The 288,358-nt window shown below is 39.2% G+C and overlaps 1 protein-coding gene, 1 long non-coding RNA gene and 1 pseudogene across 12 annotated transcripts; 2 read left to right on the top strand and 1 right to left on the bottom strand.

Annotated features, from left to right (window-relative positions):
* LOC106505968 lies at nucleotides 78,657–147,836 on the top strand. Its single transcript, XR_001300917.2, has 2 exons — nucleotides 78,657–79,373; nucleotides 147,646–147,836. It is a non-coding gene; the product is annotated as an uncharacterized LOC106505968 (long non-coding RNA).
* On the bottom strand, nucleotides 128,715–276,319 carry MTMR3 (myotubularin related protein 3). Of its 11 annotated transcripts, none has more exons than XM_013983033.2 (22): nucleotides 275,711–276,011; nucleotides 193,252–193,302; nucleotides 185,950–186,035; nucleotides 177,904–177,993; nucleotides 177,386–177,502; nucleotides 173,264–173,296; nucleotides 168,343–168,425; nucleotides 165,987–166,153; nucleotides 158,045–158,141; nucleotides 155,194–155,307; nucleotides 149,412–149,617; nucleotides 148,771–148,902; nucleotides 147,680–147,791; nucleotides 144,250–144,445; nucleotides 143,262–143,447; nucleotides 139,253–139,423; nucleotides 137,898–138,043; nucleotides 135,329–136,724; nucleotides 134,093–134,203; nucleotides 133,537–133,625; nucleotides 132,772–132,798; nucleotides 128,715–130,864 (listed from the first exon to the last, which is right to left on the bottom strand). In XM_013983033.2, exons 3-22 carry the CDS (start codon nucleotides 185,950–185,952, stop codon nucleotides 130,693–130,695), a joined length of 3,648 nt encoding a protein of 1,215 aa, XP_013838487.2. In that variant the 5' UTR covers nucleotides 185,953–186,035; nucleotides 193,252–193,302; nucleotides 275,711–276,011; the 3' UTR covers nucleotides 128,715–130,692. The 11 variants fall into 11 exon arrangements, with proteins under 11 accessions (XP_013838487.2, XP_013838488.2, XP_005670856.2 ...); XM_013983034.2 differs by lacking the exon at nucleotides 275,711–276,011 and adding an exon at nucleotides 204,900–205,720; XM_013983032.2 differs by lacking the exon at nucleotides 275,711–276,011 and adding an exon at nucleotides 276,059–276,247 and having other exon boundaries at nucleotides 128,718–130,864.
* LOC110256676 lies at nucleotides 158,617–161,040 on the top strand (annotated as a pseudogene).

Raw genomic sequence — 288,358 nt, 5'->3', positions numbered from 1 at the left:
TCTACAGTAATCAAAACATGTTATTGTAGAAAGGCAGGCATATATACAAAGCAATAGAATAGAGAGCCCAGAAATAAACCTTCACTTACATGGTCATATGATTTTCAACAAGGATGTCAACAGTATTTAATGGTGAAAGGGAAATCTTTACAACAAATGGTATTGGGAAACTTAGATATCTACATGCAAAAGAATGAATTTGGACACTCATACCACATACAAAAATCAACTCAAAATGTATCAAAGAAGCTAAACATTAAGAGCGAAAAACTTGAAGAAAAAGTCTGGGGGAGCCTCTTGACATTGGATTGGGCAAAAATTTTTTGGACATCAAAAACACAAGCAACAGGGAGTTCCCGTCATGGTGCAGTGGAAACGAATCCAACTAAGAACTATGAGGTTGCAGGTTTGATCCCTGGCCTCGTTCAGTGGGTTAAGGATCCGGTGTTGCCGTGAACTGCGGTGTAGGTTGCAGAGGTGGCTTGGATCCCCCATTGCTGCAGCTGTGGTGTAGGCTGGTGGCTACAGCTCCGATTTGACCCCTAGCCTGGGAACCTCCATATGCCATGGGCGCAGCCCTAAAAAGAAAAAAGAAAAACCAAAAAAACAAACACAAGCAACAAAAGAAAAAGTAGATCAACTGGACCGTATCAAAATTAAAAACTTTGTGCATCAAAGGACACTATCAAGGGATTGAATAGACAATCTATGGAATAAGTGGAAATATTTACAAATCATATTATAAGAGATTAATATTCAGGATATATAAAGAACTACAATTCAACAGCAACAGAGCAACCTGTTTAAAAACTTGGCAAGACTTGAATAGACATTTTTCCAAAGACGATGTACAAGTGGCTAATAAGCAAATGAAAAGATTCTCAATATCACTAATCATTAGGGAAATGCAAATCAAAACCACAGTAAAATATATCACTTCACACCCATTAGAATGGCTATTAGTAAACAAATAAGTATTAGGGATGATACAGAGAAATTGGAACCCTTGTGCATTGCTGGTAGGAATGTGAAATGGTGGAGCTGCTGTGGAAAACAGGATGGCAGTTCCTCATAACATTTAAAATAGAATTATCATATGATCCAACAATTTCACTTCTAGATATATACCCAAAAGAACTGAAAGCATGAACTTCAACAGATGTTTATATACTCATATTAATAGTAGCATAATTTGCAATAGCCAAAAAGTGGAAGTAACCTAAATGTCCACAGATGGATGAATGGGTAAACAAAATATGGTATATACATACAAGGGAATATTATTTTGTCTTAAAAAGGAGGGAAATTCTGACACATACTACAACATGGGTGAACCCTGAAGACATTATGCTAAGTTAAGCCAGACACAAAAGGAAAACTAGCATATGATTCACTTACATGAAGTAGCCAGAGTAGTCAAATTCATAGAGACACAAAGTAGAATGGTGATTGCCAGGGGCTAGGGAGAGAGATGGGGAGTTACTGTTCAAAGAGTATGAAGTTTCGGTTTGGGAAGATGAAAAAAGTTCTGCAGATGACTACACGATAATGTGAATGTGCTTAACACCACCAAACTATACACTTAAAAATAGTTAAAATGATGAATTTTATGTTACATATATTTTACCATGATAAAAAATTTAAAATGGGACATGGAGTTCCCGCTATGGTGCAGTGGATTAAGAATCCAAATGCAGTGGCTTGGGTCACAAGAGAGGCATCGGTTCAATCTCTCGCCTGGCACAGTGGGTTAAGGATCTGGTGTTGCTGCAGCTACAGCTCAGATTTGATCCATGGCCCAGGAACTTCCATATGCCTCAGTGAAGCCATTAAAAAAAAGAAAAAGTGGCACATGATTTAAAAAAAAGATGAAACTGTAAGGAAATCATATTTCCTGTGGTAGTACAGTCTTTGAACAAACAATCTGGAGGATTTATAGAAATTTTAAATGCACATATCCTTTGACCCTTTCTAGAAGAAACAAGTTCCCAGATGCACACAAAGAGTCACGTTCAGTGACATTCCCAGAAACAATGTTCCTAAGGAAAAGTGAAAACAACTTAAATGTGCCAGTAATAGTAGAAAATTGAAACAAACTAGAGCACTTTACTAACAAGGAATACTATGCAGTATTTGAAAAGAATGGTGTTAACCTAAATATACTGACAAGGAAAAACCTCTAAAACATATGTTGAATGAAAAATGTGAGTTTCAGGAAAAGACATTATTACTCTGTTTACACTTTTTAAAAAGTTCACAAATATTTGCCTGTGTGTATATATATGTATGTGTATAGTGTTGTCTAATAGAAATAGAATACAAGACATAATTATAAGCCACATATAAAATTTTAAATTTCCTAGTAGGTAAAATTTTAAAAGTAACAGAAACAAATGAATTAAATTTTAATAATTATGTAATCCAGTAATGAAAAATATTATTTCAATATGTAATCAATATAAAAATTAAGATACTTTGCTTTTTCATACAATGTCTTTACAACCCAGTATATATTTTACACTTATAGCACATCTAAACTCAAATTAGCTACATTTCAAGTGGCTAATAGCCAAATGAGGCTAGTGGCTACCATACTGGACGGCACATTGTGTGTGTGTGTATGTTTGTGTGTGCGTTTTAAATACAAAGTCAAAGGTATGGAATATCCTTATTGGTAGTTTTTGAATTATCTTTGAGAATGTATTCATGTGTAACTTGTATAATTAAAATTATGCTTAAAATATGAAATCCCATATTAATTTGATTATTCTGTTAAAATTATCCTCTATTAATTGATATAATTAACATGCTTTATTCATCTTTTGTTTTCCCTTTATTTCAATGTGATGAAAAGCTTTATTATGAAACTTTTAATTTGTAAACTGGAAAGGTAATAAGAGAGCATTAAAAGCCTTAAAGTTTATTTGACTTACCTTTTACAATTATAAAATATTCTAAACTATTACTAGATATTTTTCAATGGAAAAATGTCAGCTACTTTCCTACCTTCAGATACCCGAGTAAGTAACTATTAATTCTGTGGTAGCTAAAGGTAGACATATAAAACACATATAAATATATTCAAACACATACTTGAAGTAATTATAAAAATGAAAAAGTTGTTTTTGGTTTGTGGCATGTAGGAGGAAACCTACAGGCAATGACATGATGATGTTATTAGATGTACTGAACTTGACATAAGTTTGCTGATTCTTCAAAACAGAGATGAACAGATAATAGATACAGAATTGGAAATGTGATACCCAGCTTCTCATAGACTTGCTATGTAGGTCATTTGCTTGATTCAGAGTCTCTAAAAGTGTTCCAGCAGGTGTTGAAAGGAACATAGTGCAACTGTAAGTACAGAAATGACTATAGAGATAGGTTCCATAAACTATACAGAAAAGGACCACTCTGGTGATGGCAGATGAGACCATCTGAGATGGCAGATCTCTTAGCTGTGTGACACCCAAACCTCAGGTCCTGAGTGCCTGCTCTTGTTGGCAGGAAGGAGAAGGCAAAGTAGGCAGCACTTGGGAACTATGGCATCCCCTGAACAGATTTCCCATACAAGGGGGAGGTGGAGCAACAGATGCATTCACTAAGTCAGAGTTTCACTTTAAACTGGCCCCAAGTTCATCTGAAGAGAAAAGAAAACTAAAAAGAAGTAGTTGAGTGGTTTTTTTCCCTTTTTTTTTTTTTTCCAGTTGTGTGTTTAGAGTGAGGATTAGTTTTACATGAGGGACAGACACCTAAACTGAATTTTTATTTTAACTTTTTCAGCAAACAGTAAAACATTTTTAAAGTTTCTAACACAAAATGAAAAATAATCATACCTCTCTTTCTGATCTACTTTTTAAATATATTTGAACCCTTTTGTATAACAGAACTTTGAATGGAATCAATTCATTTCATACCTAGTTATTCAATTGCCTGCTTCCTTTTTTTTTTATTTTATGTATCTATTTCAATACCTAATATGGTCACATGGTATGAAATTCAAAATGTAAAATAAAGATGTACAATGAGATTCTCCCTCCATCCCAGAGCCACTCAATTCCCTGCTTAGAAGGAACCATGGTTACCAGTTTCTTGTACATCATTCCAGAAACTCTTCTATTTTCATTGTAAAATCAGCTGTGCCACTAAAAAAACTTAAACTGTCATAAAATTCACAACATCCTCCTCCTCATGTTGTTTTACTAAAGTTGGATCAGACCTGGCCTGGTGAGGAAGTGCATGGTTATGACCAAATAACACACGGGTCTAATATCATAGGGGGGGTAGGCTTTCTTCTCATTGCCTCCAGTTATCTTCCCCATCTAGACACCTCATGTTTTCCTCCTGACTAAAGGAAATGAAAAAGAACCAAACTGTAAAAGATTAAAAAGAAGGGTCAGGAAAGCAGAGATTCAAGGTACCATGCTAACTGCTGTGGTGGTGATGGGAGAATGACAAGGCAGGGATGGGCAGCAGAATGTTTCAGGGTGGTGAGGAACACAGATGTGGAAACAATGAACCCTAACCAACCTCTAACACAGGTAAGATGAAGTAAGGGCTAGATAAAGATACAAGTAGGATGCTGGCAGGAACTGAGAGGGAGAAGGAGAATGGGGGGAGGGACTTCATAAATTAGCCCAGGGCTGCTTGAGCACGCCTGATGAACTGCTCCTCAAAACAGCACACGTTTTCCCTGATTCATGAAAACCTAAAGCTGGAAGAATGCCCAACTAGTGTGCTGAAGTTCAGCCAGTAGGGAAGTCTTAAAACCAGTATGGAGAGAAAAAACTAAGAACTTGCATACACACAAACACATAAGGATTAATAATAAATGTCCCACTGCATCTTACAACTGGTCTTCAGTGTAAATCTGAGAAAAAACATGAACGTTTTCGAAAGCTTTACTAATTGTTAAAATCTGGGCTGCCAGGTGTTGCTCACCTCCAGGGGGCGCCATTCACACTGTTGTCTATCTTTTAGGTAGCCCCTGGAATTGTGCACAATTGACACAAACATGCACGGCAACCCCGCTAGGGCAATCATCAGCTTTTTAACTACCACTTTCTAAGTTTCCCCATCACTAAAATTTTTCTTGGGATACAGGATATTCCTTTTGGCTAATATTTCCTATGACAAGGAAAAACAAATATTTAGGATATGAATATATTTTCTTAAAAACCCAGGGTTGTTCAGTATAAACTGCAGTGTAGCTATGTTACAGAATATGGCTAGATTATATACCTAAAGTATGACATACTGAACATATTTTCCAACCTATAAAGATTTTCCATGATAGGGTAGGGCTGCTCAGTCTCAAATTAAACACTATTTATTTAGAAATGTAAGGCTATTTCACATCAAGCTGGGCCAGAGAGCATGGTGGAATAGTATTATTATTGCAGGACATCTGGCATATTTTTACTCTGAGGATTTCTGATTTAATGATTAAAAGAAGAAAGTTTCTTCTTGTTTTAGAAGAGTTCCCCCCACCCCTGACCCCACCCAGTATCTGTCTTTTCACTGCCATTATCTTGTTCAGCAGAGTAAAGACATCAATAATTTCGGAAAACAAAATGATGGCGGGTCTAAAAAAGAAGAAAAAAAACAGGAGTTCCCATCATGGCGCAGTGAAGACGAATCCAACTAGGAACCATGAGGTTGCGGGTTCGATCCCTGGGCTCGCTTGGTGGGTTAAGGATCTGGGTGTTGCTGTGAGCTGTGGTGTAGGTCGAAGACATGGCTTGGATCCTGTGTTGCTGTGGTATAGGACAACAGCTGTAGCTCCAATTTAACCCCAAGCCTGGGAACTTGCATATGCCACAGGTGTGGCCCTAAAAAGAAAAGAGGAGAAAAAAAAAAAAAAAAGAAGAAGAAAACAAGATGTGAAACTGATTTTTGTGTTTAAAGTTATACCACCAGAGTTTGTAATTCCTGGTTCTAATATTCCTGATTAGGAAGTGTCTAACTGGGAGTTCCCATTGTCGTGCAGCAGAAACAAATCCAACTAGGAACCATGAGGTTGCGGGTTTGATCCCTGGCCTTGCTCAGCGGGTTAAGGATCTGGCGTTGCTGTTGCTGTGGTGTAGGCTGGTAGCTGTAGCTGCGATTCGACCCCTAGCCTGGGAATCTCTATATGCCGAAAGTGTGGCCCTAAAAAGCAAAATAAACAAACAAACAAACAAATAGGAAGTGTCTAACTTAAGGGAAATCAAGAAAACTTGTTACCATTGGATACAGCTGTGTTTTGTTCTTTTCTCTTTGTGTTTTGTATTAATTGTTGAAAATGCAGGAGCCAATCTTTTAAGTTGTTGGGTTTTAGGGTTGGGTTGGTTTTTTGTGGGTATTGAGCTAATTCCTAGTGGTTTTTAGAATTTACCCATATTTTCCCTTTTTGTGGAAATATTTACACTGGGGATTTCCACTAAGGGAATTAGAGTTAATTGAGCCCTTTCAGGGGTGGGGAGGGGGAAGAGTTGGGGGTAAATATGAAAGCTGAGCCCATATTTCTATTAGTGCTTTTTTTTTTTCATGCCCCACTCTGAGAGTTTTCCATACATGTAAGACTTAGTCCAATGTGGCATAGCAGGTTAAGGATCATTGCCACAGCTGTGGTGCAGATTGCAGCTGCAGCATGGGTTCGATCTTTGGCCCAGAAACTTCCATATGCCACTGGTGCAGCCGAAAAGAAAAGAAAAAGACTTAATCTAATGAGTTATTGTGGAATATTATATATGTAAAATAAGATCATATATTTGAGAATATGATCATATATTTGAGAGTGTTATTTGGCACAATATCTGGTACATGCTAATTGTGCAATACAAATTGGTTTTATCTAGTTGAACATTGCCTGATTTTGGTGAATATGTGGATGCTATAAATGAAATGTACCCTAAGATGGCATAGGGATTAAAAAAAAAAGACTTACTTATCTTGAGATATGAAAAGTATAAGGGATCTCTCAGTGATAAGTGAAAGTACATATTCAATAACAGTCTTCCACTTAAAATTTCAGCTACAAACTTCTAGTGTTCCTGTAAATGCAACAGTGGCACTGAAAACTGAAATGCATTCAAACTGAGACATCCTCCCAAATCCCACCCAAGAAGCAATGAATAAGCTTGAAAATTATTCATCTGGTTACTTTCACGGTATAGTGCAAAGACTGAGAGCTAAGGGGCTGGGTTCCATCACTAACTTGCAAGTTTCCATCACAGTTTAAAAAAAAAAAAGGAGGGGGATAATATTTGCCATGTACCAAACAGCAATGCTTTGAGGATTAATGACATAATGTCTGTAAAGAGGTTGGAGCTCCTTGGAAAAAAGACACTACATAAATATAAAGTAGTATTAATATTTAGGCTTAGTCCACAATGTGAGACCTGCTTTCTTTGGCTCATGAGGTCATCAGCAGTTTTGCAAAGTGTGCTTCAAACACCCACAGAGGAGCCTTGTTAGCTTCCTCATAAGTGGGCTGTAAAGCTAATCTGGACCTACCTGGTGGGAGCAGTCACAGAGGCCAAGTTCCCTTTACATGGTCTCTGAGGGGGTATAGAGGGAGAGTGCTTGACTCCCTGAAGGAATGAGACATGGCTGAGAGAGCGTTTCGGCAGCATTTAGGGCTTCCCAGGAATGCAGTGGGAGTTTGGGAATGTTTTGGGTTAGAATTAAACAAAAGTCCAGTCCTATCATATCTTGATTTAGAAGAAATGCTAAATTTGCCTTTCTCAAATAAAGAAATTACTCTGGAGTAAGAGTAGGAATGAGAAAGCTACTTCTTGGAATAGTTAGTTTATATCTTTAAAGGGTTTGGAGGCAAACTTGGGTATTTTTGTCCTGGGAAAGTTGTAGCCTCCAGGGGCCATAATCTCTTTGATGGTGGCATTCTGACTCCTCATCAGTGCTTCATCTCTCTGAAATGGTTATCAAAGGCAATATCGCAGAGGTCTAACCGAATGACAGTAAGATTATTGTCACAAAATATTTGCATTTCTCAGTTTTAAAAGATAAGATGAATTTTGAGCCTCAGGCATCAGAAGCCACCATCTTCAAAAATGTAAGGCTCAAGAATTTACCATCATCATTAGCACTTGATAGTGATTCTGAGGCTGTGTCCATAATACCAAAATATTTGAACAGAAGAGAAAGAATGTGAAGAAATGTTTCCTTTTTTATCTGGGTGTTTTGTTTTTAACATGGATCTAGGCTGGCTATTCTTTCAGAAACTATTTGGTTTCTTGTCCATTGATTCCTATGGTATTTCAGAGTGATTGATATTGATAATACATTCTTTTCTGGAGAAAGGAAACAGAAATGGTATAGTCTTCTCAATGTGTAGTCAAATCTACACTAACTAGAAAGCTTTTTCTAAATAAAATATTGACCTTAATCTTCTTCTTCCTGTCCCTTGGTGAACAGTTCAATCCTAATGCCAGTGTTAGGTGTGGTGGGGCCAGATGGGTATGTGCATGGAGGGGTGTGAGAGCCTGAGCAGGGTGAGGCAGATGTCTAGGTGGAGGACAGGCCTGGAGTGAAGAGCCAGGGAGCAAATGGAGTGAGGAGGCCTCACAAGTATGGGTAACTCAGCCCGAGCAGAGTGAGATAGGTGTCTATGTGTGTGTGTTGGGGGTGGGGGGTGGCAAGAATGGAAGCTTGGCTACATTTGAGGGGACTGATCACACAAATAAACATTTAAGTATAATGGGAGCCAGGTTTCTCACTCATGGAGAAAACAATTACAAATACAGAAAGTGAGGAGTTCCCGTTGTGGCTCAGCAGTTAACAAACCTGTCTAGTATCCATGAGGACGTGGGTTTGAGCCCTGGCCTCGCTCAGTGGGTTAAGGATCTGGCATTGCCATGAGCTGTGGGGTAGGTCGCAGATGCAGCTGGGATCCAGTGCTGCTGTGGCTGTGGTGTAGACCCGCAGCTACAGCTCCAGTTCAACCCCTAGCCTGGGAACTTTGATATGCTATGGTTGCAGCCCTAAAAAGACAAAAGACAAAAAAAAAAAAAAAAAAAAAAAAAAAAAGAAAAGAAAAGAAAGTGAGAAAACTAGAATGGTTTCTATAGTATTAGATTGGAATCAGCAGTATAGGTGTGAATTCATGGATTTCCACATTAAAACATAAATATATATATATATAGTTGTCCCTCAGTATCCGTGGGGGATTAGTTCCAAGACCCTCATGGATCCCAAAATCTTTAGACATCAATTTCTTCAGAGGCTCGAGTTCCTTATATAAAATGGTAAGAGTATTTGCATATAACTCACACACATCCTCCCATATACTTTAAGTCATCTCTAATTACAATATAAATGCCATATAAATAGTTGCTAGTGTGTGGCCAATTCAAGTTTTGCTTTTGGAACTTTCTGGGTTTTTAAAAAATTTTTTTATCTGCAGTTTGTCGAATCCACAGAATGGAAACTGCAGATACAGAGAGGTAACTGTATGTGTGTATGTATTCATACATGTATTTTCCATATGTATATTCTCTAGCTGTCTACTGAGAGAGCCCACATCTTGGCTACCAAAGGGAACCCCTAAAAACCCAGTGATTCTTGGAGAAATGGCAGATTCCAGGACTAAGACAGAGAAAGGCAAGATGAGCCTGGAACAGCTCATGGTGCCAGAATGTAAGGAAGTGGGACATGTCAAAGAACATGACATGAACCTTGAGAGGCTCCACTGGCAAAATCTGAGACAATGAGAACATTGAAATGAATAATGATGGTAATGGATAAAATAGGCACCCATGAGTCTATACTGATATAAATAATTACTGAATAAATGGGAAGTTTGATGAGGAACAGGATAAATTACATAGTTTCAAAGACTTCCCTTCAAATGACTTATTCATTACAAAGGGGAAGAGAGCAACTATACAGTAGAGAAGCCTGGCAGAAACCACCTCAATCATTGTGACCAACATCTGCAGTAATGGACAGATCAAAATCATGTGCCACTTGAGAGATAGCAAAGAATACTCCGTGCCACTTCTGTGGTATTCGTGAAAAAGATGCGTACCCTGAATCTAATCATGAGGAAAGATCAGACAAACCCAAGTTGAAGGACATTCTATGAAAGAATTGGCCCATTCTATAGAGAGAGGTCAAGGTCATGAAAGTCAAGGAGAGACTGAAGAGCTATTCCAAGGTAAAGAAGGCTAAAGAGATTTAACAACTAAATGCAACATGTGATCTACCTGGATTCTTTTGCTATAAGGGACATTATTGGGCCAATTGGAAAAATTTGAATGGAGTCTGAGGGTGAGGTGATAGTAAGGTATCAAAGTTAATTTCCTGATTTTCATGATTATATAGTGATTATGTAGGAGAATGTCCCTGCTCCTAGGAACTGTATACTACAGCATTCAGAATGATGAAACAACTGACTTGGGAAAAACATCGTTTGTATTATACTTGCTAGCTTTTCCATAAGTTTGAGACTGTTTCAAAATAGAAATAAATTTAAATAAAATATTAATTTTAGAAAAAAGACTATATTTTCTTGGTTTTCCTGTTGATATAATACATATTTTACTGACAAATAGAAACTAAAGACATTTATTTTTTTCAAACCTATCTAATGATTATTTTTGAAATGTGTCCATGTATAAGTGAGCTGTCTTGGCTTGTTCTATAAACAGAAAGAAGACCAGAGAAGCTGGAGATGAAGGAGTGAGGGGAAACTGGCAGGAGTTAAGATAGGGGCCTTGGGCTAGAGCAGATCAGGAATAATCTTGAAGGCCATGGAAAGTGAAGTTGACGTTAGCAGATTCACCTTTATTTATTTATTTATTTATTTATTTATTTATTTATTTTGCCATTTCTTGGGCCGCTCCCGTGGCATATGGAGGTTCCCAGGCTAGGGGTCCAATCGGAGCTGTAGCTGCCGGCCTAGGCCAGAGCCACAGCAACGCAGGATCCGAGCCACGTCTGCGACCTACACCACAGATCATGGCAATGCCGGATCCTTAACCCACTGAGCAAGGCCAGGGATCGAACCCGCAACCTCATGGTTCCTAGTCGGATTCGTTAACCACTGCGCCACGATGGGAACTCCCGCAGATTCACCTTTAAAGATGACCCTGGATGCTTTACTGTCAAATAAACTATGTGAGGGCAAAAATGAAATCAGGGAGATCTCTGCAGGGGTACTGTTTAATTAGGCCAGAGTAGAAGCAAGGAATTGGTGATAAGTGGTCAGATTTGAAATCTGTTTTTGAAAGGAGAGCTCACTGGACTTGCTGGTGGACTGGACATGGGTTATGAGGGAGAAGAACTAAGGATGGCTTTTCAAGTTTGAGTTAGAACAGCTGGGTCAAAGAAGGAGTCATTTACTGAGAGAGAAAAAACTGAAGAAGTGACTACTGATAGGAAAATAATCAGAATTGTGTACTGGACAGTGGAGTAGTGGAGACAAGCATCTGATTAAAGTGGGTTAAAGAGAATAGAAAGCAGGGAAGTAGACACAGCACGTGTGGGCAGTTCTCTAACAAGATGGATAAGATTTGGGTAAATAGAAAGAAGAAAGTCATTCCAGACAAGAGAAAGTATATTTGTCAAGATATGGAGGCAGAAATTAACTTGGCTTGTTCTGTGACAGTGAGAAAACTGACCTACTCAAGGAAGGGGGAAGAGATTGAGTAACAGTGGGAAATAAGACAGGTAACATGGAGCCAGATCACGAGCAGCCAGAGAGAGGTGTTTAGACTTGATGTAGTAAGGAATGGGAATCATGAAATATTTTGATTAAGGAAGTGATATGATGAAATTTGTGTTTAAAGAAGATTAGACTGGCAGTGGTATGCGGGAAAGAGCAGGAGGCTGTGGGAGAGCCTGAAGGCTGTGGCAGTAATTCAAATGCAAGAAAATGGAGGCCTGGACTTGAGTTTTGGCAGTAAGAACAGTCTGGAAAAGGAGGGTTTGGGGTAATTGGATACCTGACTAAATTAGAATGATTTCAAGATTCTGAACTTAAAATTGACACAACATTGTAAATCAACTACACTTTAATTTAAAAAAAGAAAAAAAAATACACTAAAAACAATTCTGAAATTAAGATATTGAACTTAGGATAAAGGTCATGCTGAGAGGCAGGGAAACTGGATAAGGGAATTTCTTTTGGGTGCAGAAAGAGGAGAGGAACAGTGAATAAAAAGATGAGTGTATTGGATTTGATGTGATAGAGGGACACCAAAGTGGAAATGCTCAACAGAAGATTAAAGATGTAGAATTAAAGCTCTGGGGCATAGTCAGGCACAAATAAGACAACAGCATACATGTGATGATCAAAGCCCTGAAAACAGATGAATCCTCCAAAATATATAGACATTGAAGATCATGTCATCAGGACCTTGGAGAGATTTCGGTTTGCCCACAGTTAGAGGTGGGAGAAGGAACAAAGGTAACAGAGAGAAATGGATGATAGGTCAGACAGATGAAAAGAGAATGAGAACAGCATAATGTCATAGAAATAAGAAGGAACAGAAATTCCCATTGTGGCTCAGTAGGTGAAGAACCTGACTAATGTCCATGAAGATGCAGATTTGATCTTTGGCCTTGCCCAGTGGGTTAAGGATCCAGCGTTGCCTCAAGCTGCAGTGTAGGTTGCAGTGTTGCTGTGGCTGTGGCATAAGCAGTCAGCTACAGCTCTGATTTAACCCCAACCTAGGAACTTCCATATGCCACAAGTGCAGCCTTAAAAAGAAGAAAAGGAAAAAAAAAGAAGAAATAAGAAGGAACATTTAAAAGAGAGTACACAGTCAACATCATAAAATAGGCCAAGAAAAATGGAAAAAAGAATAAAGACTGTGAGATCTCTTACTTAAAAAGTCATTGTTATGAAAAGGAAAGGAAAGGAAAGGAAAGATGCGTGAACAAGCCAGCTTTCTGATTCAGAGAGCAGGTGAAAATGGATGCAGTTAATGGAAAGCATCTTGTGAAAAATCTGGTAAAGAAAGAAAGAAAACTCCACAGTGACTAGAGGATAATAAGGATCATGTGAAGTCTTTTTCTATCTAATGTTTAGAATAACTTCATTCAAAATTTCCTCACCTTCTACTCTGTGAATTTCAGTCTTGCTTTCAAATAAGTCAAAATTATGACACAAAGCATCCAAAACTAAGTAGAAGAATTTGATCTCTGTGTGTTCTCCTAAGTTAATAGGAAAGTATCTTTGTGGGCTTTTAAACTATTTTTTACAATATTTTTTTCCTAGTTTGAGATTATAGATGTTCTGGCAAGTTCTGAAAAGATAGAGTATGCACGAAAAATTTAAAACATATAAATATTTTTAGATAATATCATTATTATATCCAGTGGTCTTCTATCCATTTGAGGCATTTATTTCCAAGTGGAAGACTATGAGCTAATATTCTCTTCTTGACACCATTTAGACTTAAATTCTTTTTTTTTTTTTTTTTTTTTGTCTTTTGTCTTTTTGTCGTTGTTGTTGTTGTTGTTGCTATTTCTTGGGCTGCTCCCGCGGCATATGGAGGTTCCCAGGCTAGGGGTCCAATCGGAGCTGTAGCCACCGGCCTACGCCAGAGCCACAGCAACGTGGGATCCGAGCCGCGTCTGCAACCTACACCACAGCTCACGGCAACGCCGGACCGTTAACCCACTGAGCAAGGGCAGGGACCGAACCCGCAACCTCATGGTTCCTAGTCGGATTTGTTAACCACTACGCCACGACGGGAACTCCCTAGACTTAAATTCTTTAAGTATGATTTTGTAGTATCTTTATAGTATTATGAAGTGTTTTTCATGTTAAAATTGTTAAGCAGTACTTTACCAATTCTCAGAAATCCTGACCAAAACAAGTAATATTATCTTTATTCTTTAGACAAAATACTTAAAGAAAAATGCATATAAACTAATTCTTGATATATTAACTAGTTCTTGATATATTAACTTTTTTAAAGATTATATTTACTGACTTCTGGATAAAGATGGTAGATTGACATGCCATTAACATTTAGTTTCCTCCCCAAACCTCACGAAAATGACAGTAAAGAGATTTATTTAGAGTAGAAACCCTAAAGGACAAAAATAAATAAATAAATAAATAAGAGAGAAAACAGCAGCAATGAAAATTAAGAAGTTGGAAGTAGATGGATGAGAGATAACGAATGTAGTGTTAACTTAAACCAGCAGTGGGGCAAACCAAGAAACTTGCAAATGTACATCAGTCTTAAGGATTTCTAGCATCAGGTACTTTTGGAATTAGGGATAAAGAAGGTAGGCAGAAGAGCTAAAATAAGTCCAACTAAAAGACATTTATGAAGCAGTTAGAATTCTCAGACTCTGTCCTCAACTTTGCAGTACCAAACAGTTACCCCTTGTGTACCAGGGCATAAAATCAGAAGTTTCTTCTCTGAAGGTGATAAGGTATGTGGATAGTGGGATCCAAAGCAGAGTTGGGGCAGGGTTCTGGTATTGGAAATGGAGAATTAAGTGAAAGTATGCATAGCAAATGTGGAGACTCTCAGCCCTCTAACTCTGTTTGGCTCCCCAAATACCGGTGGCCAACATAGATGCTGAGGAAACTGAGCAAGAGGAATGATTTAAAAATACAAATATTGAGTATTCTTCCAAAGGCCTGACCATATAATTCTACAAGGAAGTCCATAATCACATTCATCCACAATCTCAGAGTTTTCTAGTCCCTCCACTTTTAAATATGAGCAGACAATCAAGGACCACCAGCCATTGTTTGCCTTCTAAGGAGAGAGAGGTGAGGTAGATGGACAGGGGTAGAAAAGGAAACAGCAAACAAATAGAAGAAACACATAAACAAAAAAAGACATACAGAGAAGAAATGTGTCTAGAGATGTCATAATCCTCCGAGACAGACAATTCTGTAAGCATGAATAAGAGCAGGATGCCATAAAATGCAACACTCAGAGAACAACAGCAAAAGGCTCTTGGAAACAAAAATACAATAGCACAAATAACTCAGAAGAGTGGGACTGTATTGAAGAGTTATCCATAAGAGCAAAGCAAAAGCACAAGGATATGGAAAACTATAGAGAAAAGATTTTTAAAAAGCGATTAACAGTATGCAGGAGGTCTACTATCTAAATATTAAGAGATCCAGAAAGAAAGCATAGAGTTTTGAGGGGACATAATTTTCATCAAGGAAGTAATTCAATACCTACATGTAAAAGAATGAAATTAGAACATTCTTTAATACCATATACAAAAATAAACTCAAAATAGATTAAAGATGTAAACATAAGGCCAAATACTATAAAACTTCTAGTGGAAAACAGGCAGAATGCTCTTTGGCATAAATCATAGCAATAGCTTGTTTGATCCACTTCCTAGAATAATGACAATAAAAACAAAAATAAACCTAGGGACCTAAATAAACTTAAAAGTTTTAGGAGTTCCTATTGTGGCTCAGCAGAAACAAACCCAACTCATATCCATGAGGATGTGGGTTAGATCCCTGGCCCTGTTCAGTGGGTTAAAGATCTGGTGTTGCCGTGAGCTGTGGTATAGGGTGCATACATGGCTTGCATCTGGCATTGGTATGGCTGTGGCCGTGGCTGGCAGCTGCAGCTCTGATTCGACCCCTAGCCTAGGAAATTCCATGTGCCATAGGTGTGACCCTAAAAAGCAAAAGCAAAAAGAAAAAAAGAAAAAAAAAGCTTTTGCATGGCAAAGGAAACCATTAAAAAAAAAAAAAAAAAAGACAACCCACAGAATAGAAAGAAATCTTTGTACATGTGCAACTGACAGGGCCTAATCTCCAAAGTATACAAATAACTCCTACAACTCAACAACAAAAAAACAATTCAATAGAAAAATGGGCAGAAGACCTAAATAGACATTTCTCCAAAGAAAACATACATATGGGCAGTACACATATGAAAAAAATACTCAACATCACTAAGTATTAGAGAAATACAAATCAAAACTCAATGAGGTACCACCTCACATTAGTCAGAATGGCCATCATTGGAATTCCCGTTGTGGCACAGTTAACAAATCCGACTAGGAACCATGAGGTTGCGGGTTCGATCCCTGGCCTTGCTCAGTGGGTTAAGGATCCGGCATTGCCATGAGCTGTGGTGTAGGTTGCAGACACGGCTTGGATCCCGTGTTGCTGTGGCTCTGGCGTAGACCTGCAACTACAGCTCTGTTAGACCCCTAGCCTGGGAACCTCCATATGCAGCGGGAGCAGCCCTAGAAAAGGCATAAAGACAAGAAGAAAAAAAAAAAAAAATGGCCATCATTAACAAGTCTACAATAACAAATGCTAGAGAGGGTGTGGAAAAAAGGAACTCTCCTTCACAGGGTTGATGGGAATGTAAATTGGTACAACCACTATGGAAAGCAGTATGGAGGATCCTCAGAAAACTAAATATAGAACTACCAAATGATCCATCAATCCCATTCCTGGACATATATCTGTAAAAAAACTTTCATTCAAAAAGATATATGCACCCCTATGTTCATTGCAGCACTGTTCACAATAGCCAAGACATGGAAACAACCTAAATGTCCACTGACAGATGAATGGACATATATACAATGTGGTACATGTGTCCAGTGGAATACTACTCAGCCATAAAAAACACAATAAAGCCATTGCAGCAATATGGATGCAAGTACAGATTCTCATACTAAGTGAAGTTAAGTTAGAAATAGAAAGAAAAATACCATATGATATTACTTATATGTGGAATCTAAAATATGGTACAAATGAACTTATCTACAAAACAGAAACAGACTTGTGGACATAGAGAACAGACTTGTGGTTGCCAAGGGGGTGGGGGGAAGAAGCGAGATGGGTAGGGAGTTTGGGGTTAGTAGATGCAGCTATTGCATTTAGAGTGGATGAGCAGTGAGGTCCTACTGTACAGCACAGGGAAGTGTATCCAATCTCTTGGGATAGAACATGAGGAAAGATAGTATGAAAAAAAGAATGTATATATATGTATGTATATATGTATGTTACTATGCTGTACAGCAGAATTTTACACAACACTGTAAATCAACTGTACTCTAATAAAAATAAAATAAAAAGAAATAATTCAAGAAAATTTCCCAGAACTGAAAGAGCATCCAAGTTACCAGATTCAAATTGGCCACTGAGTGACAAGCATAAATAATTAATGAAAATTGACCTACATCAAGATACAATATTATGAAATTTCAGAAACCTGAGGAAAAACTTCCAGACAGGAAAAAATAGATAACATACAAAAATTTGGAATCAGAATGGCTTGGAAATTCTTAACAGAAACACCAGAAGCTATAACACAAGGAACAATGCCTCAAAATTTTCATGAAAAATAACTGTCCTCCTAGATTTTTGTTTCCAGTCAAATTCTCAATCAAATATAAGGGTAAAATTATATATATATTATTATAATTATATGTATCATATATATTTGTCTCTACATATTTGTGTGTGTGTGTGTATGTGTGTGTGTATATATATATATATATATGTATATTTGTCTTTTTAGGGCCACATCCGCAGCATATGGAGGTTCCCAGGGTAGGGGTTGAATTGGAGCTACAGCTGCAGCCTACACCACAGCCACAGCAGCGTAGGATCTGAGCCGTGTCTGTGACTTACACCACAGCTCACAGCAATGCTGGATCCTTAACCCACTAAGCAAGGCCAGGGATCAAACCCGCATCCTCAAGGTTTGTTAACCACTGAGCTACGACAGAAACTACTGAAATAGTAATATTTTTAGGGCTTATAAGATCTCAAAAACTTACCTCCCATCTCCCCTCTCTAAGGAAGTTATCGGAGGGTATGCTCCATGGAAATGAGGAAGAAAACCAAGAAGAAGAAGCAGGAGGTCTAACACAGGAGAGGCAAAGGAGTCCCTGGAAATTGTTGAAGGGAGATTCCAGGATGAGAGCCAGGTACCAGGCAGAGAGCAATCATGCAGATTTGGTCAAAGGTGAAAAGCTCCAGGAGAAATTTCTCAGTGGGGATGAAATTATTGCTTCTCAGTATCTGAGAAGGGACTTAGATCACCCCTGTCATTAGATCTTCCTGTGATGATGAAAATGTTCTGTATCTGCACTGTTCAATACAGTAGTCACTAGCCAGAGCACTTGAAACTGAGGAACTAAATTTATTATTCCATTTAATTAAAATTAATTTAAATTTTAATAGCCAGATATGGTTAGGGGCTACCATTTTGGACAGTGCAGGTTTAGATAATCAGGAACTTGGGAATTGAGTTAGGAATAAGCAGAGAGAAAACTAAGTAAATGAAGAACAATTATTAACTGCAGGGAAAGCAACAAATTATGCAAGGAAGGAAAAGCAATCATGACTTACCACATAATTCAGCTCACATAATTATATAGTTATAAGAATATAACACAAGTTATTGACATAACCAAATTATATTATATATTGGGAGACTATTAGGTAGCTTATTTTATCTTCATTTACCAAAATACCAATATTTTCTCCAGATCAATAATTTATCTACTGATACGTTCTTTTTTTTCTTTTTCTTTCTTTTTTTTTTAGGGCTGCACCCACGGCATATGGAAGTTCCCAGGCTAGGTGTCTAATCAGAGCTACAGCTGTCTGCCTATGCCACAGACACAGCAACACCAGATCCGAGCCACATCTATGACTTACACCACAGCTCATGGCAACACCAAATCCTTAACCCACTGAGAAAGGCCAGGGATCAAACCTGCAACCTCATGGTTCCTAGTCAGATTCATTTCCACTGCACCCCAACAGGAACTCCGGATATGTTCTTAATGACTCCATAGTGTCTACCAAAACTTATTGAACCAATCCTTCTCTAAAGGACATTTAAATTGTTTCCAATTTGGAACAATTATCAATAGGGCTTTAATGATTAATACCATGGATCACTGCTTTTTAAAATTCAACTATAATGAGGCAAAGTTTATACACTATTGTATGTATTATTGTATTTTAAGTGTACATTTCTGTGAGCTCTGATAAGTGTATAAATTCTTGTCACCACCCCCACCACAATCAAGATAGAGAACATTTCATAGCCTTAAAGTTTCCTTACGCTTTTTTGCACTAAATCCCCAACCAAGCCCCACTCCTAGGCAAACACCAATTTTGTTTCTTATCATTTTAGATTAGCTTTGTTTTTAGAATTTTATTTAAATTAAATCACCACAGGAGTTCCCTTCATGGCTCAGTGGTTAACGAACCTGACTAGGATCCATGAGGATGTGGGTTTGATCCCTGGCCTCACTCAATGGGCTATGGATCCAGCGTTGCACTGAGCTGTGGTGCAGCTCACAGATATGGCTTGGATTCTGCATTACTGTGGCTGTGATGTAGGCCAGCAGCTGTATCTCCAATTTGACCCCTAGCCTGGGAACTTCCTTATGCCATGGCTATCTATGGTCCTAAAAAGCAAAAGATAAAAAATAAATTAAACCATACAGTATGTACTCTTATTTGACTTTTTCTGACTTTTAAAAATTAATTCACAGTTTCTTATTATTGGTTGTTTATTCTTTTTATTGTACAAAGATACCATAATTTGCTGATCCCTTGACCTGTTGATGGGCATTTGGGTTGTTTCCAGTTTGGAACTATTATGAATAAAGTTGCTATTAACATTTTTGTGATTATATGTTTTCATTTCTCTTGGATAAAGAACTAGGAGTGAAATTGCTACACCATATAGTAACCATATGTTTAACTTGATAGGAAATTGACAAAAATTTTCTCCAAAGTGGTTGTATCATTTAACGTACTCACAGTGATGTGTGAAAATTCTAAAGCTTGACATCCTGACAATACTTGGTATTGTCAATTTTAATTTTAGTCATTCTAGTGAATGTATCTCATTTTGGTTTTAATTTGCATATCCCTTATGATTACTGACATGAAGCATCTTTTCATGTGCTTATTTGGCCATTGGTTCATATTTCTTGCGACGAAAATCTCTTCAAATTCTTAGATATTTTTAAAAATGGGATTGTCTTCTTGAGTTGAAAATAATCTGTATATATTAAAATTATATATTCTGAATACAAGCTCTTTGTCAGATATATATTTTAAGAATATTTTCTGGCAAGAGATGGGATTAAGATGGTGGAATAGAAGGATTGGACCTCAACTTCTCTCTTAAAAACAAAAAAATTTACAACCATATGCTGAGCAAGCTTCAACCAAATGGAAAGGAAACTTTCAAAAAGATATTCTACTCCAGAAGACAAAGAGGAGGCCACATCAAGAGGTAAGAGGGGCGATTATGCTATATAGGCAACCCCATACTTCCCGGGTAGGAAGACCCACAGACTGGAAAGTAACTGGTTCCCAGAGACTCACAGGAGTTAGAGTTCTGAGCTCCAAGTCATGTCCCACGTCTGGGATTTGGAATTGGGAGAAAGAGCCCCCAGAACATCTGGCATTGAAGGCCAGTGGGGCTTGTGTGCAGGAGCTCCACAGGACTGAGGGAAACAGAGACCCCATTCTCTAAAGGCGCACATGGACTTTCACATGTAATGGGTCCCAGGGCAAAGCAAAGTCTCCATAGGAATCTGGGTCAAACCTGACTGAAGTTCTGGGAGGACCTCCTGGGAAAACAGGGGGTGAATGTGGCTTGTTGTGGGGGAAGGACATTGGAAGGAAAGCTCTTGGGAATATTCATCAGCATGCCTTTCTCTGGAGGTGGTCATTTTGTGAAAATCTGGCCCCACCCATCAGTGTTGAGAAGCCCCTAGCCAAACAAAAATCCAGGTGGGATCACAGCCTTGCCCCTCCTCAGTAAACAGGCTGCCTAAAGACCCCTTAGGCACACAGCCACCTCTAATCTCACCCAGAGACAAAGCCCCACCCACCAGAGGGATAGGAATCAGCTCCACCTACCAGTGGGCAGGTGTCAGTCCCTCCCATCAGGAAGCCTACAGCAAGCCCCCATACCAACTTCAGCCACAAGGGGGACAGACAGCAGAAGTGAGAGAGGCTACAACTCTACCATCTGTAAGAAGGTCACCACACCAAAAACCTATAAAAATGAAAAGACAGAGAACTATAACTCAGATGAGGGAGAAAGAAAAAACCCAGAAAAACAGCTAAGTGATCAGGAGATTCTCAGCATCCAGGAAAAAGACTTTAGATTGTTGATGCTGAAGAGGATGCAAGACATTGGAAATAAACTGGAGGCAAAGATAGATAATTTACAGGAAATACTGAGCAGAGAAATACAAGATATAAAACTTAAACAAGAAGAGATGCAAAATACAATAACTGAAATAAAAAACTCACTAGAAGCAGCTAACAGCAGAATACGGAAGCAGAAGAATGAATAAGCGAGGTGGAGGACAGATTAGTGGAAGTCACTGATGTGGAACAGAAAAGAGAAAAAAAGATTGAAAACAAATGAAGAGAGTCTCAGAGAACTCTGGGACGTTAAATGCACCAACATCCGTATTATAGGGGTACAAAAGGGAAAGAGAGAAGGGGACAGAAAAAATATTCCAAGAGATAATAGCCAAAAACTTCCCTAACATGGGAAAGGAACCACTCACTCGAATCCAGCAAGCACAACGAGTACCATATAAAATAAACCCAAGGAGGAACACCCCAAGACACCTATTAATCAAACTGACCAAAATTAAAGACAAAGAGAAAATATTGAAAGCAGCTAGGGAAAAGAAACAAATGACATACAAGGGAACCCCAATAAGGTTATGGGCAGATTTTTCAGCAGAAACTCTGCAGGCCAGAAGGGAGTGGCATAATATACTTAATGTGATGAAAAGAAAAAACCTCCAACAAAGATTACTTTACCCAGCAAGGCTCTCATTCAGATTTGAAGGAGTAATCAAAACCTTCACAGATAAGCAAAAGCTAAGAGAATTTAGCAACATGAAACCAGTTTTACAACAAGTACTAAAGGAACTTCTCTAGGCAGAAATGGCTGCAACCAGAAACAAAAATACCACAAATGACAAGGCTCACCAGTAAAGGTATATATACAGTAAAGACAGGAAATCATCCATGCACAATTATGCCACCAAAATCAGAAATTGTGAGAAGAGGAGGGTACAGATTCAGGACACTAGAGATGCACTTGCAATTAAGAGACCAACAACTTAATCTCATATATCAAAACTTCAGAATAACTGCAAACCAAAAATCTACAATTAATACACAAACAAATAAGAAAAATCAACTCAAATACAGCACTAAAGATAGTCATCAAACCACAAGAGGAGAGAACAAGAGAAGAAGGGAAGAAAAAAGAGCAGCACAAACAAATCCAAAGCAATTAATAACATGGCAATAAAAACATACATATCAATAATTACCTTAAATGTTGGAGGAGTTCCCATCGTGGCACAGTGGTTAACGAATCCGACTAGGAACCATGAGGTTGCGGGTTCAATCCCTGGCCTCGCTCAGTGGGTTAAGGATCCAGCATTGCTGTGAGCTGTGGTGTAGGTTGTAGACACAGCTTGGATCCTGCGTTGCTGTGGCTCTGGCGTAGGCCAGTGGCTACAGCTCCGATTAGACCCTTAGCCTGGGAACCTCCATATGCCATGGGTATGGCCCAAGAAAAGACAAAAAGACCAAAAAAAATTACCTTAAATGTTAATGGCCTAAATGCCCCAACCAAAAGACATAGACTGGCTGAATGGATACAAAAACAAGATCCATATATATGCTGTCTTCAAGAAACCCACTTCACTTCTAGGGACATACAAATTGAAAGTGAGAGGATGGAAAAAAATATTCCATGCAAAAGGGAATCAAAAGAAAGCTGGAGTAGCAATACTCATATCAGACAAAATAGACCTTAAAATAAATAATATTATAGGAGACAAAGAAGGACAATATATAATGATCAAAGGATAAATCCAAGAAGAATATATAACAATTGTAAATATATATGCACCCAATAGGATCACCTCAATATATAAAGCAACTGCTAATAACCTTAAAAGGAGAAACCGACAATAACACAATAATAGCAGGGGACTTTAAACCCCACTTACAGTAATGGACAGATCATCCAGACAGAAGATGAACAAGGAAACACCCTAAATGAAGCATTAAACCAGATGTTTTTAACAGATATTTATAGGACATTCTATCCAAAGATAGCAAAATACACATTCTTCTCAAGTGCACATGGAACATTCTCTAGGATTGATCACATTCTGGGCCACAAATCAAGCCTCAGTAACTGTAACAAAATTGAAATCATATCAAGCATCTTTTCTGACCACAATGCTACATGACTAGAAATCAACAAACATAAAAAAATGCAAAAAAACACAAACACGTCAAGACTAAACAACATGCTACTAAACAACCAATGGGTCACTGAAGAAATCAAAGAGGAAATTAAAAAATACCTGGCAGCAAAATGACAACGAAGATACGACACTCCAAAACCTATGGGATGCAGCAAAAGATGTTCTAAGAGGAAAGTTTATAGCAATACAAGCCTGCCTTAGGAAACAAGAAAAAGCTCAAATAAACAACCTAACTTTACATCTAAAGCAGCTAGAGAGAAGAACAGACAAGACCTAAAGTTATCAGAAGAAAGACATCATAAAGATCAGAGCAGAAATCAATGAAGTAGAAACAAAGAAAACCATAGAAAAGATCAATGAAATTAAAAGCTGGTTCTTTTGAAAAGATCAACAAAATTGATAAACCCTTAGCCAGACTTACCAAGAAAAAAAGAGAGAGGACTCAATAAAATTAGAAATGAAAAAGGAGAAGTAACAACAGATATCACAGAAATACAAATGATCATAAGAGACTATTACATGCAACTACATGCCTAAAAAATGGACCACCAAGAAGAAATGGACAAATTCTTAGAAAAGTACAATCTTCAAAGACTAAACCAAGATGAAATAGAAAAGATGAACAGACCAATTACAAGTACTGAAATTGAAACTGTGATTGAAAAAGTTCCAACAAACCAAAGTCCAGGAACAGATGGCTTCACAGGCAAATTCTATCAAACATTTAGAGAAGAGCTAACTCCTATCCTTCTGAAACCATTCCAAAAAATTGCAGAGGAAGGAACACTCAGACTCATTCTATGAGGCCACCATCACCCTGATACCAAAACCAGACAAAGACACCACAAAAAAAGAAAACTACAGGCCAATTTCACTGATGAACATAGATGCAAAAATTCTCAACAAAATACTAGCAGACTGAATCCAGAATACATTAAAAGGATTGTACAGCATGATCAAGAAGGATTTATCCCAGGGATGCAAGTATTCCTCAATATCCACAAATCAGTCAGTTGTGATACACCACATCAACAAATTGAAGAATAAAAACCATACGATCCTCTCAATAGATGCAGAAAAAGCCTTTGACAAAATCCAACACCCATTTCTTATTAAAAAAAAAAACCCTCCAGAAAGTGGGTATAGAGGGAACCTACCTTAACATAATAAAGGTCATATATGACAAACCCACAACTAACATCATTCTCAATGGTGAAAAGCTGAAATAATTCCCGCTAAGGTCAGGAACAAGACAAGGATGTCTGCTCTCACCACCACTATTCAACATAGTTTGGGAAGTCCTAGCCACAGCAATCAGAGAAGTAAAAGAGAAAAAAGGAATCCAAATGGAAAGGAAGAAGTAAAACTATCACTATTTGCAGATGACATGATACTATACCTAGAAAATCCTAAAGACTACCAGAAAACTGTTAGAGCTCATCCATGAATTTGGCAAAGTCACAGGATACAAAATTAATACACAGAAATCAATGCCATTTCTATATACTAACAATGAAAGATAAGAATGAGAAACAGGGGAGTTCCCGTCGTGGCACAGTGGTTAACGAATCCGACTAGGAACCATGAGGTTGCGGGTTCGGTCCCTGCCCTTGCTCAGTGGGTTAACGATCCGGCGTTGCCGTGAGCTGTGGTGTAGGTTGCAGACGCAGCTTGGACCCCACGTTGCTGTGGCTCTGGTGTAGGCCAGTGGCTACAGCTCCGATTCGACCACTAGCCTGGGAACCTCCATATGCCGCGGGAGTGGCCCAAAGAAACATCAAAAAAAGACCAAAAAAAAAAAAAAAGAAAGAAATTAGAACACTCCCTAACACCATACACAAAAATAAACTCAAAATGGATTAAAGACCTAGATATGAGACCAGATACTATAAAACTCTTAGAGGAAAACATAGGCCGAACACTCTCTGACGTAAACAACAGGAACATCTTCTCAGATCCACCTCTTTAATGACAGTAAAAACAAAAATAAACAAATGGGACTTAATCAAACTTAAAAGTTTCTTCACAGCAAAGGAAACCCTAAACAAAACAAAAAGACAGCCCACAGAATGGGAGAAAATATTCTCAAATGAATTGACTGACAAGGGACTAATCTCCAAAATTTATAAACACCTCCTACTGCTCAATGCCAAAAAAGCAAACAACCCCATCAAGAAATGGGCAGAATATCTAAACAGACAATTCTCCAAAGAAGACATACGGATGGCCAAAAAACACATGAAAAGAAGTTCAACATCACTCATTATTAGAGAAATGCAAATCAAAACCACTATGAGGTACCACCTTATACCAGCCAAAATGCCAATCATCAAAAAGTCTATAAACAATAAGTGCTGGAGAGGGTGTGGAGAAAAAGGAACCCTGTTACCCTGTTGGTGGGATTGTAAATTGGTGCAACCACTGTGCAAAACAGTATGGAGATTCCTCAGAAAACTAAAAGTAGAATTACCATTCGATCCAGCAATCCCACTCCTGGGCATCTATCCAGAAGAAACCATGGCTCAAAAAGACACATGTACTCCAGTGTTCATTGCAGCACTATGTACAACAGCCAAGACACGGAAACAACCTAAATGCCCACTGACAGAGGAGTGGATCAAGAAGATGTGGTACATATACACAATGGAATATTACTCAGCAATTAAAAGGAATGAAATACCAGCATTTTTAGCAACATGGAAGAACCTAGAAATTACCATGCTGAGTGAAGTCAGTCAGACAATGAGACACCAACATCAAATGCTTTCACTGACATGTGGAATCTGAAAAAAAGGATAGAATGAACCTCTTTGCAGAACAGATACTGACTCACAGACTTTGAAAAACTTTTGGTTTCCAAAAGAGACAGTTCAGGGGGTGGGGGATGCGCTGGGGTTGTGGGATGGAAATCCTATAAAATTGGATTGTGATGATCATTGTGCAACTATAAATGTAATAAATTCATTGAGTAATTAAAAAAAAACCAATATTTTCTCCCAGCCTTAAACTTCCCTTTTAATTTTAATATTGCCTTTTTGGAGAAGTTTTAAATTTTGGTAAAGCCCAATTTATCAATATTTTTTCTTTTATGGTTAGCGTTTTTTGGGGAACTTTCTAAAAACTTTTTGCTGAAAATGTTTCCTTTTGGAAGTTTTATGTTTCTAGCTCATACGTTTAGGTCCTTAATCTAGTTTGAGCTAATCTTATGCGTAGTATGAGGTAAGGATTACAGTTCACTTTTCCTACCATTTGTCAAAAAGACTGTCTCTTACCTTGGTAACTTTGTAAGACATCAACTGATTACAGATGTTTGAGTATACTTCTGAACTCTGTACCAGTGTCAAAAAGACTATCTCTTACCTTGGTAACTTTGTAAAAAATCAACTGATTATAGATGTGTGAGTATACTTCTGAACTCTGTATGCTGTTCCATTGACTTACATGTCTATCTTTACTGCAGGGTCAACCTATCTGTTCCTTTAGTACTTTTACAGTCTTAATATCTGATATAGTAAGTTCTACAATTTTGTTCTTTTTCAAAATTTTATGGCTTTTCTAGGTTCTTTTCATTTCCATTTAAAATTTAGAATCAGCTTATCAATTTCTACAAAAGAGAGGTTTATAGAGTTTTGACTAGAACTGCATTGAATGTATAGATCAGTTTGGAGAGAACTGATATCTTAATGAACATGAATATGGTAGATCTCTGCATTTATTTAGGCCTTCTTTAATTCAGCAATGTTTTATAGTTTTCATTGTTTAGGTTTTGGCATATGTCTTATTAATTTAGCTTTAAGTGTATCATGAATTTTTATGCTACTGTAAATAGTATTTAAATTTTTCTTTCCAATTGTTCATTGATAGTATAGAGAAATATAATAGATTTTTTTTTTTTTTTGGTTTTTTTTTCTTTTCTAGGGCCACACCTGCGGCACATGGAGTTTCCCAGGCTAGGGGTCTGATCAGAGTTGTAGCCGCCGGCCTACACCACAGCCACAGCAACGTGGGATCTGAGCAGAGTCTGCGATCTACACCACAGCTCATGGCAACACCAGATCCTTAACCCACTGAGCAAGGCCAGGTATCGAACCTGCAACCTCATGGTTCCTAGTCGGATTTGTTAACCACTGAGCCATGATGGGAGCTCCACAATAGATTTTTTTATGCATTGACCCTGAATCCTGTGACCTTGCTAAATTCATGTATTAATCCTGGTAGTGTCTCATAGATTTCCTAGGATTTTCTGTGTATACAATCATGTCATTTTCAACGAAATTTAGTTTTTTACTCCTTCCTTTCTAATCTGTATCCTTTTTATTTTTTATTCTTACTTTAATTCACTGACTAGGACCTCCAATATAATGTTAAATAGAAGTAATAAGATTTGATATCCTGTTTTACTCTCCATTTTAGGTGTAAAGCATTTAATATTTTGCCATTATGTATGATGCTACTTTTAGGATTTTTGTAAATATCTTTTTTAATTGAAGTATAGTTGACTTAAATATTATATTACTTTCAGGTGTATGACATAGCGATTCAGTATTTTTCAGATTATACTCCATTAAGAGTTATTATAAGATAGTGGTGTACTACCTCACACCAGTCAGAATGGGCATCATTAACAAATCAACAAAAACAAATGCTGGAGAGGGTGTGGAGAAAAAGGTTAACTTCTTCCACTACTGGTGGGAAAGTAAACTGATACAACCACCATATAAAACAGTGTGGAGGTACCTCAGGAAACTAAATATAGAGCTACCATATGATCTAGCAATTCCACTGCTGGGCATATATCCAGACAAAACTTTCATTCAAAAAGATACATGCACCCCTATGTTCATAGCAGCACTACTCACAATAGCCAAGACATAGAAACAACCTAAAGGTCCAATGACAGATAAATGGATTAAGAAGATGTGGGGAGTTCCCGTCGTGGCGCAGTGGTTAACAAATCCGACTAGGAACTATGAGGTTGCGGGTTCGGTCCCTGCCCTTGCTCAGTGGGTTAACGGTCCGGCGTTGCCGTGAGCTGTGGTGTAGGTTGCAGACGCGGCTCGGATCCCACGTTGCTGTGGCTCTGGCGTAGGCCGGTGGCTACAGCTCCGATTGGACCCCTAGCCTGGGAACCTCCATATGCCGTGGGAGTGGCCCAAGAAATAGCAACAATAACAACAACAACAAAAAGACAAAAGACAAAAAAAAAAAAAAAAAAAAAAAAAAAAAAAGGAGATGTGGTACATATATACAATAGGATACTCAGCCATTAAAGACAAACTAATGTCATTTGCAGCAACATGGGTGGATCTAGAGACTCTCATACTAAGTGAAGTAAACCAGAAAGAAAAAGCAAATACCATTTGATATCACTTATTTGTGGAATCTAAAATGTGGAACAGATGATCCTACCTAAAAATAACAAACAAAAAACAAACAGATCATGGCCAAGAAGAACAGACTTGGGGTTCCTAGCGGGGGAAAGGGGAGGGAGTGGGATGGATGGGCACTTTGAAGATTTGGGGGATGCAGACTGATATATTTGGAATGGATGGGGAATGGGATCCTACTGTATAGCACAGGGAAATGTGTGTGATTGGGTCACTTTGTTGTACAACAGAACTTGAAACATTGTAAATCAACTATATTTTAATAATAATAATATATGGCTATAATTCCCTGTGCTATACAAGGTATCCCCGATGCTTATCTATTTTATACATAGCACTTGGTATCTCTTAATCCCCAGTTTGCCCTTTTCTCTTCTTTCTCCCCTTTGGCAACCACTAGTTTGTTTCCTATATCTGTGAGTCTGTTTCTGTTTTACCTATATATTCATTTGCATTATTTTTTTAGATTACACACATAAGTGATATACAGTATTTGTCTCTCTCTAAGCATAATATTCTATAGGTCCATCCATGTTGCTGCAAATGGTAGAATTTCATTTTTTTCTATCGCTGAGTAATAGTTCATTATATATATGTATGTATCTCACATCTTCTTTATCCATTCATCTGTTGATGGGTATTTAGATTGCTTCTATATCTTGGCAATTATAAATAGTGCTCTTATGAACACTGAGGTGCATGTATCTTTTTGAATTAGTGTTTTTATCTTTTCCAGATATATATACCCAGGACAGGAATTCCTGGATCATATGATGGTTCTGTTTTTAATTTTTCAAGAAACTTCCATAGTTTTCCATATTGGCTGCACCAATTTACATTCCCACCGATAGTGTACAAATGTTCTATTTTCTCCACATCCTCTCCAACATTTGCTCTTTGTAGAGTTTTTAATGACAGCCATTCTGACTGGTGTGAGGTGCTATCTTGTTGCTTTGATTTGCATTTCTCTAATAATTAGCAATGTTGAATATCTTTTCATGTATTTGTTCACATATGTATGCCATCTTTGGAAAAATATCAAGGTCTCATATTTTGACTGGATTGTTTAGGTTTTCTGACACTGAGTAGTCTGTACCATTTACCTATTTTGGATAGTAACCCCTTGTCAGTCATATCATTTGCAAATATTTTCTCCCATTTTGTAGGCTGACTTTTCATTTTATCAAATGGCTTCCTTTGCTGTGCAAAAGCTTTTAAGTTTAATTAGGTCCCATTTGTTTTCTGTTTGTTTTGCTTTAGGAGACACATCCATAAAAATATTGCTATGATTTATGTCAAAGAGTGTTCTTCCTATGTTCTCCTCTAAGGGTTTTATGATTTCAGGTCTTAAATTTAGGTCTTTAATCCACTTTTTTTTTTTTTTTTTTTTTTGTCTTTTTGCTATTTCTTGGGCCGATCCCGCGGCATATGGAGGTTCCCAGGCTAGGGGTCCAATCGGAGCTGTAGCCACTGGCCTACGCCAGAGCCACAGCAACGTGGGATCCGAGCCGCGTCTGCAACCTACACCACAGCTCACGGCAACGCCGGATCATTAACCCACTGAGCAAGGGCAGGGACCGAACCCACAACCTCATGGTTCCTAGTTGGATTTGTTAACCACTGCGCCTGTTTAATCCACTTTGAGTTGATCTTTGTATATGGTGTGAGGTAATGTTTTAATCTCATTGTTTTACATGTAGCTGCCAGTTTTCCTACCACAACTTATTGAAGAAGCTATCTTTTCTGCCCTGTATATTCTTGCCTCCTTTGTTGATTAATTGACCATAGGTGTAATTATCTTTGATAAGGCTGAGGAAGTTCTTTTCCATTCATCGTCTTCTAGAAGTTAATTTTTTAAATTACAAATGGATGTTGATTTCATCAATTTTTTTACATCTATAGAGATGATCATGTGATTTTTCTCCTTTATTCTGTTAGTATGTGAGTTATATTGATTTTTTTTTTTTTTTTTTTTTTTTTTTTTTTTTTTTTTGTCTTTTTGCTATTTCTTGGGCCGCTCCTGCGGCATATGGAGGTTCCCAGGCTAGGGGTTGAATCGGAGCTGTAGCCACCGGCCTACGCCAGAGCCACAGCAACGCAGGATCCGAGCCATGTCTGCAACCTACACTACAGCTCACGGCAACGCCGGATCGTTAACCCACTGAGCAAGCGCAGGGACCGAACCCGCAACCTCATGGTTCCTAGTCGGATTCGTTAACCACTGCGCCACGACGGGAACTCCTGATTGATTTTTAAATCTTAAACTAACCTTACATTTGTAGGATAAACCTCATACAGTCATGACTCATTATTCTTTCTATATATTGCTAATTTTAATTTGCTAATATTTTGTTAAGAATAATCGCATTGGAGTTTCTGTTGTGGCGCGGCAGAAACGAATCCAACTAGGAACCATGAGGTTGCAGGTTTGATCTCTGGCCTCGCTCAGTGGGTATTTCCATGAGCTGTGGTATAGGTCGCAGACTTGGCTCAGATCCTGTGTTGCTATGGCTGCGGTGTAGGCTGGTAGCCACAGCTCTGATTCAACCCCTAGCCTGGGAAACTCTATATGCTACAAGTGTGGCCCTAAAAAGGAAAAAAAAAAAAAAAAACACACATGAAAACTTGCATCTATAGTCATGAGGGATATTGGTTGGTTCACAGTTTTCTTTTCTTGTAATGTATTTGTCTGGCGTTAGTATCAGATAATGCTGGCCTCATAAAATGAGTTGTGAAGTCTTCAATATTTTCTTACAAGAGTTTAAGATCAGCATTATTTCTTCCTTAATTGTTTGAGAGAATTCACCAGGGAAACCATCTAGCCCAGAGTTTCCTTAATGTTAAGGGTTTTGATTACAAATTCAACTCCTTTTAAACAATATATTATTAAGTTTATCTATTTCTATATGTGTCAGTTTGGTTATTTGTGACTTTCAAAGAGTTTGTCTATTTTATCTAAGATGTCCAGTTTATCAGAATACAGTTCTTACAATTTTTTGTTGCTGTTGTTGTCTTTTTACGGCCACACCTACGGGCATATGGAGGTTCCCAGGCTAGGGGTTGAATCAGAGCTACAGCTGCTGGCCTACACCACAGCCACAGCACTGTGGGATCTGAGCCACTTCTGTGACTTACACCAGAGCTCACGGCAACACCAGATCCTTAACCCACTGAGCAAGGCCAAGGATCAAACCCTTATCCTCATGCATAATAGTCAGGCTCATTACTGCTGAGCCATGATGGGAACTCCCAAGTTTCTTTATTTTGCTTTTAATATCTGTGAGATTTGTAGCAATAGCCTACCTCTCATACCTTATATTAGAAATTTGAGTCTTCTCTCTTTAGTGCTTAAACAGTCTAGCTAGAGTTTTATTTATACTATTAATATTTTCAACATTTTCCAAATTTTTGTATATTTTCCAGATATATTGTTATTTATTCCTGATATAGGCATACCTCATTTTACTAAGCTTTGCAGATACTGTGTTTTTTACAAATTGAAGGCTTGTGGCATTCCCATGTAGAGCAAGTATGTCAGGGTCATTTTTCCAATAGCATTTGTTCACTTCGTGCTTTCATATCACACTTTGGCAATTCTCGCAATATTTCAAATTTATTATTATTTTTGTTATGGTGATCAGTGATCTTTCAATTGTTACCATTGTAACTATTTTGGGGGCATCATGAACCACACCCATATAAGACAGTGAACTTAATAAATGTTTTGTGAGTTCTGACTGCACCATCCACTGGCTGTTCCCCAGCTCTCTCTCTCCTCAGGCCTCTATTCCCTGAATGTATTGAAATTAAGCCAATTAATAACCCTAAAATGGCCTCTAAGTGTTCAAGTGAAAGGAAGAGCTACACATCTTTCACTTTAAATTGAAAAAGCTTTGTTTTTTTGAATTTAGCTTATAAGGAAGGTGTGTCAAAAGCGATTAATATGCCAAAAACCAGGCCTCTTGTGCCAAACAGTTAGCCAAGCTGTGAGTGAAAAGGAAAATTTTTTGAAGGAAATTAAAAATGCTGCTCCAACGAACACATGAATGGTAAGAAAGCAAAGTCTTATTGCTAGATAGAGAAAGTTTTAGTGGTCTGGATAGATCAAATCAGCCACAGCATTCTTTTAAACCAAAGCCTTATCCAGAGAAAGGCCCTAACTCTCTTCAATTCTAATGAAGGCTGAAGGAAATGAAGAAGCTGCAAAAGAAAAGTTTAAAGCTAGCAGAGACTGGTTCATGAGGTTTAAGGAAAGAAGCTATCTCTATAACATAAAGGTGCAAGATAAAGCAGCAAATTTTAATGCAGAAGCTGCAGCAAGTTATCTAGGAGATCTAGCTAAGATAATGAAAGTAGCTACACTAAATAACAGATTTTCAGTGTAGATTAAATAGCTTTATATTGGAAGAAGATGCCATCTAGGACTTTCATAGCTGCAGAGGAGACACCAGGGCAGTCAAAGCTTCAAAGAACAGGCTAATTCTTGTGTTAGGGGCTAATGCTACTGGTGACTTAAAGTTGAAACCAATGTTTACTTACCATTCTGAAAATCCTGGGGCCCTTAAGAATTATGCTAAATCTACTCTGCCTGTGCTCTATAAATAGAATAACAAAACCTTAATAGCAGCATGTCTATTGGTAACACAGTTTACTGAATCTTTTAAGTCCACTGTTGAGACCTGCTGCTCAGAATAAAAGATTATTTCCAAAATATTATTGTTTGCTGACACTGTACCTGGTCACTTAAAAGCTCTGATGGAGATGTACAAGAACATTAATGTTGTTTTCATGACTGCTAACACAACATCCATTCTGCAGACCATGGATTAAGGACTAATATTGACTTTCAAGTATTATTTAAGAAATACATTTCACTACAACAAAAAAAAGCAAGGAGAAAAAACAGTCTCTTCAATAATGGTACTGGGAAAACTGGACAGCTACACGTAAGAAATGAAATTAGAACATTCTCTAACTACATATACAAAAATATACTCAAAATGGGAGTTCCCGTCGTGGCGCAGTGGTTAACGAATCCAACTAGGAACCATAAGGTTGCGGGTTTGGTCCCTGCCCTTGCTCAGTGGGTTAACGATCCGGCGTTGCCGTGAGCTGTGGTGTAGGTTGCAGACGCGGCTCGGATCCCGCGTTGCTGTGGCTCTGGCGTAGGCCGGTGGCTACAGCTCCGATTGGACCCCTAGCCTGGGAACCTCCATATGCCGTGGAAGCGGCCCAAGAAATAGCAACAAAAAGACAAAAAAAAAAAAACTCAAAATGGATTAAAGACCTAAATGTAAGACTGGATACTATAGCACTCCTAGAGGGAAACAAAGACAGAACACTCTTTGACATAAATTGCAACAATATTTTTGGGGCTCTGTCTCCTGAAGTAAAAGAAATAAAAGCAAAAATAAACAAATGGAACCTAATTAAACTTAAAAGCTTTTGTACAGCAAAGGAAACTATCCACAAAACAAAAACACAACGTACAGAATGGGAGAACATATTTGCAAATGATACGACCAATAAGGGATTAATATCCAACATACATAAACAGCTTAAACAACTCAACATTGAAAAAAACAACCCGATTTTAAAATGGGCAGGATGGAGTTCATGTTTGGCGCAGTGGAAATGAATCTGACTAGGAACCATGAGGTTGCCAGTTGGATCCCTGGCCTCACATAGTGGGTTAAGGATCTGGCATTGCTGTGAGCTGTAGTGTATGTTGCAGATGCAGCTCAGATCTCGTGTTGCTGTGGCTATGGTGTAGGCCAGCAGGTGTAGCTCTGTTTCAGCCCCTAGTCTAGGAACTTCCATGTGCCACAGGTGTGGCCCTAAAAAGACAAAAAATAAAATTTTAAAAATGGGTGGGAGAACTGAACAGACATTTTTTCAAAGAGGAAATGCAGGTAGTCAACATGCACATGAAAAGATGCTCAATATGGCTAATCATCAGGGGAATACAAATCAAAACTACAATGAGATATCAACTCAGACCTGCTAGAATTGAATCCTGAAGAAACTCAATAATATGTATGTAATATATTGTTCAACCTGTAACATAAGGAAATATAATTGCCAACATCAGCACAAAAGAAGTGAGTGGGAACAAAGCTATACTGGGCTAAGAAAATGACTACAGATGGTAAAGTAATCTTCATGATAATGTATTGCTGGTTGTGAAACATTAATAGATATAACAATAATACCACAGAAAGGGGAAAGGGAATAGAGCTATGGAGGAGTAACACAGCTAAATCTCCCTGGAATTAAACTAGCATAAACCTGAAGCTAATTCTGATGAATTAAGATGTATATGATAGCCCTAGGGTAAACAATAAAAAAACCCAAAAATATAGTGAAAAAATCTTTAAAGACTTTAAAATGCTTTCTTAAAAATATTCAGTGCCACCAGTGTGGCCCTAAAAAGACAAAAGATAAAAAAAATATATTCACTCAATACAAACGAAAGCAGTAAAGGAGACTAAAGGAACAAAAAAAGACATGAAGCACATAGAAAATAAAAAGTAAAATGGCAGTCATAAATCCTACTTTATCAATAATAACATTAGAGTGGGTGGATTAAACAATCCTATCAAAAGGCAGAGATTATTACTGAAGAAAATAAAGGACATTTTCTGATGATAAAAGGGTCAATCCATCAGGAAGATAAAATAATTATAAACCTATAATTATAGAAGGTAATAATTATAGAATTCTATAATTATATATATAATATATTATAATAATATATAATATATGATATATATTACTGGAAATAAAAGCAAAAATAAACAAATGGAACCTAATTAAACTTAAAAGCTTATATTCTATATTATAGAATTCTATAGTTATAGAACTATATTGTCCTAACAATAGAAGACAAAATCACATGAAGCAAAAACTAACAGAAGTGAAGGGAAAAACAGGCAATTCAGTGACAGTTGGAAATTTCAATACCCCAGTTTTAGTAATGAGTAGGACAACTAAACAGAAGATTAACAAGGAAATAAAAGACCCAAAAACGGTATAAACCAACTAGACCTAACAGACATTTGTAGAACACTATAACCAATAACAGCAGGTTATAAGTGCAAGTAAACCATTTTCCAGCAATGACCATATGTTAAAACATAACACAAATCTCAATTAAATTTAAAAGGATGTGGAGTTCCCGTCGTGGCTCAGTGGTTAACGAATCCGACTAGGAACCATGAGGTTGCGGGTTCGATCCCTGACCTTGCTCAGTGGGTTAAGGATCCGGCGTTGCCGTGAGCTGTGTTGTAGGTCGCAGACGCAGCTCAGATCCCGCGTTGCTATGGCTCTGGTGTAGGCTGGCAGCTACAGCTCCAATTAGACCCCAGCCTGAAAACCTCCATATGCCGCAGGAGCAGCCCCAGGAAAAAAAAAAAAAAAAAAAAATCTTAAATTTAAAAGGATATGGAGTTCCCGCTGTGGTTCAGTGTTTACTGAATCCGACTAGTATCCATGAGGACGCGGGTTTGATCCCTGGCCTTACTCAGTGGGTTAGAGATCTGGCATTGCCGTGAGCTGTAGTGTAGGTTACAGACACAGCTTGGATCTGGCATTGCTGTGGCTGTGGCTTAGGCCAGTAGCTACAGCTCCAATTCAGCCCCTAGCCTGGGAACGTCCACATGCTGTGGATGCAGCCCTACAGAGACAAAAAGACCAAAAAAAATTTTTTTAAGGATAAAAATATTTAAAAGTATGTTCTCTGAACACAATGGAATGAAATTAGAAATCAAGAAGAATAAAATTGAGGAAACTCACAAATATGTGACAATTAAACAACATACTCCTAAAATAACAAATAGATCAAAGAAGAAACCAAAAGAGAAATCAGAAAATAATTTGAGATGAACAAAAATGAGGACAAACATAACAAAACAATTGCTAAAGCAGTGCTTAGAGGGAAATTTATAGGTATAAATACCTATATTAATCCTCCCCTACATAAATGAATGTAAGGTTTAATAAGTTTTGGAATCAGAGAGACCTAGGTTAAAATATAGACTCTGATGCTTTCTAGCTGGGGAACCTTGGATATGCTAATTAATGTCTATGAACTTCTTTTTATTCAGCTATAAAATGTTACGCAGGAGTGTCTGTCACAGCTCAGTGGAAACAAATATGACTAGCATCCATGAGGACACAGATTTGATCCCTGGCCTCACTCAGTGGGTTAAGTTATCTGGTGTTTCATGAACTGTAGTGTAGGTCGCAGACGCATGGCTCAGATCTGGCGTTGCTGTGGCTGTGGTATAGGCCAGTGGCTACTTCTCTGATTTGACCCCTAGCCTGGGAACCTCCATATGCCACGAATGCAGCCCTGAAAAATAAATAAAAATAAAATAAAATAAAATAAAATGTTATGCAAAGTAGCTGCTGGGATTAATTGAAGCCATGTGTATATAAAGCCCTCTGTAGGCACTTACTAAGCTGATTATTATTTACATAACAGCTATTTGTTTCATTTCTCCTGAGCAATTTTTTAAAATTTATTTTATTGAAGTACAGTTGATTTATATTAATTTCTGCTGTACATCAAAGTGGTATACATATATGTGTGTGTATATATGTACATACTGAGCAATTTTGAATCAGGGATTTGGCCTACTTATCTTTGTGTCTACTACCTTTGCACAGTGATGCAAGCATGACAGGCTCCAATATAAATATGTTGACTGAATTGATATTGATAACTTATGGTTGGTTAGAATATTTTAAAATATTATTTTAAACTTTCCTTACACTGAGCTAAGTGTAGACTTGTTTAAATGTCAATATAGTACCATTAGCTATAATGTTTCTATTTGTTCTATTCTATTGCTTTATATATATTATACATAATATTTATAAAGTATATTTATATATACTTCTGTTTCTAGCTTTTTTTTTTTTTCTTACCACTGTCTGAAGGACTGGTTTTCTTAAGTCTTAAATCTAAATTTTGAGATCCTAATATTAATGCTAAAAGAACTACTCTCCCTACAATGCCTGGATTTGTTACAAACCATAATCTCATCTTCCATTTGAAGCTACAGGCAGGTAGAATGGAAAATTTGGAGTACATATAACAAGAATTAGAAAACTTTGTTTTATATAATTAACATTACCATTATTTTTTCCAATATGCAATTGAGTAAATCTCAATAAAGTCTTCATTTTGAAAAAAAGAAAATCCTAATTTAAATAGAATCTAACACTGCACACTGGTTTTAGTATAATGTTAACATGGTATTATTTCCGACTATTACAGGCATTTTTTAAAACCACACAGAACATTCTCAATCTTCCCTCTTAATATTTTAGTAAAACAAAACTTAGTTCTTTTAATGCTAAGATTTGGTAATAGTAACATTCAAAGTACTACTACCTAAGATTACTCAGTATGCTTTCCTTCTGCTATAGCATATATCAAAATATACTCCTTTTTTTCTTATGTAAGTGAAACATACACAGATCTTCATTGTGGCTCTTCCCACTCACAACAGGAAGGAAATTATTCTCTGATATGTTATAGAGTGATTCATATAAAAAAAAGAAATGACTTATATGACTGATGGGAAAGTCAACCAACTTTCATTCCTATTTTCATGGTTAACAGAGGATAACAATTCCATTCTGTAACGCAAAACAGAAAAATTAATTGAAAAAAATTCCTATTTGACAAAAAAGAAGCTTTGTGAAAAGGACTATAGCCCCATGATAAAGAGAGAATGATGTGTGGTTTTTAAGTCTGAATATTTTCTGTAGATAGTGTGCCTCCTCCAACGTTTTCAATAATCAAAGCTATTTCCAAGAATCTAAGATATTCTTGCCAACACTACATTGTATCAAACAAAGCATATATGCTTCATGAGATGTGATGCTAGGAAAATCATTAGACTGTACCTCAAAAATGCAAAACCAGTTCAGAGTTTAGTGCTAGAAAATAGGTTCTGAATGAAAAGGCTCTTGTTTTAATCCACTGCCTAGATTACAAAGCAATTCTAAATAATTCCAAAAAATATCTTTCTAGTCTATACTAAAATCATACCATTTACTTTGGCACCAATGTATTTTACATTCTAATTTCTCAAAAACAAATCATTTCACTTTAATCAAATGTGTTAGCACAAAAGGGAGAGAAATGGCTTTCACACAGAAAAACACATTCAGGTAAGCCATATATTTTATATGTATTATTTTGTGGAATTCATCAAAAAGAAAAAAAATCCTAACATGGAAGTACAATGATTCATAAAGATCTCAGATAATTAGAATATTTCAGCATATGCACTCCTATTTAAAAACTGATAAATATACAAATTCCCAACAAGCTGTAATGGCTTAATAAGCTAGGACTATCAGTCTCTAAAATAGACTTCTGCAATATTAGCACCATCTTTTTATAGCTGTCTCTAGGTGTCATTAATTACTAGAGTCCTTTTAGGAGCCTGAGTTAACTACCTCTGTTAGAAAGAACTCTTCCATCAGCATTTAAACAGCATAAAATTTAAATAAGAGTCTACATCCAATTCCAGAATATGTGGTGATTGTCACCACTTAGGTGAGTTCTTTAAAGAAGGCTGTCCAAGAGTCTCTCTCTAGTATGTATGTCTATTGCTATCTGCCTAGTTCACTACAACAGAGGAAACAGATCCGGCTCCCCAGAGGTGCCACTGTGTGTGTCTCCTCCATGCCTGTACCTTAAAACCAAACCACCCCGATAAGGAATGAAGACTTGTGCTAAAGATGCTGCAGAGGTAGATAAAATGATAAGAACACATTTGGGACAGGGTTTTTCAGACAGTTCTATGTAGCCCTATTTTGTCCTAGGATTCCTTGGTCTCTTGGGTTCTTTGTCCTATTTTCCAAGTGGAGTTAGATTTTAAGAGTCCTTTTTCTTTTTTCTTTTTCTTTTTTTTTTTTTGAGTTTTTTTTTTTTTTTTTTAATGGCCATGACTATGGCCAGAGTTCTTTTAATTTAGGAATTTTTAAGTTTCAAGTTCAACTGCTTTGATCATTTCTGAATCCATTGCAAAATTATGATCTTGCTTTTACATTGTTCTTTAGGTATTAAGGATCACACCAGAAAATGAATAGTACAAATATTGAATAATTTTAACTACTGGTAGAAATCTTTTTATATTTGTCTTTATGTGACCAAGAGAAACAATCTGAAAAAGAAAATTGTATTAAAATCTTTTTTTCAATCTTACAACAGTCTCACAAGGTGATTATGTTAAATTACTTCCTTACTATGGATTACTGGTGAAAAAGCAGTATAAGCTGTTTGATCAAGATTTTGTAAACTTTCTATTTTATTAGAAAAAATCTTATAATTTAAAGTTTTTTAAAAAATCTTTGAATTAGAGGTTACCAAAAGTAGAGATTTCAACAAAGTCATGTAGGATATAGGGGAAGATGTGGAAAGTACAGTATTAGAATTCCAAATGACAGTTCTGATGCTACCATATTGTACTTTCCAACTTACCTGGAATGTCACACCTTAATCTCTGCCAATCAAAATGATATCCATAAAATCACAAGTCAGTGAAACTTTCCTACACAGTGCCAATTTATCCTTATTTCTGTATCCTAAGAGCACAGGCTTTGAAGTCCAACTGCCTTTATTTGAGTACTGGCTCTGCTGCTTATTCACTGTGTACGTAGCCTTGAGCTAATATCTCTAAGCCTCAGTTTCCTCATTTATCAAATCAGGATAATAATAGAATCTACTTCATAAAATAGCTGGGAAGATTTAAAATGATAATGCACATAAAGCCCTGAGAACAATGCTCAATACTGTTAATTAACATTTCTATCATTCACTCTCCAGCATTGTTTCTCATTATATCATGTAGGTATTGTCTCTTCGGCTAGAGTTCTCAAAAGTAGAAACTATATTTTATTGGTCTTAATTTTTCCTCACAGTGCTTAGCAGGGAATTCTGCTCTTATTAGGAATTTAAAATATATCCCAGACAATCTTAGCATGGAAGGGACTTCAGAGGTCAATCTAGTTCAACCTTCCCCCAAATCATGATTTTCTCTTGCCACACTTTAGAAACAATCATTTATACTCTATAGTGAACACAGTATAGATCTATACTTGAACATAGCTGGTGACAAAGAGTTCACCCTTCTCAAGACAGACAGATTTATCAAGTAGTCATCATTGTTAGAAAATCCATTCTGAGGAGGTAGAGAAGGTGGAAGCTTCTGGAAAATGGTAATACTCATTGAAAGATATGCAAATTTTCAGGCTCTAAATTTCACTCCTGACACCCTATCCTTAGAAAATAAGGGAAAATTCCACTCTACATACAAAAGTGTTTATTATAACACCATTCATAATAGCAAAATCTGGAATTAACTGAAATGTTTAAGAGTAGCAAAATGGTATAAGTACCTAAATGAGAAAAAGTTCATTAAAATTAAAAACATGAAGATCAAGGTGTGGCATATTTATAAAATCAACATTAAGTATAAAAGTAAAAGTATAAAATGTAAAACAGTTTATATTTACACCATAATTAAAACCATATACAAATATGTACCTCTGTGGAAAATGACTAGAGGGGATGGAACATATGAAAATGAAAACAGTATTGATGGGATGGTAGGACAGTTGGAAGATTTGCATTGTTTTTTAAATTACTTTAATGTCATTATGATACTACTTTAAACAGTTTTTAAGAGAAAATTCTTCCTTCTACTGAGCCAAATCAACCTCTTCACACCTCCCCATTCCAATGTACTTTTCATTTTCTGGCTCTCATTCTGCCCTTTGAAATTATACAAATTAAATCAACTTGAAATATTTGAAAATAATCATCATAGTTTTAATACTTCAGGTTCTGGCACTCCAGAAGACAAATTAGAGAGACAATGCTGACCTCAGGGAGACTCAGCTGTCATTCATCAAGAAAGCAGTGATGACAGCCAGAATCAGCACAGTTGCAATAAAAGCAGACTGGAGAAGTATTTCAGATACAAAACAGACAGAAATGGTAACCAAATGGATGTCAGAAGTGAGAAGAAAATAGGAGCTGAACACATTCCTGGTCAGGCTATTTGGTAAAGTTTTTTTTAAGATTTTCATTTTTTTCTATTATAGTATATATATATTCTATATATGTGTGTAGTCTTTTTTTTTTTTTTTCTTTTTTTTGTCTTTTGTTGTTGTTGTTGTTGTTGTTGCTATTTCTTGGGCCGCTCCCGCGGCATATGGAGGTTCCCAGGCTAGGGGTCCAATCGGAGCTGTAGCCACCGGCCTATGCCAGAGCCACAGCAACGCAGGATCCGAGCCGCGTCTGCAACCTACACCACAGCTCACGGCAACGCCGGATCGTTAACCCACTGAGCAAGGGCAGGGACCGAACCCGCAACCTCATGGTTCCTAGTCGGATTCGTTAACCACTGCGCCACGACGGGAACTCCTGTGTGTATTCTTTCATTGGTAAAGTTTTAATGCAATACAAAGATAAAGAGCCTGGGAGGAAGAAGAGCATATTTAGTCAGAAGTTGAAATTCCATTTGGAGATGTTGAATTTGAGGTAGTTGTCGAATACATATGTCTATATATTGATGGAAAGATCAGGTTGGAATAAGGGAAACAAAACCAAACCAAAGAAATAGAAGAGGGCAAAGATAAAAGCAAAACATGAACAAAATAGAGAACAAACAAAGCAATAGCAATGATCAGCACAACCAAAAGATGACTTTGAAAAGATTAACAAAAAATACTGATTATTATTCTGCTGTACACCTGAAACTAACACAGTATTGTAAATCAACTAGTTTAATATTTTTAAAAAGTCATCATACGGAAGGTAAAAAAAATTACTGGTTTTAGGGCAAATATAGCCAAGAAAAACAAATGGGGCACAAATAAATATCAGATATAAAAACAGGGAAATAACTACAGAAACAAAAGTGATTTTTAGAATTATAAAAGACTCCCATGAATAACTTCATAGCAAAAATATAAATAACTGATCTCTCCCCTACCTTCAAGTATTTATATATTTTGATATAAAGTTATTCATGGAGGTCTCATAATTTTATTTTATTTTTTTGTCTTTTTGCCTATTCTAGGGCCGCTTCTGCAGCACATGGAGGTTCCCAGGCTAGAGGTCTAATTGGAGCTGTAGCCACCGGCCTACGCCATAGCCACAGCAACTCGGGATCCGAGCAGCGTCTGCAACCCACACCACAGCTCACAGCAATGCTGGATCCTTAACCCACTGAGCAAGGCCAGGGATCGAACCACAACCTCACGGTTCCTAGTTGGATTTGTTAACCACTGCGCCACAAAGGGAACTCTGGAGGTCTCAATTTTAAATATGGCTCCTGTTTCTGTAGTTATTTCTTCTTTTCAGAGAAAAATATAGAGTATATTACTGTAAGCTTTAGAGTAGACAAAATTTTTAAAATAAAAACTTCCAAAGATAGCTGAAAAGATTGATAAATTGAACTATATTAAAATTAATATTCTGTTCATCACAACACACCACTGAGTAAAAAGACAACTTAAAGTTGAAGAGATATTCACAATACATGTATCTGACAAATGATTTATATGTAGACTATATATTCAGAACTCCTACAAATCCACAAGAATGAATGACAACCCCAACAGAACCCAACTGAAAAAATGACAAATGACTTGAAAAGACACTTCACAAAAGACGATATCCAACATGCCAATAAACATATGAAAACAGGTGTTCATCATCATTAGTCATCAGGAAACTACAAATTAAAACCACAGTGATATACCACTGCACACCCACCAGAATGGCTAAAATTAAAAAGATGGAAAATGCCAACTGTTGTTGTGGATGTGGAGCAACCAAAACTTGCTGATGGAAGTGTAAAGTGGCACAACCACTCTGGAAATTGTTTTGTAGTCTCTGTTAAAGCTAAATGTACACACATCCTGTGACCCAGCAATTCTACTCCTAGCAATTATATTTCCACCAGAAATGTGTATATATTTCACTAAAAACCATGTTCAGAATGTTCAGAGTAGTGAAAAGATATTTCATATTCTATGGGTCCACAACTATGAAATAAAAAACTAGAGAATTAAATCAATGCTAATAGAATTCAGGACAGAGATTAGCTTGTTGGGATTAGCATTAATTAGAAATTAATCAATGCTAATAGAAGTCAGGATAGAGATTAGTCACTGAGAATAGCGATGGCAAAGTAAGACCCAGGTTTTCTCGGGATGCTGGTAGTATTTTGTTTCTTGATCTGGGTGCTGATTTCATATGTGCATTCAGTAGGGCTAGGATGGGGTAAGCCAAACAAGATACCTGGGGAGCAGAATTTCAGGAGGTACTCACTCTTAGATTGTTTGCCTCACCCTTGTCCCAGCCCTGTTGTTCAGTTTGTGACTATTTATTGAGCTGTGTCATTATGATGTGTGTATTTTTCTGTATGTATGTTAAACTTGTATTAAAAATGTAAAAGGAGCCTGGTCTACCTCATACTACAAATAAAAATAAACTCCAAGTGGAATACAAATTTAAATGAAAAATATAAACCTTGAATCTTTTGTAACAAAATAGAGGAGAATATTATAAATGACCTCAGATAAGGAAGGATTTCTTAATACCCAAAAGCACAGGTTTGAGGAAAAGATTTGACTACATTAAAATTAAGAACTCTTTAGCAAAAAAAATAATCTTAAAGAAAGTGAAGAATGTGTGTACTTGCTATATGGAATGACTAGTCAACAGGGACATGCTGTATTGCACAGGGAACTCTATCTAATATTCCGTGATGGTCTACATGGGAAAAGACTATGAAAAAGAATGCATGTGTGTACATATATAACTCAATCACTTTGTTGTAGAGAAAAAGTTATCACAACATTGTAAATCAACTATACTTAAATAAAACTTTAAAAATAAAAAAAAGAAAGTGACAAGACAGGCAACAAACCTGAAACAATACTGAACATATTTTTAAATCAGTGAAGAAAAGATAATCCAATAGAAAAATCCACGAAAGAAATGAACATTACTTTATATATAAGAAAACCAGAAGGACCATTACACATGAAAGGATGTTTAAACTCACTAATAATCTGGAAAAAGCAAATGAGGCATCCACCATTTCACATCCAGTGGAAAATATAAACTTGGGTAATATTAAGTGTTGACAAGAATGTAGGGTAGTCTAGCCACTGTTGGTAGAGCATAAATTGGTACAACCATTTTAGAAAACAGGGTTTTGATTTTGGTTTTGTCTTTTGTCTTTTTTTTTTTTTTTTTTAAGGGCCACACCCGCAGCATATAGAAGTTCCCAGGCTAGGGTTGAATCAGAGCTGTAACTGCTGGCCTACACCACAGCCACAGCAACACAGGATCCTTAACCCACTGAGCGAGGCCAGGTATCAAACCTGCATCCTCACAGATGCTAGTCCTCACAGATACTTCGTTACCACTGAGCCAAGATGGGAACTCCTGGAAAACAGTTTTGCAATTCCTAATAAAGTTGAAAATGTGTAAGCCCTAGGACTCTTTGGTATATTCCCTAAAGACACTCTTGCGTATGTGTAAAAGGAGGTATATACATGAATGTTTATAATAATTAAAAAGAAAGAACATCTTTCAAGAGTAGAATATTCCACAGCAGTGAAAATGAATGCATAACCACATACAATAGGATAAATCTCATTTTTGAAGGTAAGCAAAAGAAGCAAATCAAAGAATACCTGAAGTATGAAAAATACATTTATATAAAACTTTTAAATAAGTGATATATTGCTAGATAATAAAACTATAAAGAAAAGTAAGGGACAGCACACCATCAAAACAAACAAACCTGATTAAAAAATAGGCAGAGGACCTGAATAGACATTTTTCCAAAGAAGATATACAGACGGCAGATACATGAAAAGATGTTCAATATCACTAATTATCAGGGAAATGCAAACCAAAACCACAATGAGATATTACCTCACACTTCTCAGAATGGCTAAACAACAAATAACAAGTGTTAGCAAAGACGTGGAGAAAAGTGAACCCTTATGTGCTGTTGGTGGAATGTAAATTGGTACAGCCACTATGAAAAACAGTATGGAGGTTCCCCAACAATTTAAAAATAGAACTGTAATGTAATCTAGCAATTCGATTTCTGGGTATTTTTCCAAAGAAAACAAAAACCCTAATTTGAAAAGACATGCATCCATATGTTCATTGTGGCATTATTTACAACAGCCAGGATATGGAAGCAACCTAAGTGTCCACTGACACCAAATAGAAAAAAGAAGATGTGGTGTATCCATACAATGGAAAACTACTCAGCCATAAAAAAGAATGAAATTTTACTACCTGTGACAACATGGATGTACCTAGAGGGTATTATGCTAACTGAAATAAGTCAGAGAAAGACAAATACTGTATGACTTCATTTATATGTGGAACCTAAAAAGCAAAACAAATGAATAAACATAATAAAACAGAAATAGACTCCTAGGTATAGAGAACAAACTGGTAGGTGCCAAAGGGGAGGGAGGTGGGGGAATGAATGAAGTAGATGAGGGAGGTTAAGACATACAAACTTCCAGTTACACAATAAGTCACAGGGATGTAATGTGCAGTATAGAGAATATAGTCAATAATATTGTAATAACTTTGTACTGTGATAGATGGTAACTAGACACGTAATGGTGATCATTACGTGTATAAAAATATTGAATTATTATATTGTACACCTGAAACTAATACAATATTGTAAGTCAATTATACTCCAACAAAAAAAGAAGAGTAGGGAATGGTTATCATAGAAGTTAGGAGAGTGGTAACCTTTGGAGAAAGGGGGGGGTGCAATGAGGAAGGGTCACATGGTGGCTTCTAAGGTAGTGACAGCGTTCTACTTCTTAGCCTGAATGGAGGGATGTCTTCATTATTCTTTAAACTGTACATACTGTTTTTATATATTCTGCTGTATGTATGATATATTTCAAAATAAAATACTTTATAAAACAATAAGAGGTTCTGTATGTGCATACACATGTAAGAATGTATGTGCATGTGTGTATTCCATGAAGGAAAACAACAGAATTCTTAATGGAAAAATGTCAGTAAGCGCTTCACTAGGCTTCTCTCATATGACTGGCTTCCTGAGAGAGGGACTTAAATCCACTGAGCTTACCACAAAGTCTTGAACTTTGTAGATACAATTCCTACTGAATGCATGCTTGGGAAGTGTTCCCACAGGTCTTATTTAATCTATCAATTGAATTACTCATTTTCAAGTTGTCCTGCTTTTCATCTCCGTTAGTAGAAGAGAAATTCTTAATTAAAAAAAATAAAAATCTGGGAGTTCCTGTCGTGGCTCAGTGGTTAATGAACCCGACTAGTACCCATGAGGATGTGGGCTTGATCCCTGGCCTTGCTCAGTGGGTTAAGGATCCGATGTTGCCGTGAGCTATGGTGTAGTTCGCAGACACAGTTTGGTTCTGCCATTGCTGTGGCTATGGCATATGGCCAGCAGTTACAGCTCCGATTTGACCCGTAGCTTGGGAACCTTCATATGCCACAGGTGCGGCCCTAAAGAGACAAAAAGACAAAAAAAAAAAAAAAAAAAAAAAAAAAAATCCAGTGGAAACATGCTCATATTTTCTTAACCCTTATATTTTTAAACCAATTTATGTTAGCTCTAACTTTCTTGAGTGGAATTAGAAGAAAGCTTCATCAAAATCTTATGCAATTATTGAGGGGATTAAGATGGCAGAATAGAAGGACTGGAGCTCAACTTCTCTCTTAAAAACAACAAAATTACAACCAAATCCTGAGCAAGCTTCAACCAAATGTACTGAAAACTTTCAAAAAGATATCCTACTTCAGAAGACAAAGAGGAGGCCACATCAAGAGGTAAGAGGGGCGATTGTGCTGTACTAAAAAAAAAAAAAAAAAAAAAAAGACTTTTCAAGATATTAAACATGATACAAATAAATAAATTAGCATCCTAATCTGAAAATATCTTCTGGAAAGATTTTTTTTCTTTTTCTCTCTCTTTTTTTTTTTTTGTCTTTTTCCAGGGCTGCACCTGGGACATATGGAGGTTCCCAGGCTAGGGGTCTAATCGGAGCTGTAGCTGCCAGCCTATGCCAGAGCCACAGCAACACAGGATCCAAGCTGTGTCTGTGACCTACACCACAGCTCACAGCAATGCCAGATCCTTGACCCACTGAGCGAGGCTAGGGATCAAACCTGCAAGCTCATCGTTCCTAGTCGGATTCGTTAACCACTGAGCCATGATGGGAACTCCTCTTCTGGAAAGATTTTATAGCATCTCTTCCCACTAAGCAGTCTGAAAATTCCTTATGTCTAACTCAGAACCCCTTCATGACAATGCTGATATACAGTGAACTTTATTATGCAGACAACAGGGTATGGATTTACCTAGGGCACAGAAGGGCCCTAGTAAATACTCAACATCAAGTCTCCATTGAAGGAAGCAGGAAAATTAAAGGGCTTAGAGCTCTGCCTGTTTGGCTCCTGTGGCTCCAAACCACCAGCTCCCTGGCTTTCCCCAGGGACCTAGCCCTAAAGCTGGTATCTCTTCACATAACTAAGAATGGACCATTATTTTGTTTTTACTCAGACTTAGGTTTATCCATAACACTTTTCTACCCCATAATGAAGAACTTATACTTCCAGTATGAATAAATACCTAGAATATTTTAAAATATGTTTAATGTGCTCTTTTAAATTAAAGAAAGAAATCCAGATTTCCTAAATTCATGGGTGCTTTTATAAAGGAAGTATATTAGAAAGTCTTTTTTTCTCCTAGCCATGGACAATTTCATCTAAGAAAGCATATTTCCTTCTTGAAGACAGTACTTTTCTAGAATAAAGACTCCTTGGGGTCTGCGGCTAATTTTGTTTCAGTTCTTATACCCAGCACACTCCACTGGACTCCCTTACTGTGATATGAGCTGTGTGGGAATTGAAAAATTTTAACTGGGTTTAACTGAAGCAATGGAGGGTCGCAACAGCTTTGCCTTACGTGATTATCGCATTCCTCTTCCTCCTCATCACAGTCTAGACCCTGATGGGCAATCTCAGTAGCGCTGCTCTCCTGAAAATTATTCTCCAAATCAGACACTCTGGTGGCCTCGGTTGTGACTTTTACTTTCATGCTATGAAAGCCAGTGGAGACCAATCCCACTTGCAGGTTTACGGGCTCTCCCTCGAACAGCAGGACGTGTGAGTTTACCCCTTCTTTAAAACCAGGGGGTTGGTAATCATGTGGGGTCACTGCAAAATGAAAAGAGCAGAAAACCAAGAAAACTGAGTCTGAGGGCACAAAGATTAATCTTTCTTTCTGTAACAACAGGCATCTCTTTCAAATGCTTGCCAAAATCTTACTTAAGCACTTAAGAAGGAATTTGACTAGAGGCTTCCACCTACCTGCATTATAGTAGTGGAGTTTCATGGTAAGTATAACATCATTAGGAAGGGGTCCAAGGTTCTGCATCAGTATATACAGTTTACGGATCAGTAGAACACTGGCTTTCTTAATATCTTCACTGTTTGTTCCACTTTCAAAGCTTGTACTACTGCTATAACCACATAGAAAAACAGCATACTTTTCAATCACATATAATATTGAAAATATATTTCAAAAAGAACAAAATGTTTTACTGTATGACCAAATAAATATAAACTCAGGACACTCGAGACTATTTTAGAATGTAAATTACAAGTTATTGTACTTTTTGCAATGTATATACAAAGGATTTCTTAAGTAGCAAGTTTCCTTAAGGCATTTTAAATGCAACCTGATTTTTTTTTAAATTTGATTTACAAATAACTGCATACTATAATGGTGAGAACAATGGACTTGACATTTAATATTGGCTATGCTGCTAACTAGCTGAATGACCCCAGTTAAGTCACTTAGACACACTAGGTCAGTTAGCTCCTTTGTGAGGTACACATTTCTGTACCTCTCCAAGTATAAATTAGTCCTCAACTCTGGGTGTTTGTACCATCCGGTTATCTCTCAGAGGCATCCCCTCCTCACTCTTATGTGGATTATGATGATGACTGACTATTCTTCCTGCTTTTCTTCTTGTCCACACTGCAAAACATTCTCTACATCATTGTCAAAATAATATTCCTAATAGGAAAATCTACTCATGCCACTCTCTTGCCTAAGTTTCTCCTATTATATCTTCCACCTTTCAGTCTTCCACCTTTCAATTTGAGAATGGTGTGAGTACAATGACACACCCTCACCTCTACCTTCATCCAGAACGACTACCCAGCTGTTTCTTACTTGCGTGCATTTGTATGTACTGTTTACTTAGCTTATATTGTGCTTTTCCCATTTCTCTTCCTGAACTTATTCTTTAATACCTAACTCACATGTCATTTCTTCAAGGACATCCTCCCTGATAATCCCTATGGCTCGCCCTGTTTATAACTTTGTATATTCCCTTTTAGACTATGAGTGGCTGTATTTTTCATCTCCACAGTACAAAATTTAGTGCCCAACTACAGTAAATATTCAATAAACATTTGTTGAATTAATCAATTAATGAACAAGTTGAACAAAATTATCTTCCAACGCTAGACATTTTTTATTTCTCTCCAAAAAAATTCCCCAGTTAGTCTCACATCTGGGTACTTTCCAAGACTGACTATCACTGCAATATATTTGTATAATGCCATTCACATAGTAAGCACTTAATACTGAAAAATAATCCTTAGTAACTGAGGTAGTGTGAAGTCATAAACAAACGTTATTAAATAAATACATTTGCTCTTTTTTCAGTTTGAATAATTTGAAGTTTTATTTACCATGATTTAACCAATTTGAAACAGGTAACCAAAGAGAAGGGCTAGAACCATGTAGCTCATGGGATCCTTCAGCATACATCATATTTATAAAATCAGGTAAAATCATTATCAAGACCCCTTTGCACTCTTTTAAAAGGAAAATTATCTTTTCTATGGAAGAAGTGATAAGGTAATTTTGTATGAATAATCTTTTGAACAAATTCCCACCTTTGGTTTCTAGGAAATTAGTCATATGCATTACCTTCTCTTCCCCTTAGTAACAGAAAGATTTGGCCATTTCTGTTTTACTATTCACCTCTAGACATACGTGCCTTTGTAAGAAAAGAGATTAATCTGGTTGTCGGTAGTACTTATATTTGAATTTTAGAGAGTAAAATGCAGCTGTTTTATGTGAGAGAATATGTATGAAAAGTGCTGAACAATCTGTAAAGTGTTATACAGATGGTTAGCTAATGATCGTTAGTATTTTAATTCTTATTCCTAGAACTTACTTCCTCTTCACATCCTAGAGTTGTCTGTAAATTTTACAAATGAGAGGATAATTAAGGGTGTGAATCTTGGAGAGAAATCATCAGACTTGTAGTAAATGATGACACTGAGCTAATGCCATGGAAGATTGCGAATTAAACCACATTTCTCTTCAGAGTTGTTCTTTTCAGAGAAACTCTTCCCCCTGATATGGAGCTCTCTACCACCCAGGGCTTTTCACCAGCACACACCCTCTCCATTTCTATTCCATCTCATCAGCATACTTAGCTCTATCTGAATCCAAAAGCTACTGGGAGAGGAATAAATGTTGCTCCTCAATAAAACATTTCTATCTGCACTAAGGACTTCTGAAGCAAATGAATTGTCTTTGCCATTTAACCCATTAGTATATCTAAAATTTGGAATTTAAGACTTGATAGGAAATGCAGTACTTTCCAGTACTTTCCTAATGCATGTAGGGATGCATAGGTAATTATATTTGGATGACATACTGGAGTGAGCAGATGAGAATATTCATGCCTATAGGTAAATAACTCAGGGGTTTCATCTACCCCAGTCCTGATCTGGCTATATTGAGAGTAGAAAGGATTGATATCTTGGCATAGCAATTGAGAAACTTTGGCCTCCTGGAGCTCTTCAATCAACACCAGGTAGACAGTCTCATTATTTAATATCTACTGTGATGCCACCCACCAACCACCATTGCCTCCAAGCCACCACCATAACAACCACCACTACACTAGGTACCATTTATTGTGTGTTTATTATGTGCCAGGCATAGGCAAATCTTTATATATGTACTATAATTTAATAATCACAGCAACCATATGAAGTAGATATTAATTCCACTGTGCAGATGAGAATACTAGTATTTAGAGAGCTTGACTATTCTGCCTAAAATTGTATGACCAGTAATAGAGCTAGGGTTCCAAGCTAGATCTTTCCGCCTTAGGAATTAGAACCCTTAGCCAATAAACTTTGCCTTTAGACCCTATTAACATCACCTACAAGAAGAGGGGAAGAAGCAAAGGAAGCCTCTTCTCCTACCAGCTTCATCCATGGATTTCAAAAATTTGAACAATTACTGCAGTCCCTTTTTATAATAGTAGTATTTTGTAGGATTGTTGGAGAAATTACAAAGGAAGTATAATGCCTATCTCTGGCCTCGAAGGGCTTATGTTTACCCAATCCCATGTATTTCTCATGTTCATTAAACAGATTCTACCTGTCAAAATCCATAGTGGCTCCTTCTTTTGTGTATTTGAATTTGAACTGGTATATCTCAGTCACTTTCTAAAAATATCAAAGAAAATAGAGAAGGAAATTACTTTTAAAAATCCAGAATCTTATCTGATAATAGGTAAGAGATACTTTCATTATCTGATAATAGGTAACACTTTCATTGTAAGCCTCTTTACTTCCTATACCTGTTTCTTTTAGAGCATTACATTATTCAGGAGTAATACTTCCAGATACAAAAACAATTATTCGCCTCCATTCTAAAAATGAGTTAGATGGCATATTCTATTGTTACCATTTTAAAGCTGGAGAACTAAAGCACAGAGTCAAGTATTTGACCCAGCTTAGGTACATAACAGTGGAACTAATTAAGAAACCATTCATTGATGAAACAGGTATTTATTGGCTGTCTACTTTGTGTCAGGTGCTGGAGTCACAGTGACTAACATAACAGAAAAGGTCCCTGGACTTTTCACTGGACAGGAAAGTTCTTCTGGACTACAGAGACTGGTGGAAGAAATGGTCAATAAATAAGTAAACAAAATAATTTCAGGTAGTAATAAGTGTTGTGAACAATATGAAGCAGATACTGTGAGAAAGGAGAGGTGCTGATTTAATTTGGAAGGGTCAAGGAAGGCCTTGCTAAAGAGGTGATGTTTGAGCTGAGCCTCAGTGACGAGAGGAGTCAGTATGTGCAGACCTTGGGAAAGGCAGGGCACACCAGGAAGAAGGAATAGCAATGCAAAGGCTCTGGAATAGGAAAGGAGGCCTATTCCAGGATCATAGAGGAGACCAAGTGGCTGACAATGAATGAGCACAGGGAGAGGGTAGGGGATGAGTGAGGTTGTAGAGGAAGTTGTGGGGCCTTGTTAACCATGGTAAGGAGTTTGGATTATATTCTAAGGAAATCAGAAGTCCACTGAAGGATTTTAAGCATGAGAGTGATTTGCATTTTTAAAGATCACCTTGGCTATTTTAAGACTACAGAGAAGTGGAAACCAAGAGAGCCTTTAAGAGACTCCACAGTAATTCAGGGAAGACTAGAATGGCAACAGGAAAATGAGAAAAAATTAAAAAGGAACCAGGATCTCTCTGGTATGGGTTTTTTGTGTTTTTTGTTTGTTTGTTTGTTTGTTTTATCCTGCACTAAAATGTAGATACCACTGCTATCTGCTAGCTATAAATAGGGACAAATATAAATAAATATAAATAAGCTAGATATAAAGGGACAAATTTCCTCAAGAGAAATATAGTCCATTTAAAATACTGCATGCCTGGTAGTTGAAGCTAACATTTGACCCAGATACATGTACAGTTGACCCTTGAACAACACAGGTTTGAACTATGCGGGCCCACTTACACATAGATTTTTTTCAACAGTAAATAACATAGTTGTACATGATTTGCAGCTGTTGAACCAAGGGTGCTGACACAGAGACACAGAGGAACTGTGTATATGGAGGATCCACTATAAATTATATACAGGTTTTCTGCTGCATGGGGGTCACCACCCTAACCCTTGTGTTTTTCAAGGATCAACAATGGTCTGTTCATAAGAGCTGGAAAAGTTACTAAAGACTGGCAAAGTTTAAGTCAAAAAATAAAAAATACCCTTCATTTATCTGTCAGCATTTGCTTCTTGACAATGTGGGCATGAGAATGTTAGATTGGTTAGAAAGAATCAAAATGTTCTTGTTACTTTTGTTTATTCTAAGATTTGGGATCCCATTAATCACAGATGAGCAGGTACTGAGGAAACTGGCTCATGCTGCTTAAACTCGGAGAAGACTGACTGGTGTTAATTTTAAGAGAAGAATATTTTTTTCTAGCAAGAGAGTCTATTTGAGAAACCAAACCAAGTTCAGAAGTCTGCTTTGTGAGTTCAGTAGGAGAGGTATGTGAAACTAGAGGTACCTACAGGAACAGGTTCACTCCAGACAGGCTATATATACAACATCCTCTCTTCATTGATGCCAAGTGTAGTTGCCCCGTCAAGTAAACAATGCCTGTTCTTCCTGCCTGCCCATGTTTCTCGACTGACTCTAGCTTTTGATGCTCTGAGCTGTCTTTTATTTTTTTAATTGTATTATTAATGATTATAATTTTATTAACCCATTATTATTTGCTCCTTGACGCAGCTAATAAGTTATGTTTGTAATTGTTTTACAGAAGATGCTAATCCTTAATAACTGACTCTGATTGATCCAGGAAGGTATATTTATAGCAGGCACTTGTCCCTTCTTAACGCTTCATAAAACATTCTCCTGCTTTTCAGATTAATGTGTTGCCTAATAAAGATGAGCCTTTAACTTGCTCACCAATGGTTTCTATTATCCACATTGACCAAAGTGACAGCAACAGCTTTTCCTTCTCTCTCCACATTCCAATACACTGGCAAGGCTTTTCAGGTCTACCTCCAACACATATCCCAAGTCCATCTGATTCTTTTCACCTTCATTCTCTTTACCCTATCCAAGCCAACGCCATCTCTTTCCTTCTGATCTGCTTTCTTCCAAACTATTCCTCCTATAATTTGTTTCCTGTTCTATGGCCAAAAAAAGTTTTGAAAATGCAAATCAGACCATATCATTCCTTTGCTAATGGTTTCTCACTGCCTTAGAATAAAATCCAAAATTTACCTTGGTCCACAGGCCTTACCAATCTGCGTGCTGCCTACCTCTCTGACCTTATCTCCTGCCTCTTTCCCTCCCACTCACTAAGCTCCAGGCTCAGGGAACCCTTTCTGTCCATGAACACACAAGATGCCTTCCTGCCTCAGGGACTTTACAGAACTGTACTCTGGAATATGTTGTCTCTCATGGATGATAATGATGATGATATTCTGGCCCTTCCCTAAGTGTTCTACATCTATTCACTCTGACAGAGCTACACCCTGAGTAGGTATTACATTATTATAGATGAAGCTAGTAAGCAGTAGAGCTGGGATTTGACTCTAGCACCTGCAATGTTAAATACTGTGTTGTTCTGCCAGTCACATGCTATTGCCTCTCACAGACCTGCATAGGGCGACTAGCCATTGGATCTCAGCTCAAACAGTGGCCCCTCAGGGGAACCTTCCAGGGACTGCCCTCCAATCTTTCTTCCTCCATTTCCCCTCAGCATTCTCCAGCATACCACCTTTTATTTTCTTCATAGATTTATGATCTATCTGAAACTTTTTCACTAATTTTTGTTTACTTGTTTATCCTCTCTCATAAGAATATAAGCCTCCAGACAGCAGGGACTTCATCTCTCCCATTACCTCCCGTATTTCAGGCACATAAAGGGAGCCCAGTTAACATTTGCCAAATGAATAAATACTAAGCCAGGACAGAGTTCACATTCAATTAGGATTTCATCCTACAGGATTTTTTTTAAAGTCTCTAAAAGTGTACTGTGGCTAGAGGCAGGGATCATCTATAGTTCAGTTTCTGAAGCAGTCTATTACAAGGAAAAAAAGAGTGAAACAGTAAGATCTGTGTCCTCAAAATATTTAAATATAGTAATACTTTATGGGTCTATCATGTTTTAAGCTATGTAAACACTTCCTTAATGTATTTACATTTTGGCTTACACATCTTATTAATACCCTCTACGCATTCTGTAGTGTGTGTCTGTAGAAAAGCCACACTATCCTTCACTACCTTAGTTACTTTTGAGGGAGAAGCCAGAACAAAACTTCATATGCCGAAGCACTGCAACTTTGTGCAATGCCCAAAACTCCGTTGGCCTCTGGATTGGGTAAGCACACTTTAAGACAGAGGTTATCAACTGGTGTACCATGACAGACTCTTCACAAGATTGCTGCAGAAGTTCCCGTCATGGCACAGCAGAAACGAATACGACTAGGAACCATGAGGTTGCGGGTTCAATCCCTGGCCTTGCTCATTGGGTTAAAGATCCAGCATTGTCACGAGCTGTGGTGTAGGTTGCAGACATGGCTCAGATCCTGAGTTGCTATGGCTGTGGTGTAGGTCGGCAGCAATTTGACTCCTCACCTGGGAACCTCCACATGCTGTTAGTGCAGCACTAAAAAGCAAAAAAAAAAAAAAAAAAAAAAAAAAGAGTGCTGCAAATTTTAATCCATGGATAAAATGTATTTTTGCTTTGGGTATATATTACTATTGCCATTGTTTGTGCAGTTTTGCTTAGGGGAGGGTATACTTCTACCAATATGAGTCAAGAAATGTGACACCATATCAGATAAATGCCAAAGAAAGACTGTTTATGTGAGCATGTTGTTTTGTGAGTATATAAAATAGTGAGATCAAAGAGAAGAATGAGATCAAAGAGGTAAATAGTTCTATCAGTGACTTAATGCTAAAGAGCCAAGTAGAGGAGTTCCCATTGTGACTCAGTGGTTAATGAATACAATTAGTATCCATGAGGACCCAGGTTCAATCCCTGGCCTCGCTTAGGAGGTTAAGGATCTGACATTGCCATGAGCTGTAGTGTAGGTCTCAGATGCAGCTCAGATCCCGCATTCTTGTGGCTGTGGTGTAGGTTGGCAGTTCTGATTCCACCCTAGGCTGGGAACCTCTATGAGCCATGGGCGCAGCCCTAAAAAAGGAAGAAGAAAAAAAAAAGCCACATAGAACTGTGTAACCCCGTGGATACTTTGAGGTTCTATGAACACTGCTATGCCATAGTTATTCTATAATTATTGCTGACATGTTTAGTGTCCTTCTGAGTCTTTTAATATCATCAAACATGCCCCCAAATTTTCTAGTAATCAAAAGTGTGCCATGAACACAGAGGTTAGAGATTACTGCTATAGGAAACAATCTGTAAAAGTTGAAAATATTTTTTTCTGGATCATAAATGATAGCTCAGAACTTATGTAATAAACTTTTGTTTTCTAACTTTATTATTATATACATTGCCTGTATCAAAGCTCATTTAACAGTTTTCTTCCCACTCTGTAGTATTTTTCTGTAGATAAACCCAATTTCCTCAGCATTTCACTACCTCAAAGCTGCTAGTTTAGGAGTTTTGCATGCCTTAAAAAACAATAATTTATTGCACTAAGGAAATGACCAATTTATTAAGTTATCAGAAGTCCTTATGTTGGGAAATTTCCCCTCAAACCTATCAGAGAAAATTGAAACTAAACTAGAGACAAAGTTAAAAAGAAATAGCTTGGGCACTGAGGAATTGTTACCCACCTTCATGCACCAGTTTTCTGCCTTGCTCAAATAGCTGTTTATAATCTTGCCAAGAAGGGATATTGAGGGCTGAAAAATGCTCAACTTAGTTTTGAAGGTCACCAGTTAGGCTAAACCCATAGGCTTATGGAAGGAAAACTGAAAGCAAGGAAAAAGGAAAGAGAAGAGGAAAGGGAAGAAGAAAGAAAGCTGGGAAGAAAATAGAGGACAGAAAGAGAAGAAAGAACAAAGGGCCTCTCCCTCCATTTCTGTGCCACTACCACAGAGTAGCACAAGTAACTATTACATGCCCAGGACTATGACTTTCACTCTGGGAGACAGAAAAGAAGACTCCTGTCCTTAAGAATCTGATCAGGGTGATAAAGTAATCTCTATGAATCAATTGAGAGTGTCAAATTTTGAGGTCCTGCTGGAAAAGGAATTTAGAGAAGGAAGAAATTAGTGTGAACAAAACAGCCAAAGAGGCTTTCATGAAAGTTTTGGACATATGTTGACCTTGAAGATGAGTAAGATTCAATAAACAGAGGGAAGAAATTTAGAGAGAGAAGAGGTAAACCTTGAAAATCTATGAAAATGTGCTAAGGGGAAGAATTTAGCCATTTAAAAAAATGTTTAGCATTATGCCAAAAAGGCCACAAACAGAAAGGATTCAGCATCAGTATTAAAAACAAAATGTGGTTTTCATACAAGCAAGATTCTTCTTAACAAGTTAGGGAGTAGGCTTGGATGTACTCATTGCTTTTTTCCTAAAACCCATAGGTATTTTTAAAAAATCACAATAAAGAATTGGTGACATTTATAACAAAACTCACTGAAAGAGCTCACTATGAGTTACTTTGTTCGTACGATAGTCTAATGACATAATCTATAGCCTCAATTTAGGTAAACATATTTAAACAAATACTGTCCATATATATACGTGCTCTTACCTCAGGTTCCTTGGGATTTGTGTAAAGCTATTTAAGGAAAAATAAACAGCATTTAATTTCTGAAACTTGATTAGTCCTCACAGAATACATTTTCTATGTAAAGAGTTAAATTTGTGCTGTACTACTTGAGTAATGAGATATATCTCTTGAGATATATATTTTGAGCTAGTGATAGAATAAGCTCTTATTTTTTGAACAGAGAGTCTTTAGAGTATTCAGTGAACACTCACTATAAGGAAATTGATAACCTGTTATTTGTGATCACTGTGATTGAGCTAAAATAAATTCTAATTAATTTATGACAGTTTTAAATTTTTTAAATGTCACATATCTAAGACTCTCAGTGGTATCTTCTCATTTTCTTTCTATTCTGAACTACATATACCATGTTATACCCAGAAGTATACAGAGCTTAGAAAGAAGCCTGCAAAACCTCCAAAACAAATAACTTTGAGCGTATAAAGTAACTCAGAAAATGAAATCCTGATAGCCAATAGATGAAACAGGTAGTATGTCCTATATATTTCCTCATGTATTGTAATATGTTGAAGAAATATATAGATTGTGATCTTTTATTAAAACTTCTGATAGATTCTATTTTTTTAAATTCCAAGATGTCAAAGGACAGAAAATGAAATTCAGGGAGGATGGGAGAGAGTACTGTTTTAATATTTCACTTGCCAAAAAATGAAGCAGAGACAGAGGCTTGGTCTTTAAATGTGTACTTACTGTAAGTACTGCCATGTGTAGCTTCAAAAGAAAAGAAAACTATTGTTATTATATACTTGTACCTATATTATTGTTTTCAATAAAATCTAATTAAAATAGAACTTCAGAGAGGGTCCAAGGACTTGGGTAGAAAAATAATATTCAGAAGACTAGAGGAATGGATACTAATTATTCATTCATTCAAGCAAGTGACTATTACATACCCAGGGTTCCGTTGGGAAGAAGGATGCAAAAAAAAAAAAAAAAAAAAAAGATAATTACCCTTACTCTCTATAAGTTACATTCTGGTTTGGGAGGCAAACGATATACCAAATAATTCATTATTACTAAAAATTAAATATGCCATAAGCATCTTTAGGACATTTTGCCTTTTGAAAGTAATCTACTATAGTCAAAAGTTTGGCGTCTGATGTAAGTCTACAAACCCCTTGCCCACCCTTCATATACATTATTATAAACAGATCCTGTTTGAAAGAATAGACTATATAGATACAGATTCAAAGATATAATCAAGCCTATCACAAATTTTTTAAAACTAGGATACAAATTAGAAAATTTCAGGACCATAATTTCCTATCAAATTATTCACCTATTTCACCCAACAGACTAAAACTTTAGTGACACTGTGTGGCCATTTTGGTCACTGCATCCAACTGATTTTAAGACTGCACAGTGAGGAGTTCCCATTGTGGCGCAGTGGTTAAGGAATCTGACTAGGAACCATGAGGTTGCGGGTTCGGTCCCTGCCCTTGCTCAGTGGGTTAACGATCCGGCGTTGCCGTGAGCTGTGGTGTAGGTTGCAGACGCGGCTCGGATCCCGCGTTGCTGTGGCTCTGGCGTAGGCCAGAGACTACAGCTCAGATTAGACCCCTAGCCTGGGAACCTCCATATGCCGCCAGAGTGGCCCAAAGAAATAGCAAAAAAAAAAAAAAAAGAAAAAAGAAATGGCCCCTGTTCTCAGGGAACATGCAGGCCAGCAGGCGAAAACAAAAAAAGCACACATTTAGGTACATCATTACAATTCTGTTAATTGCTACAAAGCAGCAGTACCTGATGCTTGAGAACATTAAACAAGGACAGTCTAGGCTGGGAGAGGGGTGGGAGGGAGCGAAGGAAGGCCTCCCCGAGGAAGTAAATATTTCGGCTGGGACCTGATGGATAAATTGGAATTAGCCAGATAAAGGCTGTGGTGTAGGGAAGGAAATTTTGCAGGCAAGAGGAACAATATGTACAAAGGTAAAATGCACTTGGCATGTTCTAGAATCTTATGTAGCTTGAGGGATGGTGAGAGGAATCCAGTCTCAGCATCACTTGGAATTTGTCTGAAATGTAAATTCTCACACTAGAAATTTTGGGGTGGAGCCTGTAAAGGTGTGTTTTAACAAGTCCTCCATGTGATTCTGATGTAAGCTAATGTTTGAAAACTGCTTTAGATTACTAACTCGTTTAATTCTCAAACAATCCTAAGAGGTGGGTTCTATTATTATCCTCAATTTATTGCAAAGAAACTAAGTTATCCAGAGGTAGGTTACATGCCCAAGTTCGCAGAGGTATTTAGTGGCAGAGATAGGACTCACTTCAGACTGACTTTTTCAAAACCTGAGCTCTTACCTGTGCTGTACTGCCCCTTGATGATAGATATTCAAGAAATGTTGTTAAATGAATGGACAAAAGAGAATGAATGAGTGCCGTTCACTGTACTGGTGATGACCTTCTCCCACTCTCAACCTGTCTAATAAGGACCTTCCAAGCTCAGAAGTCATTTTCTCCCAAAGATTTCCCTATGCCCCTCACTGGTTAAACCTCTCTTTTTCCATACTTTCACTGCACATGATCAGTATCTTGCTTTTGGCATGTATCACTTTCTAATGAATATTATGGTTATTTACACTTGTGACAAAGGTGATCTTTTTATACGAAAATATCAAATTGATATAAAAAATCAAAATTTAACAATCCAACATGGTACAGATACTGACTGTGCAAAGACGCCAACTTAGCCCTGGAGCTGGGTTCCTGGAGATCCCCCCCTGGGTCAGATGTCAACCCTTTTGTTGATATATTGTGGAACAGTCTGGGGATATCCCAGAGAAGACACTGGTGGGGTGAAGGCAAGGAATGGTGGAAGTCATCTGAGGTCTCAAAGAAGCAACTATTTACCAGCCAGTACAGAATACTTCAACATTTTAAGAGCAGGTATAGCTATGCCAGTATGCAATAGTTGATCATCAGCCATGCATATGAATGCCATTTATCTTCTGCCATGGTCTATAAGCTATTTGTGCGCACAATTCCATGTCTGTTTTCTTTTTGTACCCCTCAGTCCTCCAGGTCAGTGTTGAATAAATCATAACTGTTCAGTGAAAAAGGAAATGTATCAGTGCAACTAAATAATCCAATGTAAGGCTACTCACCTTAAGATTTCTTAAAACAATAGGAACTGAGAAGGAGTAAAAAGAAGACAGATGGGGAAAGGGGGAGGAAGCACTGGTGGAAAGTTCATTTATATGTTGTCTCTTCAACTAGGACTAATTTTTATACCTTTTCGTAGCTGTCTTGGGCAGCGAGAAGAATCTAATGCACTTAAAATTCAAGCTGAATTTTTTAAAAAATCAAGCTACAACACTAGCTAGTTTGAGGGAAACAGTTATGTATACATGTGCCAAACACAGCTAACAAAATAACTAACAGAATAAAAATCGATTATTCAAGTCCATTTTTTCCTTTTATATCTGCAAATTGAATCGCCACTATTTTGAACATCTTCAATGTGCTAAATGCCAGATTCTTGTCTCCCCTGTCCCACATCCTGTGGATCTCTTCCAGTGACTTCAGAGGAAATTTTGTGGTCAAAAAGATATGAGTATGTAGAAGAGAAAAAATGAGGGTTTCATTCTAATTGATGTAAACGAGACATCGACAGGACAACAAAGACATAAAATAAGAAAATGGTTCACGAGTGCAAATATAGGCAACTGCACACTGTTAAAAAACACAACAACAAAATAAAGGCTAAACTTTTAAAGGGACAAAGGATGAGTCTTTGATTCTAGCGTAAATTTTAAAACATTCTTACGTATCTCTTTTCCAAAGCATCAAAGCAACCTTGAATCCTGTCAAGAAATAAATGTTTGATGTCAATTTGGACCAGATCAAAGCCAAAAGAGAATCCCAAGTACAGAATTGATTTACATTTTTTGCTTTGAAATACATTAAATTGATAATCATTTCACCTCTCCCATTTAATCATTCTTTAGAAACTCCAAGTATCTTTTAATATGTTGATAGTACTTTATAAATAATAGGTAAGCAATTTTGAGCTAGGGAACTATATCTTATTTTTCCTTTTGCTCTCATAATATTTAGGACACTAACATGCACATAATGAGCACTCAAATTTTGATTGATATTTTTCTTTCTTATGTAAAGTCCATTTTCTTCAAAAACAAAACTAAATCAGTATCTTAAAATAATATTGAAAATTGTTACACATTTCTAGGAAATTGTTAAAAAAAAAGATGAAAAGAAAGGAAGAAGGCAATAATTTTAAGGAAATGATCTTACCAAATAAAGGCTTATGAGTAATTTCAGCCATGATAAAAATAATGTTGTTCAACTTCGGTGGAATTTCAATTACTTACCACTTGATAATATGCAGTGACCCAGGGCATTTTTTATCTTCTCGGAGGATTTTTAAACTGAGGTCTACAGAAATAGAAACAGTCTGCTGTACTAAAACTGTCCTTGCTAAATAAGAATATTTCCTTTAATGATTTTATTTACATAACTTACTTAGTTTCATAGCTTATAAAAAATTTCAAATCTCTAAATATCTAATTTAAAAACAAGTCCTATGTTGATAATTGGCTTAGTTCCCATTTTTATTATAGATTAGTAGTCTACCCTCTACAACACAGCACAACTGAGTTGGTTGCAAAATCAATTTGTCACTTCTTTGCTTCTGGTGAACTTTAAGTTATCATAAGGTAGTATTGAGACCATCTCCATTAACCAATTTAAAACATACACCTCAGGAGTTCCCGTCGTGGCTCAGTGGTTAATGAATCTGACTAGGAACCATGAGGTTGCGGGTTCGATCCCTGCCCTTACTTGGTGGGTTAATGATCTGGCATTGCTGTGAGCTGTGGTGTAAGTCGCAGATGTGGCTTGGATCCTGCGTTGCTGTGGCTCTGGCGCAGGCTGGCAGCTACAGCTCTGATTAGACCCCTAGCCCTGGGAACCTCCAAGTGCTGCAAGTGCAGCCCTAGAAAAGACTAAAAAAAATTAAAAAAATACATCTCAATCTCAAATCAGTTCTCTAGTGTTTCTTTCCCTCTCTCTCTCCCTCCCCCTCTCAATGAAAAAAAGGGATGAAAATGTTTCCATGGATTATTCTCAAACATTAATTTCCATCTGAAATTCAACTACCTTACTATAAGAATGAAGAATAGGAAAATCATATTAAAAGTTTTGGTTTAGGTCAGTCTAAAGTCAATTACTGATTCATATATGACTTTGTATAAGTTGTTTCACCTTTTCATATTGTTTTCCTATCTTAAAACTGATGTTGGAGTTCCCGTCATGGCTCAGGGGTTAATGAATCTGACTAGGAACATGAGGTTGAAGGTTCGATCCCTGGCCTCTCTCAGTGGGTTAAGGATCCGGTGCTGCCTTGAGCTGTGGTGTAGGTCGCAGACGTGGCTGGGATCTGTCATTGCTGTAGCTGTGGTGTAGGCTGGCGGCTACAGCTCTGATTAGACCCCTAGCCTGGGAACCTCCATATGCCGAGGGTGGCCCTAGAAAAGACAAAACAAACAAACAAACAAACAAACAAAAAACTGATGTTATCGCTATTGCTATTGAGGGATATGAAAATTATTCCATGTTGGTATATAACATTTAGAGATTGCCAAAAAGAGAGTGATATAGGGACGTATGCTACTTTAAGTACAAACACTGAGGAGATAGATAACTTCCATTAAAACTGTCACCAAAAAAAAAAGCTATAAAGAATATTACTCTCTATGCCTAGGTTAGTGATTGTCACACAATAAGCCCTTAATTAATTACCCTAAAAGTGTCTTTTTCCAATTCTAAATTCCAAACAAGAGGAGAAACTGCAACTATATGCTATATATAAACATTATCACTGTTACAGATTTATATCCTGTAGACTGAAGGAAGATATAATACAAATGAGGTTGTCACAGTTACAAATAATCATGCTCATGTTTATAGCACACATGCATTTCATTGATGCTCATATAGAGAATCAAATGTTGTTTAAGAAAATTAAACTGGAATGAAGCCAAAGTTTATCACTAAACACAGATGTGAGAAATTTAAAGTTAGATTTTGAAAAACTGAAGAGTCCTAGGTACATTCTTTTTTTGGGGGGAGGTGTAAATATATTTTATAAAATATACTGAATATTATATTTAAAATATAATTTTATCATAATTTATGACCTACAACAATAGAAATCTTTTCAAGTTTATTCAACTTACAGCACACTCCAGAAATATATATTTTTAAAGTTTAATTATAATTCCATATTAAATGTAATGACACATACTCTTATGAATCTATAAATAATCCCCACATGTTTTACAACAGGTTGTAGTTTGAGTTACCAAAAACACTCATCTAATAAAAAGAAAACACATAAAGCTACATGTTGGAATCAAAAGCTAAATAAGGAATCATGAAAGATATCTAAACTTCATATTTTATTTAAATAGATTTAATCTTCTAAAATAAATGATATAAACATGTCTGAATTAAGTCAATGCCTATATTAAAATATAAGATGTATGGATTAATTACTGAGGACTTTAATTAATAAAATATATCACTATCTCCCTGGAAAGATCTATTTTTTTCCTCTCAGTCCTAGTAATTTAAAAAGCCATAATTTCAGCACAGAAGTGAACTAGTTAATTTTACCATTTTTAAGCCTGATTGTCTTATCTAGGTACATTCTTTTTATTATTTTATTTTATTTTATTTTATTTTATTTTATTTTATTTTTTGTCTTTTTGCCATTTCTTGGGCCCCTCCGGCGGCATATGGAGGTTCCCAGGTTAGGGGTCCAATCGGAGCTGCGGCTGCCAGCCTACGCCAGAGCCACAGCAACGTGGGTTCCGAGTCGCGTCTGCGACCTGCACCACAACTCACAGCAATGCCAGATCCTTAACCCACTGAGCAAGGGCAGGGATGGAACCCACAACCTCATGGTTCCTAGTCGGATTTGTTAACCAGTGCGCCACGACGGGAACTCCGGTACATTCTTTTTAATGCAAGAGAAGGAATGGAGACAGAAACAGCTTGTAATATAAGGAAATGAGATCATGAGTTAAGGGACACTAGAAATAAAAGGAAGAAAAGAGAGGAAATTGAGAAAAGAACAGAGTTGACTAAAGTAATAATTGTCTAATATCCATGCTAACCAACAAATGGGTTTGGCCTGGGTATGCATTTTTTCCAGCATATTTGTATGTTAACAGAAAGAATTAAACTTCATTAAAACTCCTCAGTGCCAGAATCTGCCTCAAAGAACAAATTCAACTGAGGCACAAAACAGTACAAATGTACAGCATCCAAACAGATTTGGATCTGGCTGCTACTTTTATAGGTATAGTTTAGAATTACTGGGCTTGTCTATACCAATTTCTTTTCTCCTCAGTCTCATTTGGTATCTAGCCAGGAATAAATGGTTCCTATAAGTAAAACCACTAAACATAGTAAAATTAAAATGGAAAATGAATTAGCAAATTGATCTTCAAGAACAGGCCCATGACTTGGAATTAGCACACTCTGAGAAATTAAAGATTTATTCCTGCCAAATAGAGAAAAAGGGCTACACCAGCCAAAGTAACCATTTAGTTAAACTTTACCATCCAAATGGCGTTCTCCATAAGAGCTCTCTGGAAATAGGCCCCTTAGATATGTTATACATGAGATAGAAGTAGCAAAAAGCTTCTTCACCATTATCAGTGACTCATGCTCATTAGTGATTTGCGATGGGAAAACTGTTTCCTGGGGGGGGAAATGAAAAGAATTAATATTCTTTAATATATTCAGCTCATCATGCCATTACCACAAACAAAATGGAAAGATTTTTCAAGACTTCAGATCTGATACCTTTATAGATAATCAAAAGGAAACAGGGCTTTGGATATTACGTTAAATTAAATCTTCACTGGCAAGGCAGAGCAGAAAGGCTCAGAAACAGTTATCCAAGCAATTCAAGACTAACATAATTTATTTCACAATGATCCATGGATTTGAGGCAAAACTGGGAGTTTTACTGTGATAATGTAATCTTCCCTTTTGCATACTCCTCAGAACCCACTGCAATCTGTCTTCCACCCCCCTCTATTCGATACTATTCTCTCCAAATACATCATTATCAGTGACCTCATCTCGATGCTCATACTATGTAACACCTGCAGTTTGACATTTTTGCCTACACTCTCTTCTCTCTCAGCTGCCATAACACTATTTTTTTTCACCTATTCCCTCTGTATCTATATCAACCTATTTTGTTTTTTCTAGTTTTTCTGCCCTTTAAATACTGGTCCCACCCCAGAATTCTGTCTTCAGTCTTTTCCCTTTTCATAGCTCTCTCTTCTTTGATAATTTCATCTAGTCTCACTGCTTCAGCTACAGCCTATACAGAGAAGGCGTCAAGTTCTTACTTTTGCTCTGAGCCCTACCTCCATCTGTCCATTTTCTGAACATCTGCACCTAGACCACTTTGTAGACCCCTCAAACTCAGTTTACCTCTGTCACTCTGACTGAAACCTGACCCCAAGTTTCATTCTCAGACAAATGAAGTAGCATCCACTCCAAAAATCCAAGCTAGAAGTAGAGTCACTATGGCTTCTTTCTCTCCTTTGTATTCCATATCCAATTACTAAATCCTATTAATTCTCTCTAGATGAGTTCTCAAATCTGTTTTCTCCTTTCCTGTCTCACTGCCACTGCCTCGGCTCAGATAATGGTCACTTCTCTCCTTTTTTACTACAGTAGCCTCTTATCTCCCTGTCAACAGTTCCTTTCATTCAATCTGTCCTTCATATTGCCATTATTATTAACTTTAAAGAATACAAATATTGTCATGACACTCTCAGTGTTCATACAGGATAGTATTCAATTCAAGTGGCAGTTGAGAACTGTCAAAATCTTCTCTTTCCTGCCTCATCTCACTTCCTCCACTCTGTCCCTACTTCTTATCCTCTGCTATGCACCTCTCTAGCCAGGTGGAACTACTATTCATCTACTATACTACTACCATGTATTTCCACACCTTTGTGCTTTGCTTAAACTAGGGTTCTGTAGAATACTAAGGTTCTGTAAGATGTCAGACTTTTTTCTACAAAAAGTATCAGTGCTAACAATAGTTTCCTTCTAAACTTTTTATATGTATGTGTTAACATGTATATGACATTAAATGATTTATATAGTTGGTCTTAATTGATTGGATAATCTGCCTTAAGAGATGGTGTGCCATATTAGAAATGCCATAAAAGAGTGATAGAAGCATGGATTTTACTTCAGTACATAAGAAGTGTCTACCAATTAATAGTCATCTCACATATAGAATATTTGCTGATTATTTGGTATCTTGAGTTAGCACTTCAATGTATGTTTGTCATATCAATGTTTATTATGTATATATATTAACATAAAATTTTGATAATTTTTGTTACAAGTAGACTATGACACTGTTTTTTACTGTATTCTTTAATCCAGGCACAAAATATGTCTCATGAACTCCAGCTGATATTGTGTCAATACATTATCATATTAAAGTATTTTCTGAATATTGATGATTTGGACTATATTAAACTTAAGAACTTGTGTTTATTCATGGACAATTAAGAGCAAAGAGGCAACCCAAGAGTGGGAAAAGATATTCTCAATATTCGACAAAGGACTCATATCAAGAATGTATAAAGAACTTCTAAAATCCACTAAGGAAAAAAAAACTCAAAAGAAAATGGGCAAAAGACTTGAACAAACATTTCACAAAAAAAAGATATCTGCATGACTAATAAACAAAAAGTGCTTAAGCTTCATCAGGGAAATGCACATTAAAATCACAGTGAGAGGAGTTCCCATCGTGGCTCAGCAGAAATGAATCTGACTAGCATCCATGATGACACAGGTTCGAACCCTGGCCTTACTCAGTGGGCTAAGGATCCAGCATTGCCGTGAGCTGTAGTGTAGGTCACAGACGTGGCTCAGATCTGGCGTTGTTGTGGCCATGGCGTAGGCCAGTGGCTACAGCTCCAATTTGGCCTGAGAAACTCCATATGCCGCAGATGCGGTCCTAAAAAGACCAAAAAAAAAAAAAAAAAAATCACAATGAGAGAACATTGCATACTCACCAAAATGACTAAAATTTTTAAATATCAGAAAATACCAGATATTGACAAGGATGTAGATCATTCAAAACTTTTAAACACTGGTTAAACACTGGAGCATAAGTGGGTAAAACCTCTTTGGGAAATTGCTTAGTGGTACCTAGTAAAGCTAAGTATACATGTATCTTATGATCCATATTCCTCTTATAGGTATACACGCAAAAGTTATGCATACATATATGCTCACAAAAAGAATGCTCATAACAACATTATTCATAACAGCCCCCAAACTGGAAACTACCCAAATGTCCATTAACAAGGAAATGGACAAGCAAATTGTGGTATATTCCCATAATGGAATACTATAGAGTAATGAGAATGAATGATCTGCAAGTAAACTTAACAATATAAGTGACTTTCACACATAAAGCTGAGCACAAGAAACCTGACTTTCACACATAAAGCTAAGCACAAGAAACCTACAATGAGTACTCTTGTAGGATTTTATTTATATAAAATACAAAAGCAGGTGAAACTAATTGATGTTATTAGAAGTCAGGATAGTAAATCTCTGATTATCTTATTCAAATTCAGGAGTCTTTTTACTCTACTACACAGTTTAAACTGTTGAAGTTTTAACAGTTATGTTACTTAGAGGCAGGTCTACTCACAAATATGCCTTTAGATGAAAAAGAACTCCCCCAAAGCTTTTCTATATCTAGATATCATTCTAGAATATCTTCTGGACGTTCTAGACATGATTTTGCTGTATAAACTTGCTTGATCTTTGGTACACTAGATGTGAAAACAAATTATCAGTTTATCCTCTTGTCAAAACTTAGTGGTTTAAAAGATACATAAAATTATTATTCTTGCATGTATGATAGGAACTTGGGGGACAAATTGATATGGATCTTAAAAGCCAGACTAAAGAATTTATGCTTCATTCTACAATCAGTGGAAAATTTGATCAGGAGAATGAGTAGAATAGTTGTCTTAGGATTATCAAGCTGTAGTGGAAGTAGGAAAGATTGAAGTTGGAAAAGAATTAAATAAGTAATGTGCATGTGTGTTCATGTGTGTGAAGTTTTACAGAAAATTGCCTTTTGTTCCTAAAGATCCTGAGAAATGAAGGCTCTTCAGAATAACTGACATGCATATTCAATAACTTACTGAAAACATGCCAAAATTTAGAGGTAATTCTTGAGTAATAACTATTTGTAAAATTAAATAATCTGAAAATATAAAGACATTTACCTTAAACTTAGAATCTAAGGAGTTCCTGTTATGGCTCAGCAGTAACAAGCCCAACTAATATATATGACATATATATGGGTTCCATCCTGGCCTTACTCAGTGGGTTGAGGATCCGGCATTGCTGTGAGCTGTGGTGTAGGTCACAGACACAGTTTGGATCCCATGTTGCTGTGGCTGTGGTGTAGGCCAGCAGCTGTAACTCCTATTCGACCCCTAGCCTGGGAACTTCCATATGCCGCAGGTTTGGACGTGAAAAGCAAAAAAAAAAAAAAAGAAGAAGAAAATCAACAAACCAAAAAATCACACAAGCAAACATAGAATCTGAAAGGCCATTAGTAGTAATGAAGATCAATGGTTGGAAAAGACAGCATTCTGTTACTTCTCTATATTTCAGGGATTTTTTTCTCAGCTCAACCAATCTAATACTTTAAGTGTTTTTACCAATAACATTTTTTATAAATGTCTGATACATGAAAATATTATGGCTTGATAATAGAAAACATCATTATAAATTATTTTAATAAGATAGAGTGTTAATGACATAAGTGATGTTTGACAGCTTAGTTGTCAAGTTACGTGACCTATGGCTTCTCTGAGATTCAGTTTTACTTCTCTGAGATTCAGTTTTCTCCTTATTTCAAGGTTTAATTGAAATAATAATATAAAGCCCTTCGCACAGTGCCCAGCACATTTAAGTGCCAAATAAATGTTAACTTCTATAGTTATTATTGTTGCTGTTTTAAATATTAAACAACAAAAATCATACAATCACTTAAAATTTACTGAGACGAAGTAGCTCATGCAGATAAAGATCTGTTTATATCAAAAGGTCAATTTGATAATTTACAGTGAGAAAAATAACTGCCAAGCTGATTGCAATTCATATACCCAGCTCAGCATTTTCCCCCCAGGAAGGAAGCACACTTAAGAAATCAAATGAGATCAGAAGTCTGCTTGGTGAGTGTATTGAATTCAAGCCAGAAAGATGACTGCTTTCTCCTTCAACTTCAGTCTTTCTGCTACATCTTAATATTCCTAAAAGAATTATTTTATTCACTGTCCTGATCAAACCTATGGACTCTCCACTGACTATAGAATAAAGTATAAATTCCTTAGCTTGGCTTTTAAGATCCACTTCAATTTATGCCCAAATTTCCTACTCAATTTTATTTCCTACTTCTGTCCAACATGATGACACTCCACTCCAGTAAGGATAGGTTCTTCCTTATTCTCTGAAACATGCCATGCTCCTTTTTTATTCTGAGCCAAGGCATATGCTAGTTTTTCCTCATGGAATTCTTTTTTCTCCTCTATCCTAATCCTTTTCATTATTTAAGGTTGACCTTAAGTCCCATCTCCTTCATTAATACTATATAAACTATTTCCATCTATATAAAATCACTAAATTCCTATAATTTATATTGCTTTACTCTTTTCACATGTATTTAATGCATATACTGCTTTTGTATATTGACTTAACTCCTAAAAACTTGTTTCCCTAACTAGATTATAAACTTCTGGAAGATGAAGATTCCCCTTTTTTTGTAATCTTCTCAGAGAATAACACAGTATTCTATATTTATATTTCATAATATTGAGCACTCAGTGAATAAATGTATGATTCATTAATGAATGTCATGGAACAAGATAAACTTCCCCAGGTGAACTCAGCAAGGTTGCCTGGCCCTGGTATGCACCTCGCTGCTGGACCCCAGCATCCAAGTTTCTCTCAGTGCTCTTTCTTTAGTTTCTTATAATTACATCAGTGTGCATCAGAAGTTTCCTAATTGTAGCAGGAAGTGAATGTCTAACAAAGAACTGTTTTCTTTAAACATATTTTTGTTTCCGATTTCTTTTATTCTAGAAAGTCTAAATATATAAACATAAAACAAGGAGTTCCCATCGTGGCTCAGCAGTTAGTGAACCCGACTAGCATCCATGAGGACATAGGTTTGATCTCTGGCCTTGCTCAGTCGGTTAAGGATCCGGCATTACTGTGAGCTGTGGTGTAGGTCACAGACGCAGCTCAGATCTGGCATTGCTGTGGCTGTGGTGTAGGATCGGTTCAGCTCTGACTGGACCCCTAGCCTCAGAACCTCCATATGCCCCAAGTGTGGCCCTAAAAAACAAAACAAAACAAAACCATAAAACAAGCACCCAGTAAGTTACTTTGTAGGAATCTATTCTAATTTCCTGAACACCTTGAGTCCATTAGTCGGTTAATATGTAGACATACTCTGTCTACATTTAGAATACTAAGGGCCAATTAACTGATAAAACTGCTGTTTAAAAAAAAATACCAAAGATTAAAGTTGCGATTGTGAACTAACTCACTAAATAGTGATCAATTTTCTTTTAATTCTTAATAAATACCTTAGATGCCTTGTGAATTCTGACAGCATGAAAAAGCTGAGCAGTGGCCATCATAATAATGTATCAGGATTCTTCTAACAAGTCTAACCTATGGGAAAAAATTAATTAGAGACCTTGTCTAACATAAGCCTTATTGTGAATTGTGCAAAGAAGAACTACATAATTAGCATTTGACTGTATCTTTGGGAAATTAGTTTAATAAATATTTTAAATCTCTACTATCAATTTTCTCTAGTTTAAGATCTCTGGATTCATTTTTCTAACCACTCAATGAAAATTTAAATTGATTTGCTTGTTCACAAATACATTTGGAGGAAAAAAATAAGTTGTAAATCACCTGAAGACTCAACAATATATTTTACTCATTCTTATTATTCCCTCAGAGTGTAAGAGTGCTCTATATATCCAGCTCAGGCTCAAAATAGTCAATATTTCTTGAATAAACTTCATGTGTAATTGATTTTCAAAGTCAACTCAAAAGTTAAAGTTTATACTTCATATCCATTAGGATAGCTATTCAAAAAATGGAAAATAGCAAATGTCAGTGAAGATGTAGAAAAATCAGAATCCTTATACACTGCTGACAGGAATGTAAAATGGTGCAGCTGCTGTGGAAAACAGTATGGCAGTTCCTTAAAAATCTAAATAGATTTACCATATTATCCAGTAATTCCACCTCTGGGTATATATCCAAAAGAATTGAAAGGAGGGATTCAAACAGATACTTAACATGCAAATGTTCATAGTAGCAGTATTTACAGCAGCCCAAAGGTGGAAACAACCCAAATGTCTAATGACAGTTGAATGAAGTTTTAAAACATGGTATATACAATGGAATATCATTCAGCCTTAAAGAGGAATGAAATTCTGGTACATGTTGCAACATGGATAAACTTGAAAACATCATGCTAAGTGAAATAAACCAAGCACAAAAGGATAAATATTGCACAGTTCCACTTATATAAAGTAGAGATACCTAGAGTAGTCTAACTCACACAGAGGCAGAGAGAAGAATAGAGGTTACCAGGGGCTGGATGATGGAAGGAATGGAGAGTTCAATGGATGTATTCAGGATGATGAAAAATTTCTAGAAATGGATAGTAGTGATGGTTGCACAACACTATGAATGCACTTAGTGCCAATGAATTATACACTTATGTATGGCTGACATGGTGAATTTTATGTATATACATTATACCACAATAAAAAGTATTAACATTTAAAATGTATCTGGTTTTCACTTCTATAGCTTCACTAGCATAAAAAAGAAGCAAGTGTCCCTCTTTCTTTTCAAAGGACATAATTTATATTGGGATTTCTTTTCCAGGTTTTTATGGAGTTCTGACCAAAATACTTGTAAAATGATCCATTTAAAGAAATCCATTCACCAAGAATAGCCTGTTTTTGTATACAGATTAATACAAGATTCTGGAAGATTTTGCAAATAAAAGAAGGCAGAATTATTTGAGGACACTGCCACGAGGTGGTGATAGAGATTATAAACAGATAAAACAATTTCTCTCAGCTCTTTTTCAGAGCAGCACTAGAGGACACTCTTTTACAAGATTTTATTTGAGACTGTACACCACCTAATGGTTCTTTGGTCCTTAAATATTCCAAGATATCTTTTGTTGACTTTAGACTAAAACCTTAATTTCTGGGTACAACCTTCAAAACTGACTCAACATACTGTCTCCTTCACAACTTCAAGAAATAAAATGAGAAAAATAAGTAACTACGAGTTCTGGCCCATTAAACCATGGTAAAACTACCCCCTACTGGGGTAGTTACTAGTCTTAGAGATAATAAATAAGGGAATAATGATTTTTTAAATAGCTTACTATTTAAAAACTGTTACATTTGAAATAAATGGGCAGTGGGGGCCTACTGTACAACATAGGGAACTGTGTATAACTGGGTCACTTTGCCGAACAACAGAAATTGAAGAAATATTGTTAAATCGACTATACTTTAATTTTTAAATATCTTTTAAAAATAAATAAATAGCTTTCTCTATTGGAGGTTTTTTTTTTTTTTTTGTATTTCTCTATGATCATATTCTGATGGCATTTCTAGAAAATCAAGCCCTGAAAATAGCATCAACCAATTAGAACACAATGTATTTACTGCATCCATATTTTGGGAATGTATGGATAATCTGGCTTAAATTGATATTATCACTGAAAATTCAGACATCCAGTGTACTTGCTTTTGAGAAGGCAGTCAAAACTGGCATTACTATTAGCATTTTAATAGTAATTACATCACTATTATCATCTGGTAAATACTTGAGCAATTAACATTTGTAAACTAAGTTAAATTTTACATACACATATATATGTATACAGAGAAAAATAACCAGCAGTGTAGTCTGGAGAAAGGCTTTGGAGTTAAGGAACCTGGGTTCAAATTCTGATCAGCTACCTAGTTGCTTGTGATTTGGTCAAATTACTTCATCTCTCTGGGCCTCAGGGTTTTTTTGTAAAATGAAAACAAATTCAACTTTTCAGGGCTTTTACAGTGTTCATCATGGCATATATTTATCTGGACAGGAAACACAGCACAGTGGTTAAGCACGTGATCTCCCAAGTTGCCTAGGATCAAATCTCAGTTTGCAATTTAATCACTGTATCATCTTATGCAGGTTGTATGCCTCAGTTTCCCCATCTGTAAAATAAGGACAGTATTGGTACCTACATCACAGGGATGAGTCACTATTTGTAAGGCACTTGGAACACTGCCTGACACACGTCACTATATGTAACAAAGCGTGTTTATTTTTTTAAAATCATCTATTAATATTTGAACTCCTGGTTTTCTTCCAGCCTCTCAGTTGTTCCTTCTCATTAACATCTTCAGACTTTTTTCCCCACCCATCTCTTTGCTTTTGGTGTTCTTCAGGGTTCTATCCTAGGAGGCTTTCTTTAACTTCTGAACCTACTCCTTGGATGAACTAATACATTCCTACTGCTTCAATTACATTTTTATTCTAATGACTCTCTTATATTTATACCTCCAACCTAGGTCTCTCTGGGAGTTGAGATCTATGAGCCAGTTCCACTTTGATGTTCCCAATGTATCCAAATTCTTTTCCCCTAAAATCTATTTCTGTACCTTAGCTAACTGAACGACAACATCAAAGTCCTAGATGCTCAAGCCTAAAAATGACTCAACCCTGCTCCCTCCCTCATTCCCACATCCAGTCTCCTAAATATTTCTTAAATGTCCTCAATCGATGCACATCGTTGTCATCTCTGCTTTAGATCTGATAGGTCTTATCTTTGCCTGGACTTCAACAACCACCAGTCTGCCTATCACTGGTCTTACGCCTCTCCAGTCTATTCTTTGTATTGCAGTGAGAGTTTTCTTTTTCTTTTTAAAATATTTTAAAATTTGGCCATGCCCGAGGCATGTGGAAGTTCCTGGGCCAGGGATTGAACCCAAGCCACAGCAGTGACAATGCCACATCCTTAACCACCATGCCTTCAGGGAACTCTTTTTAATTTTCTTTTTAAATTACATACTTGATTATGTAACTTCCTGGACTGAAATACTTCAGTGGCTCCCACTGCCCAAAGGATGAAACCCAAACTCTTTACCATAGCCTCAAGATCTGGGTCATACCTTCTTAGCCACATCTCTAACCATTTTTCCTTTTATGCATCAGCTATTCTTATCTAATTACCCTATATTCTCTCTAGCTTTCAGGCGTTTGTGTTATTCCTTCTGCCTGAAACATCCTCCTCCTTTCCCAATTCCTATTCATCTCTTAGACATGGCACAGTATAAATTTCTCGAGGAATTATTCCCTGGTTCACCACCACCACCAAATCTTGATTATGTGCCCTTTGTAATATATCACTTTGCATTTATGTATCCACCCACCCTGCAGTGAGATAACATAAGTGCAAAGTTGTGTTTGCCTAGCTCATTATTTTTTAAGGTACAATTCAGTGGGTTTTAGTATATTCACAAAGTTTTGCAACCATCACTACTATCTAATTTCAGAAGATTGTCATTATCCCAAAAGAAACTCCAGTTAGAAACCACTCCCCATTTTCTCCTCCCCTGATTTCCTTGCAACCACTAATCTACTTTTCATTTCCATGGATTTGCCTATTTTAGACATTTCATATAAATGAAGTCATATATAAACTTTGTGTCTAGTTTAGCTCATTCTTGAATCCTCAGCACCATGAAAGTACTAAAACAAAGTAGGTGCTCAATATAGAGAAGTACTGTAGATACAAGAATGAATTAAGGGTCTAGAAAGGAATTATAGGATTTTAGAGGTAGGAAGAACTTCAAATGTTATTTAGTCCAAATATCTAATTTTCTAGATGAGAGGATCAAGGTTCAGAGAAGTCAATTAACTCACTCAAGGTCAATAAACTACTAGTGGCAGAACTGAAAATAAAAATCAAGGAATTCTGACTCACAATTTAGGAGTTTTTCTACAATGACTCCACACAATGAAATTCCCCCTTGCATTCATTCCATCTAAAATGATACACTACCAGCACCTTCCTAGTTGCTGGACTTGCTTATTTAACAACATGGTAGTGCCTCTTTTTAGTGTTCTAGAATGAACTGGCTTCAGGAAGGCAAAAAAGGATCTAAATAATTGTTTTAAATAGCCAGGCTCCTTTCAGCCTCTAACTATTCTGTTGCTACTGTTGTTTTCTCTTTGAGTAAGTGTTTTGTGGAAGTCTCCTATTCAAGCACAAACTGCTCAAATTTGAAAGCTCACAAGCTGACAGCCCCAGGAGGTATGACTCTACAGATCATGCACTTTCAGAAAATTGCTCTGATTTTTTTAATCACTTTGTTCCAACCCATTGTCTAAAAACCTAGAAGAGATTTCATAACTATGGGTTTTAAGAACAGAACGCTAACTTTCAAATGTCTTTCACTTATATATGTGCTTGCATATTGGATCTACAAACACCTGAAACTTGAAAGGGCATCAATACCATTCATACCATTTGTTCTTATGCTTGATGTGTCTACTCTGTGACAAAAAGTATGACCTTCTTGAGAAAGGGCAAAATTTCTGTGTTTTCTCAGATAAAGACTCACTTTGGGCTTACCACTCGACCTGCATTTCAGCTGCCCTATTTAAAATGGTGGCACAATTACTATTTTACCCTTTTATGTGTGAATCCAAGATTCAGACAAAGATTAACTAGCTGTTGTTTAATTCTGAAGGCCTAAGCCACCTTTGTGGGGGGGGGGGTGCATTCTGAGTGACACGCCAAAAAAAACAAAGTTTCATTACATTAGCCCAAAGACAATAATAGTTGATTTCCAAATGCTCTCCACCAATCTTTCCCAACCTTCCAAAACCATTTTTTAAAACAAGGAAATCCTTTTTCTATCAAATGAACAATATCCAATAGCTGGATTCTAAAATGCAGATCTATATGATATAAAGGATGGCTTTACTAAAGGAAGTACATGTCAACATAAATGGGCTTACTTCATAAAGTTGGGAGAAAAGACATCCTTTACAACTAATCCAATCCCTTCATTTTAAAGAAAAGGAAAGTCAGTTCAGTGGAGGAGGGATAGTCTTTTTAACAAATAGTGCTGGAACAACAGGACATCCATAGACCAAAAAAACCCCCAAATCATCAACCTAAATCTGATACTACTTACAAATATTAATTCAAAGGGCATCATAGATTTAAATATAAAGCTACAAAGAAGAGGAAAGTGAAGTCCAGCCAGGGGACTTGGTTTGCCAAAGATCACCTTCACAATTTGCTTCCATAAATTATTATTCGCCATTTTAACAAATCCCATTTGGTCCTGTTAATTCCCCCTACACCATGCTCACTCAGAGTAAATGGTTTCCACTATATTAACTGGGTATTTATTCATGTTCTTTTGGGTTTTTTTTAATAGTTTCTTCATGCTACTTCAATTATTTATTCTATTAATCATTTAGTGGGCAACTACAATGTGCCACTCTTCCTGTAGGCTTACAAAAGTGTAAAAAACTGTTCCCATCTCAAGAGATTTACGGCCCAGTGGGGGAGAAATTAGGTTATTGTCCTAATTAGATTAAAACTCCTCTATGGGCAAGAATCCTGCTTTTTCTTCGTTTTCACCAGCCAAGTACATGATGTACGGACATCGAGTCCAATGCTCTCTACAATTGAACACAGTTTGGTAATTGGCTAATCTTGAGTTTCAAGACACTCTCTTCCCCGCACTGTTTGGGGAACTAAAGTCCATGGAGATTAAATGGCAGATCCTGGATAAGGTGAAAGGGGAGCTGAGGTCATCCCATGGGGACGCATACCCCCCTCCTCTTACCTCTTGGTCTGCTCCAGCCATTGATTCTGGCAGAACAGCTTAATGGCTGGACAAAACCTGACCCAGAAGATAAACGCCCAAAGCTCCCCAATCAACTCGGTGTAATACACAGATGTCGGCCTGACAAACTGCTTGGCAGCCAGTTTCCACTGCTGCATCCTCACCAGGACTGATTCCTTCCTTTCCACCATTACCTCAATTGAAAAACTACCTAGGTTCTCACTACAGTTCGCTCCACCCCTCCCACCCACAACTTCTGGTAAAAGGGAAATTTTTCATTGTCAGGCGCGGTGGGGGAAATGTTACCTAGGGGCCCCCAGTTCTCCTTCCCCTCAGCCCCGGCCTTCCCGCTGCTCCTCAGAGTACTTTCGGCCTTGGCGAAATACTTTCAAATCAAACTTAAAGCCTCAAAAAGAAATAAAAAGGAAAAAAACAAAAACAAAAAACAGGAGAGCCAACAACGCTCAAGAACCCTTTTTCTCTGGATTCCTTGCGTCTGGACAGCCCTCACCTCAGCGGGTCGACGCTTTCATGTGAAGGGGGCACTCAACCGTCTTTTCCGGCCCAAACCCGCCTCCGGGCTTATGAATAATCAACGAGGCTTTTTTGGGCGGGGCGATGCGCTTCATGAATAATTCATTATTTCTCCAGCTTGCCTGGGCGGCCCGCCCCTCTCGGTCTCATGAATATGCAAAAAGAGGCGAGCTGTGGCTAACACAACCTGGGCCAGCCTGGCTCCCTCTCCGCCCCGCCTCCCTGACCCGCGGGGCGGGCGGTGGTTACCAGACCACCTGCCTTCGGGCGGCCGGCGCTGCGTCTCTGATGCCGCGTTTCCCGCCCTTCCGAGGGCTCGCCGGGCGCTTACGGGCCTGAAGGACCCGCGCCGAGCTCGAGTCACCGCACGCGGACCCTGACTGTGCTGTCGGCTCGGGACCGCCCTGCCGGGGCACCATTTACGTCGAGGACAACCTTCTGCGGGCCTTCGAAGGAGACGCCTGCCCGCTGAGGTGAGGCGACGGCGGGGAGGCCCTCGCGGGCCGGGAGGGGCCTGGGTTGCAACCTGCGGGCCGTGGGGTTAGTGCGGGGCAAGGCCCGCGGCTGAGGGTCCCAAAGAGGTCCGAGACCCGCGCCTAGCGGCGTGGGGGAGGGGAGGCTAGCGCCTGGAGGGAGCGGGTCCGCGGGGAAGGACCAGGTAGAGTCCAGAGGACACAGGTTTCACAACTAAGAACGTCTCCACTTCTTCCCTGTAGGGACCCAACTTTGCATGATTTTTAACATTCATTGGTAATTAGGCAAATGAAACACCTTACACCGCCCATAACCTAGTCCCTTTCTCAGAAGTAACTCCGGTGCGAAGTCGGGTGCGGGTCTCCTCAAGCCCTTTCCCACGGGTTCAGGGACACATTTAGTATCTTGTGGAGTTTTTCAACGGTTTGTGGAGTCCCTTGAATCTCTGCAATGGGATTTCTTGAGACAGTGGATGAAGCAGCGCACCACTTGAAGCCTGTTTTTACCTTGTTTCCATAGCAAAGGAAAAAGAGATTCTAGTTACTAAAAACTTGATTTTATAACATAATGACTAAAACGAAACCTTGGGTAGCAAATGCCTTTAGCGCAAATTTTCTCAATCTCAGCAGTAATACCTTCCCCCTTCTAGTCTTTACAATCCAAAATGTCTCCAGACGTTGTCAGATGTCCCCTGGGGAGCAAAATCGCCCTTCCTCAAGAACTGCAGTTGACCATTGAACAACTGGGGACAGGGGTCAGTGGTACTGACAGTCTGCACAGTTCAGTATCTGCATGTAAATTTGCAGTCAGGGCCCTCCTTATCTGAGGTCGTTCATCTGAGATTTAACCAGCTGTGGCTCATGTAGAATTACTGTAGTATTTATTGAAAAAAATCTGTATGTAGGTGGACCCACGAAGTTCAAATCAATGTTGTTCATGTCAGCCATACTGCCTTAATTTCATACTTTCCAAAAGTAACAGCTTTTTAAACCAGCCATGTAGATGGTCGCTCTGCTCCAGCCCTTTCCAGCCTCAGCATTTACCTGCTTTCCACTGCTGGACCACTAGGCCCTCTGTGCTGGCGGTGCTCATTCTCATCTGCTTCCAGGTCTCAGCTGGGTCAGCTAACCACCACCTCTAAAGAGCCTACTCAATCATCTCTCTCATTATCACTCTTTCCTTCCTAGAACTTTTCCCAATCTGGATTTCATTTATTTGTTAACCTATTTTTCTTTCTTCACAATTTAGAATACAAGTAAGCTTCTTTAGAGGTCTGATCTATCCAGGACCATCCCAGGATCTCCAGTGCCCAGCACAGTACCTAGTACAGATAATCACTCAATAAACTTGGTGGACTAAACCAATAAATTACCCTTTCTTTTTCCTGAGAACTTCTGTGGAGTTTCACCTTTCCTATCCACGTCCCCTTGTGGACTCCTTTGTGACCTTTGTTTAAAGCTTGAATGGATGAATGAGCACTTAAGAGCTGTGGGCGAAGCCTTCACTTTTCCCACTGACTTATTCACTCTTTGAGGACTGAAACTGTCTCTTATTATGTTCATTGAAGGCATTCAGATTGTTAAATGAACTGGTCAGTGACTTAAGGAACAAAATTAGGTAATTAAAAATTGGTCGTGCTCCAAGGGGCTTTAGAAATTATTAAAGAACTTTATAGATGAGAGTTTAGGTAATTTGCTCAAGGTCCCCAGGCTTGTTAAGAGACCAGGTCCAAGTACAACCCATGGTCTCACACCTCTTATTTCAAGGCTCTTTTCTTATCTCCAGCCAGTCTAGTTTCTGATTACTTTTCTGTGAACCTGACTTAAGGCTCAAACACAAAAATCCCAAGCCCAAATCTTGTTTCTTATCAGCCGGAAGCTTTTGAGCTTGTACTCTTCATCTTTTGATTAAATCCACCCTGGGGATAAGGGCCTAATAAATTTAAAAGTGCTACATGATATTCAAACAATTTTCCATCTTCTTTTATACCTTTCAGTGCTATGAGATTAGAAATTGTCCCTGTCAAAGCAAAGTATCTTGTTTGTTTTGGAAGGAAAAAAAATGTACCTTGCGGGAGAAAGTGATCATTGTTTAGAAATCTCCAGATAACCAATTGCTAAAGTTTTGCCAAATCCTGTATCCAGTAGTAAAATAACATGTGAAACAGATGAAAATAGTGTGTGTGGGGGGGGCTTATTTGAGACTTTCATTGCCTGAAATTGACCTTTCTCTCTTTAGACATCTATGTTTCCTTTTACTCTGTATACCTGAAACAATTATCACTCTTCAGTAGTTTAGTTAGACCCTTGCTTTTTGAGAACTAAAGATCATTCTTCCCTTCTCAGTTAAAGAAAATTCAGGGTTCTTTTTTTACTTTTCTTGACCATGTTATATAGGCAGCATCTGGTTAATAGAGTCTTGTGGAGTCATGCTCTCAGCTTTTAGAATTTTGCAGTTTTTTTCTGAGGTATCTGACAGCACTCCACATCATAGGAAATAGAAATACCTTTTGTCTGAGTTATTGAAACTTTCCCCATGGAATTCAATTTAGCCCTGGAAATCTTCTCTAAAAGACAGTTTACTTGAAGGTTATCAAAATAGATATATTGCATATAAAATTTATTCCCAAGAAGACGTCTCTAAATCTTTCTCTCCAGCACACACAGTCATGATCCTGAATACAGAGAAAAGAGATTGGGGTGGAGGGAGCAACTCCTCTTAACATCATCATAACTTCTAGTCATCAGAAAGCTGATACCACCATACTTATTCATTCATCAAACATTTATTTTGCACCTACCATTTACAAAGCACTCTGCTTGGCATTGTGGGGACAGAGAGATAATGACTAGGTGTCTGACCTGTGGAAGTTTACAGTTTAGTAAGAGAGGGAGACCTGTAAACACATTACTCACAGAAAATAGTTTGCAAATATTAATGGAGGAATAAATGATATGATAGGATATAGAGAAGGAAGCTATTCATTCCGAATGGGGAAATCAAGGCAGCTTCACAAAGGAGGTGGCATTTTAGGAGGAGAATGTGTATATGTAATTTCATTTGCTCATTTTTTGTCAGTAATTTAGGCCACTTCAAATGAATAAAAGCAGACAGTCTGTCCACCACTTTAGACCTAGGAAAGAAAAGGAAATGTAAGTCCTTTCTTTCCACTCTGCAACAGCAAACTTTTGAAAGCTAAATGTTGCCTTTGCAATCCCAGGTGCCTTACTCATGGTTAAGAGTACCAGCTGCATTATTTTAAGCTCTCTTATTTCTGTGTTAGGTTGTTATTTTATCGTTATTTCCACTGAGGCATACGGTACCACGAGATTTTTTGTTGTTGTTGTTAGCGGTGTTTATGAATGTGACTCTGAAATCCTAGAATTTTAAGTATCACTGAGGAGAAAAGAGAGGCAAATAATTGAAGTTTTGAATCAAGCCTCTGTGTGTAAGTTGGATATACTGCCCTACTTATTTAAGGTCTTTTTTGGAGAGAAAGGCAATGACAAAGAATTGCCAACTTGGCTATAGCTTCTGAACTTGCTCCATTTTTTGGCTGCCAAAGAGAAGACAGTCAATATGAAATAAGCCTCATAAGGTCAAAACATGCTCCTGCTGCTTCTGCTCACACACTATCAACCTACAAAATATAATTCCATGTGTAGGTAACAGTTTATTATGGCATTCATGCCCACTTAAGAGTTGCCTATCAATTTCTGCATCCTTTGAATTGATCTTTCTGACTGGCAGAAGAATCTCCATGTGGGTCATGTGTTTCTGAGGAAAGCCTAGGGTTTCATGAATTGGAACAGGAAATGACAGGAGCTGTGAAAGGCTGCTGCCTACTTGAGTGCCTCTACTAAGAAATGATGTCAGGGAAGATACTGAATTCTCAGACATTGTAGAAATGTACTATGTGGCTATTTGGTTCTGTTTTTTGCTGACTGCAAAGTTTTTTTGACATGTAAAATGATGTTACTCCTCTTAATGTTTATTATTTAATAGAAAACGTTTTGAATGAAATAGATTTTAAACTGACTTTCTGTGATTGCTACTTGGTACATCTGTGCAGAGATCTGAGATGAGGTGATGTTCAAAATTTACCATTCTACTGACAGCCCATATTTTGAGGCCCTTTCTACACATTTTGATGCTTAGAAAATGACAGTTACCAAAAGTGGTCTAGAGCTCCTGTAATAACAGTCCGGTCTCAGCCCCATGAGGTCATTTTTTCCTGCCTTTAGTTTATACTAACCTGATGATAAATGTGTAAGTATACTAACAATCTCTGAGATGATCTCTAATAAAAGATTCAGAATATTTATGATCTTAGCATGAACTGAGTATAATAATACAAGACATCTGAGGTAGGCTTTTCTAACATCTCTCCTATTAAACAAAGAGCAGTTCCTTCCTACCAAGAGAAAGATAAACAACTGGAAAATTAGTAAGACAATTACACAAAAATTACCTACATAGCTTCAAAAAAGAAAGGGGGACAGAATTGCAGGAAGGCATCATTTACATCATTTGCTGTAACTTACACCTGGGAAAGATATACCAGAAAGCCAGATTTCTGTGAAAGTCATATTCTCAAGTGTTCCAGGGGCTTTGTTAAGCTCAGTCACATCAGTACATAGCACAGAAAGATGTACTGTAGTTAGAGGCATTGGGAGAATTCAAAGTATGACCTATCAATAACCTGTGGATATCCCCAGCTAACTTTTATTTATTAAAGAGTGACTAGATGTAGGATTTGCTCAATAAGCACATTGACTGAATGCATGTATGTTGTTAGAAGAGTCCAAAATATCCACATGATTAACTGGGCTATGTTCAAATTATGTGTAATAGATTCATCTTTGAAAAGATGCATTGAAAACTTCCTATTTCTGATGATCATTTTTCCATTTATCTAATTTGAAACTGTTTTATATGTTAACTTTTTATTCAAGTATAGTATACATACAGAAAACCATCCTCTTTTTTTTGAAGTATAGTTGATGTACAGTATTATATTAGTTTCAGGTGTACAACATAGTGATTCAAAATTTTAGATTTCACTCCATGAAGTTATTATAAAATATTGGCTGTATTCCCTATGCCGTACAGTATATCCTTGTAGCTTATTTATTTTGTACATAGTAGTTTGGACTTCTTAATCCCTTACCCCTGTCTTGCCCCTCCCTCCTTCCCTTTCACCACTGGTAACCACTAGTTCTCCATATACGTGAGTCTTATTCTGTCTTGTTATATTCATTCACTTATTTTTTAGATTACACATATATGTAATAATATATATTTGTCTTTCTCTATCTCCCAATGCCTCTATCTGACTTACCTCACTAAGCACAATACCCTTCAAGTCCATCCATGTTGTTACAGACAGCAAAATTTTATTTTATTTTTTTTACAGCCGAGCAGTCCTAGTTTTGTGTGTATGTGTGTATATCTGTATCACATTTTTTTTGTCCATATCTCTTAAAGGACATTTAGGTTGCTTCTATGTATTGGCTATTGTAAATAAGGCTGCTGTGAACTTTGGGGTGCATGTATATTTTTGGGTTAGTGTTTTCATTTTCTTCAGATATATATCCAGGAGTAGAAATACTGGATCACCTGGTAATTCTATTTTTAGTTTTCCAAGGAACCTCTATACTGTTTTTATAGTGTGTGCACCTATCTACATTCCTGCAAAGAGTGTACAGAGTTTCCCTTTTCTGCAGTGTTTCTTTACCAACATTTGTTATTTGTGGTCTTTTTTATAATAGCCTTTCGACAGGTGTGAGGTGATACCTCATTGTGGCTTTGATTTGCTTTCCTCTGATGATTAGGGATATTGAGCGTCTTTTCATATGCCTGTTGCTCATCTGTATGTCTTCTTTAGAAAAATACCTATTCAAGTCTTCTACCCATGTTTTAATCAGATTTTTTTTTAATTGAGTTGTCCGAGCTGTTTATATATTTTGGATATTATTGATCCAAAATTGATCATGTCATTTGCAAATATTTTCTCCTATTCAGTAGGTTGTTTTTTTGTTATCTTTGGTTTTCTTTGCTGTGTGAAAATTTTTAAGTTAAATTAAGTCCATTTGTTTATTTTTGCTTTTATTTCCTTCCTTAGATCCAAAAAAATAGTGCTACAATTTATGTCAAAGAGCATTCTGCCTATGTTTGCCTCTAGGAGTTTTATGGTTTCAGGTCTTACGTTTAGGTCTTAATCCATTTTATTTTTCTGTATGGTATAAGAAAATGTTTTAATTTCATTCTTTTACATGTAATTGTCCAGTTTCCCCAGTACCATTTATTGAAGAGACTGTCTTCTCCCCAGTGTATATTCTTGGCTTTTTTTGTCATAAATTAATTGACCATAAGTGTGTGGGTTTATTTTTGAACTCTATTCTGTTCCATTGATCTATGTGTTTTTGTGTCAGTACCATATTGTTTTGATTATTGTAGCTTTGTAGTATAGTCTAAAGTCAGGAACTATGATAACTCCAGCTCCATTCTTCTTTCTCAAGATTGCTTTGGGGAGTTCCCGTCGTGGCACAGTGGTTAACGAATCCGACTATGAACCATGAGGTTGCGGGTTCGATCCCTGCCCTTGCTCAGTGGGTTAACGATCCGGCATTGCCGTGAGCTATGGTGTAGGTTGCAGACGCAGCTCGGATCCCACGTTGCTGTGGCTCTGGCGTAGGCCAGTGGCTACAGCTCCGATTCAACCCCTAGCCTGGGAACCTCCATATGCCGTGGGATCGGCCCAAGAAAGAGCAACAACAACAACAAAAAGACAAAAGACAAAAAAAAAAAAAAAAAGATTGCTTTGGCTGTTCAGGAACTTTGCATTTCCATACAAAATTTGGAATTATTTGTCCTAGTTTTATGAAAAATGCCATTGGTATTTTGATAGGGGTTGCATGAATCTATAGATTGCCTTAGGTAGTATGGTTATTTTAACAATATTAAAGTTCCCTAGAGGCCTAGCAGTTAAGGATTTGGTGTTATCACTGCTGTGGCTCGAGTTTGATCCCTAGCCAGGGAACTTCCACATGCTGTGGGTATGGCAAAAAAAAAAAAAAAAACAAAAAAAACATATATATATATTCTTCCACTCTGTGAACATGTTATCTCTTTCCATCTCTTTGCTCTATGCCATCTTCAGTTTCTTTAATCAGTGTCTTATACTTTTTCAAGTACAGGTCTTTTACCTCCTTAGTTAGACTTAATCCCTAGGTATTTTATTCTTTTTAGTGCAATGGCAAATGAGATTGTTTTCTTAATTTCTTTAGTAACTTTATTGCAATGACTAAAATATATCCAACTGTTACTACTGTTTTTTGGGTTTTTTGGTTTTTTGCTTTTTAGGGCTGCACCTGTGGCATATGGAAGTTCCTGGGCTAGAGGTCTAGTTGGAGCTACAGCTGCTGGTCTACGCCACAGCCACAGCAATGCCAGATCAGAGCTGCATCTGCAACTTACACCACAGCTCATGGCAACACCAGATCCTTAACCCACTGAGTGAGGCCAGGGATCGAACCCACAACCTCGTGGTTCCTGGTCAGATTTGTTTCCGCTGCACCACAACGGGAACTTCGCAATAGATTTCTGTATGTTAATTTTCTATTCTGCAACTTTACCAAATTCATTGATGAGCCCTAGTAGTTTTTTGCTGGTGTCTTTAGGATTTTCTATGTATAGTATCATGTCATCTGCAAACAGTGACAGTTTTCTTTCCTTTCCCATTTGGATTCATTTTATTTCTTTTTCTTGTCTAATCTTATGGCTAGGACTTCCAATACTCTGTTGAATAAGGGGGGCATGTTGAAGAGTGGGCATTCTTGTCTTGTTTCTGATCTTAGAGGAAATATTTTCAACTTTTCACCATTGAGTATGATATTAGCTGTGGCCTGTATGGTATAATATTATCATATATGGCCTCTATTATGTTGATGTATATTCCCTCTATACCCACTTTGTGGAGAGTGTTTATCATAAATGAATGTTGAATTTTTTTTGATGGCTGCACCCAGAGCATATAGAAGTTCCTGGGCTAGGATTTGAATCTGAGCCACAGCTGTGATCAACAATCCTTTAACCAACTGTGCCAGGCCAGAAAGCAAACCTGCACCTCTGCAGCAACCTGAGCTGTTGCAGTCAGATTCTTAACCCATTGGGCCACAGCCAGAATTCTTATATGGATGTTGAATTTTGTCAAAAGCTTTTTCTGTATCTATTGAGATGATCATATGATTTTTATTCTTCAACATTTTAGGGTGATATATCACATTGATTGCTTTGTGAATATTGAACCATCCTTGCATCCTGGCTAAATCTCACTTGAGCATGGTTTATGATCCTATTAATGTGTTCTTGTGTTTGGTTTGCTAATATTTTGTTGAGGATTTTTTCATCTATGTTCATCAGTGATATTATCTGTAATTTTCTTTTTGTGTGATATCTTTGTTTTTGGTATCAGAGGGATGCTGGTCTTGTAGAATGAATTTGGAAGCATTCCTTCCTCTGCAGTTTTTTTTTTAAATAGTTTGAGAAGGACAGGTCTTAACTCTTCTCTAAATGTTTGGTAGCATTCACCTGTGAAACCATCTAGTCCTGGACTTTTGTTTGTGGGATTTTTTTTTATGTATTCAGTTGCATTACTGGTAATTGGTCTGTTCATGTTTTCTATTTCTTCATGGTTCAGTCTTGGGAGATTGTACATTTCTAGGAATTTGTTCATTTCTTCTAAACTATCCATTTTATTGACATACAGTTGTTCCCAGTAATCTTACAATCCATTGTATTTCCATGGTGTTGGTTGTAACTTCCCCCTTTTCATTACTGATTTTATTGCTTTGGCTCCCTTTTCTTTTTTCTTGATGAGTCTAGCTAAAGGTTTATTAATTTTGTTTAAATTATCAATAAACCAGCTCTTAGTTCCATTGACCTTTTTTATTGTGGGTTTTTTTTTTTAGCCTCTGTTTATTTCTGCTTGATTTTTATGGTTTTTCTCTTTCTAACTTTGGGTTTTTTTGTTCTTTTTTTTTGTATCATTAAATGTAAGGTAAGGTTGTTTGAGATTTTTCTTTGTTTCCTGAGGTAGGCTTGTATAACTATAAACTTCCCTCTTAGAACTGCTTTTGCTGCATCCCATAAGTTTTGGATTATTGTGTTTTTGTTTCCATTTGTCTCCAGATATTTTTAAATTTCTTCTTTGATTTTTTTCAGTGATCTATTGGTTGTGTAGTAGCAAATTGTTTAACCTCCACATGTTTGCTTTTTACAGTTTTTTTGCTTGTAGTTTATGTCTACTCTCAGAGCATTATGGTTGGAAAAGATGCTTGATAGGATTCCAATTTTCTTAAATTTACTGAGGCTTGTAGCCTAGCATGTGATCTATCCTAGAGGATGCATTTGGAAAGAATCTGAATTCTGGAGTTCCCACTGCGGTGCAGTGGGTTAAGGATCCTACTGCAGTGGCTTGGGTCACTGTGGAGACACAGGTTTGATCTCTGGCCCGCAGGAGTTAGGGATGTGATGTTGCCACAGCTCTGCATGAGATGCAGCTGTGGCTTGGATTCAATCCCTGGCCTGGGAGCTTCCATATGCCACGGGTGTATCTTAAAAAAAAAAAAAAAAAAAGAAAGAAAGAATGTGTATTATGCTGCTTTGGAGTTGAATGTTTTATATATATACTCCATTTAGTCTAACATGTCATCTAAGGAAGTGTTTCCTTACTGATTTTCTGTCTGAATGATCTGTCCATTAATGTAAGTGGGTTGTTAATATTCCCTATTATTGTGTTACTGTTAACTTTTCCCTTTATCTCAGTTAATATTTGCTTTATGTATTTAGGTTCTCCTATGTTGGGTGCATACATATTTATAATTATTACATCTTCCCCTTGGATCTGTCACTTCTTTGTCTCTTATTACAATCTTTGTTTGAAAGTCTGTTTTGTCTGATATATATATTGCTACCTCAGCTTTCTTTTGATTTCCATTTGCATGAAGTACTCTTTTCTATCACCTCACTTTTGATCTTAGTGAGTCTTTAGATCTTAAATGAGTCTCTTGAAGGCAGCATATATATATGAGCCTTTTTTTTTTTTTGTATCTGCTCAGCTACTTTGTGTGTTTTTATTGAAGCATTTAGTCCATTTACATTTAAAGTAATTAGTGATGGGTATGTATTTATTGCCATTGTTCATTGTTTTGGGTTGTTTTTGTAGTTCTTTTTTGTTCATTTCTTCTTTTGTTATCTTGTGATTTGATGACTGTCCTTTATGATTTGATGTTTAGATTCCTTTTTCTCTTTTGTTTGTGTATCTGTTATAAACTTTTGGTTGTGGCTACCATGAGGTTCATATATAGCAACTTGTATATATATGTAACCATTTTAAGTTGCTGATCTCTTTATTTCACACACATTTTAATTACCCTGCATTTTTACTCCCTGCCCTCCACAATTACTGTTTTTGATATCCTATTTTACATCTTTTTGTGTCTGTATCTGTTAACTACTTATTGTAGATCTAGATTATTTTACTGCTTTCGTCTTTCTTTATTTTTTATTCTTTTGGCTTTTTAGGGCCATACCCACAGCATGTGGAAGTTCCCAGGCTAGGGTTCCAATCAGAGCTGCAGCCGCTGGCCACAGCCATAGCCACAGTAATGCAGGATCCAGGCCATGTCTGCAACCTACACCTCAGCTTGCCAGAACCTTTAACAACCTACTCGGCGAGGCCAGGAATCAAACCCACATCCTCATGGATACTAGTTGGATTCTTTTTTTTTTTTTTTAGGGCCGTGCCCATGGCATATGAAGATTCCCAGGCTAGGGGTCAAATAGGAGCCATATCTGTGACCTACACCACAGCTCATGGCAATGCCAGATCCTTAACCCACTAAGCGAGGCCAGGGATCAAACCTGAGTCCTCATGGATGCTAGTCAGATTCATTTCTGCTGAGCCACAATGGGAACTCCCCACTTCCTCCTTCCTAATATGGGTGTATTTTATTTCTTTATCTTCCCTAATTGTCTGGCTCGAATCTCTAGCACTATGTTGAATAGAAATGGCAAGGGTGGATATCTTTGTCTTGCTCCTGACTTTAAGGGAAAACATCCATTCTTTCACCATCGGATATGGTATTCACTGGGGTTTTTTGACAGATGCCCTTTATCAGGTTGATGGGATTTCCTTCTATTTCTAATTAGTTGAATGTTGTCATGAAAAGGCGTTGGATTTTTTTTTTTTTCTTCTGCTTTTTAGGGCTGCACTTGTGGTATATGGAGGTTCCCAGGCTAGGGGTCCAATTGGAGCTACAGCTGTCAGCCTACACCACAGCCACAGCAATGCAGGATCTGAGCCACATCTGCGACCTTTACCACAGCTCATGGCAATGCCAGATCCTTAACCCACTGAGTGAGGCCAGGGATTGAACCTGCAATCTCATGGTTCCTAGTCAGATTCTTTTCCCCTGTGTCACAATAGGAACTCCAAGGTGTTGGATTTTAAACATATATTGCATACATGTTTTTTGTACATATATTGAGAAAATCATGTGGTTTTTGTCCTTTATTCTCTTAATATGATGTATTAAATTGATTAATTTTCATATGTTGAACCAGCTGTGCAATCTCAAGATAAATTCCCTTTGATCATGGTGCATAATCCTTTTTATGTGTTGTTGGATTCAGTTTGCTAGTATGTTTTAAGGATTTTTGCATCTGAATTCATGAGGATTATTGATCTGTAGTTTTCTCATGATATTTTAAAATTTGGTTTTGGTATCAGAGTAATTAACACTAGCCTCATAGAATGAGTTGGGAAATATTCTCTCTTTCTCTCTCTTTCTCTTTTTTTGGTCTTTTTAGGGCTACACCCATGGCATATGGAAGTTCCCAGGCTAGGAGTTGAAACAGAGCTGCAGCTGCCTGCCTACACCACAGCCACAGCAATGGGAGATCCAAGCTGTGTCTGCCACCTACAACAGCTGATTTCTGTTTCAATCCTTGTGCTTGCTACAGGCTTATTCAGACTTTCTTTTTCTTCTTGAGTCCATATTAGTAGTTTGTGTCTTTATAGAAATATTTCCAATTCATCTAGGTTATCTAACTTGATGGAATATATTTATTCATAAAAGTCCCTCATAATCCTTTTTATTGCCATAACAGTGGGTATAATTTGTTTTTTTATTTTGTTTTGTTTTGTTTGCTTTTTAGGGCCTCACTCACGACATATGGAGGTTCCCAGGCTAGGGGTCTAAGTTTCAAACCCGAAACTTCGTGGTTCCTAGTCAGATTCGTTTCTGCTAAGACAGAACGGGAACTCCATACTTCTTTCATTTGTAATTTTAGTTTTTTCTTTGTCTTTCCAGCTAATGGTTTGTCAAGTTTGTGGGTCTTGTAAAAAGAACCAGCTTTTTATCTCATTGATTTTTCTGTTCTCTCATTTATTTCTGCTTAACTCTATATTGTTTCCTTCCTTCTATTTATGTTAGGTTTAGGTTGCACTTCTTTTTTGTTATTGTTGTTAGTTTCTTAAGGTTTATGGTTAGGTACTTAATTTGAGGTTTTTCATTGATTTTGGGTTTGTTTTTTTTGTTTTTTGTTTTTTGTTTTTTTTTGTTTTTTTTGGCTGCACCCATGACACTTGGAAGTTCCCAGGCCAGGGATTGAACCCGAGTCACAGTAGTGACCCAAGCCAATGCAATGACAACGCCAGATCCTTAACCTTCTGTGCCACAATAGAACAACAAGCTCTTCTATTTTTTAATATAGAATTTACAGTTATAAACTTACCTCTAAGCTTTAGCGCATCCCATAACTTTTGACACATTTTGTTCTTGTTTCTTTTCTTTTTTTTTTTTTTTTTTTGGCGTTTTTGTTTGTTTGTTTGTTTGTTTAGGGCCGCACCTGCTGGCGTATGGAGGTTCCCAGGCTAGGGGTCGAATCAGAGCTGTAGCCGCTGGCCTATGCCGCAGCCACAGCCACAGCAACGCCAGATCCGAACTGCATCTATGACCTACACCACAGCTCATGGCAATGCTGGTTTCTTAACCCACTGAACAAGGCCAGGGATTGAACCTGCATCCTCATGGATACTAGTCAGATTCATTTCTGCTGAGCCACGATGGGAACTGCATTCTTGTTTTCATTTATCTCAAAGTATTTCGTAATTTCCCTTGTGATTTCTTCTTGACTTATTGGTTATTTTGGAGTGTGATTTCTGCACAATTTGTGAATTTCTTGCATTACCTTCTGTTATTTATTTCTTTCATTCGCCCTAATCAGAGAACACACTTTGTATGATTTCAATCCTTTAAATTTGACATGACCTAACATAAGGTCTATCCTGAGAATATTCCATATGCACTTGAGAAAAGTGTATATTCTGTTCTTTTAAATAGAGTACTCTATAAATGTCCCTTAGGTCTAGTTAGTTCCTAGTGTTGTTCAAGTCTTCTGTTTCCTTGTTGATCTTCTTATAGTTCCATTCATTGTTGAAAGTGAGGTATTGATGTCTCCAACTATTACCATTTTGTTTATTTATCCCTTAATTTCTGTCATTTTTTTACTTCATGTATTTTGAGGCTCTGTTGTTAGGCAGAGAAAAAATATGTTTATAATTATATACATTCTTGATGAATTGACTTTGTGGGGATACAGATTAAGAGCCTTTATTAAGTTTTATTGGGGTATAGTTGTATTAGTTTGAAGTGTATGGTGAGGTGAATCAGATACATCAAAGTGAATATATATATATCTCCACCTTTTTCAGATTTTTTTACCCATACAGGCTATTACAAAATATTGAATAGAGTTCCCTATGCTATACAATAACTCCTTGTTAATTATCTGTTTTATATATAGTAGCATGTATATGTTAATCACAAACTCCTAATTTATCCCTCCATGAATTGATCTTTTTATTATTATCAAATATTCTTTGTCTCTAGTAACAATTTTTTTGTCTCGAAATCTGTTTTGTCTTATGCAGGTGTGGCCACTCCATCTCTCTTTTGATTATTGTTCACATTGTCTGCCTTTTCCCGTCCTTATGTCTTCAGCCTATATGTGTCTTTGATTCTAAAGTGTATCTTTTTTTTTTTTTTTTTTTTTTTTTTTTTTTTTTGTCTTTTTGCTATTTCTTGGGCCGCTCCCTCGGCATATGGAGGTTCCCAGGCTAGGGGTCCAGTCGGAGCTATAGCCACCGGCCTACGCCAGAGCCACAACAACGCGGAATCCGAGCTGCGTCTGCAACCTACACCACAGCTCAAGGGAACGCCGGATCGTTAACCCACTGAGCAAGGGCAGGGACCGAACCCGCAACCTCATGGTTCCTAGTCGGATTCGTTAACCACTGCGCCACGACGGGAACTCCCTAAGTGTATCTTCTAGCAGGAGGCATGCCAGGAGGAATGCCTGGGGGCTTCCCTGGTGGCACCTACTCTGGGCCCACCATTGAGGAGGTTGATTAAATCATCCTGGCATAGATTTGGCATCATTCCACATGACATTGAAGGATCCAAATTTGTTGCAAATTCCATGGTAGTTGTAAAGTTGAGCTGCTATAGTAAATAACTGAGCATTCTTGATACTTGAATATGGAATATGCATAAGGAAAGGAAATAACATTGCACTTTATTAGCACTGTATTGTTAAGTGGAAAATGCAGTGTCTTAAATAAAACTATTTAAAATTGGCACCATAAAGAAATAAAGTATCTTCTATAGGCAGAATATAGTTGGGTTATGTTATTTTTATCCACTCAAAAGGCCAATATCTGCCTTTTGATTTGAGTTTTTAATCCATTTATATTTAATGTCAATACTGACAGCATTTATGTTTTCCATTTTGCTATTTGTTTTCTACATGACTTATGTCTTTTGATTTCTCTGTTCCTCTACTACCATCTTCTTTTGTAGATACTTTCTAGTATACTATCTTAATTATCTTGTCATTTTTCTTTGCCTATATTTTTGGAGTAATTTTCTTAGTGGTTTCCTGGGGATTACGATTAACATCTTAATTTATAGCAATCTAGTTCTAGTTAATACAACTTCAGTAGTATACAAAAATTTCATTCCTATGTACATCCACTTCTTCCCCTTCCTTTATTCTATTATTATCATGTATATACGTCTTTAAACATTATAAGCTCTCAACACTGCTTTATAAGTATTGTAGTTTTAATCAGGAGAAAGAAGTGACAAATAAAAAATACATTTATATTGTCTTCATATTTAGCTATGTGTTACCCTGACCAAAGTGTTCTTTATTTCTTCTTGAGAATTCAGGTTACTATCTAGTGTTCTTTCATTTCAGCCTGAAGGATTCCTTTTAATATTTTTGTAAAGAAGGTCTGCTGGTGACCTTCTCTAAGGTTTTGTTTCTCTGAAAAGTTCTTAATTTTTCCTTTTTTTGAAAGATGATTTTTCTGGATATACAGTTCTAGGTTGATAGTTTTTCTTTCAGCAACTTGATTAAGCCATTCCACTGCCTCCTGCTCTACAGGGTTTCTTGCATGTAATGAATCACTTCTTTTGTTTTCAAGATTTTCTTTGTCTTTGATTACCAATAGTTTGATTATTATGTGTCTAAATATAGCTCTATCAGACTTTTTTTTTTATTCGAAATCTATTGATCTTGGATATGTAGATTAATGGTTTTTATTAAATTTGAGAGGTTTTTGGCTATATTTCTCTGAATATTCTTTCTTTTTTCTCTTTATTTTGTCCTTCTGGGACTCCCATTTTGGTACATTTTAAAGTATGCCATAGGAAAAATAAATAAAAATAAAAGGGAGTTCCCCTTGAGGCTCACTGGGTTAATAACCCGATATAGTCTCTGTGAGGATGTGGGTTTGATCCCTGGCTTCACTCAGTGGGTTAAGGATCCAGCATTGCTGCAAGTTGTGGTGTAGGTCACAAATGTGGCTCAGATATGGTGTTGCAGTGGCTGTGGTGTAGGCCTGCAGCTACAGCTCTTATTCAACCACTAGCCCAGGAATTTCTATATGCCACAGGTGTGGCCATAAAAAGAAAAAAAAATAGTGTGCCATAGGACTCAGAGTCACAAATGAGTGAAAAAAATTTCCAATTTTGTAAATGTAAAATGATTTTAAGAATCTTCTCTTATGAAACTCTCTGAGTAACACTGTCGCTGAGTCCTGAAAATTCTTAGTGAGGGTGGTTTTTACTGAAGACACCAATTTGAAGATGTTTACTAAAGGTAAGTCCTTGTAGACTAGGTAAATTTATGATATATATTTTATAAACCTTTATTTTCTTATTGTGTGCCAAACAGATGGGCTAATAATCATCGTCATCATGTTTTAAAAGCATGCTTTCCCATATATATTCTCAGGACAGTCAACACAACCACTCTCAGAGACAGGCAAGGCACAAATTGATTTTGCCATTTCACAAATGAGGAAAGACCTGAAAGTTTATGGACCTGCTGAGAATGCAAAACCAGGAGTTAGTCACGTTTTATAACCTAGGTTTAATGCTATAAGTTCTGCTCTTTATAACATGAGCATTAACAACTATAAACCAGACCTTGTGTTTTCAAACAGAAGCACATGGTATGGAGTGCCTGAGCAGTAGCCACAACTAGGCTAAGAATTGAGGAAGCAGCAAAGAGGGAAAAGAGTAATGACATTTCCAGCCTTCCAGTTTAGAAAGTCCCACTTAATATTTTATTTCATTCTACAGCAGTCTTACGAAGAAATTATGATTATTCCATTTTAAAACAGTTTAGGAAACAGGATTTCTGAGAGTTTAAAATAGCTAGGAATTCCCATGGTTGTGCAGTGGTAATGAACCCAACTAGTATCCATGAGCATGAGGAGGCAGGTTTGATCCCTGGCCTTGCTCAGTGGGTTAAGAATCCAGCATTGCTGTGAGCTGTGGTGTAGGTCTCAGACACTGCTCAGATCCTGTGTTGCTGTGGCTGTGGTGTAGGCCAGCAGCTACAGCTCCAATTCCACCCCTAGCCTGGGAACTTCCATGCGCTGCAGCTGTGGCCCTAAAAAAAAAAAAAAAAAAAAAAAAATTCATCTAAAGTCACATAGCAGATAATTAGTAAAGTTGGAAGTTCACACCCAAGTCAATTTATTACAAATTTCATATTCTCTTCACTAGGTCATCCTTGGAATCATTTGCCACATTTTTAACCTTTCTTATTTTTATTTGTCTGATATTTCTAATTTCCTTTGTGATTTTTCTTTTATCCATTGGTTCAAGTGTGTTTTTAATTTCCACATATTTGTGAATTTTCCAATTTTCTTTTTGCTCTTGATTGCTAGTTTTATTCCACTGAAAAGATACTTGGTATGATTTTAGTCTTCTTAAATTTCCTAAGACTTGTTTTGTGGCCCTGTTTTGTGATTTATTTGCAAGTATGTTCCATAGCTGCTCTTGTTAGGTGGAGTATTGTAAATGTCTCTTCAGTCTAATTAGCCTATAGTGTTGTTCAAGTCCTCTGTTTTTGTGCTTTTCTTTTATATGGTTTTTCTATCCATAATTGAAAGTGAGGTATTGAAATATCCTACTATTGTTGTTACTCTTTTTCTCTTCAAGTCTGTCAGTGTTTGCTTCTGATATTAGGAACATAGGTATTTCTAATTGTCATATCTTCCTAGTGAATTGCCCTTTTATCATTTATATGATGCCCTTCTTTGTATTATCACTATTTTTGACTGAAAGTCTATTTTATCTGGTATAGGTATGGCCACCCTGCTCTCTTTAGTTACCATTGCATGAAATATATTTTCACATCCTTTTACTTTCAGTCTATGTGTGTCCTTTATGTCTAAAGTGTGTCTCTTCACTGATGAAATAAATCAAAGATGACACAAACAGATGGAAAGACATACCATGCTCTTGGATTGGAAGATTCAATATTATCAAAATGACTATACTACCCAAGGCCATCTACAGATTCAGTGCAATTCCTATTCAAATTACCAAGGACATTTTTCACAGAACTAGAACAAAACAAAATATTTTCAAGTTTATCTGGAAGCACAAAAGACCCAGAATAGCCAAAGACATCCTGAAAAAGAAAAATGGAGCTGGAGGAATCAGGCTCCCTGACTTCAGACTATACTACAAAGCTACAGTCATCAAAACCGTATGGTGCTGACACAAAGACAGAAATATAGATCAGTGGAACAGGATAGAAAGCCCAGAATTAAACCCACACACCTATAGCCAACTAATCTGTGACAAAGGAGGCAAGAATATACAATGGAGAAAAGACAGCCTGTTCAATAAGTGCTGCTGGGAAAACTGGACAGCCACATGAAAAAAAAAATGAAATTAGAACACTCCCTAACACCATATACAAAAATAAACTCAAAATGGATTAAAGACATAGATATGAGACCAGATACTATAAAACTCTTAGAGGAAAACATAGTCCAAACACTTTCCAACATAAACGACAGGAACATCTCAGATCCACCTCTTAGAGTAATGACAGTAAAAACAAAAATAAACAAATGGGACTTAATCAAACTTAAAAGTTTCTGCACAGCAAAGGAAACCCTAAACAAAACAAAAAGACAACCCACAGAATGGGAGAAAATTTTGCAAATACATCAACTGACAAGGGATTAATCTCTAAAATTTATAAACACCTCTTACTGCTCAATACCAAAAAAACAAACAACCCCATCAAAAAATGGGCAGAAGATCTAAACAGACAATTCTCCAAAGAAGACATACGATGGCCAAAAAACACATGAAAAGAAGTTCAACATCACTCATTATTAGAGAAATGCAAATCAAAACCACTCTGAGGTACCACCTCACACCAGCCAGAATGGCATCATCAAAAAGTCTATAATACAATAAGTGCTGGAGAGGGTGTGTAGAAAAAGGAACCCTGTTACCCTGTGGGATTGTAAATTGGTGCAACCACTGTGGAAAGCAGTGTGGAGATTCCTCAGAAAACTAAAAGTAGAATTACCATTCGATCCAGCAATCCCACTCCTGGGCATCTATCCAGAAGAAACCATGGCTCAAAAAGACACATGTACTCCAGTGTTCATTGCAGCACTCTTTTCAGTAGCCAAGACATGGAAACAATCTAAATGTCCATCGACAGAAGAGTGGATAAAGAAGATGTGGTACATATACATGATGGAATATTCTCAGCCATTAAAAGGAACGAAATAACAGTATTTGCAGCAACATGGATGGACCTAGAAACTATCATACTAAGTGAAGTCAGTCAGACAATGAGACACCAACATCATATGCTATCACTTACATGTGGAATCTAAAAAAGGACGGAATGAACTTCTTTGCAGAACAGAGACTGACTCACAGACCTTGAAAAACATATGGTTTCCAAATGAGACAGATTGGAAGGTGGGGGGATGCACCGAGGGTTTGGGATGGACATGCTATAAAATTTGGTTGTGATGATTCTTGTACACCTATAAATGTAATAAAATTCGTTAAGTAATTTAAAAATCTTTATATGCAAAAAAATTAAAAAAATTAATTGTGTCACTTGTTGGATCTTTTTTTTAAATTTTTTTTTGAGGGCTGCACCTGCGACATATGGAGATTCCCAGGCTAGGGGTCTAATTGGAGCTGTAGCTGCTGGCCTATGCCAGAGCCACAGCAACACCAGATCCGAGCTGCACTGAGTGAGGCCAGGGATCAAACCTGCAACCTCATGGTTTCTAGTCGGATTCATTTCTGCTGTGCCACAATGGGAACTCCTGGATTTTTTTTTTTTAAATCCATTTAGCTACTGTATGTCTTTTGATTGGGAAGTAATAACTAATGGGAAAGAACTTCCTACTGTCAATTTCTTAATTGTTTGCTACATATCACATAGTTACTTTGTTCTTCTTTTCCTTTCTTAATGCCCCCTTTATGTTTCATTGATTTTTTTTGTAGTTACATGCTTTGATTTATTTCTCATCTTCTTTTGTGTATCTTCTATAGATATTTCTTTGAAAATTTTATGAAATTCATGGGAATTTCATAAAACACTTTGTAGCAATCTATTTTAAACTGGTAACAACTTACCTTCAGTATGTATGAAAACTACTCCTTTACATCTCCCTCCTCAGTTTGTTATTGATGTCATTAATTACATCTTTTTCTATTTTGTATCCATTAACAGTTTTATAGTTTTTTTTGGGGGGGATTGGTCTTTTTAGGGCCATACCTATGGCATATGGAGGTTCCTAGGCTAGGAGTTGAATTGGAGCTGTAACTACGGGCCTACACCACAGCCACAGCAATGGAGGGTCCGAGCCATGACAGGAACTACGAGTTTCGTAGTTTTAATTATGTTTTATATCTTAAAATTATATACCAAAATTAAAAGTGACTTACACTTCAGTGGAGTTCCTGTTGTGGCTCAGCAGAAATCAACCCAACTAGTATCCCTGGGGATGCAAGTTTGATCCCTGGCCCTGCTCAGTGGATTAAGGATCTGGTGGTGCCGTGAGCATAGGCCAGCAGCTGTAGCTTTGATTGGACCCCTAGCCTGAGAACTTCCATATGCAATGGGTGTGGCCCTTAATAATAAAAAAAAAAAGAACCCAACTAGTATTCATGAGGGTGCAGGTGCAATCCCAAGCCTCACTCAGTGGATTAAGGATCTAGCATTGCTGCAAACTGTGGCATAGGTCACAGATGTGGCTCAGATCTGGCATGGCTGTGGCTATGTTATAGGCCTGCAGCTGCAGCTCCTTTTCGACACCTAGCCCAGGAACTTCCGTATGCTGTAGGTGCAGCTCTAAAAAGACACACAAAAAAAAGTTACTTACACATACATGTTAGAGTGTTATAGGATTCTGTATTTTTCTATATATTTACCTTTACTGGAGAACATTATATTTTCAGATGCTTTTATGTTGCTGTCCAGCATCCTTTTGTTTCAACTTGAAGGGCTCTCTTTAATATTTTCTTTTCTTCCTCCTTTTTAGGGCCACACCTGTAGCATATGGAAGTTCTCAGGCTAGGAGTCGCATTGGAGCTGCAGCTCCCAGACTACCCTCAGGCACAGCAATGCCAGATCTGAGCTCTGTCTGTGACCTACACCACAGCTCATGACAACGCCAGGTCTTTAACCCATTGAGCAAGGCCAGGGATTGAACCCATATCCTCATAGATACTGGGATAGGTTCTTAACCCACTGAACCACAATGGGAACTCCTCTCTTTACTATTTCCTATAAGGCAGATCTAGTGGTGATAAATTCCCTCAGCTTTTTTTCTTCTGGGAAACTATTTATTTCTCCTTTATTTTTTGACAGAGTTTTGTTGAATATAGTATTCTTGGTTGGCAGTTATTTTTTTCAGTACTTTGTGTATACTTTTCCACACCCTTCTGGCCAGCAAGGTTTCTGATAAGAAATCTGCTAATACTCTTATGGGAATGCCCTTGTACATGATGAGTAGCTTTTATCTTGCTACTTTTAAGATTCTAGGAGTTCCCATCATGGCACAGCAGAAATGAATCCCACTAGGAACCATGAGATTGTGGGTTTGATCCCTGGCCTCGCTCAGTGGGTTAAGGATCCAGCATTGCCATGAGCTGTGCTGTAGGTAGCAGACATGACTCAGATCTGATGTTGTTTGGCTATAATCACAGCTGTAGCTCCGATTCAATCCCTAGACTGGGAACCTCCATTAAAAAAAAAAAAAAAAAAAAAAAAAGACTCTCTCCTTGTCTTTCACTTTTGACAGTTCGATTATAATGTTTCTTGTTCATGTTCTGTAAACCCTTTAGGCTTTCTTCACTCTTTTTTTTCCCCTCTTTTCTTTTCTTTCCTTCCTTCCTTCCCTCCTCCCTCCCTGCCTCCCTTTTTTCTTTCTTTCATTCCTCTGATTCAATGATTTCAAATATTCCGTCTTCAAGTTCACTCATTCTCCCTTCTGTTTTGTCAAGTCTGATGTTGAACTCCTCTCATGAATTTTTCACTTCAATTATTGTATTCCTTAGCTCAAGAATGTGTTTAGTTCTTTTCTATAGTTTCTCTTTGTTCATATTCTCATTCATTTCATGCATATTTTTCCTGATTTTATCTAGTTGTCTGTGTTCTCTTTTAACTCTTTTGAATTTTTTCTCAGGTAATTCATACACTGCCATTTCTTTAGTGTTTGTTTCTGGAAACTTATTTTGTTCCTTTGATTAGGGCACATTTCCCTGTTTCTTTGTATTTCTTGTTAATTTTTTAATAGGATTTGGACATTTGGGAAAAAAACCGTTCTAGTCTTTATGGACTGGCTTTGTACATGGGAAGAGCTTCATCAGTCAGACCAGGTTGAGATTTTGGGGACTTCTCAAATATTTTTAGGGCTGCATCTTCTCTGAGCATGTAATTTACCACCTAGAGAGGTTTGCTGGTTTATTTTCAGCAGTTTTTAATTTCTTTCTCTCCCTGATATCAGTCTGTGATATGTAAGTCCTCTAGTACTGTAACAAATCACTGAATTCGCCTTTATTTTCAGTGGCCCTCAGGCATCTAAAGTATGCCAGACCCCTGTCAACATTCCAAGTCAGGCAAGGCAGAAACTAGTCCCTCGGGCAAGCCCCGAAAAGCCAGAATATTGAATACAGGTTCCACTTCTTCCCCCCCACCCCCGCCTCGCTCTCGCTCTCTCTCTCTCTCGCTCTCCCCCTTCCAAGGGAAAAGTTGTAAGTTGGTGTTTTCTTCTGATCACATCAAGCTGTGCTGGCTTAGAGGAAGGGCTATTGTGAGTGAAATGAAATGGCTTTTTATTACCCTTTCAGTGCAGCTTGTCTTGGCTTTGTGCTTGCCTCAGGTACTGCAGCTTATTAACTGGTTTCTGGAGTTCTCATAAAGGCTTTTTGGACCATAAATTATTAAGTCAGTCTCTCTTTGGGAGAACAAGATTTGAGGCTTCCTTTTCCACCATGTTGTTGACATCACTCTGGATCCTTAACCTTTTAGAGTTGTGAGATCTTTAATAATCTGATGAAAACTGTGAAACTTCTCCCTAGTAAAAAGCACATATACACAAAGTACAAGATATAAATCTTGGGAGAGTTGTATATCCTAATAAATCCTATTCATAAACCCTGGTTTAAAAATCTTGATACAATCTGTATCAGAAAGTGTTAACTCATCAGGTTTGAGTTACTCAAACCCTGAACTTTCCAAAGAGAAGTCTGGCCCTTGACTGACTCTTGGAATATAACCTTTGAGCCTTTGGAATATACTGCCTGATAAGAATGTTTTTATATACCTGAAGGCTTGGCCCACACTGTATCAGTTCGACATATATGAAAATGAAGACTATTCTTCTGTGACTGGCTCTCAACAAAAATTTTAGATACCAAGGCTCAGGTGAGCTACCCTGTTGGCAACACTTTGCATGTGTTGTCATACATCAGTACTAGGAAAATTAAGTGCTATCTCTGAGTCTGGCAGAGTACAATTTGAAGCTTGCCCCTGATTTCTCCTGAACTTTATGTGACTTTTTCCTTTGTTGATTCTAATCTGTAGGTTTTCACTGTAATAAACCATAACCATGAATATAACAGCTTTTTCCAGGTCCTATAAATCCTTCAAGTGAATTATTGAAACTAAGTGTGTTCTTGGGGCCCACTCCTGTAGCTAGCCAATCTGTCATTGCCACTGCTGCAGCTAGGCCACACGTCCCTCACCACTGAGCTGAGATGTTCATTTCAACAAATATTTAATATGTGCCTATCATTTACTACACGGTAGAAAAATACACAAACTCAGTATTAAATAAGACCATGCCTTGGGCTACAACCCGGCATAGGGCTCTCTAGTTGTCTTCTTTTTCTTTCTTTCTTTTTTTTTTTTTATGGCTACAACTTTGGCATATGAAAATTCCCAGGCTAGGGGTCAAATCAGAACTGCAGCTGAGGCCTACACCTTCGCCACGGCAACACTGGATCCAAGCTGCCTCTGTGACCTACACCACAGCTTGCGGCAATGCCAGATCCTTAACCCACTGAGTGAGGCCATGGAAACTATTTTGGGTTCTTAACTCACCAAGCCACAATGGGAACCCCAGCCTCTCCAGTCTTTTAAATCTAAGTTGTAGGAATCACTTACATAGGAGCTAATCTTTTCTTTCTTATCGCTTTCAATTTATCTCACCCAATAGTATTCTGTATCTTATTTTTCTACATTCTGTGTGAGGCCATGCTTAAAGGAAATAGTTTATGTTTGAAAGATGATGATAACTCCTGTTTTCTTTTAATTTTGAAATTAGCTTATGTTTAAAAGTCAGATTTATTGAAATATAATTTATATACAATAGAATTCACTCTTTTTTTTTTTTTTTTGTCTTTTTGTCTTTTTTGTTGTTGTTGTTGTTGTTGCTATTTCTTGGGCCGCTCCCGCGGCATATGGAGGTTCCCAGGCTAGGGGTTGAATCGGAGCTGTAGCCACCGGCCTACGCCAGAGCCACAGCAACGCAGGATCCGAGCCGCGTCTGCAACCTACACCACAGCTCGCAGCAATGCTGGATCGTTAACCCACTGAGCAAGGGCAGGGACCAAACCCGCAACCTCATGGTTCCTAGTCGGATTCGTTAACCACTGCGCCACGACGGGAACTCCCTGAATTCACTCTTTATAAGTATAGAGTTCTGTGAGAGTTTTGACAAATGTTTACCACCACATCAAGATACACAACTTTTCCATCTCCCATAAAAGTTCCCTCAAGCTCCTTTATTGTCAAGTCTCTTTTCTTCATACTCTCCATTCCATGTTCCTGGCAACCACTCATCTGTTTGCTGTGCCTGTGATTTTGTTTTTGTCAGAATGTCATATGAGTGAATCATACCTCATGTATTCTTTTGTATCTGCCTTTTTCTACCTAATGCAGTCCTTTGTGATTCACCCATGTTGTTGCATGTATCATTAGTTTGTTTCTTTTATTACCTAGTGATATTCCATTGTATGGATGTACCACAGTTTGGTTATGCATCCACCAGTTGTTGGACATTGGATTGTTTCCAGTTGGGCTATTATGAATTAAGGTGCTATGAATATTCACATTTCAGGTGTTTGTGTGGACATAGGTTTTATTTTTCTTGGGTAAATACCTAAAAGCAGGATTTCTCTGTCTTACAATAAGAGTACGTTTATAGGAAATTGCTTAACGTGTTTCCAAATGGCTTTACCATTTTGCAGTTTCACCAGTAAAGTATGAGATTTTTCCATTGTTACTCATCCTGACCACCACTTAGTATTTAGTCTTTTAAAGTTTTAGCCACTTACTGGGTGTGTAGTGGTAATTTATGGTTTAAATTTGTATTTCCCCAATGACTGAAAATGCTGAGCATCTTTTCTTATGCTTATTTGCCATTTTTCCCAAAATACTGAAATTATTATTATTATTGTCTTTTAAGGGCTGTACCCATGGCATATGGAGGTTCCAGGCTAGGGGTTGAATTGGAGCTGTAGCTGCCAGCCTACACCACACCACACCAACGCCAGATCCAAGCTGCATCTATGACCTACACCACAGCTCACAGCAATGCCTGATCCTTAACCCACTGAGCAAGGCCAGGTATCTAACCCATGTCCTCATGGATACTAGTTGTTAACCACTGAGCCATGACAGGAACTCCTAGCCTTTTTTTTTTTTTTTTTTTGTCTTTTTCCCTTTTCTAGGGCCACTCCTGCGGCCTATGGAGGTTCCCAGGCTAGGGGTCTGATCAGAGCTGTAGGTGCCGGCCTACGCGGCAGCCACAGCAATGCGGGATCTGAGCTGCGTCTGCGACTTACATACACCACAGCTCATGGCAACACTGGATCCTTAACCCACTGAACAAGGCTAGATATCGAACCCACAACCTCATGGTTCCTAGTTGGATTCATTAACCACTGGGCCATGACAGGAACTCCATTTTTTTAATTGGACTGTTTATTGTCTCATGGAAGAGTAAGAGTTCCTTATGGGTTCTGGATATAAGTTCTTTATCCTAAGGTATTTTGCAACTAGTATTTCCCAGTCTCTGACTTCTCTTTTCATTTTCCTGAAAGTATCTTTTGATAAATAGTCCTTAAAAATTAGAGATTTAATTTTTTAATGTTTCAGTGTTTTTAATTGTTAATAGTGGTTATTTTTTTGTCTCCTAGGAAGACTTTGCCTAACACAGGATCAAAAGTCTTTTTCTGTTTTGTTTTGTTTTCTTCTAGATGTTTTATGGGTTTGGGTTTTGTTTTTTTTTTTTGGTTATTTATTCATTTTTGTCTTTTTTAGGGCTGCACCTGCAACATATGGAGGTTCCCAGGCTAGGGGTCTAATAGGAACTATAGCTGCCAGCCTATGCCACAGCCACAGCATCATGAGATCCGAGCTGAGTCTGAGACGTACACCACAGGTCATGACAATGCGGGATCCTTAACCCACTGAACAAGGCCAGGGATCGAACCTGCATCCTCATGGATACTAGTTGGGTTCCTTAACACTGAGCCATGTTGGGAACTCCTAGATGTTGTATGGTTATAACACTTACATTCTGGTCAGTGACCCATACTGAGCTAATTTTTGTTTTTGATGCAAGGTAAAGGTTGAGGTTTGTCTTTTGCATATGGATATCCTATTGTGTTCATACCTTTTAATTGACTTTCCTTTTCCTTATTGAATTATATTGGCAACTTTGTAAAGAAGTAACTGATCCTACATATGTGAGCCTTTCTGTTCAGTTTCTTCAGTCTCTATATCAATCCTCATGCTTTTTCTGATCTTGATTGTCAGTTTTATAAGTTTTGAAATTAGGTAGAAGAGGCCTTTCACTTTCATCATTATTTTTCACATTTTTTTAGCTATTCTGTGTCTTTGCTTTTCCATATTAATTTCAGAAACAACTTGTCAGTTTCCTCAGACTTTCCTACTGAGATTTTGATTGGTTTTGCATTGAATCTTTAAATCAGTTGGGAAGAACCATACCTTAACAATATTGAGTCTGCAAATTCATGGACATGGAATATCTCTCCATATATTTATGTCTTCTTTAACTTCTGTCAGCAGTGTTTTGTAGTTTTCACTGTATACATCTTAACACATATTTTGTTAATTTTTCCATATTTCCTGTTTTTGATGATTCTATAATTGTTTTCTATGTCAATTTTTAATTCATTGCTAGTATAGAGAAATATAATAGTGTTTGTATATTGTATATATTGGTATTCTGTGTGTGTATATATATATATATATATCTGAATCACTTTGCTGTACGCCAGAAAAATAAGACAATGTTGTAAATAAACTATGCTTCAATTAGGACTTCCCATGTGGCTCACAACAATTATATACATATATATTATTTTTTATATTCTTTTCCATTATGGTTTATTATAGGATATTGAATATAGTTCCTTGTGCTACACCATATGACCTTGCTATTTATATATTTTATAATAGTAGTTTGTATCTGATAGTCCTAAACTTCTAATTTATCCCTCCTCCATCCCTTTTCCCATTTGGTAACTGTAAGTTTGTTTTCTGTGTCTGTAAGTCTTTTTCTATTATGTAAATACGTTTGTCTGTGTTTTTTTTTTTTTTTTAGAGCCACACTCATGGCAATGCTAGATCCTTAACCTGCTGAGCAAGACCAGGGATCATGGATCCTAGTCAGGTTTGTTAACTGCTGAGCCACAATGGGAACTCCTGTATCATATTTTAGATTCTGTATACAAGTGATATCATTTGGTATTTGTCTTCCTCTTTCTGACTTAACTCACTTAGTATGATAATTTCTCAGTCCATCCATACAGCAAATGGCATTATTTCATTCTTTTTATGGCTGAATAGTATTCCATCTTGTATATGTAACACATCTTCTTTATCCATTAATCTGTCTATTGACATTTAGGTTGCTTCCATGTCTTGGCTATTGCAAATGGTGTTGCTATGAACATTGGGATGCATGTATCCTTTTTTTTTTTTTTTTTGTCTTTTTGGGGCCACACCCATGGCATATGGAAGTTCCCAGGCTAGGGGTCGAATCAGAACTGTAGCTGCCAGCCTACACCACAGCCGTAGCAATGAAGGATCTGACCACAGCTCATGGCAATGTCAAATCTTTAACTCACTGAGCAAGGCCAGGGATTGAACCCTCATCCTCATGGATACTGGTCAGATTTGTTACCGCTGACCCACAACAGGAACACTGCATATATCTTTTTGAATTATAGTTTGTCCAGATATATGTCCAGGAGTGGCATTGCTGAATCATATAGCAACTCTATTTTTGTTTTTTTAAAGGAACATCCATACTGTTTTTCATAGTGGCTGTACCATAACATTCCTACCTTCAGTGTAGGAGGGTTCCCTTTTCTCCATACCCTCTCCAGCATTTATTTGTAGCCTTTTTAGTGATGACCATTCTGACTGATGTTAGGTGGTACTTCATTGTAGTTTTGATTTGCAGTTCTCTGATTGTTGGTGATGTTGAATATCTTTTCATGGACTTATTAGCCATCTGTATGTATTCTTTGGAGAAATGTCTATTTAGTTCTTCTGCCTGTTTATTAATTGGGTTTTGGGGTTTTTTTTTGTTGTTGTTATTGAGTTGTATAAACTGTTTATTTTGGAAATTAAGCCCTTGAACATTGCATGAATTGCAAATATATTCTCCCTGTCTGTAGGTTGTCTTTTCATTTTGTTCATGGTTTGCTTTGCTGTGCAAAAGCTTGTAAGTTTGAATAGGTCCCATTTGTTTATTTTTACTTTTATTTCTTTTGCTTTGGGAGACTGACCTAAGAAAACATTGGTACAATTTCTGTCAGAGAATGTTCTGCTCATGTTCTCATCTAGAAGTTTCATAGTGTCATGTCTTATACTTAAGTCTTTAAGCCATTTTGAGTTAATTTTTGTGTATAATGTGAGAGTGTGTTCTAACTTCATTGATTTACATGTGGCTTTCTCACCACCACTTGCTGAAGAGATTGTCTTTTCTCCATTGTATATTCTTGCCTCCTTTGTCAAAGATTAATTCGCCATAGCCGCGGGGGTTTATTTCTGGGCTCTCTGTTCTGTTCCATTGATCCATATATATGTTTTTGTGCCAATACCAAGTTGTTTTGATTACTGTAGCTTTGTGGTATTACGTAAAGTCTGGGAGGGTTATGCTTCCAGCTTTGTTCTTTTTCTTCAGGATTGCTTTGACAATTCCAATTCTTTTATGGTTCCATATAGGTTTCTAGGATTAATAGTTCTAGTTCTGTGAAAAATGTCATGAATAATTTGAGAGGGATCTCATTAAATCTCTAGATTGCCTTGGGTAGTATAGTCATTTTGACAATGTTAATTCTTCCAATCTAAGAGTATGGGATATCTTTCCATTTCTTTCAATTATCTTCAGTTTCCTTTATCAGTGTTTTATAATTCTCAGCATAAAAGTCATTTACCTTCTTGGTCAGGTTTATCTCTAAGTTTTTTAAACATGATTTTTAAATATATTATTTTTTTACATTCCTTCCCTTTCTGCTATTTCATTATTATTGTAAAGAAATGCAACAAATTTGGTGTGTTAATTTTGTATCCTGCCACCTTGCTGAATTCTTTTATCAGTTCTAGTAGTTTTTGTGTTGAGTCTTTAGAATTTTCAATATATGGTATCATATCATCTGCATATAGTGACAATTTTACCTCTTTCCTTTTTTTTTAATATCCACCCCCCAACAGCATATGAAAATTCCCAGGCCAGGGACTGAATCTGAGCTGCAGCTATGACTTATGCAGCAGCTACAGCAATGCTGGATCCTTTAACCCACTGCACTGGGCCATGGATGAAACCTGAGGCCTCCTCAGAGACCCAAGCTGCTGCATTCAGATTCTTTTTTTTTTTTTTTTTTTTTTTTTTTTTTTTTTTCTTTGCGTCCGTGCATATGAGATTCCAGCTAGGGTCCAATCGGAGCTGTAGCCACCCTACACCAGAGCCACAGCACATGGATCCGAGCGCATCTGCAACCTACACCACAGCTCACGCACGGATCGTCCACTGGCAAGGCAGGATCGAACCCACCTCTGTTCCTATCAGATTCGTTAACCACTGCGCCACGACGGGAACTCCTGCATTCAGATTCTTAACCCATTGCACCACAGCAAGAACTCCTGTTTCTTTTTCTTGTATGAATGCTGTGGCTAGGACTTCCAATATTATGTTGAATAGAAGTGGTGAGAGTCAGCATCTTTGTCCTTTTCCAGATTTTAGTGGGAAGGTTTTCAGCTTTTCACTGTTTAGTATTATGTTGGCTGTGGGTTCGTCCCAAATAGCTTTTATTATGTTGAGATATATTCCCTCTCTATACACACTTTGGTAAGGGTTTGTTTACCATGAATGGATATTGAATTTTATCAAATGCTTTTCCTGCATCTATTGAGAGGATCTTGTGGTTTTTATCTCTTCTTTTTTGTTGAAATGGTGTAGCACATTGATTTCATGTACGTTGAACTATCCTTGTAATCCTGGGATGAATTCAACTTGATCATGATATATGATCTTTTTAATGTGTTGTTGGATTCGGTTTGCTAATGTTGTGTGTTGAGAATTTTTGCATTGCTGTTCATCAAAGATATTGGCCTGTAATTTTCTTTATTGGTATTATTTTTGTCTGGTTTTGATATCAGGGTGATGGTGGCTTCATAGAATGCCTTTGGGAGTGTTCCCTTCTCTACAGTCTTTTGGAAGAGTTTGAGAAGGATCAGTATAAGTTCTTTGTGTGTTTGATAGAATTCCCCAGTGAAGCCATATGGTCCTGGATTTTCATTTGCACTAGCTTTAAAAATTATTATTATTATAGATTCAATTTCACTTCTAGTGATCAGTCTGTTCAAATTTATCTATTTCTTTCTGATTCAGTTTTGGTGGGCTTTGTTTTTATAAACTTGTCCATTTCTTCTAGATTGTCCAATTTTTTGGCATATAATTGTTCATAGTATTCTCTCATGGTTTTTTGTATATCTGTGATGTTATTTCTCCTCTTTCTTAACTTATTTATGTTCTCTCTCTTTTCTTCTTGGTGAACCTGACCAGAAGTTTGTCAGTTTTGTTTAAAAAAATAAAAGGTCTTGGTTTTGTTAATTGTTCTATTGCTTTTTAAGTTTATATTTTATTTATTTCCTTTCTGATCTTTATTATTTTCTTCCTTCTGCTGTCTTTATGTTCGTAGGTTAAGTTATTTATTTGAGATTTTTCTCTGTCTTCCTTTTTTTTTTTGAGAAAGGCCTGTATTGCTATTAATTTCCCTCTAAAAACTACTTTTGCTGCATTTTGTAAATTTTGTATGGTTGTGTGGTATATTTCTATTCCTAAATGAAGCTGATACAACTGGATTCTAACTGAGTGCCCTGAGCTTGTCAAAAGGTTACATATTTCCTTCTGATTCTTCAGGTTTTGATTTCCTCTGACTTCATATTCTTTTTTTTTTTAATTCAATGTACCTGCCCCATTTATTTTAACAATCACAAAGCCATTCATATAATGCTTGATGTTTGATTGACACAATCCTGTATTATAGGTACTATTTTCCCAACTTACAGATGAGGAAACAGAGACATGGGAAACTTGAATTATTTGCCAAGTTCCTACAGCTAATAGATGGCAAAACTGAGATTTGATCCTGGGCATTGAGCCCATGCTTTCAGTTAGCAGCTCCCAAAGTTTTTGGTCTCAGGACCCCTTTATATTCTGAAAAATGACTGAGCCAAAGTTATATGGACATACAAAGGACCTATAATATATAAGAAATCTTGATAAAGTCTTTAGTTAAAAAAAATTACTGGTTCTCAAAGTTGGGAGACTTAACCAGCATATTTCAACACTCACTACAAAGCTACTGTAATTAACATAGAGTACTTTCAAAGTAAGGATAAATATAGCCCTGGAACAGGAAAAAAAGTCCATAAATAGACCCATTAATGTATGTTTTCTTTTTTTATTTATTATTTATTTATTTATTTATTGTCTTTTTAGGGCTGCGCCTGCAGCATATGGAGGTTCCCAGGCTAGGGGGTCTAATCGGAGCTGTTGCTGCCAGCCTACACCAAAGCTACAGAAATGCCAGATCTGAGCCGCGTCTGTGACCTACACTACAGCTCATGGATCCTTAACCCACTGAGTGAAGCCAGGAATTGAACCCGCAACCTCCTGGTTCCTAGTTGGATTTGTTTCTGCTGTGCTATAGTGGGAACTCCTGGTGTATGTTTTCTTGATTTTCATCAAAGATGCCATCGTAATTACATGGGTGATTTATTTTGGAACAACGGATGTGTATGGAGAAAAATGAAGCCTGACTCAAACTATATGCAAGAATTTGTTAAGTACATCTTAGACCTAAAATCAAAAGTTAAAACAAAAACTTCCAGATAAAAGGATAGGAGAATACTTTCTGATATTGGGATAAAGTTTTTAATCAGATTGCAAAATACACTAAACCAAATAAGAAAGATTGATAAATTTGACTTAATTAAAAATAAGAACATCTGATCATTAAAGGACATCATTAAGAAAGTAGGTCAGGAGTTCCCGTCATGGCTCAGTGGTTAACGAATCTGACTAGGAACCATGAGATTGTGGGTTTGATCCCTGGCCTCGCTCAGTGGGTTAAGGATCCAGCGTTGCCATGAGCTGTGGTGTAGGTCGCAGACGCAGCTTGGATCCTGTGTTGCTATGGCTGTGGTATAGGCCACCAGCTACAGTTCCAATTAGACCCCTAGCCTGGGAGCCTCCATATGCCACAGGAGCAGCCCTAGAAAAGACAGACAAAAAAAAAAAAAAAAAGAAAGAAAGAAAAAAGAAAGTAAGCCAGCTATAGAACAGTAAAGAACTCATATACAGAATATTCAAAAAACTTCTACAGGTCAATAAGCAAGAAACAAAGCAAAAAAAGTTCCTTTTTTTTTTCCATTCATCTTTTTTTTTTTTTAGGGTTTTAATAGAGGGTTTTTTAAAACCCTCTATTTAAATTGAAGTATAGTTAATTTACAGTGTTGTATTAGTTTCAAGTGTATAGCAAAGTGACAGAAGATATATGTAGGGAGGGAGTGGGATGGACTGGGAGTTTGGGGTTAGTAGATGCAAACTATTGTATCTGGAGTGGATAAGCAATGATATCCTGCTGTATAGCACAGGGGACTATATCTGGTCACTTGTGGTGGAACATGACGGAGGATAATGTGAGGAAAAGGTTATATGTGTGTGTGTGTGTGTATATATATGTATATATATGACTGGGTAACTTTGCTGTACAGTGGAAATTGACAGAACAATGTAAATCAACTATAATAGAAAACAAAAAAAAAAAACTGAAAAAAAAGTGAAAAAAAAAAGCAAAAAACAAATTAAAAAACTCAGAGTAGGAGTTCCCATTGTGGCGCAGCGGAAACGAATCTGACTCGTATCCATGAGGTTACCAGTTTGATCCCTGTCTTCAATCAGTGGGTCAGGGATCCAGCATTGCTGTGAGCTGTGGTGTAGGTTGCTGAGGTGGCTTGGATCCCGCATTGCTGTAGCTGTGGTATATGTTGCTGTTGAGGCCCTAAAAAGCAAAAAAAAAAAAAAAAAAATTTTTTTTACTTAAAGTAAATTTAAAAACTCAGAGTAAAAGATATAAGATGTGTGGTTACCCAAGGCAAGGGTTGTGGGGAGAGGGGAACTGGATAAAGGCAGTCAAAAAAGCGTAATTAACACACTGTATGTTTTATGTGAAAAATGTTAAGAAAATAAATCCTGAGTTTTCATCACAAGAAAAAATATAGATAGATAGAAATTCTTCTCCATTATAGGTCATTATGAGATATTGAATATAGTTCCCTGTGCTGTATAGTAGGTCCTTTTTTGTTTATCTGTTTTATGTATAGTAGTGTGTATATGTTAAGCCCAAATTCCTAATTTATCTCTACCTACTATCCCCTTTGATAACCATAATTTTGTTTTCTGTGAGTCTATTTCTGTTTTGTAAATAAGTTCATTTGTATCATTTTTTTAGATTCTACATATGAGTGATATCATACGGTATTTGTCTTTCTCTAATACATTCAATTTTTTTTTTTTCTGCACCTGCAGCATGTGGAAGTTCCTGGGCCAGGGATCAAACCTGTGCCACTGTTGCAGGCTGTGCTGCAGCTATGGCAACACCAGACCTTTAACTCTCTGTGCCACAAGGGAACTTCCAAGCCATTCAGTTTTAAAATATGCAGAAGATTTGAACAAGCATTTCATGAAAGAGAATATTCAAATGACCAATTGCTATATTAAAAGAAACTCAGAATAGGAGTTTCCGTCGTGGCGCAGTGGTTAATGAATCCGACTAGGAACCATAAGGTTGAGGGTTCAATCCCTGCTCTTGCTCAGTGGGTTAAGGATCCGGCGTTGCCATGAGCTGTGGTATAGGTTGCAGATGCGGCTCAGATTCCGCGGTGCTGTGGTCTGGCATAGGCCGGTGACTACAGCTCTGATTCGACCCCTAGCCTGGGAACCTCCATATGCCGCGGGAAGTGGCTCTAGAAAAGACAAAAAAATAAATAAATAAATAAATAAAAAAAAAAAAAAAAATGAAAGAAACGCAGAATAGTATCAAAGAAATGCATATTAAAACCACAATAGCTCAGGAAATCCTGTGAAATTGGATTGTTATGATCATTATACAACTACAGATGTGATAAATTCATTTGAGTAATTAAAAAATAAAAAATAAACTTACATGAAGATAAAAAAACCCCACAATAGCGCATTTAGCAGAATGAATTAAAATTTTTAAATTGTCATTATCAAGTGTTCCTGAGGATGTGGAATAACTAGAACTCTCATAAATTATTATTTGGCAGCTTCTTCTTCTTTTTTTTTTCTTTTTTCTTTTTTTTTTTTTAGGGCTGCACCCACAGCCTATGGAGGCTCCTAGGCCAGGGGTCTATTCAGAGCCACAGCTGCCGGCCTGCACCACAGCCACAGCAACATCAGATCCAAGCCGTGTCTGTGACCTATACCACACACAGCCCATGGCAATTCTGGATCCTTAATCCACTGAGCGAGACCAGGGATCGAACCCACAACCTCATGGTTCCCAGTCGGGGTTTTTTCTGCTGCACCACAACGGGAACTCCTGTATTTGGCAGCTTATTATAGAGCCAAACATATACATCTACTCTGGAACCCAGCAATTCCATGTACAGGCATTTGCTCAAGAAAAATTAGTTCATATGTCCATTGAAGACTTGTACAAAATGTTCTTAGAAGCTTTATTCATAATAGTCAAAAATTGGACAAAATCCAAATATCTATCAACAGGAAAATAGTATGTGATATAGTTGTACAACAGAATATTACTGGCAATAATAAAAATTAACAGATTATAATACACAGAATGACATGGATGAATCTCAAGAACACTATGCTGGGAGGAAAAAAGGCAGACACAAAAGCATACATACTATATGATTCCATTCATATTAAGTTCAAGAATAAGCAAAACTAACCTAGGATGAAAGAAATCAGAACAATGGTTACCTCTGGAGGATTGGCAGTCCTTCCATTGGTGATAGAAATGGCCGGTAACTTGAATGTGGTGGAGGTTACCGGAATATACATACGTAAAAATGAGCTGAATGTTTAAGATTTGTGTAAATTATACCTCAGTAAAATTTTAAATAAAAGGACTCCCTAATAACCTTTGTTTATGTGAGTTACATATATCAAATTTCATCGTATTAGAAATTGAAATGGAGAAATTTTAAAGTAATAACTCATTTGAAAATAAAAATAATAAACTCATTACCTATTAACATACATAATGTCTATGAAAAATAACTTTTCTAAAACAAAAAATTAGAGGAGTGGCATTGTTTTACATTTTTTGCAAATTTCTTTAATGTCTGCCTTAAGAAAGCTGGATTCTCAAACCTGCTTCTGTATTTAATGTATTAAAATAATCATTTTATGCAGCCTTTGGAAACTCTACTGTATACTTATAGGAGAAAGTGAGTGAAAAGTCAAGTGAAACTTATAAAAATAGTTTTGATGTCATGATTTTTTGAAAGAGTCTCAAAGTCCCTAGAGTACACCCCATCACTATATATTAGGAACTGCTGCTGTGACCTACCCACCTATGCTGCCTTTTTAACATGTTGCTAGAAGAGAGATACAATGCCTAAAATTAGAATGGGGTTCAAGAGAGCATCTCTATAATATTCTAATTATAGAGATTCCTAAGTACCTTTGTCATTTTCCACCATTCTACCCCCGCCTCTCCTACATTTTCTAGGTCCAGTAGATTTGGAGATGAGGACATACCTTCCTCTTGGCCCTGGTCCTCTGTAGTGGAGGCCGTATTCCAACAGGCAGGTAGATGTAAGTCATGGGACACACAAGCATGGCAGTGGCTGAGCTCCATTTCAAGGTGACTTTGATCATTATTCACCTTCTTAGGATAATTATCATCATACTTTGCTGCTAGAATTGGTTTTTGTTTCCTCTTTCAATGAACAGGTCACCCCGGAACTGTTTAGGAAGCACCGAGGGCAGTGACTCACACCAGTTTATATCACTGTCCTTTCCAGAGGCGGGACTGCCTTAAGGACCTTGACTTGCCAATCCTTTGCCTTCTTAGTGTGTCTTTAGTTATAGTTTAGAGCTGCTGAGTACAGCCAGGTGACTATAAGGTACTGGTTGACTTTCTGAGATGCATCTAATGTGAGAGAGTAAGACATATATGCATCAGAATAATTTTTTCCAACATTTTATTATGAAAAATTTTAAACTTGTAAGAAAATTGAAAGTTTTATGGTAAAAACCCATATATTTGTCATCTAGATTTTGCATTTTATTCTAGTTGCTTTACTGTATATCCATCTACAGAGTAGATGCACTTCAGAGTAAGTGGCAGACAGAAATGTGCTACATTCCTTAATGCTTCAGTATGCATATATTTCACTAGAGTTTAATACTTGGCTACAGTTTTTTTTTTCCAGGTAAATTTCATATATGTCTTGCCCAAAGGAGTTGAAAATTATGTCCACATAAAAATCTGCACATAGGAAGGTCCCGTTGTGGCTCAGTGGGTTACAAAACTGACTAGTATCCATGAGGGTGCAGGTTCGATCGCTGGCCTTGCTTCGTGAGTTAAGGATCTGGCTTTGCTGTGACTGTTATTTAGGTTGCAGACACAGCTCAGGTCCCATGTTGCTGTGGCTATGGTGTAGGCTGGCAGCTGCAGCTCCAGTTCGACCCCTACCCTAGAAACTTCCATATGCTGCAGGTGCGCCCCCCCCATAAGAAGCAATATATATACATATATATATATACACACACACACATAGATGTTTATAGCAGCTTTATTCACAATTGCCAAAACTTAGAAGCAGGATGCCCTCCAGTAGATGAATGGATAAATGAACTGTGGTACACACAGACAGTGGAATATTATTCAGCATTAAAAAGAAATACATTATTAAGCCATGAAAAAAAATGAAGGAACCTGGGAGTTCTCATCATGGCTCAGCAGTAACGAACCAGACTAGCCTCCATGAGGATGTGGGTTCGAACCCTGGCCTTGTTCAGTGAGTTAAGGATCCAGTGTTGCCATGAGGTGCAGATGCGGCTCAGATCTGTCATTGCTGTGGCTGTGGTATAGGCTGGCAGCTGCAGGGCCAATTTGACCCCTAGCCTGAGAACTTCTGTATGCCAGTGGCCCTAAAAAGGCCAATAAATAAATAAATAATTTTTTAAAGGAACCTTAAATGCATAGTACTAACTGAAAGAAACCAATCTGAAACGGCTACATACTGCATGATTCCAATTATATGACATTCTGGAAAACACAAAACTATAGCGATAGTAAAAAGATTAATGGTTGCCATGGCTAGAGAGGGAAGGATGAATAGGCTCTGCATAAGGATTTTTAGGGCAGTGAAACTGTTCTGTATGATACTGTAAGCCTGGTATGTCATTATCCATTTGTTCAAACCCATGGAACGTACAACCAAAGGTGAACCGTAATGTAAAGTATTGACTCTGAGTGATTATGATGTGTCAGTGGAGGCTCATCAGTTATAACAAATGTACTACTCTAGTAATGTTGATAATGGGGGAGGCTGTGCATGTGTGGAACAGGGAATACATAAAAAATCTCTGTATTATTCCTCTCAATTTTGCTGTAAACCTAAAACCATGCTAAAAAAAATTCTTTAGAAAAAATGAGTTCAGTCAGGATAATGAGCTTTCTAGAAGACAAGAGGTGCTTTCCTTAAAAAAAATTCATATACAGTAAGTGCACCATTTGGTGAGTTTTTACAAACATAGTCACATATGTATCCCATACAGAATTATAAAATATGAATCTCACTCCTGAGGGTTTTCTGATGGGCCTTCTCCATGAATCCCTGTGTCTACTACCCTCCTAGAGGCAGCTACCTATTTTCAGAATAATTTAAATACTTAGTGAAATTCTTTTTAAAATTAAATCCAGAAATTTCTGGATTTCTGTTCCTTGTTACAGACTCTGTAGAAGTCATAAAAAATTTCTAGTCTTTCCTTAGAAGATAATAGATATTTTGTATAAATGACTTTTAATCTAGAATTTATTTCAAATTATGAAATAGAACCGATCTTCAAGCAGCAGAACAGGTGTTCAATACTTTTATTTCCATAATACTAAATTGTGTGGATCTAAGAAAAATATATTTAATGGGCAAAATTTCCAAAAGAAAGTGAAAAGTGGGTCACTGTCACCGATTTCTATATATATCAATAGTCCAGTGAAGGCAAAGCTCTCAATGTATTGCACAAGGTGAAAAGGAAGCCCTCAGGCTTCAGAGTTGCAGGATATTATTAAATAAACCTGCCTGGCCTTGGGCCTTTTTCTCAGACAGTCTCATTCAACAGTAGCACTCTAGGCAGGCCAGAACCTTTCAGAGCCAGGAAAATACTTCCTGCAGTCCTTAATCATACACATCTTGAGGCTTGTGGATAAACTCCATATCAAAAAAAGGCTCGAGTCCCAAATAAGTATTACGTGGCTGGCTTGCTTGTTCCTTCTTTTTTTCCCACTAAAATGATTTTTTTTAGTGCATGGGCAATTCTGCAGACATTATGTCCTCATATAGACCTATTTCTGTGGAGCATGTGAGGTTGAAAAATATTCTCAATTTCAAGGGGTTTTATGTTTTATGAGGAGAACCAGGTAGAGGAGAATTCTGATTGAAAGGTTGGGCATGGTGGAGAGGGAATTTTAGAAAAAGGGAAATTTGAAATAGGCCTTGAAAGATAATATTTTTTAAAAATATGAGAAAAAGCAAACAATTTTTCATACTGCAGCCCAAGTGTTCTTACTGAAGCACAAATCTGATCATTACATTCCTCCACCTAAAGTCCTTCGTCAATGAGAAATACCAACACTCACTGTGTTTTGTGAGGTAATAATGCCTGGCACACAGTGGATGAGGAAACTGAGGCCCAGTAGGAGCTGTGTCATCGCCAAAGCCAGATACTTAATGGCAGAACCAGGTAAATCAGTGCCCCTAGGGAACACTCCTCTCCTTAAGCACCTCAACAGCCATTTTAGGTTAAAAAATAAATTAGCATCCTAGAAATAGAAACTTCATAGTTTGATAAAAGATATTTTTTATAAGTCATTGGTAAATCTTACAGAAAACAATTAAGAGGGCCTTTTTTCATTTTTTAAAGTTTTGTTGAAGTGTAGTTGATTTACAATATTGTAATAATTTCTGCTGTACAACAAAGTGATTCAGTTATACACATACACATATCCATTCTTTTACAGATTCTTTTCCCATATAGGTTATCACAGAATATTGAGGTAGAATTCCCTGTGCAATCAGCAGGTCCCTGTTGACCATCCATTCCATATACAATAGTGTGCATATGCCAATGCCAAACCCCCAGTCCACTCTCCCACCTGTTCCCCTTGGTAACCATAAGTTTGAAGTTTGTGGGTCTGTTTCTGGTTTGTTTTGTTTTTTTTGTCTTTTTGCTTATTTCTTTGGCCGCTCCCGCGGCATATGGAGGTTCCCTGGCTAGGGGTCGAATCGGAGCTGTAGCCACCGGCCTACGCCAGAGCCACAGCAACGCGGGATCCGAGCCGAGTCTGCAACCTACACCACAGCTCACGGCAATGCCAGATCGTTAACCCACTGAGCAAGCGCAGGGACCGAACCCGCAACCTCATGGTTCCTAGTCGGATTCATTAACCACTGCGCCATGATGGGAACTCCTGTTTCTGTTTTGAAAATAAGTTCATTTGTATCATTTTTTTTAGATTCCACATATAAGTGATATGATGTTTGTCTTTGTCTTACTTCACTTAGTATGATAACCTCTAGGTCCATCCATGTTGCTGCCATTTCATTTTTTTTTATGGATGAGTTATATTCCATTGTATGTATGTACCACTTCTTTATCCATTTCTCTGTCCATGGACATTTAGGTTGCTTCCATGTCTTGGCTATTGTAAATTGTCTGCAATGAACACTGAGTGTATGTATCTTTCTGAATTATGGTTTTCTACAGATATAATCCCCAGGAGAGGTGGGTTTCTGGATCATATAGTAGTTCTATTTTTAGTTTTTTGAGAAAAGTCCATACTGTTTTCCATAGTGGTTATACCAATTTACATTCCCACCAACATGTAGGAGGTTTCCCTTTACCCTACACCCTCTCCAGCATCTATGGTTTGCAAACTTTTTGATTGCCATTCTGACCGGTATGAGGTGATACCTCATTGTAGTTTTAATTAGCATTTCTCTAATAATTAGTGATGTTGGGCATCTTTTCATGTGTGTTTTTGCCATCCATATGTCTTCTTCAGAGAAATGTCTATTTAGATCTTCTGCCCATTTTTGGTTTGTTTGGGTTTTGTTTGTTTGTTTTGGCAGCCCTGAATCATATGGAGTTCCTGGGACAGGGATCAGATCTGAGCTGCACTTGTAGCCTATGCTGCAGCTGAGGCGATGCCAGATCGTTTAACCTGCTGTGACAAGCTGGGGATTGAACCTGCATCCTGGCAATGCAGAGATGCTGCCAATCCTGTTGCACCATAGTGGAAACTCTATTATGCCCATTTTGTGATTAGGTTGTTTGTTTTTTTGAGTTGCTCGTGTATTTTGGAGATTAATCCCTTGTTGGTTGCTTTGTTTGCAAGTGTTTTCTCCCATTCTGTGGGTTGTTTGTTGTTTTGTTTATGGTTTCCTTTGATGTGCAAAAGCTTTTAAGTTTAATTAGGTCTCATGTGTATTTTTGTTTTTAGTGTCACTACTCTAAGGGGTGGATCTGAGAAGATATTGCTGCAACTTATGTCAGAGGATTCTGCCTATGTTTTCCCCTAAAAGTTTTATAGTATCTGGTCTTACATTTAGGTGTTTAATCCATTTTGAATTTATTTTTGTGAATGGGGTTAGAAAATGTTCTAATATCATTCTCTTACATGTAGCTGTCCAATTTTTCCAGCACCATTTACTGAAGAGACTATCTTTTCTCCATTGTATATTCTTACCTCCTTTGTCACAGATTAGTTGACCATAGATGTGTGGGTTTATTTCTGGGCTTTTTATCCCATTCCACTGATCTATATTTCTGTTTTTGTGCCAGTACTAAACTGTTTCGATGACTGTAGCTTTGTGGTCAGAGAGCCTGATTCCTCCAGCTCCATTTTTCTTTCTCGGGATGGCTTTGGCTATTCTGAGTCTTTAGTGCTTCAAACAAATTTGAAAGTATTTTGTTCTAGTTCTGTGAAAAATGCCCTTGGTAATTTGATAGGGGTTGTGTTGAATCTGTAGAGTGCCTTGGGCAATATAGGCGTTTAGACAATATTGATTATTCTAACCCAAAAGCATGGTATATCTTCCCATCTGTTTGTGTCATCTTTGATTTTTTTCATCAGCATCTTATAGTTTTCACAATGCAGGTTTTTTGTCTCTTTAGGTAGGTTTATTCCTAAGTATTTTATTCTTTTTGATGAGGTGGTAAATGGGATTGTCTCCCTAATTTCTCTTTCTGATCTTTCACTGTTAGTATATAGAAATGCAGTTGATTTCTGTGTATTAATCTTGTGTCCTGCAACTTTACCATATTCATGGGTTAGCTCTAATTTTTCTGGTAGCACCTTTAGGATTTTCTAGGTATAGAATCATGTCATCTGCAAATAGTGATAGTTTTACTTCTTCCTTTCCAATTTGGATTCCTTTTTTCTTCTCTGATTGCTATGGCTAGGACTTCCAAAACTATGTTGAATGATAGTGGCAAGAGTGGACATCTTTGTCTTGTTCCAGATTTTAGTGGGAATTCTTTCAGCTTTTCACCATTGAGAATGTTAGCTGTGGGTTTGTCATATATGGCCTTTATTATGTTGAGGTAGGTTCCCTCTTTACCCACTTTCTTGAGGGTTGTTTTTTTTTTAATCAGAAATGGGTGTTGGATTTTGTCAAAGGCTTTTTCTGCATCTACTGAGAGGATCATATGGTTTTCATTCTTCAGTTTGTTAATGTGGTATATCACACTGATTGATTTGTGGATATTGAGGAATCCTTGCATCCCTGGGATAAATCCCACTTGATCATGGTGTACAATTCTTTTAATGTATTGCTGGATTCTGTTTGCTAGTATTTTGTTGAGGATTTTTGCATCTATGTTCATCAGTGAAACTGGCCTGTAATTTTCTTTTTTGTGGTATCTTTGTCTGGTTTTGGTATCAGGGTGAGGTGGCCTCATAGAATGAGTTTGGGAGTGTTCATTCCTCTGCAATTTTTGGGGAATAGCTTCAGAAGGATAGATGTCAACTCTTAGGGCCACACCTTTGGCACATGGAGGTTCCCGGGCTAGGGGTTGAATTGGAGCTACAGCTGCTGGTCTTTGTCACAGCCACAGCAATGTGGGATCCGAGCCTCATCTGTGAGCTTCACTGCATCCTCATGGATACCAGTCAGGTTCATTAACTACTGTGCTATGACAGGAACTCTGGATTTTATTTTCTGTGAGCTGTGCTTGTCCAGTCTTCAGTGTTACTGCTGTAGGTGAATGACACAGGGAGGACTTCTCACTCATTGGTCCTAGTGCTTCCTCCACTGGCTCATCAGGATAGAAGACCTATGATAAAAGCCAGTGGAGCACTTCTGGCTTTTTTTCTTTTCCTTTTTAGTGCTGCACCATCAGCATATAGAGGTTCCCAGGCTGGAGGTCTAATTGGAACTACAGTTGCCAGCCTACACCACAGCCACAGCCATGCCAGATCCGAGCCGCATCTGTGACCTAAACCACAGCTCATGGCAATACTGGATCCTTAACCCACTGAGCCAGGCCAGGGATCAAACCTGCAACCTCGTGGTTACTAGTCAGATTCGTTTCCGCTGCACCATGACAGGAACTCCTGCACTTTTCTTTAGCAGGGGGCCCGAACAACATTTATTTGAATACATTTTTTTAAAGGTGTTTATTAAAATGGACATGGATTTGCAGCTCTTTGGAGCCTAAGTGGCAGATGAAACCAACTTCCTGGGGACAGGTGTGAGTTACACCCTGAAGGCTGCTGCAGGATGCCTGGACCACCACACCTGCAGAGCTGCGGGAATCTCAGGTGACTTTAGACCCCCAGGCTGTCAGCCCATTCTGAACTTTTCGGGCATTGGCAGTGATCTCCAAAAGTCTAGAGGGCTTTGAAGAGCAGGGTCTCATGGAGGACATGAGACTGGCAAGGGTGATCCAGGATGCCAAGTAAGGAGAGGCAGAGGCCCCTGCTGCCACCCCTCTGTCCACACATGGACGCCAGGTGCAGTGAGTTGCTTTAGGTGCCATGCTTTATTCATAGGCTCAGAACTGCTTCATAAACAGTTCCAGGGAGGGTGAGTAGGGGCAGGGAGGAATTCAACTACAGTCTGGAAAGAAGAGGTTAACTTCCTACTTGGGGGTAGGGAAGAGGAAGGCAAATGGGCATCAGTGTTCACACATAATTCCAGGCTGACTGGGAAGGAACTGCTGTATCCTAGCGTTTTACTTGCACGCACAGGACAAAAAGCAAGGCCCACGCTGCATGCCTTTTGCTTCAGCCCTCCTTTCAACCGACCAGACTGGGTGAGCAGAGTCCTCAGGCCCATGAAAATTAGTCCAGGTTAATGCCTGGAAACTGCACAGGGTAGGTGGAGAGGTATGCCTCACACACTGATCAAGTGGTAAACCTGGTGTTAGCAGCTTCCCCAAGCCGCTGGGGGAGGAGGCCTTTGCTGCATTCTGGGTAGAGACTCATAAGGAATTGTTGTTAATAAAGTGTTTTTTAAGTACCTCAATTTATAAATCTCCAAGGAAACATGTGTGGAAGAAGGGCAGAGAACTCAGCCTCAGGACCACCAGTACCAGTACAGGAGCAGGGAAAGGATGGACTCAGGCAGCCCCAAAAGCCAGCAGCAGAGACTGAAGGGCCAGCAGGCTTAGCAAGGTTGCCATACCTTGGAGCATCCTGAGAAAGGATGCTTTGGAGCAGGCTGGAGCACGTGATGAGTCTCTGAGGACCCCAGCAAACATACTGGGGGCAGAAGTCTGAGCAGCAGTTGGCTGGTTTATCAAGTCAAATTAAAGAACAAAAAATTACTGTACCCAGCTCAGGTCCCAAGGGCTGACAAGGGCTTCAGAACTGGGAATCACCCCAGCATATGGCAGCTGGTATCAGCATTTTCTGGGTGATTTGAAAGAACCTTCCATTCTATGGACCAATATTCTAATTGGCAAAATATAGTAGGAGAACCATTTCTAATTAATTCTCATCTGTTTTAATTTGGACAACAGAGACTTAAATACATTCAGCCACCATGGGCACCTTTGGCATTGGAGACAGAGAGGAGGACTGGCTAAATGCAAGGTCTTCACTCCTTTTCCAACCTTGGACTTGCTCGCTTCCTAGAGAACTCAACCTGGGCCCAGGCCTGTGCTTCAGGTATCTGTGCTGCACAGAGCTAAGGCCCACCTTGCTCTGCCTCCCCTGCTTCTCAGCCTTGGTTTACATATCCTAGGGCTTGGCCTTTAGTCAGGAACCTAAAACTCATCAGCTCTTCAGTCAAATGAGGCCACATTAGTCCCCATGGGACTTGGGAGTTCTTAGTTGCCACCTCAATTCCAACAATGTTTCTTTTCTCTTGGCCCCCTTCCCATTGCTTTTAGAGGATTTTAAAGCAGCAGTGCACCGGTGTCCATTAAAAAAAAAAAAAAAATCTTTTAGGAGTTCCCATCGTGGCTCAGTGCTTAACGAATCCAACTGGGAACCATGAGGTTGCGGGTTCGATCCCAGGTCTCGCTCAGTGGGTTAAGGATCCAGTGTTGCCATGAGCTGTGGTGTAGGTCGCAGACGTGGCTCGAATTCCACGTTGCTGTGGCATAGGCCGGCAGCTGCAGCTCCATTTAGACCCCTAGCCTAAGAACCTCCATATGCTGTAAGAACAGCCCTAGAAAAGGAAAAAAAAATTTAAAGTTCATTTATTAGTGATACATTTATAACTTACTATAAAACTCAGAGCAGAATGTTACCTCTGTAAGGTGGAAGACCCAGCCAGGGCAGGGCCAGTCTCTTCTGGTTTTATCCACGGTGGGACAGCAAGCAGTGTCTGGCTCTGGTCATTCAGAGTGTCCAGCAGCAGCGAGAGACAGAAATGTCATCTCATTTCATGGATGGTGGGGAGGGGTACCCTCACCATCAATCCCCTGTGGCAAGTGCTCTGCTCCAGATGAGGAAATGCAGAGTTCCTCACCACCCACAGACAACTCAGCTAGTGCTCCAGGGCTGGGATTCCTACCCAGGTTTGTGAGCTCAGAAACCCAGGTTCTTTCCACCACATTAGTGGTTTTGAAACTGGCTTTTGTGCCAGTGTTTCAGAGGTTTCTCTGCAAACATTTGCTTCCAATGCCATCGTAAGTATTAAGAGTCATCCTCAAAATGTCACACAGCGAAACAGTAAGTTCCGTTAGTGTGCTTCTGCAGACTTCCTTCCCTGAAGTTGTTGATCCAGAGGAGTAGGCTTGGTGCTGGGACGGCCACACCCAGCTGCAATGCAGTGCTAATGGCTCTCACTGTAATTTTGGTGATTGTAACCTTTAGGTGTTTCTTACCTGATATACAGAAGATAAGGGCTGAAAGCAGGTATTGCATGTTCTGTTAATCTTTTTTTTTTTTTCTTCTAGTTTTGCCAATAACTAGACTGCAGATAAGCGTGATTACCACTTATATAGGTAACATCAGGATTTTTCCCTCTATACCATACCATACCAAACAGATTCACTAACTCATTTGCACTAGTCAAAAATGCTCCCCCCAGGAGTTCCCATTGTGGTTCAGCAGGTTAAGAATGCAACATAGCATCCATAAGGATGCTGGACTCGCTCAGTGGGTTAAGGATCTGGCATTGCCACAAGCAGCAGCATAGGTCGCAGATGCAGTGTTGCTCTGGCTGTGGCGTAGGCTGGCAGCCTAATTCAACCCCTAGCCTGGAAACTTCCATATGCCACAGCTGTGGCCTTAAAGGGGAAAAAAAAAAAAAAAAAAAAAAAGGGGAAAATGCTCACCACCCCTGCAAACCCACTGATTTAAGATATTATGATTTCATCTTAGTTCATGCTGTTAATATTTTATGTACCTGAAAGGTTAAAAAAAACAAAACCAAAATATTTGCTTATACTATCAAAACCTTTTGATTTTGGTTAGGCGGGCTCACAGTTTAAGTCTTTTGGTAAGTGACTACTTCGCTCTTCTCCAAGATCACTTTGGTAACTCAAAGAATCAGGCTAAAATAACTAACGCTACTTTCTGGAAGCCCAAAAGCACTGAGGGTGATAAGTCAGGAAATAATGTTTCTTATTCAGATTTTGCTGTTTATTCACTGGCAACCCTGGATGAATCTTTGCTACTCCCTGAATCTAGGTTTTCTCACCAAAGTGAGATTGGATTAAATCATTAATTTCAGACTTTTAAGCATCAAAACCTTTCTTCACATCAGATCTTACTTGGAAGCTTGATAGTGAATGGGATTGGAGCCTTGCTCTCCACAGAACAGCAAGAAAACCAGGAAATGACATGATCTTTGGCCCCCTCCCCCAAGGTCAGGATTTCAAGTTCCAGGCCTCTGAAACACAAATGCTAACTCCTGCTGCCCCTCCTGGCCAGGCCCCTCCTCCCTGTCTCTTGAGTAGACTAAGGCAGAACTGGTTTACTCATGACATGTGAAACACTAGTCACAAGCCTGACTCAAGAACCATAGTGGCAAGGGGCTGAACGAACAACTGTTTGTAGGTGAAAATGACATTTATTTAGTTTACAAGGTCACTGAGGCTACAGCAGAATCACTGCTGTTAAAACAGGCAGGCACTACTGTCAGCACAACACACTGTATTTCTTAACCAGGATCCAAGCCTCGTGGTTAAGTTTGCATTTAAAAAAAAGGGGGGGGGGATTAAAGGTCAATTTTAAATGCCAGTGTAAAACAAATTTCACTGAAAATATAATTGCAGCTGCTATGAGCATATAAGAGAAGCTAAGAACTTGGATATGTCAAAATAAAATATAATAGCAGCATTTAAAAACTTCGTAATTCCCATTTCAGAGGGTAACCCCTCTCCTTTCACTGCATGCCTCCAAATGACTGCCTAGCCTAGAAAAGCCTGAGTTGGACCAGGGAGGACCAAAGCGTCAGTGTGGTTGTATGCTGGGGGCGTTTAGGAGGCAGAGGCTTAGGAGCATAGCCTCCTACTACCTAGAAGCCTATCACACATTCTAGTCCTGCCCTCCAGACATCTCATCTGTAATCTCAACTTAGAACAAACGTTCTTAGAAAATGTGACTAGAAATTAAACAGGCAGGACACCTGCCATATTTGCTAAAACTCCAAATTGGAAAGTTAGTCACTTTGCTTCACAGCCCAGGGCCCATTAATATATTTATTTAGATCATTTTTAACTTGCTGTTAGGCCATCTCAAGGTCGCTGTTCACACTCTACTGCTTAGATCAAATCCATCCATTGATGGCCTAAAGAAAGCTGGCCCTGGCCTCGCTTAACTGCTTTTCTCCACATACAGCCCTCTTCCACTGGGTAGTTCCTTGCCTTTGACCACACTACGCAGGTCTCGCCAGCAGCCTGGCTCCCCATCTATAAGCCCCAAGGGCCTTGCTAGGTTCTACCAGTGCCTTTAGCTCAATGAGACCTCAGGAACAATAGCTTTGTGGAGACACACATTGGCTATGACACACAAGTTTTTACAAATTGGTCTGAACACAAGCTTGGCTCCCTGATGGACTAAAGGCAGCTGAAGTGGCACCTTCTCCCCCAGAGGACAGGCTAATTCTCAAGCACCTGCCAGACGGCACATGCAGCTCTCAGACTGGAACCATCTGAGCTATTTTTAAGTGTTTTTTGTTTTGTTTTGTGTGAGGTTTTTTTGGTGTTTTTTTTTTTTTTTTGGGGGGGGTGTACTTTTAGGCAGTGAGAACATCCAGAAAGTGACCTTGGAAGGCACTCAGGTGGCTCAGAGCTGGTCACTCGTCAGAGGCCAGCCAACTCACCACAGATGTGAGGCTGGCGACTCCATGGCTGGGTTCTCTTCAACTGTTACCTTCCCTAGGGAGGGACTGCCCCGTGATGGGAAGGGTGCCCAACAATGACACAGGAAAGAAAATACTTCTTTCGCAAAGAGCAGGAACTAGGAAGTGACTAGAAGCTATGGCCTTCTCAGCTGGTTACAGATCCAAGTAGGGTGGAGGTTCCTCCCTCTGTGTGAGGAGGAAGGGGACCTCTAGTTAGGCACATAATCCATTCACATCTAATTCAGTTTCTGCCCCTAAGGTCTTTCTGCCCACCCATATAAGTCTATCATCCAAGGACAGGCAGAGCAGAGGCACTTTCTAGCCACCCTCCCCACCTTTTCGTCTCCACTGCACGCAGGCCTCTGTGCTCACCTGCTGCTACTGGTGCACCTGAGGTCCCCTCTGGGTGGGGTGGGCCAAGGGGCCAGAGCACAGACTGCCCTGAAAGCAAAGCAACAGCAACCAAACAAAAAAGAGCCCAGAATACAGAGGTAGTTTTAATTACTGTTTGACACTCAGTTCTTCAGATAAAGAAGAATGGCTGATTGTCAAGATAGTAGACTGCTCTTTTTAGCTTTGGAGATGTTAGGGGCAAAAACCATCAAGGAAACGTGTGTGGGCACTGTGGTGCAGCTCCTTCCAAGGTCCAGGGTTGAAAAGAAATCTATTGTTTTCCTTTACCAAAGTTCACGTTCTCAGCAGCACCTCAAATTGCTTCTGTTAAAAGGGAAATGGGATGAAAGGAAACAAACTGCAGGGAAAAGAATTAGAACATTGTTAGCAAATGCTACCATGCGGAACACTAAACTTTATTCACTTTATTTATATATTTAACAGTTCTAAAGTATTTACTTCTTGCTTTGACAAAAATGAAAAATATAGGAGCACTGACTGACTCCTCTTTAGAAGAAAAGGGTTATATGTACAGCTACGGAGAGTTACGGTTCCTCCTTTACAAAGAAAAATATTAATAAAAAAGTGCTTCATTGATCAAAAAAGAGCTAAGAGCTGCAAGCATTTATTCACACTGTACACCAGACCCAAGAAACCCGTATCATAACCTCTTGGCACCTGTCACTAGGAACTGCACAATCTTCAATTAGACTGACTTCTCCCTACCTGCAAGGCCAGACCACACACAGAGTGCGGAGAAGAACTTACACCCTGTTTCACTAAATTCAAATTCCAAGCAACCTGCTGCCACTGGGAAGTCAAAGACGTTCTCAGATGCTCTTGGCTTTTGCCTGGACTGATAACTCCAGGAAAGGCTTCTGGCCACATCTTAACTACACCCAGGTGCACCCAGGAGCCACCTTCCTGAGACACAACTTGCCCTTGGCCAGGGAACTGCATCCAAAGGGTCAGGAGAGTTCCCCAGCCTTGCCCCCACTGCACACCACAATCTGCTGTGACAGCAGCTTTTAGCAGAGCCAAGCATGGCCCTTCCCCCAAGAGGGAGGGCAAGCACAAAACATGGATGCCAAGATCATAAAACACAAACCTTAACTCCTCTCCACCCTTCTCTATATCTACCTCCACCAAATATTCTTGATTTAAGGCTCTTTTTGGACCACATCAAAGCTGAGGAAAGGTGCTTCATGTCTCTTACAGGCTGTGTCACTTCTCTAAGGAACACTGCAGAATAGAGAAGTGGGCCCTCACTGCAGGCCAGCAGCATAGGAGCAGGGCAGTGGGACCGCTGGGCCCTTCCCACTGCTCTAAGGGGAGGTGGAGGGAGGCTGATTCTATGGGACATGCTCCCTTTTCATGATGATTGCACTCTGAAAGGCTGAGTCTACCCCTTAAGGGGGAGATCCATGATTTGTTTGGTTTGGGAGTGGGGAATTTTTGGAACCCTGAGTCTGGATTTCCCTGTGCTGGCCAAGAAGAGATTGTTTGGGGGACCAGGTCCTGAAAGGGGTTTCCAGGTGTTTCCGGGCTCGGAGCATACTTTGGCCTTGACCACAGCAGGACACTGCACTCTGGCCAGTCTGCCCTCTCATGACTGAGGGTAGAGGCTACACAGCCTGCTGAGGTGGGTAGACCATCGACAGTGAAGGGATGGTCAAGGTATAAAAAGAATCCCATTGGGAAGAAGAGGCTGGCCACCCATTCCCAGTTCTCTTGCCTTGGAGCATACCCTCTCCTTCCCCAAAGGCCTAAAGAGTCTCACTAACTGTGTGCCTCTCCCCCCAAATGCCAATCCCATTTATCTGCTGTGGGGTAGGATTCTCATGAGGGAGCAGACACCCAGAGCACTGTTCATCAGGCAGATGCCTTCAGTGTCCTCAGAAGCAAAGGTTTTGCCAACCAGTCTGATGTGGCAGCAGTGTGAGGAACAGTCACAAATGTCAGCATTGACTGTATTCCCTGCTCATTATCTCAGGCCTCCACTCTAACTCAACCAGCCTCCTCCCATCCTGAGAAACCAAGCCAACCCTCAGCACCACCTGGCAGCAGGCAGCTCAACAATTATAGGGAACCTGGCAACCTCTGGTTTTTCATAAAAAAAAAAAAGTTTTTTTTTTTTTTAAGACAACCAGGAGAAGCAGAGGGAGGACAAAAAATGAAGAGAAAAAAAATAGGGGGTGGCAGGTGGGGAATCAATCTACAATCCAGTGGTACATCCCAAATTTCCATCACTCTGCACAGTTGGTTCCATGTCCCCATTCCAAAGTGCACGGGCTTCTTGGTCTGCCCAGGCTTTGTGGGCCTGTCAGAGGAAGAGTAGCTTGGCCTCTGCCCACCCCAGGTCACTAAGCTTCAGTTTGAAGTGGCAGCAATGGGCTTATCCAGTTCAAGGTCAATGCTGGAGCTTGTGGGATGCAGGCTGCTATAGCAAGACTTGCACACGCGACTAGGTTCAAAGAGCTGTTGGCTGGGAACTGGAACCTTCTGGTTACAACAACTGGAGCAGAATACATTCCCACAATTCCTTGAGAAGAAACAAAAACAGTGTTAGTTTCAGTAGAGATGTGAGGTGGGGAAACAACTTCAAAAGACAAGAGCTTTATCGTTCATAATTCAGATGTGCTGGAGACTCCTCTAAAGTCACTCTTTTGTCTGTCTACTGAGGAAGAAACCAGGCAGGGAGAGATCCTGACTTAGCATAGTCACCCATCACTTTCACATTAGGGCCAAGGACACCTGACTGCCTCACCACTACAGCTCAAGGTTACCAAGTGTGAAGACGCTGCTCAAGAGAAATCTGTGAGAACAAATGGGCCCAAGGCAGAAGGCGGCTGCTACCTCAATGGGAAAGTCTCGGCCCAGGAAAACCCAATGGCCACACCCACCTGGGCAATGGCCTTGTGTAGCTTGCAATCCATCACACAGAGGCCAGAGTCCAACAGAACTGCCTCTGAGCCACTAAGATGAAAGAAACTCCCCGTCCAGCTGGGGATTCAGGAGAGCCTTGCACCCAAAGGCTCAGAGGCAGCAACATAAATAGACTGCTGCCATCTAGGACTGCTTTGCTGCCAGCATGCAAAGCCAAGAGACAAGCAACCAGTGACACATGCTTAGGGTGAAAGGACAAGAGCACAGATGAACACACGTGCATACACACCCCCTATTAGGTGTCAGTCAGTCACGGCTCACTCCCCTGCCCCCATGCATCTCCAAGGAGTATCAATTCTAACTGAAGGCCTGACTATACCCAGGCCCCTGGCCTCTCTCCTCTCCTCCATTTGAAAGCTCAGCTCTGCTGCATCTGAGCAGCACAGGTTTATACCCCCAAACAGATGTCCTTCACAGCTAACAGGAAAGGGAACTGGCAGAGGATGAGTTTCTGCTCCCCTACAACTCCACTTGAGTGTGAGTGGGGGTTTTAAAATCAATACCAATGAACCCAAGAATAGGAGACACTGAGGAGCCCGATGCAGCCTGCCAGACACTTAGGGCAGGCATCGAAAGGGAAATCATCCTTCTTAGCCAGCAGCACTCACTACCTTTTCATTTATGCTCCTCAGAAAGGAAACCCAGTGCTGGATTAAGGACCATTTAAGTACAGAAGAGAGAATACTAAATACCCTTTAGGGACAAAAGAAAACCACAAAAGGAAAAGGCTAGACAAGGGGCAATTAAAGGACAGAGAACTGAAATATGTAAAACACACAAGACTTCATCTTCTAGAACCCAGTGAGTACTTCACAACTGTTTCTGAAAAGCCATGAATCAGCAAGAACCTGTGGTTACAGAGAAAAATGATCTAAATCTATTTCTGAATGTGTACATTTATTTAGCATACCTGCTGCAATTCAGCTCAAAAGGCTGCCATGAATTTGATCAGTCAAGCTTTCCCTATCTGTGACTTCTTTCAGGGTATTCTGATAGACCCTAAGTGAAGTTTTCATGCTTACACAATCTTCCATGCTAACAGTTCTCTGGCAAGACCACCTCCATTCAGTTCTAGGCTCTTATTTAAAAAAAAAAAAAAAAAAAAAGCAGTGATGCCATTTGACTTGAAAGTCACCAGCATCATTCTGGCATCTCAATGAATGATTGACCCAGAAGAAATGCTCTAAAACCCCTCAACTGGCTATTCCACAAGACCAGCCCCTGCTGAAGCAATGCTGTTTGTCATAAGCAAGATGACTTTAGCGGGCCTGTGCAGAAGTCAGCAGGGCACCCGTGGCTGCAACCTGCCTCGGCTCTAATGGTCTCCTCGGCCAGGTGCTGGGGTCCTCCCGCACCCCCTCACCCCTGGGCCCACCTGCCTGCCTACACTCCCAGCCCCAAGCTTCATCCCAATGAGTGCAGAGAAGGGAAAATGGCGGCGTTAGTGTGGAGAAGTTATTGTAGATGTGCAGACATCACACAAAGGTTGTTGCAAATGCTCACCACGTTTGATCAACACGGTCAGTGTCCCTGCAAGGAGGGGAGAAAAAGCTCAGAGGAGAAGCCAACTGAAGACATTTGGGCCTAGGGTGAGGGTGGGAGATGAGAGTCCTAGAAGCATTCTCACTAGACAAGAGGTGGCTCTGTTTTCAATCCAGGTCCACTTGTGCCGATAAGCTATGTCCCAATTCAGATAAAATTCCTATTCCGAGAACACTGAGCATCCTTCAGTCACCACCCCAGCTGGGGCAAAGCATTCCTAGCAACTCACTACCCCAACCAAGAAAGAAAGAAATCAGGAGCCTTATAGATTGAAGACTATTATCAGCAATCCCCCCTCAACAAGTATGGTGTCAGGGAACAGGGTAAGGAGTAGGAAATGAGATTCCCTGCCCATAGCAGGAAAATCATTTTTGCTCACAGCAGCCATGCTGAATAGGAAGAAATTTTATTCTAGGGGTAAGAAATGGTGGTTTGAGTGCTGATGGCTATTGCCCCACCAATCCAGGAAGCAAAATCAAAACAAAAAGGGACATCATTTGCCCATTTCAAAATTTACTCACAATCATTCTAAAATGAAAGACACCAAATACAGTTCTGCAAACACCAATTTCAGAGGCACAAAAAGTCAGTCGAGGTCTTGTAGACCCTGAGGTCTGCCTGAGAACACTGCCAGCCAGATGATTTCACCTCTCCATCCTGCAAGCTCTGTGGACCAAATCTCAGCCCCTGCACCCATGCCCACCCTACCACACATCCCAATGGTACCTGCAGTGGTGCTTCCTACTGGCAAGCCAGAAGGCACTATCACACGCATAGCAGTGGGCAGCCAGGTGGTCAGGGAGCCATCGAGTCATCTGTAAAACATAGGGGCCAGCTTAGTTTCAGGAGATGGGCCATCCAGCTGGAGCCAGCAGAGCCATGCTGGGGGCAGCAAGAGTCACAAGGACCACACTGGCTCAAGTGGCACCAGCCCAATAGGTCTGTTGTCAGCAGTACAAGAAAGGCGTCCAAATCGTTTCCCTGGAAGGGACTCCAAGCTCTCCTGAGATCGAGTGGCAGGCAACAGCACCCAGGGTCGCTATGAGAGCTGGCAAGGCTCTAGTTCATAGAGGCAATGAGGAGAGAGGGCTGGCTTGCTGAGTCTCCCTGGCTCAGAAATTCTAGGCTTGATGGGAATTCACAGGTGCTGAGATTCAGAGAGGCTCAAGACTAAATGTGCTGTGAGGTCATTTCTTGGCCGGGGCAGGGGCAAGAATGGGGGTAGAGAAGAACCGCAGAACAGTTATATGGGTGGCACTCAGAACAGGGGCTGAGCCTGTACCTCCGTGTCCTGTTTATCCACCTGCTCCCAGCTGGCTTCAGAGAAAATCTCTGTGCTGCAGCGAGACAAACAGTTCTGATCCAGATTGCTTTCCGAGTCGGGAATTGAGGTCTGTTGGCAAACAAACACAGCTGAACAGAATGAACCTGGTCTCCTCCCAGAAGAAGAAAGGACTTGGCAAAGAAAGGAGTACTGGGGACTTTGGACAGGCCCGGGTTTTAAGGCTGCTGAATCTCTAGGTGCCTCAGCCACGAAGAACTGGGTTGAGCAGGTGCAGAGACAGGGCTAAGCTCAGCTGGAAGAGAGATACACAGGTCTAAGGCTGTGTGCAGTGCTTCTGGAGTGGAAAGACAGGCCATGGGTTCCAGGAAGTGGGTGAGGCAGAAGTGACCAGGGTGGAGTGGGAACTGTGTCAGCTGCTCCAGGGGGCTGTCAATTCAACCCTGCCACTTACATCTGTGTGCTGAAACTGAGTGCTTTGGGCATGTCCTTTTTCTGAAGGACTCTTTGGGAAAATGAGAAACCATCATTGGAATAAAGGAAAAACCAAGAAGTGAGCTGGAATTGAAAGTCATTGGATGAGCCCGCCTTTAATGTATGCTGACTGCTTCAGAGCCAGACTCACACTTGAACACATCAAGTCAGACACACCAGTACATGGCGTGCCTCCTTAAAAATGTCCCCTCAGGTACCCCCCACTTCCAGTCGCCAGGCCCCATCAGCACTAACTCCCAATAGTGCTAGTACCAACCCTTCTGCCCATTTTGACTGCCATCGCATGGCACTGGGTGGGAACAAGTATCTATTTAAAAAAGAACTAAACCCTTCACAGTTACTGCCCATGCTGGGGGTGGGGCTGGTTAATTATTCACTAGCTACTGGGGCAGAAGAGACACTATATTTTGACAGGAAGGTTTGGGATGTTGCCCTACAAATGTCCTTCTGCCCAGGAGTTGAAGTTTTTCTTAAAATGTATGATCCTTTCTCCAAAGAGAATTGACCAACCATAGAGTGAGTGCTAACTCTCTTCCTTATGCTGTCTGGACAGGATACTCATAAAAAGTAAGCAAAGCAGAAAGAAAAGAAGTCCCCTCACTGCCCATCACCTGGCTGAGGCTGATCTTCAGCCTCTCTCAACAGGACTACTCTGGACCTTTCTAATTCTTTTAAAAAATCTGTAAAAAGGGTGCCCCAGTTCAGTGGGCCCTCTCTCCCTGCACACCATGGTGTACTCACCACTTCATCCCCAAAGTCCCCATTGAAGCGCAGGGAGCTGGTCAGATACTGGCTCTCTAGGCGACTCCTCAACTCCTGGACCTGTTTCTTCAAGGTCTCCACTTCCTGCTGGTGGCCTGACTCAATCTGACGCAGGCGCTGCTGGATTGTGTCCGTGTACACAGGCATGCCATCATCGTCCAGGTGGCTACGGGAAGGCTGATCAGGGCTGCCAGCTGCAGACGGCCTCCCCGAGTAACTGTGCAGCCACTTGTGGTACAAGTTCCTCGAGGGTAAGTGGGCAGAGCTGCAGCTTGTAGCAGACAGCTGGCGACTCAGTGAGTCCTTGCTCCTACCAGCTTCCCCATTAGCGCAGTGCCCATTGGGGGTGGGGTACTTCTGGAGGGTACTATGCCCTGGGGGCTGCTCTGAGGCCTTATTTTCAGTCTCAGGGGCACCATTGCATACAAGGCCCTCTTTACATTCAGCTAAAGGCAAGGCACAAGGAGAATGTGCTGGGCTGTGGGTGCTGCCAGGAGAAGTCCTATGCACCACAGATCCCACCTGGGGCCTTTCAGCCAGGCTCCTCTCCAAAAGCCTGGGCTCCATGGCTTGAGGAAGCACGAACTTGCCACTGAACCTGCCACTGTTTACCAGGCAAGATCTGTGATGGCCTTGGGGCCCACTTTCTGACTTCATTTTATCCTCTATTAACAAGTCCATGGAACTGTCCACGTTTGGTCCTCTGGCCTCAAGTGGGACTTGGGAGGGCAGAGAACTTGACTGTGAGGTACCATAACCAACTTCTGCATCTACTGGGATTGGAAGGACTGCTTCCTCCCTATCCTCTGCCATAGCTCCTATTCGAGACTGTTCCACAGGGACCTCTTGGACATCCTCTCCCCTGGGGGTCTCCTGGAGAGAACTGGGGAGAACACTGTGCCCACCCTGCTGCTCAGGAATACCCAGAGGAAGGCTGGTGCCTGGCTGGCTGCTCAAAGCATCATCACCCAGTTCTGGCTCTTGTTGAAATACAATGGCTGGGCCCTCAGGGGTCTTTCTCCTGCTCTCCTTTTCTAAAAGAGCCTCCTCTTTGACCTCCTGCATCCCCCTGTGAGCAGGGTCCTCTATCCCACTCTCCTCTTTGGTGGCCTCTTGCAAAATGTTCTCCATCTGCCCCTCAGCCACTCCAGCTGCAACAGATAGCTCAGCCCCAGCCAGCACTTTGGTTGGTTTCCCCAAGCTGTCAGGATCTAGAGGCTCCTCTCCAGGACCAGCCAGGGTGCTCAGTTCCAGTGAACGCCGGTGCTCTTGCCACTTCTCATTCAGGCTCGGGTCACTGCTGCGCCGGCTAGTGAGAGGCACTGTGTTGTCGCAGGCTGTGGTCAGATTGTCAAATGATCTAGTCTTTGGTAGCCTAAAGAAAGTTTGGGGGAAATGAGAATCTGAGGCTATCCAGAGGGAAGTGGGAGACAATACATTTCAACAGTCATTTCATAACTAGCTTCATCACAGCTACTCAAGGAGCCATGGCATATCTAGGGTGAGGCTTAGACTGCAGGAAGATGAAGCTCCAAGATGAGTCCTTCTATTCCTCTGGCACCACACCTACACTATACCCAACATATACAAATAAGCTAACAGCAAATGCTCTCTTAAAAAAAAAGACATTCTTGGAGTTCCCATCGTAGCGTAGCAGAAATGAATCCAACTAGAAACCATGAGGCTATGGGTTCGATCCCTGGCCTCCTTCAGTGGGTTAAGGATCCAGCACTGCCGTGAGCTGTGGTTGTGGTGTAGTCACAGATGCAGCTAGGATCTGACATTGCTGGGGCTGTGGTGTAGGCCGGCAGCTGTAGCTCTGATTAGACCCCTAGCCTGGGAACCTCTATATGCCACGGAGTGGCCCAAAAAAGCAAAATAAATAAATAAAATAATAATAAATAAAAAAACATTCTTCATGATACTGCTGTTTCTCAATTAGTGGCAAAGTAAAGTAGCAGTGCTGATTTTCTGCTATTACAATATTTTTAATTATTATTTATCAGACTGAATTCAATAAGCTAATTCATACGTTGCAAAGTCAAACTTTTTATCATCTGAAGTCATCTGCCTTTATAAGCCCAAGACAACAAATCACAGCAGAGAGGCAGCAACACAGAGCAATTGCTGAAATTCAAGCTAGAGAGTCACAAGGAACCCAGAGGAGGAGTTCCCTTGTGGCTCAGCAGTTTAAGGAGCTGGCAGCATTACTGCTATGGCTTGGGTTCAATCCCTAGCTCAGGAACTTCTGCATGCTGTATGTGCTGCAAAACAAACAGTAAACACCCAGAGAAACACCACTTGAGAAACTGCTTGGTGCATGCAGCAGAGCCATGTAGCAACAGGGCCCAATACTCTACAGAAAATGAGGTTTTTACAGCCTCATAGCCCAAAATCCTTACACTTTCCCTAAGAAAACTTCAAAGATCAATGAAATGTGTGCAGCTTGACAATGTCATGATCTCCAATCATCCCTGGGTATATATAGCGTAGCACAAGAATACAACCACAAAGGATCTGAGGTCTTGGCATCAGCCTCAGGGCTCACCGACTCAGGGGCGGATCCTCAGAGCTGGTGCCAGGGCCTGGGTATGGTGCACAGCTGTCGTCCACAGGGGTAGACGGGGATGGGCAGGGCAGGTACACCGCACTCCATAGCATCAGGTTACGCACATGGCACACAGGATACAGCACCTAAGGAAAGTGCAAGTGGGCAGGTTAAATGAGTTCCAACAAGTCTGTCAGAAACATCCAGAAATGAGGGTGAAGAATAAAGACCAAGTAGAAATGCCCAGCAGTCCTGTACAGTCTGAAGGGCATTAGTGACAGTGGGTGCAGATGCAGCTCTATCTCCCAAAAGGACCTATAGAGAACTAGGAATTGGGGTTGGTGGGATTTTTCATCTAAGAGCCCCTATGGCTGTGAAAATGTCAAAAAAAAATTTTTAATCCATTTTTCATTAGTCATTTCTAGGTCATCTTTACTGAATGACTGGCTTTTCTCAGTCTACTTTGTTGCTTTACGGCTCAAGTGAGTCATTCTGCTAGATGATGATTGTTCCCTGTTAAAAAAGCTTGGCTTCCAAAGACATGTCAAACCTGTTTTAAAGGATCATCTAACTTACTTATAAGAAAAGGAAGGAATTTTCCTTATGTATTGTTACTTCCCCACCAGGCAGAGAAGAGAGAGAAGCAGCTAGCTTCAATCTTTCCTTGAACTACCTAATTGTACTAAGACATTAATTAATAGTCTAGCAAAGCAATTTAACTCCTGATTAGCCTCCTTGTGACTTTAGAATTTCAGATGCATTCTCACTAAGGGAATGGTACCACGTACTAATGCACAGATTTAAGTGCTTCCTTTCCTCTGTTCCTTTGAGGAAAAAAGTCTTAAAGGGCCTGCCATTTCTCCATGTGACTAGAGAATCACACAGACGCACACACTAGTGTCACAAAGTTTTCTGTTTTCTGAGACAGAAGCTATAGAGGGCATTATTGTCTGCTGACACTGGAAGGGTGCTGGGGGCCTAATGGCAGCTCCTTCTGTGCTCTCAGGGGCATCCAGGGAACAACTTAAGTGCTTCCTCCTCTTGTGAACAGAACATGCTAAGAGTAAGTTAAGATCTGGCAGAGGTGCGTAAAAGACTAATATCTAGAGCGGCAAAGTAGAGATGGTATTAAATCTAACTGCCCTAAACAAAGAGTAGTCAGAAGCAAGGCAGAGCATCACCAGAAAGTATCAGCATCTTTCTTAGGCAGAGTGGTTGGGGGAAAAAAATGGAACCAACCCATCCAGAGACAATTAGAGGCCTTCAAGGAAAGTCACTTCTCAAAAAGGCTCCCGTATATCCTCATCCCCAAATTCATCCTGCTCATCAGAGAGAAAAGGCTAAAGGATACGTACGGCTTCTGACTGAGAGGAATACAGTAGGTTTTTGAAAGCCTTGTTGCCCGCCCGAAGCAGCGACCACACAGAACATGTCCGTTCCTGAGTATGCTTTTCTCCTCTCTCCTTGGCGTTGTTGCACAGGAATGTTCCAAAGAGGCAGGAATAGGTATGTTGCACCAGTTTCACCTGTGGGAGTCCAATGAGGCAAAATCAAGCAGTGGATACACATTTTCTGGGGAAGGTCAGCGTAGCTGAGCCACCTTCCCCAACATCCTTGATGTGTACTTCAGTTCATAACGGGTAAAGATGGGGCAACCAAGTAAGCCACCCAATCGCAGCCTCCTCACAACCCCAACCACTGTCACTCCTGAGTCAAGAAAGCAAAGACAGTGCTGTCGCCCCCATCCTCTTGGCCTCCTTGGCACAGTCTCTGAGGTCCTAATTAACAGCCACTCATATAAACTGGGCCCAGGAGCAGTTGTGCAACCCAAGTCTGAACTAAAAGCACATTTCTCAACAACTTTAATTCAATAAGTTGCTATTGAACATCTCACATACCCTAGACATTTCTATGGGTGCTGGATAGGCACCCACAGAATGAGAAGATAGCTCTACTGCCCTGGTGGAGCTTGCTCTAGTTGTGGGGGAGGGGTAACCAGGTCTATGAACAATAAGGCAGGGTAAGAGGGACAGAGCACACACAGGGTAGTGCGTAAGCCCTCACTAGTGGAATCTTTTGGAAATGAGAGCACAGGTCATACTGCACTTTCGGGACAGGGTGGGGGGCTGCTCCAGCCAGAGTCGACTGCAAGCATAATGGTCTTGAGGTGAGCACAGGCTAGCAATTTCTGAGGAACTGAGGAGGCCAGTGTACTGAGACTGAAGGACACGGTATGAGGTGGAGGATAGGAGGAAATGAGCCTAGATGGGTAACCTGAGAGCCATGCAGGCCACTTTAAGGACTGACTTTTATTCTGTGTGAAACAGAAAGTCATCAGAGGTTTCTTGACAGAGTAATGACACAGTCTGCATTATGTTTTATTTTTTTGTTGTCTTCTTTTTGGGCCACACCACCTGTGGCATATGGAGGTTCCCAGGCTAGGGGTCTAATTAAGACTACTTGCCAGCCTACACCACAGCCACAGCAATGAGGGATCTGAGCCTCATCTGCAACCTACACCACAGCTCATGGCAATGCCAACCCTTAACCCACCAAGCAAGGCCAGGGATTGAACCTGCGTCCTCATGGATACCAGTCAGATTTGTTTCTGCTGGGCCACGAAGGGAACTCCAATCGGGTTTTAAGATACATTCTAAAAGCAGAGCTACAGAATCTTTTGGCAGACTGAACGTGCAATATGAAAGAAAGGAGAGTTGAGTATAGTATCAAGTTTTGGCCCTAAATGAATCAAAGGACTGAGTTTCCATTTGGTGAGAGAGAAGATCAGGTTTTGGAGTGGAGAGATTTAAGAATAGAAAACTAAGTTTTGAACATGTTAAGTATGAAATGCCATTAAGACATTCAAGTGGAGATACTGAGTGGTCACAAGTGGGTATGAGTTTGGAATTAATGAAGCTGAGAGAGAGAGAGAGATCTAAGCTGAGGATATACACATGTGCGAATCACTATAGCAATTAAAGCCAACAAATTAAATGAAATCCCTAGATCAGGAGGCTGAGCTCTTGGGGGCATTCCAACATTCTGAACTGGGGAGGCAGAGAGAACCAGCAAAGGAGACAAGAAGGACCAGCTGGTGAAGCAGAGGAGAGCTAAGAGTGCACAGTGGAAGTCAAGTGAACAAAGTATTTGAGGAAAGTGAATAAACTGAGCCGAACATTGATGGATAAAAGAAGATGAAGACATTCAACAAAAGGTACAAACTTTCAGTAAGTTGGGAGGATATAATGTAGAGCATGGTGACTAGAGGTTAATAAGACTGTTCTGTGTATTTGAAAGTTGCCAAGAGAGTACATCTTAGAAGTTCTCATTGCAAGAAAAAAACTTTCTAACTATGTATGGTGACAGATATTAACTACATTTTTGTGGTAATCTTTTAGCAATATATACAAATATCAAATCTTTGTTGTATACCTGATACTAATGTATTACATATCAATTACACTGCAACTGTTTAAAGAAAAGATGATTGAGAATTGATCATTGGTTTGGCAACATGAAGGTCACTGATGACCTTAACAAGAGCAGCTCTGATAAAGTGGTGAGGTGAACACCTGATTGGACTGGGTTTAAAAGAACAGGAGGAGGAGTTCCTATCGTGGCCCAGGGTTAACAAACCTGACCAGCATCCATGAGGATGTGGCCTTGCTCAGTGGGTTAAGGATCCAGCATTGCTGTGAGCTGTGGTGTAGGTCACAGACACGGCTTGGATCCCAAGTTCCTGTGGCTATGGTGTAGGCTGGCAGCTACAGCTCCAATTCAACCCCTAGCCTGGGAACTTCCATATGCTGCAAGTGTGGGCCTAAAAAAAAGAGAAAAAGACCAAAAAATAAAAATAAATAAAAGCAAACAGGAGAACAGTTTGAGTAAATTTAGAAAACTTGAAGAGCTCTGCTGTAAAGAAATGAGAGATGAGAAATGCGGTAATAGCTAGAGGAGGATGCAGGACCCGGAAAGGCTGTGATGAAGACAGGGGAGAGGGTTGGGTGGGGAAAGGAAGGATTGGGAGTTTGGTATTAGCAGAGGCAAACTATTACACATAAGATAGATAAACAAGATCTTACTGTATAGCACAGGGACCTACAGTCAAACCCTGTGATAAACCATAATGAGAGAGAATATGAAAGAGAATATATATATACATATATATACACATATGTACATACATATATGAGTTCCCGCCTTGGCACAGCAGAAACGAATCCAACTAGGAACCATGAGGTTGCGGGTTCAATCCCTGGCCTCACTCAGTGGGTTAGGATCCAGCGTTGCCATGAGCTGTGGTGTAGGTCACAGATGCAGCTCGGATCCGGCATTGCTGTGGCTGTGGTGTAGGCCAGCAGCTGTAGCTCCAATTAGACCCCTAGCCTGGGAACCTCCATGTGCTGTGGATACGGCCCTAAAAAGACCAAATAATAAATAAATAAATAATAAAAAATATGAGTATATATGTGTGTATATATATACATATGTATATGTGGGTCACTTTGTTACACAGCAGAAATTAATACAACATTGTAAATCAACCACCTCAATACACTTTTTTTTTAAAGCTGAAAGACAGGTTGTGATAAAGCAGCACATCCCATACTTGTATGCTGACAGCAATGATCTGGTAAAGAGGGAAATATGATGATGCAGAAGGCAGGGAGGAGAAATGTTGGAACTCTGAAGCTCCTCAGGAGAGGAGGGAGGGGCTGGAAGAGGGGAAAGATAGCTTCTCTTCCTTCAAAGGACAGGGAGCACAGAGTATAGAACAGATGCAGAAGGGTTGGTATATGCACTAGAGGGAGCAGATGACAGTCTACTGTTCCTAACTACTATTTAGCACTTCTATCATCCTTTTTCAATGGTTTTCTGGTTTTGTCTTGGGGTTTTTTTGGTCTTTTTAGGGCCACAACCATGGCACATGGAAGTTCCCAGGCTAAGGGTCAACGGGAGCCATGGATGCCAGCCTACACCACAGCCTCAGCAATACCAGATCTGAGCTGCATCTGTGACCTACATTATAGCTTACAGCAATGCCGGATCCTTAACCCACCAAGAGAGGCCAGGGATCGAACTCACATCCTCATGGATATTAGGCAGGTTCTTAACCCGCTGAGCCACAACGGGAACTCCCTCTATCATCCTTTAAAAGCCAAATTTAGACTTTACGCCAACTTAGTAGTATATCTAGATTCACAAAATAAACCCTTGTTTAATACAGCTATTTTAAAATTAAAAATGGAAGAATGGCCCCTTAAGTTGTAGAAAGGATGTGAAAACTGGCACGCTAACATTTGCATTGATACCCCTATGAATTTAGAAGGTCCCCAAAACGAAGAATCACAAGCCCAAACTCACAAGGAATGCTTCATTGAACTCAAAAGAGCACGGAAATTGCCTCTGAAGTTGATGAACGCAGTCAAGCCACTGCAAAAACACTGGGCAACGCTCGTTCAGATCATCTGAGTTCTCCCCATGACCACACCGGTCAGCAAACTTGTGGCCAAAATCTAGCCACTCCATCTCCACGAGGACCTGGAAACCCTGTGGGGAAGCACCCAGGAGAGACAATTTGTGCTTGATTATCCAAACAATAACTGTCCTGAGCCTTACGTCACCATCAACAGTGATACTTTTAGCAGCCTCCTGCTGAGTCTAAGCCCAAGCCCATCAGGAGCCCCTAACCCAGCCCCAATGCCAAAGAATGGGAGACATGCTTATGGCAATTTCCCAATTCCCTCAACTCCCTTCCATAATCATCAAAAGGGTGGTAACTAAGCATTTATCTAAGTCTTGAGACTACTTATATTTTCAGCCTTTCATTCACTGTTAAAGTTTCCCCCCTAGATATTTCAATAATTTAATTTCTATCTTTCAAGTTATACTTACAAAGTCATGTTTGTAAAATCTTTCCCACCCCAGATTTACAAATATCTAGGCTATCTTTATTGGTTTCCTTGTTTCTTAAACCCAAGAGGTGATTATTTCAAAATAGAGTTCTTTCTCCATGGAACACTGTGGTGATATCTAGACCCATTAATAATAAACAAGTCAAGATTCTTCTGTAAAAGTCCCACTCCCCTGGGGTTAGCCAAAACTTTTCCAAGTAGTGACATACTACAAAGGAAAACATGTCTGTATTATCAATATCCTGTAATCCACAATCTACCCCATTTTAAGAGGCACAAGAACTGTGGTAGGTACCACTACACTTTAGTTCAAGGTAAAGAAACAATGATTCGAAAACAACAAAATATCACTTTCATTGGACCTAACCATTTCAACCAAAACCAACTGTAAAATCCTCCAAGGTCTCCTCAACTCACCCTAAAGTACCAAATCCTACCTCTATGGTTCGGTAATAAGGATCCAGCAAGAGCTTAGCCAATGCCACAATCTGGGGGGTGCGGTCCCAGCCATCTGAGCAGTGGGCTAGCACTGGTCGCTGATCACGATCCACAGCATGCACTACCAGAAGTGCTGACTTCAGAAGCACAGAGAGGTGATGGAGCCATTTTGTGCTTTCAAGAGCTGAGAGCCAACTGCAAAGATAAACAGAAAGGGATGTGGAAATGCTAATTTTTATGATATGCTGAATATGCCAAATACCTGTCACATTAAAAAGCAATTCTCAAAGACTTTTCCCTCCCAATAAAACACTGCCAAAACAAGCAGAAGATCTGTCTTTATAAAGCATGTACAAAGATGAGACTCAAGACCTACTATGCAGCAGAGGAGAGCCTTAGGAATAGGATAGTAATCAACAGAGCCACCTTTGGTTCCAAAAATCTTATTGCTAATTTCCCAGATAGAATATTTAAATTTTTTCAGCCCATAATAGTTATATCTATCCAGTACAAGAAAAGTAGTTCTTTCTGGAATCTTCTCCGTAAATAAATAAATGCAGCCACTCTGAGATGGAAAGCAGAAGTTCTTACATTTAATGATCAGCAGTTCTACCCAACAAGTTCCAGAAAGAAAAAAAGAAAAGAAACAAAGAAAGCTCAAAATAAAAGTATGTCTATAACAAGATATAAGCTGGATGCCACATTCAAAAACATTGCAGACAACATCACTTACTACCCACACCCTAACACCTACCACTGCTCAAGTTTTAAATGTCTACAGATTAAAACTGGATGGGCTCAAACTAGGATTTTTTTTTTTTTTTTTTGGTCTTTTTAGGGCCACACCCGCAGCATATGCAGCTTCCCAGGCTAGGGGTCTAATCAGAGCCACAGCTGCCAGCCTATGCCACAGCCACACCAGATGCTAGCCAAGTCTGTGACCTATACCACAGCTCATGACAGTGCCAGATCCTTAACCCACTGAGCAAGGCCAGGGATCATACCCACAACCTCAAGGTTCCTAGTCAGATTCATTTCTGTTGTGCCATGACGGGAACTCCCCAAACTAATGATTTAGACTTGCACAAACAAGTACAACAATGGTTACAGTCTATGCTTAATGCAGGATTCAACAGGTATCTAGAAAAACCTTTTTTCAGGCCTTGAGGAAGTATCAGATCCCAAGAATTGCTCCTTGGGAGTAATCACAAGCTAATCACAACTGGTTTTTTAGCTGTGTTACAGTTTCTTGCGCCCTTCCATGAATTCTACTTCCCAACCCCCACAAAAAACTCCAATTTCCTGAAAATGCAATCAGATTTGTAATTAAGACCATAGTCTAGTCCTTCAAACACTGAGTCAGAGAAGGGAATAAATACTTCTATCAGGGGACTATGAGAAGGCTTTTGCCAAGACTAGTCTATAAAAGCCTATTAAACCTTGGGGAATGAGTATGAATTTTTGGAATTGTCCAAAGACAGTGCTTCCAAGCAAACAGACAACAGAATGTACTGCAAAAGCATTGGCTTTACATGGATTCACCTTTTCTACTGGCCAGACTGATTCCCCAGAGGGCAGACAATGTGTCTCAGACATAGCTATATTCCCCGTACAGTGCCTACCATACACTGAAACTTCCTACTTTTTAAATCATGGATTTAAAAAAATTCTATCTCATGACTTTTATCTCCTACTAGAAACCTGAAAAGCATTTTTTGCTTGTGGATTGACTATTTGTTCTCATTCCTCACACAGTCTTGAAACCTAACTAATCTAAACTAAAGGTTTAGGCTTGGCAGAACATATACTAAGTCATCTCCTGGCCCCCTGGAGAAGTAGTCAATGAGAACCTAGTTCTCTTGAACCTGACTGAACTGTTCTTGTAAGAACCAGGAGATGTTGTCCATGCCTAACACAGAAGTGGCACTCCCAAATCTGCCAAGAGGAGGTGTCAAGAGACTCTCTAACTCCCTTGTCCTAGTCTCAAAAGCTGAGGTAGCAACATTTCATGCCCTAGCCCTCCATAACCACAGACAAGTGTCAGGAAGACTGCTTTACAGCTGGTCCTACCACTGCCATAGCTTCAAGAACATATCATGGTAATGTTCTTGTCCACAAGGGAAGCTTCAGTACTGCATTATGACCTGTTGCCAAACACAGACAAAGCATTTTCTTCTTCCTTTACAAACCCCTCCTCCCCGACATTCATTTGGACCAAGCAAGGACTAATTGGGTCTTTTTTAAAAAGAGTTTAAAAAACAGCTTTTTAAGGAAAAAATTTTAACTTATGGAAGATATTAGAGATGAAGTAGTATAGACTATCCCGCTTATTTCATAGACAGGAAAAACGGATATCCACAGCAATTAAGCCACTTGTCCTAAGTTACACAGTCAAATCAGTAGCAGATCTCCTGAATCCTCAGCCAGGCTCTTTCTATACCCCACCTTTAGGGAAGAGAGTCCTCTTAACTGATTTCTGAAAATGTGTAGCAGATACAAGTTGCAAATTCCCAAAGCAAGGCAGTAATCTCATTTCTTCAGTGAGGCTTTTCCCCAAGGACAACTGCTTCACCCTCTGGGCTGATTGCAACTATGATGAATTTAATCACTTGCTACCAGGAGTTAGTACAATAAATAAATAAATAAAAGAATACTGCAAAACTGATCCAATCGTGAGATCTACTGAACAAAACCCAGGGAAACACCTATGGGTTCTAGCACAAACATCAGAGAAAATTGTCTTCTCTGGCACTATTTCTGGTTTCTTGAAATAGTGAAACAAGGGTTTTTAAATATTCATCTGTCCATATTTGTTTTACAGAGCATTCCCCCAATTTATCTTGTATTCAAACAGTTCCCCTGGGGGGTGGGATGTTATTTCACCTTCCTCACAGCAAACGCCAGCCATTCATTTTAAATAAGCAATAAAAAAAATTATGGTAATTTTCTTAGTAAATAAAAAGTTAGTTTAGAAATCAGAAGCAAATGTAAAAGGAACTGCCTTAATGGCAAGTTTAAAGAAAGTTTAATAGCCCTTTTCAAACCATGATAAATTTTTACTCTTCATGATAAAATATTTCCGTTCATAATAGCAGATTAAGTGTTACTATAGGTGTCAGAAAACAAAGAAATTACTCTGGGTCAAAACATGTAGAAGAAAAGGAATAGGTCTCAGGAAAAAATAAGAAAGCAATGCTGTTCTCAGGGCTGACATCTGTTCATTGCTGAACATTTTTAAATCTTTCAAAGAGCTAGATTTCCCTCCCAGCTCCTCCTCTGCACTATATGCTATTAACACAGGAAGGAGAATACCCACCAGAGTCTGAAAGTAAAAAAAAATTTACCAATAAACAGAAAGATACCTTTCAAATTCCTTTTTTTTTTTTTTTTTAAAGCACTGCAAAATTAAAGCCAAGACCAAGGTCTTACTTTCCTGGATCTGGCATCTGTGTGCACAGCAATCGCAGAGACTGAAAACTTCTCCGAATTGAATGAATATTTGCCATCCCCATAAACACAACTTCACAGTTCGGGTAATACTCTGGAGAGAATACAATAAAGAAAACACAAATATGTTGAATTCTAAGTCCACATGACCAAATTTAAAAGAAGCAAACTGGATATAAAACAAACCCGCTGCAGCTGTTAACTAATGAAACTCCAATGTTCTGACGCCTATTAGCCAGTCTATTATGAGGAAAACAGTGGTTGATTTTTAGCTCTTTTCAAAAAGGAAGGTTAGATTTGTAAAGAAAATACTGACATAAAACAGAAGTTTTTCTTTCTTCTTCTTCTTCTTTTTTTTTTTTTTAAATCCATATACTTCCATCTTACCCTGGGTTTACTTCTTGGGCCTCTTTTAACTTGCATCTCTGGAATCTGGAATCTCTTTGAAAAGAACCTAGCAGAACAATGTATTTCCTGCATTCAAATTTCACCTTGGTACAATTGCTTTTAATTTCCAGCTTAGATCACATCTAAATAAGGAGCTCAGTGCCTCTATCTGCCCCATCAGCACCAAAGAGGCCCTCCTTGGAGAAAGCCAGTATTCAAACAGTAGGGGTGTTAGAGATCAGGATAGAGGTGCTTTGCTAGTTTTGTATTTACTGCTTCAATTTCCATCCCAGGTTTTCTAAGTAGAAGCCATAAAAGGAATTTTCTGTGAGGCCTGTGATGAGCATACCCACTGTCCAACAAAAAGCTTTTTTAGAAGGCTGAGAAATTGAGCTGCTAAAAAAAGCTTCAAATATGAACAGACTTCATTATGGGAAAGGATTTACTTTCCTTATCACCTATAAAGGCTGGCATAGGGGAGGAAGTTTATTTGGTTTCACTGTACTTCCTCCTCCATTTCTCCTCTGAAAAGAGCATACAGTGTTAAGAATCCAAAGAGCTCTGACTCTGAGACAGGTTGAGGATCATGGCTTTCCATTCATTTCAGATTGAGAACTTAGACCCAGTTGGGCATGGACTGAACTCACAAGGACGAAGGGTTAGAGACAAGGTTCTGTGCACCTCACCTGGGCATTCACAGCCTCCTCCTTTGGCTCGGTTTGCCACAGCTGCTGCATAGGAGCGTGCATCCAAGATCAAAAGCTTCTGTGGTTGAATGGCTAAACTCTCTGCTCCTGAAGCATTTGACAGAGAAGAATCTAGGGACAACAGAAGCAGGAAGGAAAAACAAAATGAACCTGTCTCTCCCCAGAACTGTTGCAAAAGAACCACCACAAGCACTTACTACAGCACCCAAAAATTTCAATTAAGTGAAATCCACCTTGACAAGAACTACCTTAATACAAAAGGACTTATCCTTAGTTTTCTATTTTGCCTGTGCTCTCTATACCTCATTTCTACATCTGTAGTCCTAGAATGACTACAACATAATCTTTCATGACCGGCAGACACTGCAGGCCCCCTATCACATACGTATTCCACTCTTGTCAAAATGGCAAGAAAGACAGCAAACATTCTAGTCCTCTCAAACCAAATTTGAAACAGAGGGTTTTCTGGTTCTCTGTCAAGAACCATGATTCCTCAAACGATTCTATCATGAAGCTTCGCTCTCTTCTATGAAACAAATTCTATGTCTTATAAAGCCATTTCAAGAAAAGGTTCTCAGATGCTATAAAAATTGCTGCCACAAGTCCAGGGAGCACCTTACCAAACTCCACATCAGAAAGGTCTCCTGCATTGGGGAAGTCTCGAGGATTGTTCCTAGTTGACAGCTTGCTGCCACTTGATCGGGAGTCAGAGGCACAAGCTTTGGCTACTGACTGCACCAGGTGCTCATCATCGGCGTTTCGCCAGCCCCACCAGCTGACCTCCGGCTGTCCACAGCGCGCAATGACAGCTCCATTGCTCTGGTGCCTGTGCAGGGAACATGACAACAACTATACCAATCCCAGCGGCCCCATTCATATGTTCTGTGCTCATACAAAAAGTGAGATAGTAGATTTGAAGTGCCTTAATGAACAACTTGATTACAAGTAAGTGATGGGTTGGCTTCAAGTCCTTTCATGGCAGAAATCTTATATAGCAAAAAAGACTAACAAAACCTACCTACCTAGATCTTTCTTGATTATCATACCATTTTAGAGACCTTTTTAGAATAACCAACAAAATGATAAATGTGCGTTCTTTTTTTGTCTTTTTGCCTTTTCTTGAGCCGCTCCCGAGGCATATGGAGGTTCCCAGGCTAGGGGTCTAATTGGAGCCGTAGCCACTGGCCTATGCCAGAGCCACAGCAATGCGGGATCGAGCCGCGTCTGTGACCTACACCACAGCTCATGGCAACGCCAGATCCTTAACCCACTGAGCAAGGGCAGGGATCGAACCGCAACCTCATGGCTCCTAGTCGGATTCGTTAACCACTGCACCATGACGGGAACTCCAAATGTGTGTTCTTTTTTTTTGGCCACACCTGTGGCATGTGCAAGTTCCTGGGCCAGGGACTGAATCCATGCCACAACAGCGACTCGAGCTGAACAACATTGGATCCTTAACCCACTGCACCACAAGAGAATTCCTGATAAATGTGTATTCTTAGAGAAAACAAATTAATATTCATAAAGAAGATATCTGAATCTTTAATTTTTGGGAAATCAGGTAAAAATTAAGCTACAAATACCACACACTAAATCTGCTACTTAATAATGAAGCATTGATCTCTCATTTTTAATACTACACCAGCATATCCTAACATAACAGATGCTGAAACAAACATTTGTTTCCTGACTTTTCTTTTTCTTTCTTTTTCTCCCTTTTCGTTCTAGGGCCACACCTGCAGCATATGGAAGTTCCCAGGCAAGGAGTCAAACTGAAGCTGCAGCTGTAGGCCTACACCACAGCCACACCAGATCCGAGCCACATCTGTTACCTCCCACAGAGCTTGCAGCAATGCCAAATCCTTAACCTACTGACTGAGGCCAGGGATTGAACCCACATCATCATGGACACTATGTTGGGTTCTTAACTCCCAGAGCCACAACAGGAACCACTGACTTGAGGAACCACTGTAGCATCTGTGCATTATGGCTAGCCTAAGGATTCTTTCCAAAACAAGATCCCACATTTGGGACTGAAATACTTACCTGACCTACAGTGACTGTTTTACAAAATCTCCTGAGATTTCATGAATCAAAAATTGCTCTTATGTGCCAAATAGCCCAACAAGCCAGCTACTGTTCCTTAAACTCTCGGAAGAAAATAAACAGTATAAACCTCAATAAGCCATACTCCGATAAGATCCTTTTTCAAGAAATAAGATCAGAAATCATACTCATAGTCCACCTCAAGATGCTATTAAAATCCAAACTTTTCCTAATTAGGAATTTTAGGCAATTTTAGCAACTAAAACAGTGATAAAGGTAATGTGTTATTTAACAATAAAAGGAATCAAGTTCTGATATTTGTTACAACATGGATGAACCTTGAGTATGTTATGCTCCAGAGTGAAAGCAGTCACAAAAGACCACATATTTTATAATTCTATTTATGTAACGTATCCAGAATAGGCAAATCTATAGAGACAGATTGTAAACTTACTGTTAACCCAGAGCTAGAGAGCTTGGGGAGGGAACGGAGAATGATTACTAATGGGTCTGGAACTGTGTTTTATTTCCTACACCCATGGCATATGGAAGTTCCCAGGCCAGGGATCAATTCTAAGCCTTGGCTGCAACCTGAGCTGCAGCAACACCAGATCCTTAACCCACTCCATCCAGCCAGGGATGAGACTCAAACCGCTGCAGAGACAACACTGGATCCTTATACCCCCTGCACCACGGCAGGTACTCCTAGTAGCTTTTTTTTTTTTTTTTGGTCTTTTTGCCTTTTCTAGGGCCACTCCCGCAGCATATGGAGTTTCCCAGGCTAGGGGTCTAATCGGAGCTGTAGCCGCCAGCCTAAGCCAGAGCCACAGCAATGTGGGATCTGAGCCGCGTCTGCGACCTACACCACAGCTCACGGCAACGCCGGATCCTTAACCAACTGAACAAGGACAGGGATCAAACCCGCAACCTCATGGTTCCTAGTCGGATTTGTTAAGCACTGCGCCACGACAGGAACTCCCTAGTTGCTCTTTTGAGGTGGTGAAAATGTATTAAAATTGATTGTAGTGATGGTTGTACAACTCCGAATACACTAAAGTCACTGAATTATACACATTCAAAGGGTGAATTGTATGTGACATCTGAATACAGTTGTTTTTTTAAAAGTTACAAAAGTAATCAATTTACCATAAGTTAGAGTAAAAAGCTAGTAAGCAAAAAATTTTAACGTCTCCCAATTCCATTCCCTAGAGAGAACTGTCGATGTCTTAACTCCTATTAAAATTCTTTATTATTTTTTATTTTATTTTTTGTCCTTTTGCCTTTTCTAGGTTGGCTCCCACGGCATATAGAGGTTCCCAAGCTAGGGGTCTAATCTGAGCTGTAGCTGTCAGCCTACACCAGAGCCAAAGCAACGCGGGATCCAAGCCGAGTCTGCGACCTACACCACAGCTCACGGCAACGCCGGATCCTTAACCCACTGAGCAAGGCCAGGGATTGAACCCGCAACCCCATGGTTCCTAGTCAGATTTGTTAACCACTGAGCCACAATGGGAACTCCTAAAATTGTTTCTAAACACAAATGCATATACATGTGTATATAATGTATAAGGCACAGACTGATTTTAAAAAACACACTTGAATCTATTGATCTTGCTCAAGAGCAATGTGAGAAAAAAAATTTTTTTTAATCCTAAAACTCATAAGCAATAAATTAAATCTGGCAATAATCAAATTCCACTGGAACCACCAGTTTGCTTGTAGTTTTTAAATCCTCCCTCATCAGGAGAGATAAATAATGCAAATTTGTGTACTAACAACACACTCAATTGCATCACCTACTGAATGGAGCCAAACTGTAAATAAAACCTGATTTTTTAAATGCCTACTAGCATATAATAGGTGCTGAGTAGCCAATGAGCAGATGGATGGCAAACCTTTACAGAACAGTCTTGCAGGGCCTTTCTGTGCATACTTTTCTTCTGAAATCTTTCCCAGCAGTGCTCGATAGGAACAGTAGATGGCACTAGTTAGCCTAGGTCTCGGGCTTTAAGGGCCAAGGCATTCTAACAGCTAGACTGCAACTGAACTGCTGCAATTAGCTGTTTTCTTAAATGTTTTAGACTACATGAAAAAACAAAACACTACAGCTAAAAATCACTAAAGAGCATTTCCATAATTTTATAAAGAGAACTAGGAAAAAATAAAAATTTAGATGTCCAACGGATGAGTCCCTTACTAAACAATGCTTCAATTTTATACAAAAAGACATAAATGTTTAAACTATCCCTACACTAGTGTTAGGCAGGCAAGGTCTCTAAATGACTAGAAGTTTCTAATAACCACTCAATGCACAAAGTGTGAACTGCACTACACATGGGCACCTCGCACCACCTTGTTGTGTTAAAGTAATCTCTTGTCTTCAGTAATAAATCCAATTAAGTACACTCTCATCACCATAGTTTGAGAAAGCACTGATCGGGTGCTGGTTCAGCATGGTGCTGTCAAGTAACTGCTGCTAGCAAACTTAGGACTCATTACTGCAATCTACAGACAACTACATTCAGTAAACATGTTGGATTCAAAAGCATTCTACCACCTGAGCTAGCAATGCACAGTGGCAGAGTATCCCAAAGTATTCTTCAACACAAGCCTTACAAAGCTCCCAAATAGTAAAATCTAGTTTGAAGCTCAGAGATACAAGACACATGTTCTGAAATTCCAGGCCAATTCCTGGAAGCCTGTCTTATTTTCTATGGACTACATCAAGAACTTTGAATTGTAATCTTTTTGAGCAGATTCTGAGAAATGCAAATAAAAATTTTCACTTATATATACATGCTATGGCACTAGAAAGGGTCGGAAAAAATCCTATGGCTCATGCCCTCTAGGATAAACTTTAAAAGAAAAAGAAGCTTCCCATGTTTATTCTAGGAAGTTTTTCTTCAGCCTGCACTTTTAGGCATCTCTACCAACAGGCAGAGTATACAAAAGACCCTTAGAGAATGGGAGTCCTTTCCCCTTATGCTCAAAGTCGCCAAACTCCACAAATGCCAGGGTTGCCAATGATCTAACACAGCTATTGGCCAAGCAGACCATAAGCTGGCTGCTTTCTCTATTTGAGCTGGGCTGATCACTGCTAAGACTCAAATCCTTTCAGCTTTCACTACTCTCTAGTTTCTGTGTCATCCTTACCACTTGAGTGATAGAAAAGAGGGTCACCAAATTTACCTAGGGATGCCTGAAAACAACAGTAATGAAAATTGAGAATGAAAACTTAATGGGTTCCACTCAACCAGGAGCAAATACATATTTTCCATCTCTCTCTATTCAGGGTGGCCATCAAAATCTACTTTCTATGAACCAAATGAACAAACTGTTTACCTCAGTGGGAATTCCACAAGGAGATAAACCCCTTCTTACAACCTCAATTACTTCAGTGGAATGCTTCCTGGCACGAAAGAGTTTCTAACTAAGCCTCATTCATTTGGCCCAAGTTCAAGGAGAGTCCATAAAGTCTGCAAACTGGGAAAATGAAATGGAGAATGTGAATATTACAAGAACATCTGAAACTGTTCCAAAATAAGAGGGAATGACTTCTTAAAAATTTAACATGATTCTGTGTGAATTGAGATATTCGCTGAAGTATAAAAGCAGCCCTCAGGAATACAATCTACTACAAACATTGCTTAGAAAGCCCAGTGCTTAAAAGATTCATTCAGATGTCATAGCAAACCTGCAAGGAACGTCATTTTCATTTTACTAACTGGGAATAGGATGAGGTCAGTTAGGGAAGCCAAGCCCTGACCTTCTCTAAATGCTCCCTCTCAAAGCAGAGCTCTTCCATGTGTCAAAGTTTAACCACAAAGACTATCACGATGACTGAAATCTACACTCTCAATTCTCACTTTCTATGACTCTTCTCTCTCAATCCACAGGCCAATATTTAAAGCTAAATGCAGTGAGCAAATTTATCTTCCCACAGAATGTCAGAAGGTTCTTAAAATAGCAAGTCCAGACACTTTTCTATTAACATTTTATTTATTTATTTATATTTATTTTGGCTGCACCCGTGGCATGTAGAAGTTCCTGGGCCAGGGATCAAACCCATGCCACAGCAGTGGCAACACAGAGCCCTTAACCACTAGGCCACCAGGGAATTCCTAGAGTTTTCTTTTTGGTATCAACTAAACATCTGGTAGTTTTCCAGATGAAGTACTGGTGTATGACTGAAGAGCAGCTCTAGTAATAAGGAAGTACAGAATATTCTGGAAAGTTTCCTAAACCACTACACACACACATACACCACCACCAGGTTAGCAGCAGCAGAGGCAACAGACCACATGCAGCGAGCAGCAGCACCAGCGCAAGCTGGGCCTGGCCAAGCTTACTTACCTATAAACGACGGCAGGGATGCGCTTCCAGGACCTGAAGCTTGCTACACTCTCTAGTTCTTTGTCAGTGATCCAGGCAGGTACTATGAGTTCCTGTGGATAGCTACCACACAGCCTAACAGGGAAGGTGAGAGAGAGAGAGGGAGGTGGGGAAAGAGGGAGAGACACTAGTGAGCCAGCATCAAGATGTTCATCAAGCTACCCCAGAGCAAGTTAAAAGGCAATGAGGAGCATTACTTGAATCTTGGCCTATTCAGCAGAACAGGTTGCCTTTAAGTGTTTAACGTATGTATATGTTGAGTGATATGCTACCCTGCATTACTCCACGTGATGCTGCCTTTTAGAAATCTAGCAATCTCAATTATCAATGAAAATAGGAGAGATGAGAGGCAGTTACTCCACTGAAACTCTGTTGTAACCAATATATGGGTCGTTTCTAACTACACAAGTGCCCAGTCCAACTGCAGAGGTGAAAATCTATGTCACCTCTACCAGACCCTCAGTCTTCCAGGGAAACAGGAGAAGACAGATAAGAGCTCACAACTTCGAGTTTCCAGAGACCTCATGGGATTACTAACATATTCTTTAATGTGAACCAAAGGTGTCCTAATTATAGGAAACAGGGGCATCCATAGATATGTAGAAAGAGCACTACAAGTCAGCCATATCTGCATACATAATCCTAGCCCATTAGGCCAAGTTAGTAATGTGAATATGCTAGTCATCATAATTTCTCTAAAACATTCTTCAGGACAAACTACACCTAAGGGGAAAAAAAGCTGTTTTCATTAGGGAAAACACTTGTAGCTGCATATGAGCCAAGTTGGTGCCCTTAAAAAAAAAAAAAAAATTTACTTCTGATAGGTTTTTTACTTACAAGACAATGTCTCTGTCACTATTCCTTCTCCATAGTGAAAGGCAGTAAGACCTTTAATCCAAATCCTAAAATACACAAACAACTCCTCCTACCATAATCTCTACCACTATGCCCTAGCCTACTCTATGCATTAGGAGAAGAGGCAAGAAAACACAAAGTGCCTAGGAATTGGGAGTTCTAATCGTTTTGCACTAAACATCTTTCCCCTATTCTCAGTTTCCAGAAAATTAAGTATCAGGAGTTTAAAAGCCAGGAGAACAGCTATGACAAAGAATAGCTTTATAAATTTCCTTAACACCTATCCACAAACTTCTAAAAATAACCTGGGACACACAGTGATAATTTGACACTCTAACCATGAGTCTTGTTCCTTTTATCTCGTTTTAAATTTAAGAGTAAATTTGGTTCTCATTCTTCCTTTGTAGCAGGAAGAACTTTTCAATGTTCTGAGGCTGGTTTTGAAGTAGAAATAGTGGACTCAAAAAAGTCAATTTTTAAAATGCATTTAAAATCCATATTATAAGTAGGGATTTTGAAAACCAACAGCTTTTTGAACTCAAACTTTTTTTTCCAACAAGCTTAGCTTAATTCAGGATTTTTTTTTTTTTTTTTTTTTTGGATGGGGGAGGTTCTTTCACCCAGTATTCTGATCACTGTATTCCTTGTCCTGTGTAAGTATTATACAACTTAGTAATTAGCTCTTCAGCAAGTACTATCTGCTCACTTGCAGATAAGCAGTTTTCAGTATAGGAAAGGTGGGTTACATGTGAGCCAAGCCTATGGCAGCCTCAGACTCCCTGAGGTACCCCTTCCTCTCTCCACTTCTATTCTCTGCTTTGCCTCGTCACTGAAAACAGGCAAAGGTCTGATATGTCTGTAGCGCCTGATTCTTCACAACACCTCAGGTTCTGAACTCCTTGGCCAAGATCCCTTTTAACAGCAGTGTATACTAATTAGCTATAGCTTTTCCAATGAAAACCAAAATGTTTTTGATGGCTACCCAGAATCCAGGAAAATAGCTATCACAATTTAAGACAACTGGAAGGACAACAGAGTGATTAATACCTCCAATTGCTGCAGGGAAACTTAAGGATTTGTTAATTTAAAAATCCTAGACAATCTTCTTTTGTTTTATAGAAATTTGGATCACCAAAATCACAGTAGTTAACTGACCATCCCCACCAAAGTTCTTATACCTTTTAAGTAAAAAGGTATAGGAAATATTTAGTAACAGTTACATTAATATTCAATGGTTTAAATGATCATAGCTGTGACACTAGTTTTAGATCAACAAAGAACAGAATAATACTTATGCCTATTTCATAGGAACTGGAATAAAATTACAGCAAAAGCCAGCTCCTAACTGTTTTAACAGTGTTTATGAGATCACTGATCTTATCTCTAATGTGATGTTAAATGGTGACGAGAAAAAGAGAAACTGCCTGCCTACAGGTAAGCACATTATTAACTAGACATGCACATGCCAGGAAGAACAGAGGCCTGGAAGAGATAGAAAGGAAGGTTCCAGGATTCTATTAAGTATGGATGTCTTTCCACTCCAGTGACAACAAGGAGAACAGAAGGCTGAAGAAGCACTCTAAAGATCATACATTTAGATTTTTTTTTTTTTTTTTTTTTTTTTTTGCCTTTTCTAGGGCCGCTCCCACGGCATATGGAGGTTCCCAGGCTAGGGGTCCAATCGGAGCTGCAGCCACCGGCCTACACCACAGCCACAGCAACGCTGGATCCTTAACCCACGGCACAAGGCCAGGGATGGAACCCGCACCCTCATGGTTCCTAGTGGGATTCGTTAACCACTGCGCCACGATGGGAACGCCCCATTTAGATTTAATAAATAAAACTCCATTTGAAAGAAAAGGTCTAAGTTCAAACGTTCTGCCACACAAGAATTGTAATTTCTGCAAAGGTAGTGGCCATGAAACACCACAGTCCACAGGGACCCAATCCAACTCACTTGTACTTCTCATTGATGTTGGAAATCCTCCAGGCGTTGTTCATATCAAAACCCATGCGCTCCACTTCATTTTTAAACCTTGACGTTACGTGCTCCCCTAGGACCAAAGACAGACAGGAGAAAAGAAGAAATGAATATGATTTTGCAAAACAGAATAAAAGCATAGCTACCCTGTCCAGTTACTTTTTATAGGGTATTATATAAATAACATAGTTAGTTTAAAAGCTCTCTGCCAGGAGTTCCCATTATGGCTTAGCAGATTAAGAACCCAATCAGTCTCCATGAGGACACAGCTTTGATCCCTGGCCTCGTATCAGTGGGTTAAGGATCCAGTGTTGCTGCAAGCTTAGCACAGGTCGCAGATGTGGCTTGGATCGGTGTTGCTGTGGCTGTGGTGTAGGTCAGCAGCTGCAGCTCTGATTCAATCCCTAGCCTGGGAACTTCCATGTGCCAAGGGTGTGACCCTAAAAAGGAAAAAAAAAAAAAAAAAAAACTCTCTGCCAGAATAAGACCATACAAAGAAATGAGGAAAACTAATTTCAATCAAGGAACTGTTATCACCTCTAATCACTATGCTCAAACTTGAAGGTAATATCATTTACCTCATTGTACAGAGGACAAAAGAGAGACAAAACAGACTGAGGTTACTGTACATCTGTCTGATCCCAAAACCCATGTTCTTGTCACTATACTAGCTACTTTCATATTTCTACACTCCAACAAATGGTATATATAAAAAATAAAATCAACAAGTTCAGCAAGAATAGAATCACTTACTCATCAGAAACCCTTTGCACCAGATTTCAGAACTTGAGTTTTCTGGATTTTAAGGTGGTGCATATATTATAATACTTAGTAATGCTCTCAACAGCATTAACAAAACACTAACATTTTTATAGTGAAATGCACTGATAATTCACCCTAATTGGGAAAAATAAAGCAACAAATAGCTTCATGTTGGCTCAGATCAGGTCAAACCACCAAATAAAATTTAAAAAGTCTTTTGATTTTCAGAGCCTTATAGATTACAGATTGCAGTCTAGAATCACTGGACTGGAGTTCCCGTCGTGGCTCAGCGGTTAACAAACCCGCCTAGCATACATGAGGACGAAGGTTCGATCCCTGGCCTCGCTCAGTGGTTTAAGGATCCAGCGTTGCCGTGAGCTGTGGTGTAGGTTGCAGATGCAGCTTGGATCCCACATTGCTGTGGCTGTGATGTGGGCCAGCAGCTACAGATCTGATCAGACCCCTAGCCTGGGAACCTCCATGTGCCACAGGTGTGGCCAGAAAGAAAGAAATCATTGGACTATAACTGCCAGTATCCAGGAATCTCAAGAAACACCATACTATTAACCAATGTGCTTATGAGCATTTCTAAGAACATATACCCCAACAAGTATAACCTACTTACATTTACCTTAATGAATTTGGCTGCTTCTTCCTTAAGACACTGAGCAACAAAGGCAGAAATGAAGCCGACATAAAAGTCATTAAATCTAAAATAACTTCCTTCCTTGAAAACACAGAGTGCTAGGGCAATAATTTTATAAAAATAAACAACAAAAACCCATTAAGTAATACTTCCAACATATAGTATTATAGGTTATAAAATAAATCCAGGTGAAGTTTGGGAGAAACTACAACAACAAATAAAAGCACAAAACAGACTGCTCTGGTGATCAAAGTTTAAAACTTTTCTCTCCCTGGGAGAGGCTCAGCTTCAGAATAGGAAGCAGCAATTACCTGAATGAAGGACAGTTCTATAAACCTACTTCTCATTTAAACTGCTTTTCCTAGGCTTAAACTAGGTATTATATGTTTCCTGAAGGAGAGCTATAAAAAGATGAGGTTCAGAGATAGAGGAAGCAATTATCAGCTGCATCTACCCCATTTTTTAAAAGTGATACAATCTCCCAAACAGGAAAAGCTATCTGAATTGGGGTTTCAGCTGTCTATAAACTGCAAAAAATAGCATCCATCAAGAATACCGAACAAGAATGGTATTCGTGGCACAGCAGAAACGAATCCAACTGGGAACCATGAGGTTGTGGGTTCAATCCCTGGCCTTGGTCCGTGGGTTGAGGATCCGGCGTTGCCATGAGCTGTGGTGTAGGTCGCAGACTCGGTTTGGTTCTGGTGTTGCTGTAGCTCTGGCATAGGCCAGCAGCAACAGCTCCGATTAGACCCCTAGCCTGGGAACCTCCATATGCCGTGGGTGCAGCCCTGAAAAGACAAAAGGAAAAAAAAAAGAAAAAAGAATATTAGACAGGGTTCTTTGAGGAATACAAGGTCACCACTGCAGGTCACCACTCCTGCTCCTGACTCACCGCTGTTCACTCCGCTCTCTCCAAGGAGAAAGCAGATCAGGAAGCAGCACCACAGCCAGGCCTTTTAAAGATACCAGAAAGACTCCCAATGGAGCTGGAAGTGGCAATTCACCAGATTAGAATCACCCTCACCAGCTACAACATGAAGTTTTTGGAGGGTGTGTGTACTGATCTGATCAGAGGCACAAAAGCAAAGGCAAATCTAAAAGTAAAAGGACTGGTTCAGATGCCTACCAAGACCAAGACTAACTACAAGGAAAACTCCTTGTAGTAAAAGTTCTGAGATTTGGGATCGTTTTCTGATAAAGATCCACCAACGACTCACTGACCTACACAGTCCTTCTGAGACTGTTCAGCAGATCATTTTTGTCAGCACTGAGCCAGGAGCCTAGGTTGAAGTCACTACTGCAGATGCTTAAGTCAACCTTTTTAATAAATTGATACTCGATTGTTCAAAAAAGAAGAATACTAGACAGGGAGTCCCAATATAAAAGCTATAAAACCATGACAACTTCCAAGCTCCAAGTCTTTGCAAAAGGTAAAGGTACTTAAATTAATGGTCATTTACATTAGTAATCTCTATCTTAAACATTGATACCCTATAGAGGAGCCTATAGTTTTAAAATAATCGCTGGCAAAATAATAGCCTCCTCTCACCTCCTCCTCCTTGGGCAGTTTACTATGTAGAGTGAGTTTTAATTATCTTTGTGTCCTCCCAAGTGATACCTTCACCACTTCTCAAACTGACCATCACAATCCATAATAAGAATGTTTTACATAACAATTCAATACAACATTTTATATCTTAAGAGTTTCACAAAACAATACCCACCCTAGTGTGTGATACATTGTTGTTTTCTAGTCTTTTTTTTTTTTTTTTTTTGGTCTTTTTAGGGCCGCACCCGCAGCACATGGAGTTTCCCAGGCTGGGGGTTGAATTGGAGCTATAGATGCTGGCCTACATCACAGCCATGAGGGATCCAAGCCACGTCTGCAATCTGCACCATGGCTCATGGCAATGCCAGATCCTTAACCCACTGAGTGAGGCCAGGGATTGAACCTGCGTCCTCATGGATGCTAGTCAGATTCGTTTCCACTGAGCCACGACGAGAACTCCAGATATTTTCTATTCTAAATGTTTCATTTCATATTTCATTTTTTAAAACTTTGATTTTATGACCCACTGATGGATCACAACCTCCAATTTGAAAACCACTGCTTGAAAAAAAATTAGCAGCTCAGAATTCTTTCGTGATGCATCAGGTTAAGGATCTGGCATTGTCACTGCTGTGGTACAGGTTCAAACCCTGACCTGGGAACTTCTGCAAGCCACAGACGTGGCCAATAAGAAAACAAATTTAGCATTAGGTCTTACATACATGAGAAATTCAGCTGGCTTTTGCCAAAATATGTTAGAAGTTCACTTGTGTTTATTCTGCAGAAAAGTGCATACCAAGGACATATATTGCTAGATTTCCTTAAGAAATTCTCCTTTCGGAATTCTCATGTCTCCACTGATTCAATATTAGATATGCTGTAGTATCTCACTTTATTTTAAATATTAGGGTCATAAGTTTTGTTTGGCTTTATGTTTCCTTTTCAGTCCTTCCTGTGTGCCTCCCCCAACCCTAAATGAGGATTTGTTCCCTTCTAACACTGTATTTCTTTTGCTTTTTCTTCTTTCTACTGCCACACCTGAAGCATATGGAAGTTCCTGGGCCAGGGGTCAAATTGAAGCCGTAACTGTGGCCTACGCCAGAGCAACACCAGATGCAAGTTGCATCTCCAACCTATACGGCAGCTTGTGGCAACACCAGATTCTTAACCCACTGAGTAAGGCCAGGGATCGAACCCACATCCTCACAGACAATGTCAGATCCTTAACCTATTGAGCTACAGTGGGAACTCCAACATTGTGATTCTTATACTACAAATACAAACACAGTCCAGCAATTCTTATTTCAATGGGAATGAAAGCTCTAAAGAAATAAGTCGCTCTATCATAACCACAGTGTCAATCAGCAATCTAAAATAATTCTGCCCCCAAAAGTCCAGCTCACTGGGTTGTTCTGAGTATTCAAGCCTTCAGTTATATACAGCTTAAAGGCCTCAGATTGAAGAGCCAGGCCCTTAACCAGGATGTGAAGAAAGATAGTACCAAAGAAGGTGAGAAGTAGCTCTCCCAGATTTTCAAATACAGAGAAGAATCATTCTTTTCTATGAACAAAGGTCCCAGTGCAGTCATCTAGATGTATATTTACTGGACTGCATTCAAACTCACAAAACAGACTCTGTGGCAAGGGCCTTTACTTTATACTAAACAGGCAGCTGCACAACAGTATAAGACCCAGAGTCATATGCTCTTCATGGTTAAGCAAGATGTGTTTACTGGGCATGTCACAGGAGAAGTGGGTCTGAACCTCTCTAAACTAGTAACTGAATTTCCCAGTTATCAGTCAGACCTCCAAATTAATGCTTAAGTACAGACCAATCACCAAGAAATCAGCTAAAATGAGAAGGACGCCGAGCATATAGGAGAGAAGCTTTAAGCTTTAGTCCATTCTTTTTAAGAGTTTGAGAGAAAGATAAAAGAGTCAACAGTTTAACAATAACTCCAACAACAATGTAGAAACTTCTTTCAAAGGAGATTAAGACCAAGAGCTATGACCACAGTATGGTTGGCTTAACTATGACAGGGTCAACAGCCAGAAACTAAGATTTACATGAATACAAGATAATGATGTAATTTTCCCATTTTCCCCCTCTCTGACACATTCTGCTCTCAACAGGCTAGGCAGAAAAGAATCCATAAAAGGTTTCATTAAATTCTGAAAGACTAAATGAACTTCCACCCATGAGAGTCTATGCTTATGATCTCATGTGTTGAGGCAGATTATACAACAGTATGACTTTGAAATATCTCAAGTGCTGTCTCACCGAAAGATGATTTGTAAGAATGTGGTTGTCTGGCCTGCTCATTATTGGTGAGTAACGCTGTAGCCGCCACCAACACTCAACAATATTGGGTGGAGACAGAAGAACCAGGTTGACTTGCTTTCAAAATGCCACCACAGTATTTTTTAAGAATGTTTTCCTTTGTACTCCATAGTGAAAATACATAAAAGGCAAAAGCTGTACATATACACACTCCCAAACCAAGTCACTGAAGTACAATAAGAGTGAATGTGAGTTGTACCAGGTTAAATTCAGTGTGGTATATATATTGAAAAGAAACAAAATACAACCTTTACTCAGAGTAAGTTCTAATCAGTTACAATGACATCATCTTGTATGTTCATAATTTCCAAAATGAATGTTCACAAGCATGGCACATAGAAGGCACTGAAACATTTATGAGTTAAACTCTCCAGCATTAACAGATTTGATCTTCAAGATACCCACATCAGCTTGGGCAGGAAGAACAAAAATATTCCACTCTGAAGATCAAAAAAAACTAAAGTACAGGGAGGATAAATGCCTTGTCCAGGAATATTTTCAATTAAATGGCAATATACAAATTTGAATTCAGGTTTTCCAGTTCCTAGATCAGTATTTTACACCCCAAATGCTTCCATCCATCACAAATCCATGAAAAGACAGGAAACTATGGATATCTGTGTGTCTTGGTAAAATACCAGATATCTTTAAGAAGGGAAAGGTCTGGGGACCAAAGTTATCTCAGCTCAGGACAAAGCCATCTATAATTAATCGATAGGAGTTAAATTCTGACCCGGCACACATCTTAGGAACATCCTAAGAGTTGGCTCAAATCCTAAAAGAAACTAAAAGTATCAAGGAAATAAGGAATCATCTAAAGAGATGAGGAATTTCAGTCTGAATTTTCAGTGGTTGTGGGAGTTAACAGGTAAGGAGAAATTCAAGCCTTAACTAAACACTAGCAACCCTAAACTAGTGAACACCTTTTGGAGTTAAAAGTCTTAAACAAATCAAAGTTCCCAAATAACATATGTTAAGACAGCAAAATACAGTCGCTAACTTCATTATCCTAGAAAATGGGAGAAACTAAAAATCTAATAAATAAGATGTTCATGGTTAAAAATTCAGCAAATATGCTTGTAAGATTTGTGCATTTCATTGTACGTAAATATTACTTTTTTATACACTCAAAAAACTTGAAAAGAGCTATAAACAAGCAAAAAACAGTGGTATCTCATACAAAAAAGGAAAAAGAAAGATTCAATGGGTGACTGAAGTGAGGAACAGTTTAGACACATTCTCATCACCTTCCAAGGTTGGCATGGATGACTCCTGTGAACAACTGTGGGTTCCACCAGCCAATCAGGCTTGTGGGAAGCTTGAATTCCTGACTTTCCCTAAGGATCCAGAAGGGCCAGGTACCTCTGTTTTCCATCTCTGTATCCACAGCACCCCACTCAGTCAGCTCCCAACAGCTGAGAATGGGGTTTAAATCCTGGCTTTGTCACTGCCTAGCAGTGAGACTTGGCAAAAAACCTTTACCTTTGAGTCTCCATTTCTTTGGCTCCCAAAATAGAAACACCAGCCTATCGTGCCTGTTTGACAAGGTCATGAGGGTCCAACAAAAGTATGTATTAAAGCATCTTTAAAAATATGCTGTGTAATGTTTGCTATATTTTAATTAAATATATGAACCAAAAAGCTTCAATCAGGAATGGAGCCAGGAAACAAAATGATACAAAAGTAGCTAGATTAGCCTTCAGCATTTAAAATAACCCACAGCAGAACTGTTAAGACTAAAGGTTCAGGACTGAAAATTGAGGATAAAGGAAAAAGTCCCCAGAGTAAACTTTATTGGAAGGAAGCTCACAATGTTTCACTGTTTAGGAATTCAAGATGCTGCTTCCAAGCCGGACACATTCAAGATTCACTGCTGGACCAGCAAAGCTCTATTTATGGCAGCATAAGATTTATAGAAACTACACAGAGAAAAACAATATGAACTTAGTCAAAGCCATTTTTAAGGGAGCAAGAAAGTGAGTGTGACAAGGATTTCAGGAGGAGTCAGGAAGCCTGGGCTCCAATATAGGCTCAACCTCTTTATTTGTCCTGAGGAAAGTCACTTGGCCTCTCGACCTCTGTTTCATCATCTATGAGATGAAAGGGGTGGAAAAAAGGTAATCTATGACTTGAAAATTCAAAGATAGAAAGGCCATATTGTAATCCATTATTCTGTGGTCTAACCTCACACATCTGTACCTTTATTCATGCTACTTGCTCTGTCTAAAGTCCTTTTCCCCATTCTGTAATCAGTGAACTCATACTCAACCTTCCAGGCCTACTCAAGAGCCACCTCCTAAGCTGAAGTTTTCACAAACATGTATACAACGCTTGTGGCTTCCTTCCACTGGGCTTCTGTAACACCCATCAAACCGTATTCTAGTTGTTTTTAGTCAGGCCCACTAAATTGAGATGCCAAGTCTAGTGATTTTTCCTTCCCCTAAAAGTCAGGAACATCTTCTATTGAGCTTACAAAAACGATAGGCACATGCTAGGTGCTCCATAAAAAGTACATTACTTAAATACTTGAATACCTAGGAGTCCCATTTCACATTAAGGGTATCTCCTCAAGCAGTAATTTAATAAAGCCGCTGTTTGCACATTTTAGAGAGGCCTACCTGGTCTGCACAGGTCCCCATGTTGCTCTTTTTCACTGGCGTAGACTTCCATACACCAAGCATGGTATGCAAATGAGAAGAGATCTTCTATTTTAGCAGGTGGTCGGATTGCATTGTTCAGTCTCTTAAGCCACTCTTGACACTGCTCAAAGGTTGAGAACTGACACCTTTGTAAAGCCAAACAAGTAAAAATGTAATCAAAAGACAATTGAACAATGAAACCTAAAGGATGCCACCATTTCAAGAGTGCTTACTCACAGTGAGGTGATAACTACAGTCAAAAGAGCATTACAGGTGGCCTATTCATGATATATAATAACAACATGCCCCCCAAATTTTAGCCAATGGTGCGAAATGTCAAAAAAGAAGGCAGGACATATGGAAAAATTTTTTTAAAACTAACAAAATCTCTTCTGAGTTTGATGAATGACAACTAATACAGAAAAATGGCAGTCATTCTCTTCCAGGAATGGGGTTTTATTCTACTTCCTCCACCAAAGCTTAACAGTGGGCCTTCTCAAAAAATATGGGAGTTCCTGTCAGTGGTTAACAAACCCGACTAGTATCCATGAGGATGCAGGTTCGATCCCTGGCCTTGCTCAAGTGGATTAAGCATCCGGCATTGCTGTGAGCTGTGGTGTAGGTCACAGACACGGCTTGGATCCCGGGTTGCTGGGCTGTTGCGTAAGCCAGAAGCTACAGTTCCAATTTGACTCCTAGCTTGGGAACCTCCATATGCCGTGAGTGCGGCCCTAAAAAGACCCCCCCAATAAATAAATAAATTAATTAAATTAAAATATACATATATATATATGTATGTTTAAAGAAGTTGTTTTTTTCTTGGTATAACATATTATGCCAAGGTCAGAAATGGAGCACAGTACTACTTTTGGCCAATTGGGGAATAATTTCAAAATTTATCTTATGCAATTAGAATAAATCAGCAACTTCAGATCAAAAATAAGATACACTGAAATTTTCAGCTAAAACCATGTAGAGAACTAATTAATTCTATTATCAAGTGCAATTTTCCATATATCTAACTCAGTTAAAATAATTAGTGTAAAAAATACTCTATCTTTTCAAATGCAAAAATTGAATAATTAATAAGTAAGCTTTTTAAACTGATATAACCAGTATCTATCAAAAGCGAGCCAAATCTCAACAGCTAAAAAGCAACTTAAATATTTATCTTAAAACCTTGTCCCAATCAGTATGGCTCATCAATGTGCCCAGACACCATGGTTACTGGTACTCTAGAATAGGTCAAATAAACAAAGCAAACACTTGGGGAATTAAAAACTGCTAGAGCTACTAAGTTTAAAATACATTTTAGGCAGCACTTTTCATCCATTATAGTAAAGATGAGATCAGATAAAGTCAATATTGGAGAAATCTGATGAGAAGCAATACATTGTAGCATCTTAAAAGTGCCTCCCAGACTGTTTATTAATTGCAAGAGAGAAAATATAGAAATGACACACAAAACTGGTGACTCCTCGACAAGAGTGATCAAAATTAACATCACCAATAAGGAAGAGATGGACACTGTCTCCAGTTGTAATACAATATCCTAAGAAGGACACAACTCATATATACAGTACTCCCACTAAGAATGCACAACCTCAATTTAATCATGAGGAAACAATGGACATATAATAGGAAACACTGTTATAATAAAATATTTTTTTCTTCAAAATTGTGAATGTCAAAACACATAGAAAGGTGATAGAAAATGTTCCAGATTAAAGGCAGCTAGAGAATCATGGTAAATAAATATAACTATGTGACCTTGACTGGATCTTGTTCTCAATGAGGTGAGATGTTACAAAGGGCATTTTTAGGTCAACCAACAAAATTGGAACATGGATAGTAGATTGGATTATGATTATCAGTAGCATTATGAGTATAAAATTGTGAAGGTGACAATGATATCATGGTTATGTAAGAAAATATCCCTATTCTTAGGAAAGCATACTAAAGTATTCTGGGGCAAAGAGCCATGATTATATAACCTACTTCCAAATCACTCAGAAAAACAATTTCACATATTAACACACACACACACACACACACCCTGCAAACAATAAAGCAAATGTGGTACAATGTTCACAATACTAGTGCTTTTTACTATTTTTATTTTTGCACTTTTTTGTAAATTTAAAATTAAATCCAAATGAAAAATACCTTTCAAATAGCAAAGTAGCATAAAGATAAAATATTTCAGGGATTAATTATTCAGAAAATATTCCCAACTATGCTGACCATCAAAAGCTGTTTTCCTGCTATCAAATCATGAACTCATCCTTTAAAAAGTATTTTCCACATTAAACAAGAGTATAAACACACTACATACCTGATAACTTTGCAGTCTTTGCAAGTCAAATGAAGCTGAAATATATCTCGGCATTCAACACTTTCTATAAGCTGCAATGGAACCTGCAATTAAAAAAAGATGAAGTTCCCTCAGTCAAAAAGGCACTGACCCTGCAATTCTTCAATGTGTCCAGTAAGAGTGATTAGAAAGCTCTACAAGAAAAAGAAGCACCGAACTGCATATTCGTCTGCATCACTAACTTTCTGGGTGATTTAGGGTTTCCCTTTCTCAATCTCCAATCAATAGCCTCAAGTCATGTCATGGCACAAAGACAACAAACGAAGAAGAGGCATCACGTCTGGAAGAAGAGGGAAACACATCATCTCTTTAGTGTCGTACCCACAAGCTCATGTCTAAAGTACTACTTTATGATGCTCCTGCTAGCTGTGATTTGTGATGACACAGAAAGTAAAGGGAACAAGAATGGTTATCCTGTCTTGTTTATAGAAAAGAACTATAAATCAAGGTGCTAGTGAGACTGTACTTTCCCCAAATGACAAAGCACGTTGTGGCTTTGTGTCAGTAAAGAAGCATCCTGAAAAGACTGGGGGTCTAAACTGCCTGCAGGTTGCACAGAAAGACAAGACAGTGGAGAGAGCTGCTGATCAGGCTCTCTGCTCAGTAGAATAAACCCACAGCTATCAAGGAGGGAACCAGTGCCCCCAGAGGGCTAATTAGCTAGGTCTAACTTGTTTCAAAAGACAAGCTGAGGAGCCATGTTTGCCAAGTGGGGCTCAAGGTATGAGTGACTGGGATGGTTCTCTCCCTGCCAATCTGGTCAGCAGACTACTGAACACAGAACTAAGTACAACAGCGGAGAGGGAAACCGGGAAGGCAGCCAGATAGGAGGGAAAGCATCTTAATAGGGTGACAAATCTTCAGGTTGTTATCAGACACCTTCCTTCTGTGCCTCAACTCATCCTGACTCAACCCCTGGCTCCAAAAAGCATTTCCAAGACTTCTAAAGAAAGCCTGGAAAAAATAATAGTGGATACTCTCACTCATTAGAAAAGGGGTAGACCATTGTCCTACACCCTGTATCGTGCCCAGCCAAAATGTGGCTATGGGAGTTGCAAGTAGCATTCCAACAATCTATGTTTTTGCATAAGGAAGAGGAGGCAGTCTCCCACAGTACATACAGAAACAAAAGTGCTGCCTGCACAAGGTGGCCCTCCTGCCAGCTGAGTCAGTTTCAAAAAAGAGGCTTCTGGGAAACCCTGACCCCACAAGCAGTTGCCAGTCAGCTGAGAACTCTCAGAACAAGGATGCAGGGGATCAAAAAGAAGCCCAATGCTAGATGTCTTAGACAACCTAAAACTAGGACAGGGATTAAAAAAAGAGAATACAGTGGGAAAATAAAAAAAAATAAAAAAAAGAGAAGAAGACAAAATAATATTACTCCCTCAGATAATTGCTGGGAGTTTTGTACCTCAGGATGAGAGCCTTTTTGATTAATCTACAAAATTCCCTTATAATAGGACCAGGAGTAAGAGAAAGACTACAAATTCTTATCTGTGTTCTAAGGGGGAAAAAGGAGCTTTAGCCCTCTGTTTTTAAGTCCTTAAGCACAAGGTGCTATGAGAAACTGGAGTTGATGCACCTAAAAATTATTTCAAGATCTATACATCTAAGAAGGAAAAAAAAAAATATATATATATATATCAATAAGGATATATTATAAAGGAGTAATAGGAGATTAAAGGATCAGAAGAGGACACTCATCTGTTCTCAGGCCAGTCCTCTGGGTAGCCTGAAAAAGAGTCATGCTGGGTTTTGTGCTGTTTTGGTTTTAAGCCTACACCCTTGTCCTCTCTCCACACACCCACACAAAAGCTGCCAGACTGGTAATTAACAGGGAAGCCTACATTCTAACCTCAGTCTTCTAAAATTTTATCAACTAAAATTTTGCCTGCCTCCTGATTTCCCTGGACAATCTTCCAACTTTCCTACATGCCACCAGCCTCTACTTTCTGAACCTCGGATGGTCACAATTTAGGAAGCTAGTTCTAGGCACAGGGAAAAGGGAAGAGCCTGGGATGGAATGAAAGTGAGCTTTACAAATCCACGTTCTCTCCCAGCAGTCATCTGCATCCCTGGTCCCCTGAAATCACCTTTTCTAGAAAACCTGCAAACCAAGTAAAGCTATTAGCGACTGCTAAAGGGAGTGGACCAGCCTGTGCTATTTTGCTACTGAGAACAGGTAAGTTTTACATTCCTGCTTTGGACTAGAGCACAAGAGCCTATGTGCAGACTTCCAAAACACAAATTTGCAACACCTCAGAGCACCCAAAACATTTACTACCTAAATGCTTTCAATATACAAATTTTCATGTATTTTAACACTGAAGGAAAGATAAAAATACTGGATGCTAGTTTACAGATACTAGCAAGTCACCAGAAACAACCATGTGTACTCAAGTCATAGATACAGAAAGCAGCAGATTTTAATAATCATGCAGACTGCCACATGCAGGGAAGTTTAGTATGCAGCAAGAACAAGGACATAAAAGAGAAATACCTGATTTTATATTAAATAAATATCTCCCCTTTTTCTTCCCCTTTCACCTCAATGTAACTCTTCAATGTTTCCCCCCCAGATTGCCTGTTCTTCTCAAAAGGCAGAGCTGGCCACCTTTTCCTCTTTGTACATCTAACCAAAACATAGTAAGGTTCTGTATCTTTTAAAGGCGACTTCACTGATTTAGGCTCCTAAACTTTCGTCACATATTAAGGAAGACCTCTTACCATTTCTGTAACTAGACATATCCAACAGTCAACTTCATAAGCAAGGGATTACAGATTCAAGAGCCAGACCATTTTATAACCCAGGAAGGTTAAGCCAATACACTAAAGCTGGTGGCAAAGTCAGGACCAGAATCCATGTCTGCCCTCTAGCCCAGGCTCCATCAATTATATATGACACTCCTTTCTTTCTTCCTTTAAGACTGTCCTTCCCTTCTGTATGACCTCAATTTTAGTTTTTCTTTCACAGTTAAGTAGCCTCTTCATGAGGAATCTTCAAGAGGTAAAGATTAAGGTAACTAAGATTAACTTAGGGTAATAAGGTAACAAGGTAACTAAGATTCCTTACAGGCAATTCTATCTATGAAAGAATAGGAAGAAATCAAAAGTCACATTCAAATCCTCTCTAACCCACTAATTCACTGTTTGGTAGCAAACCCCTTTTCTTTCTGCCCCTTTCTCCTCTACCTTTCTACTTGCCAGGCAAGTTTCTCTTTACAGTGCTTTTTCCTCATGAAAAATCCAAACTCATGCTCAAAATACATCAAACACACTCAGTGCTGTTAATTCCTCAAAAGGTCAAAAGTGACCTCATATACACCACAACTCATAAGAGCATCAATCCAAAAAAGCAGAAGAGCAGCAATTTAAAAATTTAATAGACATGCTCAAGTATTAAAGATCCATAGTACCGTCTCATTCCAGAGGGAATTTTATGTCAGCATATCCTTCTATATTTACCAAAGTTCATTCTAGGAGGGTGGGTGGGGTGTATATGCATGCAAATGTGCATTATTTTTAAGTATCAGAACTTAAAAGTGGGATGTCTACTTTTTAAAAACAAATGCCCTTTCTGTAGCATGAATGCGAAGTACTAATCTTGCATACACATTTGAACTCAAAATGGCAGTAAAAGAGTAAAAATGAAACAAGCAGTAAGTCTTAATTAATAATATGTAATACACTACGGAAAATCTGGGCTATAACTCTTATGATTTAAAATCTAGTCAGAAGGAAGGAGTTCCCATTGTGGCTCACTGGGTTACAAACCCAACTAGTATTCATCAGGATGCGGGTTTGATCCCTGGCCTCACTCAGGGGGTTGGGAATTCAGCACTGCTGTGAGCTGTGGCAGAGGTCACAGACGCAGCTCAGATTCTGAGTTGCTGTGGTTATGACAGAGGTCAGCAGCTGCAGCTCCAAAGCAACCCCTAGTCTGGCAACTTCCATATACCACAGGTGCAGCCCTTTTTTAAAAAGAAGAAAATAAAGAAAATAAATAAGTAAAAACTAGTCAGAAAGAGAAGACTGTCACAGGTTAAATACCCAAATTCTTGGAGTTCCTGTTGTGGCACAGTGGAAACGAATCCAACTAGTAACCATGAGGTTTTGGATTCGATCCCTGGCCTCCCTCAGGGGGTTAAGGATATGATGTTACCGTGAGCTGTGGTGTAGGTCACAGATGTGGCTCATCTGGCGTCGCTGTGGCTGCAGTGTAGGCTGGCAGCTGTAGCTCCAATTTGACCCCTAGTCTGGGAACCTCCCTATGCTGCAAGTGCGGCCCTAAAAAAAAAAAAAAAAAAAAAAAAAAACACCAAAGTCTTTATTGCTCACCTTTGGTATTTATTTACAAGATACCCTTCCAAATATTGATTTCAGAGGCCTCTTCTGATTTAGAATGCTAAGGCTGAAGTGCAGTAACTGTTAACAATAACCTCCTTTTGATGCTTGGGGAATAAAGATTTTTCATACACAACAGTTAGTCAATGGAGAAAATGTGGAAAAATGCTAAGGATGCTTTCCAATTATACTTCTAATTCATTCCTAGGAAGCATAAACAGACTAATCTGGAAACAGAAGTTTTAATGTTCTTTTAAGTACTAATATTGATTTTACAAATTATTTCTGGTTGAAATTCAGTTTACGTTTTTTGAAAATCACAATTCCATATGCTTGTGTTTATTAATCTGAGGTGCTTTATCTCCACCCCACAAATTGTTCTCATACAGGGTACCACTAGAACCTTGTCTAATATGAGGGAAGGGACTCATGCAGAAAGAACAGACTTTGCTGATTTGCAAGGTGAGCATCTGACACTCAAAACCAGTTTGTTCCAAGCAGAGATGCAACAACCGCCTAGGATCCTCATGCTACTTACTAGGATTTCAGAAGCAGCAGATTGAGAGGCAGTCTATTGAATTACACAACAAAAATTGTTTCAAATTTTCATGAACTCCATCAATTTGAACACTTTACTTGTATATAAATTAGCTGAGCAAAGAAATATACATTTACATATGTAAAAATATAGTTTGGGAAAAGCACAGAATGGGAGCAATTCATACCATAAATGCCACAAATGAACTGTACTACAGAGATTCTTTACCCTAGAAATTGGAAACTTGATATCCGGTGAATGTGTGTGCATTAAGGTAATGGTGTATCTCAATGTGCTGTGAAATTAAAAGAGAATATATGGTATCAGGTAGCTATTTAAAGCTTGATAGTAAGTCAGTTTTCTAAAGTGCTAAATGTGTTGATTTAAAAGCATACAAGAGCAGACGAGGCTCGGAGCCTACATTGCTGTGGCTCTGGTGTAGGCCAGCAGCAATAGCTCTGACTGGACCCCCTAGCCTGGGAACCTCCATATGCCAAGGGAGGGGCCCAAGAAATGGCAAAAAGACAAAAAATAAATAAATAAATAAATAAATAAAAGCATACAAGAGTTCCTGGCACATTTGGGCTTTGATGGTTGATATGCTTTATAATATATATCTATTATATATTATAGTTATATTACTACTTCATTTTATATATATACTATATAAATACAATAACCTTTAAAGGAGGTTTCTTAATTTCACATATTTTATAGAAATATTTATCTGCTGAGGGAGGGAAAGAGGGAAAGAGGGAGGGACAACACAACCAACTCTCTAGTCTCCATCCAGGACCTAGTGTAGGAAGAGCCATTGTTTCCTAGAGTAACCACTGGTTATAGGAACCTTAGCACTAATTGTGATGCAATGAATTTATTTGTATGGAGAAATCCTAGGCTCTCACTTTTTTTTTCTTTTTTTTAGCCCTTTTATTTTTATTTATTTTGTCTTTTTGCCATTTCTTGGGCCGCTCCCACGGCATATGGAGGTTCCCAGGCTAGGGGTCTAATCGGAGCTGTAGCCACCGGCCTACGCCACAGCCACAGCAACATGGGATCCGAGCCTCATCTGTGACCTACAACCACATCTCACAGCAACGCCAGATCCCCAACCCACTGAGCAAGGCCAGGGATGGAACCCACAACCTCATCGTTCCTAGTTGGATTCATTAACCACTGAGCCACAACGGGAAATCTGGCTCTCATTTCTGAAATGTTTAAAGTCACTGCATTGCCAAAATACTTTTGCTTAACTACTTTTCTGAGCAAAGCCGTTATCTTGGGCTTTTTAAGTTAACAGGTAGGCACTATGCCTCAGGGGTTATAGTGCTAACTGGAAAACACTTTAAGGTGAAAAACTGGCTCAAAAGTAAGTAAGGGGAAGTTCCCATCATGGTGCAGTGGCAGCGGAAACGAATCGACTAGGAACCATGAGGTTGCAGATCTGATCCTTAACCTCGCTCAGCAGGTTAAGGATCTGGCATTGCCGAAGCTGTGGTGTAGGTCACAGACGTGGCTCAAATCTGGCATTGCTGTGGCTGTAGCACAAGCTGGCAGCTACAGCTCTGACTGGACCCCTAGCCTGGGATCCGCCATACGCCACAGGTGTGGCCCTAAGAAGACGAAAGACCAAAAAAAAAAAAAAAAAAAAAAAAAAAAAAAAGCACTATATCTCCATCACAATGGAGGACCAACAATTCCAGTAAACAAAATTTATACACCTACTGTTAGAGACAAAAATGACTCATGCCTACTTATACAGAAGTATGTTTTAAAATGAGCTTTAAACCCAAAAGGGTTTTTAAATGGCCTAATATCAATTTCAAACCCATATTTACTTCAATTTATTTAATATTTATTGAACACCCATTGCACAAGGAGACATACTGTATTCTGAAGACAAAAAGATGAATAAACAAAAAATTACAGCATATCTGGTAAATGTTGTAAAGGTGTGTTTAAGACACAGAAAAAGGCAGAGGGGAGTGTAATCAACCATCAAGGAGGGAACTAGGATGAGAAAGGCTTCAGAGAAGAATTTAAAACCTGAACTGGGTCCTGACAGATGAAAAGAACCTGCCCTGGGCAGAAGAAGAGAGAACTCAGACATGTGAGGTATGGATGAGAGTACAAGGAGGGTGGTCTTACTAATTCAAAGGGGAGAGGAAGGAAATAAGGGAGACAATAAGACAGAAAAGCTGTCTGGGACCAAGGATCATACCAGTTAGCCTGACACCACGCCAAGTAACTTCATCTTCGAAGTAAAGAAACACTGAAGGACTTTAGGCCAATGAATGCCATGATCAAATCCATGGTTTCTCTCCAACAGACCTTATTCCCAAATAGATCTCTAATAGTCTCTGAAATATTTGGCCATAACCAAAAAGCTGAGCAACAGAGGAATATATGGAAAAAATGCAATGATATTATCTCCATATGCAATTTAATTTCAGCAATTCTAGATATTTAAACACAAAATTAAATTAGGATATTCTACTAATAATTATTTCTACTAATTATCATTATCTCCAGAGTAGCTAGTCTGGTTGCTGGGATGTTACAGGAGATTCCATCCTGTCCCCTATCATGGTCACCAAATTCCAAATGGACCCTTCTGAGCACAGTGCTATATTGTATGAAAGCACATGCCTCTTTTCCTTGATGAATCAAGTATGGTTTTTTTAGCTGATTAGAAACAAACAAAATAGCTATCAAAATAGATCAAAGCCCAAATCTAGAAGCCAGAAGGAACTCAGGCCACAATGACTCCTAGTTAAGTAAATGTGCTTAACTACAAAGAATAATAATAAACACTAATATAATAAATGCAAATCACAGAGAAAATGTCAGCCATTTGAGTCTTGACAAGGGAAAAATGTGAAGAAGGAACTGGGTAAATTATGGACCTCTGAGTAAAATAAAATTTTTCTAAGAATCCCAAAATGAACCTTACAACACACAATCTGAATGAAAGTATAATCCTGAGCTTTTATAAGACGTCATAATACACTTCTTTGTGCTAGAACCAAAGTGCAAAAAGCCATAATACTGTCCAGTGAGGAAGGCAGAAGACATTCATTTGATTGAAGTACATGAACTTTCACATCCTTGTGGTGAAAAGCTATTATTTGTAAACCTATTTTTTTTTTTTTTTTTTTTTTTTTTGGTCTTTTTAGGGCAACACTGGTGGCACATGGAAGTTTCCAGGCTAGGGGTCAAATCAGAGCTGTAGCCACTGGCCTATGCCACAGCCATGCCAGATTTGAGTCACATCTGTGACCTTAACTGCAGCTCATGGCAACACCAGATCCTTAACCCAGGGATCAAACCCAGTTCCTCATGGATACTAGTTAAGTTCTTAACTGCTGAGCCATAATGGGAACTCCCATTAATTAAACTATTATTGATGGCAGCATACTCGAAGAACCAGTTCGCTGAGGATATCCTCATTAACTGAAAATGATAAATGCACTCTTGAGAATTGAGAGCCTTCCTTCTTTTCAGCAATGTATTGTCTCTATTATGCAAATAAACATTGTACTTTTACCACTATGCAGCCATTAGAGTAAGTGCATCCTATACTGGAAGTGTTCTCAGCTCAAAGTATCTCTCATCCATCATTTGACATTAAGGTCCAGGACATTTTCTTCAACTGAGGCAATCAGTAAATTATGAAAGACTGAAGAATAGAAGTTCCTATGTGATGCAGTGGGTTAAGGATCCAATACTGGTGCAGCTGTGGCACAAGTTGCAACTATTGTGCAGGCTGGATATCTGGCCCAAGAACTGCCACAGGTGCAGCCACCCCCTCCTCCACCAAAACAATGAATAAAAGCCTACACAGCATTTGCACCCTTACAGAGCTTAATGATATAGCATTACCTACTGTAAAACATACAGTGTTACAAAACAATGGACATCTTAAATAATAACATGTAGTGGTCAAAGCATAAGGGTTGCTAGCTAACCTAGTGTCCTCTGAGTGCTAAATTCAGTGAGAGAAAAGCAGAGCACACAATGTTTTCACACCCAACCCCATATAACACTCTTTTTGAGAACATTAACAAGTTTTTTTTACTTTCTCCATTTCCTTTAGTGGGAAAACAGTTGACAATCACTTACGTTAACAAGAGACTCCTTGAACTTAATGTGAAGTCTGTAATTAGAAAGGGCAATGATGGCATCCTCAGCACGGCCCACATACTCTGTGCTTTCTCCATGAAGTTCAAGGAAAGGAACCTACAAAATGGAAGAAAAAACCCTTCAGAGTTCTAAAAGCAGTAAAGCAAAGTCTTCGAATAGTGTTTAATATCCATTCACCTGACCTGTCACTCAAAACAGTACATAAAGGGTAAGGGACTTAAGGAGGATGGTTTAGATCTACAAGATAAATAAAAACTAGTAAATCATATTCTAGGCTACTGAAGGAATGACACAGAGAAGATGATCTCAAACAGCGAATTCTCAGTAAAAAGTTGACCTAAAAGGAGAGATGTTTTCAGTTTACATTTCTATCATGCATATGGTTTAGGAAAAAAATACATTTTATAGTGTCTCACGTCAATCCATTAGCTCTGCTACATTGTTACTATAATGCTTTATACTCATTCCACACACAAAAGTAGACTGACTGACATTACCTGAAGATTCTCATCCTCCCGGATCAGCTGTTTCCTGGGAAAGATCTGATTGGCCTGGATGCACTCAAGGCTGTGCCGAGTCTCTTCATCCTGGAAAAAACCCCAATGTTTGAATAATTTCAAAGCTCCTAGTCAGCCATATTTGGTTTTTCTAGTAGCACAATCACAATGAGAGTCCATTGGCCAAGGTTCTCTAGACAGAGAACACACCAATGCCAAAAAAAGAAAAAAGAAAAAGAAAAAATCAAAGAGGTTAAGAACATTTCTATCAGGCACTAATAAGTTCTCACTATATTAGTTGTAAGAGAAACCAAGATACAGTGGGTTTTTTCCTCCTAAGTTATAACCTTAAATTTCTATTTTTGAAAGATACTCTCTGAATTATTTAAGAATGAAGTGTGACTGATGTCTGGCATTTGCTTCAAAATATTTGGAGAGGGGAGGGTAATGAGGAAGTGAACGGGGAATAAATGAAACAATTGTCTGTGAGGGATAGATAATTCATGAAACTGTTAAGTCTAAGTTCACCATACCACTGGTTGTATGGGAATTTTACATAATAGGCAGGTTTTTTTCTTTTTAATGTGAATTCAAGAACTGAACTCTCAAGCTAAAAATGTGTGAACAACTACCCTAGCTTAATCTGCCTCTTATTATGAATTAGATTTATTTCTATTAAGGCAATTTCAAAAGCAGCAGCAACAAATTTGAATCTAAATGGCAGTTGAATTGAACTAATTATAATTTATATTAAATAGTAGTCTTTATGAATCGTTATGCTATAGGAAGGCTGGGGAAAAAAGCAATCTATTTGAGAGTCTGTGAATTATTATTATTATTTTTTTTTTTTTGTCTTTTTTCTATTTCTTGGGCCGCTCCCGCGGCATATGGAGGTTCCCAGGCTAGGGGTCGAATCGGAGCTGTAGCCACCGGCCTACGCCAGAGCCACAGCAATGCGGGATCCGAGCCGCGTCTGCAACCTACACCACAGCTCACGGCAACGCCGGATCCTTAACCCACTGAGCAAGGCCAGGGATTGAACCCGAAACCCCATGGTTCCTAGTCGGATTCGTTAACCACTGCGCCACGACGGGAACTCCAAGAGTCTGTAAATTATGATGGAATCTGTTTACAGACTAAATTTTTTTTTTTTTTTTTGGTCTTTTTGCCATTTCTTGGGCCGCTCCCGCAGCATATGGAGGTTCCCAGGCTGGGGGTCGAATCGGAGCTGCAGCTGCCGGTCTATGCCAGAGCCACAGCAACGCGGGATCAGAGCTGTGTCTGCGACCTACATACACCACAGCTCACGGCAACACCAGATCCTTAACCCACTGAGCAAGTGCAGGGATCGAACCCGCAACCCCATGGTTCTTAGTCGGATTCGTTAACCACCGCGCCACGACAGGAACTCCAGTTTTTAAGAGCAAAACTGTACCATGTTCAACTAAGAAAACCAGAATTACAACCACTAGTTAGTGGATATTTCTGCACATGCTATTTAACACAATTCCAACAATTCTTTAAATTGCCTCAAAGAAAAAAAAAGTCCTAATGTACAAAACTTAGTATTAGGGTTTTAATCTTAATCATTAAACCCTAATACTCTAGCACTGTGGTTCTCAAAGTGTGGTCTGTAGATTCTGAGACCCTTTCAGGGCCTGAGGTCAAAACCACAGTCACAATAATACCAAGATATTATTTGCCATTTTTCACTGTATTGACATTTCATATCAAAAAGCAAACTGACTTGGTGGGTAAAACTGCTGGCACTTTAGCACAATCAAGGCAATAGCACTTGATAAAGCAGGGGGGGAAAATTTTATTAAATTTTGATCCATGAGTCTTTAAAAAAAAAAAAAAAGAAGAAGAAGAAGAAAAAATACACAGGAAACTCTTCTGTTTCACAATGAAGTACAATGATTGTCCCAAGGTAAAGTACTTGTGCAACTATTTCAGTTACGAGCTGACCTAGCCACTTTTTTTCCCCACTGAGTACCATTTTTAATTGAAAGAATAACTGACAGACTACGGTAATTCAGACTTAAGCACCTAGCAGATCTTTTCTCCAAACATTAGCTGCCAATGATAAAGCTTTTATGGAAAAATTAGAATTTTGGAAAGCCTATCATCTGCCACCATGAACTTTACAGCACCCACAGTGTATGGAATTTCCCAGGCTAGGAGTCAACTCAGAGCTGCAGGTAACGGCCTACACCACAGCTTATAGCAACGCCAGATCCTTAACCCACTGAGCGAGGCCAGGGATTGAATCCACATCCTCATGGATATTAGTCAGGCTTGTTACCACTGAGCCACAACAGCAGTTGGTGTGTTTTAGAAAGGGTGATATGACATGGCTTGGAGCCTCTAAAAAACATAATTTAGGGAGTTTCCGTCATGGCGCAGCAGAAACAAATCCAACTAGGAACCATGAGGTTGCAGGTTTGATCCCTGGCCTCATTCAGTGGGTTAAGGATCCAGCCTTGCCATGAGCTGTGGTATAGAACACAGATGCGGCTCGGATCTGGCATTGTTGTGGCTGTGGTGTACGCTGGCATCTACAACTCTGATTAGACTCCTAGCCTGGGACCCTCTATATGCTGCCATGGGTACAGCCCTAAAAAGACAAAAATACACACACACACACACATATATATATATAATTGAGGGTGTACAAAGAATGGATCTACTCCTATAAATACCAAAGTAACTTGTTAGATGAATACTTGCGTATCAATCTATTCAATTTTATTCCCTTCCACTCATTTCCTCTAAAGTCAATGATAGGGTGGAAGAATAAGGGACACAGTCATATCTGAAAGGAATTTATGTTTTCTATGAGTATTAGAATTGATTACAAAGAAAAACAGCTAATTCCCTTAAGAGGTACTTCTTGACTTAAAAGAACACTGAGTATAGACTTACACATAACTAAAGAGAAAAGATAGGAGAAACCTTGAATTAGGAATATTTTTTTCGTAAGTCAATATGGGATAGGCAGGAAACATTATGAAATAGGGAAAAGCTTCTTAAAATCATGACATAAAAGTACACTATAAACATGCCTTCTCAGCATCACATTTAACTCTTTAAACTTACATAAATATATAGGCCCTAAACTTTTATTTTCTACAAGATCATCTTGAGAGGTACCCATTTTTATTTATTTATTTATTTATTTTGGTCTTTTTAGGGCTGAAACACAACATATGGAGGTTCTCAGGCTAAGGGTCGAATTGGAGCTATAGCCACTAGCTACAGCAACATGGGATCCGAACCATGTCTGCGACCTATACCACAGCTCTCGGCAATGCCAGGATCCTTAACCCACTGAGCAAGGTCAAGGATTGAACCCCTGTCCTCTTGGATACTAGTAGGGTTCATTAACCACTGAGCCACAACAGGAACTCCCCCCAATATTTAAGTCATTCCCTGACTAGATTTTTAGTGACTTCTAAACAGCATAAAACTTAAACAGTATAGCAGACTTTAAAAAGCAAAAACAAAAAAACTCAGAGAAGTCATTTACCAATTCATTCTTGCTGGCACATTCACCTGGGTGTTAATCCAGGCCAATGTACATAACCCAAGTAGCCAATGAAAACTGAAGACAGAATGATTTTCAACATAAGAGAACCGAAAATCAGGCCAGCAAGAAAAAAAGCATCAAGGGATACTTTTTATAGTAAATAAAATAAATGCTTTTTAAAAAGCTCTCAGTTCATATTACCTGTTAAGGCTTCTGAATTAATTTTCTCCCTTGTACATAAAAATGCATTTAACCCCCAGGATTAGGATGAACTATTCACTGACTTTCCAAGAAGAATGGTAAAAAACATTACTTGAATCAACTGGTTACTTTATTACAATTGCTGGGTTTCATAGGTAAAAGGGAGGCCAAACTGGAGAGAGCTGACAAAGGAGGAGTTGGAAGAAAACAAAAGGCAATGAAGAAAAAGTCTGGCAAAGTCTAGCATGTGATAGCCTGAATAAGAGACTTGAAAACAAATTTCTCCCTAGGCTAGCTATAAGCAGAAATTTATTAGTACTAGAAAATGTATTCCACATGGTCAATGTCCTGGTATTGCTTGAGGAACACCAGGCATTGTGGAATCTGGTACTTCTTAATCTCCACCAGCTAAGGTCAGTGGGGTCACCCATAAAATCTTGAAAAGGGATCAGTCACCACAGTTCCAGGCTAACTCATTAAACTATGCAGCTAAAAGAAATAAGTCTATACCTCAGATGGGGAAATTAACATTAGATATAAAGATCATGGGAAGTAGAGGCTGATCAGTGGCAATGCCTACAAACTAAATTTATATATAGCATACCTGAATAAAAAACAACTCTTGAGAGTTCCCTTGAGCAACAGATTAAGGATTTGGTGTTGTCACTAAATCGGTGCAGTGGGATGGGTTCAATCCCTGGCCTGGGAACTTCCACATGTTGCTGTGGGCATGGCCAAAAACAAAAAGCAAACAACTACCACCAAAAAAACCCTACTCCTAAGTGTGAAATGTGTAGGAACATTTGATAAATGTACAAATGATGCTGTGAGCCACACGGGAAGTCCAATAAATGTACAAATGGTATACATTTACATCAGTCCCACTGTCAATCTCAGTTATCATTCTTAAGACTGGTATTAAAGGCCATCAAAAATAAAAATTTCCTTGATACAATGCTTGTGATTTGTTTCAAAATAATCCAAAGAGGTAGGGGTGAGGGAGTGAAATGAAACAAGTATGGCCACGAATTGATTATTACTGTAGCTGGATGATGCATGCATGAAAGTTCATTATACTATTCTCAATTTGCATTGGCTTAAGATTTTCCATATTGAAATACAAAAAGATTTTCCTATAAAAGCATTTTCCTAATGTTTATTAACCTTCAAAAAAAGACTTTAATCTCATTTAAAAACCTTTACAAATATGAAAGAATGTTATTCAAATTAGTACAGAGGTATTTACTTTAAGAAAGAAAAAGCAAATTCAGTGCTCCTGAATTCCTATACCAAAAAATAAGAATGACATATGACCAAAATGCTAAAACAACAGAATATATTAATTAATATTAAATCAATGGCTCAACAACTTGCAAAATGTTATGTAGCTAGTAAAAAAAAATAGGAATTGGAGTTCTCATTGTGGCTCAGCAGGTTAAGGACCTGAAGTAGTCTCTGTAAGAATGTGGGCTTGATCCCTGGTCTCACACAGAAGGTTAAGGATCTGGAACTGCCACAAGCTGCAGCATAGTGACAGATGCAGCTCGGATCTGGTGCTGCCATGGCTGTAGTGTAGGCACCAGCTGCAGCTCCAATTCAACCCCTTGCCTAGAAACTTCCATATGCCACAATTATAGTCATGGGGGAAAAAAATTAGGAATCCAATGAGTCAACAAGGGAAAATGTTTAATTCATTTAGAGGAATTTTATTAATTCCAACTAAATAAAATATACATATGAACATAAACTAGTTAGAAAGGAATATAATCATGGGTTTTGGTGGAAGAATTATGAGTACCTGTAATGCTGCTTTATGAAAGATTTAAAAAAAAAAAAAAAAAAAAAGACACATGGCCATACTGTTTCTGAGCTATTGCACATAGAACTATCTCCAGAGTGCACTAGCAAAACTGTCTGCAGGGCACCAGACACCTCAGTAGCATCAAAATGAGGACTACATGGTTATAGCTATGCAGTATACAATTAAGGACAATCCCTCAGTTTAGAACAGGGATACTTTCATAAGCCTATCATTTGGTATTCATTAGCACTGGCATATACACCATATATATATTAGGCAAACATCGTGTGTGTGTGTGTCTGTCTGTCTTTCCAGGACCACACCCACACACAACTTTCTGGTGTATTCTATACCCCAAACATTGAGGAGCTTTTTTGCTTTTTAGGACCACACTCTCAACATGTGGAGGTTCCCGGCTAGGGGTCGAATCAGAAATGTAGCTGCTGGCCTACAGCAGAGCCATAGCAATGCAGGATTTGAGCCACATCTGCAACGTACACCACAGCTCACTGAGCAAGGCCAAGGATTGAACCTGTGTCCTCATGGATACTAGTTGAGTTCATTAATCACTAAGCCAAGATGGGAACTCCTAGGCAAACATTTTTAACTCATTAAAAACTTGTGAAAAGCAATAAAATAAAATATAGTCTCAAGAATAATATTAAGAGTTCCTCAGAGTTCCCCTTGTGGCACAGCAGAATGAATGTGACTAGTAGCCATGAGGTTGCAGGTTCGATCCCTGGCCTCAATCAGTGGGTTCAGGATCCGGCATTGCCGTGAGCTGTGGTGTAGGCCAGCAGCTGTAGCTCCAATTCAACCCCTAGCCTGGGAACCTCCGTATGTCGAGAGTGTGGCCCTAAAAATCAAGAAAGTTCCTCAATGTTTGGGGTATAGAATACACCAGAAAGTTGTTATGCCCACAAACTAAAAAAACACTGGCAAAGATTTAAGATGCAAGTATTTACCTTTCTCTTCACTTTAACACTTCTGCACAACTAGTTTTTCTACTTTTATTTTGTTTTTTAGTTTTGAAAAGCATTTTCCACCCACGTCCCTAATGAAGCATGAAATTAACAAGGCCTTTTCAATTCCTTCCTGTGCCAGCATGAAACAGTTTTGGACCTAGAAAACATCACCAAGGTAGAAGCAAGACAATATCACAGAGGACCATTTCTTTTTTTAAACCTTAAAGTACTATTTACATATTCTCAGGATTGACAGAAATGTGGCTGGCTCATTGCTCCATCTTCTGTGCCTGAACTGGGTCCTAAATGGCCTATAAGCCACTAAAATGTCCATGATATGCTTTTTAGTCACAGACATTGGCAGAGGATGTGCAAAGCTACTTCACCTTCTCTGGGGTAAAAATGTTGCCTTAAAAAGATAGAAGAGGGGAGTTCCTGTCATGGCTCAGTGGTTAACAAACCTGACCAGTATCCTTGAGGACTCGGGTCTGATTCCTGGCCTTGCTCAGTAGGTTGAGGACCTGGTATTGCCGTGAGCTGGGGCACAGGCCGGCAGCTACAATTCCGAATTGACCCCCAGGCTGAGAACCTCCATATGCTGTGGGTACCTTCCTAAAAAGATTCCCCACCTTCCAAAAAAAAAAGAGAGAGAGAGAAGAGATAGTAGGGAATTGTTTCTTTCCAAACAGGTATATTCATAGAGTATGTGTATAAACTATAAATTCATAAAGAGTATGTGTATTACTGTATCATAATTCTCTTATATACAATAAAACACACACACATACACAGCTAAAGCAAGAGAGAGAAAGAAAAGTTTTTAACTGTATCTTGCTTCCTAGAAAAGGAATAAGAGATCTAGAGTCCAAGAAACACGGTTGTAGTCTTGACTCGAAGTAGTCTAACTCAAAGGTTTAAAGTTAATAGAAGTGAAGCTAATCTAAGATAACAGAACACTCAATTTTTACTAAGTAAATAAAAAAGAGAAAGAATGAACCTAGAAACTATCATACCATGTGAAGTTAGACAGTGAAAGACAAATATCATATGATATAATCTATATATGTGGAATCTTTAAAAAAAAAAAAAATGAACTTTTTTGCAGAAAAGCACAGACTCACAGGCTTTGAAAAACTTGTGGTTACCAAAGGGGACAGGTTGGGGTTGAGTGGGAGGGATAGACTGGGGATTTGGGATTGGCAATATGCACACTGAGGTATATGGAACATCTGGCCAACAGGGACCTGCTGTATAGCACAGAGAACTCTCCACCCAGTATTCTATGATAATCTATATGGGAAAAGATTCTGAGAGAGAATGGATATGTGTATATGCATGACTAGGTCACTTTGTTTTGTACAGCAGAAATTATCACAACCTGTAATTTAACTATACGTCAATAAAACTTTAAAAGTTCTGGGAAAGAAAAAAATGAAGTAATTTCTTAAAAAAATCAAAATGGGTATTATTATATCTTATATATACTAGTATCCACTTAATTGTCAGGATAGAGTTCAAGTCCAATTTTCTTGTTATTTCTTTGTACTTACCATGACAAGAGGCCCAGATTAGGAGGCGAGATCCTCACTCCTTCTTCAATATCTTGGCAAGGCTTTTCTTTCCTTTATGCTTGGATCTTAAACATGAAAAAGAAAAAAAGATGGGGGAAAAAAAAAAAAAGGACAAAATTAACAATTTTCTACCTATTTGGCCACACTCTAATTAAAGGAACTGCATATACAAGGACCTAAAGATCTGATGAGAGTCAGTCAAGAAAGAGATGAAGTAGTCAAATATAAACTCCCTATAATTCCTTTGTGAAAATCCTCCTGATCTTAACCTATGAAGCCAAAAAACAGTAAAATCCCATATCCCTAATGTTGATAGTAATACAAAAAATATTATAAACCTTAGATGAAAATAATACTGCAATAATTAAAACCAACCTGCAAATGCAAAAACAGTATTCCTGTATATTACAGAATGTTTTTGTGGTTATCTGTAAATTCAAAATGGAGCTCATCTGTGGGAACCAAACTGGCTTAGTAAACAAAATATGAATAAAATTGTGTTATGCTCACTGAAAACTCACGTAACCTGCACTAATACCTTTACCTGGTTTTTAAAAACAACTGTAAGAGCAGGGGAGGAATATCTAACTAGAAACTCAAAGACAGACTAGTAAGGGAACTAACATCTTTAATAAGTAGCTTTCTTTAAAAAAAAAAAAAAAAAAGAGGGAAAAAATAGACCCATTTTAGGGAGTTCCTGTGGTGGCTCAGAGGAAACGAATCTGATTAGTATCCTGTGGATGCAGGTTTGATCCCTAGCCTTGCTAAGTGGGTCAGGGATCCAGCGTTGACATTGAGCTGTGATGTAGGTCACAGACGTGGCTTGGATCTGGCATTGCTGAGGCTATGGTATAGGCCGGTAGCTATAGCTCCAATGTGACCCCTAGCCTGGGAACTTCCATATGCCGCAGGTACCACTCTAAAAAGCAAAGCAAAACAAGCAAGAAAGAAAGAACGAAAGAACGAAAAGAACGAAAGAACGAAAGAACGGAAAGAAGGAAACGAACGAAACGAACGAAAGAACAAAAGAACAAACGAACCAAAGAAGGAAAGAAAGAAGAACAAATGAACGAAAGAACGATCAAAAGAAAGAACAAAAGAAACGAACGAACGAAAGAAAAATAGACCCGTTTCAAAATTGGCACGAGGTTCTGGCGTTGTCACTGCTCAGGTCGCTGCTGTGGAACAGGTTTGGTCCTTGGCCAAGGAGCGTGCCACAGGCAAAGCCAAAAAGAAAAAAATCTGTTTCACACAAAGCCACCATTTCTAGTTTGCTAAACCCATGAATATAAAATATTTTAAGCAGTCTTGGACTCAATATTCAAAGTAAACTATGACCAGTAAAAGTGAGGAAACAGAGGACATCTAGAAATAGCAGGGCCTGAACACATGGAGCCTGCATAGTTGTGAGCAGAAGAGTAATGAGATGACTTATTTTAAAGGATGGCTCTGGCTGTAGGGTGACTATATTGTTGGGGATGCTGAGGGGGCACAGAAGGAAACAGGAAGACCTGTTAGAAGGAAACAATCACAAGATAATAGCTATGGAAAGGTGAGACATTGCTGGATTCTAGATATATTTTGACATTACCTATGGGATTTGAGCTAATGAATTCGATAAAAGAAGTCACTTTTTAGCCTCAGCAACTAGAAGCAAGGATTTTCCATTTCTGATGAGGTAAGATCATTAAGCAAAATGGATTCCCCACTCTGTGCAGAGACGAAGAAGATGAGGAACAGAGATTCAAAGGTTCTGTTTTAGACACGTTATGTGTGTGATGCCTATCAGACAGCCATCTGAAGATACCAAGTACAGAGCTGAATAAACCATCCTGGAAATGAAGACCATGGAAGCTGGAAATAATAACATAAATGTGGGAGACATCAGTGGGTAGACGGCATTAAAGCTAGTTAATTCAGGAGCAAGTATAGACAGAGAAGCTAAGATCAAGGATGGTGGTTTGTGGTACTCTTGTTTAGGAATTAAAAGGATGAGGAAGAACTAAGTGACTCCAAAACAAAGCAAGCCAGAGTCATCAGTCTTACCATTCTTCAAATCTTGTCTTTTTGATATGATTTAGCTCAAGAACACAGATCAACACAGAATCATCTCATTTGTTCATTTCAAAAAGTATCTGTGGAGTTCCCGTCGTGGCGCAGTGGTTAATGAATCCGACTAGGAACCATGAGGTTGCGGGTTCGGTCCTTGCCCTTGCTCAGTGGGTTAACGATCCAGCGTTGCCGTGAGCTGTGGTGTAGGTTGCAGATGCGGCTCAGATCCCGCGTTGCTGTGGCTCTGGTGTAGGCCGGTGGCTACAGCTCCGATTGGACCCCTAGCCTGGGAACCTCCATATGCCGCGCGATCGGCCCAAGAAATAGCAACAACAACAACAACAACAAAAAGACAAAAGACAAAAAAAAAAAAACAAAACACCAAAAAGTATCTGTTCAACATCTATTAAATCCCAGGAACTGCTCTAGATTTGGGGGAGAACTGTGACCAGAAAGTCACAGAGCTTAATTTTACTGCCTGCCTTCCCCAGTAGAAACAAACAAAGAAACATGTTCATTTCAGGTAGCTAGTAAATGTTACAAAGAAAATAAAGCAGGGTTTAGGAATAAGGAGTAACAAAGAAGTGCTGTTTTAGATGGGGTAGCAATGGTATGTAAAGACCTGTTGAAATTAAAATAGAGAGGAGGAAAAGCAAAGAAATTATTCCTGAGGATATGAACTTACTAGAAAAAAAAATTTTTTTGTCTTTTTAGGGCTAGAGAAAAATACTATAAAGATCACTTTAAAAGAAACACACCTAACTGGATGAATTGTTTTTTAACTGTCCTAATGTGCAATGCGGGATCCCAGTCTTGTCTATGACCTATGCTGCACCTTGCAGCCATGATGGATCCTTAACCCACTGAGCAAAGCGAGGAATTGAACCCTGATGGATGCTAGTCAGGTTTGTTACTGCTGAGCCACAACAGGAACTCCCACTTCAGTCCCTTTTTATTTTTGGCTGCTCCTGGGGCATACTGAAATTCCCAGGCCAGGGACTGAATCCAAGCCATAGTTGTGACCTACACCACAGCTGTGGTAATGCCAGATCCTTAACCCACTGCAGCATAGTGGAAACTCCCAAATCTACTTCTTTTGAGTTATTCGAAATATAGCAGTTTGAATAGGTATATGATACTATCATTAGACATTTTATCTTTTCCCCCCATTTTTATGGCCACACCTGTGACATATGGAGTTCCCAAGCTAGGGGTCAAATCAGACTGTAGGTATGGGCCTACACCACAGTCAGACCAGATACAAGTCGCATCTGTGACTATGCCATGGTTTGTGGCAACAACGGATCTTTAACCCACTGAGTGAGGCCAGGGATCAAACCTGTATCCTCATGGATACTAGTCAGGTTCTTAACCCTCTAAGCCACAATGGCAACTCCTAGACATTTGATTCTACACGTTTTTCCTCAATTAATGTATCAAATTTCTTGTGTCAGTACATACTTCACAGGGCAATTCAGTATTCCAATATTTCAATACACCATAATTTAACAATTCATCCATTGCTGAGACGCTGAGGTTATTTCCATTTTTCCTACTACCACCAAAAAAAAAAAAAAAAAAAAAGCTACAATAACCATCCATGGCCACCTCTGCACAAGTCACTATTTCTGCAGCCCTGATTCTTAAAAAGAAATTTACTAGGTGAAAAGATACACAGCACACTTGAGAGGGGTGGAGGGATCATTGCTGTCAAAGATTACAAATATTCATTCTATTTATTAAAATGTAATTCACCAACAGTTAACTAGTTAGGAGTTCTAATATTCTATAATTTTAAAAAGTTAAAAATAAAAATGCACATAAGCATTATTTGTTCTAATTCTGAAGCATGTTTGTACATGTACAGGTACAATCATTGTTAACAATTGTTACCTCTCTAAGAAAGAAAGCAGAAGTAGGGGACTTTTCAGTTGTTATACTTTTAGAATTACTTTACCCTTGGAGTTCCCATCGTGGTGCAGTGGTTAACGAATCCGACTAGGAACCATGAGGTTGCAGGTTCGAGCCCTGGCCTTGCTAATGGGTTAAGAATTCAGCGTTGCCATGAGCTGCCGTATAGGTCACAGACACGGCTTGGATCTGGCATTGCTGTGGCTCTGGCTTAGGCCGGCGGCTACAGCTCCGATTTGACCCCTAGCCTGGGAACCTCCATGTGCCGCAGGAGCGGCCCTAGAAAAGGGAAAAAGACAAAAAAAAAAAAAAAAAAAGAATTACTTTACCCTTGTAATTAGGAAAATAAACTTTTATAAAAAGATATTTTGAAAAAGGAAATTCAAAATAACATTGCATAAAAGCTTTTCACTTATAACCTAAGAGTGAGTTCCCGCTGTGGCACAATAGGATCGTGGCATCTTGGAGCAAAGGGACACAGGTCCAATCCCCAGTGGGTTAAGGATCCAGCATTGCCACCACTGCGGCTTGGATCTGCTCCCTGGCCCAGGACCTCCATATGCTGCAGGGCAGCCAAAAGAAAAAACACCTAAGGCTAGAGTGTAAACATAATAACCTCAGTCAGAAAACCATCAAGGATATACAGCAACGGCTCCAAAGACAGGAAAAGTATGAGTCCTGAATCTGCCATGTACTAAACTCTATGAACTCTAGAGGGTCATATGCTACTACTTGACCCTTTACTACTTCAATATATACTTTATAAGAACAAAAATAATCTCATATAACCACAGAACTAGTTTTCAAATTCAAAAAATTTAACACTGACATAGTACTTCAATCTCCTTTTTATATTCCAATTTGGCCAACTGACCCAATTACACCCGTAATAGAAAATTTTTTTTCCTCTATAAAAGATCCAGTCTAGGATCACAATGGATCTAGCTGTCATCTCTCAAATTAGTTTTTTAATCTGAATGCATATTAATTCCAATAAAATGTTTTCTGGAATCAAAATTAATAATCTAACATCTTTCCCTCCAAACCCAGACCATGTTTCTTCAGATAACATAACACTTCTTTCTATTTCGCAAATTTGTCTTAGATGTCTTCTCTAAAGTTAGTAATGATTCTAAAGAATCTGTAAAAATTAAACACTGAAGAATCAAGTAATACCTAGGATTACATTTCCTTCTCTAAAGGTCTAATACACAATCCACTAGGCCAAATGAAGGATAAATTCTTACTGAAGCAGAGTCAAAATGATTTCTCTTTTGTTAACATATGTATGAGAATTTGACAACTGGGATCTTCAGGCTTTGCTAGGCTCCATCATGTGACTTTTCACAAGTCAGAACAACTCCATGGATGTGACTTCTGAAAAATCTTTACAAAAGTGAAACATTTATTTTCCTACTTAACATGGAACCTCACCTTTCAGGCACCTGTTAGCAAGAAATTATGCAATTCCTAACTCCATAACTAAAACTCACACCTGCAAACAATAACTCAGCTGAAAGAGATACTGACAAACCTGGACTACAAGAATAAGACTAGAAGTTCCCTGATGGCTGAGCAGGTTAAGAATCTGACACTGGGAGTTCCCATCGTGGCTCAGTGGTTAACGAATCTGACTAGGAACCATGAGGTTGCAGGTTCGATCCCTAGCCTTGCTCAGTGGGTTAAGGATCCAGCGTTGCCGTGAGCTGTGGTGTAGGTTGCAGACACAGCTCGGATCCCACGTTGCTGTGGCTGTGGCGTAGGCCGGTGGCTACAGCTCCAATTCAACCCCTAGCCTGGGAACCCCCATATGCTGCAGGAAAGTGGCCCAAGAAATGGCAAAAAGACAAAAAAAAAAAAAAAAAAAAAAAAAAAAAAGAATCTGACAGTGTCACAGCTGTGGCTCTGGTTATTGCTATGGCACAGTTTCAATCCCTGGCCCAGGGACTTCCACATGCTGAGGGTCCAGCCAAAAAAAACCCCCGAAACCCAGATTATATGTTCTCCATGAGTCTTCTCCTACACACTAAGGAAAAACACAATATCCTGGATTAACAAGATGGTAACTAATCTCTACCTACTAGAACCACAGACTCTAATCATTCTCCCTTAGTCTTTCCAAACACACAAAATAAAAACAAAAATCCTAATTAAAATGAAATTATACTGAGAAGACACTGGTATCTCAGGACTCAGGGGATGCTTGTATGAACAAAAAATTCAAATACAAAGATAGTTCTTGCCTTCAAAGTATTCACAATACTGTGAAGTGAGAAGCATAACTAATAAGGCAGATATGAAATGTAGAAATATAATTCCATGGGGAGGCAAAAGACAGATAAATGGATTCTTATCTGGGCATTCAAGGAAGGCTTTATGGAACACTAGAGCTTTTAATGGCTGAACCAGCCAGACTGAGACGAAGGAGAAATATGAACAGTACAAGCAAAGAATGAGACACACAGACAGACACAAAAAAAGGGCAAAATACTGGATAGTGTTTGAGGGACAGCAAGCAGGTCGGTGTGCCTACAGCAAAAGATGCTCTAGGTATATGGAGTAAATGGGTACCTAATTGCAGGAAATGTGTTTAAAGCCCATTTGTAAAGAGCCTAAAATGCCACGCTAAGGAGCTTGTTCCTTATTCTGGAAGCAATGACAAGCTAAAGATTCTGAACAAGAGAACGATTTGGATTGAGAAACTTAAAAGCCAAAGCAACAACTTCTCTTTTCAATAAATTTAGATGATAATTTCCTAAACTAAACAAGTGGCAGAAACAACAGGCAATATTAAAGACTTAGGGAGTAACAGATCCGCACAGGTCTACGTAAAGGAAGAAAGGACATGGATTAACATTCACACTGGGGACAGGACTAACAAATCTTTCAGAATTTACTTTCTAATTCGATGTCACATTAGTACCATTAAGTGCAGTAATGAGGCCTTGATTTTCACACGGATTTAACAATAAAACTCAAAATAAGAATTAAGTTTCAATTTAAAGAACTCCATCATGTTAAAAATAATTTTAAACAAAAGATTAGGGCTACAACTCATTTAACCTTAAATACAAGTTTCTAAGCACAGATATATTATACTATGGCATAATTATATATGGTAAAAATAATCTAGCTTGAATCCTAGTGGAAAAAAAAACCACACCAAATTTAGCAATTTAACATTAAAGTGACTATTCAAGAGTTCATCTAAAAATGTCTGCCAACAAATAGGCCCCCCAAAGTAATCTGTACATTATCTTTTGACGCCTCAAAACAGCAGAGAGTAGTACAGGATAGGGAGTGGGGGGACAAACTTACCCTCAAGTTTGTCCCAATAACTTTTTCTACTCGAGTATTTCACAAGAAAATCTGCAAAAGAAAAACCAGTTTTACAATGACAAATATCCTAAGTATCAAGTTAAACCACTTAGATCTCCCCACAGAACTACAAGTTGGAATGCCATACCAACACATTATTTTTTTTAATGGTTACAAAATGAACTATTTAATCAACTACAGGTTTTAAGAGTGTTTAATTGTGCAAAATGGTCCATGTTAGGCCTTATTATGCCTTTAGAAATTGCCAAACTGTACAGACACAGCTTTCCAAGAACTTTTAAGGACTCCTCTTTAAAGGTTTTTCTCTATCAATCTAGCATCAGTTCTGATGGCTTCTCAAGTAAACTTCTGCCACTAAAGGAACAAGTACTTTTTAAAAAACTAAGAAGATCACAGATCTAGGCTTGGACTTACAGTTTAAGGTACTCTGTACACATAATTGGATTCTACCACAGCATCTTTTTTGTGTAAGGAAAAAAAAATTAAGAAAGACGGAATACAGTCTAAAAACACAGAATTCTTGTCGCAACTAGGCAACAATTTGACCTTTACAGAGATAAAAGACCTTATCAACTTGATTCCTTTGTAAGGACTTCTAGCTGTATTTGCAAAACAAATCATCCTTTTGAGCTGTTTACGTAGTGTGAAGTCACATATATGAACAAAACTGTACAAAACATCAAAGTCCTAAAATTTGTCAACACATCACATTATTCCCATAACCTCCAGAAAGATTTTTTTAAAACAAGTAGGAATCATAAACAGGGGAGGCTAGGGAGTTCCCGTCGTGGCGCAGTGGTTAACGAATCCGACTAGGAACCATGAGGTTGCGGGTTCGGTCCCTGCCCTTGCTCAGTGGGTTAACGATCCGGCGTTGCCGTGAGCTGTGGTGTAGGTTGCGGATGCGGCTCGGATCCCGCGTTGCTGTGGCTCTGGCGTAGGCCGGTGGCTACAGCTCCGATTCAACCCCTAGCCTGGGAACCTCCATATGCCGCGGGAGCGGCCCAAGAAATAGCAACAACAACAACAAAAAAAAGACAAAAGACAAAAAAAAAAAAAAAAAAAAAAAAGCTAAAAAAAAAAAAAAACAGGGGAGGCTAAATTTGCAATAATAAAGTGTTTTAACAACTTTACAAGAACCGTTTTTGACTCCCAGTAACTTTCAAATGTTTTAACCCACGCCATATTAACCACATGCTATATGGAAAAGGAAATAAAGCCATTCATAATCTGTGACTTCAGATACAAATAATTATTAGCATCAAGATTGGTCCTGTTAAGCTATTAAACAAGGTACTATACAATACAGCAGGAAAGTCCAGGGGTTTTAAATCTGTAGGAGCTTTTCTTGCTAGAGTATAATTTTTACTGAGTATTTGTACACTGAATGGAATAGTACTCAGCCATAAAAAAGATAAACTAATGCCATTTGGAGCAACATGGATGGAACTCTATATTCTCATACTAAGTGAAGTAAGCCAGAAAGAAAAAGACAAATACCGTATGATATCACTTATTTGTGGAATCTAAAATACGGCAAAGATGATCCTATCCACAAAACAAACAAATCACAGCCAAAGAGAGCAGACTTACGGTTCCCAGGAGGAGGGAGTGGGATGGATGGGCCGGTTTGGGGTTCTGGGATGCAAACTGTTATATTTGGAATGGATGGGCAATGGGGCCCCACTGTACAGCACAAGGGAACTGTATGTGACTGGGTCACTTTGCTGTACAACAGAAATTGAAGAAGCACTGTAAATCAACTATAATTTTTAAAAAATTTTTTAAATGAAATACATATTATAAAAATTTTACATTATACGTTTTCCTTTATGCTATAGTAAGGTTATTATTGATATTTTTAAATTACGTCTGTAGTTACATTATATCATCTGTAAATTTTTTTTAGGATAATAAAATATTCATTAAAAAGAACAGATACTGGGTCTCTTTGTCCTTAGCTGTTAAAAAAAAGAACCAGATAAATGGCATATATAAAGGCACACTCAAACTTAAGTATTTAATGCAAAAAAAATAAGACATAGTTCATTGTAACCTAAGATGTGTCAGAGCACTACAAGCTTAACTGCCCAACACCACCCAACTACTAAGAGTTCAGAGGAGTGACAACTGAGGAAGGTTTTACGGGAGGTGGAGAATTTCAACTGGGTCTTATAGATTAAGCAGAATTTAAATAGAGAAAAACAGGATGGAAGCCAAGTGAGAATGGCTATTAATACCACAGTGGGAAGAAAGCATGACATTTTTAAGAACTAAGAATGGGAAAAGAAGAGGGAGAGTAAGCTGTCCAAGAAAACTGCAAAACTGTAAAGCCTGGAGTTCCTATTGCGGCTCAGCAGGTTACAAACCTGATTCGTATCCCTGAGGATGCAGGTTCCATCCCTGGCCTCACTTGGTGGGTTAAGGATCCTGAGTTGCCGTGAGCTGTGGTGTAGGTCACAGATTCAGCTCAGATCCCTCCCACGTTGCTGTGGCAATGGTGTAGGCCGGCAGCTGTATTTCTGATTTGACCCCAAACCTGGGAACTTCCAGGTGCCTCAGGTGCAGCCCCAAAACAAAAACAAAACAAAATGTTAGGGCCCGTAGTGAGTAGAAAAAGGACAGTATTGTTAAGAAATGAAGAGTAGCTTCCAAGGAAGCAATACCAGCTATGATACACTGGCTTTACAGGTGGCCTCCCAAGCAGATGTATGTCCAGCCAGTAGGTGTAAAACAGGATTAAATTGAAACGACAGGTCAAGTCTAAAGTAAGAATAAAATGATGGTGCTACATTTACTTCAAGGAAATCACCACACCTACTCTAAGAACCCTATGACATGCTTTAGAAATTATTCGATAATTTATTCTGTCAAAGATATGAGAAGTCCAGGAATTCCCTGGTAGCTCAGCAGGTTAAGGATCTGATGTAGTCACTATTGTGGCATGGGTTCAATCCCTGGCCCCAGAACTCCCACATGCTGCTGTTGCGGGGGGCGGGGGGGGAGATATGAGAAGTCCATTAATACAGAAGTGTTTGCATAAAGTTTCCATGGATATAAGCTCTAAGACATGGACCAAACAACAGGAAGATTCAACAAAAAGGTGCAGGCAGGTCTGTTTCAATGCCAGCAATGACTCCCATAACCACAACCAAACATCTACCTGGTTAGAAACAAGTATGTCATTGTGAAACACTGCCAACAAAATTTTTAAGGCTGCCCATGTCTCTCAGGACAATTTGCCAGATAAAGTCTGTATAGAGAAAAAATCTGAAAGAAGCTCTCTGGTGCTGGTGCTACAAGCTACCTTCTCATGAAACCAAAAGGTATCCTGTGATACCAGTCATATAACCTCAGTGTAGGACAGTTGTGCTTGGGTGACCTTAAACAGTCGTATATTTGAAGAGATAAAATGTAAAGATGTTAAATCTAAGCAATTATCTAAAGTGTCTAATAACAAGGGATTCTTAAACACATTAAGCACTAATACACAGCCAGCCAGGACACTGGGGTGGGGCAAGGGTTAACTATGGTCACCCTATCTGGGGACTAGTGCTAAAAGAAAAAAAAAAAAATCTTTCTGAATTTAGCTAAAATAAGACGGAAAAATTTTACAATCGTGTATTCAACTAGCAACAGAATTTTATCTATTTTAAGAGGAAACCCTAAAGAGAATAAAAACATACTCGGTTATTAGAGAAAGCACAAAGACTTTCTGGAAGCTAATGAGATAATGATTAAGAGGAAGGGTATGGAGGCCCTGAGAAGGCTAACGACGAATGGACACCTACATGCAATAATTTGTCATCATCTGTATGTCACCTAAATCAGCTTCAACAAGGGCAAAGAGGAACACCAGTTTGGACCATTTATATAATAAAGGAATCCAAACTCAGAAACTATTAAATCGAACCAAATTCACAAGGAAAAACTGAGATTCAGGCCAGGCTTCTTTAAACTGGGGGACTGGGGGGGGGGGGGGGTGGAGGGAGTGACCAAAGCAGCACTTTTTTTTTTTTTTGTCTTTTGTCGTTGTTGCTATTTCTTGGGCCGCTCCCGCGGCATATGGAGGTTCCCAGGCTAGGGGTTGAATCGGAGCTGTAGCCACCGGCCTACGCCAGAGCCACCGCAACGCAGGATCCGAGCCGCGTCTGCAACCTACACCACAGCTCACGGCAACGCCGGATCATTAACCCACTGAGCAAGGGCAGGGACCGAACCTGCAACCTCATGGTTCCTAGCCGGATTCGTCAACCACTGCGCCACGACAGGAACTCCGCAGCACTTTTTTTGGCTAGGCTACATTTTAACTTCAAAAAAAACAATTCAGTATTTTTACCAAGTCCATCTGATTTTCAAATGTAAGATTAAGTGTTTAAAACTTTAACAAGGTACACTGCGTATTATTAAAGAAATCTTTTATTTTTACTATATGTGAAAAGAAATGGCTTTTCTTACACATGCATCACATATTAAACACTGACAGCAAACCTTAAGTGTGGAGGCAATATGAAGTAATTCAGAGATGTAAAGTTTTAAGAAGTGACTTCACAACTGCTACTATTTAGGGCAAGTCTTTTAGCTTCTTAGTGTTTCATTTATGCCTAATAACTTTTTGGATATCTGATGGATGATACGACCTTCCCAAAATGGGATTCTATGGCATGTCGGACAGACCCAAAACACAAGCATTTATCAACTGAGTAAAACTATTGTGATTTGGTCTTACTCCCTGTACCAGAACACAAACCTCAGGTTTTCTACAACTTTTGCTGCTCAAGTCAACTAAAAATGAAAACAGAAACCAGAAGACAGTTCAAAAAGCATGGCTGCATTCACCTATCATGTTAAGTTCACTGCTGTGGAAGATCATTTATTTGACAAGTATGTAGGATTGATAGGCACTGTTCTAGGCAATGGGAATGCAGCAGTGAACAAAACAAAGTTCTTATCCTTATGGAACTGCAATTCTAGTGACAACTACAATATTTTCACAGGGCTGAACGCTCTCAATTGGACTTCTTTCCCCTTACTTATTAAAACCATGTTTCCAAAAAAAGAAAAAAAGAAAGAAACCAGAACTGTAAAATCATGTCAGTGTCATTCCTGGCTCAGTGATATCTCAAAAGATAATTTAATTTAAAAAAAAAATAAGATGTTACATATCTTTTCTTCCTCTTTTGAAAACAGTAAGGTCTGTGTGTTTTGGGGGATCCAGATGCAAATTCATGATCAGTGTGCTGCATTCCTCTGCCAGCTGGAGGGCACAGATAAGCAGCTAAAATATTATCATTTACTAAGCAGAAAACAACCATCATCTTGAAAAACAAAAATTCAGTAAGTTATCAGAAATGGTCCAATGAATTCCATGTTATAATTACATTTCTGTACTGAAGAGCCTTTCCTAGCAATAAGTCTCTCGAACCAGCAATACTTAAGACAATGTTCACTCTAACAACTAAAAGTTCTGTTTTGGAGTTCTGTTTTGGCGAAGTGGAAACTAATCTCATTAGGAACCATAAGGTTGCAGGTTTGATCCCTGGCCTCGATCAGTGGGTTAAGGATCCGGTACTGTCGTGAGCTGTGGTGTAGGCCGACAGCTGTAGTGGTGTATGCCAGGAGCTGTAGCTCCAATTAGACCGCTAGCCTGGGAACTTCCATATGCCGTGGGTGTGGTCCTAAAAAGAAAAAAAAAACAGAAACAAAAAGTTTTATTTTAATAGATGATGACCAAAGATCACTTTTCTATAATTCTGTGACTACATTAGTGGTACAGAGAGTGGTTCCTTCTCTGACATTTTTAATGTGGGTTAAGTTCTGAATACAAAACTTATAGGCCTCAAAGGAGGCTCTGCAACAGAATTTCAAACTGACAGTTTAGTAATCAACAGCAAAAATCATTTCCCTTCATTTAAGTGGCAGGAATACTTACAGCTGCTTTTCCAAATGTGACCCAAAAATGTGAGAAGTCAAAAGCAAAGAAACTGTGCTCCAGCATCTTTAAATATGAAGATCTGATTGTACTTTAGACACAGCTTATTGCTTTCCACATCTCAATGTGACAAAATGAAGCCCTAACTATGTTCTCAGAAAAGATCTAGTGTGTTCAAACCAACTTTAGCAAACTTAAAATCATTTATTTTACAAGTGTTTTCCTCTTAACTTAATCTTTACACAAAGGGTAGGAAAGGGAGGGGAAGCATAAATCATACATGATATCTTGGTGAAGATATTTTCTGATAGTGACCAGAAAAGATTAAAAATAAAGATATAATGTGCTAAAAAGGGTAAAAATAATTTCAAGAAAGAAGTTTAAGGTTTCGCTCTTTGTAATCATTTTTATATAGAAAACATTCCCTCCACACTATTATTTCAAATATATTGTCATTAATAGGATTATAAGGAATTTCTATGAGTTATAAAGTTATTTTCTAATTTCATATCCTTCATGCAAAGTCACAAGGCAGGTATTTTACTACTGAAATTGAGAATTTTAAATCTAATTTTATAAGGCAGCATTAAGCATTACCATCACCACAGTAAATGAAGAAATGTTCCCTACTCCTAAGAAAGAAACTATAATTTAACAGAAAAAAAGGAAAAAAAAAACTCTATAATTTAACAGAAAACAAATACTTAAGTCTCAGTTATTAAGACAGAAAGTTGAGGCAGTCAAATCACTAGAAATTAATTAAATTAAAAGCCAAGCAAGATTACTTTACCTAAGTGCCAGAGGTAGTTCAATATTTATAATTGCCATGGAAAGACAACAAAGATCAGCTCCAGCGTTGGAAAACCGTTTCCTGACTTTTGTTTCTTTGACTAGTTCCAAGGTCTACCTTATGGAAATTAAGAGAAGGCAAATTCCTGCACGCTCATTAATGTCCCGCCACCTCGTGCTTAACCTCTGGTGAAGAAGAAAGAAGTAATTTTGTTTTCCCTTGCATCCCTTTCTCCCCTACCTCGGCCCAAATCAGAGTTGTTATGGGAAATGCAAAGGTCAAATGTTCTATTTTTTAAAAAAGAAATATTCCTATTCAGGAAATTCATACCTCCTTATAAAAACTACATTTTCCTAATTATAATCTTGAAATGACTTTTGCTCTCTTAAAATATCATATGATTGTCTCAACATAAAACTGCACACTCTGTGCCTGCCTCCTACTACTCAAAGAATAAAATTTTAACTGCATTTTCTTGGACAAAACACTTAAATGAATCCTTACAAAGATGAGCAGCTTTACAAAAAGTTCTCAAAAGCTTTTTTAATAAGACTTAAATTATAGGAGTTCCCGTCGTGGCGCAGTGGTTAACGAATCCGGCTAGGAACCATGAGGTTGCAGGTTCGGTCCCTGCCCTTGCTCAGTGGGTTAACGATCCGGCGTTGCCGTGAGCTGTGGTGTAGGTTGCAGACGCGGCTCGGATCCCACGTTGCTGTGGCTCTGGCGTAGGCCAGTAGCTACAGCTCCAATTCGACCCCATATGCCGTGGGAACGGCCCAAAGAAATAGCAAAAAGACAAAAATAAATAAATAAATAAATAAATAAAGACTTAAATTATAAGCACCTATTTCTTATGTACTCAATAGAAAAATATCAGTGAGCTAGGTAGCAAGGCCCAAAAATGTAATTTTTTAAAGGCAGCTAAAAAATTATGCAAAATTCAACATATCAATGTCATTTTGAAACCTGCAAATTTACACTATTTAATATGCTCTGCTTCTCTAAAGGGGCAAAAACACACTCTCCAAACCCCACCCTTTTTATATATAAACCGTCCACTTTCACAGCTGCATAGGAGGTTTCCTTTCTAGAAAGACAAGCAACTTAATTTGAAGGTCAACTTTCATAGGAACTCAAGAGAATGTCTATGTATTAATGGCATGATTCTCAAATTTCGCTTGGGTATTTGGGATGTTCAGGATCAATTCTAAAAAAAATCTATAATTAAATTACACTCAAAAAAAACAACTATCCTTATTCCAAACCTACCTAATCTGCTTATTAGTTTATTAACAGTATATTAGGAATGTTAATGTTCCTCTCCCCATCTATAATGAGTTTTCTGCTTTTTGGGGCCGCACCTGTGGCACATGGAGGTTCCCAGACTAGGGGTCAAATCAGAGCTACAGCTGCTGGCCTACACCACAGCTACAGCAACACAGGATCCAAGCTGCATCTTCGACCTACACACCTCACGGCAATGCTGGATCCCCAACCCACTGAGCAAGGCCAGGGATTAAACCCTCAACCGAATGGTTCCTAATTGGATTCATTTCTGCTGCACCATGAATGGGAACTCCTATAAAGAGATTTTTCAGAAAAGTTCTGGCTCCCTCTACTCAGTTTGTTTTTTTTGTTTGTTTGTTTTTCTTTTTACAGCCACATCCATGGGCTAGGGGTTGAATGAGAGCTGCAGCTGCATGCCACAGCCACAGCCAGATTCATGATGTATCTGCAACCTATGCCACAGCTTGTGACAACCCTGGATCCTTAACCCACTGAGCAAGGCTGGGGATTGAACCTGCATCCTCACAGAGACACCACTGAGTTCTTAAACCACTGAGCCACAATGGGAACTCCCATCCACTCAGTTTTATGCAGATTAACAAGACACCAAGGGAGTTCCTGTTGTGGCACAGTGGAAACAAATCTGACTAGGAACCATGAGGTTGCAGGTTCGATTCCTGGTCTCACTCAGTGAGTTAAGGATCCGGCATTGCAGCATGCTGTGGTGTAGGTTGCGATTCAGCTCAGATCCCATGTTGCTGTGGCTGTGGCTTAGGCCAGCAGCTACAGCTCCAATTTAAGCCCTAGCCTGGGAACCTCCATATGCCACAGGTGGGGCCCTAAAAAAGCAAAATAAAATAAAAAGGCACACTGGCTAAGTTATATTCATACTAAACACATTGAAATATAGGTAAAATAGTCTCAAAAATAAGATGAAAAACTTTTCAAACATATAGCCTATTATTAACCTGTTCTACTAAGTATATTGTTTATACAGAGAAAAACAAGTACTATTCATTTCAGCACGCAATTTAAAAAAAGTCTACACAATTGCAATTCTTAAGTTTCCAATAAGCGTGTGAACATAACTATTAGGAATACCACCACACCTTCATGGTCAATCTAAGCCATTCATACATTTCTTGCATTTTCCAACATGCAAACAGTCTGCCAAAGGAACTAAAGTCTAAAAGAGGTGGAAGGAATAATGTGTTTATCCAAGCTCTCTGGTAAACATCAAGCCCATGAATGGACAACACACTCTGTACTACTTCTGTTTTTAGTCAGAACACACAAAAGCTAAAATGCAAAGAAATAGACACCTTGGGAAGAGCTTATACTTTTCTATTTATTTACATCTTCAACCCCTAACCTAATACCTAATTTTACAGTATATTGTTATTTTTTCAAGTGTTTACATGGGTATGGTATCATACCACTGGTGATATTTAAGATGGACTTAACACAAATGCCTTTAAAAAATAAAACCCCACAGTTATATTAATGAGCAGTGGAAAAAAAATTCTGCATTTTATCGACTGGGATGTCAAATTCAAGGTACACCATTAAATTTACATGTCACTAAGAGAAATACTTGATTTTAAGATTCATTCCCATTTGGCATACAGATACTGAAAAAAAAATCATGTAGGTAATATACTAATGAAAGTTTTGGGTAATACAGCACTATACCTAATACAATTCTTGATAATAGAAAGTGCTACTTAACTGTCTTTCCTCAAGCTGCTTTATTCTCTCATTTTTCTTCATTAAGACCTAATTCTCCAATCCATTAAAAGTCAGAAACCAATCAAAGCAGGCCTGAACAGGGCCACATGCAACAACATCCAGTCTTTCCCCACACAAATGATAAGCCTCTCTCTAGGTATCTGCTATTAACTAGGTGAGAACTCCCACAGCTTCCCCAATCCTGACAGCTACTGCTGGCACAGTAGCACAACACCAGATCTCCTCTGGGCTGTCAAAGTAGCAACTCCAACTCTATATATTCTAATTCTAAACAGAATCCATATCATTGGCCTCCCTTCCCTTCCCCCGCCATATTTTCTTTAATATTCCACTGGGAATCTTGGCTGGCCCAGGCCAACAAGGCTGGAAACCATTTGACCCTATTTCCAATAACAAAATGTGGTACCATCTCCCCACTGCTTTCTTTGAAGTATTCACTTTCCACCTTTCCATTCCATGCCACCAGTGCCTCCACCACTGGTCTAGCAAACATTTTTAGACCTTATTACCTAAGAAACAAAATAACCAGTTACAACTAACTTAGACCTGATTCTGGTCAATACCTCTTTTAACATCATCTGGCATATCCATCCTGTCATTAGACATTTCAACAAAACATCCCTGCTCAAAAAAGATATGCCCTATATTATCCAGAATGAACAACTTGAGGCTTCTTTAAATTGTTTCATGCATGAGCTTATGTCACTGCCCATTACCTCTGCCTGACTTACTTATACCACTTAATCCATTTGGATAAACCCTATATATCCTTCAAACTTGGCTTAAAAACATGACTTTCATTGTGCAAGCTTTCCCTGCAGAGTCCCCTATGCACTTTCAATATAGCTCTATTTTATAACACTCAGTACATGTCATTATAATTATTTTACACGTCTATCTGTCCTACTTTAAAGACTCATTACCTGATAGGTCATTTTCCTACTCAACATTTGGACCCAAGGGCCTTATACTACCTGTTAACGAGAGGCATTACAATATAGCTTATCAGATAAGAGCACAAGTTCTGTAATCAGACTGTTTGAATGTGAATTTTGGCTTCAAACTTAATTTTATCACTTCGGGAAGTTCACTCAGTCTCCTCATCCATAAAATGGAGATAACATTAACTGTCTTCTAATCAATGTTCAATGAATACTAATTCTGATGAAAACAAGAAACATGCTTAATAACTCAATTTTCTGGATTTAAAAAGCAAACATAATTAGGTAAATACAAGAAATTAAACAGAGCTTTCTATTACCTACCCACTGAATAAATGTTTCAAGCACACCTATGTTCACTTAAAATTTCTATTCCAACTCTCACCATAACTCCAAAGGGTTTTTTGTCTTTTTAAGGCTGCACCCAAGGCACATGGAGGTTCCCAGGCTAGGGGTCGAATTGGAGCTGCAGCCACCAGCCTACGCCACAGCAATGCCAGATCCGAGCCGGATCCAAGCCACACCTGCAACCCACACCACAGCACATGGTAATGCTGATCCTTAACCCAATGAGTGAGGCCAGGGATCAAACCTGCATCCTCATGGATACCAGTCAGATTGGTTTCCACTGAGCCATGACAGGAACTCCCATAAATCCCAATTTTCTACCAGCCTTTCTCCATACAGAATAAACCCTTGGGATTCAAAGATGTGTGAGTTTCCATTACTCATTATAAACTTCCAAAATCCAAAATTTTTGAAAGTAATGTGATTTTGCTGAAGCAAAGATTTTAGTCATAGGCATTTGAGGTTAACTGAAAAGAAATCACTTAACTGACTGAACCAAGAAACATTAACCATTATTCTCTACACATTCTAAGTTAACTCTGGATACTATCATTAGTACTTGTCAAGACCTAGTACATACCTCTCAAAGCCTCCCCAAGATGAGGACCTTCTCTCATGACAAGTTCTCCTACAAAGAAAAATCATCTTATTCTTCTCTAGGACATTCTACGTTCATTCCAAATTCTCTGCCATTGTTTGTTATTTCCTACACCCAGACTAACCCTCTCTCTACCATCCCAGATCCCCAGAGCTCTTCTAGTACTACAAACCACTAAACTTTCACTGACTTTTGTCAATACACAATTTAGCATTTATTCTTTTTTTTTTTTTTAAACTAAGTCTACCTCTCTCCCTCCAACTCTCTCACCCTCTCCTCCTTTCTCTCATCTTTCACTCTCTCAAACACACATAGGCAGGTTTCTTTAAGAGCTACTCAAAATGTTGATCAATCTATCAATGAAATTTCTCAAGAGGTTTTTTGAGGTATAGTTGATTTTAAAGTTTCATGCATAAAACAGTGTTTCATAATTTTTAAAGGTTACATTTCATTTACAGTTATAAAATACTGGATATATTCCCTGGGTTGTACATAATATCCTTATAGTTTATTTTATGCATAGTAGTTAGCACCTCTTAATCCTCTATCCTTACTTTGCCCCTCTCCCTATTGGTAAACTAGTTTGTTCTCTGTATCTGTAAATCTGTTTCCTTTTTTGTTATATTCACAAATATGTTTTTAGATCCCATATATAAGTGATATTATACTTGTCTGTTTGACTTATTTCACTAAGCATAATACCCCCAAGTCTATCCATATTGGTGCAAATGGCAAAATTTCATTCTTTTTTATGGCTGAGTAGCATTCAAATGTGTGTGGTGTGTGTGTGTGTACACACATATACATGTGTATACGTACACATATTCTTTATCCATTTGTATGCTGATGGACACTTAGGTTGCTTCCACACCGTGGCTATTGTAAATAATGCAGCTGTTAGCACTGGGGTGCATATATCTTCTTGAATTAATGCTTTCATTTTCTTCAGATATATACCCCAGCTTAGGAGTTTTGAGAGATGATAAAAGTTTTTTCATAGGCAATTAAAAATAACTATAGGTAATAATTATCATTATAATCATGGGAAAATTGGAGTGCTTTCTACAATCATGTTCCATCACACACTAAAAATAGATAATAAATGACCAAAACTAACTGTAAACTGTAGTTTCACTAACATGTAAAAACTTCTTGAAGCAAATAGGAACCTGGTGACAACTGTAATTATCAGTCTTGAACTGCTATTAATGCTGCTTGTGTGTAAAATGGGGGTCATTTTTGTCAAGATAAAAAATAGTGTTGCAAAACAAAGATATGGAATATAAGTGACAGCAAGAGGGAGATGGTCTTAATCCTCTTTGAGGTCATATATAAAGTAGGAATCCTTATGATCAAGCCACTCCTAAAAAAATCCTTTTTATAGTCCATTCTTCATATAATTTTGCTTTTACCACCAAACTGGATTCCTTCTCTTTCCTTTTCCTAACCATTCTTGAATTGACAAAGGAAAACAAGACAGGGTCACAAATAGGTGAGATTACAGTTTCTTCCAATTTGAAGCCAAGATAATTTTTCAGTCATACACATTTAATGCCTTCTGATAACTAGCCAAGAACCTGAATAGTACTGCATCAACATTAACAGCTCTACACCATCAGAAAATATGGAAATAATATTTGACATGCTCCCTAGAAAGAACAAGGCCAATTTTTTTTTCTGTCTTTTTTTTTGCCTTTTCTAGGGCCACTCCTGTGGCATATGGAGGTTCCCAGGCTAGGGGTCTAATCAGAGCTGTAGCTGCTGGCCTACACCAGAACCACAGCAACTCGGGATCCGAGCCACATCTGCGACCTACACCGCAGCTCACGGCAACGCCAGATCCTTAACCCACTGACCGAGGCCAGGGATCGAACCTGCAACCTCATGGTTCCTAGTAAGATTCATTAACCACTGCACCATGACAGGAACTCCACCAATTTTTAAAGTAATTTTTTAAACGGAGATTTTTTTTGAAGTATAGTTAATCCACAATGTGTTAGTTTCAAGTGTACAGCAAAGTGATTCAGTTATACATATATATTCTCTTCAGGTTCTTTTTTCCATTATAGGTAATTACAAGATGCTGAGTCTAACTCCCTGTGCTATACAGTAGCTCCTTGTTGTTTATTTAAATAATTCTAAGTGACAGCAGGAACAAGGAGAGAAAATACTCTAAAAACAAGTATAATCTCTAATGAATCAACAGCGGCTAGCTGTTAAGCTTATTTTATTAGCAGTTAACTTTTATTGAGCATTTCCCTCTGTTAGGCACTATTTTAAAAGTACTGTATATACTAACTCAACCTCACAATAATTTTATTAAGTAGTAAGCATTATTGTTCCCATTTATAGTTAAAAATAAAAAAATCAATATACAAAGTACCTTTCCAGGAGTTCCCATCATGGCTCAGTGGTTAACGAATCTGACTAGGAACCATGAGGTTGCAGGTTCGATCCCTGGCCTTGCTCAGTGGGTTAAGGATCTGGTGTTGCCATGAGCTGTGGTGTAGGTTGCAGATGCGGCTCAGATCCCACGCTGCTGTGGCTCTGGCGTAGGCTGGCGTCTACAGCTCCAATTAGACCCCTAGCCTTGGAACCTCCATGTGCCGCGGGAACAGCCCTAGAAAAGTCAAAAAGACAAAAAAAGACCAAGAAAAACCCAAAAACAAAGTACCTTTCCAAAGCTATACCAGCTAGGTAGAAAAGAGAGATTCAAATCTAGGCATTCTGGCTCCACTGATTACATTGTAAATATCTGTATCACACTGCCTGTCCATTAAGTTTTCCAATATAGTAAAACTTGATGCTAACTATACTGCCCATAAAAGGTATCCAGGTAAGGAGTCCTTGTACACTGAGAATATATTTCATATGCTTACCATATGTGCTACTCTATTTTTCAAAAGAGATTTTATACAGTTTCATTCTCCCACAAAACTAGAGATTTTCATCAGTGTTTTATTATCCACTGTCTCAAGTATACTACGTGACACAGGTTCCTAAAAATCTTTATTCTCAACAACCTCTTCTCACTTGTCAAGACAACTCCTAACTCTAATTCTATCCTCTAAGGGGCCTACAAATCATCTGTGAACTTCATGAGCATACTCTCCATTTCATCCTATCACTATTAAAAACAATACATAGGAGAGAGCCCAATCATAACCCCATTATTTAAAAAGTTTGTTCTTTCTCTCATCTGACAGCAAATCACCAGTAACAAGAAATAAGACCCTCTAGGTTCCAATAATATAAACCTGAACAGACCTACACCAAGACATAGTATATAAAAATGGCCAAAGTTAAAGATAAGGAGAGGATTCTAAAGGCAGCAAGGAAAAAAAAAAAAAAAAAAAAACAATAAAATACAAGAGAACCCCCATAAGGCTAAGACCTGATTTCTCTACAAAAATACTACAGGCCAGAAGGGAGTGGCAAGATATAATCAAAGTTCTAAGAGGGAAAAACTTGCAACCTACTTTACCCCAGCAAGATTATCATTTAAACAGGAGAAACAAAGAATTTCTCAGACAAGCAAAAACTCGAAGAATATCGCAATACTAAATGTATCTTAAAAAAAAAAAATACTGTAAGATCCCGTCTAAATAGGAAAGAGATAAGAAGATACAGGATGGGAGAAATCACAATTGCAAAGTAATCACTTAAATAAGCCAGTGTACAAATTAAAAAAAAAAATGAAAACAATGATAAACACAAGGAACAGCAAAAGGATAAACATCAGGATGTAAAAAAGGGATGAAAATAAAAATGTGGGTATGGACATTAAGAAAATCTAGACTTTAAGAATGTATTTGATCCTATATGACTATCACTCTAAAGCAAGCAGACAGAGGAAGGGGTTAACATACTTGAAAAACAGGGTAACCACAAATCAAAAACAAACAATGCATTCACAAAAACCAAAAAGAAGAGAATCCACATAAAATAAAATCATCCAACCACAAAAAGGAACAATGGAGAAAACACAGAATCAACTGGAAAACAAGGTTTGAAATGGCAATAAATACATATGTCTCAATAATTACTTTAAATGTCAATAAACGAATGCTCCAATCAAAACACAAGAGTGGGAGATTGGGTTTGGGAAAAAAAAAAAAAAAAGCCTGTAACATGCTAAGAGACCCACCTTAGGGCAAAGGACACATAATTCAAAGTGAGGAAATGGAATAAGGTATTTCATGCAAATGGAAACGACAAGAAAGCGAGAGTCACAATACTCCTATCAGACAAAACAGACTTTAAGACAAAGGCCATAAAGAAAGATAAAGAAGGACACTATGAAATGATAAAAGGACCAATTGAAAAAGAGGATATTACACTTGTCGACATCTATGCCCCAATATATAAAACAAACACTAACAGACACAGGACAAATTGATGAAAATACATAATAGGAGACATTTAACACCTCAATCCAATCAATGGACATATCTTCTAGACCAAAAAAAATCAAAGCAACAGAGATCCCAAATGACACAATAGAGCAGTTATACTTGATATTTTTAGGATACTATATCTGCCCCCCCCAAAAAAAACCCAGAATATACCATCCTTTTCAGATGCACATGGAACATTCTCTAGGACTGACCACATACTAGGGCACAAAACTAACCTCAACAAATTAAAGAGTATAGAAACTGTTTCAGGAATCGTCTCTGATGACAATGGCATTAAACTAGAAATCAACCACAGGAAAAGAAAGGAGAAAAACCTGACTACATGGAAACTAAACAACATGCTACTAAAAAAACAGGGAGTTCCCATCATGGCACAGCAGAAACAAATCTGACTAGGAACCATGAGGCTGCAGGTCAGATCCCTGGCCTCACTCAGCAGGTTAAGGATCCGGCATTGCTGTGAGCTGTGGTGTAGGTCACAGTCACAGCTCAGATCTGGCATGGCTGTGGCCAGCAGCTGTAGCTCTGATTTGACCCCTAGCCTGGAAACCTCCATATGCCTCATGTTCGGCCCTAAAAAGCAAAAAGCGAAAAAAAAAAAAAAAAAACAAAAAAAAAAAAAAAAAAAAAAACCTAATGGGTTAACAAAAAAGAAATTTAATACCTTTAAAAAAAAAAAAACTCGAAACAAACAACAATGAAAATACAACCACACAAAATCTATGGGATGCTGCAAAAGCAGTTCTTGAAGGTTCACAGCAATACAGGCCTTCCTCAAAAAAACAACAAAAATCTCAAATCAACAACCTTATATTCCATCTAAAAGAATTAGAATAAGAACAATCAAAACTTAAAAGTCAGCACAAGGAAGGAAATAATAAAGATCAGAGAGGAAATAAATAATTAAAGATAAAAAAAATCAATAAAACCAAGAGCTGCTGCTGCCTTTTTTTTTTTTTTTCTTTTTTTTCCTGCATTTCACAACCTCCCCCACAGCATATGGAGGTTCGCAGGCCAGTGGTCGAATGGTAGCTGTAGCCACTGGCCTACACCACAGCCACAGCAACTCAGGATCTGAGCAGCATCTGTGACCTACACCACAGTTCACAGCAACACTGGATCCTTAACCAATGAGCAAGGTCAGGGATCAAACCTGTGTCCTCATGGATACTAATCACATTTGTTTCTGCTGAGCCATGACAGTAACTCCCAAGAGCTGCTTCCTTGAAAGAGTAAACAAAACTGACAAAGGAGACTCACAAGAGAACCCAAATAAACAAAATATATGAAAAAGAAGATACCTCAGTGGATAATGCAGAAATACAAAAAAAAAAAAAAAAAAGAGAGAGAGAGAGAATATTATGCAAAATTATATGCCAACAAATTTGACAACCTAGAAGAAATAGACAACTTTCTAGAAACATAAAGCCCACCAAAACTGCATCAAGAAGAAACAGATCATTTGAACAGACTGATCACTAGAAATTAAACTGAATATGTAATTTTTAAAAATCCCTACAAATAAAAGCACAGGGACCAGATGGCTTCACATGCAAATTCTACCAAACATACAAAGAAGCTCATCCTGCTCAAACTCTTCCAAAAGACTGAAGGAGGAACACTCTCAAAGACATTCTATGAAGCTACCATCATCTTATCACCAAAACCAAAGATAGTATCAAAAAAGAAAATTACAGGCTAATATCTTTAATGAATATAGATGAAAAAATTCTCAAAAAATTTTAGCAAACCAAATCCAACAATACATAAAAAAGATTATACACCACATCCAAATGGGATTCATTCCCAAGTTCAAAGGATGGTTTAACATATGCCAATCAATGTAACACACCACATTAAAAAAAAGAAAAGTCAGGGAGTTGCCACTGTGGCACAACAGAAACAAGTCCAAAGAGTATCCGCGAGGATGCGGGTTCAATCCCTGGCCTCGCTCAGTGGGTCAGGGAGCTAGCGTTGTGGTGTGCTGTGGTCTATGTCACAGACGCAGCTCAGATACTGCATTGCTGTGGCTGTGGTGTAGGCCAGCAGCTGTACCTCTGATTCAACTCCTAGCCTGGGAACCTCCATATGCCACAGGTGTGGCCCTAAAAAGCAAAAAATGAAATAAAATTTTTAAATCACGCCCAAAAAATAATCTAGGAATAAACCTGACCAAGGAGGTTAAAGACATATATGCTAAGAACTACAAAACATTAAAAAATTTTTAAAGATTCAAAGAAATGGAAAGACATCCCATGCTCCTGGATTGGGAGAATATTGTTAAAATGGCCGTAACACCCAAAGAAATTTACAGATTTACTGCAATCCCTATCAAATTACCCATGATATCTTTCACAGAATTAGAATAATCTAAAAATTCATATGGAACCATAAAAGACCTAGAACTGCCAAAGCAATCCTGGGGGAGGGGAGAGAAAGGCAGGAGGCCTAACTCTCCCAGACTTCAGATAATATTACAAAGCCACAATAGTCAAGATACTGTGGTATTGGTACAAAAACACATATAGAGATCAATAGAACAAAACAGCCCAGAAATAAACCCAGACACCTATGGTCAATTAATTTCAACAAAGCAGCCAAGAATATAAAATGGGAAAAAGAAAGCCTTTCAGCAAGTGGTGCTGGGAAAACTAGACAGCTGCACGTAAATCAATGAAACACACCCTCACGGCATGCACAAAAATAAACTCACCCTCACAGGATACACAAAAATAAACTCAAAATGACTTAAAGACTCAAACAAAAGACGACACCATAAAACTCCTAGAAAAGAACATAGACAAAAAATTCTGATATAAATCGTACAAATGTTTTCTTAGGTCATCAGTCTCCCAAGCCAACAGAAATAGCAAAAATAAATGGGACCTAAGCAAACAGATGCTTTTGCACAGCAAAGGATATTAAAAAGGAAAAAAAAAAAAAAAAAAAGACAACCTATGGACTATGGAATGAGAGAAGATAGTTGCAAACAGCACAACAAACAAGGGTATAATCTCCAAAATATACAACAACTCATACAACTCAACAACAAAAAATAACTCAACCAAAAAATGGGCAGAAGACCTAAACAGACATTTCTCCAAAGAAGACATAGGGATGGCCAGTCGGCACGTGAAAAAATGCTTAACAGTACTAATTATTAGAGAAATGCAAATCAAAACTACGAGATATTGCCTCACACCAGTCAGAATGGCCATCTCATTAAGTCTACAAATAACAAATGCTGGAGAGGGTGTGGGGAAAAAAGGAACCCTCACACACTGTTGGTGGGAATGTAAACCACTATGGAAAACAGAATGTAGGTTCCTCAGAAAACTAAATATAGAACTACCATATGATCCAGCATCCCCCCTCTTGGGGATTTTATTTGTAAAAGGCCATAATTTGAAAAGATACATGCCCCCCAATGTTCACTGCACTGCTATTCACAGCAGCCAAGATATGGAAACAGCCTAAATGTCCACAACTGACTAGTGAATTGATTAAGAAGATATGGTATATAATATAGACTAGGATACTACTAAGCCATAAAAAAGAACAAAATAAAGCCATTTGCCACAACATGGATGCAACTAGAGATTCTCATACTAAGTGAAGTCAGAAAGAGAAAGACAAATACCATATATCACCTATACGTGGAATCTAAAATACGGCACAAATGAACCTACCTACAAAACAGAACAAGAATCACAGACATGGAGAATAGATTTGAGGTTGCCAATGGGGAGTGGGGAGGGAGTGGGATGGACTCAGAGTTTGGGGTTAATAGATGAAATTATTACATTTAGAATGGATAGACAATAAGGTCTTACTGCATAGCAATGGCAACTATATCTAATTTCCTGGGATAGACCATGATGGAAAATATTTTAAAAAGAATATATATATAACATACTTTGATGTAAGACAGAAAATGGTACAACACTATCAACTATAATTAAAAAAAAAAAAAGACCCTCTAAATCTGTTTTGTACCAGTTAGCAATAAGACATATTTTCATCCCTTATGAATGAAGGTATCACCAGAGATAATTAAGTTTCCCTGAGGTTAAAATCTATCAATGGCTTGCTTCTGGTTCCATTGTCCCCACAAAAATACTACTTTGTAGGACAAATTATCTTTCAAAACTACGCAGTTTATTATTACAACATCTGCACAAAATTTTTAGCTCCAAGATTTTTTTAGTTTTATTAAGGTAGAGCTGAAGTATAATGCATAGTGCATATTTAAAGTATGTTATTTTCAGGGTTTTTTTTTTTTTAAACTGTGGTGTGATATACATAATATTTACAATTTTAACCATTTAAGTGTACAACTCAATGGCCTTAAATATATCATATTACTATGCAATCACCACCACTATTTCCAGACTTTTTCATCATCCCAAACTTCCTTTTTAAGGCAGAATAATATACTCCATTGTATGTACAGTAGGCCCTACATACCCTGAAGTTCCTCATCAGGAGATTCAACAAACTGCACGTGGAAAAAAAATTCAAAAAGTTTAAAAAAGCTACACTTAAATGTGCTACCTGCCAGCAACTATTTATATAGCATTTACATTGTATTTACATAGCATTTATATTGTATTATACTTCATAAGCAACCTAGAGATGATTTAAAGTATACTAGAAGATATGGAGAGTTCCTGTCATGGCTCAGTGGTCAACAAATCCGACTAGGAACCATAGGGTTGCGGGTTCGATCCCTGCCCTTGCTCAGTGGGTTGAGGATCCAGCACTGCGGTGAGCTATGGTGTAAGTTGCAGGCGCAGCTCGGATCCTGCGTTGCTGTAGCTCTGGCGTGGGCCGGCGGCTACAGCTCCGATTAGACCCCTAGCCTGGGAACCCCCATATGCCGTCGGAGCGGCCCTAGAAAAGGCAAAAAGACAAAAAAATATATATATATACTAGAAGATATGTATAGGTTACACACAAATACTACCCCATTTTATGCAAGACTTGAGCATTCTGGTTTTAGTATCCATCAAGAGTATTCACCAAGTATTCATCAAGATGAACCAATCTCCAGTGGATACCAAGTCATGACTGCATATGCCACATTTTGTTTAATGTATAATTCATCTGATGGACATTAAGGTTGTTGCTATCTTTTGGCTACTATGAATAGTGCTATGAACACTTGTGTACAAATAGCTGTTAAGAGTTCCTGATGCACTTCTTTTGGGCAGATACCTAAGGAAAAGGAACTGTGGAATCATATGGTAATTCTATGTTTAATTGTTTAAGGAACCAACACATTGTTTTCCACAGCAGCTGTATTATTTTACATTCCCATTAGTAATGCATCAGGATTCTAATTTCTCCATATCTTTATCAACACTGTTTCACTTTTTTTTTTTTTTTTTTTTTTTTTTGTCTTCATGCCTTTTCTAGGGCCGCACTCGTGGCATATGGAGGTTCCCAGGCTAGGGGTCTAATCAGAGCTGTAGCCGCCAGCCTACACCAGAGACACAGCAATGTGGGATCCGAGCCATATCTTAAACCTACACCACGGCTCACAGCAATGCCGGATCCTTAATCCACTGAGCAAGGGCAGGGATCGAACCCTCAACCTCATGGTTCCTAGTCAGATTTATTAACCACTGAGCCACAACGGGAACTCCAACACTGTTTCACTTTTTTTAATGACAGTCATCCTAATGGGTGTGTAGTGTTACCTCATGGTTTTGATTTATGTTTCCCTAATGACTAGTGATACTGATCCTCTTTTCACATGTTACTGGCCATCCATATAACTTGAAGAAATGTCCTTTGCCCATTTTTGGCTGGGTTGTTTTTTGGTTTTATGTGTGGTTCTCTATATATTCTAGATACTTAATCCTTTAACTGACATGATTTCACATATATTTTCTCCCATTCTCTTTAGGTTGACATTTCACTTTCTTGAGAGCATTCTGTTTCTTTTGTTGCCTGTGCTTTGATGTTTTATCTGAGAAATGAGTGCCAAATGCAATGTCATGAAACTCTCCCCTATGTTTCCTTCTAAGAGTGTTAGTTTTAGCTCTTAAAGTCTCTGATTCTCAATTATCCAGATAATTTTAAAGCACAAATAATGCTTTCAAATCCATGAAACTTTTTCAAGTTTATGTGTTAAGTGAGACTTAACAGAATCTAAATGCTATAGAAATAGTCACAGATATACAAGATGTTAACTTATGCCCTGTTTACAATTTTTAAACAACTGTAAACTGACACACCATACAATGGAATATGCCCTTCTAAGCATAGGAGATGATTAACCCAAGTTAACCAAGTGAAAACCTATTCTCTCAACCACAAGATCCAAGTGGGGAGCAATAAGCATCCATCTCTTCTACTAGCATCAGTTCCCTCGCTGTGCACTGAGTCACCCTGGGCCTACCACAATAAATTCGCAAGGGCTATCACTATGGGACTATGTGAGTTTTTAAGGGAAACCTAGCAATAACTGACATCTAGTGGACCACAAAGACTATCTGAGGTCATTCATAATTCGATGTTAACTCACAAAACATTCTTTCAATGACACCATTTCTTTAAGAAGGAGTTTTAGCCATTATTATGATAAAAAGCAAGTACCGTGTAAAAATCAATGTGGAACAGGAAATAGGAGAATGTCAGATTCAATCCTAAGGCTTGAGAATTTGTGCAGTATCGAACAGGTACATGTATGGAAATTAAAATGTTCTCTTTCCAAAAATGTATCAATTTTTCAAATAACTAAATTGTTAGGAAATAAATACTTCAGTTGTTTGCCCCTAACTACTTAATAAATGGAACTGTTAGCTATTTCTTTTGACCTATAGGCACCATGGAAAATTATTACTGAGACACTAAGGAGAAGAGACTTTGGACTATGCAGCCATGAACCAGGAGAAACCTGAGAGAATCACACGAATGCCCAGAGAGATGCAAAGCTAGAATACTTGAGACACTGCCCCAACCCACTTCCAGTCCTCAAGTCCCCAAGCTTCCTGCCACAGTTCTTAACTTAGGTTAGCCCTCCAGTATCATGCCAATAAAGCCACCTTATCTTGTTGGTTTATTTAAGCTCTGATTCAGTTTTTATCACCAATAACCTAGAGTCCTGAGTAACAAATATCAGATGATTCAAACATTCAGCCTGGTTTCCTTTGTGAAATCGTAACTGAATATTGTATATCAAGGTTTTGTTGTCTTTTATTTTTTGTCTTTATAGGGGTGCACCCGAGGCATATGGAGGTTCCCAGGGTAGAAGTCAAAACAGAGCTATAGCCGCCAGTCTATGCCACAGCCACAGCAACACCAGATCCGAGCTGCATCTGTGACCTACACCACAGCTCACAGCAACACTGGATCCTTAACCCACTGAGCAAGGCCAGCAATCTAACCCACATCCTCGTGGATGCTAGTCAGATTTGCCACCTGCTGAGCCACGACGGGAACTTTTTTCTTTTTTTTTTAAACACAATTAGGGTATTACTTTAAGTCAAATATAAATATAAATTAATCTGTACTATTTCCTGTATCAACTAAACACAAGATACTATTAGATACCACATACTTAAAATTTAGTTTTTTGGGGTTTTTTTGTCTGTCTTTTCTAGGGCCTCACTCACGGCACATGGAGATTCCCAGGCTAGGGGTCTAAATGGAGCTGTAGCTACCAGCCTACGCCATAGCCACAGCCACACCAACTCAGGATCCAAGCCACGTCTGCAACCTACACCATAGCTCACGATAACGCTGGATCCTTAACCCACCGAGCAAAGCCAGGGATCAAACCTGCAACCTCATGGTTCCTAGTCACATTCGTTAACCACTGAGCCACAAAGGGAACTCTAAAATTTAGTTTTTAAAACTTTATAGACATCTTGACAAAAATGCTCATCTGAATTTTTCATAAAATACAAACCATACCATGCTTTTCCCTTCACACTAACATTAGAAAATTTCTTAAGTAATCAGGAGTTCCCGTCGTGGCACAGTGGTTAACGAATCTGACTAGGAACCATGAGGTTGCAGGTTCGGTCCCTGCCCTTGCTCAGTGGGTTAACGATCTGGCGTTGCCGTGAGCTGTGGTGTAGGTTGCAGACGCGGCTCGGATCCCGAGTTGCTGTGGCTCTGGCATAGGCCAGTGGCTACAGTTCCGATTGGACCCTTAGCCTGGGAACCTCCATATGCCGCGGGAGCAGCCCAAGAAATAGCAAAAAGACAAAAAAAAAAAAAAATTTCTTAAGTAATCAAAGTCCATTATACTCGAAAATTACAGCTTTAAAAAAAAGAAAATTACAGCTTCAAAGAAAAGTAAAACATTCATTTTTATAAATATTAAAAGTATTTTCTCAATACTTAAACTTCCAGAAATAAATTAGAGTTTATATTTACTTCCTAGAAAGTTTTTTTTTTTACTATAAATCAAAGACAGCAGTGATTTTGGCAATGAGGACAATTTTCAGTTCATTCACTGTACTTAATGATTGAAATAAAAATCTATTTAACAAATAACAAAGATAAATATTTTCAAAAATAAAGATAAAAGTAAACACTTCTGGGAGAAAAACTTTATCAGAACCATATCAATTAAAAATGGCAATTACAGCTAATTTTTATGTTCTGTGACAAGGAGATCATATAGACCTATCGCAAATAAAGTTTTATCAGAAAGAAAAATAACTAATCAGCTGGCTACCATTCAGTAGCTTTTTTTGGGTACCCCCCCTCGGCTTTTTAGGGCTCCACACCCGGCATATGGAGGTTCCCAGGCTAGCACGGAGTCGAATCAGAGCTACAGCTGCCAGCCCACACCACAGCCACAGCAATGTCAGATCCGAGCCATGTCTGTGACCTACACCACAGCTCAGGGCAATGCCAGATCCTTAACCCACTGAGAGGGGACAGGGATCGAACCCACAACCTCATGGTTCCTAGTCGGATTCGTTTCCGCTGCACCACAATGGGAACTCCAACCATTCAGTAGTTTACTCCTTTATCGCACTTGTTAAAAATCCTAACAATGAACTTGCTCCTCAATGAATGTCACTTTACTACCTCCTAAAGAAAACAATTCAGCATCCTACTTCCCCAGAATATACATGTTCATTTTCATCCTGTGTATTTATACTTTGTCCTCATTAAAAAAATAGAATGTTTTATTAGATTATACATACGTACACAACACAGGTATTTAGCCCTACTCTAATAGGAAGTGCAAATTTTTTCCCAGATTACTTCCTTTTTGGCTCTGTGTATGTATTTTCCCTAGATAAATGTTTATCAATAATTACCAATGTAGCACTGTTTATCAATAATTATCTATTCAATAGTATTTAAATATTTAATATTTAAACTCTTTCTCCAATGCAACTCTGATCTGAGGAAGACTGCCTAAAATTTCCAAGGAAAAATATAAGGTGTGAAGCTTTTAAAAGCTGGAATGGAAAACTGTGAGGACTCTCATTAATATGCAACTGTGGAAGTCTGGGGTTAACAGATGCAAATTATTACATTTGGAGTTGATAAGCAATAAGATCCTGCTGTACATGTATAGCACAGGGAACTATATCTAGTTACCTATGATGGAACACAATGGAGGATAATGTCAGAAAAAGAATGTAAATATATGTGTGACTGGGTCACTTCACTGTACAGTAGAAACTGACAGAACACTAAACCAACTATAATGGAAAAAATAAAAATCATTAGAAAATAAATTTTTTAAAATGCAACTGAATTAAAAGCCTCCCCAAAAGATAATCCGTACTATGAAGTACATTCAATTGTATAAATTCCTAGAGGCTTACAGGTAGAATGAGAAACAGACTAAATGTCGACTAAGGAAAAAAAATAGAAAGGTACAAATAGGACTCAATAATCTGGTTCTATTTTAATGTAAAGCACTTGAGGTTTGCCAACACTCCAGCGGTTCCTATATCAGTTAAGAAGGTAGGAAAAAAGGAGGGAGTTCCCATTCTAGCTCAGCCGTAACAAACCCGACTAGTATCCACGAGAATGTGGGTTCAATCCCTGGCTATGCTCAGTGGGTTAAGGATCCAGCGTTGCCCTGAGCTGTGGTGTAGATCACAGACAGGGCTCAGATCCTTCATTGCTGTGGCTGTACCATACGCCAGCAGTTGTGGCTCCAATTCAACCCCTGGTCAGGGAACTTGGAACTTCCATATGCTGCCGGTATGCCCCTCCCTCAAAAAAAAGTGGGGTGAAATAGAAGCAGGGGATGAAGGGAGAAGGGAAATAGGGCTCCTAGGGATAATGCGTATTGAAGAATCAAGTGATCTTTTGCCAAGGCACCTACACATAAATTTAGGTTAATCAAAATGCCTCCTTCCCAATGGGAAATACATTAACTCTTAAGTTTATCTAGAACCTCTCTGATTTTAGCACTTCCCAAGCAGGAGCTCCCACTGTGGCACAACGGAATCGGAGGCATTTCGGGAGCTTCGGGGATGCAGGTGTGATCCCCAGCCCAGCACAGTGGTTTAGAGATCCAGCGTTGCTGCAGCTGCAGCTTAGGTCTCGACTGTGGCTCTGATCTCTGGCCAGCAGAGCTCTGTATGCCACAGGACTGCCAGAAATGATAAAAAGAAAAAATGTATGTATTCTAATCAGTTATTACTAAAATATTTTCTAAATGTTTTAAAAACCTTTTTTTTTTTTTTTTTTTTAAAAAGGGCCCAACCTGGGACATGTTCAAGTTCCCAGGATAGGGGTCTAATCAGAGCTGCAGCTGCTGGCCTATACCACAGCCACAGCAGTGCCACATGAGCTGCCTCTGCAACCTACACCTTGGTTTGCAGCCAGATCTTTAACCCACTGAAAGAGGCCAGGGACAGAACCCACATCCTTGTGGATACTATTGGGGTTGTCACAATAGGAACCCCTGAAAGCCTATTTTTAAAATTATTCCTTTTGTCACCCAATTAGCAGATCCAAGAGCCACCCTAAATTTCTTGAAAATTCTACTTTCATCTTGCATTTGCACCCAAACCTAACAGAGCTAAGATTTTTTTTTTAAACACATTATAAAATATTTCAGATTATCACTGGGATGAAAACAGTTTCAAGTGGGTTCAAAGTTTGTTTGGGATCCGTCATTCCTGGTTTTCATTCTGGCACTGTGCATATTTTTCCTGCTTCCAATTTTTATTCTAATGCTTCTCAGCCTAGCAACAGAGGGAGGAAAGCTTCTTTCAGTTTACTATAAAACTAATGAGAACATAGTAGGTAAGTTAAAGCAGCTTTCATCCCAGGATGAAGTCAAGTCACAAAAATGCATTTGATTAACAAATTTCACTTAATATTTTATAGCTATACTTTGACCTCTAACATATCAATTCACGTTGCATCCCTGACCCCAATTCTATTCTACAATCCAAAGCAACTCCCTACAAGTCTACCTATTTAGTCCCAGTTTTTAGCTGGAAGGACTTCCAACACAAAATTTTATCATAAAACCCAAAGCAGAAAACTTAAATAAAGGTTAAAACACTTCCGGCAATACAATTCAAACCACCAGTCCTGCTAAAGACAACTTCAAAAACTGGATAAAATATTTAAAATTCTTCGCAGCAACATGTATGGAACTCAAGACTCTCATACTAAGTGAAGTCAGTCAGAAAGACAAATACCAATGATTTGATATCACTTATCTCTGGAATCTAATACACAGCACAAATGAACCTTTCCACAGAAAAGAAAATCATGGACATGGGGAACAGACTTGTGGTTGCCAAGGGGGAGGGGAAGGGAGTGGGATGCACTGGGAATTTGGGGTTAAGAGAAGCAAACCACTGCCTTTGGAATGGATAAGCAACGAGATCCTGCTGTATCACACCAGGAACTACATCTAGTCACTTATGATGGAGCATGATAATGTGAGAAAAAAGAATGTACACATGTATGTGTAACTGGGTCACCTTGCTCTACAGTAGAAAAATGACAGAACACTGTAAACCAGCTCAGCTATAATGGAAAAAATTAAAATTATAAAATTTTTAAAAATATTTAAAATTCTAAAGCTCTTATCAAAATCAAATTCCTCAAGATACGAAAAAAGACTGAAATTCAGAGAGGTGAGTCCAATACTTGGATTGGCATCTGCTCTGGAGGTAATTTGCTGAAGAGAGACTGAGCTGTACCTTTCCAGCACCTTCAAATTTAAAAATCCAACTATACATCATGTGAAAACACAACTGAAAATTTAAGGAAACAAAAAATTTAGAAAACAGATTATAAAGAAAGATATCAAGCAAATATTTAAAAAGGGAAAACTGGTTTGGCTATACTTAATAAAAGAAGCAGTAGACTTTAAGGCAAGAAATATTACCAGATATAGAATATCTTTTGTAATAAAATGTTCGAAATTAGGAAACTATCATTCCTTATTATATAAAGAAATGTATAAAGGAAAAGATTACAATATATAAAGAAAAGAATTACAAAGATTTAGCAAGACTGCAGGTTACAGAAATTATGTATACACTAGGAAAAAAAATTCAAGAAAAGAGGCAATGTACGTGTAACGGCATCAAAAACTATCAAGCAGCCAGGACTAAATCCAACAAAGATGTGCAAGACCTCTCCGGGAAAAATTATAAGGAGGCACTAAATGACATTAAAGACCAAAATAAATTACCAAGTCTATAAATTATAAATTCTCTTAATTTGAACTGATGATCCAATATAATCTCAATGAAAATACTGGCAGGGTGTGGTTTTTCATAATGGAGATGTTGAAATGATTCGCAAAGTATAAAAGTTAAAGAAAAGCTAAAATGTCCTTCAAATGGGAAGAGGAATCAAGATGTGAAGACTTAAAGATTAGACCATACTAAAGATGGTAAGGTACTGCCATAAGAACAAATGGAACAGAACAGGCAGCCAAGAAACACAGCCACACATAAATGGACACCTGATTTATGAAAAGAGTTACTATGTAAACAGTGGGAAAAGGATTAGCCTTTCAGCAAAGTGTGCTGGTACTGATATCCACATGGGAAAAAATGAAATTGGTCTCTATTTCAAACATAAAACAACATCAAGTGAGTTACTAACATAACTGTAAAAAGCAAAAACATGAAGCCTTGGAGTTCCGGTCGTGGCTCAGTGGTCAACGAACCTGACTAATATCCATGAGGAGATGGGTTCAACCCCTGGCCTTGCTCAGTGGGTTAAGGATCCAGCCTTGCCCTAAACTGTGGTGTAGGTCACAGGCAAGGCTTGGATCTGGCATTGCTGTGGCTGTGGTGTAGGCTGGTGGATACAGCTCCTATTCGACCCCTAGCCTAGGAGCCTCCATATGCTGTGGGTGTGGCCCTAAAAAGACAAAAGACAAAAAAAAAAAAAATGTATCAAGCCTTCAAAAAATGTTTAAGAAAATAGTCTCATGACCTCTAGATATGGAAAGACTCTTAAAAGACATAAAAAGCAACTATAAAGGAAAAAAACTAGGTATGTAGTGAAATGTATCTAGTTTTTTTCCCCATATGGTTTAAGTTAAGAACTTCTATTATTAAAAAAGCCATAAATACAGTGAAAACAAAGCAAATAAATGGACAAAAGCATTTGCCCAAACTTAACCAACTATGTATCCAGAATATACAAAGAACTACAAATCAGAAATTTTTCTTAAAAAGGAATAAATAATCCAATAGAAAAATGGATGAAAGACTTGAATGGGCAATTGCAAAGGAAATCTAAATGGCCAATAAACATAGGCAAAGATACAGACGGAGAAGAGACTTGTGGTTGCCAAGGGGAAGGGGTGAATTGGGAGTTTTGGGTTTAGCAGATGCAGGTTATTATACACTGAATGGATAAACAACCAGGTCCTACTATATAGCACAGGAAACTATATGCACTATCCTGTGATCAACCATAATGGAGGAGAATAAGAACAGGAACGTATATGGGAGTTCACTGGAACTCCTAGCCTGCGAATTTCCGTATGTCAAGGGTGCAGCCCTAAAAAGACCAAAAAAAAAAAAAAAGAAAGAAATATTAACCAACTTCATGGGTGTGCAACCTGTGCAGTCACATAGGACTCCATGCTTGATTTAACGTTCTGCTGCAGCTGTTCTGAAATTCTTTTTTTTTTTTTTAAAAAGAGTCCCTATCAACTACATACCCAGTCCTGTGCTAGGATTCTACAGGGAAGAGAGGAAATGAATTTACAAACACCAGTACTCTAATGACCAAGAAAAATTTACTTCTGAGCTCACAAATCAATAAAAATTTTTTATCATTATGACCAGAAGTACATATATGGTTCCAAATCAGAGACTCAGATTTCAAAAAGGTCTGTACCTACAGAAGTATCATCAACTTAAAAAACAGGCTTTAGGAAATTTATTCCACCATTCAATGATTTTAGATCCTTTTACACACATTTATGAAATGCATTTTTTTTTTTTTTTTGGTCTTTTAGCCATTTCTTGGGCCGCTCCTGCAGCACATGGAGGTTCCCAGGCTAGGGGTCTTATCCGAACTGCAGTCACCAGCCTACGCCAGAGCCACAGCAATGCGGGATCTGAGCCGCGTCTGCAACCTATACTACAGCTCACGGCAACGCCAGATCCTTAACCCACTGAGCAGGCCAGGGATCGAACCTGCAACCTCATGGTTCTTAGTCGGATTCGTTAACCACTGTGCCACGATGGGAACTCCGATGAAATGCATTTTGATTTGTACTTCACTGACACCCAGAAGTTATATGCAGTGCTATTATTCATCAAATTTTATATTCTAAAAAACAGTACTGTATAGGAGTTCCTGTCGTGGCGCAGTGGTTAATGAATCCGACTAGGAACCATGAGCTTGCGGGTTCGGTCCCTGCCCTTGCTCAGTGGGTTAACGATCCGGCGTTGCCGTGAGCTGTGGTATAGGTTGCAGACGCGGCTCGGATCCCGCGTTGCTGTGGCTCTGGCGTAGGCCGGTGGCTACGGCTCCGATTCTACCCCTAGCCTGGGAACCTCCATATGCCACGGGAGCGGCCAAAGAAATAGCAACAACAACAACAAAAGACAAAAAGGCAAAAGACAAAAAAAAAGTAAAAAATAAAAAATAAAAAACAGTACTGTATAAAAATGTCTTCAAAGTTTTAAAAGAGAAAAAGTAAACAAGCAGAAGAAGAACAAGCAGCTCCTGAGCTTCAAGAAGGCTGTGATCAAAAGTAACAGTGTATGATTTAAAAAAAAAAAAAAAAGTAATCCAGAAGAGGCTATCTTGGCATTCAATAGGCACCCAAACATCTAATTGTATGACTATTCAATGTGTCAGCATTCTCCTCAGAAAAAGATTCAGCCCTGCTAAGGATAATAAAATTCTCAAGTCCAAATGAATGAGAAGACAAAATACAGTAAAACTGAAACATTAGTAGAAATGACTACAAAGAAAGGTAACAGAATAAGAAGGTATATATGCTTCTTAATCCTTACTAGGATACTTATGAAGAAGTATCTTAGTTTTTTCAACTGTAGAGGTGGATGCTTGACAAAAGGTTTTGGAAAAGGGATAAAATAAAAGCTTTTAAAATCCAAAAATCAAATGACCTAGGATGTATTTTAACCTGGTCAGTAATGTCAGAAACATAAGCGTTTAAGAGTTCCCACTGAGGTGCAATAGCATCAGCAGCATCTCTGCTACACCAGAACGCAGGTTCAATCCCCGGCCTAGCACGGTGGGTTAAAGGAACTGGCATGGCCACAGCTGCAGGGTAGGTCACTGTGGCTAGGCTGATCCCTGGCCTAGCAATTTCATATGCTGAGGTGCGGCAAAAAAAAAAAAAAAAAGCATTTAAAAACTCAACAGATAAAGAAGACCATTTTTTTATATTACAATTTTATTTTCTATTCAAAGAAATTAACTTAAAAAAACTGAACAGAACCAAGTATGGGGGAATATGGGAAATACGGAGAACTTACCAAAGCAAACGAATGACTATTAAATTGAAAATTCAGTATCACTAAAAAATGTTAAACAACAGATTATAATTTTCCAATAGTAACATTAAAACCATTGACACTTTGAGATGTTAACGAAGCCAAGAAATAAATTCACTCTAAAGCTGAACATCTGGCAAATATTCTCAAGAGGGGCACTATTTTCTACTTCAAACTGAGAGGCTAACAGAAGAAAGTAAGGAACTCAGAGGTTTTCCATTAAAAACTCCCAGGCTCTACATCCTCAGGGCTGACATCTAGTACAGGAAAAAGCTTCTGTGTAGGAAGTGTACTTGCCCTGCATTACTGGGCTGTAAGTTTGTGTTGCTATGGGCACCAGCACAATAGAGCCAATATAAGGGCAAAGAAGCAAAAAGCTGACCGGATAAGAGAATTTGGTACAAGTGATCAGTGTACTAATGAGACCACAACTACGTAAAAGTTCCCAGCAAGGAAGATGGGATTAAGACGGCAGAGTAGAAGGACTAGAGCTCACCTTCTCTCATAAAAGCAGCAAAATTACAACCAACTGCTGAACAACCTTCAACAAAACAGATTGCAAGCTATTAAAAAGATATCCTACCCCAGAAGACAAAGAGGCGGCCACATCAAGATAGTAGGAGGAGCAATTACACAATATAAGCAACCCTATACATGCCAGGTTGTCAGCCCACAGACTGGAAAGTAACTATCACAGAGACTCACCTACAGGAGTCAGAGTTCTGAGCCTCACGTCAGGTCCCCATGCCTGGGGATCTGGCATGGGGTGAAGGAGCCCCCTGAGCATTTGGCATTAAAGGCCAGAGGGGCTTGTGTGCAAGAGCTCCACAGGACTGGGGGAAATGGGGACCCCATTCCTGAAAGGTGCACACAGGCTTTCATGTGCCCTGAGTCCCAGGGCAAAGCAGTGACACCATAGGAATCTGGGTCAGACCAGACTGCAGTTCTTGGAGGATCTCCTGGGAAAACAGTGACTGTGGCTCACTGTGGGGGAACAACACTGGAGGGAGGCAAAGGTCTCTGGAATAACCATCAGCATGTGCTCCTCTGGAAAAAACTGACCCCCCCAATCAGGGCTGAGAAGCTCCAAGCCAAACAATAACCTGGGCATCATCACAGCCCCACCCATCAACAAACTGGCTGCCTAAAGATAAACCTCCCCCAGGGCACAGAGGCATCTCTATTCTCACCCAGAGACAATGCCCCACCCACCAGAGGGAAAAGAATCAGCTCCACTTAACAGTGGTCCGGCACCAGTCCTTCCCATCAGGAAGCCTATGGCAAGCCGCCCAACCAACACCAGCCACGAGGAGGGCAGACATCAGAAGTAAGAGAGGCTACAACTCTACTGTCAGCAAAAAGGAGACCACACCAAAAATCTATACAAAATGAAAAAGCAAAGAATTATGACTTAGATAAGGGAGCAAGGAAAAAACTCTTGCACACAGGCCCCTCTGGCCTTTAATGCTAGAAAAACCGCTAAGTGATCTTGAGATTATCAACCTCCATGAAAGAGACTTTATACTGATGATAGTGAAGATGATTCAAGATCTTGGAAATAAACTGGAGGCAAAGATTGATAATTTACAACAAACACTGAGCAAAGAAATACAAGATTTAAGGATTAAGCAAAAATCTGACTAGCATCCATGAAGATGCAGGTTCAATCCCTGGCCTGGCTCAGTGGGTCAAGAATCCGGCACTGCCATGAGCTGTGGTGTAGGCCAGTGGCTACAGCTCTGATTAGACCCCTAGCCTGGGAACCTCCATATGGCATGGGTGCAGGCCTAAAAAGACAAAAAAAATTCATTAGGAACAACCAAGAGAAGAATACAGGCGAGAGGAGAATGAGTAAGTGAGGTGGAAGACAGACTAGTGGATATCACTTGATGTGCAAAAGAAAAGAGAAAAAAAGACTAAAAAGAAATGAAGACAATCTAAGAGAACTCTGGGACAACATGAGGGCCTGAAGAAAAAGAGAAAGGGCCAGAAAAAACATTTTAAGGGACAATAGCTGAAAACTTCCCTAACATGGAAAAGGAATCACAAACTCATATGCAGGAAGCACAAGAACACCATATAAAATAAACCCATGGAGGAATACTCCAAGACACCTATTAATCAAACTGACCAAAACTGAAGTCAAAGAGAAAATATTGAAAGCAGCTACAGGAAAGAAACAAAAAACATTAACTAGGGAACTCCAATAAGGTTATCAGCAGATTTTTCAGCAGAAACTCTGCACAACGGAAGGGAATGGCACAATATACTGAATGTGATGAAAGGAATAAACCTCCAACCAAGATTACTCTACCCAGCAAGGCTCTCATTCAGATTTGAAAGAGAAATCAAAAGCTTTACAGATAAGCAAAAGCTAAGAAAATTCGGCAACACTAAACAGCTTTACAACAAATACTAAAGGAACTTCTCTAGGCAGAGAAGAAAAGGTCACAACTAGAAACAAAAATACCACCAATGACAAGCTCACCAGTAAAGGCATATATACAATAAAGGTAGGAAATCATCCACACACAAATATGCTACCAAAATCAGAAATTGTGAGAAGAGGAGGGTACAAATGCAGGACACTGGAGATGCACTTACAATTAAGAGACCAACAACTTAAAACAATCTTGTATCTATACACAGACTCCTATATCAAAACATCAGGGATGGAGTTCCCGTCGTGGTGCAGTGGTTAACAAATCCAACTAGGAACCATGAGCTTGCGGATTCGGTCCCTGCCCTTGCTCAGTGGGTTAACGATCCGGCGTTGCTGTGAGCTGTGATGTAGGTTGCAGACGCGGATCGGATCCCACGTTGCTGTGGCTCTGGCGTAGGCCGGTGGCTACAGCTCCATTCGACCCCTAGCCTGGGAACCTCCATATGCCACGGGAACGGCCCAAAGAAATAGCAAAAAAAAAAAAAAAAAAAAAAAAATCAGGGTAACTGCAAACCAAAAATCTACAACACATACACACACAAATAAGAAAAAGCAACCCAAACACAACACTAAAGGCAGTCATCAAACCACAACAGAACAAGAAAAGAAGACCAAGACCAAGAGAAGAAGAAAAAAGACCAAGAAAAACAAATTCACAACAATTAATAAAATGGCAGTAAGAACACACATACCAATAATTACCTTAAATATAAATGGACTAAATAAATGCACCAACCAAAAGACATAGACTGGCTAAATGGACACAAAAATAAGACCCGTATATATACTGTCTTTGAGAGACCTGCTTCAGTTCTAGGGACAGATACAAACTGAAAGTGAGAAGATGGAAGAAAATATTCCATGCAAACAGGAATCACAAAAAGTTGGAGTAGCTATACTCCTATCAGACAAAACAGACCTAAAATAAAGAATATTATAAGAGACAAAGAAGGCCATTAGGTAATGACCAAAGGATCAATCCAAGAAGAAGCTACAACTGTAAATATAAATGCACTCAACATAATATCACCTCCATATGTATGGCAACTGCTAACAACCTTAAAAGGAAAAACTGACAATAACACAATAGCGGGGATTTTAACACCCCACTTACAGCAATGGACAGATCATCCAGACAGAAAAATCAACAGGAAACATAGGCCCTAAATGACACGTTAGACCAGATGGATTTAATTGGTATTTACAGAATATTCCATTCAAAAGCAGCAAAACAGACATTCTTGTCAAGGGCACACGGAACATTCTCTAGGACAGATCACATCCTGGGCCACAAATCAAGCCTTGGTAAATCCAAGAAAATTGAAATCACATCAAGCATCTTTGCTGACTACAATGCCATATGACTGGAAATCAACCACAAGAAAAAAACTGCAAAAAAAAAAAAAAAAACAGACAACACGTCAAGACTAAACGACCTGTTACTAAACAACCAATCGATCAGTAAAGAAATCAAAAAGGAAATTTAAAAATACCTAGAAGCAAATGACAACAAAAGACACAACAATCCAAAACCTATGCGATGCAGCAAAAGCAGTTAGAGCAATACAAGCCTACCTCAGAAAACAGGAAAATGCTCAACTAAACAACCCAACTTTACACCTAAAGCAACTAGAGAGAGAAGAACTGACAAGACCTAAAGTTAGGAGAAGGAAAGAAATCATAAAGATCAGAGCAGAAATCAATGAAACTGAAATGAAGAAAACCACAGAAAAGATCAAGGAAACGAAAAGCTGGTTCTCTGAAAAAGTCAGCAAAATTGATAAACCCTTAGCCAGATTCATCAAGAAAAAAAAAGAGGACTCAAATTAATAAAATTAGAAATGAAAAAGGAGAAGTTTTAACAGACATCACAGAAATACAAAGGATCCTAAGAGACTACTACAACCAACCATATGCCAATAAAATGGACAACCTAGAAGAAATGGACAAATTCTTAGAGAAGTTCAATCTTCCAAGACTAAACCAAGATGAAATAGAAAAGATGAACAGACCAATCACAAATACTGAACAAACACTGAAACTGAAACTGTGATTTAAAAGCTTCCAACAAACAAAAGTCCAGGACTAGATGGCTTCACAAACAAATTCTATCAAACATTTAAAGAGTTAACATCTATCCTTCTGAAGCTATTCCAAAAAATTGCAGAGGAAGGAACTCATTCTATGAGGCCACCATCACCCTGATACCAAAACCAGACGAAGATACCACAAAAAAAGAAAACTAGGGCACTATCATTGATGAACATATATGCAAAAAATCCTCAGTGAAATAACAGCAAACTGAATCCAATAATACATTAAAAGTACTGTACACCATGATCAAGTGGGATTTATCCCAGGGATGCAAGGATTCCTCAATATCCACAAATCAATCAGTGTGATACACCACATTAACAAACGGAAGAATAAAAACCATGTGATCCTCTCAACAGATGCAGAAAAAAAGCCTTTGATAAAATCTAACACCCATTTCTGATAAAAACCCTCCAGAAAGTGGGTATTGAGGGAACCCACCTCAACATAATAAAGGGCATATATGACCTTCACGGTGAAAAGCTTAATTATCACTAAGATCAGGAATAAGACAAGGACATCCACCTCACCACTACTATTCAACATAGCTTTGGAAGTCCTAGCCATAGCAATCAGAGAAGAAATCAAAGGAATCCAAAATGGAAAGGAAGAAGTAAAACTATCAGTGTTTCCACAGGACATGATACTAAAACCTAGAAAATCCTAAAGACACTGCCATAAAATTGTTAGAGCTCAATGAATTTGGTAAAGTTGCAAGATACAAAACTAATACACAGAAATCAACTGCATTTCTTTGTTGTTGTTTGCTTTTTAGGGCCACACCCGAGGTATACGGAGGTTCACAGGCTAGGGGTCCAATAGGAGCTACAAATGCTGGCCTACACCACAGCCACAGCAATGCAGGATCCAAGCTGCCTCTATGGTCTACACCACAACTCACAGCAACACCAGATCCTTAACCCACTGAGCGAGGCCAGGGATCAAACCCGCAACCTCATGGTTCCTAGTCAGATTCGTCTTCACTGTGCCATGACAGGAATTTGACTGCATTTCTATAAGCTAACAACGAAAAAGACCAGAAAGAGAAATTAAGGGAACAATACCATTTACCATCACATCAAAGGTATTGAGGAATAAACCTTCTAAGGAAACAAAAAAAACCTGTACTCTGAAAACTATAAGATGCTGATGAAAGAAATCAAATATTACACAAACAGATGGAAAGACATACCAGGCTCTTGGATTGGAAGAACCTATATTGTCAAATGACTATGCTACCCAAGGTAACCCAGAAATTCAATGTAATCCCTATCAAATTATCAAGAACATTTTTCACAGAACTGGAACAAAATATTTTCAAAGTTTGTTTGGAGGCATAGAAGACCCAGAATAACCAAGAAAGAAAAATGGAGCTGGAGGAATCTGGCTCCCTGACTTCAGACTATGCTACAAAGCTACAATCATCAAAACCATACTGGCACAAAAACAGAAACATAGATCAGTGGAACAGGATAGAAAGCCCAGAATTAAACACATGCACTTACGGTCAACTACTCTATGACAAAGGAGACAAGAATACACAATGAAGAATGGACAGTCCCTTCAATAAGTGGTGCTGGGCAAACTGAACAGCCACATGTAAAAGAATGAACTAGAACACTTCTTAACACCATACACAAAAATAAACTCAAAATGAATTAAAGACCTAACTATAAGACCACATACTATAAAACTCTTAGATGAAAAACACAGGCTGAACCCTTTCTGACATAAACCACAACAGTATCTTCTCAGATCCACCTCCTAGAGTAATGACAACAAAAACAAACAAATGGGACTTAATGAAACAAGTTTCTGCACAGCAAAGGAAACCCTAAACAAAACGAAAAGGCAACCCACATAACAGGAGAAAATATTTGCAAATGAAGTGACTGATAAGGGACCAATCTCTAAAATCTATAAATACCTCCTACACCTCAATACCAAAAAAGCAAAAAACCCCAGAAAGAAGATCTAAACAAAATTCTCCAGGAGACATGGATGGCCAAAAAACACATGAAAAGATGTTCAACATCACTCACTATTAGAGAAAGGCAAATCAAACCTACTATGAGGTAAACCTTACACCAGCCAGAACGGCCATCATTAACAAGTCTACAAATAATAAATGCTGGAGAGGGTGTGGAGAAAAAGGAACCTTTTACACTATTGGTAGGAATGTAAATTGGTGCCACTACTATGGTAAACAGTATGGAGATGCCTCAAAAAACTAAAAATATAATTGCCATTTGATCTAGAAGTCCTACTCCTAGGCATCTATCCAGAGAAAACCATGACTCAAAAAGACACATGTACTCCAATGTTCATTGCAGTACTATATACAATAGCCAAGACATGGAAGCAACCTAAATGTCCATCGACAGAGGAGTGGATAAAGAATATGGGGTATGGGGTTCCCATCATGGCACAGGGGAAACAAAGCTGACTAGGAACCATTAGGTTGCAGGTTCAATCCCTGGCCTCGCTCAGTGGGTTAAGGATCTGGCATTGCCCTGAGCTGTGGCGTAGGTTGGCAGCTGTAGCTCCGATTTGATCCCTAGCCTAGGAACCTCCATGTGCCACAGGTGCAGCCCTGCAAAGCAAATAAATGATGGAATGTGTATACACAATGGACTATTACTCAGCCATGAAAAGGAAAGAAGTAATGACATTTGCAACAACATGGATGGACCTAGAAATTATCATGCTAATTGAAGCTGGACAGTGAGACACCAACATACGCTATCACTTATATGTGGAATTTTTAAAACTGACTCACAGACTCTGAAAAACTTACGTTTACCAAAAGAGACATGTTGAGGGATGGGAGATGGGCTGGGGGTTTGGGAAAGAAAGGCTATAAAATTGGGTTCTGGTGATCATTGTGTAACTATAAATGTAATAAAATTCACTGATTTAAAAACAAAACAGGAGTTTCCATTGTGGCTCAGTGGTTAATGAATCCGATTAGGAACCATAGGGTTGCAGGTTCGATCCCTGGCTTGCTCAGTGGGTTAAGGATCTGGCATTGCCATGAGCTGTGGTGTAGGTTGCAGACGTGGCTCAGATTGCCTGTGGCTACGGCTGTGGCGTAGGTGGCAGCTGTAGCTCCAATTCAACCCCTAGCCTGAGACCTCCCATATGTTGCTGGTGCGGCCCTAAAAAAAAAAAAAAAATAATTAAGCAAAAAATAAAAAATAAAAGTACATTATTGTAGTAAAGAGTGAATAAATGAATAAATAAATAAAAGTTCCCAAGCACACCCAAATTATCTGCTTTTCAAAGAAAACTTACTACAGGGTTAAGGTCAGTACTATAACAAAACCATAGAGGTTAAGAAATTTTTTATTCTTTTTTTTGGTTGTTGTCTTTTTTTTTTTTTTTTTTTGCCATTTCTTGGGCCACTCTCGCAGCACATGGAGGTTCCCAGGCTAGGGGTCCAATCGGAGCTGTAGCCACCGGCCTACGCCAGAGCCACAGCAACATGGGATCCCAGCCGCGTCTGCAACCTGCACCACAGCTCACGGCAATGCCAGATCCTTAACACACTGAGCAAGGGCAGGGATCGAACCCGCAACCTCATGGTTCCTAGTCGGATTCGTTAACCACTGCGCCACGACGGGAACTCCGGAACGGGCAGTTTTATTTCTGGCTTCTAAACTTTTCCCTGGAAAGGGTAGAGGGGGGTAAGGATTATTCAACCAAACAGTAAACCCAATCAGAAAGGCAAATTATTTTGTAAAAGTCCATATTTAAGACTAAATCTTTTGCTTTCCTTTGTTCTACTCCCACAGAGCTTGCAGCAGAGTGAAGGAACAGGATTTACTCTGTAGTATCACTTCACTATCTCCTTTTTTTTTTTTTTTTTTTTGTCTTTTGCTATTTCTTTGGGCCGCTCCCGCGGCATATGGAGGTTCCCAGGCTAGGGGTCCAATCGGAGCTGTAGCCACCAGCCTACAACAGAGCCACAGCAACACGGGATCGGAGCTGCATCTGCAACCTGCACCACAGCTCATGGCAACGCCGGGTCCTTAACCCACTGAGCAAGGCCAGGGATCGAACCCGAAACCTCATGGTTCCTAGTCAGATTCGTTAACCACTGCGCCACAGCAGGAACGCCTATCTCCTATTTTAAACAAAGCCTCAGGGCAAATGTTAGTGTCCAAGGATTAAAAACACACACTGGCATTATAAAGAATGTTAGCTGTTAGGCATTCTTGTACAGCTTCAGAGTCAGCCTGATCCTGCCTCTAAACCCAATTCAGGCTTTTACTAATCTTGTAATCCTGAATGGGTCACTCTTCATTAACAACCTTCTGAGGGCAATAATATCTCAGAGTATTATTGTAAGGATTAAATGATCTAACACACTGAAGCAATCAGAAGTGTACCTGGCACTTAGTAATCACATACATGTTAGCTATTATCACTTAATTCCCTGTACGCTTCAGTAACTAGACACATACTCTGGTTATCTTTCTTGAAATCTCAAAAGAAACATAATTACTTCCCCTACCAAACTCATGGGATTATTGCAAAATAAATCAATATACATTTTAAAAAACTCTTAAAAAGGGTGTTCATTCAGATGTACTCAGGACTCTGTTCACAAAGAACTACAGTTAAAACACTGCATACAGAGCTCTGTTTTAATACTATGATAGGGAAAATAAAGGCTTAGTAAAACTAGTCTAAAGCCATGTTTTATTGTTTTGTTAAAAGAAACCAAACTCTGAACAAACACCATTATCTTCATATTTAAGAGCTAGTATTGGAGTTTTTCTGTGGCACAGTGAGTTAAGAGTCTGGTGCTGTCACTTGGGTCACTGCTGTGGCTTGGGTTCTGTTCCTGGTTCAGGAATTTCCACATGCTGCAGGTGTGGCCAAAATAAAAGCTAGTATTTACTGAACTATGTGCCAATCACTGAGCTATGTACTTTTCATACATTATCCCACTTAATCTTCATAGGATTGCTGAGGTAGATACAACTCATCTCTGCTTCAAAGAAAGGACTTCAAGTGTCCCAAGAAATAAAACTATTTAGCTCAAAGTCTAAGAGCTAGAAGTGCATTGCTAGATTCTAAAATACCAGAGTAGACACTTCACCATGATGTGAAATGATTACCCAAATTGAGTTTTTTCTTAAAACTCAATGACAGTTTCCTATCATGAAACTTAAACACTAAGAGGAAAAATCGTATTATAGGTTTACTTTAAAATGCCAAGTATATCAAAAGCAAATGCTAGAAATTACATACGTAAAAGAAAAACTGGAGTTCCCGTCATGGCACAGCGGAAACGAATCCAACTAGGAACCATGAGGTTGTGGGTTCGATCCCTGGCCTTGCTCAGTGGGTTAAGCATCCAGCGTTGCCATGAGCTGTGGTGTAGGTCACAGACGAGGCTTGGATCCTACATTACTGTGGCTGTGGTATAGGCCAGAGCTGTAGCTCTGATTCAACCCCTAGCCTGGGAACCTCTATATGCCGGGGGTACAGCCCTAAAAAGACCAAAAAAAAAAAAAAAAAAAAAAAAGAAAGAAAGAAAGAAAAATTATTCGGCCTATCCAAACGAGGCATGAGCAAACTACTACCTTCAAGGTACTCCAACATGGATAAATGCTCATTTGGTTAGATGTGTGCAAAGACCTACAGTGTCCAAATATATTCAATTCCATAAATTTTATTTCTATTTTTTCTTTTTAGAACTGCACCTGCAGCACATGGAAGTTCCTGGGCTAGGGATGCAATCAGAGCTGCAGCTGCCAGCCTATGCCACAACAACACTGGGTCCAAGCTGCATCTTCAAACTATGCTGCAACTTGAAGCAACACTGGATCCTTAACCCACTGAGTGAGGCCAGGGATTGAACACGCATCCTCGTGGACACTGTATCAGGTTCTATACCCACTAAGCCACAACAGGAACTTCAATTCCATAAATTTTATATATAATATGTCTTTTATGCCATAAATCAACTGCCCTAAAAGTGTGCACTATTAAAAGGAGAACAAAGGGAATAAATATGGCTCAGACAAGCCTAAGTACCACCTGTGGGAGATGATGTTAAGCAACAACAAAAAAAATGCCCTGTTGGGTTTATAGTATCACCCTGATACTTTATAATATCAATGTACAAAGGACATGAACCGACTCAAGTCTGATTAGCACCTCTCAGTTCAAAAATTATGTAAAAATACTGGAATACAGAATGCCTATGACAACAATCCAATGAAATACAAGCAGAAGTCAGGAAGATGTACTTTTTTTTGCACGCGCGCTTTTTAGGGCCGCACTCGCAGCATATGGAGGTTCTCAGTCTAGGGGCCTAATGGGAGCTACCACTGCCAGCCTATGCAATAGCCAAGCTGCATCTGTGACCTACACTACAGCTCATGGCAATGCCAGATCTTAACCCACTGAGTGAGACCAGGGATCAAACCCACACCCTCATGGTTCCTAGTTGGATTCGTTTCCGCTGCACCAAAACGAAAACTCCAGGAAGATGTACTTTCATGTCAAAATATCTTTTTTTTTTTTGGCTTTTTGCCATTTCTTGGGCCATCCTGCGGCATATGGAGGTTCCCAGGCTAGGGGTCAAATTGGAGCAATAGCCGCCAGCCTACACCAGAGCCACAGCAACATGGGATCCGAGCCGCATCTGCAACCTACACCACAGCTCATGACAACGCCGGATCCCTAACCCACTGAGCAAGGCCAGGGATCGAACCCACAACCTCATGCCTCCTAGTTGGATTCGTTAACCACTGAGCCACGATGGGAACTCCTCATGTCAAAATATCTTGACCAATTACACTGCATTTGGTTAAGATGCTTAAAAAACAACAAATTCTGGTAATATAGGAACCTGAGACAATATGTAAATATTTTGCCAACTAAGAGGTGTATCCAAGAACTCAAAAACATACAAAATTATCTTCAACATTAAACTATAAAAAGCCATGAAGTATTGCTCTGTGGTTATATAGAAAATATCCTTCACCTTATTCTTAGGAAATAAACTCCCAAGTATTTACAGGCATAGGGAGACAATGCCTCCAACTAACTCTCAAAAAAAATTTTTAGGGAGTTCCCGTCGTGGCACAGTGGTTAACGAATCCGACTAGGAGCCATGAGGTTGCGGGTTCGGTCCCTGCCTTGCTCAGTGGGCTAACGATCCGGCGTTGCCGTGAGCTGTGGTGTAGGTTGCAGACGCGGCTCGGATCCCGCACTGCTGTGGTTCTGGCACAGGCTGGCAGCTACAGCTCCAATTCGACCCCTAGCCTGGGAACCTCCATATGCCACAGGGGTGGCCCAAGAAATGGCAAAAATACCAAAAAAAAATTTTTTTAAAAAAGGATTATGATAAAGCATATGAAACAAAATGTAAACAACTGGTGAAGGGTACTATAAGCTCCTCATATTTCTGAAATTTTTATTAAATTTGAAATTATATCTACGCAAAAATTTCATTAAGTCTGACACAAATATGACAGAAGATTAATGTTATTAAATTAGCCTATATGAATATGAATATTCATTATTCCATATTTTCCTTATGATAAAAAAAATTCAGTGTGTTCCCATTGTGGCTCAACAGTAATGAACCCGACTGGTGTCCATGAGGATTCGGTTGGATCCTTGGCCTCACTCAGTGGGTTGGGGATCCAGTGTTGCCGTGGACTCTGGTATAAGTCACAGACTTGGCTCAGATTCAGCATTGCCATGGCTGTGGCACAGGCCGTGCAGCTCCAATTCAACCCCTAGCCAAGGAATTTCCAATTGCTGCAAGTGTGGCCCTAAAAAAAAAAAAAAAAAAAAAAAAAAAAGAAAAGAAAGAAAAGAAAAAAAATTCAAATGAGGAATTCCCTGGGGGCCCAGAATATTAAGGAGCCAGTGTTCTCACTACTGTGGCTCAGGTTTAGTCCTTGGCCCAGGAACTTAAGCATGACACAAGCATGGTCAAAAAAAATTTTTTTTTCCAAATGAAAAAGGAGATTATAATGTATATTCTGACCATTAGAAAGGGTGCACAAGACTACCCTAGAATAATGTTATTAATCATCTGAATCATACAATTCATACCTTGCTCACTTTCATGCCTTCCAAGCAATCTGATTATAACTTTACTAATAGCTTAGGTATGCCACTCCAGTGCTCTTATGAAATTTACAACCAAAAAAAGGAACAGTTTTAGAAAGAACTTTTACCATGGAACTAAAAACAAAAAAAAAAAGGCACTATAATAATATGTCAAACTTGTGATTATCTCTTTAGGGTATGTATTGACTGGGAAAGGGTAGGAGGGAGCCTAAATGGACAAGAGCTCTAAATGTGTCATCTTTATCTGAGTATAGTTTCATAGGTCTATACACAGTAACCTGAAAGCTTGGCAATCTATACCTCATTTTAAGTATATTGTGTCTCATTTTTTTTTTTTTTTTGGTCTTTTTAGGGCTGCACTCGCATATGGAGGTTCCCAGGCTAGGGGTAGAATCAAAGCTATAGCTGCCAGCTACACCACAACCACTGCAATGCAGGATCTGAGCCAGGTCTGCAACCTACACCACAGCTCCTGGCAACACCAGACCTTAACCCACTGAGCGAGGCCAGGGATCAAACCCGAATCCTCAAGGATACTAGCCAGAGCCATGACAGGAACTCCAATTTTTTTTTAATTAAGACAAAAAGTGCTTTGATAGGACAGAGTTCTCGGCTCAAACCAAAAACCTACAATGCAACAGACTGACATATATTGCACTGACACTCAGATTTACCAACAGTCCCTGTAATCTTGGTTAACATGACTAGAGCTCTGAGATGGGTATTTTTTTTTAAAGAATAACCACTGCAGAACTTTAAGCAGATGTGCAATGCAATGAGATCAAGACTACACAAGGAAGAAAGAAGAGCTGTCATGAGTTCCCCCTAAATAACATGAAATCTTGATGAATCTGTAACATTAACTGTCTTACAAAAAGGCTGGAAATCAGGTTCAACACCCTCTCTACTGTCTCAGTCTGCTTAGAAAAATAAACCTTGGCGGTTTCCCCCTCCTTTGAAAGGGAGAACTATGGGAATAAAAACTTTTTTTTTTAAATATAGCTTTGGCAGAAACTATAACACTATGACTTTGGATGCTGTTCTTTATTCAAAACAGTGTCTGAATGTACAGGAAAATATAAACCAAAGTCAATATATGTAATGGTAAATTACTGTGAAACTAATATTTAAGAGGCAACTATGGAAACAGATAGGGGTAGATTAGCTACTGCTTATCTTCCTTCCACTGGGCTATATCTCATTTCAGAGATTCAAGTGATGTTAACCTTGCTGTGTCAGTGTTTCCACTGCAGAATTTAAAATTTTTTTCAAATTAAACAGCGAGGTGAAGTTGCCAAGTCACTATTCAGAAACCACTCAACTCTAATTCAGAATTTACTAGCTAATAACTCATGTTAATTTTTTAAGTTCACATTCTTAATAACAAAGTGAATATAATCATAAGCTCAGACGTCTACATAAAAAGTCTCATTTATAGAAAGATCATTTATATTAAATTCTGTAAATCTAATATGGTAACAGATCACACTACAATAATCTCAAATGAGTTGAGAATTTTTTTTTCTTTTTGTCTTTTTAGGGCCACACTCGTGGCATACAGAGGTTCCCAAGCTAGGGGTTTAATCGGAGCTGTAGCTGCTGGCCTATACCACAGCCACATCAACACCATGTCCAAGCCGCATCTGCGACCTACACCACAGCTCATGGCAACGCCAGATTCTTTAACCCACTGAGTGAAGCCTGCATCCTCATGGATGCTGGTCAGATTCGTTTCTGCCAAGCCACAACAGGAACTCCAAGCATATTCTTTTTTTTTTTTTTTTTTTTTTTTTTTTTTTTGCCTTTTCTAGGGCCACTTCCCACAGCATATGGTTCCAGGCTAGGGATCCAATCAGAACTGTAGCTGCTGGCCTATGCCACAGCCACAGCGACTCAGGATCCCAGCCACGTCTGCAACCTACACCACAGCTCACGGCAACGCTGGATCCTTAACCCACTGATCGAGGCCAGGGATCAAACCCAAAACCTCATGGTTCCTAGTCAGATTCATTAACCCATGCACCACGATGGGAATTTCTCCAAGCATATTCTTTTTAAAACCTCCTATAATCCATGAGAAAATATGTAAAATCAAAAAAATACTAATATTCCACATACATTGGAAAATATGATCAATCTGAAAAATAATCAGAAAAATAAAATGAAAACAATGATGATAACTATTTTCCATCTGTGATAAGATTGGCAAAAAAAGAGGAGTTCCCATTGTGGCTCGTCAGGGTAAGAACTCGACATAGTGTCCATGAGGATGCGAGTTCAATCCTTGGCCTCACTCAGGGGGTTAAAGATCCTGCATTGCTGCAAGCTGCAGCATAGGCACAGACACCGCTCAGATCCCGTGTTGTTGTGGCTATAGCACAGGCACCAGCTGTGGCTCTGATTCAACCCCTACCCCAGGAACTTCCAAATGCTTCAGGTGCAAGCCAAAAAAAAGAAAAGATAATTGTTTTATTTCAAATAATAGAATGAATGTGGAAGTGAAGTAGTCCCACATGCACTGAGAGATATGTCAGAAAAACCTTCACAGTAAGAAAAAACCTCCACTGCAACAAGTAGTAAAAACAAAAAACAAAAAACAACCTAAATAGCCATCAACAGAACAGCTATATGAATATCAAAAAATTTATGTTCATATTAGGGAATGTTATACATTTAGGCAAATGTCTCTAAGACATGTTACTGAGAAAAATGTACAATATATTAAGAGGGAGAAAAAAACGAATATATTTGGGGGAACATATATGCACAAAGGCATGAGTAGAAAAGCTTGGAGGCAAAAAACAAAACTAGTTATTGTGGTTTACCTGTAGAGACAATGAGAAAAAAACAGGATGGAAAATGGTTGAAGCAATTTTAGCTTTGATGTGTTAGTATTTTGCAAGGAGAATTTATTCACCTACTTCAGTACTGAAATCTTATTCTGGAAGGCACTGATACAAACAAATTGATGTAATATGTTTTCCTCCCTTAAATGATCTCATTTGAGAAATATTACCATCATTTCACACATGTTGCTATTGCCTACTGCATGCATTAGGCTGCATACTGCTTTGGAAAACACATCAATACTCAGTTTCCTTCTAATAAACCACGACCACTAAGGAAAAACTTTACCCTCTAAAATACTTCAAAATCTAGAACAGAAAACAAATTTAAGGTGTTTCCATCGTGGCTCAGAGGAAACCAATTCTACTAGTATCATGAAGACACAGGTTTGATCCCTGGCCTCGATCAGTGGGTTAAGTATCTGGCATTGCTGTGAGCTGTTGGTACAGGTCGCAGACACAGCTCAGATCTGGCGTGGCTGTGGCTGTGGCATAGGCCAGTGGCTACAGCTCCAATTCGACCCCTAGCTTGGGAACTTCCATATGCCACAGGTGCAGCCCTAAAAAAGAATTTAAGATAAAAACTTCAAAACTACACAACACTGGTGAAAAACATTAAAGATGACCTAAGCAAATGGCAAGACCACATGTTCATGGATCAAAAGATTTAATTTGGGAGTTCCCGTCGTGGCGCAGTGGTTAACGAATCCGACTAGGAACCATGAGCTTGCGGGTTCGGTCCCTGCCCTTGCTCAGTGGGTTAAGGATACGGCGTTGCCATGAGCTGTGGTGTAGGTTGCAGACGCGGCTCGGATCTCGAGTTGCTGTGGCTCTGGCGTAGGCCGGTGGCTACAGCTCCGATTGGACCCCTAGCCTGGGAACCTCCATATGCCGCGGAAGCAGCCCAAGAGATTGCAACAACAACAACAACAACAAAAAGACAAAAGACAAAAAAAAAAAAAAAAAAAGATTTAATTTGTTAGGGTGGCAATACTACTCACAAACTGATCTACAGATTTAATGAAATCCCTCTAGAATTACCAGCTGGGTTTTTTTGCATATAGTAACAAGCTGATCCTAACTACTCATAAGGCAATACAAGAGACCCAGGATAACTAAAGTAATTTTGAAAGATAAGAACAAAGTTGAACTCACCATTCTCAATATCAAAACTAAAACTAACTACATTATATGGGTTAACAATCCGGCATTGCCATGCGCTGTGGTGTAGGTCGCAGATGTGGCTTGGATCTAGCATTACTGTGGCTATGGCGTAGGCTGGCAGCTGTAACTCTGATTTAAAGTTGTAGCTCCAATTCCTAGTCTAGGAACCTCCATGTGCCTCAAACTGCGGCCCCAAAAAAAGGCTTTAAAAAAAAAAAAAAGAAAAAGAAAAAAGGAAATTCTCACGTATGAACCACATGGATAAACCAAAGATTTTATGCTAAGTGAAATAAGCCAGTCACAAAACAACAAATATTTTATGATTCCACTTATATGGGGTACTTGGGTAGTCAAATTCAGTAAGATAAAAAATGGTGGTTGCTAGGAGCTGAGGAGAGGATGAATGAGGAGTTTGTGTTTAATGGATACAGAGCTTCAATTGAAGATGAAAAAGTTTCAGAGACTGATGGTGGTGGTGATGGTTGCACAACAACGTGAATGTACTATAGGCCATATAACTGTACATCTAAAAGTAGCTATAAAGGTAAATTTCATGTTATTTATATTTTACCACAATAAAATTATCTGTGCATATATATATAGTAAAAGTAGTAAAGTGAAATAAGAATTTCAGAAAATAAACTATGCATTAAATATGTTAAAAATCCTAAGGCCCTAAAAGTAATTTCCCAAAATATTAACAAGATGTTAAGATACTGTAGCTTATACCAAGACGACAAATTCCCCCCACCCCCAAAAAACCCACACATAAAATCCTATGGTGTTTTTGCTTTAATGGACATATGAAATTTATGAGCTTTTTTAAATCTTTAAACAAAATTCAGTAAAACCTGAAGAAATTAAGTAGTCACAATATATTTTCAAAGAGTATCAAAAGAAAAAAAAAAACTTAGAAGAAGCAAAATTCGTAAGGTTTGGCTTTTGCATTTGGTCAGCATCAATCTTTAGGCCAAGAGCAATTTATATCTACGCTTTACATCAAAGCTTGAACAGTAGCTATGCTAGAGGTTTACACATACAATTGTTTGTTGTTTATAGCCACATCCACAGCATATGGAAGTTCCCAGGCCAGGGATCTAATCCGAGCCACAGCTGCTACCTACGCCACAGCTTCAGCAATGCCAGATCCTTAATCCACTGTGCTGGGCTGGATATCAAATCCGCACCTCCGCAGCTACCCAACCAATGCAGTCGGATGCTTAAGCCACTGCACCACAATACATAAGGTTTTTAAAAAAGCTTTATCTATAATAAGGGTACAACCTGGTCTTGACATGACTTCCTTTCCTCTAAAATTCTTTTCCTACCATTCAAAAACTTTAAATGCCATTTCCTTTTCATTATATAAATGTGAAATATAAATATCAAATGCATGTAACACAACATTCTAATATTCTAAATACCAATAGGAACCAAAACTGAATGGACAAATTTAGCAAGAGTACTATTTACGGAATTCCCATAATCAGACTTAAGCTTGTATTCCAAAAGCCTTAATCTTAGCCATTAATTTACTGATGGCTTAGTTTTACATAGTAAGATTCCAAGAAAATGCTTTTTTCTCTACCCTATTACAGATGGTTTAGCTAGCAGAAATGAGTCACTTAATTAGCCTAATATGTGGTGATCTAATAATTTTTTTAGATAAGGAGTAACTAGCAAGCTCCTGAGATATTTAAGTTTTTAAAGAAAATTATCTAAATATCAAGAACAAAAGCAGAGTTGAAATAAAATGTATAAAGTCAATCAGTATCCTAGTAAAGTTAAATATCTGAAATACATTATAAACATTGTACATCACGTATTATAAACATTATACTAGGTTTGGAGTTCCCATCAGTGGCTAACGAATCCAACTAGAAACCATGAGGTTTCAGGTTCTATACCTGGCCTCGCTCAGTGAGTTAAGCACCAGGCGTTGCCAAGAGCTGAGGTGTACGTTTCCAACACAGCTCCCAGCTCGGATCTGGCGTTGCTATGGAGCTGCTGTGGCTGTGACATAGGCCGGGGGCTACAGCTCCAATTAGCCCCCTAGCCTGGGAACCTTCATATGCTATGGGTGCAGCCCTAGAAAAGATAAAAAGACAAAAAATAAAAATAAAACAAAAATAAACATTATACTGGGTTAAATTTAATCTAGAAAAATATTTCCTATAGGAGCCCAGAGTTCCCATCGTGGCTCAGTGGTTAACAAATCCGACTAGGAACCATGAGGTTGCGGGTTGGATCCCTGGCCTCGCTCAGTGGGTTAAGGATCCGGAACTGCCCTGAGCTGTGGTGTAGGTTGCAGACGCGGCTCGGATCCCATGTTGCTGTGGCTGTGGCGTAGACCGGTGGCTACAGTTCCGATTCAACCCCTAGCCTGGGAACCTCCATATGCCGCGGGAGCAGCCCAAGAAATGGCAAAAAGACCAAAAAAAAAAAAAAAAAAAAATTTCCTGACAGATTCTGGTAAAACTCCCAGTGCCCCGAAAGAAAACAGAAGACCATCATTTGGCATAGTTTGCCCACTTGATTTTTAAAAAAAAAAAATAACGGAGTTCCCGTCTTGGCGCAGTGGTTAACGAATCCGACTAGGAACCATGAGGTTGTGGGTTCGGTCCCTGCCCTTGCTCAGTGGGTTAATGATCTGGCGTTGCCGTGAGCTGTGGTGTAGGTTGCAGATGCGGCTCGGATCCCACATTGCTGTGGCTCTGGCGAAGGCCGGTGGCTACAGCTCCGATTCAACCCCTAGCCTGGGAACCTCCATATGCCGCGGGAGCGGCCCAAGAAATAGCAACAATAACAACAACAACAACAATAACAACAACAACAAAAAAGACAAAAAAAAAAAAAAAATAACATATACTTAAGTATTTCCCAACTCCTATTCCTATTCCTTTTCTTTTATAGGCTACAAACTGAGGGAGGTCAGATACCATGAAATCTTGTTCCCCAGTGCATCCACAGGTCTAGGACATAATGGTGTCTAATAAATAGGTGGCAATTGGTTACATTATTAATAAACCTAAGCCAAATCCTGTAGAGGAAATAGCAAAGACAATAAAGAGGAAAATGGAGTTCCCCTTGTGGTTTGGTGGTTAACAAACCCGACTAGTATCCAAGAGGACGAGGGTTCGATCCCCAGCCTCGTTCAGTGGGTTAAGGATCTGGCATTCCCATGAGTTGTGGTGTAGGTCACAGACGTGGCTCAGATCCAGCATTGCTGTGCCTATGGTGTAGGCTGGCAGCTACAGCTTCAATTTGATGCCTAGCCTGGGAACCTCCATATGCTGTGAGTGCAGCCCTAAAAAAACCAAAAGAAAAAAAAGAGAGAGAGAGAGAAACATGTTTCAAGGCAGAGAAAATGCTTCAGAGCTCTTGCTTCCAAAATGAAAACCTTTGAAGTTTGAAATTAACTAAACTACAAAGAAGTTATTTTATGTCTTTTTTTTTTTTTTTTTTTTTTTAAAGGGCCGAAACTGCAGCATATGGAGGGTCCCAGGCTAGGGGTCTAATCGGAACTGTAGCTGCCGGCCTATATCACAGCAACACCAAGTCCCAGCCAAGTCTTCGACCTACACCACAGCTCATGGCAACGCCGGATCTTTAACCCACTGATCGAGGCCAGGGATCGAACTCCCAACCTCATGGTTCCTAGTCGGACTCTTTTCCACTGCACCGCAATGGGAACTCCTACAATCCTATTATAAAGGCCAAACATTTTTTAATTTACATCAAATTCTGTAATTCATGATTGTAACATGAATATTGGCTAGGCCAGGAGAGCTGCTGCAAAAGGCTGTCTGTTAAATGCGGTGTATTAATTGTTTAAAGGCTGTAATAGCTTTTATCACGCAGAATTTTACATTTATTTCTAAATTATTAGTCTGATCATGATGAAGCAATTGGCTTGGGACTAGCCCTTCTGCCATAACCAACTAGAACACTAAACAAAATATATGAAACAAAACTCTTGGATGTGGACAATAGAGAGCACAGAATTTCAACCCCTGATAGAAGGCAAACAAATTACCTGAGACTTATGACTGCCCAAGCTTTTTGTCTTGAAGCACTTTCCACACCCTGACCAAGCATAGCAGAAACTCAATTATGAGTTTCAGAAGGCTGAGGCAGCTGTAATCTGAGGCATCCTTTTTTTTAGTTGATACATTATTACATTTCAGGTATACAACATAATGATTCAGTATTTTTATACATTATACTCCACATAAAGTTATAAAATACTGACTATATTTGCTGTGCTTCTGTCTTTACTAAATTAAGATGTGCATGCACACAATGAGATTCCATGAAGGTAGGCAAAGAAGAATCACTGGGTAATGAGTAACTATTGAGTTTATTTTACACAGACGTCGGGTTCCAACTAACCAGACTAAAGAGATCTTACAGAACACTGAGAGCAGTCAGTAGAGACCTTTCAGGCAGAGCTAAACTAGCCCCAGAGCAAAGGCTTCTCTCTTGGCCCACCCTAACAAAAGGTTTTTATTTTATTATTTTATTCTATTCTATTTTATAGCCATGCCTGCAGCATGCAGAGTTCCCAGGCCAGGGATTGAACCCATGCCACAGCAGGGACCCAAGCTGGATCCTTAATCTACTGAGCCACCAGGGAACTCCTAACACAGCTTTCAATAAAAACAAACCTAAAAGAACTTGGATAAATATAAAGTATCTTTTCTTCTTTTAAAGACAGTTGACTGTTGGAATTCTTGCCGTGGCACAGTGGAAATGAATCCAACTAGGAGCCATAAGGTTGCCAGTTCGATCCCTGGCCTCACTCAGTGGGTTAAGGATCCAGCAATGCCATGAGCTGTGGTGTAGGTCACAGACACGGCTCGGATCTGGCGTTGCTGTGGCTGTGGTGTAGGCCGGCAGCTACAGCTCCAATTTGACTCCTAGCCTGGGAACCTCTATATACCGCGGGTGCAACCCTAAAAAGGACAAAAGACAAAAAAAAAAAAAAAAAAAAAAAAAGACATTTTACTGTTTATATTCAATATCCTGTGATAAACCATAATGGAAAAGAATATATAGGGAGTTTCCACTGCGACTCAGTGGGTTAAGAACCCAACTAGTATCCATGAAGATGCGGGTTCAATCCCTGGCCTCACTCAGTGGGTTAAGGATCCAGAATTGCTGCAAGCTGCAGCTCAAATTTGGTATTGCTATGCCTGTGGTGTAGGCCGGCAGCCGCAGCTCCAATTCTACCCCTAGCCTGGGAACCTCCATATGCCACAGGTGTGGCCCTAAAAGGAATTTTAAAATAAATAGGTCTTAAAAAATAAAAACCAAAACCCCAGCTAGAGAGGAAAAATAAGCACAGTTAATACACTAAAATAAGAGATAAATACAACAAAATACTTAACCCCAAAAAAAGGCAAGAAAAATAAATAATAGACGAGATAAATAGTGTCAGGGAGAAAAAACTTTTCCACTGCTCTCTTAAGTTTCATATTGGAGGCCAGCAAATTAAGCTGAAACGCAGGGGAAACCAGGTTTATTCAGATGCATATGAAAACATACAAAAGAAGTGGCCCTCTAAACAGCTGAAGATGGAGGTTTATATATAGGAAAGGGAGATGAAAAGGCCTCCACAGGAACAACAAATAGGCTTCTAAGGAGTTTCCACTGTAGCACAGCGGAAACAAACCAACTAGTATCTATGAGGATACAGGTTCTATCCCTGGCCTCGCTCAGTAGGTCAGGGATCCAGCACTGCTGTGAACTGTGTTGTAGGTTGCAGATGCACCTAGGATACCATGTTGCTGTGGCATAGTCTGGCAACTACATCTCCAGTTTGACCCCTAGCCTGGGAACTTTCATATGCTGCAGGTGCAGCCCTAAATAGAAAAAAAATAAATAATTTTTTAAAAAAGGGCTTCTATAGAAATAAACCAAAGTTTGTAATAAGATCATTTATACCTGCATATGCATTATTTTTTCTTTTATGGCCATAAAACTTCTCTGGAGAGTCATAGAAGCTCACTCCCAGAAGTTTCTGCTTTGAGAAAAGGGATGCTCCAAGAAGGCATCTTTATGAATTATTGAGTATCAAATACCTTTAAGTTTAAAATAATCTTATCAATTCTGGAGGTCCAAGTAGACCATCACCACAGAGAATAAGATTAATAGACTTAAAGCTAACCACATCAATACTTAAATGTTAATGGACCTTTTTGGCTGTGCTTGCAACATGCAGAAGTTACCAGGCCAGGGACTGAACAAAAACGAGGCACAGCAGTAACCCAAGCCACAGCAGTGACAATGCAAAGTCCTTAATTGCTAGGCCACCAGGGAACTCCTGAAAGATACCATTTAAAAGGCAGAGATTGTCAGACTACATTTTTTAAAAAATCAAGATCTAACTATATGCTAACTACAAGAAACATGCTGTAAATATAAAGACACAGATAAGTTCAAAGTTAAAGGAAGGAAAAAGATACACCATCCAAATATTAATCCCAAGAAAGCTACAAGAGCTATCCAAATTCACATCAAAGTAGCCTGGGGAGAGCAATTATTACCAAGATAAAGTGGGACAAGTTATTACGTTAAAAAAAGTAAATTTACTGAGAAGACCTAACAATCCTAAAAAGTATATACACCTAAAAACAAAACTTCAAAATACATGAGGCAGAAAGTGACAAAGCTGAAACCCTAACTGCAGTGTGAAATTCTAGCATTCTTTTAATAACTGGTATTTTTTGTCTACCTGTTCTATACATATATAAAAGACTACAAATGCTGTCAACCAATAATTGATGTCTACCTGCAGAATACACATACTTTAAGTACACAGAGAATACTCATCATGATATGCCTCATCACACAAATCTCAAATTCAAGATTGAAATCCTAAAGAGTATGTTCTCTGACTACAAGGGTATTGAATTAGAAACCAGTAAGAAGAAAATTAAAACCGTAAATATCTGTTCACTGAACACACTTCTAAGTAATCCATAGCAAAAAGACATTACAAGAGAAATTAGAAAATATTTCACACTAAATGGTAGTACACAGTATGTCAATTTCTAGGAGGCAGATAAAGCACTGCTTAGAGAAAATTTTAGATATCTATATACAAAAAGATGAACCTCAATCCCTATCTCATTCATTCAACAGACTAACTTGAAATGTTCCACAGATCTACATGTAAAATGTAAAAATCACAAAACTTCTAGAAAAAAATTTAATAAAGTATTAGTGACCTTATGCTTAGAGAAGATTCCTTAGATAGTATATAAAGAACATTAACTACAAAGGAAATAACAGATCAGTAACTGGGACTCCACAAAAACTAAATGTTTCAATCTCTGGAAGATATTGTTAAGAAAATGAAAAGGCAAGGAGTTCCCACTGTGGCTCAGCAGGTTAAGAATTCTGACTAGTATCCATGAGAATGTAGGGTCGATCCCTGGCCTCACTCAGTGGGTTAAGGATCCAGTGTTGCCACAACCAGCAATGTAGGTCACAGATGCAGCTCAGATCCCTTATTGCTGTGGCTGTGGTGTAGGCCAGCAGCTGTAGGTCTGATTCGACTCCTAGCCTGAGAACTTCCATATGCCACAGGTACAGCCCAAAAAATAAAAGAAAATATATTAAAAATAGGAGTTCCCAGCGTGGCACAGCAGAAATTAATCCAACTAGGAACCACTAAATTGAGGGTTTGATCCCTGGTCTTGCTCAGCAGGTTAAGGATCCAGCATTGTTGTGAGCTGCGGTATAGGCCAGCAGCTATAGCTCTGATTCAACCCCTAGCCTGGGAACCTCCATATGCCATGGGTGCAGCTCTAAAAAGCATAAAAATAAAATTTTTTTTAATTTTTAAAATAATAAATGAAAATGAAAAGGCAAAAACCTCAAACTATGAGAACATATTTGCAGAACCTGTAATAAAGGACTTATATTCAGAAAATACAAAGAATTCTTGCAACTTAAACAACTCGGAGGCGTTCTCTTATGGCACAGCAGGTTAAGGATCCAGCATTGTCACTGCAGTGGCCAGCAGTTCAATCTCCGGTCCAGGGGGGAAAAAAAAAATAGTCTGTTTTTTAACTGGGCAAAAGATTTGAAAGAACCCTTTAAAGAAGATAAATGAATACCTAATAAACACACAAAAGGATGATCAATGTTAATCATCCAGAAATTACAAAATAAAATCATGATAATATACCACTACAGACTCACAAAAATGGCTAAATTAAGACTGACAGAACAAGTGTTAACAAGGATATTGACTACCTGGAATTCTCATACACTGCTAGCAGGTGGGAATGGCAAAACCACTCTGGAAAATATTTGGGCAGTTTCTTATAAAGTTACAGATGTATATTTACTATATAACCCTGTAATTTCCACTTCTAGGTATTTATTTAACCAAGAGAAATTAAAACACATGCCCATCCAAAGACGTATACACATATCCATGAAGAGCTTTATTCCCAACAGCTAAAAACTGGAAACCCAAATATCCATCAACTAATAAATTATGGAATATCTGTACAATGGAATACTACTACAATTAAATAGAACAACCTACTACTTTTAACAGGAATGAATCTCCAAGTATTAAGTTAAAGAGGTCAGACAAGATTGTATTATATAATTCCATTTATATGACATTCTAGAAAAAAGGCAGATCTTACAGTTATAGAAAGTGATCAGTTGGAGTTCCATAGTGACACAGTGTTGAAAAGGATCTGTGGCTTGGGTCACTGCTGTGTGGTGCAGATTTGATCCCTGGCCCAGGTCCAAAAAAAAAGTGATGGGTAACTGACAGAGGCAGAGGTGGGAGGAGGGTGCCCCCAACTTTGGGGGGTGATAGAAACAGGGTTGTTATGTGACTATACATTTTTAAAAATTCAAATTATATAGATAAAATGAGTGGATTCTATTTTGTGCACATTATACCTCAATGAGTTTTTTTGTTTTGTTTTGTTTTTGTCTTTTTGCCATTTCTTTGGGCCACTCCTGAGGCATATGGAGGTTCCCAGGCTAGGGGTTGAATCGGAGCTGTAACCACCGGCCTACACCAGAGCCACAGCAACGCGGGATCCGAGCCCGTCTGCAACCTACACCACAGCTCACAGCAACGCCGGATCATTAACCCACTGAGCAAGGGCAGGGATCGAACCCGCAACCTCATGGTTCCTAGTCGATTCGTTAACCGCTGCGCCACGACGGGAACTCCTCAATGAGTTTTTTAAATTGCTTTTTACGGCCACATCTGCTACAAAGGGAAGTTCCCAAGCTAGGGATCCAACTGGAGCTGCAGCTGCTGGCCTACACCACAGCCACAGCCACGACAGATGCAAGCTGAGTCTGCAAACTACACCAGAGCTCATGGCAAAGCCGGATCCTTAACCCACTTAACAAAGCCAGGGATTAATACCAGTCGGGTTCCTAACCCACCAAGTCACAACAGGAACTCCAATGACCTCTTCCCTCCCATCTAGCAGCCCCCCCCCACCCCGCCAAAAAAAGTCATGGATATACACGTACACTAAGTGAGGGCAAGTATTTTTCCTAAATCTTCAAGTAAGGCTCTAAGTAGTTAATGACTTGCCCAAAAATCAAACTATTAGTAACTGGTGGAAATATGTTTGGCAATACAAATCATTTTATTGTAAATCTAAACACAGACTCTGTGTTATGTTAGGGATGACCAAGAGAATCCGTATAACGAAGACTCTTTTGATGGAGCTCCATTCATTGCATTTACCCCATAATGAAGCCATAAAGGAAGTTTCAACTTACTTTGCCCAAACCAGCTAAAAGAGATTAAAGCTAAAAGTTGGATGGTGTAGCACAGACATCTCAAATACTTGGTTTACCACACTCTTGTCAAAGGTCAAGTTTATTTTGGTAACAGAATATTTTAAAGTCTTCACGTTCACTGTAGCTCCTATGCATTATTAGTCCCATTACTTAAGGCTTCCAAATCAACAATTCTGAGAGGAAGTTTTGACTACTTCACTCTTCATTCTAGCCTGTGTTACTTACGCAATTAGGCTCGAGTAATCAAAGAACCAGATTTTGCACGACAACATAACAACAGCTTATTTAAAAAGCAAGACAAGAAAGCTGCTCTTAGAGTTCCCGTCATGGCTCAGTGGTTAACAAGTCTGACTAGGAACCATGAGGTTGCGGTTCGATCCCTGGCCTAGTTCAGTGGGCTTGGGTTAAGGATCCAGCATTGCTGTGAGCTCTGATGTAGGTTGCAGATGTGGCTTGGACGTGGCGTTGCTGTGGTCCAGGTGGTCCTGGTGTAGGCCAGCATCTACAGCTCCAATTAGACCCTTAGCCTGGGAACCTCCATATACTGCGGGTGCAGCCCTAGAAAAAGACAAAAAAAAAAAAGAAAGAAAGAAAGAAAGCTGCTCTTAATACTTATTAAACACATCAATCCATCAATCTTAATCTCAGCCTAAAGAAAACAATTGAGACCTCCTTCCTCTGTATCATCCTTTCATCAGAATCTAGCCATTACTAGTGGTTCACTAATTTTTAGACTACCTCTTCACTTTCTCTTGTCCACTCGACTTTTCAGTATTTCACCTTCCTTCTGCCACTTTTATATGGTTACCACAGCCTCTTTCTGAGAAAACAGAGGATATTTAAGCCTAGTGAGTAAAATTATGATTATAATCTGACTTTCTTTGTTCTTCTACTTTTGGTGATAATCTCTTTAAAGGAAACTTCTACACTGTATAAGTCAATTGTTAGAAAAGAATACTGATCCATTCTATACCCATCATAACACTTTTCCTTATAAGACCACTGAAAACTGAAAATGGAATATACTTATTTTCTCTTCAATGATCCTGAATATTATTTTACATGTAAACTGAATTTAATCTCAAGGAAAAGCATTTAATATATAAAGTCCAACTGTCTTTAAACACTATTAGACTGGAGTTCCCGTCGTGGCGCAGTGGTTAACGAATCCGACTGGAACCATGAGGTTGCGGGTTCGGTCCCTGCCCTTGCTCAGTGGGTTAACGATCCGGCGTTGCCGTGAGCTGTGGTGTAGGTTGCAGACGCGGCTCGGATCCCGCGTGCTCTGGCAAAAAAAAAAAAAAAAAAAAAAAAAAAAAAAAAAAAAAAAAAAAAAAAAAAAAAAAAAAAAAAAAAAAAAAAAAAAAAAAAAAAAAAAAAAATGGATCCGGTTGCTTGGCTCTGGCGTAGGCCCGGTGGCTACAGCTCCGATTGGGACCCCCTAGCCTGGGAACCTCCATCCATATTGCCGCGGGCAGGGCAAGACAATGGGCCAGCCTGTCATGGTAAATTGGTTGCAGAGGTGTGTAGGTGCAGAGGCTCGATCCATGTGTGGCTTGGCGAGTGAGTACAGCTCAATTGAACAGCTGGAACCCATATGCAGTGGACGCCAAGAAATGCAAAAGACAAAAAAAAAAAAAAACTGAATAATGATAAATCCTGCTGAATAAACTAAAAGCAATGACTTGCTACTATCTGTAAGTTATTTTGCTTCCATCAACTAAATGCAGGGATCTAAAAAACCAAATCCAGTGACAATCCTATTCCTTTTACTAGTATAATTCAGTGTTGAAGAAGCCCCTAATGTTCAAAAAATTGAAGGGCACAATCTAAGAATCAGCTAAAATCCTCCAGATATAATCCAACATGTAAAAAAATAAGGAAATGTAACAATGGCTCTGAACCACTGACCTAAAATTACAGAAACGTCCCAACACAAGAGAAAATAGGAAAGTCAACTAAATGAGTGTGTGTGTGTGTGTGTGTGTGTGTGTAATTCCTATGCTAGTTTAGCAAGAAACTAAATTTTATTTTAAAAATTCACTGAGTGATGGTGCAAATCCGAAAGAAAACCTAACAGGAGATTTATTTGTTGGTGATCATAGAATCACCACAGCAATGGCTAAACACTCAAAGAAATGCTTCCTTCTTTAAAAGACATTTTTTAAGTGGATAGGAATCCGTAATTTCCTAGCATATCTAAATTTTAAATTACTTTGTTTCAGGGATAATCATTTCAAAACAATTGTTATAAAGAAAGCTCAGCAACCAAAAATTCTTTGCTGATCCACCACCACTCAGTTTAAACGACACAATTTGCTACCCTCTACAGTTTTTATCTTTCCTGCACTCCCAGTCCCACACAAGCCATTTCTGAGAACATAACTGCATGCACATTCAGAATTCAATTCAAACAATGACCTACATTCAATAGTATCTCAGTACCTACAAGACACAGAAAAAAGCTTACTTTCTACTAATTCTTATCTTTCAAACTCAATCTGAGGGAATAAAATGATACTCCAATTTTAATAAGTAGCGAATTTATAGTTTACGATAATGAATTAAATTCCGTAACACAAAGTTCTGTTAGTCATACTGCTTATGAATAAATTGTAGAAATGTAGAGCTGCAAATAGTATAGGGGAGAAGGTCTGTGTTCATAATAATTATTAACAGCCAACACATATAGAGAACTCTTCTATGTGCTTCCCAGATTACTCATCATTTAATGTCAAAACAATCCTACAAGGTATTATCCCATTTTACAAGGGGGGAAACTAAGGCACAAAGAGATAAGGAAACTTGCCCAAGTCATAGAGTTAGCAAATAAATAATTTACAGACGCAAGTTTAAACCGTTTAAGAACTTAAGCAGTAAGCAAGACTAGCATATATAAGGCCAATTTGAAAACAAAAGGGGCGGAGACACTGCTTTGGGAAAGATCCCCCGTGTTCTCCCTACTTGCTCCAAGTAATAACAAATTCCTCCTTCTCTAGGGTTTAAAAAGCAGTGGGGGGGGGGGGGGGAAGATGTCACAGTATTCTATTTTTAAAAGACTGTGACGTAGGCCAGCAGCTACAGCTTTGATTCAGCCCCTAACCCGGGAACTTCCATATTCCACAGGGGCGGCCCTAAAAAGACAAAAAAAATATACATAGGGTAAATAGCTAAAAAGCAGCCTTCCATAATATTCTAGGAAAGGACTGCCATGATCAACAATTTTTATTAGGAAATACAAAGTACCACACATTATCAAACATGGGCGAATCTATCACTATGGGATATCCATTTAGCTTTATCTCCAAAAAATACTTTCAGATTATCAAGTGTTTTCTTATCTGAGACAACCTTCAACAACATGAAAGGGCACACTATTTCTACACAGAGTCAGCAATTAAGTGATCTTTGGAAGCAATTATAGATCAATTTGCTGCATAGAAAAATTTAAGGCAATAAAACTAGATTTAGAAATGGAGCTACAATCACTCTAATCCACCAAAACAAACAGTGTTAGTACTTATTTCACAGTTCTCAAACAAGTTCACCTTCATACTATTTTTACTTTTAAAATACGCAATGCTAGTAGGGTCTTTTCCTCAAAACTGAACTGATCCTGGTCTTGCTTTGGTTTCTTCCAGTCTGTTCAAGCAGGAAACAGTAGCTACAGTGTCTGACATGAACATGATACTTGTGCTTACTACTGAGCTAAGTATATTCCCTGAGCTCTAGATAACTGATATGGCACTGAGCTTCTTAAGTTAACCCTTAGTCATTGTAAGACTATTCTCATCCAGTCCCAGAAAAGGAAATGGCACTACAGCCCCACCAAGGTCACCATGATTCTGAATGCTCACCTTTTTGTCTATTCAAATTTTACAAGATTGTTAGGAAAAAAGTCTTATTTGCATCCTACCATGGAAATCTTTCCAACAATTATTCCCAGGAGATATAAGATCTTTTACTTTATTGAAGTATAACTGATTTATAATGTTATTTCTGCTGTAGAGCAAAGTGATCCAGTTATACATATATATTCCTTTTCATATGCTTTTCTATTATGTTTTATTATAGGATATTGACTCTAGTTCCCTGTGCTATACAGTAGGACGTTGTTGTTTATCCATTCTATGTATAGAAGTTTGCAAGTAAGATCTCATCTTGATTTCTCAGCTGCCTTTCACTGATGTTATCATAGCAATGAAGCTTTGAAATAGGACCCTGGGATAGGCCATTCCCTTCAAAGTGTCTATCATTACTTCTTGGTGAGTCAGCTTCTGGACTGCTGCCAATGTGCTTTTTGTTGTGTTTATCATGAAACCGTATTGCTGTAGAGCTGAAATGGTGGCCAAAACACTGCATTTCAAAAGACTCCTTCAAGTGTCTATAAAAGAAAAGACACAGATACATATCCAAACAAGCCACTCACATGTTTCAGTAAAAAAGGGATGAATAACACAAGTAGGTTTAAGTAGTATCATGTTAAAAGATTCTCTTACATACAAGTGTTCCAAAATGTTTTGTAAAATCTCCTGATAATTTTGTTTCAGTAGATGTTATGCAAATGGATACATTTAAAAGTTTTTACACTCTTGAGAAGGAAAAGCTATGTATCAGGAAAACTAGCAGAAGAATTCTGAAGTTAACAAAAGTATGATACACCCAGGAATTCTGAGAAGGTCCATCAATTATCTCTAAAGGGAAAAATCTATCTCATTCTACCTTTTAGGGAGGAAACTATTAATCAGAAAAAAAAAAACCCTCTAATTCTTAGTTTTGTTCTTTTTTTGTGAGTAGCAATAATCTTTTGATGTTTTATTGCAGCTTTTAATTCTTAGTTTTGAGAAAATACTGTTGGAAATGGAGGAAAGGTGCATGCAATGCAACTTAAGTAGTTCCACAGAGTAGGAATGCACAAGCTCCCAGCCGTAAATAAAATGGACAGTTATAATGCTTTCAGGGAAAGAAGCAGTGTTATCACTGTAGTAATAATAGCAACAACCACAACTGGCATATATGGAGTGCTTATTATTAACTAGCTACTGTTACTAGCACTTGCTAAATCCTAACAAACACCCTAAAAATACAGTTATCCATATTTTCAAACAGAAATCTGAGGCAAGAAGTTAAGGAATTTGCCTAAGACCACAAGGATACTAGGGATAGAACCACAATTCAAACTCAAGTCTGAGCTCTTTTTCACCATACTATGCTGAAACAGTGGAAAGAGCATCCAACTTGATATCAGAAGATCTAGGCTCAAGTTCTAGTTCAGCTATTTACTAGCACTGTAACCTCAGATAAATTCTTACAGATTTGAAACAATTTATTCACCTGTAAAGGGAGTGTGATAATATGGCCTGCCTTGCCTACTTTACAAAGTAGCAGTAAAAATTAAGTGTACAACTAATACAGCTAATTAAAATTATATTTATAAAACTGCTCCCATAGTTGTACCTCCATATGCCCATGTTTTTAATTTTTGCAGCCCTATCCTGGAATTCTCTACTTGTATCACCAACACTGCAGTCTCAGGAAAAGTAAAGAGCCTAAGTTTTGTCCCTATCTAATAACCACATACAGAAGACAAACTGTTTAAAAAAAAAAAAAAATTTGTCTTTTTGCCCTTTCTAGGGCCCCTCCCAAGGCATATAGAGGTTCCCAGGCTAGAGGTCAAATCGGAGCTGTAGCAGCCAGCTTGCACCAGAGCCACAGCAACGTGGGATCCGAGCCGTGTCTGCAACTTACACCACAGCTCACAGCAATGCCAGATCCTTAACCCACTGAGCAAGGCCAGGGATCAAACCCACAACCTCATGGCTCCTAGTCGGATTAGTTAACCACTGAGCCATGACGCGATCTCCGACAAACTTAATTTGCAATATTCATTACTGTCAAAATTGAGCATCTCCTGGTAGGTATTTCCATGTGAAATAGCTAGAAATACGATAACAAATGAGATGCCCACTTACCAGATGTTCATACTTGAAGTGTAATTATCTCTTGGTTCTAAGCACAATAGTTTTCTAATTATTTTAGCTCAGAAGAAAAGTACATTGCTGAAAGCAGCTCTTAACCCAAATATCTCAATGATAGGATCTGAAGGGCCTAAACTAAGATTCTAAGACTAATCAATAGAAACACACACACCATCCTCTAAAATGTCATATAACCTATGGTCTCTGTGGTCTTCTACAGGGTCAAAATTTAGGGCCACACCTGAGGCATATGGAGGTTTCCAGGCTAGGGATCGCCTACACCCCAACCATAGCAACACCGGATCCGAGCCCAGTCTGGTGACCTACACCACAGCTCACGGCAACGCCAGATCCTTAACCCACTGAGCAAGTCCAGGGATTGAACCTTAACCTCATGGTTCCTAGTCAGATTTGTTTCTGCTGTGCCACAACAGGAACTCCCAGGGTCAGAATTCAAATCTCAAAACATTAACATGGCAAAAAGCCTGCAATTTCTTGTACTACCTCTTTTGACCTCTTACTGCTAGAAAAATAAAGTTTACTACACAGACACAAAGAAGATAATTTAATTCAAGTAGTTAATACAACCATAAGTTTTATGTCTTGTTCACATGAAACTGGCTACCAATATTAATGCTCCCAGCCATCTTGGGGAAACTCTGTAGTGCAAAAAACCTATTTATAGACTTTTCATTACCAATTACATAACCATTCTGGCAGAAGAACAAAACCAAGTCAAGGATTCACAATTTGAGAGCTACTGAAGACAAAATACGATATTATACACTAAGGAGTTTTTTAAGTAAATATATCCACTAGAATAAATATATACACCTCCCACCTTATTTTATTATTCTAATTATTTATAGTTTACACTATAAGGTTATTTATTTAAGAAATTCTCATTCCAGAGTGAACTCTTTTGGGAGTGAAGTTTACTAAGCAATTTACTGAAGTGTGATAATTACAAGCTTTTTCGGTTTCCATAATAAAGTTTAAAAACTCTAGGCACATTTGTTTAAAATCATAAGAAAACATACACGGGCATACAAACACGTGCACATGTATAAATGCTTTTATAGCAGCTTTATTTGTAGTTATCAAAAACTGGAAAAAACCCAAATGAGCTTGGAACGTGAATAAACTGTGGTACATCCACACAGTGGAATGCTACTTGACAATAAAAAGCAATCACCAATACACAAAATATAGATGTCTCCAACTACATTATGTTAAAAGCAGCCAGTCTGAAAAGGTTACATACTGCATGATTCCATCTACATGAAATTCTGGAAAAGACAAAACTATAGTGACAAGGAAGTCCCTAATAGTGCAATCGGTTAAGGACCCAGCAACGTCACTATAGCAGCTCAAGTAGCTGCTGTGGCATGAGTTTGACCCCTGACCCACCCAGGAACTTCTACAAGCCTCAGGTGAGGCCAAAAAAAAAATCAGATTAGTAGTTGCTAAAGAGGTGGGGAAAGGGGCTAAGGCCAGGAGGAAAATTTCTGAGGTGATGGACCTCTTCTATCTCTTGATTAGTGTTAATCATAGGTTTTCAAAATTTGCAGAAATGTGCTCAAAAAGGGTGAGTTATATGTAAATTACACCTTAGTTAAAAAATTTTTTTTCAAACCATGGGTGTGACAGAATCTGAATTATTATTCTGAAAACAAAGACCAGATGCTGTTTAAACAACCAAAGCTGGAACACTAAACCTTGTTAGATCTGCCTCCAAGTTTGTTTGTTTTTTTTGGGGGGGGTCTCACCCTCAGCATATGGAGGTTCCCAGGCTAGGGGTCCAATAGGAGCTACAACTACCAGCCTACACCACAGCCACAGCAACACCAGATCCAAGCCGCGTCTGTGACCTACACCACTGCTCACGGCAGTGCTGGATCCTTAACCCACTGAGTGAAGCCAGGGATTGAACCTGCAACCTCATGGTTCCTAGTCAGATTCATTTCCACTGCATCACGACAGTAACTGAGATATGCCTCCAAGTTTGAAAACTCCCTTCCATTAACATTTTGCCTAGAAATCTAAACAATATTTGTAAAGCAGTCATAAATTCCCTTAGGATTTTTTTTTTTTTTTTTTGTCTTTTTGCTATTTATTGGGCCGCTTCCGCGGCATATGGAGATTCCCAGGCTAGGGGTCCGATCAGAGCTGTAGCCATTGGCCTACGCCAGAGCTACAGCAACGCGGGATCCGAACCGCATCTGCAACCTACACCACAGCTCACGGCAACGCCGGATCGTTAACCCACTGAGCAAGGGCAGGGACCGAACCCGCAACCTCATGGTTCCTAGTCGGATTCGTTAACCACTGCGCCACGACGGGAACTCCTCTTAAATTAAAAAAAAAACTATATTTTTAAAAGAAAACTACCTTGTGTTTACATTCTAGTCATTTTAAGAAGAAAATGAGGAGTTCCCGTTGTCGCTCAGCGGAAACAAATCTGACTAGTATCCATAAGGACACAGGTTCGATCCCTGGCCTCACTCAATGGGTTAAGGATCCAGCACTGCTGTGAGCGGCTCAAATCTAGCATTGTGGCTGTGGAGTAGGCCATCAGCCAGAACTTCAGTTCAACCCCTAGACTGGGAACCTCCATATGCCGTGTGAGCGGTCCTAAAAAGGAAAAAGAAAAAAAGAAGAAAATCAGCTTTGCCAAGGAAGGAATAAAACCCAACAGTAAGTATTTAAAATCAATCTTTTCCAGAATCATGACGGTAACAACAAATGAAGTTCCTTTCCTAATTCTGGTTCAAAACCCCAAAATTTTATTTCACAAAACCTGCAAAAGATTAATAGAGGACCTTAAGCATTTGCCTAAAATCTTTAACTGCTTTCACTTAAACAGGTAGTACAGCAAAGAACTACTTTGGCAAGTTATTTAACCCCATTTTGCCTCGATTTCCTCATCAGTAAAGGTGTAATAATTCTACCTACCTCTGGGAATAATGCACAACAATTAAAGGATTTAATATACGTAAATTGCTTATATAATGCTTGGTATACCTCAAGTCTCAAAGTTTTATGCTATGTTAAATAAATGATCTGCTGTGTGTATCCTTGTACGAATCATCTTTTCCTATCACAATTACATAAGCCCAGAGACAACGCAATGGCCTAAAGGCCTATCTAGTAGTAGTATTCTATGCTGCTTTAAGTTTACCTAAATTGCACCAGTCACCTTGCACAAGTTATTATCCCTACTGTATAGAAAAATCTGAGGCCCAAATTAAGTTAAATGACTAGCCCAAAGAGATAGTAAAGTGAAGGCAGAGCCTAGGCAAAGATCTGGTGTTCTCAGATTCCTCAAAGCTTTGTTCTTTTCAAAAATTCTAGCCCTCTATCAACTCCTTCCCTTCTTATAAATACAGGCATGACATAAGCCAAAAAAATAACAACAAAAAAAAAACTCCCTAATGTACTCATTTTAAAAATTCATTAAGCTATATATTTGCTTTAAGCACCTTTTTGTTTTTGTTTTTATTTTAAGGGCCACTACAGCAGCATATGGAGATTCCCAGGCTAGAGGTCTAATCAGAGTTACAGCTGCTGGCCTATGCCACAGCCACGCCAGATCCGAGCCGTGTCTGTTACCTACACCGCAGCTCATGGCAACGCCAGATACTTAACCCACTGAGCGAGGCCAGGGTTGGAACCTGCAACCTCCCCTACATGGTAATTTTAAAAGGTAAAATAGGGAGTTCCTGTCATGGCAGAGTGGTTAACTACTAGGAACCATGAGGTTTCAGGTTCGATCCCTGGCCTCGCTCAGTGGGTTAAGGATTGTGGTAGAGGTCACAGACACAGCTCGGATCCCGTGTTACTGTGGCTCTGGCGTAGGCTCCGATGAGACCCCTAGCCTGGGAATCTCCATATGCCGCGGGAGCAGCCCTAGAAAAGGCAAAAAGACAAAAAAATAAATAAAAGGTAAAATAGGTTTCATCATTACTTCTATTCATACATGAATGAACTTAGCAGAAAAATTAAAAGGCTAAAGACAAACAAACTCATAATTATGTTAAAATAATGAAGAGGTTAAAGTTTTAAAACAGGTGAATATATGTAGACAGTATACGTAAGGATACAACTCAATGATTCTCAACGAAAACTATGAAATTACACCCAGATCAAGATATAGATCATTACTAGCATCCCTACAGTCTGCTTTGTGCTCACTACCAAAAATAACCATTATTCTGATTTCTTCTGCCATCTATTAATTTTGCCTTTTTTTAACTCTACAGAAATGGAATCAGTGTTGTCTTATAAATGAGTTCTTTCATATACACTTAATTTTCTTGCAGACAAAAGGCATTTAGGTAAGTCAAGTAAGAAAGGTTCTTTCAATACTATCAAATTTTTTTTTTTTTTTTTTTTTTTCTTTTTTTTTTTTTTTTTTTTTTTTTTTCGTGGCATATGAGGTTCCACTAGTTGAATATAACCATCAAATCATCTCAAACACATACAACATTAAAAAAAAAAAAAAATAAAAAAAAAAATAAATTAAACCATAAATCATTCTTAAAACAAACCATTCTCAGCCATAAAATATCTAAGACATTGATCTATTTAAAGTATAGCTGGTATTTCCTATCTCCCAATGAGACTTCTAAGACAGAAATTTTCAGTTACTTTTAGTTGGAGAAAACAGAGATCCAAAATGTCTCAGTAAGAGTTCCCATCGTGGCTCAGCAGAAACAATACAACTAGGAACCATGAGGCTGCAGGTTCAATCCCTGGCCTCACTCAATAGGTTAAGGATCCAGCATTGCTGTGAGCTGTAGTGTAGGTTGCAGACACAGCTCAGATCTGGCATTGCTATGGCGTAGGCCGGCAGCTGTAGCTCCAATTCGATCCATAGCCTGGGAACATTCATAAGCCGCAGGTACGGCCCTAAAAAGACAAAAAAAAAGTCTCAGTAAATTTTCTTTCACCTGTAAAATGCGAACTGTAACTTTTTAAAAGACAGAAGAAAAAAAGAGCAGGAACATCATGAAGAGATTTCAGAACATAAGTCTCTTAAAATTAAATTCCTCTTAAAATTAACATAGAAGAGTCGTCGCTTATAGCCAACAGTGAACATAAAAATGTAAAAATCTGGTTTGCACTGAGACATATAATTCAAACACCATTTTAATAGCACTGTAACAAAAATTTTAAATAACTGCCTCTATTTTATCCTGAGATCGCCTCCTACTGCTAATCTGCATCACTGTTTCACTTTCAGAGTCCATAATCTGTACTATCCAACATATCCACCAGCCACATGTAGCTATTTAAGTTTAATTAAAGTTTTAATTTAGTTCCTTGGTCAAACTAGCCAAATTTCAAGTGTTCAATATGTAATGAACAGCAGTCAGAAGGAATCAGAAGAAGTTCTATTGAACCAATACAGATTCTGTATATGCTGTCTCATCTCCCATTCCTCACCCACATCTACTCTAAAATTAATCTAAAGAAAATAATAATGGATGACAAGTATGGGTCACCAACTCCAATTATTTCCCATCTTATTTAAATTATCACTCATTTAGAAATCTCTCTCCTTGGCCTCCACAGTGCGTTAAGAACCCAAATTTAAGTTTATTTTTTAATTCTATCTTCTCCCACTCCCCCAAATATGATCCTCAATCTTTGGCTCTTCTAGGTTCAAGGTCTCATCCAGATAAGGCCTACCTTTCTTCCTGCCTCAAATTCTCTGATCTCCAAGCTCCTGCAAGACTTTTTTTTTTTTTTTTTTTGGCTTTTTAGGGCTGCCCCCATGGCCCACGGAGGTTCCCAGGCTAGGGGTCGAATAGGAACTGCAGCTGCTGGCCTACACCATAGCCAAAGCAACACCAGATCCTTAACCCAGTGAGCAAGGCCAGGGATCAAACCAGCGTCCTCATGGATACTAGTCGGGTTCATTACCGCTGAGCCAAGAAGGGAACTCCCTGCAGGACATTTTTATTTGCGTATTCCCTGGTCTCAATGTTAACTGTGTCAAGGGTTTCATTTTAGCCCCTCTTCCAAAACCAGCTCTCCCTCCCAATTCCAAATGTGTATACTATCAATTACTATTCTCCAAGGCCCCAAACCCACCAACTATGAGTACTTGCCACTTAACTCCCATTTAACTGATTCATAAATATTTGTAAATTTCCTTTAGGGTGTCAACTAACAATCCTCTACCGTAATCTAGCCACCCAAATTACCACCTTGCTTCCACTTTGATTCATGTCTCTAATAGCTAATTCTGAGTACAGTACAGATTTTTCACTACTTTCTAATATCTTTGCCTGCTCCCAATTATACACACTGCCATCAGACTTATCTCCAAATTCAGGCTTTTACTCTCAAGCCTAAAAGGGCTCAGTATAGAGAATAAAAGAAATTTCAAGTACTTTAATGATCTGACTTCAACAATTTAGAGCAAACACTTTACAGACTTATTTTTGAATCCTCTTTCTAGGATTTTTGAACCCTCCATGCTAGAAGAACTATTACCCAAACACAGCTCTATGTGCCTTACCTATAAAAAGCTAGGACTCCTAGTTTCTACTATGTAATTTTAACATTTTGAGTTGTTTTATAATAATGAAGATCTCCATCTCAGCATCTTATATAGCACCCATTTTGAACAGACCTAAGTGAAAAGCACAGAAATAAGAAAGTTGTAAATACACGTTGGTTTAGCTTTAATATAAAACCATAAATATTGTATGCCCATTCTATTCCCCAAAAATTTATTCTGCAGGATTAGTTCAAAAGTATAAAGTAGTTCAAAAGTATAAAGTGCAAGACTACCCATCACAGACAGTATTATTTTGTAACTGGGGAAAAAATGCCAAAGAAATAATCCCTAGATGTCCATCAGTAGAAGACCAGATAAGTAATTGCGGTGTGTCTGTTAAAAGTTTCTAGGAGTTTCAGCTGTGGCACAACAGGATCAGCAGTGTCTCAGGAGTGCTGGGACACAGGTTCGATCCCCGGCCAGGCACAGTGGGTTAACGATCCCGTGATGCCACAGCTGCAGCTTGGGTCATTGATTGCTGCCTGGATCTGATCCCTTGCCTGGGAACTCCAGGGCAAGGCAAAAAAGAATAAAAAAAAGTTTTTAAAAACTACCTAGTTCTGGAGTTCCCGTCGTGGCGCAGTGGTTAACGAATCCGACTAGGAACCATGAGATTGCGGGTTCGGTCCCTGCCCTTGCTCAGTGGGTTAACGATCCGGCGTTGCTGTGAGCTGTGGTGTAGGTTGCAGACGCGGCTCGGATCCCGCGTTGCTGTGGCTCTGGCATAGGCCGGTGGCTACAGCTCCGATTCAACCCCTAGCCTGGGAACCTCCATATGCCGAGGGAGCGGCCCAAGAAATAGCAACAACAGCAACAACAACAACAACAGACAAAAAGACAAAAGACAAAAAAAAAAAAAAAAAAAACTACCTAGTTCTTACAAATGAGGTAAATCTGTTTTGTGACAGGGTAAAATGTAATACATTACTGAGAAAAAAACAAATTGTAGATCAATCAGCATATATAATTTGATCCTATTAAAGGGAAATTTTAAGATATATCAATTGAAAACTACTGGAGTTGCTGTCGTGGCTCAGCCAAAAATAATCTGACTAGCATACATGAGGAGGCAGATTCAACCCCTGGCCTTGCTCAGTGGATTGGGGACCTGGTGGTGCTATGAGCCATGGTGTAGGTCGCAGATGCGGCTCGGATCCCGCATTGCTGTGGCTGTGGTGCAGGCCAGCAGCAACAGTGCCAGTTGGACCCCTAGCCTGGGAATCTCCATATGCCCTGGGTGTGACCCTAAAAAAATAAAAAAAAAGAAAAGAAAACAATTAGTAGGGTACTAAAATTATATTCTATCCATACAACTGAATACTATCCATACAACTGAATACTATATAGCTATTAAGGAAATATACACTTACCAACATAAACTTCAAGCTTTCCAAACTGCAGAATACATACATACTAAGGTGCTACATATATTTAAAACAGTAATACTGCATGTTAAATACACACATTTTTAGGTAGAATAGAAGAGCATGTGCTAAGGTAACAAAAAACCTCTGGATAATGGAAACAGGATCTAAGATGAGGTCAAAATAACTCCAACTTAATTTTAATATAAATACACCTTTGAGGCCAATCTGTTCAATATTTATTAAATCTAAATCAACATCTTTTAAGAAATGCAAATCAAAACTATGAGGTACCACCTCACACCAGTCAGAATGGCCATCATTAACAAGTCAACAAATAACACGCTGGAGAGAGCACAGAGAAAAGGGACCACTCCTACGCTGTTGACGGGAATGTAAACTGGTACAACCACTATGGAAAACAGTATGGAGGTACCTCAGAAAATAACTAGATAACTACCATATGACCCAGAAATCTCACTCTTGGGCATGCATCCGGACAAAACCTTTCTTGAAAAAGATACATGTAACCAGTGTTCATCACAGCACTATTCACAATAGCCAAGACATGGCAACAACATAAATGTCATCGACAGATGACTGGATTAAGAAGATGTGGTACATATATACAATGGAATATTTACTCAGCCATAAAAAAGACAAACTAATGCCATTTGCACCAACATGTATGGAATTAGAGGCTCTCATACTAAGTGAAGTCAGTCAGAAAGAGACAAATACCATACTATATCACATATCTGGAATCTAATATATGGCACAAAAGAACCTTTCCACAGAAAAGAAACTCATGGACTTGGAGAACAGACTTGTGGTTGCCAAGGAAGGAGAGGGATGAAAGGGGATGGACTAGGAGTCTGGGGTTAATAGATGCAAACTACTGCATTTGGAGTGGATAAGAAATAGATCCTGCTCATTATACAACTATAGATGTGATAAATCCATTGAATAATAAAAAAATATAAAATTGATTTTCAAACAGACAAAAAAAAATAGATCCTGCTGTACAGCACAGGGAACAATTATCTAGTCACTTGCAATGGAACAGGATAGAAGATAATGTGAGAAAAAGAATGTGTATATGTATATATATATACGTAGGGGGGGATGTGTGTGTGTGTGACTGGGTCACTTTGCTACACAGTAGAAAACTGATAGAACACTGTAAACCAACCATAATGGAAAAAAATAAAAATCATTAAAAAAAAAAAACATCTTTCAAACTAGGTACTTGGCAATTGTAAAACTATTCTCCTTATTTCTAAAGGTTTTGAAATATTTCAATTTTACTTTAAAAAAAAGAAAGCCAAGGAGTTCCGTAGTGGCACAGCAGAAATGAATCCGCCTAGGAACCATGAGGTTGCAGGTTCGATCCCTGCCCTCACTCAGCGGGTTAAGGATCCAGCGTTGCCATTAGCTGTGGTGTAGGTCGAAGATGCGGCTCAGATCCTGGGTTGCTGTGGCTCTGGTGTAGTCTGGCAGCTATAGCTCTGATTCCACCCCTCCCTAGCCTGGGAACCTCCATGTGCCACGGTGCAGCCCTAAAAAAGACAGAGAAAACAAAACAAAAAAAGAAAGAAAAGAAAAAAGAAAATGAAGACTGTGGAATTTGGGAACAGAGGAATATGGGTTTTGTCAACTTTTATAGGGTTTGTTTTTTGTTTTTTTTGACAAGGCTGTAAACCTTTACTATAAATTTTTAACTTAAAAAAATACTATGACTTGACATCCACACTAACCTTTATTACTTTTTTTTTTTTTGCCACAACCACAGCAACACCAGATCCAAGTCACGTCTGCGAACTACACCACAGCTCACAGCAACACTGGATCCTTAACCCACTGAGCAAGGCCAGGGATTGAAACCACAACCTCATGGTTCCTAGTTGGATTTGCTTCTGCTGCACCAAGACAGGAACTCCTACCTTCGTTACTTTGATTGCTCTTCAACTTTAACCTTATTCTTCAAAAGAATAAAGGGCAGATAATTACAAATGTCCTATCCCAGAAATCTAACTTTCTGAATAATATGTCATCTATTTACACAAACATTTAAGACACTATAATGTGAAATAAATAGCAAATGCTGACAGGACCTATCTAATCAAACTCTAAAGGATGTATTACATGGATCTTCCTAAAATACCACCAGATGAGTAAATAAACTTAGTGACTCAATTCCTAAATGTATATTAACACCAAAACCCCAATGAAACTATATTGTCAAAATAAGTCATTTATCTAAGTATCTTCCAGGTCGAATTACAGGTACAAAATCAGCATCACATTTGAGTTGCTATAATTCCACTGGATATTTTTAAACACACACAGAGCTTCAGTTCTTGCTCAAGTACACATGTCAAGTCAGCAGGAAAACTGGGAATTCAGGCTGAGTTCTGTGTTTAGAATTCACAGAATGTAATTTTTCTTTTTAAGATTTCATAATTCTCATCAGCTCACTAGGAAGAGAAAAATTAGACAGAGATCTTGTGTTAACTGTGTCCAAAGCCCCAAATGTCTCAGTCCTAGTGACACTTACAATGGAAAGTTCAGTTTTGCTCGCCCCTTTTTCCCATGCCACTTCCTACAGGTACCATTCTGCTTAGGAACTGGAGCCAGTTAATAACCCATTTTTTCACTGGTGACTATGACTTAAACCTCCTTGGGGTTCCCACCATGGCTCAGCAGTAACGAGCCCAATCAGTATTCATGAAGATATGGGTTCAATCCTTGGCCTCACTCAGTGGGTTAAGGATCTGGTGTTGCCGTGAGCTGTGGTGTAGGTGGCAGACAAGGCTTGGATCTCACGTTGCTGTGGGTGTGGCTCAGGCCCGCAGCTACAGCTCTGGTTAGACCCCTAGCCTGGGAACTTCCATGTGCTGCAGGTGCAGCCCTAAAAAAAAAAAAAAAAAAGACAAAAGACAAAAAAAAAGCAGTTCTTTTCCTAATTGTAAGAGTAATTCATGTCCATTACAGAAAAATAGGAAACTAAAGAAGAATATGAAGCAGAGAATAGCTACTATCCCAGCCAGAAATTAATTACTCATATTTCCATTCTTATCTTTAAGGGGTCTCTGTTATGAATAAAAGTATATTAACTTACTTACTAAACATGATTTAAGTTAAGCAGATCAAAGGGGAAATAAAATACTAGCTTCTTCACTTTTTCAGTATTTTTAGGGATTTAGGGCCACACCCACAGGATATGCAGGTTCCCAGGCTAGGGGTCTAATAGGAGTTACAGCTGCCAGCCTACACCACAGCCACAGCAATCCCAGATCCATGCCACATCTACAACCTACACCACAGCTCACGGCAATGCCAGATCCTTAACCCACTAAGCGAGGCCAGGGATCGAACCGCAGCCTCATGGTTTCTAGTCGGATTTGTTTCTGCTGCGCCACGACAGGAACTCCTCACAGCACTGTTTTGTGAGGAAAATTGAAATGTCCATTAACAGAGAACCGCTGTAAGCTATGATGCATCCATATCACAGAACACTAAATACCCACTAAGGGAATGTCTATTTGACATGGAAAATTGTTCTTCATTTCAGTAGATACATATAAGTAAAAAAGAAAATCAAATATTACATCTAAAGTGGGATAAATGGTCATCTCTACTTATCTTCATTCTCTGTGTCATCTCAATTCTTTTTTTGCAGGCTTCTCACACACAGTGTATTACTGCAGCTTTCATAATCAGAAATAACAATTTTGAAATTAAAAAAGAAATTAAAGTTCCCACTGTGGCACAATGGCATCAGTGGTATCTCTGCAGCACTGGGACACAGGTTTGATCCCGGCCTAGCACAGTGGATCTGGTATTGCTGCAGCTGTGGCCTAAGTCACAACTGCTGCTCAGATCTGATCCCTGGCCCGTTAACTCCATATGCCACAAGAATGAGGGAGGGAGGAAGGAGAGAAAAGAAATTAAAACTCATTACTAAAGTTCCCACTGTGGCACACCAGGTTAAGAATGTGGCGTTGTCTCTGTGGTGGTGCAGGTTCGTCCCGGGCCAGGTACAGTGGGTTAAGGATCTGGCTTTGCCACAGCTGTAGCACAGGTCTCAGCTGCAGCTTGGACTTGCCCTGGCCCTGGAACTTCCATATGCTATGTGTGCGGCCATAAAAAAAAAAAAAAAAAAAAAGAAAAGAAAACCTAAGAGTTCCCTAGTTTCTGTGGCTCAATGGAAACAAATCTGACTAGCATCCATGAAGATGCAGGTTCAATCCCTGGCCTTGCTCAGTGGGTTGAGGATCTGACACTGCCATGAGCTGTGGTATAGGTCACAGACATGGCTGGGATCTGGCATGGCTGTGGCATACGACAGTGGCTACAGCTCCAATTCAACCCCTAGCCTGGGAACCTCCATATGCCACAGGTGTGGCCCTAAAAAAAAAATTATATATACAATATAAATTATAATAAAAATTTTATAATATATACATGGCCCTGTAGACTTCCAAAAACACTAAGTCTACTTTGCCCCATGTGTTTTGCAGAAATCATTCTAAACACCTTAAGTTACAGATTAGTTTTATCTTATAGAAAAATAGTCACAAACAAAAAATAGCAACTACCCTATTTCAAATTAACCATCCTATCTTTATACCAACTCTTTACAAATCTTAGAATTTATCAATATACTTATATAAAATTCCTTACATTTGCCAGATTATCAATCTATGAATAATGCAGAGAACTAAGTAAATTTATATCTCTTCTACAACTAAATTACAAAAGCATTAGCTACTAAAGAAACTGAATTTACAACACAGAGAAGTGAAATTAGGAAAGCTTGCTACTATCTCTCATAACAAAATCATTCTCAACATTCTATAAAAACACAAATAGGCACATAACAGATCCAGGCCCAGACATACATCCAAGATGATGCTTTGTAGTTATCAATACCAAAACAATACCAAGTTACCAAGTGGACATTTAAGGGAAAAAAGTGCTTAGAATATTAGTATAAATGTATGTCTTAACTTTGTTCATTAAATCAACAATTTATAACAGAGCTATGAGGGATTTCATCCTTAACAAAATAGCTTTAATTTAACACAACTTGACAATTTTCCTTGTAAGTTTCATTTACTTTATGCCTTACTATCTTACAGACAGTGGTCCTAACTGCAAAGCTCAGGTACCATGTCCCTAAGTAACTGCTTTAAAGTTTTACAACTCAAGAGAAAATGTATTCTATGCTGCAACTCAGCACACACACGTATAAACATTAAAAACAAAAGTTTCCCAAATTAATAATTATTTTTACCATTTTTGATGTGCTAATATTTTCTATTTTTTAAGGCTTTTTTGGCCATCCCACAGCATGTGGAAGTTCTGTTCCAGGGCCAGGGATCGAACCCTCACCACAACAGTAACCAGAGCCACAGCAGTGGCAACACCAGATCCTTAACCAGCTGAGGCACCAGGGAATTCCTTTTAAATGCTTTTAAAAACTCACCACATTGATTTCATTACCCTATGACACTGCCACCTGTCATTTAGAAAATACTCCTAGAAGTTCCCATCATGCCTCAGCGATAACAAACCCAACTAGTATCCATGAGGAAAAAGGTTCAATTCCCTGGCTTTGCTCAGTGGGTTAAAGGATCTGGCATTGCCATGAGCTGTGGTGTAGGTCACAGACATGGCTCAGATCCCGCGTTGCTGTGGTGTCAGCCAGCAGTTACATCTCCAATTCTACCCCTAGCCCTAACCCTAGCCCAGAGGAGTGGAGGGGAAGGGAGAGAAGGGGGAACAGGAAGGGGGAGGGAGAGATGGGGGAGGGAGGGGAGAGAGGAGAAAGAAAAAGAAAGAAAACATAGCCCTAAAACTTTTACACAGAATGTGCGAAACTCCTTGACCCTACCACTTTTTACCACAGGTCTGACACAACAAAATGGGTGAAATCTAGCAAGTCTATTCCAAGTGCAAACCTTGGCACAAATGTGAAACATCCCTGAAGTTTCTCAAAACACTATCCTCTGAAGTTTCTCAAAACACCATTAGCAGACGGGATGCAGGTGCTTGCTGAAAGTTTTCTCCAAGCAGAACACAGAAGCAGCAATCTTCTCTGTTGCTTTATCAGTGAATTAGTAAATTCTGCATGTGACAGCACATAGCAGGTTTACCAGTGCTCCACAAGCTAAATCTTCCAGGAAAATAGCATTCTAAGACAAGAGGATTTCACTATCACCCCCTTATATTTTTAGATTGCTTTTCATATACACCACTCCATTTGATCCTCACTGATAGAGAAGCTGCTCTTCTTCCTTTTACCAATGAGGGAATTAAAACTCAGAGGCGTTATGTAGTTTGCCAGAAATGGCACAGCTAATGAGAAGCACAACTCAGACTTGAATTAAAGACTTACTGGTCATCCACTGCCATAAGAGTTTTCACTTTGAACATCTGATACAAACATGAACTTTAAAGGTATGTTAAAGTTCTAGATGTACAAGTGAAGATAAAAGCATGAAATTAAGATTAAAATAGAAATGAATGTTAATTTTGCTAGCCTCTAAAATTATTGGGAATCCTAGTTCGATCTGATACAGATCTGATCTCATACTTTGTCTTAAGTTCCACGGATTATAAAATTACATATAAGTTCACCATAGGAAATTACAGAATTGGGTGGTCTGTAAGAAACAACTGACCACATAAATTACACGAACTTCCCCCAAACCATTCTTAATCTTGTGGCTTCACACTAAATTATGAAGTTCCCTATGTGAAATCCGTTTTGATTTCAACACTAAGTGAATTACAACAGCATAAGCTTGTTGTTTCTGCATAATACTTGCAACATGCACTCAATTTCCAGAGTACTTTTAGACAGTGTCTAAAATCCATAAGCCAAAAGCAAACCCAAGACAAAATGTTCTCTCTTCGTTTTGCAGGGGTTTTTTTATGTTTTTTTAATTTTTTTGTCTTTTTTTTTTTTTTAGGACTGCACCTGAGGCATATGGAGGTTCCCAGGCTAGGGGTGGAATCAGAGCTGTAGACACCACAGCCACAGCAATGCGGGATCCGAGTCACATCTGCCACCTACACCACAGCTCACAGCAACACCAGATCCTTAACCCACTAAGCGAGGCCAGGGATCAATCCTGCGCCCTCACGGATACTAATCAGGCTCATTAACCACTGAGCCACAACGGGAACTCCTTGCGGGTTTTTTTTTAATCCAAGTTTCATCCACCTATATGAAATGAATACTAAATAACACAATTACAAATTATTAAAGATGTGCAAAATCAGGCTGGAGAATCTACTTGAGATCAATGAGCACAGGCCTTTAATTGTATACATACAAAAACTGAGGTCCAGAGAAGTGACATTCCCAACAACGGTCACATTGTTAAATTAGTGACACAGAATCTCTGCCAATCTACAGCTTCTCGTTATTCTAAATGCCTCTGCTTCTAATAAAATGTGCTCCTTAAAAAAAAAAAAAAAAAAAAATCACTAATACCTAAAAATATTAAGACACATTTAAGACCCTAAAACTAGAGGGTCTTTGTACACAGGCTAGTATCTTCAGAAAACAATCTCTTGATGAGATCTCAAGGTTCCAAACCAGAAGGACTAAAAAACTGACTCTTTAATCCAATGTGAGTTACCAAGTAGCTTTTAATAAGAAATGTTATCAAGCACTTTAACTGTCCTTTTTCCCATCTCAATACTATTCATTTACTCAACAAGTATCTGAGAACACCAGTATATGCTGGCAACTATGTTAGGCACTGGAGATACCAGGAACAAAACAGACATGGCCTCTGGCCTTAGCAGTGGACAACTGCTATTCTATGATTTGACAGGATATTTAGCAAACTCCTCCAACCATATGGTTGTACTCTATACAACCATAACATTTTCTTCCAACTATTCCAAACTTATAACAAACCACACTATACTCCCTCTGCAATATAAATACTTTCTTTAGTAACTCAGCATTCTGCTTTACCGTAGAAGGTGCTAACCAGAACTACAACAGATTTAAAAACTGACTTTACCACTCCTCATGGCCTTAGGCATATTTCAAGAACTTCTCACAATCCACAGTAAACCTTCCTGGTTCACAACCCTTGTTTCAAATGACTAATTTATCTGCCCTACCCTTACTTTACTAGAAACTTGAATCAGATGGTTTAGAGCAACCGTGATGTTGGGAAGCACCTTCATTAGACCTCTTTGTGGACCAGAAGTAGACTTACTGCCTCTTCCTCTCTGCTACTTTCCTCTGGAATCTTCAATGTATCTCTGGATATGCCTCTAATTTTATCAAGTTTGTTCCTAAAGACTTGCATAAATAACTTCTGGCAACAAATCTACTTGAGATCAAGTAGATCTCAAGTAGAAATCTCAAGTAGATTTCTGCTGCTGAAAATCCATTATATTTTCAGAGAAGCTCAATTTTTAGTTTTTTGTTGTTTTGGGTTTTTTTTTTTTTTTTTTTTTTTGCTTTTTAGGGCCGCACCCCACAGCATATGGAGGTTCCCAGCTATGGGTTGAACCAGAGCTACAGCTGCCAGCCTACACCACAGCCCACTGCAACGCCAGATCCTTAACCCACTGAACAAGGCCAGGGATCGAGCCTCCAACCTCATGGTTTCGTTTCTGCTGCACCACAATGGGAACTCCCAAGTTTTAGTTTTAAGGCTCTCAGGCTTCCCCCTCTTTGGTACCTCTCAAATTCTATGAACAATTTAAAACACTCTTCAGAGTTGTAACTAATGGGAATCTTTTGGAATACCAAAGGTGACCTAAAGCAGAAGTTCACAAACCTAGCTGACCAGAATCCATCAGGGATCTTTTAAGGATGGATTCCCACACCCTACCCTCAGAGATTTCAATTCACCAGGTGGTGTGTGAGGCCCAGGAATCAGCATTTCAGATAGCCCATACTATTTCTGACAACTGGTATTTAATTAGGTAACCAAAAAACCTGGCTTACAAGCTGGGAAGTACTTGGTTCTCCTATGGCGTGCCAATAACTAACTACAAGTGGGACTGCCCCAGTGTGCTGGTTACTCGAACTGTGGGCCAACTAAAAATGAGGGAGGTAATTAGAGCTGAAAGAAGCCTTCCCATGGAGCCAATCTAAAATTTCAGAACCCTCCAAATGTGGTTTAATACCACATACTACACTAGGTTTACTCAGAACAGTGTCATTCTCTAAGCTTTTCTGCCCACCCAAGTCACAGGCCTAAGAAGGGAAGACTTTCTGCATGCCACCAACACACACCTTCCTTACTTGATCTCCAAGGAAAACCAACTGGGTCTTGTCTTCTTGCCCTACTGAAACGGACATGAATCTGAATGGGGAAAGTCCCCAATACCTCTCTAGGTACAAATCACAAATATTTTACATTAAAAAAAAAAAAATCTCATGTAATTCAACCCAGGCTTCGATGGCCAAATTGAATCTCAACTGCAAGAGTATGCACGCTTTTCCCCGTTGTGAAAAAACACTGGCAGATAACAAAGTAGAAGTCAAGATACTAAAACACTTAAGAATTTAGGCCGCAGCCTTGAAGAGACACCTGAACATCATTACCTATCAGTTAATGCGCAAAACTCACCTGTGCAAAACTCACAGGTAAGATTATCAGGCCCCAGAGGAGTTTACGCAAGTGGCCGTAAAATTTATCCCATTATTTTGAGGTAAGTTATCCAGCCCAAAGTACAACCAACAACATTATCTTAGGGGTTCTGGGCAGCCCAATTCAATACACTTAGCCGCACGATTTCCACCCGAGCAATAAATAACTCTGTAATCTTTCGCGGCGCTATTTAACCAACATTGCTGCGCTCTCTTCAACCGCCTCCGAACCATCCTTCCCACCCAAGTACTACCAGGTCAGGAGGATGCCCTGCTGCAGTCGGCGGCCACTCCTCCTTCCCACAAGTCCCGGGCCGCTCCGCTCGCCCCGGGGGCTCCGTCGGCCCCCGACCTCCGGCCTCGCGCCACGGAGGACTCCCACACACTCGCTCCGGGGTGAGGGACGCACACTCACCTCCCAGAGGTCCGCGGCCATGTCCCCGGACGCTGCGGGGTAGCGCCTCACACCCCTAGCCCCATGGGCCGGTCCCCGCCAGGTCCAGGAAGGCCGCCCTGGCCGGACCCCGCCTCCCCCGCGCCGAACAGGGCCGCTGCGCTCCCACTGTCCGCGCCTCCCTCTGGCGGCAGCAGCCTCCGCCCCGGCCACCCCTCTCCGGGCCACGCACGCTGTCCTCAGCCCCTTCAGGGCCGCCGCCTCCTCAGAGGGTGACAGCCGCCGCGCCGGGGACCAGGCCGGCCCCTCCTCCAGCTCCTCCTCACCCCCGGAGGAGACGGGGGCGGGGGGCGGTGTAGGTTTCCTTACCGGGCAGCAGGACATGGCGAAGCTCGTCACGGCACGGCCTCCTCCGCCACCCCACAAGGCTCCCAGGCAGGGCCGGCGGGGGGCAGCGCCTGAGCCGCTGGAGCTCCTCGCCCGGATACTCCTCCGCCGCCGCCACCGCCTTCTCACAACCACAACAACATGGCGGCAGCGGCCACACAGAGCGCGCTCACGCCACCAAGCTGGTCGGCGAGCGAGGGCGCGCGCGCACGTTCAGGCCCTTAGCCGTCGGTCGGGGAAAAGAGGGCGGGCCATCACGGATTGGGCAGGGGCGGGGCCTGAGCCGGTGGTCACGCCCCAGGAGGCGGGAGGGGCTGCAAACCTGCAAAATGCTGGTGCTGGGCGAGGGCCTGGCAGAGGAGCCCACCTAAAGCAGAAACAGGTGAGGAGTGAAAGGAGAAGAAAACCGAAGGTGGTCCCACAGAGTTTGGGGAGTTATCTTTTCCTACCTATGTAGCCCCGGGCAAGACAATTCCTCAATCTACTTAGCCAGTAGAATCTATTCTACTGTACAACATACGTTTCACCTGTAGTTGTGGTGAGGCTGAAACTATTTTAATGTAATGCAAGTAAGTATGTGCGCTCAAGGTCATACTCAGAATACAATTTCAGGCTGCTTATACCAAGCTCAGCTGGAAGAATTGAGTTTTCAAACAAACTAACAAAAAAAAAAATTGTAATGATACCTTGTAGAATAATTCTACGTACTGAGACTGAATTACCTCCAGCCCTAACAGATTCACCTCATCAGAGTTGTATTTTATCATTATACCTTTGACTTTTCTGGAAAATGGTAGAAAGAACCTGTCAAATGAAATCTATCCTTGAATTTGTTTTTTTTTTGCTTTTTCCACAGACTCTCTGCAATTATTTGTTTTTTGTGTTTACTGCTCTCTATCCCATTCCAATGTAAAAGCTACTTGAAGATAAGGATCTTGTTTATTTTATTCATCACTTTATCTCCAACACCTAGAAATGCTCATAAGTAGTGTCATGAGTTCCTGATTAACTAATAGCTAATATTCACACAACTTATCTAACTGAATCTTCACAGCTTGAATAGATAATGTTATTATCACCATTTTACAGATGAAGAAACTGAAGCCCAGAATAAGCTGCACTAAAATTAGGAAAAAAAGAAATCAAACCCAAATCCAATTAGCAATAAAAAATATGCTCTCACCCAGGAGCTCCTGCTGTGACACAATAGGATCTGCGGCATTTTGGGAGTGCTAGAACATAGGTTCTATCCTTGGCCCAGCACAGTGGGTTAAGGATTAAGCATTGCCGCAGCTGTGGCATAGGTCACCACTGCGGCTCGGATCTGATCCCTGGCCTTGCCCGGTGGGTTAAGGATCTGGCGTTGCCATGAGCTGTGGTGTAGGTTGCAGACGCGGCTCAGATCTGGCATTGCTGTGGCTGTGGTGTAGGCCGGCAGCTGTAGCTCTGATTAGACCCCTAGCCTGGGAACCTCCATAGGCTGAGGGTGCAGCCCTAAAAAGACAAAAGACAAAAAAGAAGAAATTATGTTAGAGTTCAAGATTAGGCTTTGCTTTACTCTGTTGAATGAAAGTGCAAAAAATTGCACAACCTAAGTTGAGGATGATGTTTTGTGGAGCCAGAAAGTCAGCCTCTTCAATAGCTCTGAGGGATTGTTCCAAAGAGGTAAGGGAGGACCTATGATTATTAGGCGTTTTTACAACAAAAACCAGGTAGTCAGTCAGAACATCAAGAGATTATTGTTAAAGAAAAAAATAGACCTCTCAAGTTAAAGAATTTAGCAGTTTTCTTTGTATGGGAAGATGCAAGAGCCTGGCTTCACTGAAATCATTCCTTTGATATGTACCTTAACTAGGTAGGGCCAGTATCTTGCTTTTTCCACCCTGGATCCCCTCAGGGTGCACCATAGGGTTGCAGCTGCAATGGTTGATGGTATAATAGCCACAACATCCTTTGTTTACTGATGTGGCAGGCCGACAAACTCTGTCTACAACTCTGCAGATACAGGTGTGCTTCCTTTCCGATAATTAGCATTAGGCAGCCCATTGTGTATGTTTTGGCCTTGGCTTCCTTTAGAAAGCCCAAGGCTAAATTTGAAGCCCAATTGTCACCTACTGTTGGTCCTTCAAATCCACAAATTAACAGTAATTTTTTTTTTGCCTCCTGCCTCAACTCTGCACCTTTATTTATATTTTCCTGTCTTGGTTTCCTTTTACTGTTGTATGATTATAGCCTTTATGGAATGAAGAGAAAATGGTAAGTACTAAGAACAGATGAATGACAAACATCTGTCATTCACACAGGTTTTCCCACCTGTTTCTCCTATTGTCCCATAAAATCAGATTCCCATCAGGTTCAGGCCCCTAAGGACCAGCTACCCATGCCTCTGCTCAGGCAAAGCCTGAAGAAGTGAGGGGGAAGAGTTGGTCCCATAGGTGGGTGGTCTCTGATTGGATGGAAGCTAGCACCTGACCCCAGGAGAGCCCCCTCATAGGCTGCCTAGCTCCCAGCCAGTTGGCTTGGGGCAGAGATTCAGCCAATAGGCTGTTGGCATTCACTCAGCCAGTCTCACAGATAACCAGGAATTCGAAAGGGGTAGATTTTTGGTGTATCACATTGTCCTCTTTTTAAAGAGAGTAACACTGTACTTGCCTTTCATCTTGGGCTAAGGAATCCTCCACTAGTATAAAGGACCATGGGAGGAATTTGTGCCCCCAAAAATCAATATTTGGAGTTCTCGCTGTAGCTCAACTGTTAACAAATCTGACTAGCACCCATGAGGATGCAGGTTCAATCCCTGGCCTTGCTCAGTGGGTTAAGGATCTGGCATTACCGTGAGCTGTGGTCGAAGAGCAGCTTGGATCCTGCGTTGCTGTGGCGTAGCCCAGCAGCTACAGCTCCGATTTGACCCCTAGCCTGGGAACCTCCATATGCCGCGGGTGCAGCCCTAAAAAGCCAAAAAAAAAAAAATAGAAATCACTATTTGCGTATCCTTACTCTCATAATAGCTAACATGGGTTGACCCTTAAGACGAGTGCTTTACATGTATATCTGGTGTAATCTTAAGAATACTCTGAGCAGGTATTGTTACTCTCCCCCATTTTAAACACGAGGAGGTGTAAAGCTTAGGGTTTGAACCCAGATGATTTGATTCTAAAGCATGCTTTTTTTTTTTTTTTTTTGGCCACATGTGTGGCATATGGAAGTTCCCAGACTAGGGGTCACATCAGAGCTGCTGTTGGCCACAGCCACAGTCAACACAGTATCCAAGCTGCGTCTTCAACCTATACCACAGTTCATGGCAACAGCAGATGCTTAACCCACTGAGTGAGGCCAGGTATCGAACCAGTGTCCTCATGGATACTAGTCAGATTCGTTACTGCTGAGTCACCATGGGACTCCTTGAGCATGCTTTTTAACTTCATACTACATCTCACTCCCCCTGCTGCTCACCTGCTTACTGTTATGGCAGACCCTAGTAAATTGTCCCTACATAAGAAAGAAAAGTGCTGCATGGCATTGAAAACTCACTTCAAGGAGAAAGACCTAAGAAGAAGCAATGGAAAAAAAAGCTAGTCTGAGTCTAAATACTTAAATTTGAATTTTAGTGCTTTCATATACTTGTTCCTTAATTACTTTTTCTATGCCTCAGTTTTCTCATAGTCTGTATGGGGTCCTACTCTGTTCATCTCACAGCAGTATGTAAGGATTCTTTAAAGTAATGACTTTGAAAAACTTTGTAACCTGTGAAAAGACAAACCAGTGGGTGGGATTCTTTGTGGGTTTTGGCTGAAGACAAAGCCCTAAACTTTGTATGATTAGTCAAGAAAAAAAGAGAAAATCCATCCAGTCTCAGTGAAGTCTTCTCACTGCCCTATTTCTCATGTGATGAGGCCCCCTGTACCCCCCTGACCTTCCTCCCCTCCTCCCGCTACACTTTCAGCCTCCTTCCCCACCTCCTGTTATCTTCAAAGCTGAAAATGTTCTTCCAGCTGCTCAGGGACTCTTTGAAGTAGTCTAAGAACAGATGGAAAAGTTGATTAATGGAGGTTTCTCGAGGTCACACAAGGTCCCTGTAAAGCAGGAATCCCTCAAGCCCCCAAAATGCAGTCTTCCCAACACTAGAACCTGCTGCTTAATAGTAAAAGTCACTTCCCCTTCAGTGAGCCCTTTGTGAAGATTACCCCCAAACTGTCATAACTCTTCAGCGTCTCCTTGGCCTCCTAACCCAGCTAGCAGACAGAGGTAACTGCAGTTCTTAGATTTTGAGAAACCACCTGCTCAGGACCAGACAGAAACTAGAATTGGACCCATATTTATGTGTGTCAACATCTCTGGGGATTTTAGAAGCACCATACTGCGCCCCTACTGCTGGGGTGGGTCAGCTCAACTCCAATTCAGCAGAGACCATTGTCCTCATATTGTGGTCCATGGGTCTTCAGGAGCCCTGAAATTCATTCAGGGACCCAAATGCGTCTAAACTGTTTTCATAATAAAACTAAGAAATTATTTCATTTACCTTTTTTTTTTTTTTGTCTTTTTAGGGCTGCACCCGTGTCATATGGAGGTTCCCAGGCCAGGGGTCGAATCGGAGCTATACTTGCCAACCTGTACCACAGCCACAGCAACCCCGGATCCTAGCTGTGTCTGCAACCTACACCATAGCTCACAGCAACACGGATCCTTAACCCACTGAGCAAGGCCAGGGATCAAACCTGCGTCCTCATGGATCCTAGTCAGATATATTTCCCCTAAGCCATGACGAGAACTCCTCATTTACCTTTTTTTTACCATGTTGACATCTTCACTGGTGGTGCAAAAGCAGTGGTGGTAAAATTGCTGGCACAAATTAAGATAGTCATATGATTTATACTGGTAGCCATCATATTTTTCATGAATGTATTGGTAGTAAACTAGTAAACACTGGTAGTAAACAAAATGCCGATTTCACTTAATGTCCTTGACAAAGCCGTAAGAAAATTTAATCTTATTAACCCCAGACTTTTGACTACAAGTCTTTTTAATATCCTCTGTGATGAGTGGAAATTTTGCATAAAGCACCTTTTTTAGGTTTTTTTGAGGTGAAATTCACATAACATAAAAATCGTTTTAAAGTGAACAATTCAGTGCCATTTAGTATATTCATAATATTGTGCAGCCGCCACTTCTATCCAATTCCAAAACACTTTCATCATTCTAAAATAAAACTCCATACCCCTTAAGCAGTTACTTCCCACACATAAAGCACTTTTGCCATGTGCAGGAGGATGGCTGTCTCAAGGAAAAGCACTTGTGCAATTGTTTGAGTTGCACATTAACTAGCCTCTTTTTTCAGGGGAAAAAAAAGACTAAAAAAAAAAAAAACTATCTTCACCTTATTTGAAAGGAATTGTCCATATGCAAACTGCAATTATTCTAACTTGGGTATTTGGGAGACATTATCTCAAAAATGTATGAAATGAGCTTGTCACATTAAGTAAAACAGCTGGTAGCATTTGTTGCCAATGATAAAATTCAAGCTTAATTAGAATTTTGGAAAACTTTAATGTACCATCATAAATTTGACAGCTTCTCAATCCCTAATGTCTGCTTAGATGGATAGTGATACAACAAAAGTGAATTTTTGATATTGTATAGTAAACTGTGCCAACATTTGGAAGAGCTGAATAACCCAGTGAACCAATATTTTCCAAATGACCAGTGCATAATGTTACCAAATCATGCATGAATAAAAGATCTATTCAAAGTACAAGATAAACCCATGGAGCTTAATGTGACTGAGTACAAAAATCCACTCAAATGAATTTGTGCAACTAACTTTAAGAAACTACCTCTTCTCTAGTTTTAGCATAGTATCAAAAAAGATCATCCACAGCTATTGAATTGTATGAGGCTGGATAGTCTTCATATATTACAGCTAAAACAATTTGACAAAGACTGAATACAGAAGCAGATAGGAAAATGAAGCATTCTTAAGCCAAACTTTTTTTTAGTTGCACTTGCGGCATATGGAAATTCCCCGGCCAGGGATCAAATCCAAGCCACAGCTGCAACCTACATTGCAGCTGCAGCAAATCCAGATCCTTAACCCACTGCATCACAGTAGGAACTTCCCTCTAAAGTCAGACTTTAAAAAGATCTGGGAGGAGTTCCCGTCATGGCTCAGTGGTTAACGAATCTGACTAGGAACCATGAGGTTTCGGGTTCGGTCCCTAGCCTCACTCAGTGGGTTAAGGATCCCGCGTTGCCATGAGCTGTGGTGTAGGAGGTGGCAGACACCACACTTATCCTAGTGGGTTAAGGTCCCGCGTTGCTGTGGCTCTGGCGTAGACCAGTGGCTACAACTCCGATTGGACCCCTAGCCTGGGAACCTCCATATGCCACGGGAGCAGCCCAAGACATGGCAAAAAGACAAAAAACAAAACAAAACAAGATCTGGGAGTTCCCCTTGTGGCACAGCAGAAATGAATCCAACTAGAAACCACGAGGTTGTGGGTTCAACCCCTGGCTTTGCTCAGTGGGTTGGGGATCCAGCATGGCCGTGAGCTGTGGTGTAGGTCACAGACAGCTCAGATCCTGCATGGCTGTGGCTGTGGCATAGGCCAGCATCTGTAGCTTCAATTTGACCCCTAGCCTGGGAACCTCCATATGCTGAGGTTGCAGCCCTAAAAAACAAACAAACAAAAAAAGATCTGCAAATGTGTAAAACAACGCCATTCTTCTTATTAAATTTTTGGTTCTGGAAATATAGTCATTTTCAATAAAAATATGTCAATTATATTAACATGTCATGGGTTTATAATATTATAAGTATGTTATTTTATAAATTAATCTAATATCTTGCCAGTTTTCATTCTTTTTTAATTTTTTTTTTCTTTTTGTCATTTTAGGGCCACACCTGCGGCATATGGAAGTTCCCAGGCTAGGGGCCAAATCAGAGCTTCAGCTGCCGGCCTATGCCACAGCCACAGCAATGACAGATCCAAGCCTCATCTGTGACCTATACCACAGCTCACTGGAAACACCGGATTCTTAACCCATCGAGCAGGGCCAGGGATCAAACCCGTGTCCTCATGAATGCTAATTGGGTTCATTACAGCTGAGCCACAGTGGGAACTTCAGCAGGATAACTCTTAACAAAGTAAATATCAAATGACATAAACTATAGAAATAAAAGCTCTTCATGGTCCTGAATAATTTTAAAGAAACCAACAAGTTTGAGAATCACTGGTATGCTGTATTCATTGTATTTTCTCAACCACAAAGGCAAATTAGTCTGTACATGGATTTTTTTTAATTTAAATAATTATGTTTAATATATATTGGAGAGGAAAATATGACAGATCAAACTCATTAATCCAGATGTCTTTGCTTTGGATGAGGCTAAATTTCTTGTGGAGAATGAGGAATAGATTTAAAGGAAAGAAAATGTGATCTAAATATTAGTACAAAGTTGATTATGTCAAAAATTCATGAGGAAAATACTCAAATGACTGGACTTTGGAAAATGCTGAAATAGGGATGGAGTTTTTTAATTGGACAGACCGACCACCATACCTTACTATGTGAGCGACTTCATACAAAAAATGAATTATCATGGAGGTTAAATAAGTTAACAGGTGCGTAGACATGCTTCCTGCCCTCCTCCCAGGGAGAGGTACCAACAGTCCAGTGTCAGAGAAGGCCTGCTGCAATAAGAGGTGGATTCCTGACACACCTGAGCCACTAACTCACTGCCTAACCTGACCCCACCCTCAGGGCCTCAGTTTTCTCATCCAGAAATTGAGAGAGCAGGATGTTATCCTCTCTCTGGAGCCTCCCATTCCTACCAACCTTCCTCTGATTAAAGGATTCAGCTTCACCTTGTTGAATATTGCTTTAGAGAATCACAGAATTACAACTGAAAAGGACTCCAGGGCTCCAAATCTGTCTCCCTGGCAAGCCCTACCCCCGCCCTCAATTTCATGAGGAAACTGAGGCCCAGGGAGGTTAAGAAGTTGCAGTGAGGGGTCAGCTGGTACTGCCCAGGGTTCAGTGGGGAAATGGGAGTGCTTCCTCTACACTTTGATAAATGATTTAGATGTTTGGTGATTCAGACACCACTCACGCTTAAACAAATACCCGACAATTCTGCTGGGGATATGAATCCCACTCCAGCTTGTGAAAAATCAATGCTGTTTGTTGGGAACACTGTGTTAACCAGATGGATGGATCGCTTTCTATTACTAACTCAATCCACCTTTAAAAGGTCAGTCACCTCTCTAACTTCCCCCAGGGAAGGCAGAGGAGATGAAATTGGCTAGAAGAGGATAGAAGGAGATGAGGGGGGGACCCTGGGAGAGGAGAGGTAGCTTTCCTCTTTCTCCTCTCCATTGCCCTTCCTCCTCTCTCTACCACCTCTGACGTAAGATGACACACCCCTCTCAGTGCCCAGCTTGCTCTATCCAAAGCTTCCCTGCAGCCTGGGCCAACTTGCAGCCACAAATAGAACCAGAATCCACTGAAAATAGCTCCTCCTCCCATCTGCCCAGACTTTCCAACTGCTGCCAGGGATACCCTGCCCCCATCAGCCAGGCCCCAAGCAGGGAACTTAGGTGGAGGGACATCAAGACCATGGTTAAGGACCATCTCAGGAACAACAGTCCCAATAATAGCTGAGGCTTATTAAGTGCTGGCTCCCTGCCAGTACTGCTGGGCGCTTTAGTTCCCAGTAACCCAGTGAGGAAGGTCCTGATGTTGAATCCCATCACACAGACTCTGAGAGGTGAGGAGCTTGCCGAGAGCCACAGAGCTAGCAGGGGTGGGGTGTGGGGGGTCCACGTGGTTAACCACTGCGATACCGACACACCCCTCTCTATACATCAATGAACTCCAGATCCCTGAGGCTGTGGGGAGCCCGACCCATCCAGACCACCATCCACCACCAGCTGGGGAAACTGAGACCAGAGAAAGTCTTGCTCAAAGGCACTTTAGCAAACAAGTAAATCAAGTACCCAGGTCTCAGCTCAGAGGCCAATGGTTTTTGCAAGGTTGAAGCAAACAGAGACTCCTTTGTTCCTTTTTTGTGAAAGCTTCATCAGTCTTTTCTTTTTTCTTTCTTTCTTTTTTTCCCCCCACATTTCAATCCCCTCCCATTTCCCACCAGAGCAGAGAGCCGGCCCCAAACACCCGTCTGGCAGCCAGGCATCCTGAGATTACCTCTTCTTCCCCCTCTCCTCAGAGTGTTTAATGTTCTGGGGGAAGAGAGCAAACAGCAGGGCATAAATCATAGGTGACACAGGCTGGTTTTCTCCTTTGCTGAGTATGAAGCAGACGACCCAGCAAGGGAAGAGAATTAGCAGAGATTTGCTGGCTCATTTAAATTCAAGGTCCAAAGTCACACATTTCTCTTACCCTGAGAGTTAGATAAATTTTTCTCTACCCCAAGATCCCATTTGTTGTAAAATAATTCTCCAAAACAGCCTCAACCTCTAAGATGATAACAAGAAAGACTAAAATAAGGCTGTGGAAGCTCTGCTGGAAAGAAATGAAGTTTTTAAACCTTTTCTTTTTTTTGGCCTTACCCACAACATGCAGAAGTCTGGGGCCAGGGAGTGAACCTGCACCATAGCACTGACCTGAGCCATAGCGGTGACAGTGCTGGATCTTTAAACTGTTGAGCCACCAGGGAACTCTGGAATTAAGTTACTTAAGAAGTGGTCTAAGGACATGAAAAAGAATCTTGCACCCAGGGTCAGAGGATTTTGGTTCCATTCCCAGCCCTACCCCCACCTCTGCAGAGTCTGCCAAGCTGCCTCAATTTCTCCAAAGTGTCCAAGAACCAAGTAGTCCAAAGAGTATACACACTCACTAATTTTTTTGTTCGTTGCCAATGTTTTTCAAGTACCCCCTTTGTCTAGCACCATGACAAGCTCTGCAGATGTAACAGTGAACATAACCAGTACCTGCCCTCCTGGGACTTACAGTCTAGTTGACAAGACAAAATAAACAGAAGGCAAGTAAATATTCTGATGGAGAAGTTACAGGATTTATAGCAGCAATTATGTAGTGAAGCTACTCCACACTTTCAGGGGTCCAGGTAACATGGATATAGCCTGGAAAGAAAGGTAGGAGTTAGGAATTCTCTGGTGGCCCCAGCACTTAAGAATCTACCGTTGTTACTGCTGAGGCTCAGATCATTGCTGTGGTGCAGGTTCGATCTCTGGCAGGGAACTTCCACATGCCACAAGTGCAGAAAAAAGAAAGGAAGGAAAGAAAGAGAGAGAGAAAGAAAAGAAAGAAAGAGAGAGAGAAAGAAAGAAAAAAAGAAAAAGAGAGAGAGAGGGAGGGAGGAAGGAAGGAAAGAGTTAATTGGGCAAAAGTCAAGAGGAAGAGTGACTCAAGGAGAGGGAACAGCACATGCAAAGACTTAGGGGCAACAGAGAACCAACCAATTCACTGAATCAACCAACTAGAGCAAGTGTAAGTTTATATGGGCATCTTTCTGTGAGGCAGGCTTACCATTCTAAGACAGAAATCATGCTGAAATTCTATGATTTAAGTCTGTGTTAATCATAGTTTGCAGGCTGGATTCCATAATGTTTGCATTCTTTTAATATTACGAATTCCTTCATCAGCACCTCTAGGAAATAATCAACCCTGTTCCAACAAGTCTGTGAATGTTGACAAATCCTTTTATTGGATGTTTTCCATCTGTCTCCCTGAGTCCTACATTCTTGACTTTTTAAGCTTGAACCTGACCTATTCTATCACTTTTTATCAGGGCATACATGGTATAAAAGGGCAGCTAGTATGATCTGGAGGCCTTGGTCTTTTTTTTTTGTTTTGTTTGGTTTTGGCTGCACCTGCAGCACACAAAAGTTTCCAGGCCAGAGATTGAACCCTTGCCACAGCAGTGGCCCAAGCTTCCGAAGTGACAACACCAGATCCTTAACCAGCTGAGCCACCAGGGAACTCCAAGGAGATCTTGGTCTTTCAGGGAAATTACAGGATTATACCCTCTACCCCCCGCCCAAATCACATGGAAGATTGCCAACAAACATCTCTCTGGGAAATGTGTCTCTAAAGGCAGGAAACGGAGGATCAGAGATGTAGATGGAAGCAGCTTGGAGAGGCTGGGTGACTTGCTCAGGGTCTTAGAGCAAAGAAGTGGCCATGCCAGCTGTTAAACCCAAGTGATGGGCCTGTAACTTCAGAATTTCCCAAATGTTTCTTAGGAATGATACTAGGTAGCTATCATCCAACTATACAGAACAAAACAAGAGTTTCCCAGCTGAATAAATTTGGAACATGCTGGGTTCAACAAAGGTAACCAGATTATTTTCTTTTTCTTTCTTTTTTTTTTTTTTTTGTCTTTTGTCTTTTTAGGGCCGCACCCACAGCATATAGAGGTTCCCAGGCCTGGGGTCTAATCAGAGCTGTAGCCGACAGCCTACACCACAGCCACAGCAACACCAGATCCGAGCTTAGTCTGTGACATACACCACAGCTCTCACGGCAACGCCGGATCCTTAACCCACTGAGCAAGGCCAGGGATCGAACCTGCAACCTCATGGTTCCTAGTCGGATTCCTTTCTGCTGTGCCATGACAGGAACTCCCAGATTATTTTCTTTGCTGTAGGACTTCTCAGAGCCTTGGCATGCTGATATGTGTAGTGACCTTTTAAGAAGAGGTGATGGATTTTTTTGTAGTTTCCAAAACTCGTATGAGCTGAGGATATGTTTTTGGGCAACTCCTTGGATCTGTGCTTCCTGGAACCCATTTTGGGAAATGCTGTACCAACTATCCCATGCTTTTGTAGTGTTTTATCTTTCAAATAAAAGGAATCTAAACTACATGTTTCGGGTGGATGAATGGATGAATAGCTCCACCATTTCCTTGTGCCACCTCAGGTATATGACATGCTCCCCTTCTTTGAGCTTCAGTTTTATGCTCTACAACAGGGACCAGCAACTTTTTCTTTAGGAGTTACTGTTGTGGCACACTGGAAATGAATCCAACTAGTATCCATGAGTTTGCGGGTTCCATCCCTGGCCTCGCTTAGTGGGTCGGAAATCTGGCATTGCCGTGAGCTGTGGTGTAGGTTGCAGATGTTCGGCTCAGATCTGGCATTGCTGTGGCTGCAGCATAGGCCGGTAACTGAAGCTCTGATTCAACTCCTAGCCTAGGAACTTCCATGTGCCATGGATGCAGCCCTAAAAAGCAAAAACAAACAAACAAACAAACAAACAAAAAAACCCAAAACTTTTCCTGTAAAGGACCAGATAGTAAATATTTTAGGC

This window comes from Sus scrofa, chromosome 14 (assembly GCF_000003025.6).
Source record: "Sus scrofa isolate TJ Tabasco breed Duroc chromosome 14, Sscrofa11.1, whole genome shotgun sequence".
Lineage (NCBI taxonomy): Eukaryota > Metazoa > Chordata > Mammalia > Artiodactyla > Suidae > Sus > Sus scrofa.
This window is presented reverse-complemented; position numbering and strand designations above follow the sequence as displayed.

Excerpts from the sequence above, each read along its gene's own strand:
- MTMR3 (XM_013983032.2), bottom strand. Across the intron at positions 177,503-177,903 it reads GGGAGGATGAGAATCTTCAG|GTTCCTTTCCTTGAACTTCA; the intron begins GTAATGTCAGTC and ends TCCATTTTGTAG. Across the intron at positions 147,792-148,770 it reads AGGAGGCTGTGAATGCCCAG|AGTATTACCCGAACTGTGAA; the intron begins GTGAGGTGCACA and ends TATTCTCTCCAG.